General features: G+C 43.9%; 3 protein-coding genes and 2 long non-coding RNA genes across 13 annotated transcripts; 2 read left to right on the top strand and 3 right to left on the bottom strand.

The window, feature by feature from the left end:
• Nucleotides 1–26,980: 26,980 nt before the first annotated feature.
• Nucleotides 26,981–30,456, bottom strand: LOC117010555. Its single transcript, XR_004420706.1, has 2 exons — nucleotides 30,020–30,456; nucleotides 26,981–27,043 (listed from the first exon to the last, which is right to left on the bottom strand). It is a non-coding gene; the product is annotated as an uncharacterized LOC117010555 (long non-coding RNA).
• A 33,130-nt stretch (nucleotides 30,457–63,586) lies between these two features.
• LPL (lipoprotein lipase) lies at nucleotides 63,587–117,197 on the bottom strand. Of its 2 annotated transcripts, none has more exons than XM_033086188.1 (10): nucleotides 115,632–117,197; nucleotides 72,726–72,889; nucleotides 71,405–71,584; nucleotides 70,740–70,851; nucleotides 68,681–68,914; nucleotides 68,197–68,439; nucleotides 67,019–67,139; nucleotides 66,058–66,240; nucleotides 64,777–64,881; nucleotides 63,587–64,027 (listed from the first exon to the last, which is right to left on the bottom strand). In XM_033086188.1, the coding sequence occupies exons 2-10, from the start codon at nucleotides 72,840–72,842 to the stop codon at nucleotides 63,982–63,984; spliced, it is 1,341 nt and encodes a 446-aa protein (XP_032942079.1). In that variant the 5' UTR covers nucleotides 72,843–72,889; nucleotides 115,632–117,197; the 3' UTR covers nucleotides 63,587–63,981. The 2 variants fall into 2 exon arrangements, with proteins under 2 accessions (XP_032942079.1, XP_032942078.1); XM_033086187.2 differs by lacking the exon at nucleotides 115,632–117,197 and adding an exon at nucleotides 79,586–80,034.
• A 75-nt stretch (nucleotides 117,198–117,272) lies between these two features.
• PSD3 (pleckstrin and Sec7 domain containing 3) lies at nucleotides 117,273–233,277 on the bottom strand. Of its 6 annotated transcripts, XM_033086179.2 has the most exons (16): nucleotides 233,208–233,243; nucleotides 220,966–221,074; nucleotides 207,239–208,307; nucleotides 205,439–205,819; nucleotides 192,447–192,653; nucleotides 192,276–192,356; nucleotides 183,173–183,285; nucleotides 180,360–180,418; nucleotides 176,893–176,982; nucleotides 153,096–153,139; nucleotides 145,256–145,449; nucleotides 142,770–142,840; nucleotides 136,783–136,940; nucleotides 135,782–135,926; nucleotides 132,652–132,795; nucleotides 117,273–126,974 (listed from the first exon to the last, which is right to left on the bottom strand). In XM_033086179.2, exons 1-16 carry the CDS (start codon nucleotides 233,226–233,228, stop codon nucleotides 126,762–126,764), a joined length of 3,099 nt encoding a protein of 1,032 aa, XP_032942070.1. In that variant the 5' UTR covers nucleotides 233,229–233,243; the 3' UTR covers nucleotides 117,273–126,761. The 6 variants fall into 6 exon arrangements, with proteins under 6 accessions (XP_032942070.1, XP_032942072.1, XP_032942071.1 ...); XM_033086181.2 differs by lacking the exon at nucleotides 220,966–221,074 and having other exon boundaries at nucleotides 233,208–233,277; XM_033086180.2 differs by lacking the exons at nucleotides 220,966–221,074; nucleotides 233,208–233,243 and adding an exon at nucleotides 211,950–213,975.
• On the top strand, nucleotides 211,306–263,837 carry LOC117010991 (protein NipSnap homolog 3A-like). Of its 3 annotated transcripts, none has more exons than XM_033086189.1 (6): nucleotides 211,306–211,490; nucleotides 255,718–255,919; nucleotides 260,082–260,243; nucleotides 261,799–261,948; nucleotides 262,332–262,418; nucleotides 262,529–263,837. In XM_033086189.1, the coding sequence occupies exons 1-6, from the start codon at nucleotides 211,326–211,328 to the stop codon at nucleotides 262,603–262,605; spliced, it is 843 nt and encodes a 280-aa protein (XP_032942080.1). In that variant the 5' UTR covers nucleotides 211,306–211,325; the 3' UTR covers nucleotides 262,606–263,837. The 3 variants fall into 3 exon arrangements, with proteins under 3 accessions (XP_032942080.1, XP_032942081.1, XP_032942082.1); XM_033086190.1 differs by lacking the exon at nucleotides 211,306–211,490 and adding an exon at nucleotides 253,658–253,768; XM_033086191.2 differs by lacking the exon at nucleotides 211,306–211,490 and adding an exon at nucleotides 255,466–255,586.
• LOC117010992 lies at nucleotides 221,773–227,618 on the top strand. The gene is made up of 2 exons (XR_004420820.1): nucleotides 221,773–224,569; nucleotides 224,798–227,618. It is a non-coding gene; the product is annotated as an uncharacterized LOC117010992 (long non-coding RNA).
• Nucleotides 263,838–276,669: the final 12,832 nt, after the last annotated feature.

Genomic DNA, 276,669 nt, shown 5'->3' with positions numbered 1-276,669 from the left:
CCGGCACCGAGTGATTCTCGGGGAGTCATCGGTTCGTGCCCGACCCCGCGCCTGTCGGACAACTGCAGGAGGTAAGCCCGAAGGTGCTTTATTTTTTTTGTGGTATTGGGTGCCTGCCCGTAAGACGAAGCATCGGCTCCGCTGGGTTGGGCTAAAGACGTCTTGGGTAATTGGGTAAAGCCTAGGCGCCGGCTGTAAGACGCGGCGAAAGCTGCGCTGGTCCGGCACTTGTTCCCCCGCGGCGTCGGAGGGTGACAAGTTGGTTGGTTGGTTGGTCTATCCTTCTATCTGTATAGATTTTCTTTCTTTTTCTGTCTATTCTGTTTAGGAATGATGCCTTTGAAAACGTTTAAAACTCTAGCAAGTTCCGGGATAGAAATCCCGGACGATTCGCCTTTGGGCTGCTTATTACAACATTGGAATGCGGGGAATTTTGGTCAAGAACTAAGTAAAAGGAAATTGATTGATTTCTGTAATAATGTGTGGCCTTTATATGAACCCGATGGTATGCAATGGCCTAGAAATGGTACACTGAATCCTGACATTATTACACCTTTGATGCATTTCCTACAAAGTAATGAAAAATGGGATGAAATACCGTATTTAGACCTCTTTTATTATTTGAAAGACAAACCAGAGTGGCAAAAGGAGTGCGGGATTATGGTTTTGAAAACATTAAAGGTGAATTGTGATGGATGTAAGGGATGGCAAAAAGAGAAGGAATGCTCGGTTAGGTTTTCGGAACCTGAGGAGGATGTTTCTTTGTTGGTAGCCCCTAGTGCCCCTCCAATGGAGGAACGTGACTTTGGAGAAAGCATGCCAGAAGTAGAAAGGGAGGATCGGGAAGCAAAAGTAGAAACCACAGATATACCACGAACCCCCTTAAGTGAAAGAACTCGGAGAGGGCGGTGGGAGGTAGAAAGAAAGAAAAAGGAGGAGGGTGCTCATTTAATGGTCCCACTGCGTGAAGCAGTCGGGCCGCAGGGGGAACGAGTCATAGTGAAAGTTCCCTTTTCTCCGAATGATTTGCTAATCTGGAAACAATCAGCGGGGGCGTATCGGGAGGACCCTGAACGGACTGCGCGGGTGGTAAAGATGGTAATTAAGACTCAGAACCCGGACTGGAATGATTTACAAGTTTTGTTAGACACAATAATGGATTCTACTGAAAAGGAAATGGTGTTTAAAGCTATGACAGAGAAAGCACGAGAAATGATTAGGTTACGGCTTGTGGATGGTACAGTAAATGATTTAGTACCTAGGGAAGATCCGGAGTGGGATCCCAACTCGACGAGCGGGTCTCGGAGACTTAAAGCTTATCAGGAATTGTTAACGGAAGGGATACGGAATGGAATACCAAAAACTTTGAATTGGTCTAAGTTGTATTCGGTCAGGCAGGAAAAGAATGAGTCTCCGTCAACCTTTTTAGAGCGGCTTAAGGAGACAGCTCGTAGATACACCAATTTAGAAGTTGAAGGAGAGTCGGGAAAATTACAGCTAGCATTAATTTTTATGGGGCAGTCTCAGGAAGATATTAGAAAGAAACTACAGAAATTGGAGGGAGAAGATACTCGGAATTTAGATAAGCTATTGGAAGTTGCGTGGAAGGTATATAATAATAGGGAAAAAGAAACGGCCAGGAAACAACAGGCTACTATGTTAGCAGCGTTACAGCAAGTGGCTGGAAACAATATGAGAGGGGGGAGCCGAGGACGTGGACTAAGAGGGGGAAGAGGGATGGCAAGGGGGGGGAGGCTGATGGGTACGGGAGAACTTATGGGTCAATTGAACGTGGGAAGAGGAAGAATGCAGCTAGGGATAGATCAATGTGCTATATGTAAAAACAGAGGGCATTGGAAAAATGAGTGTCCTCTCAACCAAGGAATGAATTCTGGGGGAGGAATTATAGCTAGTGGGGATGGAAATCAGGGAATGATGAATAATACAGGTGCTTTCCCGGGAAATCCGCAAGGTGTCGCCCAGGCCTTTATGATGGGGAATTATCAAAATTCAAGTTGACTAGATGAGGATCTGAAAGTAGTAATGGAAGTAGATGGGGAACAGTTAGAATTTAGAGTAGATACGGGGGCATCACACTCAGCTGTTAACACTAAGCTAGGACCTTTGAGTGATTCTACTATCCAAGTAGTGGGGGTTACGGGACAAGTTGAGGAACGAACATTTTTGCGTCCATTAGATATAAAATTTGGGGGGAAAGAATTTGACCATCAATTTTTATATATGCCAAATAGCCCAGAATCGCTATTCGGGAGGGATCTATTGTCAATGTTACAGGCAAGGATAATATTTGAAAAGGGTAGAGTAAGATTGGAATTTCCCGAGGAGAATATTGCTAAGTTGTTTGTAATAAAAGAAGTTGAGGCAGCAGAAATACCACAAGAAATAGAGCAAGCTGTAGTACCATGGGTATGGGAAACAGGAGTACCTGGAAAATCAAAGGCGGCACAACCAGCCGTAATAGAACTAAAGGAAGGAGCCTCCCCAGTAAGGGTAAGACAATACCCTTTGAAATTGGAAGCACGGATAGGAATAGCACCCATGATTGAACAATTTCTTAGCTTGGGAATTTTACAGGAATGTGAGTCAGAATTCAATACTCCGATATTCCCAGTCAGAAAGCCAAATGGTAAGTATAGATTAGTTCAAGATTTAAGAGCAATTAATAACATCACTAAAGATATACACCCAGTTGTAGCTAATCCGTATACATTGTTGACAGCTGTGTCGGAAAAGTTTAAGTGGTTCACAGTGATTGATTTGAAAGATGCATTTTTCTGTATCCCTTTGGCACTTGAAAGTAGGAAATACTTTGCCTTTGAGTGGGAGAGCCCAGACACAGGACGCAAGAAGCAGCTCACCTGGACGCGTCTACCACAGGGATTCAAAAACTCACCAACTATTTTTGGAAATCAATTGGCTCGAGAGTTAGAAGAATGGAAGACGACTCAGGTAAAAGAACCACCTTTCTCATTTGCTCTCCTACAATATGTTGATGACATCTTTATAGCTTCCACAGAAAAGGATGTTTGCCTCAGACTCACTATTGGATTACTTAATATGCTGGGACAAGCTGGATACCGAGTATCGAAAGAAAAAGCTCAGCTGGTAAGGACTCAGGTAATTTACCTAGGCTGCGAAATTTCACAAGGGGTGCGAAAGTTGGGAGTTAATCGAATACAAGCAATTTGCACCATACCCACACCACGAAATCCGCAAGAGTTAAGATCCTTTTTGGGCATGGTGGGGTGGTGCCGCTTGTGGATCCCGGAATTTGGACTAAAAGCAAAACCCCTGTATGAGGCAGCCAAAAGTCCTGTGTTTCAGTGGGGACAAACGCAAGAAAAGGCATTCCAGAGTTTGAAACAAGCCTTAAAGGAAGCCCCAGCACTAGGATTGCCAGATCTTACAAAACCTTTTCAACTATATGTAAATGAGAGACAGAGACTGGCAATAGGGGTTCTCACCCAAAAACTGGGCTCGTGGAAACGCCCGGTAGGGTACTTCTCAAAACAGCTAGACACTGTAAGTGCCGGATGGCCGGGTTGTCTTAGAGCTGTGGCAGCAACAGTGCTCCTGATTCGGGAAGCCAGAAAATTGACTCTGGGAAAAAGGATGGAAGTATTTGTTCCCCACATGGTCATTGCAGTTTTGGAACAAAAAGGGGGGCATTGGCTCTCGTCAAGCCGCATGTTACAATACCAGGCACTTCTCCGAGAACAGGACGATATTGAATTAAAAACAACTAATCATCTTAACCCAGCAGAATTTCTTAGGAGCAGCAGCCAGGAAGAAGGAGGCGAATTGACGCATGATTGCGTGGAAATCATTGAACAGGTGTATGCCAGCCGGAAAGACCTGAAAGACGAGCCTTTGGAAAATCCGGAATGGGAACTGTTTACAGATGGATCCAGCTTTGTGGAAAACGGAACCAGGTATGCGGGATACGCAGTAGTGACTTTGACACAAATAATAGAAGCTCGAGCCTTAACCCCGGGAACTTCAGCCCAGAAGGCCGAGATACAAGCTCTGGTAAGAGCCTTAGAATTGAGCCAAGGGAAAAGAGTAAATATTTGGACTGATTCAAAATATGCCTTTGGAGTAATACATGTACATGGAGCTCTGTGGAAAGAAAGAGGACTGTTAAATTCTCAAGGATCAGAAATTAAGCACAAAGAACAAATATTAGCACTATTGGAAGCAGTGCATAAACCTCAGGCAGTAGCAGTGATGCATGTAAGAGGACATCAAAACGAAGAAGGAAAAGCGTTCCAAGGAAATCAGTTGGCTGACAGAGTTGCCAAACAGGTTGCCCGAGAGGTATGGACACAATTAGCTTTATTACCAGCACGATTTAACCCTGCCACTTCCTTTCTTGAGCAGAAACCATGCTACACACCTGAAGATGAGAAACTTGCTCAATTTCTCCAGGCCCAGAAGAATGAAAAAGGATGGTATGTCACAGCTGTAGGTCAAGTTGTGTTGCCAACAAAGGTAATGAAAACAATTTTAGAAATCGAACATAACAAGTGCCATTGGGGGGCAGACGCATTAGTACAATTCTTAAAACATGAGGTGATTTCCAACCAGATGTTAACAATGGCAAAACGGATTAATGCCACGTGTCCAGTCTGTATTAAAAACAATCCAGTGACACGAAGGCAAATACAATTAGGAAAGCTACGAGTTGGGCCGCAACCGGGAGACTATTGGCAAATAGATTTCTCAGAGCTACCAAAAGCACAAGGGTACCGTTATTTACTGGTGTATGTGTGTACCTTTTCAGGATGGCCAGAAGCTTTCCCATGCAGGACTAACCAGGCAAAGGAAGTAATTAAAACCTTACTACGAGAGATTATTCCTAGATTTGGGATCCCATTAGGAATGTCCTCAGATAGGGGACCTCACTTTGTAGCTGGAGTAGTCCAAGAGGTAGCCAGAGTATTAGGGATAGCTTGGGATCTCCATACGCCCTGGAGACCACAATCCAGCGGCCAGGTAGAACGGATGAATCAGACATTAAAAGGGCAGATTAAGAAAATTTGTCAGGAAGCAAAGATACAGTGGCCTCAGGCACTACCTCTAGCCTTGCTAAGAGTCAGGATTAAACCCAGAGAAAGGATAGGAGTAAGTCCATACGAAATTTTGTATGGCAAGCCATATCATGCTGCAACCTACAAAGGGGACCCTCACTTAGTAGGAGATCAAGTATTGCTAAGTTATGTTTTGTCTCTAAATAAAGTCCTTACAGCACTGCGAGGAGCATTGCAGTGGAACCGGCCTCTGCCCTTGGAAAATCCTGTCCATGACATCCAGCCAGGAGATCAAGTATATGTGAAGAACTGGAATACGGAACCCTTGAAAGAAGTATGGGACGGTCCTCACCAGGTGATCATGACCACCTACACGGCAGTGAAAGTCCAAGGGATCGAAAATTGGATTCACTACACTCGAATCAAGAAGGTCCAGCCAAGATGGGAAGTACAGCCTCTGTCAGCAACAAAAATGGTGTTCAGGGCAAGGCCTTAGTTCTTTTAACATTAGTCTGTATAATGCAGGTGGGAGAAGCGTTTGTTAAAATCATAGTTCCGGAGCCAGATGTAATAGTGCCGGAAGGTGCGGGAGTAAATTTAACCTGTCTGTTTTCTAGCAACCAGAGAGCTGGATTAAAAGAAGTAAATACAGCTTGGAGACAAATCACCACAGACGAAGTATTTACAGAAGGCATCGTGACACTTTGGGATATGAAACAGCAAAGAGGTAGCACCACATTGATGATATCTCATATGCAAGCTGACCAGGTAGGACAATTCTCATGTGTTGTGTGGATTAGAGAAAGCTTTGACTACGGAGAAATAAATGTAGATATTCTAAAAAAGAATAGGAGAGTACGACAGGTGACAGAAGTTGGAAAAACACAACAAGAATTGGGACAAGAAAATTTAATAGTGGGATTAGTTAGAGATTTTGGGCAAGTACAAAATATTACGTCCATCACTGCATGTTTACCTCTACCTAAAGCAGCGGGAGATCCAATACCATGGGGCATTATTCCCGTTGGGGAAATGCCTCCAGAAACCATAAATGGGACAAAAAGATGTAATAAAGTAATGCAGAACCATACTAAGATGGTAGAGGAAACCTATACAGTTCGAGGGCAATGGTCATCACCAGGACAAAGGAGTGAATGCCAAAAATTACCAAATGCAGTTTTTTCAAAAATTGGGCGGTTCAAGGATGTAGGATGGTGTTCTTATGACATAAAGAAAAAAAGACAAAAACCAGTCACTGAATATTCTTATGAGATAGTATGTCAAGAAGGGAAGGAAGAATGGGAACAGTGGAAAACGATTTGGGGTCCCAGCTTGTTAGAATCTTATAGCTACATAGGACCAGTACATTGGTGTATCGAATGGTCAGGCCAAAGGGAACAAAAACATTTAAGAATGCTAGGGACCGAAGCAGTAAGACGGGATCGAATGACCCCTACACCTAGCTGGAATTGTAGCAAAATCATCACATGTGATACCCCTGAATCCCAAATTGGTTTAGTGCCAGTCCGGATACTACTAAAATGGGGCTGTGAATGTCAAAGATATAATCATACAATAACAGGAGAAATAAAGGGGGCTTGGAAAGATTGTCAGGCGACTACCGTCAGGAGTCCAGGGCATTCGGTGTGGGTAATGGGGCATGGACAATGGACTACCCATATGCCCATTAACGGCCCAGTCACACAGATTACGTTAGGGGTCCCTACCCTCTGCCCTCTCTGGAAACAGTCTAAATTAACACAAAGAGAGATACAGCCACGAACAAAGAGAGAAACAAATGAGGTGGCAGAAGAACTAGGATTGGGAGATGAAGATGAGTGGCATGAACCCTCATCAGGAGTTAAATTTGGATGGGTACTGGAATCCCTGTTTGCACAAATTTCTACAAATAGAAACCGGGAGATACTGTATAAATTATTGGGACAAACTGAGAGGTTAGCCGCAGTTACAAAGAAAGGATTTAGGGATCTAAACTTACAGTTGCAAGCAACAACAAGAATGACAGTCCAAAATAGAATGGCATTAGATTTGCTCTTATTAAAAGAACACGGAGTCTGTGGATACCTCCAAGGAAAGGTTGATCATTGCTGTGTACATATCCCAAATGTCACAGAAGAAGTAGAAAAGGATATAAGTCAATTGGAACAAATTGAAATAAAAGTGCATGAAGTCCAGGAAGAAGCTCAACATAATTGGGTAGGAGCACTATTTAGCTCCCTAGGAATCCAGGTCTCTGGTTGGATATCATCAATTGTACAATATGTAATAATGATTGTATTGATTATTGTAGTCTGCATGATTATGTATAGATGTCTTTTAGGAATGATTGCTAGAGAAGGAACTCATACTCGACGTGTCATGAGAGCACTAACCCGGAAAGAAGTAATCCTACCAAGTCAAAGAGAAGACTCACCATCCTACTTAGAAACCATTACCTGAAGAATTGAGCATCCTTGCAGAAAATCTGAAGAATGCTCAAAAGGGGGGAGTTGATACCGAAAATAACAAGAAAAGAGCTAATGTAGATATAGCAATAGCAGTAGTTATGCTAAGGCTTAGAAAGCAGCAGTTCACAAGCAGGCCCTGGGAATGTACTAAGAACCACAAGCTGATAATTAAAGGATCTAGTAGGGCATGCAGAACACAGCAAAATAAATAATTAAAGGATCTAGCAGGGCATGTAGAACACAGTAAAATAAATAAATGATAAAGGTTAATGTATAATCAATGATAAAGGGTTCTGGTGGTGGGATGACAAGCAAGGGGGATTAAAGGGGGGTAACCTATAGTTTTGAGTAGACAAGCGTGTAGAATTTATGACTTTATAGAAATAATATCTATGAGATTTACGTAACTGTATTGTCTTGAAGAATATATGCTATTGTACTATTGTATGTAAATCACTTTGTAAAGGATATAAAAACTTGTCGAAAAAGGGGTATGGTGGGCTCTGACTTTGGACACTAGTCCTCAGACCCCAGGGCCCTCAATAAAGCACCGCACTAAACAACCTAGTTGTTTCGTGTCTCTCTGTCGGGCAACAAAAGGGTGTATGTGGAGAGGTCAGCAGACTGTGACAAAACCACCTTGTTTGTCACCACTCTTCCCTTTAAATGATGAGGGTTTGTTTCAAGTGCTCTAAATCTGACTTTGGCTTTTCTTGCCCCTTTCTCCCCACCCCCTGCTTCCCCAGTATTTGTTTGCAGGCAAGGAAATGTGGGCCTACCCTCCTCCTCTCTCTCCCTTCCTGCTTAATTGTTTGAGTTGGTCAGTCAGGGCAATTTGCCTGCATGGATCTGCAATCTGCTCAAAGAACAAGAATCACATGTGGTCTAAGGAGACAAAGTTCTACAAGTTCAAAAATACCTAACAGACGGCCTTACACAATTTTGTGGTCTGTGTTAAAACCTGTGCATTTATACTTTACAAATGCCTTTGTGATGGAGTAAATAATATTATTCCTGCCTCTGCAGTCAAAGCAATAAATGTGCATGGTTAGGATCATAGTTCCCATTAAGTTATCTTCAAGCAATAACAGGTTGTCTCAGACTTGCACAGGATGTGTCAAGGACTCAGCCTGGAATGCTGAACATCTCTCAGCTGCATTTGCTTCTTGCAGCAGAGACTTGTTGCATTTTTGAAAACCAGTAGTAGGGGTATCTGCCCTCTTTAATTCCCTGGTCTGTCATAAACTTCTGTGTGGAAAACCATAAGTTAGATCATTTAGGCTGTAGTGCTTCTAGAAGTGTATACTAGTGCATGAACACTTGCATATCTCATCATTATAAAACCAACTGCATTGGCTTCTTGCAGATACCTACACTAAAACTGACACTGTGAAATAGCTGCAGTTATGTTTCTGCTGGCACTGCTCCCCTTCAGAGCAGCAGTCTACAGGGCCCCTCTGCCACCAGATAGTTGTCAGAGGTCAGAACAGTTGCCAGTGCCAGCCTTCTTAAATTCTAACAATCACAGAATGACCCAGACCTTGTGCTCTTGACACCTCTCAAATCCCAGCTTCCTCATAGGAGAAAAGTAAATGCGATATGCAAATGAGACATTGGTTGTGAGTGTTTCAAATGTATTGAAAAAAACTTTTCTCCAGTGACGGCTTCAAGCATCACTGAATCTCTGGGAATCCTCTGCAACACAGATACCAGAGGATATATTCAAACCTTTTATTAAGAACAGCCTCCATGCCCTTCCCTATCCCTTGGGAAGACTCTAGGGCCATCAGAGTTAGCTGTTCAGGAGCCATGAAAATCAATCAACAGAGTGCCACAAACAGGAAGTTTCACTGAAAACAGGGCACCAAGAAAATCTACATTATCATTTCTTTGTTCTGTCTTTGGAGCTTCACTCATACAAATGAGTGAAGGCTCTTCTTAGGCTCACCTTTCCTAAAAATTTCTACAAATTATGCTTTTTAAAATCTCCCTGAAAAGGGATAGAATGGGGAAAGTAAGGTGAAACCAAACAAAATTTTTATCACAGATTATGGTCAACAGGAAAATGCAAGCAATATCAGCCACAAATCATCTACCACTCTACAAACAGCCAAGTTTACCTTTAACGGGGGAAATTCATTGAACTCATGACATCCAGATGGTCCTAGTAGATGATCTTTGCTGGAAGGTACCAAAAAAAAAAAAAAAAAAAAAAAAAAAGAAGTCTCTGACATGTTCTAGAAGTAACCTCCTTTCTGCACCACTGGAAGCAGCTGGATTAACCTTGCATCTTTAGGCAAGAAACATAGCGGGAGGATTCATTCCTGTGGACTCACATCAATCTTTGTGATGCCAGCTCTGACATTTTTTGGGGGTTTTTTTGTTGATTTTATAAAAGAAATAATATTGTTTCAGGTTTGAACCTCACTGCCCTCCAAGTTGCCACATGCGGTATTGACGTAATGTTTGAAAAAGGGGTATAGCTCTAATGAATAAGTCAAAATTATAGTGTGGTCCCAGGGCCAGTGACCTAAGTGGTGTGCAGTGCTGGTCTTGCAGAATGGAGAGGGTGAGATGACTCCTGGAACCCTAGGCCATGACTTGGACCAGGAGTGCTGGCCTGTCTGGGGGATTTCTGCAGGAGCATCTCCTCTCTGTGCTATGCCATACAGACATAATAGGAACACGAGGGCTTTTACAAGATAGGCCAGCACCAGCAGGGATTAGACGAGTCACTGCCTTGTCTTGGGTACTGCATGTTTCCTTGGGTGATGAATCTTTGAGGGGGGCAGTGTGGCTCTTCATCAAGCAAGGACACAGAGTTAAAAGGCAAGAGGGAGAAAATCAGTATGGATATGATTAATACAGTCAAGGAGCAATGCTGAAGTGGAACATAGAGTACCTGGTAGGAGACAGTAAGCAGCAAATTAGTGCACTGACTTGTGCAAAGTGGTACTGTCTGTGTCTTTAGTGCTGCTCTAATAGGCTGCCTGGGTTTATACCACACTTGTAGGAGCACTAACTGCATGATACATTCATTTTTCTACCCCCTCTTTAATACTTTTTAAGCTCTGTACTTTGGCTGCCATGATATTCCTTCTGAAAACCTTTATTGTTTGCTGCTCTCATCTTCTGTCAAATTTTATCCTTTCTGCTCTCTCCATAAGGAACTGCTTTACTGGACTTTGCTATTATTTAGCTCCTCTCTGAGGAAAACCTTCAGTGCAACAAAAGATCCAAAGGACATGCCAGACTCCTCATTTCTTTCCCCAAATTTGTTGGACATTTCTGATCATGGAAGAACTCCAACAAAGTAAGTGCTTTTAATAAATCTTGACTTGCAAAAGCAGTGTATGTTGATGACATTACAGAACTGAGCTCCTTATAAAAGGAAGCAGGATATACCTCCATAATCCCTCTACAATAACCCCAAGTGGCTCTTTCTCTGTCTGGGAAGTGGGTGGAGAAAGATAATTACATATTGGTAGTATATTTCTCCTTTCCAGAAGGTGGCCAAAGGTAATTAAGAGATCAGCTGTAGCCTAAAACCTGGAGTTCCCACCCTTGTTTGTTTTCATCTTTCTTGCTTCTTATCACTTACCTAAAACAACTTGAGCCAGTCTCTTTGAATTGTGACTTGTACATCAAAATCAGGTTCACTTGTGTATGAAAGAACTCCCCTATGATAAGCAGATAGACTGCTGTAAGACTGACCAAGTGCTCTGAAAAGTGTTAGATGAGGAGAAATAGTTAGGAGAGAAGGTCATACTACACAATTGTTACATATTTTTTATTGATCCCATGTATTTGATTTAGAAATGCTTGAATGGTGTTCAGAGGTGACACAAAAAGCTCCAGAAGTGCAGACTCTTTGAGTAATCAAGAAGCCTACTATGACCATTGCTTGCTAGACCTATGGAACAATATAGACATATGAAACAACCAGGAGCTCCCAATAACAGAGTTACCAGTATGGGTTGCATTCAACATATCTATCACTACTTTTCTTCACACTATCCAGGGGCAGATGCAGCAAAATCTTGTTCTGCCACTTCCAGACAGGCTGAGGAGAACTTCTCCAACCTTGCTTGCAGGCAAGAAAGGTTTGCCTGGGGTGGAAAATTGGGCCTGTGTTGTTTTTTGGTGTCCTGTCCCCATCCCTGCTCTCTTTATTCCCCTTTGCTTTACAAATTAACAAGTTCAGTCTTGGAGTAGATGTCTTTAGCAAATGTATCATTCAGAGGAAATAGTGTGGTAGAGAAGCAGAGCACTTCATGGCTCTTGGAAGACCTTTACATCCTGCATAAGTAACTCTTAAATCTGCATCATGGCAGAGTACAAGGTAGTACACACAGTCACATATTTTTGGACTTTCAGAGGAATTGAACTACAAAAATGAAAGGTACAAAGCTGTTAGGGAGAAAATAAATTCCTTCTGCTCTGGCAGTGGTACATATTTCCCCAAGAATCCCTCTGCTTCATCCTGCTGGATGCATAGGGTTGCTTGGAACAGACCAGTTAGAGACTCTTTATCCAGTGGCCATGTCAGGTATCATCAATGCTCACCATCTCCTGTGATCAGTGAACACTTGGCTCTTGAAATGGGAAAGGGCCCCCAACTAGGTTAGGGGGCTTGAAGGAAAAAAATTTCCCTCTGAGTGTGGCTTTTAAAATTAACGATTAAGAATCCTTTCTGATCAGTTTCCAAGACTGAAATATCCAAGTGGAAAGATAAGAAGTTTTTCAGTTTTCATGCTACTTCCATGACCAGACCACAAGCAATTCTCATTCACATTTGTCCCCTGCATCCTGCTTACATAGAGCACAGAAATCTTACAGTGAGAACGTTTGTGATCTAACATAATGCATGTTAAGCTTACAGCAACCTCTGCACAAATGGTGCATTGCAAAGATCTTGAAGTCGTTGGTTGTGAAAGAAAGAAGACTGTGGATACACAGGGCAGTGTCACTAATTAAAAACTCGAGGCTGCCTTGTCTTTTGACCCCCTAGAACCAGATGTCCCTTCTAATGTGACTCACCTGCATTTCTTCAGAGCTCCCTATGTTGGTTTTGCAGGGACTTTCTGACATACAGACAGTAGACCATGAGCCATGCAAGGCAAGTGCTACACCACTGAACAAAAACTATGGTTTGGGGGGAAAGCTAAATGAAAAATGCATTATGGCAGAAGTTTTGAAGGAAATTTTAAAACAAATTTTGCTAGACAGATATGCCCAGTGGACATTACTGAACAAGAGGGCAGCATAAAGGTTGAGCCATGGTATTAAATACAACAGCCTTTCAATTCAAGCTCAATTTTGCCTGCAGCAATGTCCACTGAAAGGATAGCTGCCTGAGGGTGAGCAACATTGATATAAACCTACCCTTCAGCATTGTGCATATGATAGAGGAAACAGCTGAGAGTAAACATAGATAAAATAAAAAATAATGATCAGTGAATTAAGCTGATGTAGCTGAGTAAAACTGGAAAAAAAATTGGAGAGTGACACAGGAAAAAAATGACTGGTTGCTGCAGGGATTGTTGTGCTTTCCTTTGCTGGATCAATTGACATGCAGCCGAGTACATCTAGAGCAAAGAGAATATTTTGATGTTTTCAACAAGTGTTCAATACCATGAATGCTGGAAAGAATGACCAGGACCCTACTTGTGGAGGCACAGACAGGTACAGACGGTCACGTCTGCTTCACTTGTGTGCCTACTGCTGGCTGCAGGCCAGAACCATTTAAATGCATTAGCTCAGAGCTGTGCATATGCTGAATGAGACTATTCAGTTCCTGGAAGAGAGCTGGTTTGTATCTTGCCGTCAGCAAGGGCAGACATAGCAAAGACGTATCTGCCTACACCATTTGTGTAGGTGCAGCTGAAAACAGCAATGAGGCCCTTGAAGAGAATTTATGGCTTTGTTTTACAAATACATTTTTTTTTACACAGATGGATTTTTTTTTCACTTTTTCTGACTGTTTCTACCACAAATTAAGCCTCCTGAGGTGACTCTTGGTTCTGACAGAGAATATGATAATTTAGTCCAGTCAAGAGTAGCCACAAAAATTTGGCCCAAACGGAACTGTGTTACAGTACCTACCACAGCTATGCAATAAATCTGTATTCTCCTTGGAACTCAAATTCCCTGAGTGTTGTGATGATAATAGCTACATTAGTTTAGAAAAAAGCAGTCAGTGCACATATTTGACCAGGACTAGGACTTGCTGAGCGGAAAGAGAATCAGCTAAGAGACAGTAAAAGAAGGAAATGTTAAATGGCATACTGCATCAGTGGAATGTATTTGGCCTAGCTAGAAAAGGTATCTATATGTAGGAAGTACTTTAGTTCCCTTTAAACCATTTCCTGATTTTCATGCATTTTCAATGACAAAGAAAATAAGGAAAAAACAAGGCAAGGTTTGTGGGGAAAAGAATGGTAGTAGTTATAAGAGCAATGGATAAAGTTGGAAAAATACATAAGCTTTCAAGTACACTAGGACTCTTTTAACATTTGCATTATTTTATTTCCTGAAATAAACTTATATGGTAACAGAGTTTATTTCAAGGCTGATAGCACAAAGATAGAAAAAATTATGCTGTGACATTTTGTCTGAAGTACCACCCTCTGTAGTCAAAAACCTCAGACTTCACAGGGAAAGGAATTTTGCAGGTCAACCTTTATCCGTAGAATATAGATCTGGTCTCGCACTGGAAAAGAACAAAACCTACACAGCCCTCAAAATTGTCAGTGGGTTTCTATTAAATAAGACAGACAGAAATCTATCACTTTTCCTCCTGCAGAGCCAAATTTATAAGTCAAATGAGCACAAGCTACTCTAGTAGAAGATCTCAGAGGATATATTCTGTCCTGACTTGCACGATGATCACCTCTGGAAAAGTATTCAATTACTTGCCAGTGATATTCATTACACTTTCTGCAGACTGAACTGGAACCATGAAGGGTAGAGATGCAGAGATAAACAATGAGAGCACCGTACCATATCCAGCTATGGTAAGAATTTGGCCACAACCATTCCTAATAGAAATAAACACTGTCTTATTTCAGTGAACCAAATTGCAGGAATGGGTCTTGCAAAATATCTGCAGCAAATAACATGTCCAGAGACTTACACGAGCCAAAAGAAAAGACTCATTTCAATGGACTTGCATAAATGAAAAATGCCTGCTGTTTACTTTTGGCAGCTGGCAGCTGCTGTTGCCAGACTTGTGAAAGTTCTTGGTGATACAGCTGCCACCCTGTAGGTCTACTAGCTGTGCTTCAGTGCACTGGCCTGGGACTTTTTTGAGCAGCAGCAGTGGGTTTTGATCTTGCAGCCTAGTTTGACGGGGTCAATGAGGTTTCTGCTGGGATGGCAATGGTGTAGGGTAAATAGGCATTGTATATTCATACCACAAGGAAAATATACAATGGTAATTGTATATTGTATATTGCTTATTATGTCCAAAAAATATTATATTTCTGCAGCTATCATGATACCAACTTTGTCCCAGAATGAAAAATTATGGTTAAGGAGAGAAATATGCCCTGCCTGAGGTGGTGGTAATACCATCTCTTTCATTTCTCACAATGCCCTGGCAGCAGGTTTTGTTGTTCCATTCATAACTTTCACAATAAAATCCAGTGCTGCAACATGCTCTTCAAAATACCTAGAAAACTGTTACCACTTTTCAAATAGCCAATATAGAGTGGTCACTGCCTCAGTACTGTCTGTGTGAAAGAGAATCCCTCCAGCATGATGATAGGCAGAAGTCAAGCTTAGATTTGGAGCTTAGATCTGAAAGAAGAGCTTAGGTATGAACCTGGGCTTCATATCTGGATGCTTACCTAATAGGGGTGTCAGTTCATTTTGGGATGGCTAAATGGTTGGCAAAGGCAATGCTAGATCTCTGTGGCAGAGCAGGAATTCTTTCCTCAACATCAGATTTCCACACCTGGGCTAGCTAACTACATTCCCAAACTTAGTTTTTAACAATGCCTGACAAAGATTACTGCCACAGTGTATTTTGACAACAGTCTCTTCTTGACTTTTATTGAAAACTTTGATTATTCAGCTGTATCCTAGGGATAAGGTATTATATGACCTGGTGGACCTCCACAGAAGTCACATTCACATGGGAGTCTTTATTTGAGAACATGGAGTTTGCTTTTTGTGCCAGCAATTCTGCCACCCAAATATCATAGAATCGTAGAACCATCAGATTATTTGAGTTGGAAGACATCCTAAAGATGCCTAGTTTCAACTCCACTGCCACAAGCAGGGACACCTTCTGCTACACCATGTTTACCAAAACCCCTGGCCTTGAATACTGCCAGAGATGGGGCATCCCCAGATTCCTGGGTAATCTGTTAGAGTATCACACCTGACTCACCCTAAAGGATTTTTTCCTAATATCTAGTCTGAACCTAGGCTCTTTCAGTTCAAAACCATTCTTCCTTGTAAACAGTCCTTCTCCTATTTTCCTGTTGGCCCTCTTCACATACTGGAAGGCTGTTCTAAAGTGTCCCCGGAGCCTTGTTTTTACCAGGCTGAACAGCCCCAACACTCTCAGTCTGTCTTTGTAGGAGAGATGTGCTTCAACCTTCTGATCTTCTTCCTGGCTTCCTCTGGACTCCCTCCAGCAGTTCCATGTCTTTCCTGTGCTGGGACCCCAGAGCTGGGTGCTGGGCTCCAGCTGGGTCTCACAGAGCAGAGCAGAGGGGCAGAATCCCCTCTCTCCCCTGCTCCCCACGCTGCTTTGGATGCAGCCCAGGACATGTTTGGCTTTCTGGGCTGGGAGTGCCCATGGCTGGGTCATGTCCAACCTCTCACCCACCAGCACCCCCAAGCCCTTCTCAGAGGACTGCTCTGATCTGTTCATCCCCAGCCTGCAATATGAAAATGTGAGACAGAGATTATCCCTTTTTTTCAAAGGAAACTGAAGTGACAGTGGGTGTCTTGGTCAAGCTGTCAGAGGAAGCTTGAGGTCAAGATCTTCAATCTTCCAAATCATGGTTCAGGTCCTTAAAAACATTGATAGATTTTTATCAAAGTGTTTGCCTTCTTAAGGTCTGCAATACAATAGACCGAACTGTTTGGGGGTTTGTTTGGAGTTTTTTTCCTGAATACCTGAAAGTCATTATGCATATGACTCTGTCAAGACAGGTTATTTTACATTGTGGTCTGTTTTCAGTAGTGTCTACCATCAGCTACAGCAGCAACTGAGTGTCATTACCTATTCTGCTAAGCATTATTAGAATGAAAAACTAGGACATCTACAAAGGAAAGTTTTATTTTTTTTATCTGTGTGCTGTTTTAATTCATGTGTTATTGCAAACACATAAGAAAATAGACTCAGACTTTTTTTATAAATATGCATATATTACAAATATTGTGTAATTTGGAAATAGAGGAATAAGTACTTGCAGAAGCATGTTTGTATTCTGTCATCTACATTATCTCATATCTTGAGAAACAAACAAAATTATCATAATTGTTCATTCCTTTCACACCTTAACCTTTTCCATTACCATCACTGTCAGTATTCACCTAAATGTTAATGCTTTCATCTGGTTTTGGCTCATTGCAAGCCTCCTCAGGTTGAAAAACAAAATCTACTCTTCAGAATTTTTCAAATACCTCTGCCTGAAATGTCATTTTATGCTGCTCAGCATCATGCAAATTATATTGGAGATCTTCTCATACAGTGGATTATGCAGGCTTGTCACATTGCAGGAGTCTCAGCGAGAGGGAAAGTTTGCCTTAAGAACAAGGAGAAAATATTTATCTTGATGGAGACAAAAGGACCGTTTGTTTAAGAAAAGCTTTGCCAGAAATCTTTCTTAATGAAGCTAGTTTTGAACAAATGTGGTCAGAATAAAAAATAAAGCAAAACGGCTTGGCATGTCCTTATATTTTCACCATCTTTGATGAATATTATCACTGCTTTCATTTGGGCAATTAATGAATCATGGTCTAAGTGAATATCCTTGCCTGTTATTCATCATGTTTGCCTTCTGAATAAAACCAGTTTAAAATATCCTGGGACTTTTTCAACAACATGATCTGTTCTCTTAAGAATGTGACATTAGAGTCAGCCAGAGTGCATATTTTTTTGTTTATTTTTTGTGGTAACCAGGAGTTCCCTTCTTGCATGTTTGGTGTTTTGAGAGGCCTGGCTGGCCCTGCTGAGCTGCCATTGAAGCAAGTGGGAATGCTGCAAGAAACTCGCTTTCCTTGAGGAATATACCATAGCATCTCTACAGAACAGAGGCTTCCAGTAATGGAAGCTGGAGCTGATGTTGATAGAAAAACTGCAACCATATGTCCTGGTTACAGAGAAAAGGGGCAGAGATTTTAGGGCTTTTTTATTTCATACCACCTATATCACCAGTGGGGACAAGTTTTCATTTGGAAGAGCCAAATGCCAGAAATTCACCATCTTGCCTGGCTCTGTCCAGAGAGAAGGTGTTGGGGTCAGCTGGTGGCCCCAGCTCCCTCTCTGCCACCACCCCTGCCTCCATTCCTTCAAGCCCAGCAGAATGTGTGTCCCAGGACTGAGCCAGGCTGGACGAGCACTGCTGAGCACAGCTGAGCACACCGGTCCAGAAAAACAGCACGCAGCACAGCACAACAGGATGATCTACCTCCCAGGGGGGTTGGTTTGTCCCAGTTCATTGTGGTTTGTTTTGGGTTTTCTTCAAACTTGGGATCAAGGAAGGATTTTAAGCCATGAGAGCCCTTCTCACCATATTGCCTTTGTCTGGAAACCACATGGGCAGCACTGCTTCCTGGAAACTTTTTTTTTGTTCTCAGTGGTGAATAACTTTTTGTGGGTCCCTCTCTCTTTTATATACCTTTTGCCACTAATACTGCACTGGTTATCACAAATTTAGTAAATTGTTATTCCAAAGTATATTTTCTCCTTGTTGTTCCTCCATTATTGGAACAGTTGGGCAAAAGGGTGAGGCTTGTTTGAAATTTACTTTCCTGCTAGTTGTTAAAAACAGCACATCATAGTAAGTGCTGCAAGAAAATTTAGGGTAAATCCAGTGCCTCACTTTACATAAATACCATCTGTTAAGACTGGGACATCTTCAAAACAGCATTATTGTCAACTTCTCTGAACACACCATGGCTCTCATTAGCAACTTGCAACTTAACTGATCAGGTGGGGATGTTAAGATGGCAAGATGGAACTGCCTCAAGAATGTCATTCTGGTTTGCCTTATTAAAAAGTTTAAATATCAAGTTTGATCCTGGTGATTTTTTTCTTTCTTATCCCCTTATATGTCATAACTTGGTTTAATGAATTGGATGAAGGTTTATGTCACTATGTGGTGTTGTTAATGTCACCTTGTTGAAATACACAGATCACGGCAAGGCTTGGCGGGCAAGGAATAATTCTATTTTCTTGACCTACAGGCATTTCCTAAGAGATCAACAGGTAATCAGCCAGAAGCAAGTGAGCTGCTCCAACATGAGGGACTACTAGGAGCTAACATGAGAAGATGGAATGCAAAAATATTAAAAAACAGAAACAAAATTTCCAACGAGGGAAATACAAGTTTAACCTTCATATTTCAAAGTTACGCTTTAATGCATGAATTCTTTTCTTCCAAATGAGTTGCATTTCAGATTATTACATAGTTTGTTGAAAGCGTTGTCCTGCTGTTCTCTGCATCATTTTTCTAACAGCCAAAGAAGCTGAGAAATTCTTGAACTGAGTCATCAAGATTCTGACCACCCTTATCTCTGATGCTTCACTCTGCATTTTAAGGACTACATCATATTGAACCGTGACGTGCAAGAGGTGACAAATCACAGTAGGGAAGATATTATCTGCTACAATACTTATCCTTTTTTCATTTGCAGCTGCCACCTTAATATTCAAGACATGATCATGCATAGCTGGAAGGGAGGGTACAGACCTCAAGGCTTACAGTTGCCATTCCCTGTGACCTAGCACACTGAAGGTACCTCTGCAAGCAGATAGAGCAGATATGAAAGCCCTCTTAAGCAGGAAATAACACCTATAGACATGCAAAGAAAACAATATAGGGGAAACTCACTATACTGATATACTACCAACTTCATTATAACATTAAGAACAGTGATTTTTCTCCTGTGCTTTACATTTCCGTGGTAAGACATGGGTTGTGAAAGGAGTCCTGCTTGTTTTATGGAACAAATTATTCCTGGTGTACAGATTTTTAGAGCTGGTCAGTGTCTCTTGATGGCATCAGCATGAATGGACACTACAGTTAGGTCTGTGCACCTATACGGGAGTCACTTCCGTTAGCCGATGTGTGGGAAATGAAGTCTGTGATTTAAAAAATATTAATATTCTGCTTCATCCTCTATCTCAGCTGGCAGACAATCACTTGGTTTGACAGATCAAGGGGTGAATATTAGCACCTCTTCCAGCAGGAGCACTTTGTTAGGTGAGCTTGGCTGAAATACAAAGCTGTCCTTTTCAGGTGTGGGTAAAGCTGTTCCCCATTGTCCTTGTTTTGTCCAGGAGACACAGGTTATTCTACAGCACCTCAGGTTATTGCTGCAGCAGAGGGAAGGGCCTCTGAACTTCTGAGAAGTGTGTGGGTTTCAGTCGAGGGAAGACATCTGCTGCAGTTTCATTGTCTCCGGATAACAAGTGAACATTTTTGTGTGTGAATCACCCTCTCTTTTGTATGCTTTTAAAATTAATTTTATTTGTTACTTTCTGCTTTCTTCTCTCATTGCTGTATCCAGTAAATTGTTCTTATCTCAACCTGCGATCTTTTTACTTCCAATTCTCATCTCCATCCTACTGGAGCAGGAAGTGGGATGGGAAGCACGTGAGAAGTATGTAAAAGATAAAAGACACCATACCTCAGCAGGAAAGTTCTGCCATCTCCTTGAGGTTCCCGTGCTGGAGCTATGATTTCAGGTGGTGAGGAGAGAGGAGACAACAGGAGGATAGAAATAGAATGAGTCTAAACAAATACAAAAAATATCTTTGTAAAGGACTCTCCTCTTTTAAAATATTATAACTTTCAGCAATTAAATCGCAGCATCACAGAATATGCTGAGTTGGAAGGGGCCCTCAAGGACCAAGAAGTCCAGCCCTGCATAGCAGGGTTCCCAAGAATCACATTGTGTGCCCAAGAGTATTGTTCAAATGCTTCTTGAACTCTGTCAGACCAACAGAACTTGAACTCTGCCAGGAACCCCCCAGACCAACTTCCCTAGGGAGCCCATTCCAGTGCCTAACCACCCCCTGGGTGAAAAACCTTTTACTAACATCCTGCCTACACCTGCCCTGGCACAACTTCAAGTTGTTTCCTTCAAGCTGTCACTGGTCACCAGAGAGAAGAGATCAGTGCCTGCCTCTTCCCTTCATGAGAAGTTGTAAGGGCAATGAGGTCTCCTCTCAGTCTCCACCAGCCTGAACAGGCAAGTGACCTCAGCCACTCTTCATATGGCTTCTCCTTAAGTCCCTTCACCATCTTAGTTGCCCTCCTTCGGACACTCTCTAATAGCTTAATTTCTTTGTAATAAACCTGCCCCCAGCACTCTAGGTGAGGCTGCCCCATCTCAGAGTAGATCAGGACAGTCCCCTCCCTTGCCCAGCTGTGATGCTGTGCCTGATGCCCCGCAGGACAGGGTTGGCCCTCCTGGCTGCCAGGGCACTCATGTTCCATGTTCATGTTTCAACTTGCCATCAAATCCAGGTCCCTTTCCACGGCACTGCTTTCCAGTATGTCATTCCCAGTCCCATTCTGGACCTTTTCTCCAGAAGGATCCTGTGACAGACAGTATCAAAAGCTCTACTGAAATTGAAAAAGATTACATCAGCTGGCTTCCCTTGTCTGGCTGAGTGGGTCACCCTTCCTAAAGGGAAATCAAATTTGATAAGCAGGAAGTCATGTCCCCTCATGAATCCATGCTGGTTGTGACCAGTGAATGTGTTGTCTTTCAGGTATTTTTCAATATCTACAAGAATAATCTCAATAATTTTTACCAGGCACTGAAGGAAGACTGGCAGGCCTGTAGTTTCAGGGGTCCTCTTTCTCACCCTTCTTGACAATTTGGACATTCCTCAGCTTCCAGTCAGCTAGGATTTCCACAGATTCCCAAGATCTTTCAGAAATCTACGGAAGAGGTTTTGTGATGACATCAACCAAATCTTTGAGGATTTTTTGGATGAATCCCCTTGGGCCCTGTAGATTGGTAGGGATCCAGCTGGAGCAGCAGATCCTGAACAATGTCAGGGTTAACTGAGAGTTGATCATTCTCACAGTCATGGTCTTCCAGCTGGGACCAAGGGTCATCTGTATTGGTGACAGACAAAAAGAACACTTTAAACACTTTTGCTTTGTCCATGTCCCTGTTTGTGAGATGACCATCCTCCTCCTGAAATGGGATAATGTTATTTTTATGCTACCTTTGTCTATTAATATATTTGAAAAAACTTTTTTTATTGTCCTTCACAGTTCTGGCCAGCTTCAATCTTCAAGCTCTGTATTCTTCCCATGTCACCTGACCTTGCTTCCACTGGGTACACACCTTCCTTTTTGCCTTATCCAAGACAGTGGACCACTTTTCATTATGAAGAAAATAATTTACAGTTCTGAATCTTAGTTGCAGGAACCTCAGTTTCTCCTGTTGGTGTTTTACACAAGCTTCCTCATTATGCAATTGTTGCCCGACAGAGAGACACGAAACAACTAGGTTGTTTAGTGCGGTGCTTTATTGAGGGCCCTGGGGTCTGAGGACTAGCGTCCAAAGTCAGAGCCCATCTTTCCCCTTTTTCGACAGGTTTTTATATCCTTTACAAAGTGATTTACATACAATAGTACAATAGTACTCATTCTTCAAGACAATACAGTTACGTAAATCTCATAGATATTATTTCTAAAAAGTCATAAATTCTACACGCTTGTCTACTCAAAACTATAGGTTACCCCCCTTTAATCCCCCTTGCTTGTCATCCCACCACCAGAACCCTTTATCATTGATTATACATTAACCTTTATCATTTATTTATTTTACTGTGTTCTGCATGCCCTACTAGATCCTTTAATTATTTATTTTGCTGTGTTCTGCATGCCCTACTAGATCCTTTAATTATTAGTTTGTGGTTCTTAGTACATTCCCAGGGCCTGCTTGTGAACTGCTGCTTTCTAAGCCTTAGCATAACTACTGCTATTGCTATATCTACATTAGCTCTTTTCTCGTTATTTTCGGTATCACAATGAAGACCCAAAAAAGATTATTTTTTAAATTAGAGGCAGCACCTAATTCTACTTACAGTTTTTGACACTGACTTGAACACTTTCAAGGAAACAATGGTTTATTTACTGACAGAAAGAGGGGCTTTTATTTCAAGCAACATTTCTCCAGTTAATATAAAACTCCAGACTTTTAGTCCAGTGTCATTAAAAATGGACTTGAAAATGTTATAGCTGCTGCTTAAAGATGCTTAACTAGATATTGGTGTTATTTTTCTCTGTGTTTTTCTTGTGTTAGTCTCCTTAGGGCTCAGTGCATGCATGTGAGCATTTGTCTTTCCAAAAGAAAAATATAAACAACAGGGCCTAAGGTTATTTATGTTTAGAATAAAAGGGTTTATGGCACAGTTTCTACTTATGTAACTCAGCGGCTGGCACAAATTCAGCAATAAGATGAATTCCCAGTTCTCTTGAAATCACTTGTTTTTTCAAGCAAGGTACCTTAGTGGAATTGGACCTGAATCCAATAGCCACACCATATATAGTTTTGTCATAAATATCTGTCAATGTTTGATAATAAAACACATAAGGATTACACTGTTTAACCCAGGATCTCATTAATTAATAGGAGCTATGTATTTAAATATATTTGAACCTCTGGGCCTGGAACACCAGCCTCAATCATAATGTGTTGTTTCAAGTGTTGAGTCACAGCAAGATGGCTGCATTTCGGTAAATCATGTTCTCCAGGGGTTTGCAGGGCATCTTTTATATCAATTTTAAAATCAATTACAGTTCCTCTGACAAACTTCAGGTTGCATTCAGTACCTGTAAAGCAAACAACATCTGTGTGAAGCATGGGACTGGTTAGACATAATTTTTACAGTCCTTGAAGGTAGCAGTTTGTTTTCCCTATAGTGTGTAGGAGAAAGATCTCACTACAGCACTTTTCTGGCAGGAGCTTAGCACCATCAGCCCAAAGCATCTCAGCAAACCCTAGGAAATACATAACCATCAGCCCTTTGGATGAGGTAAGTATGGTAATATAGGGTCTTTCCTTATTCTCTCCAGGAGACAGGACAACCATTTCTTCAAGTGAGAAAGTACGGACCTATCTCAAAAGGAGCACAGTGTCTGCTTGAGCTCCATTCTTTGGGGACCCAAATTCACCATTCCTTCCCAGCTAGAAAAGAAGCTGATGGTGCATGATTACCATTTGAACACAGATGCCTGGAAAGGAGGAGTTTAAGCAAAAACACAGTGAGCACATGAAGCCAGGACTGTTCCTCTGGCAGCTCCAGTGACATCATTCTCATTCTTTTCTGGGGTCTGGCAGGAAGGACTGGACCAAGTTCACCAGCAGTGCCATCTCAGAGTTTGGTAGCTGGCCTGCTGTGGTAGCATGCCCTCCCCATGATCCAGAAGGGACCCTGCCTGGCTGTGCAGGAATGACATGCCTTGAAATCCAGGTCTAACAAGTCCAGCAAGGATCTCTGAAGCTTATTAATGGAAACAGAGACACAGGTGATAAGTAGAGAGCCTGGGATTCAAACAAAGCTGTACTGCTCCAGTTCAACAAATTATGTGCTACCTGAACGGTTGAAAAGGAACTTTGTGCACTTCTGCTGTGCACAAAAGGGGGTTAAAAAAGCCAAATGATATCAAGTTTGCAGAGGGCATGCTTGCCCCTTCACTAAGCATGGTCTAGTGCTTCTTGCACCATTGTCATCTACGGTTGCAGCACTGTAGATTTTAGAGCTTAGCACAGCTGTCTTCAGAGGAATTTGTCTGTGAGCTTTTGGGAAATGTTCCTGACATTTCTTCTGGGTGCACAGTACTTTCCCAGGTACAGGATAGTGGCAGATAACTTGGGAGAAGCAAGGATGCTTCTGGAATCTGTGCCCCTGTCAGTATGAAACACACATTGTAAGACAGTATCTGGGCTTAGAAGCAACCAGAAAGACAAAACCAAGACCACACAAGGGAAAACTCTTGCACAGGCAAAGGAATGAAAACCACTGGATTGAAGACCAAAATTAATATTGTAGATTTCAGTGATTACAATTCCTTAATATAGTACAACAGCGAAACTGCCAGGAAATGCAATCATTTTTTGACAATGAACCAGTCTCTCACACACTATTTCATATGCTACCAGTACACAAAGAGCTACTCTGAGTCAAAGGGCTAATTGCGAGTAAAACCTGATAAGAGAAGGGACAGGGTAGCATGAGCAGTAAAATTCTGGCTGCATGTAGACAAGTTATGATATTCTTCTGCTTCCCCTCTTTTTACAAAAAGGAACTGGAATGCTTTGAGGAGTTAAAACAGGGAACTGGTCTAAAAGTGATGGTAAAGAAGTGTCTCCCCATACTGCACTTCATTAACCTGTGGAAGTAGCTGCTGAAACATTTCCCTCAGGCTGACCAGAAAGAGAGATTAAATATCATTAAAAATCTGAAATATTTCTACATCTAATTTTAAAATTCCCAACACCCACATATAATTATGTGAGAGAAGATAAAAATTATTTATTAAAAGAATAAAACCACTTCTGCCTTGGCATATATACTGACATTCTAAGTAGGAGACAGTATTTTGTCATTGTTTACTGTGAGGTTTCTTGAACCTTTAGCTGATGCTAAATCTCTAGCCACAGTCAGACATGAAATTTTGGGCTAAAAATAATACTAATACCAGCAATTCAGTCTGATCTTCATCTGTTCCACTGAGTTTATCCTCCAATACAAAAATTCAAAAAAATAAACATATTACTCACAATTTCTTCAGGGCTAAACATTCCTTCCTAAGAGAACAAACAACCATAGCCAGCTCAAGTCAGCATTAGCACAGTAGGTGCTTTTTAAATTTATACTTACCTTAAATTTGATAGAAGAAGGGAACAGAATGGTACCTTAATATTTCCTTAAAAGACATATGTAGTCCTAAAATAAGGATCTTAGTGTCTACATGAAAAGTTGAAGTCATTTAACTCAGTAAGTTTGAGCATGCTATATCTGTACCAGCTCTTATTGTACTTGCAGAGGCCTTCAATTAGCTAAACTGTCTAAATAAACAATAAAATCTAACATGATTACAAACCTAACATTAAATCACTTTTGGTTGCCTATTGATATTAACAACAGCACAGTTGTTTCTTTTCAGCTGAGATGTTGTTGAACTAAATCAAACAACTTACATCTTCTTTGCCTTTTGAACTTTGAAGTAACATGGCAGTTTATGCTGCATGTTTGTTTCAATCATAAAGTAAGAAGCACATGGCTCAGCCAAAATACGTTTTCAGGGCTTGAGGTTTCAGATTTGCTTCTTTTCAATTAGCTCTGACTAAAGTTTTCCTGTGATACATTGATAAACACCTCAAGCATAAGACAGAAATGAATGTTTTCTTCCTTTGAATGAGAAGATCATGGAAAAGTTGCATGCCTTAATCTGTTAACTATTTTCTTTTGAGGTAGCCTCAGCACACTTAGTTCTCCTCATTGCAAGGGCACACAGCAGGCTCATGTCCAGCTTACTGTCCATCTGGACCCTGCTTGTACTAAATCTGCTTGGTAAGCACAAGTGTATTATTCTAAACTATTAGTGCTAAGCATTCCTACCCATAGCGCCATTCAGGCAATTAAAATGGCAATCATCTGTGTCACCAAAAAAAAAAAAAAAATAAAAAGAGGATAGCAGGAAAAATTAAAAGGTGATGCACTAAAATAGTTGGCAAATTCAGTCAGTAATTCTAAAACATGGAGTTCAGACAGACCAATGAGAGTTTAGTCATCTGCTATGCAAGTTTTCATCCCTGGACAAATTGTAGAGATTTCCTTCTTATTCTGGAAAGCAGAATGGATATGTGGGAGGATGTATTTCATTTCAGCCCAATTGCAAGAGAACTACGGGAAGATGTGAAAGCACCCAAGGAAATACAGTCTCCTGCTAGCCTTGAAAGTCATGTTGCAGAACAGCTAAATTAGTCAGAGGAATTGTGTCCTATTTCTATCTGGAAAGTAAGAGTAGACAAATACACCAAGGCATCATTTTTGTTTTTCATGACTTATTTTTCTTGAGATAATTTGAAAACAATCAGGTGAAGTGGAGGTACTGGCCCAGTCCAACTGGGAGGATTTCAGAAGTTGCCCTGAGGTCTTCTGGTACCCTTTATATAAAGATCTGGAATATTTCCCCTCCCTTGTTCTTCTCCAGCACACCTGAGGATGCAGCAGCACTTGTATGCTTAACTCACTCCCTGCTGTTGGCAGGACTTGTGTCCTTGTCCTTTTTTCTGCAGTGTCTCTAGCTGTGGGAAAGGAGACAAGAAAATATCGAACATTTAGAAACAAATTTCTATGAGCATAAATGATTGCATGCTACATTTGGACTACTTTCCATGTGGTAGTAAAATTCCATAACGGAAAATCAACAGATTTGTATTGTCATTGGGTCACTGCTGAGGATGAAAAAGCAAGGCCAGCTCTTCTTCCCAGTCCAGACTCCAGGGGTCCACTGCTTAAAAGATAACAAGATACCTATCACAGCATAATCTTAATTCCCTTCATGTTAGTCATGCTACCCATGAACGCATCTAATTTATCTGATTTTTCTTGGATCTTTTGTAGATTTTATGCATGATTATTGATTGGATTACAAAATCTTTAAAGTCTTCAGACTCTTCAGATTTTACCAATTTTCCTTACAGCACTCCAGATGTGCCTCACCAGACACAGCAGAGGGACAGGATCACCTCCCTCAACCTGCAGGCAATGCTTTTCCTAATGCACCTCCGGATCCCATTGTCCTGCCTGGCCCCCAGGACACACTGCTGGCTCAGGGACAGCTTGTTGTCCACCAGGACCCCCAGGTCCTTCTGCACAGAACTGCTTTCCAGCAGGTCACCCCAGCCTGTGCTGGTACCTGGGGTTGCTCCTCCCCAGGTGCAGGATCATACATTTGCCTTTGCTGAATTTCAGATGTTTCTTCTCTGTCTACCTCTCCAGCCTGCCCAGGTCCCACTGAATGACAGCACAGCTCTCTGCAGTATTGCTCACTCCTCCTGGCTTTGTCTTGACAGGGAACTCACTGAGGGGACATTCTGTCTCTGCCTCCAGGTCACTGATGAACAAATTGAACAAGACTGGACCCAGAGCTGACCCCTGAGGAACCCCACCAGCTCCAGGCCTCCAGCTACACCCTGTGCCACTGGTCACAGCCCTCTGAACTCTGCATTCAGGCAGTTCCCAATTCACCTCACTGTCCTCTCAGCTAACCCACACTTCCTGAGCTATCTATGAGCACCTAGGGGAAGCAGGGACAAAAGCCTTGCTGAAGTCAAGATGTCCCCACTGTTCACTTCTCCCTTGTCCATGCAAATCATATGTAGTTTTGACAAAGCCTTTGTTCAGAGACTTCTTTCCTGGTTTGAAACCAAATTAGAAAAAACTCATGAGAAACATACAGAATTGTTTGATAGCTGGTTTTGTATTGCACATTTCTATTCCTGTCCAGCCCTGTTCTGCTGCAAAGGATTTCTCATGCCTTGATCTCTACAGTTATTCAGGTCACAAGCTATGTCCTGATTTTGCCATTCACTGTTGTGAAATACTTCTCTTTCCTGGAGATAATGACATTCAGATGGTGACACAGTACCTGCCTTAATGAAATTAACATATCAGCATGATGTCGTTGTTATTGTTGTTGTTATGACTGATAATTTGTAATTCTTTCAATTATAATTAATAATGATAACTAATTGCTACTAACAGCTGCTTACCCAGTTGGTTCACTTTGGATTTGCATGGAAGGGAGATCTTAACCCACACCTAATCCTTGATTACAAATTTTCACTCCAGTCTGTGGCATGATGGGCCACCATTTGCAAGGCGGAAATTTCTTGGCTGGCAAGTGAGAAACTGGGCTAGAAGGATGTGCTACACTTGTGAGAAGAACACACAGCCTGTTCACATGAGAGTAACCAAAACCCCATGAGTTCAAAACTAATTGGTGCATGGGGAGATGTTGATTCCTGCCCCAAACTACAGTTGACTAAGGGCTTCCACAATCCCAAATTGTATCCCAGAGTTAAAAAGCCTTCCTGTGGTACCTATGTCTGCTGGGCAATGTTAGGCAAAGTCTGCAGCAGCTACACAATCTGAAATGTGAAAGCAGGCATTTGCGAACCCCACTGCTTTATATGTTCCTCGTAAGAGAAAAAGAAAAAATTCATGACCATTTCAAACAGCTTAATATTTTTAGACAATCAAGTTTTTCTTTCATGGTTCAATTGGAATTCTACTTCTGTACATTACAGTAGTTTTTTTTCTGACACTTCTTTCAAAATCCAAAGACAGCTCCTATCCAGGAATAATTTCAGCTTCTGAGTTACAGATATTTTCTCTACGCAGTAGAGCAATGAATCAAAGTATTTAAATTCAGGCTGCTGTAATATTTCACCATCCTGCCAGAGACAAAAATGCAGTAGCCAAACTGTAAACAACCCTGTTTACTTGCAGACCTGTTAAATATCATGAAAGCACTTATATCTCTTTTTAGAACTGGAGCCCATAGAACAAACCATGGATGTAAGCTTATGTTATGCATAAGAATTTTCAGGACTAAAATTTGCTAATTTAACTTCAAAAGTGCATGTGTTATAGGTGAGTTCTTGAGGATCATGGAGCAGCAGTTCGTTGAAGGCATTTTTCCTTCAAAGGAAAATAAAGGTCCATTTTATTTTTCCCTTTTTTTCTCCTTTTTTCTAAGTTCCAAGACAAAGAAGATAGAGCAACACCAGACTATTTGGAAATCTGGGCCAGGAAAATCCATTGGACAGTTTCGCTGCTTTCTGAATCACACCTCTTCAGTTTATTATTATTATTATTATTATTATTATTATTATTATTATTATTATTATTATTATTTTTATTTTTATTTTTATTATTATTGCTACTCTAGGCAATTAGTCAAATGGAGATATTCACAAGTTAATTTTCAGACATTCTCAAGAGCACAGATAGCTCATGGAATATTTTTATCCTGGAAATGAAAACTGTTACTGGTCAATTTTGCTTTTACTGTAACACAAGTTGCAGAAAAAATATGACAGAAAACTTTGCCTGACAAACTTAATTATAGTCTTTGTTTGAGAAGAAAGTGTTTTTTATACCACCTACCTGAAGTTTTGCTACTGCTCTCAGGAAGGACTACCCCAGTGTGCCTTACCCATGGATAGAAACAAATCTCTGTGTAACAGAATATGGCTTGATTAAGCTCTACTTACCTGCAGCTAAGTAGTTATATCTTCCCACAAGCAGTCTTCAATGCCTGGCTTGATATCTGCATGAAAAATAACAATATTATTCTTTCTCTCATCTGTGCTTTCAGGAGAGCATAGCGTACTGCTATTTTCAGCACTATTTGCACCTGCAGCAAGTGACTTCCCCGCTCCAGTCTCAGGCACTACCAGGTTCGGTCTGAATCACACACATTTACTTACAAAAATCTCCAGATGTTTGCAGTGTCATGAGCACCATGCCCAGTTTGAGTTCTGCACTACAGACCAGACAGAAATTATTTAGGTTTTGCCCACTTTTCAATGTTTAGTCAGTTGCATTATCAGTCACACATACGTCATTATGACTCAAAAGTGTCTCCTACTCAGAAACAAAACTCCTTTAGAAGAAACCCAGGAAAATAAACATGATATAAACAAATCTGAACAAGTAACTCTCTGCATGTATTAGGGAAATCCATGAAGAAAAGGTATGTCACGTTTCATGTGAAAACTGAGCAAAGCATCTTCCAGAAAAACCTCCAGCATGGATCCACAGCATATGGTGGAATCCTTTTTATCTCAACAAAACAGGTCGATTTTGCAGGTAGTGTTTTCAGCTGACATTTTCCCCACTCAAGATGTAAAAAAAGCTACACTATTTTGCTACAGTGGCTGTCAACATCAGAATATTTTCTCATTTTTGTTTTGAATTCTCCTGAAATTTTTAATGTTTTTAACTAGATAAAGAGCAGGTCCTTTTTAAAACTATAACCTGGTCCTTATCATTCTGTAAACAGGGCTTCTTATGGAATTTTGCAGTACTATAGTGAGAATGACATAAGAGCATGGCAGGTCAGTATTATTAGTTTATGTGGCTCAGCTTAAATTGGACCAAAGCACAGACTAACCTATCACAAAGAGCAGAATTGGTAGCATGAGATCTGTGTAGAAACACGTGGAAAGGAGTGCTTTTTTCCGAGAGTGTAAGAGGAAATGATTAAACAAAACATCTCTTGAATGTAAGAGGAGATATAAGAAAGAAATGCTGATTGGCGTAATGAAGGAGAACACTTTTGCCTTCAAGAGCTCTACAAATGGAGGAAACAGCTTGGACCTAGATTAAACATGACCGGGAAAGCAGACATAACAGTTGACTTGCTTAATACCTTTTAAAGTTCAATTTAATCTTCTTTTCTCATTATTTCCTGCTCATGATCCTACTACCAGTTAGGTACACCTCTGACCCAGCAAAATAGTATTGCTGTGGCAAAAATATTTAAGAACTATGTTGTTCTTTCTCTTCAGGTTCAGACAGATTGCTAAAATTACCTCTAAACAAAATGTAAATTTACCCTACAGTTTTGGCCAGGACATTTGGTTTAGTAAAACTAGTAAAAAGTCTGTTTAGTAAAATACAATCAGATTCTTTTCACTCTGTTTAAGTGTGTATAAACTGCATTCCCTCTGCAAAAATCCCAGTGCATGCTAGGAGCTAGGATTTGTTCCCCTCCCTGTGGGCAGTGATGGACACTGCACCTATCATTTTTGCAGGGCAGAAGTGTGTCTTTTGGTGAATAACAAACCCCAAAAAATATCCCATCTGTTCATATTTTAAAATCCATCACTCTATTAATAGCACTAAAGGAAATATTTTCCTGGTGGTTGCGAAAAGAGGTTTAAAACTTTAAAAGCAACACAAAATAGCTCCATTTCATTTTTCCAGAAAACAGAAAGCATTTCAAATTCTGAGTTCACTGGGATAGTCAGTCATCTCTTTTCTGCTCTTTGAGTCTGCATGAATTGACATGGAGAGCAGTATCTCCCTGTTAGACTCCTCTTCCTTGTCTCCCTGTGTGCCGAGGGTTGACTGGAGCTAGCAAACAGGGTTCAAGAATGCACCTAGTCCTTTGGTGCCAGCATAGCTTTGAAAATACAAAAGAAGACCCTGATACAAGCGTCTTAATCTGTGCAGCATATGTATTGCCAAGGAAACAGTCAAGTCCCATGGGAATAACTGTGAACAAGAACAGAGTCTGGCCTAATTTATGTCAATCTGTGCATGAGTGCTTTGCTCCAAGAATAACAAGAGCAAACCTTTCAAGCAGTTATACCGATTTTCTGCAACAATCTGAAGATCTGAGTGCTATGGTTACAACATAAGAGCCCAGCAGCAGTCTGCTAGACCTACCCCCTATTAAGAAACAGACTCTCTTGACAACTACACGTCTCTCTGGGGAAGAAAAAGAGAGACAGCACTTTCAATTCACCAGGTCAACTATCACCTTGGAAACATTAGGACACACAGATGGAAGAGTCACCCTGCAAATGCAGGATTGGTGTTCTCTGCTGCTGAGGAGATGAAGTGTATGAGCTCAATCCCATGAAAATCCTTATCACTATTATGAGAGGCAGCAGCATCTCATACAGCAGCTCCCTGCAATTCAGCAGACTTCCCTTATGGCAGGTGAAAGACACATGCAGGTTTACAATGGCCCAAGTCTGACAGTTTTTGAGTATGTTTTTTAAGGACACATTTCAGCTGATATGTTCTCAGGCCTGGCTGACTGTTTTGTTTCATAAATGTTTCGTGTCAGCAGAAGAGTGGGAACTGGAATACTTGGGATGGGAGTTTCCCTTTGAACACCAGCGTAGGCATACAAAATATTAAAGCGACAGAAAAACACAAGGGTTTTTTTAGGAAAAACAACACAGAGAAAAGAAGAAATATTCTTCATATATATAACTTTGAAAATCAGACCATGTCACTGAGGTTCCTAAATGCAAGCTAAGTTCCACTTCTCTTTTCCATTCTCTTCCGTCTAATAAGCTTAACAGCAGAACAAAGCAAGGTCAAAGCAGAGTCCTTAGCGGTTGGGCAATATTGCAACAGAGCACGAAATGGAGTAACACAAATTACAGCCTTGTTGTCTCTGTGGCTATGATCCTGGTTTGTGGTTTAAGAATCTGGATGACAGATTTCTGAGGGTTTTAAAGATAAACAATTAAGTGAACCAAAGAAGTTAACATGCAATGAGGAAGAGCTGTTATGAGTGAAATCTTACTGGATTAATTATCATAATTAAGAAAATTTATCCCTACCCCTCCTGAAAATACATTTATATAACTATACAATTATTCTGTACTGCTGCCTGTCAAAAAGTCAGGATAAGGTAGCTGGCATGTGCCTGCCTAAGGGAAAGAAATTTTACTGTAAATCTTTTTTTCTTCTTCGGGTAATTGCAGAGTCTGATTCTTTCCTGTAATGTGCAAGCATGACTTCGCAAGCTCATTCCCCCAAATGCTTCAGCAAAATTTTGAGTTTATGATTTCAAGTTTCCTTACTCAACAGTACCTGTGAGCAGTTGTTGCTGGCAATGAGGCCTATGAGGGCTCTCAGTAAAAGTTCATGAAGTGCTTTTTAGGACAGAGATGGATTAATGGATGGAGACTCCAAAGGTGAGTACAGATAAAACAGTCTCAGGATTTAGCAATTCCGTTTTTTTAAATAAATTCTCACTCACAGTTTTCCCTATGGGTCCCATCCAGGTTTTAGGTGCAGAGGAAGATGATCACATGGGCTTGTTGAGATTGTCGTTCTTCAAGTCCGTCCAAGCCTCAGCTTCACTCTTTGCTGAGTTCCTGTCTAGGTTAGCCTTTTCCAGAAAGTTTTATCTATCAATGAATCCCAGAGGAGACCTCTGCTGTTCCCTGACGCTTCAGAATTAAACACTGCCAATCCACTTACCAGTATATTGTTGCCTTTAGTTTCTTGATAGAAGAAATATTTGATACAGCCAGAAAACACTAAAATGTGGCAAAAAGCTCTATCTTTTGGAATATAGAGAAAATAGAGTTTATCCATAAATGCATCTGTGAACCATTCTTCACTTTTCATTGTTGGCACACATTTTGAATAAAACCTAGAGGTCACATGGATGTAAACACACTGGACCTTTCAGGTTTTGTGGGGGTTATTTTCTGGACTTCACAGTGTAACTATTTTGCTTTATGCACAGCCTCTGGACTCTTCATAACGAGTGGAAAATACCAGGTTTTCATCCACCTTAAAATATTTCCAAACCCTGAGAGCAGACAGCTTGAGATCGTCAGACAGTAATACCCTTGTGTGAAGGCTTGGACATCTCAACTGCTGATGACAGAGATCTGCAAAGCAATGACAGCCTTAGACATCATTGCACATATATTTTCTTTTTCTCCATTTACTTAGTCCAGAGGGCTTTCTTCAACCAGTCTGAAGAGCTGCTCAGCTCAGGGGAAGCTCCCTGATATTTTCAAGGTTTTTTTTTCCTCATTATGAAAGAGGCATGTCCAAAGATTGCCCTCCCCATTTCCAATATTTTCGGATCCATTCAACTGAGTTATCCTGAGCTGCCCTTGTGCACACATATGGGGAAATAATTACACTTCCAGCACCTTCAGTAGTCAAATTTTTTTTAGGTTTTCTTTAATTCTGCTGTGAGAAACTGATATTTTTTGAATGCTACCAGACATATGTTGAGATCAACAACCACTTTTACATGGATTTCTTCCCCAGTGCTCATTTCTTTTTCTTAAACAAAACAATTCAAAGACTGGAATATAAAGCACATAAGAAGAGTCAAACTGGATCACACCAAGGACCCATGTGGTCCTAATTGCCATCAATGTACGAAACCACATAGATTAGAATCCAGTTAAGATCAGGACAGAACTGCAATTATACTACTCCAGAATATTATCACAGTTGTTTTGTGGCTCTGGAAACATCATAAACCACAAACATTTCTCTATGAATTAACCACACTCCAGGTAGAAGTACAGTAGTTTCACGAATACAAGCCGCACGGACTATAAGCCGCACCCCCGGTGCCTCGACAATGTTGCTGTCTTTGTCAATAGATAGGCCGCACCCCGAATATTAGCCGCACTTTCGTTCGTAGCGAGAATCCGTGCGCAGTTTTCACAAATTGGCCAATTAGTAACAGGATCGCGGCATAGTGGGATTTACTGGCTCGGGGCGGGGCCAGGAAGGCTCGGCCCGCTCATGGTTGCCGACGGGGCCGGCCAGGTGGTGCTGCAGCCGCCGCCGGGCTCACTGGCCCCCCTCTCCTGTCAGCACCGCCTCGCTGCCGCGTTTGCTCGTCCTGCCGGCGGGCCAGCCGCAGCCGCCCTGCTGCTGCGGTTACTCGCCCTGCCGGCGGGCCAGCCGCCGCCGCCGCTGACAGGCACGCCTGTCGCCCTGCTGCTGCGTTTACTCGCCCTGCCGGCGGGCCGGCCCCCGCCGCCGCTGCGAGGCACGCCGACCGCCCTGCTGCTGCGTTTACTCGCCCTGCCGGCGGGCCGGCCCCCGCTGCCGCTGCGAGGCATGCCGGCCGCCCTGCTGCTGCGTTTACTCGCCCTGCCGGCGGGCCGGCCGCCGCCGCCGCCAGGCTCGCCGGCCGCCCCCTCCCGTCTGCACCACCGCCGCGTTTGCTCACCCTGGCCGGCACTGTAGGCCCCCGCACCGCCGGGCACCCCCACGCTGCTGGCCCCGATTCTGCTGGGCTTCCCCCGCTGCCAGGCAGCCCCACCCGTCCGGCTTCCTGCTTCTGCCATGCTCCCCTGCACTGCTAGCCCCAGTTCTCCCGGGCTCCCCCGCCCTGCTGGCCCGGGCTCAGCTGCCCCCCCTCCCCCGCCCTGCTGGCTCAGGCTCAGCCGCCCGCCCCCCACACTGCTGGCCCCGCCTCTGCCAGGCTTTCCCACCTCTGCCGGGGCCGGCCGGGCTCCAGCTTGGCTTGGGGCTGCCGCAGGCTCTCACTTCCGTGTTGGCAGCTTTTAGAATTTTGTCCATGTATTAGCCGCCTTCGAATATTAGCCGCACTTCTGGGTTTCCACCAAACTTTTGGTCAAATTGGTGCGGCTTGTATTCGTGAAATTACTGTAATTGTTTTCCATGAATCTGTCCTGTCTCCTTCTGAATCCAGGCAAAATTAAGCCTGCAAAATTTTTGGAGGAAAAAGGCCCACAGCTCACCTATGTATTAGGTGAAGAGCCATGTCCTTTCCTGTGTAATGAATGTGATACCCCCTTGGTCTAATTTGGGGTCGTCTAATCCTTTTAGTGTAAGAAACATTAATTTTCTTATTAGAACTTTCTCTGCTCCTCTCAGGATAGACCTCTCTGCTTAAACAATAATGCTTTGTTCCACACCATCAAAATCCACTGTTGCACACATACAAAGAACCACAAAGAACCACAAAGGCTCTAACACCAGTTGGAGATTCTAAAAGCTACAATATCACAAATACTATAGATAGAAAAACTGACAAAAATCAAACGAAAAACTGACAAAGTAAAATCTAACATTGTCTAAAAATAATATTACAAATAACTGGAGGAAGTAAACCAATATGAAGACCATGCATTTCTACAACCTTCCCTTCAATGCAAGCAAAGATTTCACAGTTTCCACTTGCATTCCAAAAGATTTACCTTCAGAGGAATATGTGGGGATGGCTGCCGATCAGAGAAGACATTAATGTTTTTCTACTTTACAGAAACCCCTGGTCATTATGACAAAAGTCACCTATGTACAGGTAGGCTTCAATAGAAAAGCTGACAGTGTTCTAGACTGAACATATCAGCCTTAAGTGTCCCACTTTTCCCTCTAGTGTACTATGTGGGATTTGAAATACCTTGGAAACCGCAAAAAGTGAATCTCATTAATCATAAAATCCTCTTATGACTGGACTGACAGCTACTGTGAGAAATGTCAGCTTCAGATGACACAGACACAGAGAAGAAGCTTGTAATGGAAAATCTGCCTCATCTGTAACTAGAACATCATGAATTAGAGGCAGTAATTGCCCTTACAAGCAGAGAATAATGTCATCATTATTCTTACTACTTGTCACTTTAAATCTTGGTATTAGGTGATGGCTCTAAGATGTTCACAGCTAAAAATTTCTGGCCTCAGTCCACGTGAACACATTATCACCTGCCTATTTGAAGAGAAAACTGCAAATAGCTACCTCTATATAGGACCTCTATCTGGAGTGCAATTTCACTATGAGAAATGGGCATCCTCTAACTATGGTTAGGCAGGCTATGAAGTCGACATGAAACTCTGTGCACTATGAGTTTTTGATCTTTGAAAGGATGATAACCTTAATTTTCCAGTTAGATTTTTACATACTGAGAATAGGCCCTATTACCTAGAAAAACAGAAAATCTCTTACATAATCGTACAAAATGTTCTTTGTACAAGACCAACACTTCATGTGGCTCAAATTCTTAACATGAAAAAAGGAAAAGTGAAGAAGTGTTTCAATTAAATTTTGTTAGCATCTCCAGTATTTCTACCGTGTGAAGTCTTCTACATCTGTGGTGCCCGATCTGCTCCAGACTCTGTAAACTGAAAAAACTCATGTTATATATATGTTACAGGTAGCCACTGGAATAGGGATGACATGGCATGACAGGATGTAATGTTTCTAATAGTAATTTTTTTGTTTCATGGGATCATACACGAGTGATTCAGGAGCCGTTGAGTGAACTCTCAAGGCCTGTTTTCATATTACATGCATTTACCAGCATTCATATTACATGAGCATACACTTCTTCTTGCCCAGAAATCTGCTCTCTGATTTGGTGCAGCAGAGACTTCAGTACAGATATGAAACACCAGAAAATGTCTACTTTTGGCAGATGTACACAGCAAATGGCAGGAACTCTAGAGTAAACATAACTCACTTCTGCAGAAAATGCCTTAAACTCCTGATACTAACTAGAAGTTTGGCTACGGAAATCAATCAAATGTTGGCCTCCTGTACAATACTGGACTTCTAGCTGATATCACCCTCACTTTTAAACAAACTTCTCTGAACTCTCTGGGGATGCCTCTCTAATTAGTGTATTTTTTCTTCGATGAAGCCCCACATTACACTGGGTCTGGACAAACTATCCAAATACAATTGTTCATCCTGAGAAGAGTCCAAATCCACAGAGATACAGCCAGGATATATCTAAATTTGCCTGCAAAAATATTTAGTGGGAATTAACAATGTAATCTGGTCAGGAAAATGGAAAGTTAATTTAGAATAAATTTAGGTGGTCAGGACTAAGGCATCAATTAACAAATGTTTTCTATGATGCTTGGATAAGTCTTATTTATCCAGTAGGTGCAAACTTCAGTTCTGGGTTGCTGGTGTTTTTTCTTCTTTAACCATTTCTCGCCCTGTCAGTTTTCAAGTACTTTGGAAATAGATGTCAACTCTTAATAAGAGGGCTGTCTGTCACATTCTTTAGAATCTAAAACCAGTGAACTGAATCATCATGGTTTTCCTGGAATTGCCAGGTACAGAGGAGAAAGATAATTACTTGAAGCACCTGCAGGAAACTTGCAGTGTGAATTTTCAAACCAAGATGATAAGAAACATAATAACACTCTCTAGTCTCATCAGACTAGTAATAATAAATTAAGATAATAGAGAAAACTATCTTCCACTCTCATCTAATAATGTCATTTTTTCTAACAGGAAATAATACCTATTTTTACCAAATTGACTATTACTTGGCAATCTACTCTCAGCAGTTCAGACAAAGTTTTCGTATGTCCTGAACATAGGCCAAACAGCACCTATTTTCAAACTTGACAGTGATCTTTCAGTAGTGAAGCAGCTGAAATCCAAACAGGTCTGCACATAAAGAACTGGAAATGTAATGCAAAAGTAGATGAGGGGATTTAATAACAGTCAGCATCACAGTTACAAAAGAATGAGTTCCTTTAAAATCTAATTGTATTCCACGAATAATAGGGAATCAAAAGCAGGTTTGTGTAACTTCCTTGCTTGTTCACTTTAATGATGTTTCTCACTGGAAAAAATAAAGGACTCCCAATCTGATGAAATGTAATTAACCACAAGGAAAATGTTGGGGTTTCTTTCAAATTCCATAGAGTTGCCATTTAAGAGAAAACGAAAAAGTCTTCTGGCTAGCAGTATAATGAACTTCATTAAAATCTAAGCAAGACAGAGCTGCACTGCACTGTGTTAGAGACCTCATCTCCAAGATGGTCACTGGGCTAGCCAACAACAAAGGCAGTTAACAGGTTTTTGGAAGAAATAGAAAATGTCACTGGTCAGGCAGGCTTGTTATAGCAATCTAAGATAAGACAGTGTCAGGACAGGCAGCGCTGTGGTACTTTCAGTCTGCTCCACCATGAGACTTCTCTTAAGCACTTCACAAAACAATGACTTAAATCCACAGTGCATCTTCCTGTAGCAATGGTTGGTGTGTACGCCAGAAAACAGACAAAAAGGTATTAATAAAATTTTTTATACATTTTTGATGGAATTTCATTTTATCTGAACTGTGTCTGCAGTGGATCAGACACTATCTAAATTAGGCCTGCAAACATGTTATATTTATTTCACTCTGGGAGAATTTGCAGTGTGATAAGAGGTGGGAGTTGGGGCACCCAGTTACTGCAGGCTCCTCTGGAAACCAAGATTGTCAAACCTGAATTCCTGAGATAGCATTACTATCTATATAGTTAAAAGAAGAGTAATTTGTCCCGTTTCTGAAAGTCTTGCCATTTCAGATTGTATAGCTGCAAACTGGAAAAATAAATCTATTTTCCAGATGAAAAAGCATTCTCCAAATTCCTTACTGAATGCATTTCCTTTTAATGAAAGTGTGTTTTGCAGCCAAAGTCAACACATTGTTTCAAAGAGAGGAGACAAAGTTGTAAGATTTGGTCCCTGAAAGCAGAGTCTATAATGTAATCAACCAAGGAAATGCTAAAATCCAATCTGCCTCAGCATCTGAAGGAAACAGTCCACCTGGAGAAAAAATATTCTTCAGGATCCAGGGTGAGCTATGAGGAAGCTGAAATACAGACTCACAGCGTGAGTTAAATGTAGCCATGGACAGAGGGATAGTGCCAGTTCAATACCAGAGGATTTTCATTCTATAAGCATCTGCCAGTTTCTCTCACCTAAAAATATTCCAACTTGGGCGACAGGTAACATAAGTAAAAGAAGTGCCTTTTATAAAGGCTGTTTTCCCATTATACTGCTTTGCTGGTGATTTTGTAAAAGGCAGAGGATATTCTGCTATAATGCGCCTGTCCGAAAAACTATGGGAAACCCAATCATGGACAACACGGGTTTGTGGAAAAAAGAGCTCTTTGCTAGCATTCTTGAGAGAACATGCACATTACTGTCACTGAAAATAGTCTACCCTTCTCTTCACCGTCCTCTGTGGACTCCCATCTCTTTGTAACTCAAAATATAAACTGCCTGATTTGCTTTTGCACATCTCTTGAAGCCTGCTCATGCCCTAATGTTTACCTCATAAAGTATCTTGGGAACTGTGGCAGCTTCTCAGGACCCTTAAAAATTTAATCACAGCAAGATTTTTAAGGATTGTCAAGACTGAGATTAGTCAGATGAGGACACATGCACACACACATATCTATATATTCATGATGGTCTAAAGGCATGGCTAATAACCCTGAATGTGCAGTGGATTTGCTTCCTGTCTCACTTTTCCTTAATCCAGCATATATACCCCTCTGAGACTTTGGCTAAATATTTCTAATCCAGCTTTCCCCTTCCCTTATCCTTTCCTCTGAGCTTGGCTGGTGCTCTGAACCACTATGCCAGGTTCTGCCAGAGCACATCTGCTTGCAGCTGGAGAGGGGTGAGCAGGCACAGCTAGCTGGGTGTAGCACACTCTGCTTTCTCCTCCTTGCCCAACAGCAGAGCTACGTCCTGCTGTTTGCAAGGAGAGATATGGCAGCAGGTAGGGAATTGTCCATTCCTACGCATCATAAACGAGGTAGGGAGGATATTCTGCAGACTGTGAGCTTTGAAGTTGGTTTTGAAGTTCTGTTTGTCATCAGTGTGGAGACAGACAGGGATTGACGGTGAGGCTAAAGGAACATTCTGCTCTGGGTGTACTAACTCTGAGAACCAAAGTAATAGCCACAAAGGGGGACACCATCCCTTAAGCCAGGCTGCGACTTGTAGCTGGAGCATGGCCAGCAAGTCCGAAAGGGCTGTAGGAAAGCATTGCAAATCTCTAGGACCTGTGGAAAGTTCATATGACCAGGAATAGGGAGGCTGAATCTGTAAGTTGCAAGTGTTTCATAACATGGATGAGGGTGTCTGTGGACAGAAGACCCTGATGGTGGCCAAGCCTCCCTGGAGGCTTAGAAGTCAGGCACAGCAGATTTCACCTAGGCTTTCAACCCTGACCACACAGGATTTTTCAGTGTAATTTTAACTGTCCTTTCTACTCTGGAGACAAAAGGGCAAGGAAGAATCAGATGCATGTGACACACTTGGAGGATTTGAACTCCCTTGAGAATAACTGAAACAAATAAATTAAATCTTTCTAATTTGGACAAAACATTCAACAATCTAACATTGTCTCTTGACAGTCTGTGGAAAGGAATCAAGATCTTCACAGTTCTCATAAAAGTTGGAGCCAGTCAATATGGGCTCAGAATTGTTTTGATTTGTGGATTGACTTGCAGTTGTTTGCCTTTTTTCTGTTTCTGGTTTTGTACGTGTATGGCGTGTCCAGTCTGCCCTGCTGAGTCAGACATAGTCTTACATCTGTGCTGCAGATTAACCATAGAAAATGTTCTAGTGAACCTTTCTCATGGTCTGAGGCTAAACTGCAGGCTCCATTGTCTTCTGAGAAGCTTCTTCAAACTATTGTGGCTATTTTCCAATTTCTGACTTTTCTCCAGAAGCATGATTGAATTTTGATTTTTAAGACTTCTGAGCTCCTTACAAAGGTATGTTCTGATATCAAAAAATATAAAAACTCTAATAATTGCCAGTAATGAATGGAAGTGCTTGAATTAGCATGGAACATCAAACTGATTTTTTAAACTTATAAGCCAATCTACAGTCAAGGGCAGACTTCCTTCTTTATCTTTGTTAATTTTGATAAAGAAGGTTATAGCCGAGGGTGTAATTAATAAAGTAGAGTTCTACAAGTGCAATCAGAGCTCCTGCTGTAGTTAGAGAACACTTGGGTTTTCATTAGCCATAATACAAAAGCAGAATGAAAAGGAGACAGAGAATCAGTTAGAGAAAATACTGATCACTACGCAAAGTCTGCAGTTAAAAGATCAAAGGTTCAAATTTATGAATAATTTTGGGGATTTATTTTCATGCAGCTAAACAGTTGCATGGCAAAACTAAACTATTCCTTGCAATGGAGATAAATTATAACCATTCTGCATTTTTCCAGGTTTGCCTTACTAAACAAGTAACCAAAACTAAACTATTCCTTGCAATACAGATGAATTATAACCATTCTGCATTTTTCCAGATTTGCTTCACTAAACAAGTAACAGTTATTTTCTGGACTCATTGGTATTGCTTATTCCATATAGTTAAATGGACTTTTCTTAACACTGTCTTAACAGTGCTGTAGTAATAGAAAATTTGTTAATCATATATTGATGTTGTAAATACAGAGTAGGTTTTCATTACCAGAGTAAATTCCTGCAGGTGTACAGCAAGAGTATGATGAATTCAGCATAAGAAAACTGTGTAACAAGGATATTTTGAGGCTTCTACCAAATATCCTTCATAAAGCTAGTTTTGATTTTACATTATGTTTACCTAGTACCTTGGATTACAGAGCAACAGAGCTGGCAGAGTGGTTAGATAACACCAGAGGCCCATGGTTTGACCTTCTGCGTGTTGCTAGGTAGTTTGCAGGGATGTAGCACTGCCTAGATACAGTGAAATCTGTGCATTAATGAAAGAGGAAGTTAAACAATGAAAGATCTGAAGAAAGATGATGGAAAGGTGATATGTGAGCTCAAAATTTGGAAATGCAAAGGAAGCAGAGCACAACTGGACTTGTGTGTGGTAACATTAGGGTGCATCACTGTGCCCTTAGCGTAGTGAGAATGACTATAAACTAGCTGGAAACTTACCCAGTAGCCCAGTAGCCACTACTAGAAGTAAAATAGTCAATCTTAAAAAAAAAAGAAAAGCAAAACCAAAACCAACCAACCAAACAAACAAAAAAAAACCAAAAACCCAAAAACCCCCAAAACTTACAGACAGAAGACACATGAAATAATGTAGTCTAATGGTAGTTCTCATTTAAGAAACAAATCAATGAAGCTATAGGCAACTAAAACATAGACTTCAGTTTGTGTAACAAATTCTCTCTTATCCCCAAGTCTTAAAGACAATAAAGCAATATCTTCAATCACCAACAATTTTATATTAAATTAAGATTTTCTAGAATGTGATAAAAAAACCTGTTCGTAAAGCAAAACATAGTGTAAACAAGCAGATCCAGCTTAAAAGTTTAAAAGAAAGGGAAAACTTGTAAAGCACTACTTGGCTTAAGCAGTCAAAATTTGAAAATGTTGTGAGTTTAAAAGTGTACAGAAATAGGAGCACTTTATTGGTATACCCCAGCATGCAAAGACCTGCATATTGTTGCAGAGAATGTTATTTGTGATGCAAGTGACTTCCCAAAGTGTTTCATTAGACAAGTGAGATTTTGGAGCTGTAAATCAAATGATTGTTTACTGTTCCAGCCTATAGAGCTGGCACTGCTGGAGTGGTTAGACCATTACCAGAGGCCCACAGTTTGACCTTCATCATGTTGCTAGGTAGTTGTTAGAGAGGTACTGCTGCTTAGATAAAGCACAATTAGGCAGGTTTTATGGAAAAAAACACACAGGCATTGGAAAAAAAAAATAACACATCTGAACTGATTCTAGAGTATTTACACCATGACTCACTGCACTTATCATTGAACACTATGTGGGAAAGGTCCATGGGCCAAGAAAGTGCCAAGTGTCTGGAAGATGTCCTCCTGCCCCCCTCCACGCAAGAGGGAGGAGGGCAACTGCTTTGGGGGACATCTAGTTGTGAACCTGCAGGGACACCTGGGACCAAGCTCTCATGGCCAGAGCCACCACACTCAGCACCCTACTCCTCCTGCCTGCTGAGACCTTCGCTCCTTCCCATCTACAGGAAAGGTGAGGTACAGACAACTGCTTTTACCTGACTTTGTGGTGTTCTTTGCAGCATTAGCTACTGTTTCACAGAGGCAGTAAATACCCAAACTGTTTTTCCGGTTATGGACTAGTGATGACATTGTGCACTTTGTCCATCCTAATCCATGATACCAGGTTTGAAACATCTTACATGGGAGCACCACCATTGTATGGAGCAGCAGATAAAAATTATGACAGTCTTGTTTCTTGGGTAATTTAGATAAAACTATGTTACTGCATAGAACTACATCAACTGTAGGACACTGCTCAATGTTATAATTTACAATGTCCTTTACATAAAATTTATAATTTATGGATTTTTCTTTTTTTAAAACATTTTGGATTTACATGGCCTCAACCTTGAATCTGGGAGGCATGGAAAGCAGTCAAGTGTGATGAGCATTTAAAACCTTATCTGTTAGCTCTAGGTTTGAAGCAAAGATTATTCAAGTGATTTATCATGGGTCACAGAGACAGTCTGTGAAACTGACACTAAATCTCCTGAAATATTGGGCTGATTCCTAGGTTACCTATGAATGCCTTTTTTCACTTGCTTCATGTTCCACTTTCTTGCAAAGAGATGTTTCATGAAACTGTGTCACAAAACCCATCTAGTTGGGTCAGGATCTGTAACTGCTCTAGCTTCTTGCAGATTATTCATCCCAACTAAACTTTCAAAGCCAAAACAAATGAGAGAGGTTAAACCTACAGTGACCTTTTAGACCTTTGTGTTTATCAAAGCAACTAGTATGCAGACAGACTGTTGTGGCTCTCATATATATTGTTCTTTCTGTTGCCTTGAAAAAACACGTGAATGTTCTTTCACAAATATTTGGAAAGGTCATTTAGACAACGCAAACCTCTGCATCTTCTCATCTTCTGTTCACAAGCTCTCTTTAACTTTCTCAGACAACTTTCCTCTACAAATGATTGCATATATAAAAATATGAGAATGTAATTTAAATATATGTCTAGGTATTTGTATATGCATGTCTGACAGATATACCATCATCTGGTATTGCCTCTCCATCCTCATGTGTAAAATGGCATCAACAATTCTTCTTCATGTATATTTTTGAAGGAATCCCATTTCCTTGGAATGAAAAATACAGGTAAATACAAAGTAGCATTATGCTTAAACCCATCTCTGGAGAAGGCCGAAGCACAGCATGCTTTAATTGCAGCAGGAAGTTTTAGGTGACTCCAAGTGGAAGCTGCATGCCTAGCTCCTCTGGTCTCTATTGAAGAGCCCAGCATAAAAAGTTCTGTCTAAACCAGTCTGCGGTAATACAAAATCCTTCCAAGAATATTTCTTCTCTTCCCAACTAGGCATTTGTTGTCTTCTTTCCTAGCTGGTCACTTCTGCCTTCACATGTGTTTGGTTTGGAAATCAGACAACTTAATTCTATGGCTTTTCCCACTGAGATTTCTGGATGGATACTGCTAAAACAAGGAACCTTATTTCTTCACAGCTGGTCTTCACAGTGTTCCTACTGTGATCAAGATCCCAAATAAAAAGCAAATAAAGTAACATCTCATATACAAGTTGTACAGCCTTTCCATAATGCTGAATACTTCTTAAGAAAGAAAGCATTCTGCAATATCCGGAGAATTTGAAACAAAATATTTCCCAGAACTAAGTTCCTTGAAATCAATAGTAATGAAAAACAGAGAGTAACAAGACCTGGGGACAAAATTACTCCATACAAATAAGTTCTTTCAGGTGATTGCTTTTCTGTTTGATTTGACCACAGCCTAATGCCTTTTCTGTGCCTTGATTTCCTATTCTCTCTAATGTTCAGCTGCTGAGCCCTGCAGTGGATGGATACACAATATCTAAGAACAACAGGGTCAGGGTCACTCTCTGGAATTCACACTCTTCTGGAATTCATTTTTGCAATAATAGTGTTTTCTTCCTTTCTAGTGGCAGAATTGTGTAGACTGTGTCTGGGTTAAACTTGAAGCTTTAGGGTTTTGTTGTCTGTTGCCATTGATAATCCTCAGAAGGACCTGCTTTTTTTTTTCTGTGTAGCTGACACTGTTTTATTTTTATTGCATATGCATGGGCAGTGGAATTCATAATTGGATTTATCCCACTCTTGGCCTGTATCTGTTAAGAAAATGGAACCTGGACTCAAGCAGAGCATAGAATGATGTGTACATTCCCGCTTCACTCCTCTAGAGGGAACTCTTACTTTAAATTTCTTTATGCATTTCTCTGTAAATGCAGTGGGCGTACCAAGATGAGGGAAAATCTGCAACCACTTCTGCCAGAATGGAACTCAGAAACCAGCAGTGGTTGTCTTCAGGTACAATGATTTTCAGTTTTGCCAGAGCTCCTCTCTTAGCATGGCCGGGCACTTCCATCTCCAAGAAATATGCAGAACACAGTGTTAAGGATGCCCCAGAGAGCTGGATTTGGATCTTTTCCAGCCCTGAGTCTGTGTGTGCTACATCAGTTCTTCAGGTTGATAGGAGAAACTTGAATTCAGCTGTTTGTGTATTGGCCTCAGGTAACAGAACTTGTCCTGAGGGTTTAAATGTAAGAGATTGCCTGGGGGAGCGGGGAGCGGACGGGGGAGAAAAGTGCAGAATACAGCAACTGCATGACAAACTCTTCTAACCCGCATCCATTTGCAAAGCTGCCCTGTTAGCTGCACAGGCTGAGGCCCATTTTATGACTTGAGTAGGTTTCAAGATTCATGGCTGGCAAATAAAAAGAAGAGGACTTCTCTGTGGGAGGAACAACTTCTGCATTCAGAGGAGTGTCAAGAGTAGTCTTGTGGATATCATGAGGTCTCTGTTTTGGGCTGAGCTGCTCGCAGTGGATGAGTGCAGTCCTGTCACAGGATCTCAGAAGAGTGACTGGATAATAGGGCAGGCTTCCTCCCACTACCCACTCCAGTTCTGTGCCTTTCTCAAAGACTGGTGTCAATCTGCCAGCTTCTCTGATTACCCTTATATGGAAAAGTAATAAATCACCACTTCTGTTCTGTTGCTTTGGTGCAATGCCAGCCTTCCTACATCCCAGATGTCTTTATAGGGAACAAGCCATGACAGAGTGCAGATGCAAACCCATCAGTGCAACACTGACTAGCTTACTTCTAGGAAAAGGGGTAACCATGGATATAGAACCTTTTTCTGACTCAGCACCCTCAAGAGCTGGAAATTATAAGAAACAAGATGGTGAAAAGGGGATAGCTAAGTCTGTTGGCACTTCACACCTTGTCTGCATTTCTCACAATTCTCCAGTCCACTTACTTGGCCCTCTGATGTGAACTACTTCCAAAATTCTCTGAGAAATAAAGCACATGCCTGCTCATAACTTCAGTTATGAGCAATTTGCAGTCCCCCACTCAGCTGGATAGATCAGGTATGCTTGAACCAGAAAGGAGAATAGTAATAAAATTACAGCATTTTGTTCAGGTCTTTTAGGTAAGAAAAGGTTTGTTATAGGCAGGAATTTCTATTTTACCAGCATTGGTCCATTAGGGAATGGCATCAAAACAAGTTGATGTTTTGATGAAAATATGGCAAGAAAAATATGGCAGATCAAAGAAAAATCGCCCATGTTCCTTGTTGTTAGGCAGTTGTGAGGACTGATTCATGCCAGCGCTGCCAAGGGGTCTAGGTATGTGATGAATTCAATTGTAACAATAAAAGTAATCACAGGAACTAATCTGATTGCATGAACTCTTCAGCTGAATAAAGTGAATAATCAAGGAGTGGGTAAGGGTTATTCTGAGTGGCTTTTATACCATGCCTAATATCTCACATTTTCTACCTTCTGATTCCCAGCTTCTATCTCATTTGCTTCTGCTATATGGCTCCCCTGAAGGTCTTGGGCATATACCAAAAGGTGCTTAGCTCTCTCTTTGAGCAAAGAAGCAGAGTAGAAGAGCTCTGGGTTCAGCACTTAGATAAATCAGGACAGATATATACATGCCAGAGGAGTACACTCTTCTCAGGGAGCAAAAATAGATTAACAGAACAGAGCATACCAGAAAATTGACAGTCCAGGGGAAAAGCTGCTTTGACTACTTCTCTTTTTTTATCTTAAACTGGTTCTGTTCATACTGCCTTTACAAACAAGGATAGGACACAAGCCCCAAACCAGTCTCTGGCTGGTGTAGATTCAGTACTTTCTGTGCAGAATTTTTTCATTCGAAACATATATTGAGACCTTATCCTCAGGGCTTTTCCAGCAACTGTTGTGTTATTTCTGCTGTATTTGTTCTGGGACTGTCATTTCTTTTCTGTGGCAAGAAAGCCCTTTTTGCAGATCACCATGACAATTCCATACTTTCAGGTAAGTACACTTGAGGGGGAGCGAGAGGCATTTGAAAATGCAAGTCCTGCTGAAATAAAGCTGAAGGACTCTGAGGTATGTGCAGTACAGTACGGTACACACAATTCAGAACAAACTGTGCTCTCAACAGCTTATTTTCAGAGAGAAATCCAGAAGCTACAACAAATGTATCCAACATGATCAGTGGGAGCTTGAGTCCAGGAGTGAAATGGGGACAGAGAGAGCAGAGCATGAGAGTTGAGTATGCACAAGCTGCTAAACAGGCACTAACATACATTTACTTTTCTACGCCAGAGGGGAGCTGGTTTGTCTTTTTGCAATTGCACTTTCTCTGGAAAGCCTTGCAGAGGCAGGTGACACAATGAAGTACACGTTTTGCAGCAGTATGCACAACCGTATGCGCAAACCATATCTGGTATGGTGCAATTTACCAGTCCTGCCTGTGCTTGCCTGGATGTGCTTTCCTGAAGTTTACAGCCTGCCTCTATTCATGATCCTTTAATGAGGACTGCTCATCATAAGCATGGCTGGCTGTGGTCCTTGCCTAGTCAGGAGAGAAACAGAGCAGGGAAAGTCCTGTCATTCTTCTGTTTGGGTAACCTCAGAATGCAACTTGAAGAGTGGAGGAAATTTGTGCTCTCAGAATTCTCATTCTTCTGATGCAACACCATATCCATCATCGAGCACCTTCCTTCTCTAGCACAGAAACCAGAAATGCAATCTGTGAAACCTAAGGAAATAAAAAGATGCTGGATGGAGAATCTCAGGTTATCATGTGGTCTGCTACTAGAATGGTGTATGGAATATTATCCCTACACCTTCACAGGGCCCAGCAGCTCTGCCTCCTGGAATTAGAGGGGAAGAGGGCATCACTGCATGATAGGATCTGTTACTTGGCAGTAAGGAGAAGTCTAAATGTACAGCCTTTGGAATGTAATGATTGGCCTTTCAGAAATACAGAACCATTGCCTCAGGAACAATATTCCCTCAGCATGGAATTAATGAGAAAATTTTTCATGAGCTGAGAAACCATTAAGCCAAAACCCACCAAGTGTGAAGACATTCCTAAACTGATAATTAGCCTCTGTCTGTCTCGTCATTGTCTTGAAATCTGAGATCCTATTAATACTCATTTACCCAAAAAGATACTTGGGCTGTGTCTACACTGTAAGACAGAGTGGCTCTTGCAGGGAGTCTTGGTACACTGAACTGCATTGTAGGAACAAGAAATCCAGCAAAGATCCATTGAAAAGCCTTAACTTAAAATCTGACTCACTCAACATGTAAACAAATGAACATTCAAGGACTGTGTACCTTGGCCTTCAATACAAACAGTTTAGCAATAGATAGTATCATTTAACATACTTTGTACCTGCATACAGTTGATGTATACACTTAGACACGAAAATTTTACTTCACAGTTTACCCAGAAGCCTTCTGAAATCATTACTGTCACTACTGAGTATTTAGAAACTCTGTTTGAGCAAAAAGTATTAACTTGTTAGAACAGAAAATCAAAGTTATTATTTGTGTATCTACCCTCTGGTAAATCGCAGATTTTCAACCAAAAAAAAAAGGAAAAAAAAATCAAAGGGCTCACCTACCTCCCTCTTCTAAGCCCAGAGAGCAGAGAAAATTTACACACTTACAATTGATTTGAACCAGCTCCTTAGAGTAATCCTAAGAACCAAGACATTAAATAAACCTTGTTCAAATGTACTGCAATTGCTCTACTTTGAAAGGTGAATAATATGTAAATAGGACTACCAGCTAGAATATATGAGAATGTCTAGGCCAGGCTATAGTTTTACCAGCTGGTAATCCTTCTCTGACAGTGATAAAACCAAGCACCTGCAGAACAAAGTACAGTAATTTCACGAATACAAACCGCACCAATTTGACCAAAATTTTGGTGGAAACCCGCAAGTGCGGCCAATATTCCGGGGCGGCTAATACATGGACAAAATTCTAAAAGCTGCCAACACGGAAGTGAGAGCCCGCGGCAGCCCCAAGCCAAGCTGGAGCCCGGCCGGCCCCGGCAGAGGTGGGAAAGCCTGGCAGAGGCGGGGCCAGCAGTGTGGGGGCGGGTGGCAGAGCCTGAGCCAGCAGGGCGGGGCAGGGAGGGCGGCAGAGCCCGGGCCAGCAGGGCGGGGGAGCCCGGGAGAACTGGGGCGAGCAGTGCAGGGGAGCATGGCAGAAGCAGGAAGGCCGGCGGGTGGGGCTGCCTGGCAGCGGGGGAAGCCCAGCAGAATCGGGGCCAGCATCATGGGGGAGCCCGGCGGTGCGGGGGCCTGCAGTGCCGGTCAGGGCGAGGAAACGCGGCGGCGGTGCAGACGGGAGGGGGCGGCCGGCGAGCCTGGCAGCGGCGGCGGCAGCCCTGCCGGCCGGGCGAGCGAACGCGGCGCTCGCGAAAGCGGCGCTCGCGAAAGCGGCGCGGGGCGGGCGCGGCGCGATCGAAAGCGGCGCTCGCGAAAGCGGTGCACGCGAAAGCGGCGCGGGGCGGGCGCGGCGCGGGGCGAGCGAAAGCGGCGCTCGCGAAAGCGGCGCTCGCGAAAGCGGCGCGGGGCGGGCGCGGCGCGGGGCGGGCGCGGCGCTCGCGAAAGCGGCGAGCCCGGCGGCGGCGGCGGCAGCCCCGCCAGCTGGGCGAGGGAACGCAGCAGCGGGGCGAGCGAACGCGGCAGCGGGGCGGGCGGCGAGCCCGGCGGCGGCGGCGGCGGCAGCCCTGCCAGCCGGGCGAGCGAACGCGGCAGCGGGGCGGTGCTGACGGGAGAGGGGGGCCAGCGAGCCCGGCGGCGGCAACAGCACCACCCGGCCAGCCCCGCCGAGCCATGGCGCTGAGCTGGGCCACCCGGCCCCGTCGGCAACCATGAGCGGGCCGAGCCTGCCTGGCCCCGCCCCGAGCCAGTAAAGCCCGCTATGCCGCGATCCTGTTACTAATTGGCCAATTTGTGAAAACTGCGCACGGATTCTCGCGACGAACGAAAGTGCGGCTAATATTCGGGGTGCGGCTTATCTATTGACAAAGACAGCAACATTGTCGAGGCACCGGGGGTGCGGCTTATAATCCGTGCGGCTTGTATTCGTGAAACTACTGTAAATGTTGCCAAGATTCTACAAGATAATTTCCCAGCCTCCAGTCATATGATGCCCAGATATTTCCAGTACTACAGACAATATTGCTGTGTGTGACAGGCCTAGGCAGATATTTCTTCAGAAGTGATATCTGATAATTTCTGAGCCACATAGTCTTTTGGCAACTAAAATTCTTGTGCTGAGGTGTCCCACCTATAAACTACATTTTCTGTGAAATACATCCCTTATTTTGTCTTCAGATTTTGGTTATATCACAGATAAATTGTTGTCACCATCTGGACTGTAGCTGTAAGGAAGAAAAGTATCCTCAGCACACCAGGGTGCATTCCAGACAGCTGCTTGGTGAACCTGCTATGTTTGTTGGCCACATGGCCAACAATTGTGATATTGTGTACTGTGGAAAGTAGGATCAGAATAATGTATCTATTTTTCCTGAGAGTGTGCTGAAACATTTTCCAGACAGGAGCTCCTTGCATAACAGCAGCATGGCTGGGAATGACACTGTGAAAAGACACACATAAAGAACTTGCAGAACCTTTCTCTATCCCCTAGGACTGCTATGGCAGTCTTGAGATCCAAGGTCTCATTGCAGAGCTGTTGACCTGCAACAGTGGAGCAAGACCTCAAGACACTGTAGATATGCTCTTCTGCTCTCCTCAGCACTGCAGGGTTCAGACTTTCAGACCCTGTGTTGATGACTCTAGGAAATGATGGAGTCACCCAGAGTGAGAAAAATGGGTAAGACAGGTCAGTCAAACAAGGGTGTTCCATGCCCTGTTCCCTTCTCTTCTCTTTCCTAGGACTCAACTTGCTCTTGAAAGTAAGCTAGTTTTAACCATGGTACCTTTGTACAGTGATCTCAGGTTCCGACACGCTTGGGTCTGAGGTGACTTTAAAATTCTTTTCTCCTCTTAATTACATTTGAAGAGTCAGACAATAAAGAGGCTAATGAATTAATATTTATGAGCACTGAGAAATGTGCTTACAATTTCTGAACCATCCACAGTCTGTGTGGGTGAGCCATTTAATCTACCCCACTACTTCTCTTCTGCATTTCTTAAATATACTCTACTGAGAATAAAATTCATTAATGATTGTTGGACATGCAAGCTTCAGGAAGATGTGGGCCCAAAAGAACCTAGATAACAAAGTGGAGGGAGAAAAAATTGAAATAATATGCCCATCCAAACCTGTCTTAACCCATCTGTCAAAAGTTATTCTCTCAGCCTGCCTGTGTCCATAGTCAAGGCAATCTTTCCAGAAGCATAACTTCTGAAGTCAAGTGCTCAAAATAGCCTAGCATCCTCCTTCAGTGCCAAACCTTGTGTTCCCTTCTGCACAAGGAGCTGTCACATGCAAATAGCCATCCTGGCCCAGCACAGGAATTTGTCTGAAAGTCACCTTTCTCCATTGTTTAATTCCCTTCTCACATTAGTCTCATGGTGGACTGCTTTACAGTGGTTTCCAGGCAGCAGCTGCAACAAACAAAAAATTAAGAAGGTGAAAGGAGTTTAGACGAGTCGGTATACAAATATTCATAAATATATATATATATGTATACTCTTATGGATTATATGTAGTGATTTTAGATGGGGTAGTACTGCAGGCTGCTGATCTCAGAGGCTTCAAGCCCTGTTTTCCCCTGGAAGCAAAGGAAGGTTTAATTTCCATGTGGGAAGATATTGTCATGGGCGTTTTGACAGGTATTTGTAGATCTACTCTTTACTCCTCTCTGGTTTTTCTTATGTGCCTCTCTCTGGGAAAGCTTCTGCAGAAAAGAAACAGCTAGCCTGAAGATGTAAGTGGGTTGGATTGAGATCACAAAGGAGAGAGAGGTCAGGAAGACACTGGAAAGAGCCAAGCATTTATTTGTACACTATTCACAGGGGACAAGATATATTTGGGAAGGTGGGTAACATGACAAGGATACAGTGAGTAACTCCTCACTGCCCACTCATTCCATTTGCATATCCTTTTTTTCTAGCCTATGTTGCTTTCAAGTTGCTGTCTTTCCAAAGCCATGGGTTGCCCAGTTTGCTTGTTGGTGCTAGGCTGCTGCATGCCTACCACACCAGAAGGGAAAGGGCATATCTGCAGAGGTTGTGGTTTTCCCAGTGTTGGCTGGTACCACTGCCACTGTTAAAAAGAGCAACTGGTACTTTAGCTACTTTTACAGCTCTCAGACAGCTCTAGAATTTTTCCCCCTTCTAGCTCTCACCAACTTATCTTCTCACCATGGGGCCTCTGAAAGACACAAACAAGTCCCCTAGGAACTGATAGTAAGGGTCATTTTCACCATATGGTCAGAGGGAGACATGAAGCCTATCCACAGCTCTGTGGAAATCCCCAGACTCAGAGCCTCTTTTCTTCCTGTAAGAAATGTACAAAGAATGTCTTCTAGGGAGCAGCAGACAAGGATTGATCTCTCCAGGGGAAGCAAAGGCTTCCAAACCTGTCCACCTGATTCTGCCATTTACCAAGAGAGTAGAAAGAAATTGCTCAAAATATCTGAAGCAACCCACTACCAGCCCTATACAAATGAAGAGTTGTGCAGAGCTGCTGGAAGTTTTCTTTGGCCATAGCCATCAGGAAATTTAAAAACATGTGTGTATATGGATGTATAGTGTGTGTACATTACCGTACATGCGCAGGGATGTTACAATTCCAGTCTAGTGGCCCACCTGCAAGGCTGTCCTTGCATATCCCTGGGAGCATTCTTGGTGATGCTGTAAAAGGACATTTTCATCCCCAGTTTTAGTCTGAGGCATTTTTCAGTCAAAGATAAAAACCCTCTGATCCTAGAAACACTGCCTGTCAATTGAAATTTGTGGAAAACAAAAAGAGAAAAGGACTAGATTCTTGAGTTTACTGTTACATTGCTCATGCTTTTAAAGGAAATGGGGTATTCCTTGTGCTTCCTGAGGGAGAAGAGGAAGATCTGGGATTAGTAGCAGTCCAGTACAATATGTCTGGTCAGGGATTTTGTAAGAAGTTGAGGAACTCTGACCTAGCTGTGCTGTGACTGAGTAAGAAGGACACTGCCTCTGCTTGACGAGGCTGGGAGGGTGAGTGTGCATGGTATCCCTGTACTGCACAGCAGTGACTGGCTTATCTTCAGCACTCAGTCTTCAGGGTAGTGACTTACTAGGAAAGCTTTGTTAAGTACCCCCTGCCCCCCTTCCTCTCTCTTCACCTCACTGTTTTGCAAAAAAATGTGAAATGTGCTGATAAATGCTGCAAGTGAATGATACAGTATTTACTTGTTTACGCTCTCCTTCATTTGTGAATTTTGGCCAGGAGGGCCAGTGCGATCCTGGGGGGTATCAGGGAGAGTGTGGCCAGCAGGTCAGGGGAGGTGATTGTCCCCCCGTGCTCAGCTCTTGTGCGGCACATCTGGAGTGCTGTGTCCAGTTCTGAGCTCCTCAGGACAAGAGAGACAGGGAGCTCCTGGGGAGGGTCCAGTGCAGGCCACAGAGGAGATTTGGGATCTGGAGCATCTCTCTTATGAAGAGAGACTGAAGGAGCTGGGCCTGTTTAGTCTGGAGAGAGCAGAGAGAGGATCTCAGCATTACATGTAAATACCTCCAAGTTAGATGCCCTGAGGACAGTGCCAAACTCTTTTCAGTGGTGCCTTGGCAGGGCACTTGGACTAAATAATCTCCAGAGGTGCTTTCAAACCCTAATTATTCCTTGATTCTGTGACACATATTAACCAAGAGATGGGAGTAAGGGATCTGTGTCTCTGCGTACGTGTGATGACCCTTCACTGCTCGCTTGTATTGATTCTTTCAAAGTTAAAATGTGTACAAAGTGTCAAAAGGACTTGCATCACATTAAAATAATAATGATTTTTTAAAAAAGCATTCAGGAAAAATATTACCAAAGTTGTATTCTGCTAAACTGCATCACTCTCCAAGCTTGACCTGTAGGGAGCTCACAATTAATCCTCTTCTGCTGCAGTCAAACAGGTTTTAATACAGTTTTGGGTATTTCTTTGTCAAATCTCTGCTCCAAATCTTCAAGAATTTCTTCCACACACAGTTGAATTTATTTCCACTCACCATTAGTTTATGTAATTTAAGAAAGTCTAGTCAGGTAAAATGGTAGGAAACTTGAACTAAATATAAAGTTTATTCTGTGGACAGTCTTTCCTGCAGTCCAATAGAGAGTATGCTACTTAATTGAGTGAAGAAAGTGCTTCTTTTCAGGTATTTAATGTTTTTTGTCTCATCTCCAGAAATACTAAATACAGAATTCACACGCATCTATGTAAAATATATATTTTGGGGTTTTTTCTGACTAACACTAAGCAAGCACATAAAATTGAATCTTCCCAGCAACAGATACACACAACATCGTGGAGAGAATCGTGTTCCTGCTTAACAGCTCTGTGTGTACATCAGCAATGAATACTACAGAAAACAGGATATGGAATAAAGATGATTATTTCTACAGGACACAAATACAAAGTCCTCAAGATATTATCACGACACAGAGGAAAGTCCAAACAGGAGATTTCTGCTATTTCTTTAAATAGAACTAAAATGGAATGCAATTCACAAGACAGCAGCTAGGTCCATTTATTCTGATCAAGTTATGGAGGACGTTTGAGCACCTATTTTGTTATCTTGATATAATACCTTTTTCTCCCCATCTGTGGAGGCTTTTAGACCACATGGTGGGGTTAAATGGACCCTAATAGAAAAGGCAAAAACAGTGCTGTAGGATCCTTAGAGAAGTAGCTGAGGCAGGCTAGTTTCCTGCCTGGGTGGTGGCAGGGTTACTCTTGCGAAGAGTAACACAAATTTACAGGGTCCTATGCAGTCACGGGACAGGGAGTACAGGGGTGTTGGCAGGAGGAAGGATGCTGAATTCTACAAACTTTGCCTAAAGAGAAAGGAAAGGAGAAATGGAAAACAGGATTCAGCAGCAAGCTAGGATAAGTTTGGAGAGAAGGTCATAGAGGCTTAGTCATACCTACACAAAGATGTCCAAGCATCTGGTCTAAGCTTGGTAAGAAAATACAAGTTTTCCTCTCTGGTTATGTAAAAGCTACTTCTCAGAGCTCTTTGCCAACTTTGTCTGGAAGAAAATGCTCCCATGTAACTGCACTTATGCCTACCCCTAAGGTGCCCAAGGAAGTCTTGAAGGCAATGGGGCTACTACCTTCACAGTTAAAGGAGTGCCTTCACAGGGTCATGTCAGAAAATGATGAAAAACAGAATGAAGGTCAGGGACTAGACAGTCACTGAGTAACTGGAATGTCTCAGAGAGGGTTGCTAAAACACTGACAAGAAGTCCCAGATAAACCTAGTAAAGAAGTACTACCCTCTTTTCTTCTCCTAATGCCTCCCATGCAAATTCAAAAATATGCTTTCAAATTAAGGGGAGAAAGAGGGACATGATACCCAATTTTGAACGTGACTGAGCGCTTCAGCCTTTCATTAAAAAATGTCCAGCCTCAAAAATGCAATTTTTTTTAGTTTTACACGAAGTATGCAAGCAAAACTGCTGTCAAAAGAATGTTCCCCAGCATTTCCCTGATTTCTCCCCAGGGTCTTTAAATTCACCGATGTTAAAAGAAAAACAAAGAACTACAAAAAGGGTACATGAACACAGCTCTATAAATAAAATATAAGGATGGGGGGGGAAAGCAAGCATCTTTTGTGTTTTGAATCAGCCATTGTGTAGGCATTTGCTTACTCCATCACTGCTCTGTGCTCAGGACATTAAGAGAAGACTGATACGACAAGAAGTCTTAGTATTGCATTGAGTCTAACCTGAATTTGCTTTCTAAGGCCTGGGAAATAAAATCAGAGATATTAAGATCTACTGTTTTACCCTTGTACTGAAAAACTTCAGTAGCAAAGGGCAGAATTTTTCTTAGATAAACAAAAAATCTGGCTTAATTTTTTGTCTGAGTTATAAATACATTAGAAAGGGAGAAAATTAGTCATATGAGCATATAAATAATAGCTCAGTTACATTCAAGAATATGTAGGTGGGTGTCCTGGGTGGAGTAATTTGCTAAAGCAGAGTTCTTCTTCCTTGCTTTTCCTCTTCCTCTTAATTTATTCCTCTTTCTGAATATGTGCTTCTTCTTTTTAGCCTTTATTTATATCTTGCTTTTTGTTCTTTAATCTTGGTGATCTTTCTATAATGAGTCTATACACATTTTTCTTTAGAATTGGTTTGTTGTGGACAAAGTATTTTTAATGGATACCAAAACCATATAAAGTGCTCAAGCATACCTAGCTCTGGTGCACACCTCTATTTTCCTGATGTCAAGAAAATGTGTATTTAAAATCAAAGGAATGCTTAACAGCCCTGTTGTGCAAGTCTTGGTATGGTTGTTTTCAGCATATTACAATACAGTAGTGTACAACCTGCTGCACCATCAAAGACCCCTCCTTCCTTCTTGCCTTTTCTTAGGCATTTCTGCTCTTGCTTTTTGCTTCTTGTTTTGATTTTGTTTTGATTTCACTGAAAACTGGTGCTGACACATAATAAAATTCTCCAGCATTTGGATTTCTGTCAAGCCTCCTGGCTGATCAAGGCTGTCAAGCTGATCAGCCTCCAGATTCACATCCAGGAACCAACCACTCTAGCTATGCTGTTTCTTTTCGTGCAGCTTGGCAGCAGTGAGGAATTTAAGAAGCAGTGTAACTATGCTTGGCTTCAGAGCAAGACTCAGCAAGGATCTGGAAGGAGTAAACCACCTGAGACGTGTGGTTAGAGCACCACACAGAGCAGTGAGCTGGAGCTCTGTGAGAGCATCCCCGAGATGGCTCCCATTGCCCATGCCTGCCTGCAAGAATGCCAAGGAAAACAGTGGAGTTTCCTTGGGGGTGTCTTGGTCTCTCATACCTTCCCAGATGATAAATTAGGAGCTGTGTGTTGTGCATGTCTTTCTCTCAGGTTGTTTTTTCTCTTAGTTGGTTTGTTTTAATTTTTATTGAGTGCTATTTACATCACTGCAATTATGCAGTTTGTTCTGGTGTCCCATAAATACAAATGTTTTTATTGCCAAGAGATGCTGGCAATATTTTTGAGAAGTCATCCAGAGGTAATATTTAACCTAGTACCTGGGCACGTCATAACCTGACATTTATATGCACTCAGTTTAGAAACACTGCATAAGAGTATCAAAGGCAAGAAAATTGGAGCTGTGTTTTTATTTTAAGTCTGGGTTCTTGAGCCAGGTGTTAGGAATGCATTCAAAATTCCACAGCATCAACAGGAAGATTTTTCCTAACCTCAGTGGAGTTTTGGTTGAGTTTCTCACTGAAGGCAGGGTTGGCCCTTTCAGGGCATAGAACTGGCAGCTCCCACCTTATATACACAGTGATCCATGGATAGGTTTCTAATCCAAAAGATTAGAAGTGATTCCAAAGGTAGTTTTGTGCAGCAGCAATTTCTCAGGCTGTGGGACCAAACCTCAAAAGCTCCTGAATGAATCCTGCCAGAGGAAAAAAGCAAGGGTTGACCAAAGCCTGAGGACCTGGCAAGCAAAATTTCAGGAGTCTTTTTTTTTTTTCCAAAGTTTCTTTTGAAAAAGTATGAATATTCTTGGCATCTTTTCAACCTGTTCTAGCATAAGAATCTGTTTCCTACTGGTCCTAATTTCTGTATTTGGAATGTTGTTCTTTCACTATTTAGAACATTCCAGATTTACAACTAATTGTGGGTAAAAAAGCCTTTGGTAGGTGGAGCAATATGAGACATGGCCTCACTTCCTGGCTCTTTTGAAGAGAGTAATCCATGGCCAGGCAGGCTATCTTAGTTCTCACTGAATGGTTCTACATGGTGGGGTGATGCACAGCAGCAGGTACTCTCCAGTGTCATTGGCAAGAAGTGGAGCTGATGATATTGGGTCACTTCCCACAGGAAGGGCCTGCAGTGAAGAACATGGTGTTTATCTGACATGAATGGTTGGGAGATTATATCATTGAAAATGCACTGCACCCTCACACTAACACCTGCTATATCCAAAGTGATCCCCATTTAGCATCTGCATTGTTCTGTCTAAGTTAACTTGAGCTGTTTCAGGGAAGCATTCTGAGTGTTGCTGAGCAGAGATAGCACCACACACGGATATAAAAGCATTGTTAAGACAAGCTTTATGTGGGATGTTCTGCCAAATAGTTCCCTTCCCTTCCTCTTCTCATTTCCTTGTTCTCCTTCAGCCACTAGAGAATGCTAATCCCTTTATTCACTTATGTGTAAACTGGTGACTTTCCAGACCTGCCACAAAAGACATTTGACTAGATGTCTTTTCTGGAAAGATGCAGCAGGAGGAGATGGAAATGTCTTTCCTGAGGATTTTAGTACTGCTATGTTTGTATTGACAGTCAGAATATGGAGAATGTTGCACTAACAGCTGTAAACAAAAAGAAAAATATTACAGCTTGTTTCATTCTTCCCTCTTACATAAACTTTTTTTCCAATATCTTTTTTGACCTTTAGAAACAACACATGTACAATGTCTTGCTCATCCCAAGCAAGCTTTGACATTTTGTTCTTGACACCCAAAAGAGCAGACACACAACTACATCTGAATGGAGAAAGGATGGAGACACCTATGGAGACCAAAGCCATTGCTGGGACCAAAATTTTCACAGAATTAAATATGGAAATGAAAATCTAGGCATTAGAAACCTTGGCCAGTATTGCCTCATCTTGCAGGTACATTGGCTAAAATCCTTTCTCTTTACTCTTTCCTTCCGGCTGAGAATGTCTCTTTCTGTCTGTCCACCCACTGCTGGACAGTCTATCCCTGCAGCCTGTTCCAGAGACAGTCAGCAGGGTGAGCAGGGATCACCACCTTTTCTTATGTGGGTGGGCAATGCCCTTCCCTTCCCTTCCCTTCCCTTCCCTTCCCTTCCCTTCCCTTCCCTTCCCTTCCCTTCCCTTCCCTTCCCTTCCCTTCGCTTCCCTTCCCTTCCCTTCCCTTCCCTTCCCTTCCCTTCCCTTCCCTTCCCTTCCCTTCCCTTCCCTTCCCTTCCCTTCCCTTCCCTTCCCTTCCCTTCCCTTCCCTTCCCTTCCCTTCCCTTCCCTTCCCTTCCCTTCCCTTCCCTTCCCTTCCCGAAACTTCCCTTCCCTTCCCGAAACTTCCCTTCCCTTCCCGAAACTTCCCTTCCCTTCCCTTCCCTTCCCGAAACTTCCCTTCCCTTCCCGAAACTTCCCTTCCCTTCCCTTCCCGAAACTTCCCTTCCCTTCCCGAAACTTCCCTTCCCTTCCCAAAACTTCCCTTCCCAAAACTTCCCTTCCCAAAACTTCCCTTCCCAAAACTTCCCTTCCCTTCCCTTCCCAAAACTTCCCTTCCCAAAACTTCCCTTCCCTTCCCAAAACTTCCCTTCCCTTCCCTTCCCTTCCCAAAACTTCCCTTCCCTTCCCTTCCCAAAACTTCCCTTCCCAAAACTTCCCTTCCCAAAACTTCCCTTCCCAAAACTTCCCTTCCCAAAACTTCCCGAAACTTCCCGAAACTTCCCTTCCCGAAACTTCCCTTCCCTTCCCGAAACTTCCCTTCCCTTCCCGAAACTTCCCTTCCCTTCCCGAAACTTCTCGAAACTTCCCTTCTTTCATCCCTCCCTCCATTCATCCTCTTCAAACATTTTCCGTGGCATAGGTTTCCTCTGCTTTCACAAGGAATGAAACTCTGCTGTGGTCAAAGAGGAGTCATCTATTCCCAAGGAAGATTGTTGGAAGCAGAGTTCCCCAGGTCAACTGAGGACTGCTCTAATTACTCCTAATATGATCCTCTGTGTGCCTGTCACTGCAATTCTCCTTAATTCCAGCAATCCCGCTCCATTGCCTGGGTGGAGCACTGCTGTGTATGACAGAGCAAACTGTTCTGGTGACAACCATTCTTGAGCTCAGCTGCAGTCATAACACATGGTTGAAAGTGATTGCTTTCCTCCTGCACCCACAGGGTCAGAACACCTCTATTTTGGTAGAACATGGAGCAGAATCATAGTTCTGCTGACATCTCAAAAAAAAAAAATTAAAAAAAAAAAAAAAGGAAATAAGCCTTTCCAAATAAGGACACTTAGACTGTTCTTTAAAGGGCCTGAAACTTGAAAACCACAAACTGCAGCTGAAAAGCTATTTGTTTTATGATGTGGGATACTTTCTTGCACACAGTGATTCCTTGATGTCTTAGTACACGAGTTTTGCATTTCCCAAAATGAAATGGGGGAGAGCAGTGCAGAAATCAGACACTGCCCCTTTTTTCTAGTGCCTCATTCTATGTTTTAAGACCAGAATTCAAGGATAGACTCTGGCCTTAACATAAAAGGTATACAGCAGATGGTTTCATCAAAAGGAATGTAGTGACCTCAAATTCAGTTTGAGAATTTTATTAAAACCAAAGGTTTCTGTTCTTTTACAAAACTGAGGAGATTTCTAACAAAAAAAAATCGTATTAACGACATATGAAACAATGTAATGTAAGTGGCTTGTTGATAAAAATCTCTGAAAGCTATATACAGGATTAATACGACACAACTGTATTAACGCAGAGACTGTCAGCAACTTATAGCAATATATACAAACTGCCTTTACACTCATAAATATCTTATTTACAGCTAATAAATAACATCCAAAGCTAAATCATGTGTCCTTATGAAAAGAACCTTCACTATTTTGTATCCAAATTCTAAATTTGTTTGCATTTGATCCTGTATTAAGAGCACAGTTGTCCAGATACTTTGCTTCTGAAGAATTTAACTTTTAAAAAAAAAATTGCATCAAAATGTGGAATCTATAGGGAATTAATCATTGTATTTATTTTTAGAGATCTCAAATGCAGTGGCTCAATACTCAACCCCACCCTCAGTGACTCATCACATCTTTGCTGTGGTTTAATCAAATGTGAGCAAATTCAGAGCTATTAATATTCCAACATATTGCACTGTTTAAGACTTTTATCCCCAAATATACTAGCAGCTACAGTTGGAAATAGGAAACAAATTGTGCACATAAACACAGACATTTTTTTGCTTTGCTTTTAAGATGGGATAATATTGGAGAAATTACCGTCTCTATGCACATGCAGGAAAAGACTACAACACCCAGCATCAATAGCTAACATTACACTTCTCCAAATGTCTACCTTCAAGCCCTTGTACCTCCCCAGCATTTTGTTTACCTTCTAGAAAGTTAAAAGAGGGCTATAGCACCTTTCAGCACACTAGAAATATCATATGTTACTTAAAAATTGGGAAGCAGACTGCCTTCAATATACCTATTTTTTTAAACGTGCAGCATGGCTAATCTGAGTGTTTTTCAGAGCACTCGTTCTTGTGGAGCACACAACCAGGCTGCTTTTAACTGGCTCAGCTCCTGCTTCCTGCTGAATTCCATCTCATGGCAGAAAACTAAGCAGCTCCTAGCACTGTACCACAGCCAAGAAACAAGCTGAGGTGGATCACTGGCAGTCACAATTCCAGTACAGGGAAGTGTGAGCATCCTTGTCAGCTATCAAGTGGATTCACTTGCACTGAAAGCTGCATACAGCAGCCACTCAGCTGCATGACTGACACTTGGTGTCAAAGAGCAGAGAAACTGTGACAGTTCTGGCATACATGACGCAAGCAAGCAGGGAGAGGGCGGAGGGTGGGGGAAATATCTGTTTCCTGCATTTTCTGGTAGCTCAGCTCCTCTGCAGTTCCATTTTCACAGTGTTGAAGGCTAGACAGTTTCATTTGCTATAACTGAAAGCATAGCTAAAATATTAAATGTCTGCATAAGACACTGGCATTGCTACCTTCTCCCACAGCTGTTATTTATTCCAGGGTAAGCGGCATAAAAGTATATAGCTTAACAGATCATACTTATTGCTAAGCAGCACTGGCATCTACCCCCAATTAAATACATTCATAACCACAAACTAAAAAATTCATCCCCATATTAAGTCAGTCCCTGACACCTTCTAGTATTACACACAGCAAAGGTGTTTTTTTTTCACTTGAGAAACCTACTTATTTGCTAAACACACACTTGCAAACTATGAACTCTCTCCACTGAACTGCCTGAAAACTCATTTAGTCAAGACAGAAAAAAAATCCATCTATATTCAAATGACTCCTGAAAAGAACAAAAAAAAACAACTAACCAAAAAAAAACCCCAAAAACCAAACAAAACACAAACAACAACAAAAAAATAAAACCAAATACAGGGCTTTGTTTCTTTTCAATAAATATTAAAAAATTGGTGTATAGGATGTCATGTCAAGAAACCTTGTCACAAGGCACCATGATTAAGCAAAATTACCTGTATCTTTTCAGCACTCCAAACTTTTGGCAAGTTGTTTTGCAGGTTTCTTTTTGTTTTTAACTATTTGGATAATGTATCTTTATGGTTAGTAACTTCATATGCAGAGACTTTTTTACAAGAAGTCTCTCAAATAGCTAGGAATAGCAGGCAAAAATCCAGCAGTAGATAAATATTTCTATATATTTGGTTTTGAACATCCAGTCCACAGGGATGAACAGACTTTTCTCCTCCCCAGTGTGAAAAATCTTTGTTCTTGTCACTTAAGCAGATTCATGAGGAGAATTTTCTTTCGAGGTTTTCTTGGAGCTGTGGGAAAAAAAAAATTAAGGCGATAAGGAAGATGTAAGATCTTGTTCCCTCGTCTTATTTTTGAGAACTAAGATTTTAAAACTCCCTACTTAACAGGAAGATAAATGACGTTCTTGGACTTCTCTTGGCTTCTGCTTGATTTTATGTCAGATACACACAGAGAGGTCTCAAGGCCTGTCCAGGTCATTGCCCCAGAGTAGCAGCCAGCACATGTGCATTTTTATGCAGAGCTAGATCTCAGTCCAGAAGTGTCCCCATGAGAACATTCACACACAGCTATTGAACTAAAATAAACATAACCACTTCTCTATCTCAGACTTCAGTGAGTGAAGTCCAAGGATTGTCCCCACATTTAATCTGGGTCAGGAGAATTATTGATAGAAATATTAAAGTGCACTAAAGGACTATTAAACAAAGACAGGATCTCTGATCCATAGAGATGAAAATCTCAGGAATTCACTCTAGTGCCTTGTCTGTAACCCTGTCTAACAGTCCCTCATACTGTGAGAGGCAGTGACCACCACTTTCTTCTCTGACATGCCAACAACCATGAAAGGATGGTTAGCAGAGAAGTAAGCTAAGAGCTTTTAATCTGCTAAAGTGGTCATAAGCAAACTGCTGGTTAGTCTGAGCTGTGATGCTTCTGAAGACTTGAGAACTCTAGTGCACAAGTCAATTAAAGGGAAAGTTTTATTACCACTCAAATGGTAATAAAACAATCCAAACCCAATAGTGATTACTCATACCCTCCTCTCTTCCTGTTGACGGGCTGCTCCGAGCATTTCACAAATACTGCTGCCTCTTCTCCCTTGCCGAGACGTGAGGTGCCATCTCGAGAACAGAACACCACTCTGTGGAATAAATATTGGGAAAAATCACACGTCTGAGCCAAACATCTCTTTTTAATCTTAGAAAGAAAACTGGTGCTTGGAAACCGTCTTTATACTTTGTCACATGCTACTTCACAGGGCTGTGAGAAAGTTATTTCTGAAAGAGAATTCTGTAACAAAAGAAATGCTGTGCAAGAACTGTTACATGAATTATACCTGGGCATCAAAGCATGACCGTAACTTTCACTGATCCTTTGCAAAAAATCTTCTTGTGGCTAAGATAGCAGAAATTCTATCCCAAAATCTCTTGGATCTTTATTTACGCCAGTCTTTACGTGAGTCTTTTGTCAGGTGAATGAACTTGGAAGAAAGTCATACTCCCACAAATGTTTGCAAATGAAATATGTTACAATTTCTAGAAAATACGAGCACTTGCTTCTCGATTTATCAGTACTTTCCCCACCCCTATATTTGCTCAGCTCTGATAACTGTTCTTTGATCAAGCGACTGACCTGTTTATTCAAAGAAGGAACTTATTATTATTTACAATACTATACATAGGACACACATACTCTGTTCTGGGCCCATGTTCTGCAAACAGATCTCATGTTTAGTGAATATGAGTATTTCAAAAGATTCATGTCAAAGCACTTCTGTTCAGACTTTGATGTTTCAACATTCACCCATTAGCAATGTCCTGCAGCAGTCACGTGTTTCAATTTTCACCCAACATTCAGGTATTCAACCCCTAAGAAAATACAACTTAACTAAGCAATATTTTCTTGTGCGAACACTCATTCAGAAGGATTTCTAAAATCTCCATCTAAGCATGTTCTTTGTAACACAACCTACATGAACACTCAGCATGAAAAGAAGGAGACAAATTGCAAACACAGTCACAGATGCTGGTTCAAGGAGATATTCTCCTGCATATTACAACTAACCTTAAGTAGATAGAGTAGTGGGATACAAATTAATCACATGGGAGTAAGACTACAAATTGCAGATCCCAGTGCAAGTAAATGACTGAACCTGGCTGATTTAAATGGTGGCTTGATACCACTGGAGCCCTGATTATCATTATGCTGCACCTATTTGTAATTGCTTAACATGCTTGCCTCAGCCTGTGGGATAGCAGAAATCAGGAAGCACTGTCAGTTAGAACTAATACAATTTATAACAATCAAAACAAGTTACTTTTTCTGAGTTTCTCCTGACTTCACTCTGATTCTCTGGATGTCAAATGTAAGAGGAGTCCACCAGTCTGACCAGCTGAAGAAGGTGTCTTTTTCCCACTGCAGCTTCAGCATAAGCAGGTCTCCAATATCGACTTCTGTGTAAATCAGGAAGGAGAAGGTCTTGTTTGAGGAGACTTCAGGCCTGTGGGGAGAAGAAAAAACAAAACAAACCCAAAAAAAACCTCACCTGAAACTCTTAGACAAAGAAAATTAAGGAGCAATAGAACCTAGAATTTTTGTACTACAGAGAAGGAAGCAACCTTCTGCATACTCTTGATGGATATAGTAAGGAAAAAAAGCACCTTTACCTTTTGAAGAAACAAAAGGAACTTCCTTCTGTACCAAGACTGGTAAAATCCTAGGACAGTCTGCAAGGCAAGGGCTGTCCTCTCCTATGCTGGTGGCTCTCAGAAAAGCCAAACAACCACCACCAATAAACAGCCTACATTCCTCAGAGCAGAAAACAGGCTTTGGTGTTTTCTAGCTCCGTTCCTTGCCAGCCTGTGTCTAGGGTTGTACATACAAACTTCTGCTTATTTGCAGAGCTTGAAAGCAAATCCCAAATCTCCCTCAGCTTCTGCACTGAGACTTTCAGATGCACAAGTCTACTTTTAAGAAGATTTAACATCATATAAAGATGTTGAAAAGAAAATAAGAAAGCACTGGAAAAATTCTTATTAGGCTGAGTCACAGGTCAGACTTCACATTTCCATATTTCAGATGTCTTATCAAGAAGAGCTCCTGTAGGGTTTGGCTCATTAGCTTCAGAAGTGAATGGAACTCCTTGATCAAGGACAGGAGCAGATTCTGGGATTCTGTAAGATTACAGTAGCTGGAGCTAGAACAAGTTTTGCAGTTCACACTTCAACAAATTTAGGTAAATTCCAGAGTTCTTTGCAGGTGTTTCTGTAGCTACTCACATTGTGAAACCAATGTTCTCACTCTCTTTTTGTGTGCCATAGAGAGAGATCAGGAATGGCTGGTTTGTCTTGGTTATGTTAGTCTTTCCGAAGAAATGGATCTTGACCTGGTAATGAAAGACTGAAAGAGCACAAAAGAAAATGCCATTAGGAAAACTCAGTCTCCAAAGAGACAGCTGGTGACAAAACCATGTTGCCTCACCTCTGAAAATACTAGGTTGGAATATGCCAACTTCACTAAAATGAGTTTATTTAGCTGCGGGTATCCAGGGAACTATTTTTGTGAGAACATAAATATTAGCAAGCGAGGCAATCACAATTAAAGAACACCTTTGCAGTTCTAGCACCTAAACTCTGCACTCAAGCTGCCACTATAGTAACCCCAGAGTATGCAGTATCACCTTCAAACCTGCTATTGAACGTATGAGACTTGCTATACTTGACTTGAAACAAGTGGGTTGTGCCCTTCTCTTACAAGAGACTTGGTAAAAGGAAAGAAAAATCAACCCATTGACACTGCAGACTAAGCACCAGATGCCAACAGAATACCAGTTTGCAGCTGCTCTAACAGTGCAGAAATGTGCCTTTTGATTGCTAGTCTGTCACACTATGCACACTGTAAGCATACTGTGGGGTACAGGCAAAGCTAAGTAGGAAAATAAAGTAGTAAGGTCCAACACTATTGTCCTAGCAGAAAGCCTCCCAGCTCTCTCTGGCATTGTCCTTCCCAGACTCTGACAGCAGCAACTAGAATCAAGAACTGCTGTGATATTTTAATGAGGGCTGGTGTTCCTCTAGCAAGTGCACTACCAAAGGCACAAATCTGATGCTTGCATATCTTTAAATAAGGTGCTTACCAGACAGAGTTCTGCTGATTATTTCCCTAGCAGAAGGAAGTAATTATTTGGATGAAAAACACTGAAAAAGTTTCAAGTGATCTGGCAGCAGAGGAAGTCTAACTTCTGCTACTTAGAAATTTGTTACAAAATACCTTTCTTTTTGTACTGTACTCCACACCTTTGCCTGAGACTTGTGCTCCATGGCAAAGGACAGGCCAGTTTCCCCTGCTCACCGCAGGCACCAAAGCAGCAATATTCCCATCTGCAGCCCATGCCCACCATGGCACACAGCAGAGCACAAGAACCGCTCTTGCTCACCAGCAAGCAAGGGGTGCCTACCTTTATAGGGCATCTGAGCGCGGGTTTTCAGGTACATTTTGGTGTTTCTCTTTGTTCTCACTCTGTTGACCTTGTAACCCAAATTGTTGCAGCGGTTCTTGCGGCAGCTGAGGCAAAGGCCCTTCTCGAAGGCCTCCTTTGTGTTGCAGCGGTAGGCCATGCTGGGCTTTTCCTCATTCAGGAGAGAGTCGATGAAGAGGTGGATGGATCGTTCATGGGAGCACTTCACCAGCTGATCCACATCTTGAAAGAATGAAAATGTGTAATGTGTATACACGCATGCATATAATGATATAAACCCCTAAGCAATGCTGTCAACAGCCATGATCCACTACGGCAGAGCTGGGCTTTACAGGGTGACTTTTAAAAGCACTTGAAATAACATATTCCTGTGCCTTTCAGAGATCTTTCCTTGCAAGACTTCTTGCAGGGCCATTTAGGTTTCCCTCAGGATGTTATACTGCTTGTTTCAGAGCAACCTCACCTCCAAGGCCTTTCTCAGCAATCAGACGCAGTGCTTCCCCAAAATTGCAACCTGGCTGGAAACCTCCACCATTGGGATAAATATCAATGTGTCCAACAGGTTTCTGGATCCCAATGCTGCGGTCTGGAGAGCCTCGGGTGTAGGTGTGTAGGACATCCACAAACTGAGCATCATCCGGGGAGAGGCGGCTGAGTTCGTCAGCATACTCAAAGGTAGGACCAGCAGGATCCAGCCCTTTATGGGGCAAACCACAAAGAAAAATTGAAATTATTGCCTGCCCCAAGATGCTGACATTGACAACAAATGCCAAACTCAGCTGTCACACTGGGCTGGAGTATTGAGTTTTCCTGCAGGCATTACAAATGGATAATTTAAATAATATTCATGTATACAGGAGAATCAAATTCACTACCTTGAAATATTGTCACTGCTTAAAAAAAATAAAAGTGGAAGGAAGCCCAGCTAACTTCTTCAGAACTGTAGCATTTCCAGTGGATCGAAGAAACAAGCTCGTAAGTATTTTCTCAATGCCTTCCTCTCTTGTAAAGAGCTGTAGAACTTGTATTTGAAGCGTCTGAAGTATGGAAAAGTCTTGCTGACAATTCCATGCCAGGGGAACAAGTGGGAAACATAAATGAGGGCTTCACTGTCTACATACCTAAGGGGATTATTATGGTAAACTGTCTAGCAGCAGCACTAAAATCAAAAAACCCAGAACTATACTGCCAGTGAGCAAGTACTATCTCCTGCTCAGACAAGGAGCTGAGAGATGGCTGAAGGGACACATCTTTTCTGCAGCCCTCCCTGGGGGCAGGCACCTGTGCTGTTCACCCACAGTTATCTCAGCCCAGTGTGAGCTGCCTCCCCCTAAGCTGTGGGGGCTTCAGGTGCTACATTACATTGCTGCCTGTGTTTTTCCCAGGGAAAGGTTCATCCTCAGCACCAAGAGCAACTGTGGAGTCATAACAGAGGGCTACTGACATATCAGTGAATCGGCAGCCTCAGTGAAAGCAGCAAAGCTGCATCCTCGAGAAGGAAAGGCAAAGGGGCTAGTGCTTTGGCCTCCTGAGTTTAATCTACCACCTCTCAGGACTTGACCTTTTACAGATGTGACTGCTAGCCCAGCTCTCAACATGCCTGTGGATCTGGGATCACAGCCAGCCTCAGCTGAAAGACTAAAGGGTGCCAGGAGCTAGGCTCCCTTCTGAATGGTGCTCCCAATCTCTCTCAGCAACAAAAGCACCACAGATGAGCAATTTTCTTAGCCTCATTTGCTGATGCTGGCAATTCCTTTGTCACTGAGATCAGTGCGAGGAGCTCTGTTGTCCAGGTGCTGGGCGGTAAACCAGCCCCAGAGTGGCCATGCACTCTGTCTTGTCTAGCAGAGTTGTCAGGCTCCAAAAATCACCCTAAATAAACATCAAAGCAGACATAGCAACAGAGCAAGTATATATCTTCTCCAAATTCTCACAGTATTATTTCCAGCCTAGAATATTTCTTGAGCCTATTATGATTAACTCTGTAATAACCCACCATGGATCTCTTATGGTTATCTGTCCAGTGTCCCTTTGAGCCCATATAAACTTCTTGCATCTGCATCATCCCACGGCAAAGACTTCTGCAGGTACTAAACCTGCTGCACTGGAATTTATTTCCTGTTCTATTTCAATGGCTTCCATCAGTTGCAAGGAATGATTGCCTGGATAAATACAACCCACTGAATTTCTCATGCTACAAGAGATACTGTGACCTTTTCCAAGCCATGGTTTTGTCAGTCCCCATCACAACCCCACCAAACTACTCTTTTATCAGGGCCTACTCAGTCATTTTTTGTAAGGAAGCAAATAAAAGCTTCTCACTCACGACTTTTTATGCTATTTCCTGAATCCATTTCCAGTTCCGCCCCACAAATATCAGCCCTGCTGTTTCATTAAATAATGAATACATAACCAAAGTACTGCCAGCAAGCAACAATTACTCTGGTGATTTTTCAGTGGAACATAACATTTCAGTATGGAAGAGATGCAACTCTCCACTCTACAGTCACAGGTTTTCTTACCAGTAATTCTGTTCACTTTCTTTTTGGTCAGGTTCCCAGCAATCCCAGCAGCATGGGCACCCAGACTGTACCCCAGCAAGTGGAGATTGTTGAGAGGATAATTGAATTGCTCCTGCAGAAGGGAACAATTCATTTAAAGCTCACAACCAAACACAAAAACGTCAAAAGATACAAAATAAAATGTTTTGTTAATACTGAGATTTTGTTTGAGCCATGAATAATAGAAGAAACACTATACAATTATCACTATTTTGTGTCATTGAAGATTTCATGACATAACTAATTTATAGCCAAAATCTAAACCAAGAGGAATGCAAAATAAAGGACAGAACACAGAGCTGTTCATTTCATAAAGGTTTTCAGCCACCCTCTCTCCACCAGTTTCTGGATCTCTAAGGCAGGGCACATTACCAGTTCCCAAGGACTGGCTGCATTATAATATATAAGAGCCTGTCTTTCACAGTTACCTCTCAAGAGCCCTCAGAAATGCTCTGGGCCCACAGGACCCAACAGACCACAAGGTAAAGTTTCTGGAATGCAGTACAGAAGGCCTCTGAGTAGGAGATAGCCACTATACCAAGGTTGGAATTTTACCAGTCCAGCAAAACTTACTGTCTGCAAGAGTTTAACTCCATCTACCCAACAGACATGTCTCCATGTCTTACCTCCATCCAGTCAATAAATGTAGCGACATCCCTTCCCACCAGCCTGGTGTACCCAGCAGACACCGGATAGTGCTGCTGAGCTCGAACTAGCCAGTCCACCACAATGACGTTTGAGTCAGGCTCCCTCTTGTACAGAGCATCCACCAGCTTCGGGACCCAACTTTCATACATCCCTGTCACCTGTTGGTTTGGGTGATTTTAATTAAAATAGGAGATATATTACAGTAATTTCACGAATACAAGCCACACCAATTTGACTAAGATTTTGCTCCTAAACCGGAAATGCGGCTAATAATCAGGAGCGGCTAATACAACCTCAGAAGTGCCTGCCAGAGTGCTGAGCTGAGCAGCTGCAAAGTCGGCATTTTGCGATTGTTACAAATCGCTACTCTGTTGCACCGCGGGTGGAGCCTGGCTCCCTGTAGGCAGCACGGGGGACGGGGAGAGAGGCGGGAGAGCTCTCTATCCTCCTCTGCCACAGCCCAGGGGAGAAACGGGGGGGGCCCGGCGCCGCCATTGCTGCGGCCCGGGGAGGAGAGGGGGGACCCGGGCCGCCCCCACCGCGGCCCGGGGAGGGGGGGGGAAGCGCACGCCGCCATTGCTGAGGCCCGGGGAGGGGGGTGGAAGCGCGCGCCGCCATTGCTGCGGCCCGGGGAGGGGGGGGGGAAGCGCGCGCCGCCATTGCTGCGGCCAGGGGAGCCCACAGGAGCCCCGCGCAAGCCATTGCTGTGGCCCGGGGAGCCGACGGGAGCCCCGCGCAGCCATTGCCGTGGCTCGGGGAGCCGACGGGGTGCTTTGTCCCCGCCCACCGCCGCCGCGGCAGGAGCGGGGAAACTCCGTCCCTGCCCGCCGCCGGCGCCACGGGCGCAGGAAAGCTCCGTCCCCGCCCGCCGCCGCTGCCGTAGGAGCGGGGGAAGCTCCGTCCCTGCCTGCCACCGCAGGGCAGCGCCGACCCGGGGTGACTGAGCCCAGTGGCAGCGGCGGGTGGCCTCGAGCGGCAGCACCGGGCTGGGCCACCTGGCCCCGTCAGCGGCCCCTAGCGGGCCGAGCCTGCACAGCCTTAGCTCAGCCAGTAAACCCCGCCCTCCCGCGGTTCTGTTACTAATTGCACGCGGGTCCTCGCTGCGAACGACAAAGCGGCTTATATTCGGGTGCGGCTTATCTATGGACAAAAACCGAAATGTTTGCCAACACCCAGAGATGCGGCTTATAATCAGTGCGGCTTGTATTCGTGAATTTACTGTAATATATCTGTGAGACACTTCTGCAGAGTTTATGGGAAGTGTGGTTAAAAGGGAGACTTCCCCCCATTTTGTCTTACCGTCCATCCGTGGATCACCACAAAGGTTTTACTGGTATGATTGAAGTTGCACTGTGCCAGGCTGTCCACCTGCCCAGGAACCAGGTAGCAGACATCTTCATCGGGCTCTGCAGGCATCCGTAAAGAAAACTTGCTCTCAATTCCCTCAAAATTGTTTTCATCATCTGTAAGAGTGCAAAAAATACATAGCAGTGTTTTAGGAGGACTAGGAAAAAGTCAGAAGGCACAGGTACAGTGTTGGAGAGATATCTGGAACAGTCAAGAAATGGTGTGGTTTTCATTTCTTACAGCATTCAATGGACATACAACAGCCATGTAAAGGGGAAATGAAAGGGTGAAAATTGCTCCCTTTCCAAGGTCCTGCTAAAACAGTAAAAATCTGCTGAGCTGTCAGAGAGGTATGAATCCATTTTAAGAATCAGTATTTTCCCCATTACATTAATCAGGAAACCTCTTAAGTATCTCAAGAGTACAGAAAACTGCACAGGACAGTCACAGACAGTCATCCAGGAAAACAGAGTTGCTACCATACTATTACATATTTTGGTGGTGTATCTGCCACATCACCTCACCAATAATCACTGCCTTTTTATAACACCACGTAGTTGCAGTGCATTAAAAGCTGTGAAGTCACCACTGTTTTATAAAATACTAGTTTCAAGTTTCGACCAACAAACAGCAGGTGAGAAGATCAGACACCCATCAGAGAAACCGAACTAGCAAACCAGCAGTCTATTTTGCAGTACATTTTCTGGTCATCTGATAATCTATAGAAAAATAAGCTGCAGAAAAATATGTCCTCTGCCTGAGGCAGAGGAAAGGAGGCTGAGAAGCAGGTGCAGATCATGTACTGGTGGTAACAAAGTATGTCATGCCCTGCAAAAATCACTCCCTCCAACTTCCAGCTTCAAGATCTAAGTACTCCTTTTCCTGCCAAGACAGAGAAGAGACTTTAGGCTTCATACTCATTATTTCCTTTGGGAAGAAACTTAAATGTCTCCTCTTTTTACGTCTGATTCAAGTCTTAAATGCCTCTATGTACAACACACCCTGTAATTAACTTTTCAAAACCCAGGCCCCAACTTGAGTTAGGCAAATATTGATTGCCTGTTTTTCAAGTGCAGCTGAACTTAGGCCAAATCTGTCCTGCTCAGCATTGTCTTTCCTGGCATGAAGACCACCAACCTTTCACAAACTCCCAAACACACATTAATGAATAGCTCCAAGCCACCATGGGGAATACAAATGAACAAGGTAAGGACCTTATGCTATGCAGGCAAAACAGATTTCCACTCCTTTTTTCCTGTTGCAGAAGAGGTTTTCTACAATAATTGGTAGATTGCATTTCCTGCATAAAGTTGTGCTGCATCACTCAGGTGATAAATAACTAACAATTCATTTTTTTCAAAACAGTTTTTCTGGTGTTATTCAAGGTACCACACAAAGCAAGGCACTGATTTATGCCTGACCTCACCTCTGGGAGCTCTATAAAGTCTGGGAAGTCCTTGCTTGCTTGGAGGGTCACAAGAAATCAGGGTCTAACCTCTTGCGTTAGGTCTAAAACCAGCACAGAGCCTTGGAACAAATGCTTATGTAGCAGTCTCAGAGAAACTTGTCAGCCATAATCAATGGCCTAGCATTGCCCAAGTTCAGCTTGATTTCTCACCTGTCAAAGCACATGCAGGAAAGCAAGAACCGTTCACTGAACAGAGGCAGTACTCAGCTTTAGGTTTTGACCTTGACTGTGCTAGGCTGGCTAGCTAATCCAGGATAATTATACCGAGGGCCCCCTTCCTGCCTCCTTCCTCCTAAGAAAGGTATTTTTCATAGACCTTACCCTTCCCTCTACTAGTAGAAGTATTCACATAATGGTAAATATAACATTTTACCCACTAATGAAAGCTAAATTTACCAAACTAACAAAATGTGTTCTACATTTTCACAAGTTCAAAATTTCTTTTTGTAACCGACTGACAGTACAAAATATTTTGTGCAAATCTTTAGACCTATATTATTTACTTTTTCACCAGAAAAAGAAAAAAAGTAACAAAGGTTGGGTTGGTTAAATATCAGCTATAACTTTTCACTCAGATGTGAATTAGTAAAACCTTGAAAGCAACAAGAACAGCTTTCAACTGTAAGGCATACAACACTAGGACTGTCAATTATGTATATTCCCTCCTAGTACAGGGAGTCAAACAAGAATAGTCCACCTGCTCACTAGTTAATAGTGCTTCCTTTCATACCTAGATATCATTTCCCTTCTGGATTACACTTATCTGATAATCATCCAAAATCTAAATTACATTGATATCCTGTCTTGTAGTGTGTTTTCAATTACAAACACATATTAGAATTTGCATTTAAGTTCAGACCACAGTTCTTTCGAAAACAAGCTCATAGGAAATTTACAATTCTAAGTGTACTATACTTATACCCTTATACTAAAAGGTACACTTGGAAAAGTGCACTAAGCTTAGAAAAACTGCAGTACAGTGGCACCTGCCACTGAAGATGTGCTAAGCGCTTCACACATATTTGCATGTTTTAGTCTAAAAATCTTTGATGGGGATTTGAGAACGCAAAATCACTGAGATACAGTCACCACCAGGAAAGCAGCAGCTGCAAAGCAATAACCCAAGAGTTAGGGAAATGGCAGGCAGTCACTTCTCTCATTTGACTATGTTGTATGAGGAATTAGAAAGTCAGAAGAAATTACTGTTATCATCTTATGCCCACAAAAAGTGTCATGCTATCTTATGTCCACACATGGTCAGTTCCCAGCAGGCAAGATACCCTTTGGTAAGGGAAGTGTGTGTGTGTAGTGGAGTTTATTACAGACTTCTGCATGGTGTGTTCATCAAGAAGCTTTCCTGGGAATTTGCCTGAGTTTGGCTTTGCAAATTCTGTGCAGTTCAGAGCAGAAGTTATGTTGTCTACACCTAATGTTGTGCTGCACACATGCTGCAGCACCACCTCACATCCCAGCTTCTGCAGAATACAGGTGCACATAGTCTGTACATACTTACCACACAGACCAACACCTACATGTACCATGCTTTAAACCTGAAGCAAAGAAGCTACACAGAATGTCACTTCAGAAAATTAGTATTACCCGCTTCTGCTTTCATACCTCATTGTATTTACTGGTCTATTAAAAAAATTATTCAGAATCAACTTTGTCATTCGCAGACTTGCCACAGACCTTTTCCTCACAGATTAAAGGGAGAAGTATCCTTGAATCATGTCCTGAGACAGTGAACTCTTGGGCCTCATTCTTACAGTCTTACACAAAGAAGCGCAGAGACAGCCAATGTACACACTCACCACAGTTTAGTATGACGTTTTGACTCAAGTTAATTAAATCATAAAAAACCCAAAACCAGGCAGTTTTCAGCATGTTTCTGAAAGGTGGACAGAAATTTATCTGAATTAACATTGCATTTTTCAAAATGTAGATGCAGAAATTAGAAATCAAGAAATATACATACATCTTTGTTGAGATACAGAAGTAGCTTTTCATGACAAGAATGCAAGTCCCATTTCTAAACAAGGCCTTTGAATAAAACAGACTGAAAGTAAACACATGCAGACAAAAAAGAAATCCATGCTTTTGCTAAAAACTACACTTTCCCAGACATAGTTCAGAAAAGTTACAAAGTCATGTGTTATGCATCTCCAAAGCTTCCAAGCCCACAGTTACAAATACGAGAACTCGTTGCAAAACAAAGTTTTCTGCTATGTGCTCACAGTAAACATGACCTACAAAGGGATTTTTTAGGGGACTGAAACAGAATTAAGGGAGCAAAATTAAGAATTAAAGGACCAGTTCCAGATGGAAGCTGGCTTCTCAGGCTGCATCACCAAAACTTCACCATTTTGTCATGCTATACACTTTTCTTACACCCCTCCTTCCACAAGATGAATTTCCATATTTTAAAAAAATAAAAAGCTATCCTGTGCAGCAAGGTATCAAGAAGTCACAGAATTCTAAGAAAGTGGGGAGTGAAAAAGCTTACTAACTGGGAAGTCAGTAGTTTTGTTTTTCCTGTCCAAAGTTTGTGACACTTTGGACTTGCAACTTGTGACATTCCATTCAGTTAGGGATTCCTATCAATTATCAATTTTGAAAGCATCTCACTGACTTCAGGCATTCTGATACACCAATCAAGAGAATTCAGTTTCAAGTTTCTTTCACAGAAAGCCCAAGGCAGTTTGGCAAATTATTTTGATTGTGAAACTGTTTACCAATGTTCAGCTGGGTGGAGAATGTGAGTCTTGAGGAAGTAACAACATCTGGAATATTAATCAAAAGTTAAACTGCCCACATCACGCAGGTCGCCAAAATATGATAACAATGCATTTGCCAGAAGGAGTGCACCTAAACTATGGTTTTAAAAATGAAATCTTTGATAAACAACAATTTCCTAGCATTATGCACTCAGAAATGGAAATACTATTAGCTAGGTGCAAAGATCCTTAGAAATTATACTGCTAGACCATGTCTTCTATAGCCCACAGCCACATGCATGCACATACATGCACAGCAGCAAATATCTGCACATAACATCAAACATTTACTAGCATAATTAACTGAGCTAAATCTTTCCTCAGCCAACATTCAAAATTAGGATCACCCATCATTGATCATACATCCAACATTAGTCAGAATTCCTAAGAGTTTTGAAGCAAACTCACAGTAAGCTGTGGTAAAGGGCCAATATCACAGAAACGGTTATAATTTAATTTGATCTACACTGAAAGCAGACTACTGTGTGTTGCAATCCCTGGAAACCTACCTCACAAATCATGTTATTGTTTAACCTTGCTGCAAAAATATTACAACTTCAAGTTTATTTATGTATTCCTTAATGGCAGAGCCCTGAAACTATGTTCTGCTTCACTTCTCAGGTGGGGCCAATGGAAAGAGCAACACCTCTGGAATGCTACTGGGCACAAGTTCAGAAGCTAAGCAAGAACCTCCCAGTTCAAGTTCTGAGCTGCCAAACTGCTGTTCTCCTACTGTGCACAGGGGTGCCCACCCCACTCCATGGTACTCCCTATCAAGTCTTTACTCAGCAACAGTTGGACACTCAGAACTCCATCCAGCAGATAGCTAGCCATGCATCAGTCCCTTTGGGATATCTGGAATTAGCCCAAGACAATTAAAATGCTACCACTGACAGACTTTGCAGTAATATAGAGGTAAGGATGCATGAGAAAGTCCTAGCAGGCAAATACTTCTGCACAGAGGAGATTCCATCAAACCTTTAGGATTCCTTTAGGATCATGCTAATCTCCAGCACAACTTGATGTCTGTCTGAGAGCCTCACCTCTGTGCCTTCTCAGAAATTAATTGTTTCTCAAAAGGCCATGCCACAGCTGCCCTGGTATGTCTATCCCAAACATAAGCCATAGAAACAGCCAACAGCTCACATCACACAACAGTGTAAATATGCTGACTCTGGATTTACACTGGTAAAAATAAGGATCTGAATGTATTCCTAGCAATGTTTTTATCTTTTCCTGAAACACCAACATTTTCTTCACCTAGAAAGTCTTTTTCTTAAAATACTCTGGATTCCTGGAGGGCTGGATCATGTGTTTTCTGTGGTTTCAAAATCTTTTTACTGTGGTGTGTATGGAAGAGTGTGGAACTAAAGGCCTGAATTGCTTTAGGATGAACACACAACCTGCTTTCATATAACCTGTTCCTAAGAAGAAATAATGAAATTATTAGTAATTCTGTGGCAAATCAGCTCCTGCAGGGATGAAAGCTTTCTCTGGGAAGAAAGTTATTTCACTGGATAGAACTTGGATACTGTGATGAAAAGAGGTTTTGATTGTCTCTGATGGCACAAGATTGAATTCAAAGCTAGAATACATTCCTTTTGCTGTACCGTAGCACCCCATCCTCTTATTTTTGAATACTTCCCTTCAGCTTTCTGGTACACAAAGAAGTAACAAAGGCATCTAGAGCAGAAAAAACAGTTTATATATTCCAGTTTAGGATCACAAAGCAGCTCTAGGAGCCACAGCCACCCTTTCTTCTAAGGCCAGAAACTTTTAAAGATAGGTACTATGTGTGGGAGATCAATGTAAGAAAGTAAGCCTGGGACAGGGTACTCCTAGCCATATTTTTTCACTTCTTAAGCTTGAGGAGTAGTGGTCTCTTTGTTCATAACAGCTTCAATTAAATTGCGATTAAATGAGAGAGCGTTAGTGAAAACCCAGCACCGTTTGCACATCTGCCACTTCCTCTAGCTTGGACAGGGTGTCTGTGCATGAGTGCAGCTACAACAGGCAGAGCGCAAACACAGCCGTGAGTGAACCTAGAGAGAGTAAAACACGCTGTTCACTTTTCCCCTAGTGGATTCTGCTCATTGCGAGCTTAACTACAACTCGAACGCATTACCACGATAACGACGAAACCCAGCCTTGCCTTGTCTAGGATCAAGAACTGTACGAAGCTGGGATGCTGGGATGGATGAGTTCCACAGAGGAGGAAGTCGAGGGACCTTACCGTGGTACTATTGCTGTGCAAAGCCCTTGCTGGGACGCAAGGGACTCTCGGAAGCCACCTTGTCTCTGGGGAAAAAAAACACATCCCAAACCTCAACAGGTCGCGCCATCAGCCCGGCAGGTTGCGAGCCCGAGTTTCGGCTGGGAAACAGTCTCCAGGCTTCCAAGCCCACTCCGCGACACCCGGGTCCCGCAGCATCCCAAGCACTCCGGGACAGCTTCACAAAGGCAGGATTACAAGCTGCCCTTTCCCGCCAGGCCGGCAGCGCTTCCCGCGGGCGCCCTTTCCCAAAAGCAGTAGGCACTCGCTCCCGCGCCCCCCGTGTCCCGGGACTCACCGCCGAGAGCAGGCGCCCAGCGCAGCCAGAGGCACACGGCGGCCACCAAAGCCTTCCTCCACATCTCGCCTCCCGCCGCCACACGCAAGTTTCGGCGCGAAAAGAAAAAAAAATTACAAAATTTAGAAGTAAGTAAGTGCGGTTTTTTCTTTAAAACTTATGATGACCGCACAGAAGTGCGGCGCAGAAGCGCAGCCACGGACGGGGCACCGCGGGAGTGCCCAGCACTGCCGGCGTCGCGCCCGCCCGCCCTTATGTCCCGGGCAATATGCAAATAGGCAGATAAATATGCAAACATGCAAATGTCCGAATATGCAAATATGCACTGGAGCCCCCGCGCCCATTGGGCGAGCGCCGAGGGGCGGGGCGGGTTCGGGCTCGAGTTCGGGTTCTGGCTCGGTGCTCCCGAGGGGCGCCCCATGGCGCGGGACGGGATGGGATGGGATGGGATGGGATGGGATGGGATGGGATGGGATGGGATGGGATGGGATGGGATGGGATGGGATGGGATGGGATGGGATGGGATGGGATGGAGCGGCACGGCCCCGGCTCGGCTCGGCACGGCGTGCACAGAGCCCTTGGCTCCGAGCCCTCCTTGCCAGCCCAGTCTGCGCAGCCAGGATGCGGTCCCGGCGTTTCACCCCCTGGTCCCTCCTGCCTGTGCCGACCTAGCTCTGCTGTGCCTCTGCCGGGGTCTGCCTTCCCATTCCTGCTTTTGCACCAGTGACCTGCTGCTAACTGCATTTTCTGTGCAGTGCTTGCAAGGGGCCTTCTGCTGTTTCCTTGAAAAATGTTTGCCGGGACCTTGTTTTGTCAGCACTCGAGGAGATACAAGTTTGGAGAAAAAATTAATTCACTGGAGATTGCATCTGTGCTCTTGAGAAATAAAAAAATTGATTCCTTGAGCTCTTCAACTCTCTCTGCCCTCCTCTCAGAAATATGGTTTGAACTGAGATTTGTGTTGGCAGCCACTGGGTGAAAGACCAGTTATGTAAGGACATTAATTTAATAACAGTACCAGTTTTCATTTTATTGTGCAGTTTGTTGCCAAAGGCCCAGCTTCATAAAGAAGCTTGTGACACAGGGAATAAGAACTCCCTAGGTTTCACAATGTGAATGGGATTCACTTCAAGGGTAACAGATCTTTCTCATACCAGATAGCTTAGGAGACCAAAAATATCTATATATTAGTGTCTATATTAGTGACATTGTTCAATAAGAGATTGCCAAAGTGTAGCAGTAGTACTGGGTCACCTTTCCAACTTTAGGTTCTGCCAAATGACCAGTAAGATCTATAAGTGAGAATACATTTTCCCCCAAGACATAACTAGAGTTTCTCCATCAGCAATCCCTATTTATATCCAGAAGGCATCAGAAGAATTTAGTGAGGGTACAAACTGTTCATGCTGAGACTTTTCCATTGAGACAACTGAGTGGCAGGAAGAGGAGGGGGTCAGCACAGTGGGTGAGGTAGGGCGAGAGACTGGGACTCCGAGCAGGGGATTGGAGGTGAAGAGGCAGGAGAGACAAGCCTTCCTCCCCAGAGGATACTGGTGATGTGAGCAGGGAAAAACATGGTTTGTGCTGTAGCTTGCTAAGTACTGAGTATATCCTCTAACACAAAGTGTTTGAAACCCTCTTGCCAAAACAATAGCAAGAATTTTTTCACATCTTTCTTTTCCCCAAGTGTGGACTAAACAATACATTTCTCTTGATCTAATTTGGTTTAAACACTATAGCGTAATTTCCGCCTTAGAAATCAGCCTGACTCTATCTAGGGTCAGACATCCTTCCTAGAAAATTTCATTCCCTGATGGCAGCATAAGGCAAAGTAAAAGAACAAACACTTTGAGGCAGGCTGCTGTTAGGGAGCCTGCCAGGTAACCCTAACCACAGGTGATGCTATCTACCGATCAGATCAAAATAGAGGATGAAGTCTCCTGACAAATACATCCATGGCTACTGCAGGACAGAAGAAAAAAAAAAATAAAAGGGAAAAAAAAGCTTACAATATTGCATATTACATTAATTTTGTGGGAAAAGAAGTAGTGTACTTGTAAATGCTTATAGGATCAGGTAGAAAGGAACACTGCCAGTTCTTGGCACACCAACCTTGCATAGATTGCTTGATCTGTCTGTAAATCCACAGGCTGTAATCAGACCTACAGTTAACTCCCAATATAGTTTCTGAAACACATCAATAGCAAGGGCAGGCAGCAGATTTACACTACACAGAAGGAAATGTAATTTGTTACACTGAAAAGGCTTGTTTGCATAATTTTTGTTATGTATCTAAGAAAGAGTTAAGCAAAGTGCCCACCATATTACAAAAAAAAAAAAAGAAAAAAAAAAAAGGAAGGAAGAATAAAAGCAAAACACTAAAAAAGACCTTTCAAGTGATGAAAAATGGGGGGAAGGGGACAATTCCGGTTTCTTTGGTCTTGAACAAAGTGCCTAAGTCTGTTGTAAACTCAGATGTAAAATAATCTGAAATAGGTTGGACACAGCACATTTTTCAACATTTAAAAATCTTTTTTCCCTTGCAGATAATCGGGATTGGATGGAAAAGAAGCTTCATGGCATCAACTCAAGATGCTTCAGTGTAATCATTAACTGGACTTGAGTTCCTCTTCCTCTGTGAAATACATAATCCTAGAGAGGAAAGCAAAGGCCCATCTGTAAAACAGAGCCTGATTTATAGTATTCATGGGCTCCAAAGTGGGTAGAAGGTGCTATAGTGAGAGCTAAAATGCATTGCTTCTAATAAGGACTGGGGAAAGCCTGGGCAATGAAGAGAGAAGTTGCATAACTAGACTGGTACTTGCACCCACAGACCATGTAGAAGGTTAAAGAGAAAACAAGCCCAGAAATGTCTCCAACACAGCACAGGCAGCATTGTGGTGCAGCTGTGCTAAACCCTGAGCAAATTCACTGGCCTCACACAATGACAAACAAGGGGGGACCCAACCAGAAAATTTAATTTCCACAACAATGCTCCAAAGAGAGCTTGAAGCACAGCAAGAAGGGGGGCGACACATCACGACACTTCGAATGTTTTTATACTGCTTTAACATAAACGATTTTATAACTGAGGGTGAGAAGTCTTCCAAGAAAAGTATCTGCTTAGAATGAAGCAGAAAACAGTCTGGTCTCCTTCTGAATAGGAAATACAAGTAAGAAGTCTTTTTTTAAAATTTCTGTAAATATTTGAACTTTTTTGTTCCCCGCCCAGAAGAAAAATAGTGAAAATAAAGCCAAAAAGTCAGTGCAAGCTTCTAGATGAATTCTTTACTAAGTTCAAGGAAACAAGCAAAAAAAAAAAAAAAAGGATTCTTTTCTTCTACTTTTACTTTGTTCAAAGGTATCAGTGAAATGCTTTTTTAAAATGTATTTTTCTGAAAATCAGCCATTTTTAATGAAACTCCACTTCTGGAATAAAAAATTACTCTTCCCTGCCTGCTTCAATATCCTCTAACTGGATAACAAATTCAACAATAACTTCACACACAGCAGAAGTTCTCTTGTCCTGGGCTGAGCCTCTTTGCTTCAAGTAAGGAACAACACAGCATCAAGACATTCAGGGGCTTGAGGGTGGCTATTGAGCCTGCCCCACCCACACTCATCAACAGACCCTTTTTATGGCCCAGTATTTGCCTGCTTCTCCACACTGGCAGTGAGCAGGGACTGCAGGTACCTTTCAGCAGGGGCAGGGACAGCCCAGTGACAGGCAGGTGTGCAGGCAGGTGAGAGCACCAAAGCCTGTGTGTGGTGGCTATTCCGAGTCTCCCTAAATGGATAGCAGTGGGAAAGGAACCACCTGGGTGTCTACTTAGGAACATAAGATGTCCGCCTTCACTAGCACCTGTTAGTACCTGGAAGAGCCTAGCTGAAGACATAGAAATATGGGGAGCTATGCAGCAGCTGTCGCTCTGACTGCAATGGACAGGACACTTGTTCCTCCTGATAAATTTTCTGCTTCGCAGAGAGGTTCTTCCTGTCTTTGGTGTCACATAGGAAACAAGAAGAGGCTTGTGTAAAACAGCCTTTAGCTGTTATGTCTTACCATATTTGTCCTTTCTATTGCTGTGATATCACTTGCTGTTCTGTTCCCAGGTTGTCTTATCTCACAGACAAGGTCCTCCTTGTGCTGATTAGCACAAGGATTCATTCCTCCTCATCCTACACTCTTATTTCCTGTGCACTATGTAAGCTACTAATTCCTTTTTTAAAAATAGAGATATAGAAGAAACCAGGATGCCTTGCTCTGGTAGCGAGCAGTGGATCCAGTTGTGGAGTAACCTCATGCTGTGATTTCCTCAGCTGCTCTTTAATTGATTATCACACTAATGGCAGTGCCTGCCAAAGTCAGCTAGCTGTCTTGCCAGACACATCTTTCAAAATGCAATGCCAAGCAAGACACATTCCAGCACCCTGTTTGGGGTGGTGTGTAGGGGAGTGTAGTCCAAGTCCCCCATTCATTGGCCATGGGGCTGGTGTTCTGATCAGCTGTGGTCCCCCCTCGCTGTTGCTCGCGTGGCTCTCAAGTCCTGCCTGCAGTAGGTTAAAGATGACGTTGTCTGAAACTCTGGTGAGGTTACGAAAATGTGCAAGGGCATGGGGGAGAAGGAGAGAGCGAAGAGATTTTGGCGGACTAAAAGTGCTCGGTACTAGCAATGCTTAGGTGCCTATTAGGGCAGAAGAAATCTCCTGCATTTTGCCAGCAGTGTGCTTAGTGGAGAGACTTCAGCACCTCCTGTTCTCTCATGTTCTTCTCCTGCTATTTGCTACACCTATATCTCTAGGCCTGGGAAGAGAGCCTTCTCACTCAGGTCCCAGCCTGGCAGTCTGTGTTCCAGCTTGCCAAGGGGAGAGCGAGTAGGATGACAGAGCAATGCACAGCACCCCACCCTGGGAAAATTAATGTCACTTCTGTCACAAGGAATGGATCAGGGAAGAGAATCCACTTCTCTGGCCTCTGGGCTATCCAACGAGGGAGAGGATAATTGCAGGCTCTCTGCTTTTTCTTTATTTCACTCTACAAGGTTGACAGATGGTGTATGGTGCAGCCAAGGCTGGATTCCAACTTGTATCTCCTTTAGTTGCTTGCAACTTACTGAGAACAGATTCATCCTTGGGCTGACATTTCCATCTCATCCCAAAGGGGATTTGTTTTAATTTTTATTTAAAGTTTCAGCTGACTTAGCATTGCTTTTCTGGAATTTTGCAACTGGTAAGTAAAAACGCCCCCTTGGCCCAACACTCCTGCTGTGGACATCCAAACCCAGTGCTCATGGAGTGAGGAGTGTGCTCCCCAAAGGACAGTTCAGCCTGCCTGCAGTCAAGGCACACTCATGCAGTGCCTCCACGAACCACAGAGAAATCCTGCAGTGATTTTGTGCTCCTAACCTTTATGGGTATCAATTTTACTTCTTATTTTAAAGATTTAAGGGGTTTAAAAGATTTCAAGCCAAGCCTGAGCTCAGTTAGTGATTTGCCTTCAAACTATGACCAGAAAACAGCATGAGTTTACATACGTATGGTAAAATTTCCCTGATCTGTTCAGTTTGCCACAAGTAAGGAAACAAGAAATAGTATTCACTTCCACTTCTCATTTCATTGCATACTTCACTATCTTGACAAGTATGCTGATATTTTTAGAAATATGTGTAGCTGTGGTCATTGTCCCAGAGATACTCCTGCCAAAACTAAGACAGGGCAACAAAGAGGACTCACAAAGAAGAGGAGAAGGTGAGAGGAAGGACAAGGGCCACAGCAACGAGATCTCACTATTCATCCATCAACTCCAAACACAATGGAAACTATGGCAGATACTTGAAAAATGGCAGACCTGAGTCCCTGGTCATGGAGGTCTTCAGATCCCACAGACAGGATTCTCCAGATTGGAAAATCACATTTTCCATGGGGGCTTTGTTTTAGAGACAGCTTGTTAGGGAAGTACATCAACTTGGCCTTCAGAGCACCAAAAGCTGCCATGATTGTCATCTATAGCCACAAATCTGACAAAGCTTTTTTCTGTTTTTAAAGTTGCAAAGTGCTCAGTTTGTCACATTTACTGTGCAAGTCACGTGCCTGTCATTGAAGACATTGCCAAATAATGTGCCACAGCAAAGGCACGTTCCAGCTCCTGCTGGAGTCCAGGGGCACCAGCTCTGAGCACCAAGGGCAGCCTTGGAAGCAGAAAGTACAGCCAGTCTGCATCAGGGCCCTCTCCACCAGCCAGAGCACACAGAGAGCAGATGGAAACTTGGCTGCTTTGATGGTCTCTGACACCACCTTCCTCCTGACTCACTGCAGCAGTGCCTCAGCGTTCCCGTGGGATCCTAGCCGGCAGCAGTGGGGATCCGGGTGAGAGGAAAACACCCTCTGCAGCCCCTAAGGCCATGTGTGAGCACTTCACAGGAGAGTGAGAAGCTGAGGCACTAAAGATTGAAATGGCTTGCCCCCAGGCTGTGTACAATGTGAGGAGCATAAAGAAACCCAAATACAGACTGCCCTCAGCAGGGCAGGCCCCCCTCTTAATGGGAGATAAAACCAGAAAAAAAGAAAAAAAAAAACAGGAAAAGAGGGAAAAGTATTTTCTGCCTCTGTCTCCTCCAGAAGACATGGATAACAGGCTCCATCAGTACCTACATCTCCTCCACTCTCCCATCTCCCAGAGAGTCTTGGGTATTTTTTGTTTCCACGTATAGTGGTGAAAAAGTAGTCATGTGTGTTTATACACAAGTCTGCAGCTGTGCAGATGGTAGGACATCAAACAAAAATGGTTATTCTTATAAACTTTCCTGTTTTCCTACTATGGCAGCCACCTGACTGAATGCCCCTGTGTTTAAAGTTATAAAGAGGCCATTCAAGGGACCACTAAAAGGCTTAGAAACCTCCAAGGATCAGACTCCAGGCATGAATTAGGTAATGGTCACATTAGCAGAGCCTGTTTTTCCAAGGCAGCTGATAACATTGTAACTACCAAACTGTGACATAAATTTGCCCCAGGAAACAAGCAAAATAGCTCTGTGGGTTGTTTCAAATTACTTATCCTGAGGGAATTTTAAGAATTCCTCTTAAATAATTAGGGACATGTGAACTTGATTTTCGATCTCTCTGATGCCATGAGAATTCTGCAAATGCAGCTCTTTTAATATGTTGCTTCCTTTGTTATTGAGTGAATTTCTTTCTCAAATTTTCCAGTGTTAGGATTTAAAGTCATTCACATCCATAGGTATTATTTTATATTGGTCTGACGCTTCCAGTTCTTTGCATGTAGGAACATTAAAAAGTACTTTTTGACCTAAGACAAACATATAAAGATTTTTTGTTTCCCAAAACTCACGGGCAAATAAAATCACATTAAGTTTCCAGTGAACATAGTGTTGTGGATTGTGGGGCTGTGGAAGCTCTGAAAATGCTTTGATTAAGTGGGAAGGTCCCAGAAACACGTCTGCTTTGCTTTAGGAAGGGCACCCTCACACCAGCCACTCACCAGCGCCCCCGGATCAACGCTGAGCTTTTGCTGGGCACAGGAGCACACCACAGGTTAGGTGCTGCCTCAGCCAACACACCCACGGGGCACTAAGCTAGGCTTTGTGCGCTGGAGCTAGGCTTTTCCTCTCCAGCGAAAAGAAATTATTAACTCTCCACTGCTGATTTTTATTTTCCTCCAAGCATTTTCCTGGGGTTTTCCTGAGGGCACTTTGATGTAAACTTGACAGAATTGTCTTTTGCACAGAACTTCCCACAGATTAGCAAATGGCCTCCGCCTTTTTGGTGCTCAGTGTTACTGCTCAGCTCCCGTTGGATGCCTTAACTTGCCTCAAGACCAGGACCAAACAAGCACTTTCCCGTCTAGGAGCTGTAGCACAGAATTTTTGCAAAAGGCACTTTCTACCTCTTCCACATGCTCACATTGCTCCTAACAGAGATGACTCTTTCCAAGGAAAGCTGCATTTACCAGTCACTCTGGGGATGCTTGGCTGCTTGATGCTTTTACACCCTGAAGGCCAAAATGAGGACCCTCTTCAGTAGCAGTCCTGGCCTAGATCTGATCCTGAGTTCAGCTCCTAGATATGCCACTAAACCTACTCTAAGTGTTGCTGCAGAAAATGTGATGAGAGGCTGGGAATGCAATGAGACTGCACTGTCCCACTGGAGAGGCTGGCTGTGCATGAACCCAGCCCATGCACACCTTGTGGTATTCTACAAGGAATAAAGAGAAGAAGAGGTGCATGGAATTGTATCCATATCCTGTGGTTTTCTAGAAGTCCTGCGGTTGAAGTACAAGGCTGAACTAGCAAGCCTGAGAAGAAACTACAGAAATTAACAAACAGCAGAAGGAATGAATACTACCGAGTCTAGCTTAAAAACTGCTAGGCTTTCTTTGTTTTGTTTCAAAGGACAAATGCTGGAGTAATTTTTATTTGCCTTCTGGTCTTTAAGGTTTAACATTCTCAACATCAAACCCTCCTTTGTGGCCATGAAAGCTAAATATTTACTCATCTGTAATGCAAGCTCTGAGTTGTAAGCAATTGTGGGACTGGAAGGAGAGTCTGACTACCTGCTTCTATAAAATATACCCTCATTCGGAAAGATTCAACTCCTTTTAGGACTAGTGAACAGTTCATAAGCTGCCACTGATTTTCTCTTGTTTGCTAATCTCTCTCTGTAACAGTCTGTTTAGGTTGAAGAGCAAATTAGCGGAAAGCCACTCTCTGACTCCCTCAGTAGTTCGTATCTGGGTATTGTGGTTTGTAATCTCAGCCAAGCATGGCTGGTTTGTTCTAAATAGTTATATTTTGTATTTATACATGTATTTCTTTTCCTTAACAGTCTTGGGACAAAAAGGGAAAAAAAAAAAAAAAAAAAAAAAGTTGTAAAAGGGAAAAAATAGCCTGAAAGGAGTTTTCATTAGTGACATGGTAAAACTGCTTCCTATACGAAGTTTTCCTTTCACAAGGGAGATCTTAAAAAATTACGGTAATTTCACGAATACAAGCCGCACCAATTTGACTAAGATTTTGCTCCTAAACCGGAAATGCAGCTAATAATCAGGAGCAGCTAATATGTGAATAATTTTCTGACATTTACAACCTCAGAAATGCCTGCCAGAGCGCCGACCCAAGCAGCTGCAAAGTTGGCATTTTGCGATTGTTACAAATCGCTACTCTGTTGTACTGCGGGTGGAGCCTGGCTGCCTGCAGGCAGCACGGGGGGCGGGGAGAGCGGAGGGAGAGGTCTTTCCTTCCCTCCTCTGCCACAGCCCGGGGAAGAGACGGGGGGGGCCCGCGCCGCCATTGCCGCGGCCCGGGGAGGAGAGGGGGGACCCGGGCCGCCCCTGCCGCGGCTCGGGGAGGCGGTGGGGGACCCGGGCCGCCACTGCCATGGCTCTGGGAGGCGGCAGGGCACCTGCGCCGCCATTGCCGCGGCCCGGGGAGGTGGCGGGGGGCTCCGTCCCTGCCCGCCGCCATGGGAGCTGTGGGGGCTCCGTCCCTGCCTGCCACCGCAGGGCAGCGCCGGGCTGTGGTGACCGAGCCCAGTGGCAGTGGTGGCTGGCCCCCAGTGGCCCCGCCGAGCAGCAGCGCCAGGCTGGGCTACCTGGCCCCGTCAGCAGCCCCTAGCGGGCCGAGCCTGCACAGCCCGAGCCGAGCCAATAAACCCCACCCTGCCGCTGTTCTGTTACTATTTGGCAACTTTGTTGCACGCGGGTCCTCACTGTGAACGACAGAGCGGCTTATACTTGGGTGCGGCTTATTTATGGACAAAAAACGAAATATTTGCCAACACCCAGAGATGCGGCTTATACTCAGTGCGGCTTGTATTCGTGAATTTACTGTACTTATTTGTGTTTTAGGGGCATTATAGGACTTTGATTAGAGGGATAAACTACCCTGTGAGTTGCTTTGCAAGCAATTGAAGAGGACAGTCCTCCACTGTTTGGTTCTGGGCTGTCACCTTTATTCCTTCAAGATAAAGAAGAGACAGACAACAGAGCAAACAAAGCTAATGGATTAAGGCAAATTTGGGGCTGATTAGGCATGGTAAAGGAAGGACTCAGTGCTCCATGGATAATTCACGACAAAACAGCTGCAGGCTTCTCTTTTGAGGCAGAAGTAGAGCTCAGCAAAGTATTTTCAGCCTAAATAGTTCTTGGCTTTGAAAAGTTAGGCTATGGTTCAATCACAGTATTTTGCAGTTTTGGGCTGAATTAACTAAATTGTTCACAATTAAAAAGTAATTCCACCCAACCTTTTTGTTTTGACACCTTTAAAGCAAAACACTGATTTTTAAAAACTTCTGGTTTATAACCTCCTTTTAAAATTGTTTTTAATGAGTAAAAATGGAAATGGCCACCCAGCCCTTGAAATTAAATTTGAATAATGAACAATTTTTAATTTAATTGAATTTTATTTTATTTTAGTGATCACTGGTGGTTTTAAGAAGCATTTGTGTTTGGTCTTAGGCAGGAATTTCAATTTTTTTGTCCCTTCCAATTGTCATTTGTCTGAAAGAAATAAATAATGTAGCTTTTTTTAATATATTTTTTATCAGAAATGAAACATATATTCCCAAAAAAAAAGTTCACAGCTTTACAATATCAGCATAAATTTCAAAATTCTGAAAACAGAATCTGAAAATGCAAATACATGAAAAATATAAATTATAATTCATAATTTGGCATCTGTGTAATTGTTGCATTCGCTCTCTGTGAAAAAGTACTTTCGTCTGGAATAACACACTAAATACCATTTAAGTCAGCTCTAATTAGCTACTAGTAACTTTGCAATATCTGGCAGTGAAGGTTTCCTTACAGTGAAACAAGACCTTTTACTATATGGCTTTTTTCCTGGCCAGATTGCCCTGCTTCTACAATGATGGGTTTACGTGTGTGGAATACAGAGTCTGGTATCTCCTTGAAGAGGAATTACTGATTATCCTGATAAGAATTGCAAGGGAACAGGCACATTCCTCCCAGCCCAGCCTGTTGGTAGGCTTTGGTGCTGTTGAAGCACGGGGCTGGGAGCATTGATTGACTTCAGCAAGGAACAGAATTAATTTCCTACTGGGGGCCTGCTGAAGTATGTCAGTGTGTGTATCTGTACCTAGTTACTCCTGCTGCTGCACTCACTGATGCTCAGTGAGAAATGCATTTCCCCAGTTATTTTACCATAGCTGGACGCAGGCATAGAAAGCAAGACACTTGCAGCAAAGATATATTTCCTCACCACCTGTCATCCAGTGATCACAGCATGCAGTGAAACATGGAAACAGGAAACAGTCTGAAGGAAGAGAACTCTTACATCCTGAAACTGCAAGTGAAATTAATACTGACAGTTCCCTAGGAGGTTATGGCCTCCAGAATCATGTGAAGTGTGTAAAACAGCTGATTAATCCCATTTGTCTGGAGGCACATATTCCCTTGTGTCAGCCAGCTAACTAGTGTTAGTCAAGTAGGGTGGTGTACCTGCCAGCCTTTCCCTAAGCACCTATTCTGGAGGCAAAACTTTGGACTGCACATAGGGTGGTATAGCCTGGTCCATCCATCAGCCCCTTTTGTTTACAGCACTCCTGCAATATCCAACCCAAAACTCAAAGTCCTGAGGCTGCATACACCAACCCTTCTGAAATGTGCCATGAAAAAAAAAAGATTCTGAAGTTCCAGTAACTTTAACCCTACAAATGATACAGCAGATTCACATAGACAGTTGCCACTTGCTATGGCAAATAATTCTTACAACATCAATATAGCACAAAAGAGGTTTCCCATCTACCTAAAAGGAATTCAGGTAGGATCAATTCACTAGCTTTGTGTGTTATGGCTGCACAAGCTGGAAAGACGTCTCATCTTTTAAAACACTCCAGATATGTGGTCAAACCAAGGGACATGAAAATGGATTTGTTTCTTGCTAAACTTAAAAATCCTGCTGAGAATAAAAATACATACATTCTAAATTCAGTTTTTGAGTTCTTCCTCATGGGACAAACACTTCCTTCATCTTTCTTATTGAGGTCTGTATTGCAGAAATACACCCTTTTTTCTAATTTTTTCTTGTGCTGATAATTTTCTTCCTGCCTCATTCTCACTTAAGCATATCCTTCTCTATCAACACAGTAAAGCCAAACTTGTGCTTAAGGGTCTTTGCACTTGGGTAAATAACTCAAGAAGAGAATCAGGCCTACTCCCCTCTAGCCTCAAACTTGCTTAAACCCAGCTCTATGTTTTGTTCCAAGACCTTACACCATCCTTTCTCTGTCTACACCCATATACACTGGAAAATTAACCTCTTCCCCAAGGATAGAGAAGGGCTATCTCAGTCCTTTGGGAGTCCAGTCATGACCTTTTTAAAAGTTAGAGGCTCTTCCTGCATGACACAATACCCTGGAGAAGGTACACAGTTGAAACTACACGAACTGTGCTTGCACTGCAGCTAGCCTTGCCAAGTGATTGCTAAATGGAACTCAGTATTCACCACAGATGGCTATCTACATCCTGCAAGCACCATCTCTCTGTGGTGATCTGCGAACATGTGTGGCTTTGGAGACAAGTATTTGAGGCAATTTGAGGTAGTTGATGTGCACACCACAGACTGAAAACACTCCATTGTAAAACTACAGTAATTTCACGACTATAAGGCGCACCTTTTTGATTAAAATTTTGGTCCGAACCTGGAAGTGCACTTTATAGTCTGGTGCGTCTTATATAATGTACAAAGTTGCGGAATTTGCCAACACGGGAGTGCAAGCCGTGAGCCGAGCCACGAGGTGGGGCGGGACCGGGCATCCCCTGGCCAGTAGAAGCTGTGCGGGGAGGGAGGGAGTGGGCTGCCCCGTGCCGCCCTAAGCCGAGGGAGGCCCCACCCCGTGCCGCCCCATAGCCAAGGGCGGCCCTGCAGGGCCACAGTGCTAGGGCCAGCGGGGCCATAGCTGATAGGAGCAGGCGGGGCTGCGTTGCCACAGCTGGCAGGTGCAGGCGGGGCCACGGCGCTGGGGCTGGCGGGGCTGCAGCCGGCATGGGTAGGCGAGCCATGGCTCCGGGGCTGGCGGGGCTGCGGGACTGCAGCCGATAGGGGCAGGCGGGGCCAGCAGGGCCATGGCCAGCACGGGCAGGCGGGGCCATGGTGCCGTGGCCAGTGGGGCCACAGCTGATAGGGGCAGGCGGGGCCGCGGTGCCCGGGCCGACGGGGCCATGGCCGATAGGGGCAGGCGGGGCTACAGTGCCACAGCTGGCAGGTGCAGGCGGGGCCACGGCTCAGGGGCCGGCGGGGCCGCAGCCAATAGGGGCAGGCTGGGCCACGGCTAGCAGGGGCAGGCGGTGCCACAGCCATCAGCCATGTGGCGGGAGCCAGTAGTGGATCCTTGCTGAAAAAAAAAAAAAGTGCGCCTTATAGTCCAGTGCGCCTTATATAATGTACAAAGTTGCGAAATTTGCCAACTCCCAGAGGTGCGCCTTATAGTCCAGTGTGCCTCATGGTCGTGAAATTACTGTACTCCTTGAATACAGCTGCAGCATGTCCTCAGCACCTTCAGAGACTTCTGATTCATTTATTGAGTCTGGGTGTTTTGATTGTCCCAAGTGTTTGTTTGCATATAAGCATATGGGGGCAACTCACTTGGTTATAGGACACTTTCCCTATGCAACCTCACTATGGGTTTCAAGGAGTGCTCCAAAGTGGTTTATGCCCTTATGTAGAAATCTCCTGATCCAGCACAGATTACTACAATGAAGCATTTCTGTGTATCCTGACTGGAAACATATCAATCTCATAAGATTTTGGTTGACTGAAGACCACCCAGTGAGGTCTGCTGAGAAATAAGCAGAAAACATGTCTGAATATCATGTCTTGCATGTTTTCCCCCCTTCCCCCATAGAGGGCCAGTACTCACCACTTTAAGCCACTTCAAGCCCCAAAGTCCCACAGCAAGCCACCGATACCACAGCCCTTCGCACTCACATGTTCAGCCCTGCAAACCCCAAGAGAGTCAACTGGAATAACTCCCTGGGAGAAAAACGACTGACTCTGTTGCTATCCCTCCATCTACTCAAGTCCCTACCATCAACTTTTGGCAGTAGCCTTCTAAATTTTTCTCTGGCTCCTTGTCCCTCAAGAATATAATTCAACCTCCAGAAAGTCAAACATAAGCTCAGATTCAGCCAGAGGAAAGTTCCATTTTTCTTAGATTACACACAGGATTTGATGAACCGGAAACAAAGCAATTTTAGCGCCTCATCCAAATCCAGAGAGTTCTCCCACTGTATTCTATGTGAAACTGAATGTCATGACAGATCTCATACTGGCAGATGAGAGGTCCACATTTTCTTAGGGGAACCCTTGAAACTGGGCACTTAAACCCATTAACTATTATGGAAGAACTCTGCATCACTAGACAATATCAAAAGAAAACAGGCCATTAGAGAAGGAACTGTCTGCAGGAAAAGCGTAGGGAGCTTCCTGTATGTTCCAGGCTGGATGTTAAGACATGAGTGGTAAAAGGACACACAGTTCTGGACAACTTGTTACTGGCTTTCCATGCCCTTGACAAAGAGCTCAAGAACATTTCTGTTGTACCAGGTGAGAGCAAGAGAAATACTGAAATTAAAAAAGAATTTGCAGCCCAAATACATACATAATTAGCTACAAAAGACAAAGGACAGCAAGTTAAAGGCAAAGGGGGTGCAGGTATATCCCATAAGTTTGTATCATAAGCAGTGAAATGTGAAAGAACAAACAAAAATCTTCAGAGAGAAGACTCATTGTGCTACAGAAGTATCCAGATTGTTGTGAAAATTCAGGAAAGAACAGCATGAATTGGTTAATTTTGCAACAGGACATAAACTCCTATCATTCATCCCTAGTGTACAGTTAGGAACAAGACAGTATTACACAAATTACGAAACATATTGCCAGTCCTGATCTACTTTAATTTTCTTCATTATTACTTAAATTAAATGCAAGCTAAGAAGTTCAGAAATATTTCTTAATATGTTTTTGCCTCAGGAAGGTCACTTGCTGCAGGAGAATTTATGCCAGTGGGGTTGATCAGTATCTAGTAAACATAACGTTAGAACAATTTACCATTTTACATCCTGGAGCTCTCTTTCAGCCATCAGGTTCTCACCATAACCAAATCAGACAACTTAGTACACTGTGGATAAAACAGTTTAAGTCTCAAAGTTGCTTGAAGCAAGCAATGCCTGTCCTAAAACAAGTAACACCATATCCGACCTTCAATTTAGGTATCAGTTCAATACTGAGATTGTAAAATTCTCCGGAGTAATTTTATTTCTTATCTCAGAGACATCCCCTGCAGGTCTTGTTGTGGGCATTTCAAGTCTGCAAGAAGGAACAGATGTGGCTTTTCAGTGAATGCTGAGTACAGTAATATCACGATTACAAGCCGCACTGACTATAAGCCGCATCTCCGGGTGTTGGCAAACATTTCGTTCGTTGTCCATACACAAGCCACACCCAATTATAAGCCGTTCTGTCGTTCGCAGCGAGGACCCACGTGCAACAAAGTTGCCAAATAGTAACAGAATCATGGCATGGCGGGGTTTACTGGCTTGGCTCGGGCCGTGATGGCTCGGGGCTGCCGACGGGGCCAGGTGGCCCAGCTCGGTGCTGCCGCTCGGCGGGGCCGCTCGGGGCCGGCCACCACCACCACTGGGCTCGCTCACCCCAGCCCGGTGCTGCACCATGGTGGCAGGGGGGAATGGAGCCTGCTGGCACCCGCGGTGGTGGTGGGAGGTGGGGATGGAACCTGCTGGCACCCACGGTTGTGGCAGGCGGCGTTGGGAGCCCCCCGTCTCTCCCCTGGGCCGCGGGGCCAGCAGGAGGGAGCCCCCCGTCTCTCCCCCTGGCTGCGCTGCCTGAAGGAGGGAGTCCCCTGCCTTCCCCCCACCCCCCATGCTGCCTGCACGGAGCCAGCTCCACCCACGGCGCAACAGAGTAATCGATTTGTAACAACCGCGTAAAGCCAGGTTTTACTGGCAGGTTGCTCGACTCGGCACCTCGGTTTGCACTTCCGGGGTTGGAAATGTCAGAAAATTATTCACATATTAGCTGCTCCTGAGTGTAAGCCACATTTCAGTGGGGGAGCAAAATTTTAGTCAAAATGGTGCGGCTTGTAATCGTGAAATTACTGTATATTTTTGCTTGTGGTGAGCTGTTGCAGAATTTGTGGCCCTCAGGAGCTGAAATACCTTCACACAGTCCTAAAGAGCTGCTGAAAGACTATATGACATGTCCCTGGAAGGAGAAAGGATAGCATGGGGAAAATCTTGATTTCAAACTTAATCTGAAAGACCTTGGTCACTAAAACCCCTGACACATAGACATCAAGTAATGTTTATTACAGACAAAAGATCTTGTACCATATCATTTTCTCCCACTCTGGGGCCACAAACACTATCAAAAGAGGTGTAACACTTCACTAAGTCTCAGTTTCCTCCCTTGGGTCTTTCATCTGCCAGACTCTGGGAAACACATTGAGGTTCACTGCACTACATAGCTGAGGTCCTTGGCCAACTGGTACTTCAAGGAGAAGAGTAATCACAGGCTATTCAATGTGCATTCTTGCACTGCTCTGAAAACACACAGCTCCTTGCCAAGCACAGACATGGCAACTCCTTACCAATAGTTAATATGGCCTTAGAAGGACTTTTTTCTGAACTGGAGGAGAAAATCCTTGAAATCCAGTTCAATGGAACTCCATTGCTCATGGAGTGATTTGATAAGAAACTAGGTCTCTGGTTTTGTGCTCAAGAACATAGATCTCATGGAAACTGAAAAACCATTTCAGTATGTGTCTAGCATGTGAAAATAGTAGAAAGAGGACCCTGGTCTCAAAAGCATCTCCAAGTTCCAGCACTGCACAACCATGCCAGCAGCATCTGGTACAACTCAGGTCAATGCCAGTGCTTGCTAACAGGCTATCAACGGAAGAAAAGATTTCTGGAATTAATTGACTAGAGGTATAAAAAAACCCCCAAGACTCTTCTCTGTGGTACATGCTGACCAGCTTCTTCTTTATTCTAATGAAGAAATATCCATTGGGTCCAAGTCCAATAGTCCCACACTCTTTCAGAGACACACAGGATGTTAGAACAACTTGATTTAATATCTTTTTCTGCTGCTGAATGGGGTTTTTTTAACTTTTATGACTCAAGAGAGGTCTAAGGAGCTGTGTTTTCTGGGCATACCAAACAGCAGAATAGGCTCCTAGTCAAGTCTGAGTAGACATTTCATGTTTTGTGCTGCTGCTGCCTCAGAAGGACATTCTTGATCAAAGGAATAGGCCCGTCCACAGCAGACTGACCAGTGAGATTTGCAGCCAAGACCTTATCACCACAGATGGAGGAGCTGGGTTCCCTAAAGAAATAAAATATAGAAATTATGGGCCTAAGGGGCTAATTTCCTCATAACTCCTCCAATGTCAGAGAACAATATGCAAGAAAAAAATTATCATGTATATCAAAGGGCTAGCTACCAAAGTCATACCTTGTGGTCAAGAGTCTGTGAATCCTGTGGACCCACAGGTGCCACATCAGATCTTCATATTTTAAGTAGAGGGTTTGGACACCCTAGGAATATCTGAAATATTGCTCGGTACATGTGTTTAGGAATCTGAATCACCTCAAATTTTCGTTGAGAGTCTGCAACCAAGAAAGGTAAAGTGACTATGTAAGAAGACAGTCTGAATCCACTCAGGGGAACATCCCACAGCTTGTCATACATCGCTTTCTGAGAAGAATAGACTCTAGTGCTTTGCCACAAGTTAAACATAAATCATGAAAATGTAAGATAAGTAGGCTCCCTAGAAATTACATACAATGGAATCAAAACTCTTTTGATTCACAGTGAATATCATCTGATGCCAATTGTATTTGTCACTCAGGAATATTCATTCTGGGACAAAGGAATATTACGACACAAACTGAAAGGTATTTCATAATGGTCATCTGATAAGGATCATGACCATGCCTTGCTCTTGCTGCATAGCTGATGTTCAGGGCCCAAAATCATCACTTCTTGTCAGCAATTTTAGGCAAGAGGTAGAATATATAACTTTCAGGTATGGGTGAAGATAAAAAGGTCCTAAAGTCACTGTCTGTGTCCTCAGGAGTTCCTGATGGGGTGTTTTCCACACAGCTTAGATTCCGCTGCCAGATAAGCCACACTCCTACTCCATCAAGACCAAGAGTGGCATCTCACTGGGACAGATCAAGGATCCCAGTGGCACAGGAGAAACTAAGTAAGGCTTGGTCCATCAGAACTACTCAAACTCTGAAAGAGCAGACATGCACTCTAATAAGCCATTCCTAATCAGAAAATAGGGACAGCATGTAGTAGAAGATCACTGTAGAGTCAGGAATGGCCTGCCTGTCTTTGCCAAGGGATTGATATGCAATAGAAATTCCATATCTGCCCAATATTCCATATTTGTGTCAGCTGCCATACATAGTTCAGAAAATAGTGGTCTATCTGCTGTGCAAACAAAGGCAGAGTCATCATGGGTACTGGAACTAGAGCACTGGCATGTGGTGCTGTGCAGTGTTCCAGAGCCAAATTGGACCTGGTTCTTATTCAGAGAGCTGCTCAACATTTTTGAGGCAGTAGGTGAATCATGCAGTCTCCTATCAGCATGCTCAGAGGATAACACATGAGCAGACGCAATATGCACATCACGGTCTGCCATGTGATGACATAGAAACGCTTGGCTAAAAGTTCCCTGAGCCAGCATGAACAGCGAGATGGTTAGCCTTTTGCTTGAGACAGGTGTCCAGAGTGATCTTGGGCATGCCACATGCCCTATCCATTTCAGCAGTCCTCTCATGAACAGAGAAATCATATGTTTTCTGCTCATAAATCTAATGGTGGTGTTGAGCACTATGAGTCCTCCAGGAGACTCCATGCCCACAAAGAGGTAAGAGATGCTGAAGTTTATCCTGGAGTCATCCACGTGTTTGTAATTTTTCCTGGATGCAAGACAACACTGAAGGCAGTTCACACTTAGGCTTCCAATTGCCTTTGCGCTGCTTGCCTTTCCCCTCATGCATCACCCCTCTCCCAGTAGCCTGTAGGGAGTCATCTCCTGTGATGACACCACAGCCATCCCCAGCCTGCCAAGTTCTCTTTCCTGGAGTGCTGATTCTTAGCAAAGCTGCATTTGCAGTGCCAGGAACTTTCAACATCCACTTGGGAAAATCTCTCCTGTCTTACCATGATGATGAGATGATGTCCCATGTGTTGTATTTTCAGGACAGGAAATGGTTATCCACTGGGAGAAAGATGGCAAGGCCACATCTTTGTCAATCTGTGCCATGGAGTGACATAACATGATTGCAATCAGGGTTACAACCCAGCACAAGACAAAGGTGTAATTGCCAGTGGCAGAGGTCCATTGAGCAGACTGCATCAGCACACCACTACAGAAGTGGCAAGATCATGGACTGCTGTTCTACCATATCATAGATAATTTTAGCATGCCACCTTGCTCACAAATTTTTCATGTTATGGCATAAAAAGTACCTAGTTCTTCTGCTTCTGTAATTTCAGCAGGGAAGCGCTAACTCAACTTCATTCCTCTTGGGGCAGCAAGAAACCAGAGTGATTTCCAGCCAAAACTTAGATGCTGTATTTGGAAGCTGTTGCAATGTTGGGAAAGGCCATGACTTTCCAACCAGGTACTACTTCTAAAGGCTTGGTCAAATGTTTTGCTTAACTTTTGGGTATTTAAGAGAGTAAGCAATGCCATCTACTGGTACCAAAAAGGAAAACCTAACTACTCCAGTGGGTTGGTGCGATGGAGAGATCATAAAGGAGAAGGCTGTCAGCGTTCTTCAGATGGTCTTTTGCAGCTGAATGCGAGGCGGAGGCAAACAGGAGCTCTTCTCCTCACAAGTGTTACTCGGTTAAGCACAGTAGGAAACATTCAGGAGTTGAGTCACTTGCTTTCACCATTTGAGGATGAATAATGAGTAAAATAGCAACTAGACCTGGTGTTGATGTGGAGTTTGCATGCCAAGGCAGTCCTCGAACTTCCTCAGAAGGTGAACATGCAATGACTAGGTGAAATTACACACTTGCCTAGCAATATTTGTGGCTGAGTAGGAGAAGCCTCTGAGGAAGGCAAGAATCTCATACAGTTCAGGGACTAAAGAATCAGGACTGCATTTCAGAAGGAGAAGTCATAAATGGAAATTTTAGGCTATGTCTCAAACACTAAATGGCTTGGTGGATGGTCAGGCGAGTAATTCCATTCTCATAATAACACGGATGCAGAGAGATTTGCAAATAATAGGCTTAGAACACATGAGGAGAAATAACAAAGCCTATAACTAAATTACAGGATATTCTTGAGGCAACCACCACTATTTATGTGGGATCCCCCATCCTGTGTCCAGCTGTCAGGTGCACTGAAATAAGCACTTACACAAGAGTTAATGCATCAGTGGAGATAATTTCCAAAGTGTTGATTACTTCCCAGTCCTGCTCACTCTGACATCCAAGGAGCAGAGGATGCAAAAACCCAGGAGACCACTGCCAGGAGCCAACCCAGAGAAGGTCAGCTGTGTCCTCTGGCAGGAAAAGGAAGGGTGCCAGCACTGAAGAAGCCCTGTGAGGGCTGATCCCCTACTTTTCCCTCAGCAGCAGCCATCCTGCTTTTCCATGACCTTGTTAAAGGTAGCTGTGACCATTTTGTCAGGCCCTGTTCTTGCAAGCACAAGTGGTGCTACAGACACCCACCCCAGAGCCAGTCCTATGCCCTGGTCTGCCAAAGTTTCCTTTCCCTGTTCTCTTTTATGCCCATGGCACAGATAAATCAAGCTGTAGTAGGAATATACACAAAGCCAGTATGTGAGGACAGGACAAGAATGGGTCCTGCATTCTTACCTCTGACTCACTGGCTGAGTGAAAGCACACAAATATTTGTACAGTTTCTCATGCAAAAAAAAATGAGTATCAGGTCTAGAAAAGGGTGTTCTTCTTTGTCTATTTTCCATCTTCCAGGAGATGCTGCTCTCTGTCTCCCTAGTACATTACCATAAAACAGGGTTTTTGGTGGGTGTATTAAAACAAGGGATACTGATGCTGCACAACCATACCCTCTGACTATGCTCCATGCTCAAACAGAGACAGGCAGCAGCATGCAGTTGCACAGATCTGAGACAACTGGAGACACATTGGGAAAGGGGCTGCAGTGACCCCAGGGCTCTGACCAGACTGCTGCAGAGGTGACACACAGAGCACAGCAGTGCCTGGACTCAGTGATCTTAGAACTCAGTGATCTTAGGGGCCTTTTCCAACCCTAACAATATTGTGATTCTATACCAGCTTCCAGGAAGATATACCTGCTTTTGATCCTCTCAGTCAGAAGTTCGCCAGCATTGGCCACAGCACACCAGAATTCCTTTCTCTCAGAAGTAAGTCCTTCTGGGTGGCCACCATTCCTCCAGTGCCTTCAGATCCCATTGCCTTCTGTTACTGTCACATCTGGGGTGACATTTCAGAGCTTCCTAGAATATCTGGACTAAGGCAGCAGTGAATGTGTACTACCATCAAGAGGGTCTTTTTTCCAAAAGATTTCCATATGGTGAGCACTGGGAGTTCACAGCCTGAGCAGCACTGCTTATGAAACCTATGATCATAAACCTGTAGGGGCTGCTCCATCTTTCACATTGGCTCTCCTGGCCCATACTCTCCTTGTCCATTTCTGTGGCCAATTGTACAGCTAGAACAATCAGTAAAAGTGCTGCTAGGCCCATGAAAATCCTTCTTGTTGCATTTTGGACATACAGAAGATCAAGCCTTACGGCATCTTGCTAATGGTTGCTGGCATCCACATGCAACAGGAAAAAACCCTGAGGTGTTGCAAGTAGAAAACTCAGAAACACATACAGCAAAATAAAGCACTAAGATATGATAATGAGATGGTACCAAGCAAGCAAAGCAGAGCTGCATGTGGTACATGAGACCCTATCAACTGCTGCCAGTCTTTGCAGCCGCTGTATCTTTGGCTGCCCAGTACACATTCTGCAGTCTTTCCTGAAAATTAATGACAGAATTAAAACATCAGTACTTCATAGATACCAGTTTTCTTCTCCTAGTACCCTGGCTGGATCTTGACCTGTTGTTTTTTTCCTTAATAGGAGAAATCAATACATGAGCAGTGAGGTAAAAATGGCCCCAAAGAAAAACAGATAAATGCTGAGAGTGACTAAAAGTGCTCAGTGACTAAAAAGACAGAGTAAAACACATGAGGTCACATCATTTTACAGAGTGCAATGTCTTCAAATTGTACTACAGCTATAATTTAATAAACTGAATGCTCAGTCAAGTGCATACAGATAGTTCGTTGTTGCTGAATCCCTGTTCAGCTCTTGTTAATATTTTGTGATACTAGACCCTACACAAGTTAATAAATGAGAAGAGATTACAATTAATTGCTGTTTAAATGTCTGAGATTGAAGATGACTCTATAGAAGCATTCACCTTCTCCCCTGCCACCTGTTCCTGAAATAATTAGTTGAAAGGAAAAAAATTAACAAGCAAACAAAAAAAATACAAAATCTGAAAGGGTACAAGTCACAGCCTTGCTAAGACTCTTTTATTTTCACACCAGCTTCAGCTCAATTTCATTTAAGCACAGGCTAAAATTACATTGAAGCCACAGGAATTGAAGTCATCCAGAATCAGCAGCCAAAATCATTGCAATAAAATAATTTATCCATGACACAAAGTGGATTTAGGTAGTGGTTTAGAAGAGATGGTTTCATTTTCCTTCTCTGCCATATTATTTCCCGTATGGGCTAACATTCTTGGCCATAATATGATGTGTACCTCATAGCCCAGTTGTTTTAATGCTACTTCGTTATTGGTGGTGCAAGATGAACTATGCCTAAATGTACTACTTCATTTCTGATCCAGTAACACCCTTCCAGGAGATGGACTGGGTATCTGACTACAGTAATGTCTTTAACCACCTAAACCTAAACTAAAGCCATATCACACTGAGAGTGCAGGTCAGCAGGGTGTTTGCATACTGCCAGGATAAGAAATAAAGTAGTACCACAGTAGAGAAAACCCAGACTGAGACCCTCATGAGCAATGGAGACAGCATGCATCAGAGAAAGTACAGAAAAACTCCCTGGATGCAGGGGGAAGAGGAGGGCAAAGCTTGTGGCTTTCCTTGCCTACAAGACAACCTGGCAAAGCTGTGGCTCACCTCCAGTCAGCAACACCATCCAGGCCCTGGATGATGTACCTTACACACACCAGTCTCCAGCAAAGGCACTGACTCTCAGCAGCACTTAGGCACAAGCTCCACACATTTAAACAACTGTCTCCTTCATGACAGCATGTCATGGGTAACCCAAAATGTAACTGTACTCCATGTCTATCTGTGCCCAAAAATTTTTAGTCTCTTTAGGACCCTGTAGCCAGGAAATGGAACAGGTGGAACTGGGTGGGAGAAGGGGGCTAGTACTGCAGGCACTTTTAAAGTTTTAAAGTCTGCTCGGGCAGGCAGCTTGGCTTCTTGTGCCACATTATTTTTGCTTTTTCACTTTTATTTTCTCATATTTGTTCCTTATTGGTGAAAAGGGATTGGCTGAACATATAAATGGAGGCAACTCATTTGAGAGTGTTCTCCTTTAAATTGTCTAAAATCAAGACATAGCATTATGGGCACGAAAACTCAGGTTTGAGTTTTCAATATTACCCCAGTTTTACCTCTCTCCAGCTGCTGTGCTCAACAGTCCACCAATCTTGCTCACCTGTGAGGCTTGCCAGTGTACTGGCTTGTTGGGCTGACGTTTGTGGATGTCTTGAGCTGCTGACAGACTAAGCACAGCACCTACTGCAGTTCAGGAACTCACCTATGATCTGGAAACACCTAATTAATTCCAGGAGGGAGATGGCATCAGCTGCAAGCTATCAGGTATACATTGCCCATGGAGAGACTGAAAATCATGCACATAGAGATGTCTCCAGACCAAACCGGCAAGCCGTTCAGCCTTTAGAAACAGCCAAGCATAAGCTCATACTGATTGTTTCACCACCACATATTTTTCCTGAATTTGAGAAAGGATTTCAGTTATGATGCAAGAACAAGCATACATCAGTTCTCTGGAAAAAACAATGAATAATTAGTTCAACACAGTGCCAGCAGAAATAATACCACCCACATATTTTTATTGCTGAGGGCAAGAAGAAGCTCAGGGTCATCCATATAGAGCTAATTCATCCAGAGACCGCCATGGAGCCCAGAAAAAAAATGCAATGTTCTGTTCTGGCTATCAGCAACAACTATGAACAGCAGGTTTTTTGCCTCTGCAAAGGCTCTGCAGAGAGGCAAGTGCCAGGACAAGACTTGTCTCTGTATCCCATGTGAAGGAAACCAAAGATGTAATAACTGTGTCTGAGAACACTGTCCTTTAATGCCCATAAGAACATCGAGAAAACTAGAATGGGCATTTGAGGCTAAAATCAGAGCAGATGCCTGGTACTGAGAAACAGTGAGAGCTCAATCTGTTTACTCTTCAAGAAATAGCTAAATAGGCCTGCAGTGACTGCACTGCAAAAGCACCTCTGTGGGACAGAAAGTTCTTGATCCTGACAGGCTTTTTAATCAAGCAGAGAAAGGTACAATAGGAATCAAAGGCTAGAAATTTAAGTCAAATGTTTAAGATGCGTTTAGAAATATTTGCAAAATTAAGGCAAAATTAACCATTTGTGGGAGGTGACAAGGGCAGCACACTTAGACCCCTCCTGAGAGTGCAAAGTTTGCTTGGCTTATCTATTGTGTTGACATGCACACTATTAACAAAATGCAGGCAATGTAATCTAAATCATATCATAGCACCTCCATTGTACCTTCCCCACCTTTGACTTCCATCATATTATGCACCACAGGAAGAGAGTGAGGCTGGACTAATCAGTAGCACCATTACCAGCAAGCTTCTGTTTAGCCATTACAGCTCACTGTAGCACTTTTCAGTTACTGCATACAATATTCCTTAGGGGAATTTTTTGATTTCTCTTCTTCTCCCCTTTTGTAAAAGGATAGAACATCTCCTGGAACCCTGGAATCTTACCCATGGTTTTTTTTCCTCATGGCTCTTGCTATGCTTTCCACACTTCTGCTCTTAGGAGAGCAAACCTTCATTCCCAGTTCCACCCTAACAAGTGAGAGGACACCTTCAGCTAATTTACATCTAAGTGAGCATTTGTCAGAGTAAAGAATAAAGGTCTTACTGTGCAAAATGGTTCCTGTGGCAGGACTAATCAATAGGTGCTTGATGGATTGCCTGCCAGGAGTCTTTCAGGCACATCATTTCAGCTGCTAGACTTTCTGCTTGCTCACTGCTTAACAAAATAAATAGACATGAATCATGGTATTTAACATAAAGCTCCAACTCAGAATCAAAGCTGTTTAAAATGCACAGTGGTTTGCCCCACTCCATCCTTCCCTTCCCTCTGCTCACAAACAATGTTAAGTCACAGCTTTTCTGGAACAGGCACAAAGCTTGAATGGTAACCTCTTCGCCAAGGACTGCCTTTTCTTCTGCAATCAGTGATTGCATTCCCTATACAGCATTTCATTCCTCATTGCCTTCTGAAACAGGAGAGAAAAGAACGGAGATGTATGTCTGTGTGGCTGATGGGAGGCTGATATTTCACATATGGCTTTCTTAGTTGCTGTGATGCAACAGCACAAACTGCTCCCTCTGCTCCTGCACCCATTGTGCTACAAATCTGTGTGAAAGCTCTCACCACTGAACATGCACTGCACCCCCATGCGCAACTGCATCAGATTTCAAAATCCAAAAAGCAAGAACAAGCCAAATTTTTCAGAAGCAATTGATTTCTCAGTAATAATGAATAAGTGCTCTCCAGAAAGTCCTATTTCTATTCTGAAACACAGTTTGTTTCAGACTTTTCTTATCTGACTTTTAAATGGATAATATTTTTCTTGAAACCCTGTACGCCTACAGTCCACTAATAGCCTCAGAAAGGGTGAATAATCATACATCAACTTTTTTTGGCCAAAGAGCAACATCCAGCTCCATCTAGCAAGTTCTGCCCCCTCTTTTATCTTGCCAAGCCCATCAACACCCTGTGGCACAACTTGATCAGGTGGGAAGCTTGAAGTAATGTAGGATGCATATTCAGGCTCTGTGTAATGACTCATGTCTTGCCTGCACCAACACCAGCAAAAGACTTCCAGGCCAAGGTTTGGGGCGCAGGATGGAGGTGCCAGTGTTTCTCCCATCCTTTTCCTGCTTGATCTCTGCACTTCTTGTAAGCCTCACCTCTTGCTCCCTCATCCTCTGACAGCCAGGAAAACTTGTCATGTTCCTCTGACCAAGATTTCTTCACAGCACTGGGTTTTGCTTCTTGCCCACTGCTCAGTCCATTCTGCCTTTCAAGCCCTCCCATAGCAGATTTCCCTTGCCATTCTGGTCCCAGAGTACCACCATGCCTTGTACTGTGACCAGGGCTTTTTTGTTCTGTCAGGACATCCTGAGGTCTGCTCTGGCCCATTTAAGGGGCTCCTGCCTTTTGCTCTCCATCCCCATAGGGATCCACGGCCGCAGTCACCAATCCCTTATCCCTGCCATGCCAAACAGGACCATGTAGCCACCCAGAAGCGAGGTGAGCTCTTCATCTACCTCTGGGGAGCATTGTTCTCTACTGCTCTGATCCTTCTGACTCCTGCAGCAGCAAGGTACTTGTTCCGTGAATGGTACAGATCACACAGTCCCCTCCCTGCCTGGAAGCTGAGCATGGAGGAGATTTCCCAGTTCTATGCAGATCAGGGCAGCCTGGAGAGTGCCACCAGTGGGAGAGCTAACAGGGAGAAATTTGGGTGCTGAATGCTGGAGTATTAACAAGGATGAACCCAAATAGCCTGGGTTCAGATGAGAGCAGATGTCTAAGCAAGACAACACTGCAGCTGTGCACCCACAGAGAGCGTCCAGGTAGCTGGGAAATCCACAGGAGAATGATGAAGAGTGAGTTTGGTAGGAAAGAGGTGCTGCACCCGGTTGCAGCTCAGGATTTTGGAGCACAGCACTACAAACTGGTATGCTGCTGTGGGGCAGTGGGAGCACACAAGACCTGGATGTTCCTGGGGCCATGCATGAGCAGTGCTGGGGGCAATGTCTTTTTGGAAAGAGAGAAGGGAAATCTGACTGAAAAGTTGATGGATTACAGACAAAGATCAAGTCCGTGAAGGAGCAAGAGGGACTTTCAGCTTGAAAGCTCTTTCTCTGCAACCCCGCTTCAACATTCTCCACTTAGGAGGGAGGTAGTCTGGGGATACACATGGAAAGCCAGTAAGAACATAGCACTGGGAGATATTGTAACTATTCATTGTCATCCTGCTGGACGGAATTCTTGTCTTATTTTTGACAATGCTACCAATACTTTATGGCTACACAGCACATGAAGAGCTCAGCATGGCACCTCTTTTTCAAGTGAAAAGCAATTTAACTAGGCACAAGATGGGTACCCTGAGAAATTTCTGTTGGGGTTTTCTAAGCTCAAACGTGTGTGAACTATGGGGTGATGTTTTGTGGAGCAGCCTTTGCAAGAGCTGTGATGCACTAAAGCAGACAGTGCAGTCAGTCAACTAATCTGTTGTCATCATGCGATGACAGATAAGTGCCAGTAATAATAAACCATCCACTGCTTTGCAGAATGAGCAATGCTGGTTCTATCACATTATCAACAAGGTCATTCCTAGCCATAGTATAGGGGATTCTTTCTTATTTGCATCACCCAAGGAAAAATCTTGCATTCAAAACACTTTGTTATAGTTTTGGAAAAATCCTTCATTTTCCAGTATCCTTGTCCCTCTTCTTCAGCTTAGCTGTCATCTGACATATCCATGTTTAATAATTTCTGTGTTAGCAAATTCTTTAAACTATACATAAAGAATTCAAAAACAAACAGAGAAGAATTTGAATATTTCATGTTAAAACTAAATGCTTCATGATTGCTTATAGAGTGAAATTAATAAGGAGACTGTGCCAAATGCTGTATAATTTATGCTGTGCTTAAGTAGGAAAACAGAAAGGTTCTAGGGCTTAGCTCTGTTTTTGTATTGTGCTTTCCTTTTCTCACCTGGTAGGATGGAAGTGCTAGGGCAGAACTGCTACAGCAAAGCTAACCTCCACCTGCTATGAAAAGAGCTCCTCTTCTTGTTTTTTGTGAGTAAAACCAGCTTTAAGAACAGCTAATAGTAATAATCATCTGATCAGAGACAAATAGCCACAGTGTTTCTTTGTCTTTGTTTTTCTTTCTTTCCTAACTATTTTGTCTGCTAATCTTCATGCTCTGCAACCAGTCAGTGCACCCTGACCCTACTAAAACTTAATAGCAAGAAGTCCAATAAACCTCCACCCTTTCAATTTGGGCATAAATCTTTAGAACAAATTCACAGTCTGGAGGTATGGGAGGCCTACACATTGCTTAGCATACCAGAACTCTGAACTCAGCTGATGACTGCAGCACAGGTTGCTCACCTGTTCAGTCTACTGCTTGGTCCAAAGCTGGGGTTCTGCGCTGAACTAAAGGAGTTGCACATATAATAGAGGTGTTAGAATTGCAGAGACTCAGCCAGTTGTTGAAGTCTTCCCTGATGACAATTCATAACTAAACAAGCTGAGAGCAATAGTGCAGGATTAGACTAAGAAGGGATGATCTTCAAAAAGGAGGCAAAACTGTCGATGTACTGGAGGCAACTAAAAAAGGAATGCTTTTTCTGGAAAAGGGGAATTCACCTTCCAGATGTGCTGAGAAATTCCTGTATGACCCAGTTATTTAGTCTTTATGTGCTTTGTTTTCCCTGTAGGGGACATAGGGACAATAGCTCATGGAGAAGATATAACTTGATGTGGTCAGTTAGAACAACAATAAAAGCACTAAGGGGCATAGATAAGCAAAGAATTACTGTAATTTCAAGATTATAAGCCGCACCATTTTGACTAAAATTTTGGTCCCAACCCAGAAGTGCGGCTTATACTCAGGAGCAGCCAATATATGAACAAATTTCGGAAATTTCCCAACCCGGAAGTGTGAGCCCACAGCAGCCCCGAGCCGAGCCGGAGCCCACCAGGCCCTGGGCAGTGGGGCAGTGACGGCGCAGCGGCAGCGCTCCTCAGCCCCGGGAAGTGGGGCAGCAGCAGCACTCCCTGGTCCCGGGAAGTGCAGAAGCAGCAGTGCTCCCCAGCCCCGGGAGGCGCGGCAGCGGGGCAGCAGCCGGGTGGCGGCACCTGCACCTGCAGGACTCTTCCAAGCAGTTCCACCGGGCTCGCAGCCCCCGACACCGGCGGGCCTGAGCTCCACGCTCCCGCCCGCTGCCATGCAGCGACTGGGGCAGGGCACCGGCCTGGCCGGCGAGCAGCAAGGCCCGCCTGGTGCCAGGGCCACTCCAGCACCAGGGTGGGCTGGCGTGGCGCTCGGGGGGGCTCCGTCACTTGCCAGGAAACTTTCCTGCCTGCAGCCCCCGCCGCCTCCAACAGCCCAGGGCAGCAGGTCCCCAGCTCGCCCGGCCCTGCTGCCCTCTACCCACTTGGCAATGCCCTCCCCTCACCTGGGCGAGAGCGGAGCTGGCAGGTTTAATAAAAGCGAGTGATTTTTCTCTGTATTTTTTTAGTTTTTAGGCTGTGTTTAAAGGCTACCCCGATCTGTGAAAAATGTTTGCAAATTGAGCACCTGGTAGTAAACGCTGCAATCACACAATTGTTACTAATTTGTTACTTTGTTGCACAAGGGTCCTCGCTGCAAACAAAAGTGCAGTTTATAATCCAGTGCGCCTTATAATTGTGAAATTACCGTTCATACTCCAGTGACCTCAGTAACACCAGAAGGCAGAACAGTAACAGCAAAAACCATAGTAGCATTACACCATACAAGGTGAGACAGTGCAGGGACTGCAGAAATTCACGATGGCTCAAGGCGTACATGCTGAGGAAATACAGAATAGAAGCTGTTCTTCTACAGGAGGTACCTGAATGGAAAAGGGGCGTGGCATTTTTTCTCCCTTCTCATTTTAGCGCCCTGTGGCAAAATCAGGGTTCCATGGAGTTGAATGAGAAACCTGAAAATCCCATTACTTGGCATTGGATTTGGTTTCCTTCATCATTTTAAAGCCATTTAGATGAGGAACAGATCAGAGCAAATTAACAGGGGAAGTTTTTGGGGTTTGGCATGCCAGTGAATCTACAGACTTTTTCCCAGTTTTAGGTTGATGAAAGCTAGTATATATTTTGTGTCTTTAGCACCCGAGTGATCTTTCCTTGAACTTCTGGGAGCTGGGGTAGGTTGCTCCAACTGTGATTTCAGCAGCCAGAATTTTTGAGTCAAACTCCTTAAATGATTGAATCAAGTGGATATTTAAACTCCTCAAATTCAAGGAATCAGCCTTGGTGAGTCAGAGGGAAAAAAAATGCTCCTATGATTGATCACACCAGTGACTCAAAGCCCAAGTACACATTTGAACAAACTAAACTGTCCCCAGGGCTCATAAAACACCATGCCAGGTGTTTTGCATTAAAGTCATACCAGTCTCTGAAAGCCTAGCAGTTTGCAAAATACTAGGATTAATATTTATTGGTATTGAATGTACACAGCTAAAGCCACTACCCTGAAGAGTTTGCAGTATAGGCACAACTGGCAAGCACACATGTAGCTCTGGTCCTGGTCTGCTCCTGGGGAAGCTGAGGGTAAAATCTCTCAGGTCCCTGAGCACAGAGACAGATCACAGTGCAGCTGCGCTGGAGGAGATAGCTCCTACCAGGAGTGCCTGACCCTTCTCTGCAATCATGAGAGGCTGAGCCCCAGACTGCACCATCAGCACATGGGAGCCCCTGCAGGACCTCTGCAGCTTTAACACTTGGCAAAAGAGGCCCTATCAGTCATGCTGCACACTGAACTAAACATCAAGACACGTTCCATGAATCACAAGTTCAGCAAGAACTCAGAGGGCTGCAAAATACCTCTGGAGACTTGTTTGTGTCAGACTTCTTAAGAAGTTTGAATTAGCTAAAGATGTGAATTAAATTGCTGTGGAATTTAAAAACAAGATTGAGATTTTTTTGTCCGTATTTTGAAAAGGAAATCACCTTGTATTGCCCTGGAAACTACACATGCATGTGTGAGCATGGAGGCCATCCTGCCTCTGAACTGGGAGGTCCACACCAGTGTTCAGGGCAGTGCAGTATCCATTTTAAAAGCAGAATTATCTCACTTGAAGTGCAGCTATCCAATCCAACCCTTTGTGGTGACATCAGACATGGGAGTGGGGCAACCTTGACTCACAGTGGAGCTTAGCCATCATGTTCATGAAAATTGTCTCCACTTAATGTCATTGTGGCTTCAAAGGCTGGACAACTCACCTTCCTGACTGTGTATTGTCAAGCCCTAATAGAAATGAGGAGAAACCAAATAAAAAGTGAGCAAGCAAATCAGTGTAAACCCAGGGTGCCCACCATGACAGGCAGATACAAGTCCTGGGAACAATGTGACAGTCCCCAGTCTTCACAAACATGGCAGTGTAAATGTGACAGTTGTGAGATCTAAGCACCAGATAGATTAGAAATGTGACGTCTCAAAATGCCCAGCTCCAGTGCTCATCAGCTGGATGGAGCCCAGTGCCCCAAGATGGAGAAAGGCATGTGTCTTACTGGTTGACTGGGTCCTTCACAGAAGAGGTTTCCTATCTACATGCAAAACTTCCCTTTGTATTGCTGCAGCCCAACATTTTCACCTCTCAGCCTCCTTCACTGCTCTCAGAGGGTCACGTGCTCGCCTGCAGGGGAGCAAGCAGTTAGGGATTATGTACCTTGAGCAGCTGCCTCTGTGGCTTCATGTCTCTTCTCAGTTTCCAAAACTGGATGCTCAACCCCAAAAATGTTCTAGTGAAGGCCAAAAAACTAGCCTTAAAGGAGTTTGGGAAAGAAAGCAGAAGCAAAGGAAAACACAGTTCTGCAAGGTTTCAATATACCAAGTCCTCATCATCTGCCTACATCTTGCCCACACAACGTTTAAACAGCGTGCCAGGGAGCCTGGCTCCCTGCCAGTGGGAATGCAGATCCTGATAATTTGTCCAAAGTGCAGTCAGAAATTGCAGCTAAAAGAAAAGAGCACTTAATTTTTTAATTCTGCGTGTGTATGTATATGGGCTTTTCCCCCCCCCCAAGAAACAATTACAACCTCTAACTGCTGCCCACACTTCAGTTGCCTGAGAAACGCAGCGTGGGTATGGCTGTGGTAACAGGACTAACGTTTTACACCATTCTTGCTATCATTGGCTGGTTGCAAGGCCCCCACAAAACCATCCCAGCAGCTAGACATGGAAAGTATTCCTGTCCCAGGTGGTCTGTATCTGTACAAATTTCTGCCAAGGTGAGCATCTCTAGTGTCTTTATTACTCACGTAATTACAGTAAATTCACGAATACAAGCCGCACTGACTATAAGCCGCATCTCTGGGTGTTGGCAAATATTTCGGTTTTTGTCCATAGATAAGCCGCACCCGAATATAAGCCGCTTTGTCGTTCGCAGCGAGGACCCGCGTGCAATTCCTAACAGAACCGCGGGAGGGCGGGGTTTACTGGCTGAGCTAAGGTTGTGCAGGTTCGGCCCGCTAGCGGCCGCTGACGGGGCCAGGTGGGCCAGCACGGTGCTGCAGCTCGGGGCCGGCCGCCGCTGCCACTGGGCTCGGTCACCCCGGGTCGGCGCTGCCCCGCGGTGGCAGGCAGGGACGGAGCTTCCCCCGTTCCTACGGCAGCGGCGGCGGGCGGGGACGGAGCTTTCCCGCGCCCGTGGCGCCGGCGGCGGGCAGGGACGGAGTTTCCCTGCTCCTGCCGCGGCGGCGGCGGGCGGGGACAAAGCACCCCGTCGGCTCCCCGAGCCGCGGCAATGGCTGCGCGGGGCTCCCGTCGGCTCCCCGGGCCGCAGCAATGGCTTGCGCGGGGCTCCTGTCGGCTCCCCGAGCCGCAGCAATGGCGGCGCGCGCTTCCCCCTCTCCTCCCTGGGCCGCAGCAATGGCAGTGTGGGGCTCCCGTCGGTTCCCCGGGCCACAGCAATGGCGGCGCGGGCTTCCCCCCCCCTCCCCGGGCCGTGGTAGGGGCGGCCCGGGTCCCCCCTCTCCTCCCCGGGCCGCGGTAGGGGCGGCCCGGGTCCCCCCTCTCCTCCCCGGGCTGCGGCAATGGCGGCGCCGGGCCCCCCCCGTCTCTCCCCTGGGCTGTGGCAGAGGAGGAAAGAGAGCTCTCCCGCCTCTCTCCCCGCCCCCCGTGCTGCCTACAGGGAGCCAGGCTCCACCCGCAGTGCAACAGAGTAGCGATTTGTAACAATCGCAAAATGCCGACTTTGCAGCTGCTCGGCTCAGCACTCTGGCAGGCACTTCTGAGGTTGTATTAGCCGCTCCTGATTATTAGCCGCATTTCCGGTTTAGGAGCAAAATCTTAGTCAAATTGGTGCGGCTTGTATTCGTGAAATTACTGTATGCTGCTAATGGCATTGGCTCCATCCATCTCTGTCTCAGTACTCCTACTTACAGGGTGCTCAGCACAGTTCAGCCTGGGATGGGATGGGATGGGATGGAACAGGAAGCAAAGCACACCAAGCGCTGAGTATCCTGCACATCTAACTGGAGAGGAGTATTTTCTACACCACCCTCACAGCAGCATTCCTGCCACCACCTTGATCAAAATCATTTCTTCTCAAAGGACAAGGTACGGGTCTGTGCTGAAGACTGCACTCCCAGCAAGTGCTCAGCGACACATGTCTTGGTTTAGAAGCCCTAACTGGAATTACCCTGAAAAGAAGTGTCTTTTTTTTACACTGGATATTTGGGCAGAAGAGAGAGGGTTGCCCAAGCTGACTAAAAATATTCACCTTCCAAAGAGCTGACGGAGCATATCTACACTGCACTTCTGAGTGAGGTAGAGCAGAAAGATGATTTCTGGCTCAACAAAAACCATTTTCTTGGGGAGAAAGAAAGCAAACCATACCCACTCACCTAAACAACTTATTTTGAACAATCTTAGTACAGTGACAGTGGAAAACAGGTTTCAGCTGGGTTTTGGGATTTCTTTCTGTCCTTTCTGCAAAGACAAGCCCCATCCAGCAGACAGTGTGCAGCCCCAGGGATGCTGTTTTCTTCCAAACTACTGGCTACAGGAAGAAGTATGTATGTACCCTGGCTAACTCTGAGATGTTCACCCCTAAAGGCCAGCACACAGCATTGCCTTCCTGACCCTATGGCAAACTCTGGCAGTATTCAAAATGCCTCTGCAAACAATGAGGGAATAAGAACTTTTCACCAAAAGAGCACTCTGACAAAGGGAGTGATTAGGCAACCTTGACAAGGGGCTGGTCCTTTCCTATTAATGGATTGTTTTTTCCAAGTGGCAACTGTTTCTGGGCTGGTCCTTTCCTACTAATGGATTGTTTTTTCCAAGTGGCAACTGTTTCTGGGTACTGTTTAGTTGCCTCCCATGGTTTTTCTTTACAGTCTTGTTCAGTTATTGTCTTACCTCTGGCTTTCAAATAAATCCTCCCCATCTTGGGCAAACCCTCCTTGCAATCTTCTTTTCCACAGGGTTTTCAGTCTTCAATGCTATATTCTGCTCTTTTACACAGATTTTTAGCCATCTGTACATTTCCCCTACATTTTAAGAGTGTGCATCATAAAGGCCCTTCAGATGCAGATAAGCAGCTAGCTGAGGAAAAAGTGCTTGTACACTATGGAAGTCTTTCCCTGAGATTTCAACTCACAGATCTCGCTTTCCCAAATATGTCATTTTTATGGTGTTTGCATTCTCAAGACTCATCCTATTTAGCTTGTGTCATTGTGTGATCACTCAGTATAACTGCTACTTCAGGAAGCAACTCCCTCCATTGCAGTATCAAGATGTAAGTGCTATAATAAAATTACAGGCTTTAGTGATTCAGCAACATGTTACTAAGAAACTGGTCAATCTACTGAGTAATCAATATACTGATTATCAAACAAACACACCATTACTGCCAATCTGCAATTATACTATTTTCCCCCCTATTACACACAATTACAAAAAGTGCTTATTTCACACTCTTAAATGTTATGAATCACATACATCAACTGTTCACTTACAAATCCATCACACAAATACATACCTCTTTACATGACATATCACTGCAGTGGAAATCTATCTCTCTGAAGCCCACCCTCTCATAGCAAGTTTTTCAGACAGTCCTGAAGGGAATTCCCGGTGGATCAGGTTGCAAATCAGCAATGCATCCATAGGCGCCTGCACTCCTCCTTTCAGAAGGTTCCTTCTTCTTTTGTTCTTTATCTTATTTTTTGCCTTATTCATCACTGTTTCTATTTCCTGGAACAACCTTTTTGCCACTCTTGTGCCTCCCCTTCTCTGCCCACATTACTCCCTAAAGACACACCCCAGTAGCACTGGCCAAATTCAACAAAATCTGTCCTAAAGTCTGGACTTACTGAGGTTGTTATTGGGGCAAACTCAGCCTATTATTGGGAAGAGGGGACAAAACATCCCCACAAACTTCCAGTTCATAATAGCAACACATTACCTCCACATTCTCCAAGGCAAATAAGTCTACCTGGTTTTGATTCCTTCACCTGATCCCAGTTTAGCTTCTCATCTTTGCATCTTACTGTGAGGAGCAGGCCAGAAAAACAAAAACCTGCAACATTCATGTACTGATCTATCAAAAAATTAGCTGTGTAATGGGACCAGAAAAAATGTCCTAAAATTAATGTGACCATGACACAGCAAACCTGGCAAGGTGAATAGCTGTCGTGCAGTAGCTCATGTTTTGTAGGATAGCCCTTTTTCTGGGAGAAAGAGTTAGCATAGTGGTTGACATAATTTGAGAAACATCAGTTTAGTAGGAAACAGGGAAAGAAACAGATGCAATGTGCAATGACCTGAAAAATTAAAACCTGGATTAACATCACATGATTTCTCTTCCAGCTCTACCTTAAAAACTACTAGGTATTTTTCCCCTTACCTTGTAGATCAGGAGGCCACTGCAGTACATCAGTGCTCTGAGGGTAAGGACTTTCTTCTCATTTCCAATCTAGAGATAACCATGACAATTTCAGACCAAACTCTGCATTACTTTGGGCTAAGTCTCTTTCTTGTGCTACATTATTTATAAATACCCAAAGAGATGTGTAGCTGCTGTAGACTGTGAAGGTTTCTCCTGCAAACACAAACCAGTCCAGTTCAGTCTTCCTTGATAATTATTTTCCGTACTTGGAAACTTGAACTGAAAATGGACAATGAAGGGAATATAAATGCATCTGTCTTTCACTTTGCACCTGTTCTGTCATTTTGTTCTAGGTCATTGCACTGTGAGCAACGTGACATGACTAATGATTCCAGGTAGAAAAATCACCAGAAAATGCTCAGCGTTGACTCTGTCAGCTAGGAAGAAACAAGAAAAGATGTGATGAGCAGTACTGACATTAACATTCAGACAGTTCAAACATTCATTTGGGCTTAGAGGAGGTATTTAATGCATCTTTGTAAAATACTCCCACCCATCCTTACTACCATTTTGTTTAGTCTTTTCATTAAAAACATATTAATCCAGAAGCATGCATTGGAATAAAAAATGCCAAGTGCTTTGAAGGAATCAGGAGGGTACAACAATTAAGAAATCTGGTATCCCAAGGCATAGTGTGAACAAACAAACAAACAAACAAACAAACAAACACAGAGCTATCTCAATGTGAAAGTCTTACCATTCATCTAAGGCAACACACTGAGGAAAAAAAAAAAGAAACAGTCACTTCAAGATAGTCAAACATTCACAGAAATCTTGGTAAGAAACAACATGTCTTCCTTACCATTATTCCATGTACAAGCTGCTAGCCCTGTTACAAAGCTTAGGCATGTCCCACCTGTGTTGGACACATCCTATCCATCTGCCCTGTCACCCACTCTCCACATAGTGTATGAACTCCCCACATTGAGCTATGTCCAACCCAAGAACTGCAAGCACAGTAGTGTGTGCTGTGTGTTGTACAGACTGTTCCTCCTTACTTTGGATAGTTTCTTAATCACTCCCACCTCTGCCATTTTACACTCCATCTTTTTCTTTAGTGTCTGACTCTTCTGCTTTTCATGGGTCCTTTCTTTCCGTACGTCATGTCAGCAGCAATTCCCAACCCCAAGAGTGACCTCCTCATACAAATTTTGAGACCAACTCCCAGTTGTTTCTGAACAGCTGTTTGCTGCAGCCTCACTCTTTTAATCCACATGCTGGTAAAACCATTCTAAAACAGTTAATTCTCTTCTTCTTGTCTCTTCACAGCAAGCAGTAGTAGCTCTGCAGGCTACGCACCCTGAAAGATGGAAGGGATGCCACTTCTTACACAGGTGCAAAAGAAAGAGAGATGTGCTCCAGCTGCCCTCACATGGGACTTACGTGCACAAAGTGCCACTGGCTCTATTGGTTACCTCAACCGCAGGTCAGATCCAGACCATAAGGCAAACAGTATACAAATGCTTCAGCTCAGGAAACCATGAAAAGTGCTGACTGCCACGAGTCAGAAGCAGGACAGCCAGCCACTGTAAAGCCACCTTCATGTTCTTACTTGTAGGAACTACTATCAGGGTTCAAATAAAAAAAAAAACATTCATCTGCAGAACGTGAAATACATTTGGTTTATTTCTTTCTAAAGTTTGTACATATACATATATCATTATACATATGTGAGATCCTTCAATAGGGTTGCTTGAGTTCAATGACATAAAAATTATTGGGAAGCTTGCAGGCTCTTTGTTGCCCGTAAGCAACATTTATTCCAACTTATAAAAACACAGAGGAACAGAGTTATAGTCAGGAACATGGACACAAGAGAGAAGTCTACTTTATATCTCACAGTTTCAATACATCAAAGGCAAATTATTTGTCTGTATACTGTAGGCTTACTTTATCAGCAATGATAAAATAGAGGAAAATATTTATATACAGTCACCTCAAGTGAAAAATAAAGCAATGTAAACTTAAATTCCAAAATATTATTTTAAATGATATAACAATATCCCCAAAAGTCCTTCTTCCAAGGGGAAGAGGACTGATTAAGTGCCTTCATTTATCAGGAAATGATCATTCTAGTACCAGATACATGAAGCAGAATAAGGGAGGGCATCCTGTGATACCTGTAGAAAAGAGTGACAACTCTGCTTCAGGAAAGCATCTCTGTGTAAGCAAGTATATGTTTTAGTCCTTATGGACATCAGCAGCACATGGAAAAATCTGCCCTAAACCAGGGCTTGACTTAAGTCTGCACAGCTCTGACTCCAACCACCCAGTATGCTTTTCTGGCTATGCCTATTCCCAGGGCCAAAACAGGACGTCCTGGTGGTAGGACAGCATCAAACCTGAGATGATGACCCTCAAGAGTCAGAACAGCAAGTTCCATGCTGCTGGAAAAGATTTAATGGCTACCTCAATGTTGTTGCTTCACAGCAGAACCACAAAGCGGTGAGACTGGAACTGTGTCTTTAGTGTACTACATGAAGAACACTCCAGCAGTTCAGTGATGAGAGTAAACTGAATTCAAGGTTACCAGAAAGAAGGTTCCTACACATCACAAAAGCGTTAGGAGACCACCCAAGGAAAGGTCTTGCAAGGACTGCTGTCAAGCCCTGTAAGGTTAATTCTGCACATAAGAGACGTATAAGGTGTATGTACACGCATGTGCAAAATATTTTTCTGTACTACCACTGCTGAGAGTTATGCTTCCCATATGGCTACCCAGCAACACTGACAGAAAATTCAATTCTCTTTCTCACCCTAAGGGAAAACAACATTGCAAGAGCTCAGGTGGAGGGTAAATGACACTTTTTAACTGTGACTTTGAAACTGACAGCGCTCACCCACATCTTCCCATCACCATGGAGGGCAGGAAACCCAAGGGAAAAGCCCAGTACCTGAAAAAAGATTACAGGACTACAGTTTGCCCAAAGCAAGGTGACAGGCTGGTCCCCTTCACTTCATTCTGCAGTTCACTTGCATCTCAGTTCTGCAAGACACAATCACTCTGGCTGTGGTCCAGTGAAATGCAAAGGTATAGTTTCACTGAAGTGCTTCAACCTAATTGCACGATAGTTTTATGACTCCAGGTAAGAATCACACCCTCAGGTTTTGCTCTCTCTTTCCAAGAAGAATGTGTATCACGCCACTGTTGCCCTTACTAGAGCACAATAGGAAAACCCACTGAGTTTCCCTGTGTCTTTTTCCTCAGACGAGCAACTTGTTAAAAGGTGGTTTAATGCTCCCAAGAGAAACCTCTCGGAGGCCCAAGAGAGATATTTCAGCCCTGCTGCTCTCTTTTCCCTGCTGATGAGCCACCCTTCTGGAAATTTGTACAGTTGCAGAAAAGAAAAAAACCCTCAATACTGCTGTACGGCTGTATCTGCAGGAGACATCACAGGCACCTGTCCTTCTTGGACACTTTGGACATGATGTCCCTTTGCTGAATTTTCACAGAGCAAGGTCAACGTTTTCAGAAGTAAAGCTGTGTATTAGATGCCCAGAGCATGGTTTTCAGAAGTCAGTGTGGATGCTCCTTGTACAGGCATCAGGTGATATAACCAGGGAGAAAGTCAGCCCAATGTTAAGCTAGTCAAAAATTCCACCCACTAACTCTTGCTTAGACTCTCAAATATATGCCTTGCTTTCAACATGCAGAACAACAGGCAGCCCCTGGTGGACAACACATGAAGATCAAAGGTAGCTCAAAGTGTACCTTAAACCTGTAAAAGCTCTGACAGCTGTTTAACCTCATTTGAGAACAATCAGAACAAGCACCCTAACAATGTTTGCAGCTGCAGAAGTGCTTTGACCAAATAAGCCTCAGAAAAGAACAGCAGGCTTTGCAGTGCTGAGCCATAGAAGCCATACTACACTTACGAAATACACACATCTATAGGCATCACTTAAACATGTTCACCAAGTAATGTAAGCCTCAGAGTGTACCTCAAACAGAGGAGTGATTTTAAAGTTTTTAAACAGCCAAAAAACTCTGTCCTTTAAGCCAAATTATAATTCTAGACTCATGTAAGAGGACACAGTTATCATGAATATGTACAAATTTAAAAAAAACTCAACCACAACCCACCCCTGTTCTCATCCTACAGTCTTTCAGAATCTGACAGCTCTGAGCATGAGATTTTCATAAGTGTGTGAGTTAAGACTTACATTACCAGTAGAGTTTGCCCTGTGTGGTGACACAGACTCGATAGCATTTATCTATCGCCCTCTTCCCAGTAAGAGGCTAAGGGCAGTTGGAGGATTTTGTGTCAAACAAGTCTCCATGGCAGCTTAGCTAGCTGCTCCATCACTACACCATGACACTCAATTGCCCCAAGCTGAAACCTCACCTGTTTAGACAAAAAGTATCTTCTTGTCCTACTCTCATTTAGGTGAGTTACAGACAGGATCACTGCTAGAGCGGCTACTAATTACAGTGGTTTATGTCAGAGAAAATTCTGCCCTTGTGGCTTGTTGCACTTTCAATGCTTGCATTGCTAAGTGATGTACCTTTATTGGTCCAAATAAACCTCTGGCCTGTACCCCAGCTGCTTCCTGGCCCAGATTTAAAAGCAGATGCTGTGGGAGGTCCCTCATTGATTAAACATTATAATTTTTATGGAAATAATTAAGCGTTCAAAGGTGAGGAAGAGAGAACGCTTTGGACTAGCCTAAATTTGCTCCTTCTGACCATAAGGGTGAAGTCAGGTCAATGGTCCAAACCTTTGGGAAAGTTCTTGCTTGCATTTGGTAAGGGATGGGCTCTAATAAATAACTAAAACACAATCTTAATGCAGCTAACAAAATATATCAGCAAAGCACATTCTCTCAGCCAAGGCCGGGCCTGCCTCCTTTCAGTGTTCAACTGGATGTTGCCATCAGCAGAGCAGATACTCCCAGATGGCATTCAGACTTTTTCCAAGGACCTGTCCTCCTTGCTCTCATGTCAACCAGTCTCCTCACAAAGGGACCTAGGATTAAGGGTGCTGCTGTCACAAGGGAGAAAAGCAGTGGGTGGTAAGGACAGCTCCTCAAGCAGCACAGACTAGAGAGAAAAAGAAGCCAGAGTTTTTCATTATCCCCAGCACAGAAGGCAGTGCTAGAGCTGACAGTCTCCAGCAGGTGACCAGCCATGGATGGTGGCACTGGCTTCTTCCCACAGCGTCATTTTCCTGTGCACTGGTGCTCAGCTCAGGTGGTATAAACTCTCTGAAGGCTGACAAAGCCTCTTCTTCCTGGAGCTCAGGTCCTCATAATGAAGCTCCAGGTGAAGCAGCTCACTATGCTACACCTATGCTGCTGGGAGAGCTCTGGCAGAGAGGGGAGGAGAGGCCAGACATACTGCTTCTATATGCACTAAAAATATCCTTTAAAAAGCACAAGCTGCAGACTAGCTCTTTCTGAGACAGCTTCTGTGGTTCATCCCTCTAGGCAGCCTAGATACCAGATGCTGAGAACACATGCTGAGGAGCACTGACGAGAAATGTGGACTTCTTAACTGCCCCCTCAGAGCAGATGTGAAATCCCAGAGCCTGGGGAGAGCAATACTGGAGAAAATTTAAACAAGCAGCAAGCTGCAAGATTGCTTGACATAAGATGCGTACACTGCTTTTAACCCTGCAGAAGCAGCCAGTGTTTCCAGCAACCTGGATACCAGAAGAGTAGGAATGTTGCAAGTGTGTCTGGTCTAAGTGTGGGAGGAGGGACTTTGCATCCCTGCAGCACACAACTAGAGGATCACGGCAGTCTAAAACTCGGTCTTGCACCTCCCAGCTATAACTGTGGCTGGAAACACAGGCTACAAACAAGCAGAGTGAAAAAGTTGTTCACAGGGTTATCCACTCAACACAGCACTACTTTAGAGCAAGTTTTCTCAATGCAAGATGGGAGAGTCAAATTTTCTGGATTTCTGCAAGCATGAAAGGAAACAGACCTGTTATACAGAAGCAGCTGAGGTGCTAAGACGACAGACAAGAGCAGCTTGTCAGAAAAGGAGGAGGAGCTGTCAGACTAACTGCAATAAGACCAAAATTCATTTAGAAATGGAGAATGCAGATACAGTAAGCACTATGCCATCTGCAGAGAAAAGCCTTTCCCACTTTCAAGGAGAAGACTGCCATGCAATGCCTCCAAAAAGCCTGATGATAACCCTGCCATCTCTGACTTCCTCCACTGCCATAACCACATCTTCACTGAATGGCCTGCTCTAGTCAAGCAAAAACCTCATTTCCCCACTGGAAAAAGGCAAAAGTTTTGGCTTTTTCAAGTCAGAAGAGCAATCAGCCTTGTTATCCAAAGGCAGTGGAGCTGTGAAAAGTCATTGAATGATTCCAATCCCTGGAGGTCTGCAAGGCCAAACTCCTCCTCAAAGCAGGGCTGTGCAGAGCAGGGCTCTCCAGGACAGCCTCTTAACATGGACAGACTGCAACCTGGGAGCAGGCAGGATCAGAAGGAAAGTATTTTAGTGAGGAGCTGTTGCTAATCATTAGAAAGTTTCTGGTAACCATTTACCAGTGACTGGCTACGATGAAAAATTCTGAGTCGGCAACACAGCTGAATAGTGTTCCAGCACAACCCTACTGCATTAATCACTCTGCTGGCTGACTTACCTCTCTACATCAATTAAAGACACAACATAAATACTGGATTTAGAAGCTGTAGTCATGTTCACTGTTTCACGCATAATTTATCTGCAAGATGCAGACAAACACACAAGTCAGTCCAGGGAGTCTCTTTCACAGCTGCTGATGAACAAAAACCATCCCAACCAGTCCTCTGCATCCTGCTGACTCATAGAGGAGAGTGTGGTTTTGGCTTCAGAGGAGTATCTCAGTCACTTTGGTTGAGATCAGCTCTCTGCTGTCAGATGCAGACTAGTGGGGCCCTTTCCTGTCTTTCCTTCCTTAGCTGGGGATAGCAGAGGATCCAGTTCCTAGAGGATGAGCAAGCCAGCAACACTTCAAAGCAGGGTGGGTCAATCCAGAACCACTGTCTGCACCTTAAGAAAGGCGAAGCAAGGAGGTGTTGGCTCCAGCCTGCTCCCCTCTTTGCATCCCCACTCTCTACATGCAGGCAGAGGCTTTGCCTGAGCAGTGATAGCACACTGGAGCAGGGAGAGTGACAAGGAAGGGTAACACCTCCCTGCGTCACCAATGCAAAGGATCTCCCGCATGCAGACATGCTCATGGCGGCCAGCCAGTAACTCCTGCTTGCACTGAGCACAACCAGAAAACTGCAGGCTGCTCCAGTGATTTGCAGCTCAAGACCCAGAGGAGGGCTTGAAAACAGCAGAATATCCTTACATACTGCGACCAGAGCTCCTGAGTCGCTGCAGTCAAGCACTGCTCTCCCCTAAAGGCAAACATTTCAGCAAAGAAAGGCAGGGTGTAGCGTACCATGCAAAGCTATTCAAGGAGATGCATCACTTAGACTGCCTGAGAACCTGCCCCACCCTTTACAGTATCAGCAGGAGGGAAAAAAACAAATTACAGTACTGATTGGTAGATGAACCTATTCCCAAGGGAGGGCAGAAGTCTTAGACTTTCACAATGGCATCAAATTTTTTTCTTGGTCTCAAAAGCATGCATTTCTACATGGGTGCCTGGGATGCTTATAAATTATAAAGTAACAGAGGAAAATGGCACCAATTAGAACTGCAGCAGAAACCATATATTCTGGGTAAACTAATCTGCATGCCTCAGCAGTCTCAGCAAAACTGCTCTAAGCTCGACAAACATTTAATGACTAAAAAATGCAGTGAAAAACTGCATTTGATATGCCCAGATGAGACCCAAAAAAAGATATAACCTAATCTGTTTACAAGTATACATGAAAATAGATAATAAATAATGAAAAAAACATCATTTTACAGTTCACTTTTTGATTTTTCCTATTGCTTCAAATCATCTTTTCTGCAATGACTATGAAGAAGTTTCTGTGTCAAAGCTGGAGAATGCATTTAACAGGAGTAATTTCTTTTTGAGCTCAGCAATTTAACCAGAATTTTCAGCAACCAAAATATGTTAAAATCCAGAGAAGAAGAAAGTTAAATGTCACCTCTTTGCCTTTTGAAGCACTGCACTCCATAAACACAAGAGGTTTGCCAAACATGTTCTAGCCTTCCCTCAAAAAGATCATCTAGTCAACTCAACTCTGACGGTCAAACAGGGTCATTTACAGATCTGCACCTTTTTTGGGTTTTGTGTCTGCTGCATGAGTCATATTGTTATATAAAATAACGTACTGGTTCTGGCCAGGATGGGATTAATTTTTGCAGTAGCCATGCAAGGGCATTGGACTTGAAGGTTATTCTATACCACCTCATGTCATTTTCCAGGAACAGGGGAAGATGTCCCCTCTGGGTCAGGATATTGGGAAGTGAGTGTTTGGGTATTGTTGGGTTCTGCACAGTGAGCATTCTTGAACACTCTGTTATTAATACTGTTGTTGTTCACCATTCATCTTCTGATCTCATTACCATTTCCAGTAACTTATTCTTATCTCAACCTGTGATCTTTGCCTTTTATGCCTTCAATCCTCCTCTCCAGCCCACTGCAAGGATGGGGAGGGGAAGGAGGGAGCAAGCAAGGACCATGTAGTTTGGAGAGTCTCAGTGGCAACACTCAGTTGGGGAATACCACTACTTAATCATAACAGAGAGGTCAAGTATTCTTCCCAAATGTGCATTCAGCATTCCCCAACTGAATTTCTTCTCTCTGTTCTGCCTGTTCATTTTCAACCTCCAAAGCATGACAAACTACTGCAGGGATCTATCTTTGTTTCCCCTCCACGAACTGTTGATCTACCACTCTTAATTACGTGAAACAATCCCTCCCAATAAGCACTATCATGCTTCTTTCTACACTGAATCTCCCCAAGCAATAAGCTGCACCACATCCCCTTGGTTCCAGCAACAGCAGAGATTTCTCTTCCTCAAGGAGAGAATTAAATGTTAACTTCACCTTAGCAGGAATGCACAAATTCTGAAGCCCCAGCACTTGGGAAACACTGCCAGTTTCCAGTCAGGACTCTGCAGCTTTTAGCAATGTGGCCAAGGTTAGGAGCCAACCTCCTGACTTTTAGCACAGAGCAGCCACTCTCAGTGGCAGATGCCAGACGGATACGCATCCCAACATCACTCGTGAGAGCAGTCTCATCTGTTTTGCTGTCAGGTTGCAGCTGCAAGGATCAATTTGCCCCAAAACCTCAGATCTGAGAGTGCAACATCATTCTTACAGCCAACAGTCAGCACAACAACAGGAAAGCTGTTGCATGGTGGTACTCGGTAGGGGAGGCAAGTCATGCAGTGCCTGTTAAGGGCCTTTTCTCTTTGATCACTCCCAGTTCTGCCCACTGGACTGGCAGCTCAATAAACTAGATGAATTGACTTGGACTCTTGGGAAGCCTGACAGAATACACATCCACTCAGGTGGCAATTTTTTTGATGTGTGGCTCTTTGACTACTTGGGCTGAAAACACCACTGCATTTCTAAACAGTCCTTGCATTGATCTTGACATTTCTATATGCATTAAGAATTGCATTTATCAGGAAGGCTGTCCTGTGCCAGGCACAACAGAATGAATAGCAAGGAGTAATTTTCAATTGGCCCTCAACATTATCTCCCAAGGCGCTCTGTGGGAAAGGCCAGTTTGGTTGTACTAATTCATATAGGGAAAGGGTGACACAAAATGGGAGAGACCTGTCCAAGCTCACCCTGTGCACCAGTATAAAAACTGAGATTAAAACTCAGGAAACAGGTTAGGTAACAGGAGAGCCAGCACTCTCTGCAGAACCATGACAGTGCCCACACAAGAGGGGCTGGGAAGCAGGGAAATTATTTCTGTGTCATCTTTCTGCTTTCTGTGCCTGAAAGCTGCTGGCCATCCCAAGGGTCTATGGCACAAACAGGGGCCTTTCAGGTATGAAAATATTTACCCATGGTGGTCTCTCCCAGTCCTGTGCTCCCCTTGGAAAGCCTGGCACAGGGTATACAGCAACTGTGAGGAGCTTCTTCCACTTGTATGTGAGCTAAAGAAGGAAAATGGAGAACTGAGGAGAATCTCTTTCTGAATAAAAAAAAGGCAAAGTGCTTTGTCACTATGAGAGGAACTGAAAGCAGCTCTCTGTGCACACCAACAAGGAAACCCCTGGAAGGGGAAGCAACAGGACACAATATATCATAAGGCTCTATATAGCAGCTAAGTGAGAGCGTATAGTTAAAAACTACACAGAGGCCCTTTGTCTCTAATATATATAATTAATATATAATGCTAATGGCTGACATCTACAGCAGCCTTCTCTGCAAATAAATGTGAAGCCCAGATAGCCATTCCAACTGGGTAATTGCTAATCTTCCTGACTGCAGAGACAGCATGGGTTTGGATGCCTTCCAGCCTGCAAACTCAGGTGAAGGCTCTCTGCTTGGAAGGAAGCAAACAAATTATTCCAATGCTGTCACCCCAGCACTGCCAGAGGTTTCCAGGTTTCATTTCTTTGCACTCCTGTGTCCAGGGTCAATGCAGTAACAATAAGCAACAGTGACTATTTACTGTACCACCTGCTGCTAAGTATCAGTACCAACATGCCCCACATTGTCAGGAAACTAGTGTTCCCAGCACCCTAACCTCTAGTCAGCCTTCTGTAGCTGCATGTTTGCACAGTTCTCACAGCTACAGCTCATATTCACAGCACTGCAGCACTTGTCCAGTTATTTTTCCCACCCATCACTCAAATAAAGTGACAAGTGACTTGAGAGATGAAAGCCACATGCCGATGGGAGGAGATAAATGGGGAGGAGACAGAATAAACGTCACAGCACTCTACCCCTTCCCCAGTTCCTTTAGAAACAGAACAACACAAAAAAGTCCCGATGCTTCAACTGCTGAATGATAAATTAACAAAGCAAAGCAAAGCAGGAGCAAAGACATCTCCCACAATCTGCACAGAAACAGCAAAATATACAATAGAAAATGTCACTAACACCCCATTCAGGCAGATGCACTTATTTTTTGTGAATGACAGGTTATTAAATGAAAAAAATTTGACCACCAATACTTTGCTGCATGGCTGTTCCCCTAGCTGTCATTTCCACCCTAAGTGACCTTCTGCTTAATGCTGGGTGTTTCTGGCCTGTAGTCCTTCCTCTCTGAGACATTGCGTTTCACCTTGGCGCTAACTGGAGACTCCTGATTCAAAGAAGGGCTTGAGTGGGATTTCTTCAGTCCTGGTGCATCGTTCTCTCCTCCGCTCAGCAGCTCCTTCACCCCTTCTTTCAGTAGGCCAACATAAATCTCATAGCGATTTTTCTGGGAAATGAAAATAAAGGCCCAAATCAGTCTTCAGGGGCACATGAGAGACCACATAAGTAACTTAATGCTTTCTGCTGGCCTGAAAAGCCAGGAGCTCAACATGTATGCGAACAATGGTGCCTAATGTGGATATGAAAAACAGTGGCTAATGTAAATTAAACAAAGCGGATTTCAGGCAGACTGAGGCCTGGGGTGCTGTGTGGCTCCCATTCCAGGTAATACCACCAAACAAAAGCTCGCTACCTCAGTCATGCTGAGACCTAAGCTGTGCTCACACATACTGAGATCCTTTGTGCTCAGGAACACATGGATATGGAGTGCACTAAACTAAGGGACAACAAAAATCCTGCTCTGGTGCAATGCTCCACTCTCACCAGCAGGTCCCGCTTTTCCTGCTTTTCTTATCCATGGGGGAGAAACCAAAGCAAGGTCTAAGTTCAGACTGTACCAGCATGGTCACCACTCACCACTCTCACTCAGGCCTGCGAGAGAATCTTCTAAAAGGCCAGACTTTAACAAAAAGAAGCAGATGAGAGGGGTATCACAGCAGCCTGGCATGTTCCCCTGCTATGGACTCACAGGGAACAATGAAGGCTGCTGTCTGTGCAGACAACACAAAGGTTCCCTTTAAAGTACCTCATGGCCATTTGCTCTATTCCTTGTCTGAACCAGAGTCTTCCCTCTCCAACAGGAGGATTTCATTCTGTTTGCTACAATTGCATCATTTTCCAAGAAACAATTCAGCAAGGAAGAAAATGAGGGTACAGTAACAGAAGATCCCTGAAGGATGTCAAAAACAGATGTTGGGGTAGGAGGTCCTAAAAACAGAGCAATCCACTTCACAGGAGTGATTTAATAACCTGCCCCTGATATACCCACTAAAGACATGGTGCAGGCATTGTAATTACAGAGATCTCAGTGTGCTGGGAGTCAGGGAAGGTAGATGTAAACATTCGTACTGATTGTTAATTTGTATTTCAAAGTCACAAAACTTTGAAATAGCAGCCAAGCTATTATGTTCCTAACAGAGGAAAAAGTATTTAAGAAAATTATTCAAATTTTCTAATAAAGTTCTGGTAAAAAACCATTTATTTCAAGGGAGGAAGTCAAAAAGCTTGGTAACCACCACCACCTTTGAAGTGTGGAATATAAAGGGGGGGAAAAGAAGAGAACGTGACTGGCTTTTGAGAATCCTTTGAATAAACATACCCTCATAGAGGATAATCATAACAGAATCCTCCCACAAAATAAATAAATAAGCATTCCTATGACTTCCATATCTGGAGTTGCAGTTCTACAATGTGAGAGACAAACACATGAAGCAGGTAAGATGTGTCATTTAATAAAAATGGAAATGGAGAACCAGCAAGAAGAACCCTGATGATGATGCACTGAGCTGATAGATGATTCATCACAAAATGAACCAGACACTTCTGCAAAAGGCCAGCCAGTGCTCTTAGCTTGGGAACAGCTTAATATCATGAAATAGAGAGGGGAGCTTTACTGATGTATGGATTCATGCTTTTACTGCTCCAGTAAACACCTCCAAGAGCCTCAAGACTCGGCAATCAGAATAGAAATCCATGATCTGCATGTATGCAAATGGCCATTTTTCCCTGGAATTTGTGGGCCCTTGATTTCTACTACAATTAATCAACACATTTCTACTTTGATTTCAACCACAACAAAGTTGGTCTTTCAATGACCTGACATTTGAAGTTAGGCAAAAGCTAGTGGAAATTTTGCCTTAAAAGAAATTAATTTGGAAATTTCTGACAAGAAATAAAACCACAGAAGTTCAGACCATTCAAAAGCTTCTGTAACATTATTTCCGAAGAAAGAATGCATATAATAAAGAAGTATGAGGTAGCCACACATCAGTATTCTGGCTTCACCTCTCACCTGACTGCACTCAAAAGATCTTTCTCTAACAATAATTTTTCTGCAATAAGCAAGAATTTTTTTGCAATATGATGCTGTACTTCCTCAACAGACCAGACAATGAAAACTGTCCCTTCCATGGTGTATGCAAGCAAAGAGACCATCAGAAACAAATGCTACTGGCTGCATACCTGCACAAGGACTAGTTACCTCCTGGTTTACCTCTCCTCCATCTCATTTCTCTTTTCAGGAAGAAGAATGAAGGCATCACCAGTGTGTGAACAAAAAGAAATTGTAAGGACTTACAGAAAAGGAAAATGGATCTTCCTTCCTAATAGTACTATGCCGCTAACTTAGGGACTCACAGGCCCTTTTGATGTGTTTCCCGAAATGTATAAGATGGCTCTTTGTACACAGATACTAGGTTTAGCCTGCAGTCTCATTCTGAAAGAGACAGTTACAAAATCCTATCTCACCTGCCTCTTGCCCTTTTCATTTAACCTCAGGCAGCAAGCTCTTTCACAACCTCCTGCCAGACCTGACAAGACGTTGTTCTAAAGGGAAGGCTTCCATATACAAAGTTTCCATTCATAATTTTCATACTGATCAATATTTAGGTTTGGGTTGGGATTTTTACTGCCTCAGAGAATAATAAAATAAACTGAGCTGGAAGGGACCCACAGAGATCATCCAGGTCCAATTCCTGGCCCTGCACAGGACCATCCACAAGAATCACACCATGTGCCTGAGAGCATTGTCCAAATGCTTCTTGAACTCTGTTAGGCTTGGTGCTGTGATCACTTCCCTGGGGAGCTTCTTCAAGTGCCCACCCTCTAGGTGAAGAAGAACCTCTCTCTGCAGGACCTCCTTGCTTTCAAGGGAGTAAACAGCTTCTCCCAGTTCTGTATCATCTGAAAACTTGCTTATCCCTTACAGTCCTGTGTCCAAGTAATTTATGAAGACATTGAAGAGCTAAGGCTAAGGGCTAAGGATGGAGTCCTGTGGAAACCCCACCAGTGACAGGTCGCAAGACTGATGTCACCCCATTCACTGCAGCCCTTTGTGCCTGACCTGTGAACCAGCTGCTCACCCATCACATGAGGTGTTTACCCAGCTGTGGGCTGAACATCTTCTCCAAAAGAATCCTGTGAGAGATGGTATCAAAAACTTTATGAAATCAAAAAAGATTGTATTCACTGCTTCTGTTGGTCAACAAAGTAGGTTGGATCTTGTCATAAAAGGAAATCAGGTTGGACAAACAGGACTTTCCTCTCATGAAGCTATGCTGGCTGTGATTCTAGCTCCAGTGTCCTCCAGGTGTTTTCCAGTACTTCTCAGAATCATTTTCCCTGTAAGTTTACCAGGCACCAAAGTGATATTGGCAGACCTGTAATTTCTAGTGTCATCCTTTTTGCCCTTCTTGAAAACTGGGCAAACACTACATAGTTTCCAGCCAACTGGGATCTCTCCAGACTATTCAAATATCATAGAGAGAAGTTTTGTGATGACATCACGCAACTGTTTGATGTTTCTTGAATGAATCTCATTAGGCCCATTATTTTTGTAAGGATCCAGCTGGAACAGCTTCAAGGTTAACTGGGAGCTGATCATTCTTACAGTCATGGTTTTCCAGCTCAGGGCACTGAGATCCCCCTGGTCCATCACCCATATTGAAGACAGAAGTAAATACTGCATTAAACACGTCTGCCTTGTCCATGTCACTGTTTGTGAGATGACCATCCTCATCCTGTAACAGGCTGATGTTATTTCTACACAGTGTTTTGCCATCAATATATTTTTAAAGACTCTTTTTATTGCTCCCTCACTTCTGGCCAGATGCACCTCCAGCTGAGATTTGGCCACATGAATTTTCTTGCTAAGATGGTGAGCAGTATCTCTCTCTGTATTCCTCCCATGCCACCTGACCTTGCCTCCACTCAGCATAAACCTTCCTTTGTTGTCTTAGCTCCAGAATAAGATCCCAGTTAATCTTCTGCCTCATCTGTTTGACTTCCAACATTTAGGAATTGTCTGTTTTCATGGCCCTTGGAATGGCGTCTTGATGGTTCAACACGGCCTATGAAATCTGTGCTTAGTGTGAAGCTAATACAGCACTGCACACCAGAACCTTGAATTACTATTTCTTCCACATAATTGAAACTGTTGCCACAACTTGCCTGCATGGATGAGCATTCCTCCAAAGCTGATCACTTACCTAAACTGCACAGCTCAAATGCTGTTGAAGTGAAGACAGCAACTTTTGTTTCCTGGGGGCTATACTGGCTCTGATTTGTACTGAGGTACCTGAGGAATATCTCAAAAGATCACCCGGAAAAAATTGACAGGAAACAGAAAAAAACCCCGCAACAATCTACTCCGCCGTCAATTTTTCTCTAAATGTTTAACACTACATCCTAACTCACCAAGCTTCTAAAAGTGATAGAAAATAAACTTTGTGTCAAGAAACCAAAGCTAAGAAACTCCTTTATCTTCCAAGTTTCATAAGATCCCCTCCAGAGAGAAAGTGTGTGGCTTACTCTGTACATCTGAGTGCTCTGTTCAAAACTAACTGACACTGTGCCACTGATCACAACCCTTTGATCTCGATTGTTCAGCCAAACCACCTCACTGTCAATTTCCTAATCCACTTCATCAGCTTGACTACAAGCATGTTAGAGGAGACAATGTCAGAATTCTTGTCAAAGTGAAGAACAAACAACATCCACTGCTCTTCCCTCATCCATCACATCAAACATCGCACTGTAAAAGACAATCATGTTGGTCAGGTTATGATTCCTCCTTCACAAAGCCATGCTGACTGACTATACTACAGAAAGTGAAATGCAACACAGTGGTTACAACCTTCTGCAAAAGCAGAAGTATGCAGTGAGTTAAGTTCAGAGTAAAAAGGGTCCCTCTAACTGATAGCACAGGGCACAAGGCTTACTTCAGCTCTGGAGGTTTGCATTGTGTTGCCTCCAGGATCAGCTCTGGTGGTTTCATCTGTCTTATCTGTTCTCCCTCTTTTTCAGACTAGGTATTTTCCTTGCCAGGCACTGCCTATTTAGAGTAGGATCCTTTCAGACCCAAGGTAACATCAACTTGCAGTCCTGGGGGAAAAAGCTCAAAGGTGTAGTCATAACAAATACTAGACATCTGCTGGGTTGCCGAATCATTCCCACATAGCTCTAAAATGTGGCAGACACCATTACAGATAAAAGTTGCTGTCAGATATTCAAAACAATATCCTAATGCTTCTGCCTAAGTTGCATCACTAAACCCTGTGATCTTTAATTCTACTGTTTTCCTTCTCATCCTGACATCCACCTCAGTGGTATACAAGACAAATGGCTCCGATGAGGAAGACATGCCTATGACAATAACTTCAACATACCAGTTCCTTCAGAACCTACCAATGGAAGACAATTACCATGATCTGCATTCCTGCAGAATGCAGTCATTCTCTAGAGACTGAGGTTCCAATACATTAGGCTACACAGTTTTACAACACGAGACACTTTGTGAATGAAGATCTTATAATCTTTTCAAACATACATCAGGAAGGACTGGAGTCTCATTTCTATCCTCCATGCTACACATCAGGAGCTAAATTCACAGCTAAGGAAGTTCTCGTCAGAAAGAAGAGCCATATCCCAGCATCTGCAACTGCTGTGACTTTTCTGTCTAGCAAGAACATACTTCCTAGTGAAAAATGCAAAACTTCAGGAGTGTACCCCAAATATAACACCATACACATCCAAGAAGTAAAAGTAATAATGTTTCCCATATATACCTCAAACTCCAGATAGTGGTCCTTCAGTTTGTAATCATCTACTTCCTTGCCTTTGAGCTTCTTGTCAGGAGGATAGGAGCGATGTTCAGCAAGCTCAGTGGAGATCTGCTTCAGCTTAGCTTCATGGGACTTCAGCTGTTCATCCTTCAGAAATACATTAGGCACTTAAGTGACAGAATCTAAAATATCCAAAATAAGCAAAGAAAAATAGAGAGGTTCCTGTACAATAATACCTCATAGTTTCTTTTTCTTGGATTGACAAGTTCTGTCATCCCAGAGCACTACCACCAACAGCTCTCTCAAAGGCAGTCAAAATGGCCAAGATGGTAGAAAAACTCAGCAGCTAGCAGATGCCACTGGGAAGGAGAGCAAACCTGTCATCCATTGCCTTGCTGTGAGCAACAGAAGCAGCTTGCTGCTGAACAATACTGACAACTTGACACTTTTGCTCTAATACATTTCTTGGTAAATTAATTAAGACTGTTGTGTACGCAGACAAACCAAGAACAGAATGAGAGAGGTAAAGACCCTGCCTCAGGTCTTTGCAACGTAAAAGCAGTTCTTCCCAAATAGAAAAGACACAGAATCAGGGCCCCTCCTTCTACTTCTGGACTGCCAAAAGCTGTCTGGTGTGTGGTTTCTATTTGTTTAGAACAATACATTGCATTCAGAAGAGAAAGGGCTGTCCAGTCCCCAAAAAAGATTTCATTTTGCTAAGCTGCTACCAGTTTTTATCCCAGTGTGCCGTTGGAGAAAGTGAAGAGCTGCTACTCCCACTTTCTAGGCGATTTCCTTTATCATAATCCCAGGCCCACTCACTTCCTCCAGTCCATCTGTCAGCTAACCTTCCCTCATCTCAGAAGGTTTCCATCTCCTGCAGGATGGCCTTCTGTCCATTTCTAGGCTTGAATCTGAAATTTGAATTAGGTAAGTCCAAAACAGACACATGATCATGCAGATATTGGTAAATTAGCCAAGAGGCAGTACCCAGGTCGGCTCCTGTGTAGGCACCTCTCCTCAGAGGAGGGAACAGCTGCCAGTGTTGTCCCTCAGTGGTGTGGTTCTGAGCGCAGCCTACAGCTCAGATGAAGCCTCAAACCTAGCTCATACATGCCTGCACTGCACTGAGTCACAGTGGAGACTGAGCCTCTTGGATCGCTGAGTTGGAGCTGCAGAAAACAGCAGAAAGGGGGAAAACTTCTACAGATGATGACAGCTAAGCCTTAGCTAATCTTGTTGTTTCAACTCTTTTGCAGGACAACTGAAGAAAGAAACGTGGAATAATTTGCCTCCACCTAAATATGGTTGGGCTGAAACCACTAATGATTGCCAAAAATTCTTTTTGCTGTTAGTTATTACCCTAAATGTGCATGCTTTCTCATTAGTGTCCAAACACTCTTTACACTCTGATGATTCTCACAGACATCCTGTGGTAGTGAATTCTACAGACAGATGACAGGAGATCTTTGAGCAGCTATTAATACAGCAGTTGTCATTTCCAGGGCACCAGCTTTGGAGCACTTGTGTGTGCTGTGCATTCTCAGAAGAAAAAACAACAAAAAAACCCACCCTGATAAATCTTTTCTAGACTGGCTGTTCCTTTATATATAGCTTTGTCACATCCCTCTTTGGTTGGACTAACCAAGATCAGACAATGCTCTGCTTTTGAAAGAAAATCTGGTACAATGATCTTGCACAACCTGTCATCATGTCCAGCCTCTATTCCTTACCTATGTTAGGTCCTCACTGCACCCCAACTTCTGGCTGACCAGGAACAGACCCTTTGAAGAAGTAGTGTCCATCATGATTCATCCCACAAAATCCTAAACATCAACCCAGAGATTTGACAATTTGTATTTTTTTTTGTCTGCCAAATGAGAAACAGCCTGCTGGCAGCTTTTCCACACTGACAGATGAAAGCAGACATGTTTCTGCTTGCCTTTGAATTTATCTACTTTGAACACTTAACATTCTTCTGCTTGTCTAAAACAGCTTATCTTATTCCACTTTTTGTGTCTGTCCGTCTTCAAGATACAAACCACAGGGCCGTGATCTATCTTTGCTCTTTCCAAATTAAATGGAAACAATGAGACTAGGAAAACAACATGCTAAATGGAACAATTACACAGAACAACAGTGAGTAAAAAAGCTTCCTTTGGTGACCAGGAGTAAATTATGGAAGCCCCACACTTATTTTTAGAAAGGTATGCATGAGCAAAAAGTAAAAACCATGAGGATGAGACAAGTTAGTATTGTTCTCTACATAATATGCTTCAAACTTTAACCCAAAACAGAAGATGGTAAGTCAGTCACCACATTCTAAGAAGAAAGGCCACTGTCATGGAGAGAGAAAAAGCAGGGGCAACCCAAAAAAACCCACACCCTTAAACACAGATTTTGAGACAGTGGTTTCTAAGTATAGTTGCTAACCTATGAAGATGGTAAAAAAAACCCCAACAAGAAGCTCCCCAGCATGGGCAGATCACTTTAAAAACTACAGGAAGATGTCATGAAGCATCTGACACGGCCAGTCTGAGACAAGCAGAAATATATGTGTTTGTGCAACAAGCAGTAGAGCTGTGAAACCCCCTGCCATGAGATGCTAAAAGCTTGTGTGATCAAGAGAGACTGAAGACATTCATGTAAGACACAGTCTATAAATATATATTATGCAGGAAATCCCTGAGCTGATAAATGGAGAAAATCTGGAAAATCTAGTGGGAGAAATATAATTGATGCTTGTCTGATACATCACCTTTCACCTTTTATCAATTCAATAAGACAAAGACCAGGACTATGTCTACTTCTTCTGAAATAAGTGGCTTTCATAAACATTCAAATTCAAAAAAATCCCATCAATCAGTATTTGAAACATCCTCTGCAGGTCCATAAGCACAAGAAGAAAATTCTTTATCTGGTACTATTTTCTTCAAAAACAAACCAATTGTATTTGAGTCTGCTCCATTTCTCCCCCCATTTCAAATCTTGCATGAGGAAATGAGCAGAGATTTACTTCTTCTCCTAGCACTGCTAGTGGCAACAGCTATAAAACAGTGACAAAGACCGCGACCCAGTCTCCAGTCAGAAAGAGAAATCATCATCACCTACCCTCCTTATAAAAATATCTCACCTGAGATAGCTTTGTTGTGGTGGCTGGCAGAAGTGGGCGACTGAACTTCTTCTGAGAGCCAATTGCTGCTGGAAATGGTGGTGCAGAGAAGACAGCAGCCACACAGTTAATCTTGTTGATCCAGGTCTGCATTTCTTCTTGGCTCCTGGGGAAGCAACACATACTAAGCACTTGACTCAGCCTTTTGTACCTCTTTCTATCCTTTCTACAGCATTTGAAAACTCAGAATAACCAGAACTGGACAAGTCTAAAGAGTCTGCTCTGTCTTCCTGGCTATGTTTGCAAGCAGTTAGTGATCAGTAACTCAGTCACAAGCTGGCTTGTGGTTAGGTCCATACCTCACCCTGGCTCATATCTTTTCCTAATCCAATCCCAGTAACACAGGTGACAGGGTCAACTAACGTCCTGATTCAGACATATATCCTAAGGTCTCGGTTGTGCCGGACTCCACAAGTCTCTAGGAGGTTTCATCTCAGTATGGATCTACTGGATCTCAGTAGAAAAGGGCTGAGAAGCAAAAGGCAGGTCATCTGTTCTGTCTGGATATCACAGCATGAAAAATTTAATCAAATCATTCTTGTATTAAGTAGTAACTTTGTTTCTAACCACAGCATATCTTCTAGAAAGACATCCGGCTAGGACCTGACGACATCGGGAGACAGACAATCCAAGACTGCCTTTGGTCATTTGCTTCAATGATTGATCACCCTGACTGTTACAAGTTTGTGCCATCTTTCCAAATTCAATTTCCTGGAGCTTCAGCTTCTAGCTGCTGCATCTTGTTATACCTCTCTCAGCTAGATTAAAAAGCCTCTTACAACCTGATGTTTCTTTCTTATGCACTACTTGTACACTCTAATCACATCACTATTTAATCTTATTTCTGATCAAATAAACAGGTTGAACCTCTTAAGCCTCTATTTAACCTGTCCAGGCAGGAATTTACTCCTCTTTCAGCACTGTTTTCTTTCCTCAATGAGTTGCATGAGGAGAGCACTTACTGGGCTTGGAAAAGCAGGACTCTCCAATCTGCTGTTTTAAGCTTGAGGACATTGGGTTTCTTCTCATAGTCTGTTGCCTTGGATGCCAGCGCATGGTGCACACTAACTGCATTCTTCAGATCTTCCTCTGACAAAGCCTTTTCTGGCTTATATTCATCCTGAAGGAGATAGCAGGGGGAAGATGGCATTTTATTTCTGCATGTGCTGTTCCTTTTTCCTTGGCCTAGTGAAAAACCTTGCTCCAGCGTTCAGAAATAGTAATAAAGTATATGAACTAAGTGCAATCTGACTTGCACACTTGTGGTTTCCACTACCTTTAACATGTTTTCCTTTCCCTTTCTTTCTCTGTTTAAATGTCTTTCCAAGGAGAGAAGTAGTTCCACTACCTGCTTGACAGGAGGAGATGTAAGCAAGAAGCATTTGACTATGAAAACAGCTGTCAATTATTTGTCTTCATTTCAAGAATCCTTCATAATCAGCTTCCTACCTCGACTGCTCAGCTACCTGGGTCCTCAGTCTATACTGCCTGATTTTTTCTCACCCAAATTGTAGGTGCCCTCACACACCGAAGAAGCCTCATTACCAGTGTCCACAAAGCAAATTACAGCAAACTCCTTGAAATTTCTCTGATGAGGGTCTACAAATGGTAGGCACAGTTCTCTCTGGGTTTCTGACCAATAACAGTACCACTCCTAACATCAGATGACAAAACCAGGGACTCTTGTTTTGCAAGCATCAGGCTGGAAGCAGTCTCTGACTTCCTGAGTGACAGAAGCTGGACAAGGCCATAATAACAGCCACAAGTTCCATCCAAAGTCTACATGACTATAAATGGCTTGGGAAAGCCAGGAGTTTTTTGAAAGAACAGTGATTTACCAGCAAGGCTGCATCACTGTTTCTGAAGGGCAGGCCAAAGCAGTCTGTAACTGACTCCATTTCTCACTTTTACCGTATCAGAGAAATCAGTCTCACCTGGAATATGCACCAATTGCGAGGGCTGCAAAGCAGTGAAATAACTCCCTGCAGGCATGGTAACTAATGATCCTGCACTTGAACACAATTTACAAGATGAGGTTTAGCAGGAAACACAGTGCAGGAGTGTGCTCAGGGATAGCACTAGCTTCAACATCCAGGGAGGCACCCACCTGAGAGAAGGGTGGTTAATGTTCATGAATTCATTAACAGAACTTCTCTGGCAACACACCAAACAGGATTGCAGCCAGAGGGATCTACACCACTGCCAAAGGCACCTGCGCTTTCTGCCAGGCTGGGGCAGGGCTCTCTGGGTTGAGTTTCAGCGGATGGGGAGTCACCAGCTAAGGTGACCACCTCTTGGAAAGTGGAGAAAACATCTCCTCTGCTATGTCTCACCCTTTCTGATTGAGGTTCTGCTAATTCAGGCCCATAGCCTGCTACATTGCTGCTTAACCTGAGAAGAGGCAGCTACCCAGCAGTCCTGCTACACCACCACCTCCATCTGGAGCTAGGTAGGGGCACAACCAACCATAGGTCTGGCAGGCCCAGCAGAAAGGCAGAGCATGACTGCACAGTAAAGGGCAGCCACCAACCCTAAGATCTGTGACATAAGGGGTTTTCAAGGGCAGGCAGTGAGCAATGCCAAATGCCCTTCCTCTCTCATAATCTGAGATTTCCAAATGACTAAGATTTGGAGGCATCTGTCTATCTTGAAGGATTTTGCCTATGTCCACTAGGGGTATTCTTTAAACCTTTTTCAAGGAAGTCTGGCACACCCTGTCTTGAAGATGGACGAGGCAAGGCCTCAAGTCAAGCCCATTCCTTTGAGGGTTCACAAGCTGATTTATTTTCTGGTAGTTTTGGGGGAAATTACTGTCTCTACTGTCCAGGAAGACTGGGAAAATCTCAGAGCCAGGAAATGAACTTAAGACAGGCCTCAGACATATGATATTCTATCTTACCTCGTATTACTGCCTGGAGACAGTGTCAGCTATCACTTAGCTTGTTGTCTCCTAGCTTCCTCTGTGAGTTGCATGCAATGTCTACAACCTGCTCTGGTGACTAAACCTGTTTCAGAAGAAGTCCACATTTGGGTAGGCCCAGAAAAAGCACTGATAACCTCTCCTTTCTAACAGAAAGCATTCATGGCAATCCTTGCTAATCCCACCAGATCAGTTGGCTGCAATCTACCTTGACAGCTGGGGCTCCACTAGCTTCTCCAAAGGCACTGATCAGCATACCGGAAATGTCTCCACGTAGTTTGCCAGCCTCGGAGAAAGCTGTAAGGACAAGAATGTGCTGCCAAAATTCCTTCTCCAAGGCCTTCAACTCTTTTTCACTGGTAGGGAATGCTAGTGAATCCATTTTCACCTAAGCAGTCAAGGACAGCATGTGCTATGCTGGGCTGGTGTCAGTGTGCAGGCTGAGCTGAAATGGAAGGCAGTTCTCTAAAGTTAGACCTAGACAGTGGCAAGAAATACGTACGGAACCAGAAAGGAACTGTGATCTGTCTGTCAGCTGAAGGCTGATGTGAGTGCTGCATACAATGCAATGGTATATTGAATACATCTTTCTCAAACTTCTGGAGAATGACTTTCCCATATCCTGATGACCCAGAGTCAACATATTTCTAAATACATTTTTGGTAAGCCAGAGAATGACATTTGTCTTTTCTTATCAGTCACTGTACTACGGATGGATATCTCCATGCAGCTGTCTGTGATGGCTGCAAAATTCTCCGTCAGAAAGTCTCACCACCAAACACTTTACATCAGTCTGGCCTTTCTCTGTTTTTTTTTTAATTTTTAACAAAGAAATGTGAGAAAAGTTATATAAAAATACCCAAAGCACGCAAGATTATAAAGTGCCACATCAAAGAGCAAAGATGATGTGAACCTCATAGAAGAGTCCCAACAAAAACACAAAGATTTGTGTCCTGCACTGTTTGCCTAGAAGCAATTTCTGGCAAGGAAGCGAGGTCAGCCTTATGTCCTCTCCTTATAAGCTTCTCTTGTGTATGCACATCACATCCCATGTCAGTCTAGTGAACAGACATTCTGTCAGGCTCCTGCTTTGCAATTTCCTCTTGCTATGAACAGAGGGCAGGAAATTAACCTTGGCCTGAGGATGCCCAGAGACACAGCCAACATCCCAAACATCTCAAACTTCTTATTTTATATAATACTGTGCAGGCACGTTTAGTTGGCTAATTGTGAACATTTCCACTGAGCTCCTCCAGTGTGCTCTCTGTGCTCACTAATTCAGAAACCATCTCTCTTTAAGAACAAAACAATATGCACCACAGGAATTAGCACTGGAATAATTCCAATGGAAAAAAAAAAAGGTGGGCAGGAAGACAGCTGCCCAGAAAAACTCCTCAGTAAATCTCAAGTGGCCGCCATTTACAAAAGACTCTCATACATGGACTTTGACAGCAAAACAAGAAGAGTAGGAATGCAAACAGAGTGACAGAAGAATTTGGATCACACTGCCACTGGGGGAATCACAGCTGCTATGAAAAATTAATCTTCATATTACAATACTGTCTTGAGGGAACAGTTGAGTTACAGATGAACACAGAAAGCAATACTGCAGAGGTTTGTACATGTGTTTTTGTGTAGACAGCATCTGTATAGTGAGATTTCTCTCTATCCTGATGAATAGCACTCAGTGCAACAAAACCACCATCACAGATGTCATCTCCACAGATATATGGAGAATAAGAGAGAGAGGACATGCATGTGAATGCACTCTGGCCTACTGCACTCTATAATCAGGAGAGAAGGTGACCTGAGACAAGGTAATCCTTTGACCAGAACTATTGCAAGAACTATGCACTTCTTCCAAAGAAATCAAGTTGTTCTAAAATGCTTCATTACTTCCTAAATTAAGGATAATTTCAGTCCCTAGTATACTGCAGAAGGAAACAGCAGCTCAGCAGCCTTTACTATACCTTAGCTTAGCTATGTATTTTAAACTCTAGCACCTTTACCTTCTATGACACTACATCCCTAACAGGGTAAAGTTTATTTGAGTGTTAAATGAAAGCCGTGGTGGACCTTCTGAAGCTGAAATCACAGGCTTTTTCACAGCTGCAGCATCTGGCTGAGCAGGGGCCAGAGGCATCCTGGGGAGGCTCACAGCCCTGCCATTCTTGGAATGAGTTACTTCTCATCACACCCTTCTCTCAACCTCTCACAGTACGAAAGCAAAAGCCTTGCTTGTCAGTGTGCTACAGTAAGATGGTGTCAATGCAATGGATGGCTCCCAAGCAAATGGCAGAAAGCTGCTCTGCAGAGTAATGCCCTGTAATCACTGAATTCAAGTGCTCTGACAAGTGCAAAATACACAAATAAGAACAAGAATTCCAACAACGAATTTCATTCTGCAAAGATGCAGTCATATGTGAAATTACTCCCTGCTCCTGAAAGCATGCAGGGTTAACAAGGAGGAAAGCAGTATTCCATTGAAAAATTGCATGCTATATCAGCATGTCTACATTTTATTAAACAGAAAGCATTTTAAACTAACATGTCAGCAATACTAAAAAAAAATAAAAATATTTAATTAAGGTGCTAAAATAGACAGTATTCTCAGTTCTTTCCCTTGAATATCAAACAAGAAAATAATTAATTTATTGTACAAATTAATTGTAGTACAAAAAAGGAGCCTTCTTATTTCTCAGAGAACCATGCAGTCTTTTCAGGTGAACATTAAAGAGTACTTATTTCAGAAACTGAAACAGATTAATCTGCTCAGTCAGAAAAGGGCAAGTACAAGCCTGCTATGAAAGCATTTTAGTAAAACCTGAACTTGCTCCCAACAAAACGGCTTGGTATTCAGCAGACTTGATTTTAGTCTCTTGCACTGGCTATGCGCACATCACATCCAAGTTTCAGCCCAAATCTTCTATGCTGAGTGCAGACTGTTTTGTCTGTTTCAGAATGTCAGCCCTCCACAAAAGGTACTGTACCCCAAGTATTCAATTTGTAAACCTCATGCTAATAATCTGATCAAAATCACTCTTTCTTCTCAAGAGATTATTCAGGTTGGCTCCAACGAAACCAACAAGTTCAGAAAGCCACAGCAGGGAAGGAGGGAACAGCAGTATGTACTTGCATTCCTGATCATCACAAAACTATCAGTTTTTGAGTGAAAATGTAAAACAGCTTTCAAAGAAGCATACCTCTGCAATATAGGGCAGTCTGGACAAGTAGTATCTATTCCATGAATATTTCATCTATATTAGAGGACAAAAAGCTTTAACAACCTACTTAGCTGCTGCCATTTATTCGATTTTGACAAAATCAAGTAAGTTCTCACTCATATGTTGCATTTTATATTCTAACAGTATAGTCAAAAATGTACTATAATATATTTAAGCTTGCAACAAAAGGTTTGAAGGGTTTCATCTGACATTATTTTTAGACATCTTGCTGCCAGGAAGCACATTTTGTTAGAAACCAATCTTTTCTTGCTTTGTGGAAAAAAAGTATCCTTTTATCCTTCAATTTTGCAAAGGAACAGAAGCTGCAGATTCCTACCAAGGCCAAGCTGTTGTTCAATTGTTCTGCAGCTGGTCTTGCAGGCACTGCAGAAAAGTATACCATGAAAAGGTGGGAAAGGAGGACAACCTTACAGAAGGGGAAATCATACATATGAAATGCAAAGTTAAAAGCAGCCGTGAGGAATGTGTGCATGACACAGAGAGGTGACGCTGTCTTTGCTGGTGAAGCTGGCTGTTTTTTTCAGCCATGCGAGACAGCAGTGGAACTCATAGGGTGCACATGTGGACGCAGGCAGTAGAACTGAACTTCAAATTGTGAAAAGGGAGAGGGTGTCAATGAAAGGATTCATGCCAGAAGGTGTGTGTCAATAGGGTGGGGGTAGGGAGATCAGCCATGCTGTGCATCAGAGGGAAGGAAGCCTGGAGGTGCGCTGAAAGAGCGGAGAGGATGCATGCTGCTTTATCCCTCTTTAATTAGTTTTCAAAAGACAGTGATTTCCCCTACCTTCTGCAAGTACAGGACCGTTCCCTTCAGCACAGCATAAAAGGTTTTCCAGCCTCGTTTTCCCCGGGGAGCTGGAAAGAAAACAAATGAAAACCCATTTAACTCTGATCCATTTTAACACTTTGTCTAGGCTACAGGAGAGCTACATTAGTCCTGCGTTAAACCTCCTTCATACTATCTTTTTCAAAGGACAATGCAACTTAGCACAGTGCCTGCACATACCTGCTGTGAGTGAGTAATACAATAACCCTCATGACAGGCCTGGACTGGATCAGAACAGAACAGCAACAATGCAGAAAGCAGGCCACAGAGATCGAGTCTTTGTGCTCTTGAAGACAGGCAGACACTGCCCCTACACAACTACATCTGACCTCTGCACCGTGGCAGTTTTCAGAAAGAAACAGTCTTTCTACATGCCACAGCAGGCTGGCAGGCACTGCTCAGAACCAGTGGGATACTACTCAAAAAGCAGTGTCTCCACAGAGCATCCTTCCCCTTTACTGCTGCTGCAACCCCAAACAGGCACTGAGAAAGGAGAAAGCTGCCAACCAAAATCATATATAAAATACCCAACCCCATAAGAAAGCCAAAGTCAGTTAAAGAACATCACAGAGAAAACATATCTAGCCCACAAATTCCTAGAGACAAAGGGGAAGCGGGGGAGGGAAGGGGGAAGTGGGGGAGGGAAGGGGGAAGTAAGTTCAGTGTGAAGGCTGAAGGATGCAGTCTGAAATTCAGGTGTGACAGAAGATGAGAATTAGGCACAGGCTGTAGAGTCACAGCATCAGAAACCAGAAGCCTGTATCTAAGGTCACTCCCCACCAAGCACACACCAGTGATCAGCATCCATACAGCGTATCACTGACACTATACTGAAATTAATACACATACAACTGAAGCATGACACTCAGAAAGGCATCCCATTCTGAAGACAGAAGGCGAAGATGAAGAGGTTACAAGTTCCTTGTCTCAGAGGTTAATCATTCTCATCTTGCATGACAGGCCTTACTTGTAACCGGCATTTGCTCAGTTCAGTTTTCAGTCACTGGCCTCTGTTACATCCTTCCCCTTTAAGTGTTTAAGTGCTTTAGCCCTCAGAACCCAGTTCCTGAGAAAATACAGATGAGCATTCTAGCACATCACTTCATCAGAAATCCCCCACGAGCTAATCTCTGCCCTGCAAAAACTCCATTAGGAAATGAAATATAAAAAGGTCTAACAAACAAACAAATAAAAAGAAAAAAGTTTTGTAATGCAACTTTTTTGAAAAAGATAGACCTTCAAATCGTACAGGAATTTCTGAAAACATGGCCCTAATTACATTACTTGTAAAGGAGTTATCTCCAGAATGCCAGTGTCCAGTGTGCTGAATAATGAGCAATTCTGTTATTTATAATTAAATAAATAATTTAATAAACGCAACTAAATAATATTACTTATTAAGGTTGAATAAGAAGATGTTTAATAAAGACTAGACTATTTAGAGTATCCAGTCATCACAAAGAATTAGGTCAGCTTGATTTTTACACCTCAGTTGGATCCAGCTGTCCAGCCATCAGCTTCCATCTTGAAAATACTGACCTCCAATTGTACTTTCTAAAATAGACTAACAAAACATGTGAACACCAGAGAGCTTAGCCCAGCTAGGAGAGACTGGTTGTTACTGGAAACCCATCACGAAGCTAGACTTTGGGATTTAGCCCAACAGTGTGAACCATGAGTAGGTAATCATCAACAGTGACAGGGAAAACGCAGATGCTCTGACTAACCTCAGCTTCTTCCAAGATCTGTAGCAAAAAATGAAGATAGCCAAACAACACAACATACACAGGTGCATCAGAGGCCCTTGATAATTAGCACATCACAAACAGAAGTAGGACAAGAAGGGAAGAAGACAATTAAAGTACATAAGAGATGCAGCAGGATTTTTACAAGAAAGGGGAAGGGAGGAACCACATAGTAAAAAGCTGGCTGGTGCCAAAAGCTGCTGTCCTTCATTGGATATGCGACCCAAGGCTGGGAATGTAGGGAAGGGAACAGCACCTTCCAAACAGAGGTAAGGAACAGCCTTTCTTTAAAGGCAAAGCCAGAGGGGAGGGGAGATTTGGAACAATCTGGTGTCACATAAGGAAAAGGAGAATTATCAAATTACTGTAGAACAGCTACTGTTATTCACTTGAAATTGTTTTCTATTCTGTAAACCACTATATTAATTTTCTTTTAGCACAAAAGAACCGCACATTGCTCTGCTGTATCACATTACTTCTTATACTCATGTATTAGAGTTGCTGCAAATGGGACTGAACATTGTAAATTCTGGCCTAACAGTGAAAGAGTGATAATCCAATTATTGTGTTGCCCATTATTGCTGCTATTTCCCCTAATGAAGAGCATTATTTGCCTTGAGAAGTACATGGGCTCATTGGTAAGTGACATTGTGAAGACGTAACAAGAAAATAACACATTAGGATTGAAAAATTACTCACTTTTCTTTCCGTCCATATCTGCATGGATTTTCCGAGCCAGAAATCCAGTTTTATACACGGCAGCATTGGGGTCATGAGGGATGTCCAGGAATGGGTTATTTGAATTGCCAATTCGACTGACAGCCTTTGTCTGGTTCCCATTATCTTTTTCATCTGTACCATCCGAGTGAGATTTTTTTTTCTCTTCTTCATCCCTTAAAAAGTATTGAAAATCATGCATGAAGGATGGACTGACCAGCAAAGTTTCATTTCAGCAATTTTTTAACACTCCATGTCAAAGCATACCTCTCTCTTTAAAGGGGGCCATATATCCATACGGAAACCAAAACTTCAGTTTGCCTATTTCACTAGCACAGGACACAGATTTTCAATAAAGCCCAAGTTTCCATTATTGTCTTATAAGACTTCAGGAGTGTTCAGTGTCCTCCGACTTCACCTGCTTTTTAATTCCATGTATTTGAGTGCTAAAAAGGGAAATATTTGCCTGCTGGGTTCAGCTGAAAAATCCCCAATTTCTTCATGAGTTCACATGTATATGAAAAGAATTAGAATACTACAGATCACTGTGGCTTACCCCTTAACTTAGCATATGAAATACAGACTCTACCTCTTTTTCTTTATTTTCCTCTGCAGACCAGCATAAAATTAGTAATTTTAAAAATAAAAACTACACTAGGTGAATTATGTTATCTTTACTTTGGAAACAAAGTGCTGCACAAAATGTTACTTATTAGGGTAAAGTATTCCACATAGCTCTTGGGGACAACAATGCCAGTCACAAGCACTGCCTGACTAATAAACACCTTTTTGCTTGTCAAAGGCAAAGGCTAAAAAGGACTAGGCAACCTAGAAAATAAAGGGTGTCCATCACAGGAGCAGGACAACAGCTTTTAGGTAACAGGCCAGATTAGAGAGTAGCCCTTCATCCTTTAAAGCCCACATATATTCCCCTCCCAGTGACTAAGAAAGGTGTGTCAGGGAGTATGAGTCTGTCATTGGAAAGTCATGGTAGCAACACCTCCTGAGACCAGTATCTGATTTTTTAAAAAATTATCACTTGAGCATAATGATTAATAATATTGCCAGCCCACTGGGGGTGGACCTCAAGTTGCTGCATCTCACTGATCCAGATGACCGGCAGAGAGAGCAAGCTCAGGCAAATCTTCCAAACACATGCGTACATTCAAAAGCATGTATTATGTGAGGATTAGCAAGGCATGTATCAATCCAGAAGCTCCTTTAGGGATACACTGCTATTACGGCTACTTATGGGAATGACCATTCAAAACAATGTCCTCCAAGAACTGCAGGTTACAGCAACAAATCTATCCTATTCTCAGCTCTGCTGCAAAGGAGGCTCAATATCACTCTCCACAACTACCCAAAAGGAGGTTGTAGTCAGATGAGGGCTGGCCTTTTTTCCCAGGCAACCAATGACAGAAATGAGAGGACATAGCCTCAAGCTGTGCCAGGGGAGGTTCACGTTGGAGGTCAGGAGAAATTTAATCACTGAAGGGTGGTTAAGCACTGGAACAAACTTCCCAAGGAGATGGAGTCACCACCCTGCAGCTGTTCAAGAAACAAACGGATGAGGCACTTGGTGCCAAGGTCTAGTTGAAAAGCTGATGTTGTAACATTGTGTCAGAAGGGAAACGTTCCTTGATGATCTTGGGGGTCTTTTCCAAACCAGATTCTGTGATTCCGTGAAATGGTCTTTGGGGGAATAACTTATCTAAGGAGGTAAAAAGATAAGAGACTGGTTCACCAACAAGGAAACAAATCCAGAAACATGGTGGCTGTATTAGTGAACTCTACAGTAGCAGGGGATGTTCCCAAGCATTTAATTTTGATCACCTCATATAAATTATAGAAATATAGTTAAGGAGGTGCACCATATCTTCATGATATTGTCTTGCAAGGTCTCACAATTAAGAAGAATGAAACTTTTACCGGAAGACCTGATTCTTGCAAGGAAGAGCAGCCCTTGCATCCTTAGCATACTGATGTGTGCTTTCCCACTCTAGCACAGAAACCTTTACAAAAATTTTTTAGTACACAAAGCAATAAGGACTTCTTCAAGTACACTTTATTTGAAGCTTTCTCCCAGTTGAAAAAGTGCAGGCATTCCTGACAATTTTGTTTGTCCTCACCCTTCATGGACCTACCGCACTTCCTAGCTGCTGGTAAGTCTGAACCACTGTGTCTTATGTGTTTCTCAGATGCATGTCCATTCCAGAAGCAAATTCTGTCAACATGAGTCTGAGGCACCTAATCCAGACTAAAATCTCTCAAAGGGCATAAGTACACAGGCTGATTTGTCAGAGAAGTGCTTTGTGAATTCTGGGATTTCAGCCAAGGACACAGTAGCTTCCCCCTCATCAGCAGAGACCAACTGCAGTAAAAGGCTTAACACTTTTTTGGAATAAGCTATCTCATTTGGAGTTATGGGAATGAATTAGTGCATACTGATCAACTGTCCTGTGGGAATATACCAGTGCCCTTAACCAAGCAGCCACAGTGGTGTGATGAGCAATCCTGTGGGGGGGATCCTGGACACCACTAAGAGTTGGGGGCAGTGCTCTTAAATTCAGCACTTCCAGGGTAGCTGTTAAAACAAGAATTCCTCAAAAGACATGGTGGAAAGGACAAAATAACATCTGCCCTCATGACTGCTGACAGCACTGAACAAACCTTTAACTGGTCTTTTGTTCATCATGAAAACGGGACATCTTCGAGAGTCAGAAGCTTCAGGCATTTCTGAGAGCTGAGTGCTCTGACAATATGCACAAGGGCAAGATGCATGAGTCAGTCTGCAAGAGGCAATGAAGGGAGACAGAGAGGCAAGAAGGACTCATTACAAACAACAAGTGGAAGAAAACTAGGGGATCTGAGACTCATTTACTCAAATACTCCATGTTACTTCAGTGGTCAAACACAAGAAAGCAAGATGATTTGGAGGAATGTCAAAGTAGCAAAAAAAGTTCAGTTATTAGCTTTTTCCTCAGGTACTTTACAAAGCTGGCTGAAAGGACAGGTCCCAAATACTGTTTATCAGGGATTTAACAATTTGAGCTTCTAATAAGCCTTTAGGGTACTTTTGCAAGAAAGAACTGCAGAAAATTCAGGGAGCCTCTGGATACTTAAACCTGAAAACTGATCTTTGTTTGAAACTTTAAACTGTGGGGAATGTCACTACCTGCCCACCCTCAGACAGTCTCACAGATCATGCATGTGCTGTAACATCCCCAGTGTGAAGGTCTCCAGTGATGTGGGTAAGACTCAGTGGGTGGCAATCTCTGTGTAGGTATGCTGAGAGTCACGGATGTGATGTGGCATCACAAGAGCTCAGGTCCTTTTGAAGGACAAGACCACTGCCCCTCTTTTACATTTTATAATGGAAGTAGCACAATCCTTGTGCTTTTAGGGGAAAAACCCCACAATGGTTCCACACACCTTTCAGTACGCAGAACATCATCATGGGGGTTCAACAAGGCTTGCAGAAGTCTTAAGAGATTTTCTGCTTCTGATCAGTTAAAAGAAGATCATTCCCTGCGATGACTGAAAAGGGTTGAGAGCTGCAAAACTTCTTTTAAGTCCCACTTTCCATTCATAGGAAATGGGACCCATAATGTCTCTGCTCTGCAGAGTATGGGTGACAGGAAAAGGTTATCATCCCTAAAGTTTCTCTAAGACTCTGCTTATGGCACATGATGTCTGCAAGGATTCCCAAAACAAGGAGCTCCAGTTCCACCTCCATCAGCCTGTCTCTTTGGAAAAGGACCTTCAGAGAGAACAGTGCAGCCCTCTCTGAGAACCAGCTGCCCATGATAACCAGCAAACCAAAGTCAGGATCTGCTTGTGCTAATCACAGCATTGAAACAACGTTTGCCTTCCCAAATATATGTCAACTCACAACTAGAAAGAGTCTGCCCCTTATTCTTAAACACATAGATGTGAAAAACATAAAATGCCATTACGGTGAAGAAAAGCATTTTCTGCCTCTCCCTCTTCCTATACAAGGAAGTCCCATTTCTGTCTTCTGGGAGAAAAGCACCATCTGATTCTCTCAGTAACAAAATTATTTCTGTACACTCCATGGTCTGATTTGAGGCTCTGCCGCAGGAAATTTTGAAATCACTAATCTGAAACGATGTGGTCAAACCCTTCATTTTTAAAACCCTGTTTCATCTCTGCATTTGTTCAAATAGCAAACTTATACAACACAGGAGAATGTTGAGATAATTTATTTAAATATTACAATTGAAAAAAAATTCAGGTTTGTAAGATGCATCCATGGTACTAACAGTATCTGTACCACGAAATTGGCTTCAGAAAAGTTTTGGCATCTTTCCCAGTGGGAGGAGGGAAGAAAAGAACCAGATTGAATACCACGTGACCCCACCCAAAAACCAATCAAGAAGTTGCAAACAGAAAACAGCCTAGAACTTGGGAGACAAAAGTTAATTATAATAGAGAGAAATTTCTCAGTTTGACCCAAAAAGAGGTGAGCTTCAGCACAGATATCGTTATAACTACCCACATCTCAGCATCACAGGTTTGATTTGGCAGCATCTCTTTCCCATCATCACTATCTGAATGACCTGTTTTGTCTTGGCTGAAAGCAGGTAATTTTTCAGTGTAGTCCAGAAAAACATAAAAAGAATATACCATGTCCCTGTAAACTTCTCCGGATAAAGAAGTATATAATTGGCTACTGAAAAACTAAGTAGTTCTCTGAAAACTACACTGTTCTGCTGAGAGGTGGCTTTTGGGACACAACTGGCTCAATGCAGCCATTTGGGCCCTAGCAATTTTGTAAACAGTGCTTTGGGAGTTCATATATTAATTCTAGATCACCTATTTTAAGATGATAATTTTTTATTCCTATTACCTTCAACAGTAAACAGATACAGTATTACAAACAAAGGAAAACAATAATGGCCACCATGACATTTCCAAGTAGACATCATGCAAATCAAACATATTTAGCTCTGGAATCTTTGTAATCAAATGGATTTTTCTTTTTCAGCTTAAACCTGACAATGATCAGTGTGAAAGCCAAAGAATGAGAAACACCTAAAAACCTTGGGATATAGTATTATAGTGAATGGAGGGATGTTAGGCCAGGCAATCTATCTCTTTGCCTCTATAGCTGGATCTACTCTTCCTAATCCATTCCGGACAGAACAACCAGCTCACAAAAGCCTCCAATGAAAGTACCTCCAGACAAACCTGTGTCTTCGTTTAAATTGATAGAAAACTTTTTTAAAGGTTGATTTCAAAGTTCCCTTGTTTCAAATTTAAACATCCATCCACAACAGACATAAAGAACAGTTCACACCTTTGTGGCTTACAGTGTGGAGCAGAAGTGTGCTTTCAGATTCCCACATTGACCAGTCCAGTGTAAATCCCAGGTCAGATGTCTTTATTTTACAGATTATGGTATGTGATTCACTTTTAACTTTGTGGAGAACTTGATTCAGGTACTACTGCCGAAGAGCTGTAATGCAATTCTCTCTTCAGCGCTCTACTCATGCTTCCCTGCTCAAAAAGGATAAATGAACACTCCTACTGAAAGTCTCTGATGAACATTTGCTGGTTAGGGTGTTGTTTCTCATTATTATAAAATTGAAATCAATGGTAGTCTTTTCTTTGTGTGGGCTTTGGATCAGACTATGATTCTACTGGAAATGCACTGCAAACTGATTAAGATGATAACACACATACCTCACAATTAGTAAGATAAGGGTTGGATAGCAGTCTTTCCCCATCTTATGTTTCACCATTACCCCTTCCCACCTATGGACTTACTGGTAGCCACTAATCCACTAAATAATGTACTTCCAGAGCACCTCTTAAACCTTTGCTTAGCTCATCCTTCAAGGGATTTCTGGCTGGAGGAAAGGCATTCCTTCAAAATGCCAGCATTGCAGGAGAGCTTATACTGGGGTTTGCAGTCCTATCTTTACCTTTGCCTTACCTCCCACTTCTTACCCTGCCAAGTGCATCAAGGAGGAAAAAGAATAATCTTTGGAAGGGAGAGACGATTTTCTTTGGTCCTATCAGAACAAAACTGACCACATCTCCTTACCATTTAGCTTTCTCTGCAGATCACAATAGTAGAGCAAAAGAGATATGTGCCTCCTCCCTCAAGCTCAGGCAGCCTCAGGGCTTCTTGGGGTTATTACTTTACACCAACCACACATCTCTATGAAAATGAAGAGAAACATCTTCACACTACCTCTTCCAGCCAGTACTCTCAGCTCCAAAGGTACTGGCTATGCCCAGAGTCAGCTTTGTTTCTCATCATGGAAATTAATTGTAACATCAGTCCTAGCTACATGTCAGTCTCAGACTGGAACAGGCAACTGGCACCTTTGAGCATTCTCCTGTAAGAAGGCAGTTTTATATCCAACAAAGCCTTATTTAAGAAAGAGTTTGAATTATCCCTCTTCCATCTTGCTGGGAATTTTCCCCCAAACAAAGGGCATGGATGTAAATGCCAAAGCAGTTACCACCTATACAGGAACAAGATCTCATAAATCACCTTGACTGAGGTTCACGGGAGCAGAGCCAGTCATGAGCTCCCACCTGGAGGCTGCCCAAGTGTATTAGACACGGTATGGTCTCTTGGCAAGAGCTGGAGGAAAATTCTGACATTGAGAAAGTCACATAATGGATTCTGATGGTTCTAAAGTACGTGTGACAGTGTCTGGCAAACAGCTTTGGTGTAACATTCACATAGTGTGTTCCAGGTCCAAGACACAGTTTGTGAAAATGTCTCCCACCATGACTTATAATGCTCATCAGATATGGCACTTGCTGATTTCCATTAATAGCACAATTTCTTTACTACTCTGACATCACCTAACACATTTCTAAACTGGGACAGCAATCCCACTTGGAACCAGCTGCCCTTGCGAGGCTGCACACTCTTACAAGAAATTTGTTTGCAGATAATGAACTTAAAACAATGAAGACCAGAAGCCACTGGGCCTGCAAGATCTACAGCAGTTGCTAGAACTTCTAGCACAAGAGGTGCAGGAACATGCGTTCCAGACATACTCTTTTCCCAGGAAGGTGAAGTTTCAGGTATGTAAATACATGCAGGGAAGAAGTAATATGTAAATATGCAAAAGATATAATTTTCCTATTTTATACCAAAATCCACTGTTCTGCAAGTGGCAAAATCAAAAGGAGACACTTCTACTCTTTCCTGGCGTAACTAGACTACATGAAACTTAAGCACACAGAAATGTCAGCTTAACACAATCAGAAACTGAAGCTTTTTCTTGTCTGCAGCATTTACATAGTTAACAAGTGTTAGCCTGTCAAAAGCAACTAAGGATTGGAGGGAGTAATATCAGACTTTGTCCAATTTATCATCTTTCACATTAGATTGTTGTCAAGTTATCCATAGTTAATCAGGAGACAAACCAAGACAATCAACCAACAGCAGGAAACTCAATCCAAGAAGTGGGTTTCTATTCAGCAGTTCTGACACAAAGAACAGAAAGATAAAAGGAGACGTCAACTTCTGTTTTATTTATGCAGTCATAGAACAACAGAGGATTTAATTTCTCTCTTTTCAGGCTGAAGTTTCCTACTAAATGAAATGTCCTCTTTCTTTACAAATGCAGTTGGCTCCTATCATTGACAACTCCCCTTGCTGGAGAAACAGATGAGGTTGTATTGCCAGGTCATTCATTAGCAAAAAAGCAAGCTGGCTATCTTCTATAGGCTTTGGAGCCCACGCAGACAATGACATAGGACATACAAACAGATTACTACACAGGTACTATTGTTAAACTACTAATTTCTACAACAGAAATATACTTACACTGCCCATTCCAACTTCTCATTCTTGATTGAATTGTAGAGGGCCTGCAAAAAGAAGAAAATGAGATGGAATTATTGTTTGACCCCTCCTACACATACACTAATATGTTGAGGAAAGATACCCAGCTAATACCAGCAAGCAAGCAGTCTCTGATGAAGAAAATCCCATAATCTGCTAACAGCAGTGTGAGAATCTTCAGCAGAAATTTCAGCTAAGAAAAAAATATTGAATGTATGTTTTGGGATTACAGTCATTTACTCAAGCAAGAAGTTTTTGGGGTTTGTGGTTTGTGCCTTTTTAAGAACATAGAATCATGGAATAGCCTAGTTCCAATACTCCTGCAGAAACACCCTTCACTAGGCCAGGTTGTTCAGAGCCCCATCTAAACTGGCCTTGAACACTTCCCAGGGATGGGCATCTACAGCTTCTCTGGGCAACCTGTTCCAGTGCCTCACCATACTCACAGTAAAGATTTGCTTCCTAACATATATTCTAAACCTTTTCTGTGTGAAGCCACTGCCCCTTGTTCTTTCCTTACATGCACTTGTAAAAACTACTTGTAGGCTGCCTCCACGGACTGGAAGATGATGATTAGGTCACCCTTGAGCCTTCTCTTTTCCAGGCTGAATAATCGCAATCCTCTCAGCCAGTCTTCATAGGGAATGTGATCCATCCACCTAATCACCTTAGTGTCCCTCTTCTGGACTCCCTCCAGCAGTTCCATGTCCTTCCTGTGCTGGGACCCCAGAGCTGGATGCAGGGTTCCAGCTGGGCTCTCACGAAAGCAGAACAGAGGGGTAGAAATCCCCTCCCTCCCCTGCTGCCCACGTTGCTTTGGATGCAGCCCAGGACACGTTTGGCTCTCTGGGCTGGGAGTGTCCATGGCTGGGTCATGTCCAGCCTCTCACACAGCAACCCCAAGTCCTTCTCACAGCGCCATTCTCCTTCTGTTCACCCCATAGGCTGGATTGATGGCAGGGGTTGCTCTGACCCCGGAGCAGTACCTTGAACTTGGTCTTGTTAAAGCTCTCAAGATTCCCGTGCACCTACTCTTCTATCTTGTCCAGGTCACTCTGGATGCCATCTCATCCTTCAGCTGGGTGTCATCTGCAGATTTGCTGAGGGTGCATCTGATGCCTTCACCAATGTCATTAATGAAGACATTAAATAGCACTGATCCCCCTATGAACCCCTGAGAGACACCACTTGTCATTGAGTTCTGTTAGGCCACTGAGCCACTGACCACTAACCTTCGGGATGTGACCATCCAGCCACTTTCATATCCATCTGACAGTCCATGCATAAAATCCATCTCTGCAATTTAGAGACAGGCATGTTATGAGGAACTCTGTCAAAGGCTTTACAGAAATCCAGGTAAATGACATGTGTACCCCTTCTTTTGTCCACTAACATGGTCACTCCATCATTCAAGGCCAATGGGTTGCTCAGGCAGGACTTGCCCTTGGTGAAGTTGTGCTGGCTGTCTTGAATCACCTCCCTGTTCCCATGTGCCTTAGCACAGCTTCCAGGAGGATCTGTACCACGATATTCCCAGGCATATGGTGAGGCTGGGAAGTCCCTGCTTGTCAGGGTTCTCCTTTCTACCCCTTTAAAACATGGGTACAACATTTTTCCCCTTTCCAGTCAGCTGGGACTTCCCCTGAATGCCAGGACTTTACAAATACCATGGAGGGTGACTTGGCAGCTACATCAGCCAATTCCCTCAGGACTCTGGGATACATCTCACTGGTTCTAATAGACTTAGGGACATTCTAGCTCCTCAGGAACTCATGAATCTGAACTTTACTAACAGTATGCAAAAGTCACAAGACTACGGCCTTGAAATTCAAGGTTCAGTCTAATTCCTGACGCTCAGTGAGACGTTTTTGCCAATGACTTTAATGGGGACTTTCAGATTTCACCATATGGGCTAATCTGTGAGAATTTGCCAGAACAGCTATACAAAGTCCCTGAGCCTCACAGATACCTGGATGCTTTCCCATCACACACCTCAACAGCATGTTCTGTTTCTAAGTGCAAAACAGAAAATGAATGTCAAGCAACTTCTGTGCTTGAAGATCACTATCTTGGACTGCTGTCCATTAACACCATTCCTCTTTCAATTCATATGAAAGTTGCCCCGTAGGTTTGACACCAAAGGTAACAGTTCTGTTTTTGATACAAGTTTGCAAAGAAAAGGGTCTAAAACCTGACTTAAGACTGAGTATCAGACAGCTAGGATGGTTTTTTTTTTTTAAGAGAAAGTACATACATCAGTTGGATAAGCATGTCATATTTCAGCCCTCCAGAAGCTGATCTATACAACAGTTAAACATCTGGTATTACTGCAAGCTAATCGAGTTCTTCAAACAGGTCACTTAACTCAAGTGAAGTATTTTGGTATGGAATGTCCCTGATTCTCACACATATAATCCACATTTGTAATTCACCTTATATGCATAGCTAGATTTACTCCCTCTGGCACATAACTCCTACACAGCCTCAAAATATGTTAACGTGTAGAAGAACTGTTGATGCACATGATTAGCAGAAAGTAACACATCAAGTATGAACTAGGCTGAAAATCACATACTATAATAGCTATGACATGATGCTCAACAGAAACAGTAACATTTAGATAGCTTTAATGCTGACCCAAACCAAAAATACAGTAGTTTCACGAATACAAGCCGCACGGATTATAAGCCGCACCCCCGGTGCCTCGACAATGTTGCTGTCTTTGTCAATAGATAAGCCGCACCCCGAATATTAGCCGCACTTTCGTTCGTCGCGAGAATCCGTGCGCAGCTTTCACAAACTGGCCAATTAGTAACAGGATCGCGGCATAGCGGGCTTTACTGGCTCGGGGCGGGGCCAGGCAGGCTCGGCCTGCTCATGGTTGCCGACGGGGCCGGCTGGGTGGTGCTGCAGCCACCGCCGGGCTCACTGGCCCCCCTCTCCCGTCAGCACCGCCCCGCCGCTGCGTTTACGTACTCGCCCTGCCGGCGGGCCAGCCACTGCCGCCGCTGGCAGGCATGCCGGCCGCGTCACCGCTGCGTTGTTTACGTAGTCGCCCTGCCGGCGGGCCAGCCACTGCCGCCGCTGGCAGGCATGCCGGCCGCGTCGCCGCTGCGTTGTTTACGTAGTTGCCCTGCCGGCGGGCCAGGCACTGCCGCCGCTGGCAGGCATGCCGGCCGCGTCGCCGCTGCGTTGTTTACGTAGTCGCCCTGCCGGCGGGCCAGCCACTGCCGCCGCTGGCAGGCATGCCGGCCGCGTCGCCGCTGCGTTGTTTACGTAGTCGCCCTGCCGGCGGGCCAGCCACTGCCGCCGCTGGCAGGCATGCCGGCCGCGTCGCCGCTGCGTTGTTTACGTAGTCGCCCTGCCGGCGGGCCAGCCACTGCCGCCGCTGGCAGGCATGCCGGCCGCGTCACCGCTGCGTTGTTTACGTAGTCGCCCTGCCGGCGGGCCAGGCACTGCCGCCGCTGGCAGGCATGCCGGCCGCCTCGCCGCTGCGTTGTTTACGTAGTCGCCCTGCCGGCGGGCCAGGCACTGCCGCCGCTGGCAGGCATGCCGGCCGCGTCGCCGCTGCGTTGTTTACGTAGTCGCCCTGCCGGCGGGCCAGGCACTGCCGCCGCTGGCAGGCATGCCGGCCGCCTCGCCGCTGCGTTGTTTACGTAGTCGCCCTGCCGGCGGGCCAGCCACTGCCGCCGCTGGCAGGCATGCCGGCCGCCTCGCCGCTGCGTTGTTTACGTAGTCGCCCTGCCGGCGGGCCAGGCACTGCCGCCGCTGGCAGGCATGCCGGCCGCCTCCCCGCTGCGTTGTTTACGTAGTCGCCCTGCCGGCGGGCCAGGCACTGCCGCCGCTGGCAGGCATGCCGGCCGCGTCGCCGCTGCGTTGTTTACGTAGTCGCCCTGCCGGCGGGCCAGGCACTGCCGCCGCTGCCAGGCTCGCCGGCCGCCCCCTCCCATCTGCACCGCCGCCGCGTTTCCTCGCCCTGGCCGGCACTGCATGCCTACGCACCGCCGGGCTCCCCCACGCTGCTGGCCCCGATTCTGCTGGGCTTCCCCCGCTGCCAGGCAGCCCCACCCGCCGGCCTTCCTGCTTCTGCCATGCACCCTGCACTGCTAGCCCCAGTTCTCCCGGGCTCCCCCGCCATGCTGGCTCAGGCTCTGCTGCCCTCCCTGCCCCGCCCTGCTGGCTCAGGCTCTGCCGCCCGCCCCCCGCACTGCTGGCCCCGCCTCTGCCAGGCTTTCCCACCTCTGCCGGGGCCGGCCGGGCTCCAGCTTGGCTTGGGGCTGCCGCGGGCTCTCACTTCCGTGTTGGCAGCTTTTAGAATTTTGTTAATAGATTAGCCGCCCCGGAATATTAGCCGCACTTCCGGGTTTCCACCAAAATTTTGGTCAAATTGGTGCAGCTTGTATTCGTGAAATTACTGTAATTTGGAAACTGAAGAGTTAAAATTAGTCTTGTGCATTTGCCACAGATGAATTCGCATGATCAATACCATGAGCATATCTCACTCTTCATCCTGTCATCCACTGGTTCCTTTCTGAATCTGGAAGTGTTATTTGAGATCCTTAATATTCAACTCTGTGGAAATATGGCTTAACTGAACCATACAGAAGCAGGTCAAACATTATGGTATCATTCACCTCATGCTGATGCTACACAGGTAGCAACTCTTAGTCAAGAAAATAGGTTTCTCAAAGCAATGCCACGGATATGAACACCAGGAATAATCATGCCTCATCCTACTGACACTGAGCTAGCAAAGAGAGGTCCTCATCACTAACTCAGCTTCACTGTGCCATTCAAAGAAATATGATGAAGTACTTCCAAATCTGGAGTTTTCACTCTTTCTATAGAACCTATCTTCTCATAAGCTGTATAAGGAGCTCTGAACCACAGGCAAACAGCCAAAGGTGAATGGATGGGAATTTCTGGCAATCTGTAGGCACTTACTTAATTTTCAGGTGAAACCTATCAAGAGATATTAAGAGCACTCTGCCAAAAGAAAGCAAGAGTTAATATTTCTCCTGTCAGTTCAGCAGAATTAGACACAACTCTGTTTTTGTATACAAACCAATGCTGATATTGATTCCTGCAGTCACTGAGCATTTCTTACATGATTTGGCCGAAGCCCCTCTCTTATTCTTTGACTTGTTCTTTTCTTCCTGCTACGACTCTCCTACATTTTGAGACAGATATATTCTTCTACATTTCAAGCCAGAAAATTACCTCCAAATACAAAGCAAAGAGGCTGCGTACTTCCCCCAGTTGCCTCCCCAGAAGTACTATTTCTACCTCATCTAGCTGAAGGAGTTTTAGAAACAGCAAAAGCCTGGCTTGAAGAAACACATTTGTTGCTCTCTGGCCCAAATGCCTACAAGACTGGGTCAAAACCTCTGAAAATTAACACCTGATCTGCGCAGGTTTTTATGAGATTTCACTGCTAAGCATGTCTGCAGGGATCACTGCAGCCAAAGAGCAGAACACATAAAAGCAGCAGTCCAGATTGGTGCAGGGATAACAAATGCCCCAGGCTTTGCCTTGTGAGAAGAGAGCTATACTTGTTCCAACTTTTTACTCATAATGAGCCAGATACTGTCTTCCCTCTTAAGGGAGTAACAGACACCAACCCAGTCATACGGCATACATCTGACCAAGGACATGGTGTCCCCCACAGACCATCAAATAGAACCTGTCAAAAATTTTTTGTATTTATGAAACAGAAACAGAACTGCAGAGAGTATGCACAGCCTGGGCAGTTGTATACATGGCATGCTCTGTGTGTCTGCCAGGTCACTGAGACCTCAGCAAGCAGACCTCTCCAGGGATGCAAATACATGAGTTCCCACGCCTGTTCCCCAACCTACCTCTCTGGCAGAGACTGCTGCAAGGCTGCACATTGGCTGCTGGACTCACCAGCCTTTCGGAGCTGCTTTATGTTACTTCTCCGAAACAATTTATACTTTAACATTTTCCTGATGTCTACCTCAGCTCTCATATGTTGCAGAGAAGAAAAATTTCCTCCTGCCATGTTCTGCAATCAGAAGCATACATGTACAGTACAACATCTGCTCTCTGATTTATTTCATGGCTATTCCCCAAGGCCCCGATTCAGACAGCAGCTCTTTTCAATAGACATTTCTCCAGAGTATGACTAAATCAAACAAACTTGGAGACAAGCACTTAAATGCTTCACTAAATTGCAACAAAGCTCATCAGAGATTATGGCATGGGCATGACTCTCATCGTACTTAGCTAGCTGCAAGGACAGGTTTTATTAACTCATGTTTTCTCTATGGGAAATGAAAAAATTAAAAAAAAAGAAAAAAGCTCTCATTTAAAACACTCTTACAGATTTATAACAATTACCACTTCCTACCTGTCAGCCTGGGAAGTGTTTGGCAAATTTGCTACATAAGGCAGAAAACAGGAGATTGAACCACAGCAGTGAATGACAAAATAAATATTGCATAGGTGTAATCTTCCAAGCTGGACTGATATCAGTCAGAAAGTAGAAAGACTTTCTATCTGTTTTGTCATCCAAGGCTATTCTAGTCAGGATCCAAAACCCTAGATACTAACTACTCAGCAGTGTCTGACTTCAATGCTTTGACGTTTTTATCCCTACTAGAACACAAAGACCTAGTCCTTACAGTCTAAAGCTTCCCCCTTTCTGGCAAGTGTTGATCTCTAGGTCCACCACACCAGACCCTGCACGGTTGTAAGCTCCTTGAGAAACAAGTGCAATTGTGAAGGCAGAATAAAAGAAATTTACTGGCTGCAGAATAGTAGGCAAAATCCTAGGTACCCTCCTTGTTTTAACTCCAATGCTCTTTCCTACAGCTCCAACTTGACCCTTAGAAGATGGTAGTGTAAAAATAATTGAGATTTGTTATGTGTTTGTGGGATTTGTTTGTATTGTTCATAAACTAAGCAAGAAACACTCTCCTTTTTAAGTAGAAGGCTGTAACTCTAAAAAAATGCTGAATTCCATCCCCATTTCCACTTTGGTAAGCAAGTAGGTCCACAAAAACCCCAGATTTTCACAAGCTCTCACTGGTTGGTACACTTTTATTCCAACTGGAAAGAAAAGCAAAACTATGGAGAGAATGCTTCTTAAAACTCCAGTTTACTTTACAAAGCTACCAAGGGAAAAATGGTCATCCACCACCTTCACCTTCCTCAAAATCTTGTCACATACACGAACCACTGGACCCACTTAAACAGGCTGCTCTTGTCACCTGCTGGCTGCCAGTGATGCTGTGAGTCAGCCTTTGCATACAGAGGCAGTGCATAGAAGAAAGGCAGAACCAGGTGTGTACACAGGGACAAAGACATAGCAAACTACCCAGATAATGAGAGTGGTAAAACACCTGTTACAAGGAGATACAGAATCCCCAAAGCTTATCCAGCCAGGTGCAAAATACTTAAAGAGATCCCAAAGCAGTGTACAATTCCTCCCCTCAAAAAGCAACATAGGGCTGGCTCCTGAAGCAAGCTACTGACTTTCTCTTTGCATTAGCCCATACAGAAAAGCCTACCAAGAGGAGTAAGGAATACACCACACATTTTTTACACCTGCTCCACACATAGAAGAGGAGCAGAAACACCTGTCGTGAGCAGGTGTAAATAGGCAAAACAAAAACCAAGTTCATAGAGACAGCAGGGACGACCCAGACTGTCTTTTCCAGTTCTTGTCTCCCATGGTCTTTGCTTGCACCCAGTTCCTCCCTGATATTTGGAGTCATTGTTGGAGGAATGATCATCTGATCATTGCAGAGGATAGCCTGGGTGGCTTTGATGCCCCCAGGACCGGGATGCACATGTGCTCCGAGTCAGGCCCTTGCCACACTCCCCTGCTTCCACTGCCAGAAGGAGCCCTGCCTGGATATGCTTCTTCTTCACCTCCAGCTGATAAATAGCATGGTTGACTCCAAGCAGCAAGGAAGCTCCAGATACACCTCTGGGTGTACCAGTCTTTGAAGTCACAGCACCTCCCCTAGTCACTCAGCACCTGTCTATTGGCTTTGCCCTTTGGAGCTGAGTAGTCAAGGCAGGCATCAGCTCTGGCTCCTGCTGTATGTGCTTTACTGGAGGGAGAAAAAACAACTGAAGTAGCAGAACTCTACAAAACTAAATCAAATTACAGAGGCAACAGAGAGTAGACATCACAGGTGTCTACATGGAGTCCTAACAGGTGTTAGTGTGCTCATCCTTTGGACCAGGGCACAGCTCTGTATCATTGCCTTCCGCCGGGTCTGGATGAGGAGCAACACGTTGCTATACACCACTCATAGCTTGCTGTTTAAGTGACTACCTGAAGGCTGGCCCTCACTCAGAATACAGATCTCTACTACTCTACCACCTGCTATTTGCCACCCTCCCTCAAAACACAGATCTTGGCATTTTCTCCTGTCCTCATGCAGAGATCTGTAACACCTGGCAAGGGAAGGATAAGGGTTCTGATCACTGAGTGCCTGCAGCTCGTTACCAGACTCAAAGCCCACACACCCTTGATTTCTCATGCATTTTCCCTCCTTCTGATGGGGATGCAGCAAGAATGCCAGAATAGCACCCCAAGAATCCTGTGCATTAGTCCATGGCATCACATGTCTGCTGATATTGCTCTCAATTTTAAATTCCACTGGTTTGTACAACAAACATTCTTCTAACAAGCCAGCATACATTATTCATAAAACAGCACAGAGCTGTTCAGCAGCATATGGAACCGATGAATGTTGTTTTGGTGTAGGAGGAGATAGGGTTGATAGGAATGTTTTAGGGGGAAGGAAAGGAGATCATTTCACCCAGGGAATTTCAAGTGCGTCACCAACTGGAGGAGAACATTTTGAAGAGAAACTCCTCTGTTAAAAATCTGGTTTGCATGGAGAAGGAGGGGGAGGGGGAGAAAGAAAAAAAGAAAAGAAAGATTGTGCCATATATATCATCATAAAACAAAAAAGGATGGTTAGCTGTGGCTCCTGAGAGCCAAGAAATTAATGCCACACAAGAAATGCGTCCTCTGTATTGACACACACAGATTGCTTGAAAAGATTTTTTTCTGTACTTGCTGAAGTATTTCATCAGTGTCATTGTAAACGCAGCATACTGAATTATTACAGAAAAATAGAGAAAAGGCTATAGAAGTACTTCTTGATAGTGGAGCACATACACAGCCTATTTCTACACAGCCTATTTCAAGCTGTTTTATTGGCCCTGTGCATTTGCAGGCAGGACAGGCACAAGTACTTGGCAATTCAGTCCATGGCTGCAGAAAAGAAATCTGTCAGAAAAAGAGACTACTGAGCATGCTGGGTCACACAGATGATCCTAAGATCCTTTGACTCACCTTGCTTGCAGTCTGGACTTGAGCCTGCCCTCCAGAGAACAATGGTACAGAATTCACAGTATCCTTTTCACAGGTTTTCCTGCTGGCCTAAGGCTGCGGTACCTGCCCATAATACACAATCAGGACATATCCCTCTAGCGAAGCCTGTCCACACAGAGGCACTATCTGATGTGTGTCAAGGAGATGAAAGGTACTTGGGCTACCTAGATTCTCTGACGCTGGCAGGAGGCAGACCTCATCTGCAGGCACCATGTTGGTGCTTTGTTCATGCTAACTAAAGCATGTTAGTTAATATGCATACTACTCTCTAATGTTAGTTAGGATGCATAATACTCTCTAGCTTACCAAAATAGACTGAGTCACATAAGTGAAAAGGAAAAGAGGAGTATGTTTCTGAGGCACAAGTGGTTTAAATCTATCTCTTGTCCAAAGCCAGCTGAAGCAGTCACAAAAACAGTTCTTGAGCATTGTAATCACTGTATATGGAGAGCAGATAAAATACAAGGCAGCCCAGACACCAGAGAAATATGAAGAGGGCAAGTCTACAAACCAAACCTTACTTAAGACTGAGAAGATCTACACGGCATCGGTGTCCAGAAAAATCCAGCCTAGAACTGAAGACATTTCCTGAGAAGTGATGCACGAACACATATGCATAGTTACACAGAAAAAAAGAGCACCTTTGCCACACTACAGATTAGCAACCTCCAGGTTCTTCCACCAACACAACAGTATTGAAGTGCCAAAGCTGATTTATAAATCAGTTCTCCAAATCAGTGACATCTTAGCAAAATAAATGGGCAGACAAAGATCAGAAGGGGGAACAGAGAGATGGAAAGAACAGGACTCTCCAAAATCATGAGACCAATCACTTGCAGAGCTGCTTGTCATCTTATCAACCAGGCAGGCACCACTGAAGGGAATGCAGAGATCTTCTCAGCCCTCCGTAACACAGCTTTTATACATCTTAGATGCCCTAGAGATACGAAAACCTTTGTCTGAAATAAGGAAACAGCACAACAAACTGAAACAAAGCCACAGAGCTCTTCCCAGCTTATTGAGATAGGCAGGAAAAGAAGTGGTTATCTCTCAAACAACAATCTACAGCACTTAGAAGGAAGAAACGTGAATTCCATGGAGGAATGAACACAGAGCTTTCATTACTGCAGTAGTTAACTAATTGTGTCAGACACCACCCCTGGGAGAAGTCCCTGCCCTGAGGATGTTACCCCATGCATACACAGTGGACACAAAGCCTGACAGAGGGAAGATAGAGAGATTAAGTAATTCATCTAACATCAAAAGAATGAGTTTTATCACATGCAGGAGAGTTTTCATGAATAAATCCTTTCACCAAATACCGTGCAATTATTCCCATGCTTAGGGTGAAAGTGATCACGACAGAAGGGTCCCAGATCATCTGCAAGATGCAGCCTTTACTTTGGTATTTGTTGGAGAAGCACATACTGCATCAGCAACAGCCTGAAAATGATGGCCATGCTATTTCTCTACTCCAACTAAGCAATACACTGTTTTTTAGATATGGTTTATAATGTCCTGAAAACAGAGGCTCATTAAATTGAACTGAAAAAAACACTTAGATTTATTTCTGGTTGCAGTATCCTGTGATTTAAGTTACACAGCTCAGGATCTGAAATGTCATACAACCTGTAAGCTAGCAGAGAGTGATCTGCCAGGAGCTACTGTGCAGCACTGGGGTCTTTTCACTACAGCAGAGATTTCCCATAGAACAGATTGGAGATTTAGAGAAGGGACACTACAGGAAGATCCATACATCTGCCTCCTTTGCATGCACATGGACCCAAAGACACAGTTAAATGTTTGGCTGAAGCCTTGAAATATTTCACCTTGACTCAGCACACCTTTGCAAGTGGTTCTATTTTTTAATCCCAAGGTCAGAATCAACTGGAAATAAGAAATGAAATTAGAGGTACATTTTGGTCACTGCATAAAATTCATCCAACCCTTGGAGACATGAAGCACTTTGAGATGGAGACAGCTCTTAAAGCGCTTGCCAGGAGTTCCTGGATGCCTCTCAGTTATTGTGCGGGAGAGAGGGATGAGGAAAAAAAAGAGATGCTTCATGGAGTGGAGGTTGTTTGCTTAGGAACTGAATAACTGGGCTGGGCTGGGTAAGGAGATGCTGCACACAGTCACTAGCAGCTGGGAATTGCCTGTGCAACCACTACAATATACTAATGTATTCCTATAAATGCACAAGCAATGCCTTCCTAATAAATACTTGACAGCAATATTTAATCATGCATGCAAGTGAGAAAATACTGTCACCGAGCACCATACGTACTAAACCACAGAGCTGCAGATAAATTATTTTTCTACAGGAAACAATTCCCATTAAACAGATAATCGCAAGGACATCACCTGCTAACTCTGGCACGTTTCCCGAGAGTAGAACTCCAACTAGCACTGTCACTAGCAAGTTTTCCCTGTTTACTATTGCACCAAGCTCAGGACATTCAACTAATACCCAATCATTTTAACACCAGAGCTCCTTCAACTTCAGGTCTCTCCTCAAATGCAGATATTTTTTTCATGACCTGACAGCAATTCTGTGATCACTGCAGATCATCCAGAGCTCTTAACTCCTGCAAAGCATAACCTTTTCACAACACCAGCCCCATGCCTAACCAAGCAAAACACGACTAATATTTAGTCCTTTACCTTGTTTTCTTTAGTAGAAAACTCAGAGGAGTTGGAGATTTTCATAGATTTTGATCGATGGGACTGCCGCCAGAGAGATTCTTCTCGGGAGTATTTCACCGAACCTGTGGCTCTCACCCGGACTTTGCTGGTGCTCTGAACACTGTTAACTCCAATCATTTCCAAAAGTGAGTGTATGGGATGGGAAAGAAGAAAGCGAATGAAACTTCCCAATCCCCTGCAGAGGAACTGAAAAACGTTACGACTGGAGAGCCCAGGTTCAAGCAATCAGTGTTTGCTTAAAGCACACTAAGCTGTTTTCTCCAGTATCGTCAGGCACAGTGTTGGGAGCCAGCCTGATTGTTCCAGGCATTGCTCACGTCACTGCATGGGAGCAAAAAAAAGAAAAAGAAAAAGAAGAGGCTGATAGAAACTCCTCCCCTGCTCTGCTCCGCTTCCCTCTCCAGCATCAACTCCCCCTTCATATACACACCAGTGAGAGGGAGAGAGGTGGCGAGAAAGATGCTGGAACAAATGCCAGCAGATCAAGTAAGACATTCATTTTTAGTTCATGCGGCCACACTTCCCTGCCTGCAACAGCCTGCCATGCTCATTACTGCCTGCAATAACAAAGAACATTGTAAAAAGTCTTCAATCACCTGCCAGCTACAAGCTTCTGGATGTGAGGAATACTGATGGATTCCCAAAGCACCAGAGAAATGAGTAAAAATCCACAGCATCATAACAAAGTACTGGCAAACCCCAGAGAGACAAATCAGCAAATTTCCATAGCTCTAAGTGTTTGCACTTGTTAGCCAGAATCCTTGGGGTGCTTTCCCAAGGTGTAAGAGAGAGAAAGACCACTTTCACTCTCTAAAAGGGGCTTAAGGGAGAAGAGATGACTTTCGCAAGCTGATCAGTGCAAACCCATGGCAGAGCTGTGAGTAAGTACCCAGGGACTCATCTCCCCACTCGGCAACCAGGAGAGCTATAGCCATATCCCTTCACAAGCAAACTGCACGCTCCAGTGGCTGACCCCACAAGTGATACAGCTTCTGAGTGGCACCCTGTTTCTTCCCTGTGGCAAAGCCATACAGCCTAGTGATGGGAGGGCCACTACCACTGCCAGAGGCACCACTCCAACCCACAGAAGCCTGATTCTGGAGGCCAGGCATGCTCTCTCTCACCTGCCTTCATGCAGGGGGCAAGGGGAGGCTGAGGCCAAAAGGAGCTGGTACTCCTACTGAGGGATGGATGCGCTAAATACAGGAAAAGAGAGCTGTTTACCTCAATGTTGCAAAAGCACCATCATTTCTGGCTCCTAGAGACCCAGAGTGCAGCAGACTGTGCATTGCCATGGCAACATGCTCCAATGTGAGAGAGAGATTGCTCTGCTCTACTCTGCTCAGCACAGGATCATGACAGCTGCCGACACACACTGGACCGGTGGAGCAGCTTGTGCGAGCAGCAAGGCAAAAGTGGACAGTGGGGACATTGTCCCAAACCCAGAAAAGGGCAAACAGTTTGTGCAGAGGGTGCACGAGGAGCTGGAAGACTGCAGAAAGGCTAACACCAGGTTAAGCCCCACACCATCATATCACCAGGCAGGGCAATGACAGCAGCAGTGGTGTTGGGTTGTGGGAGGACACGAGGGCTCTCATCCCACTCACACTAAGACACATAGGGAGCAAGTCTGTGCATGCAGACAGCAATGAGGTGGTGCTGCCCTGGTATGCTGAGGTGAATGTCCCATGCTGAGATACATCAGGCAGCCGAAAGCTGGGTGAAGAGGCTCCAGTCTGCATTTACATCTGAGTCCCATTCCATGTCTGCTAAGCCATGTGAAAGCAAAGCAAGAGTTTGCTTACCCTATGACATGTGCCCAACAACACCCAGGGGTAAGTAAGATGCGTATGAACTGAGTGGACTTTTCCCCTGGTTACATTTTCCCAGTCTCTTGCAGTCAGGAGTTTACATCCTTACAGGGTAAATGGCTAGACAGTCACATAATGGTCCTAGGTGAATTTTTGCTCATAAAAGATGCTGCTGTCGCCCCAGCATGCAGCAGCCTTTCTGACAGCATTAACCTTTTGCTCATGTTGCCCCCAAGGACACTACAAGGTGCATATCCTTCCCACAGACTGTAATAGCTGTAGACCTGCTGACAGATAACGGTCAGTGGAACAGGGAACAGGTTACCTAAACATCAACACAAGAACTGTCCCTGGGGTGGGAAACTTCTGATTCCTCACAGATTCTGCCTCCATCCTGCTTGAGGCACAGATATCTTCCCTTCTGGCCAACAAGGAAAATACATTTTCATTTCCACAACAGTCAGATCTAGCAAGCCCATCCTTACCTCACACATTAAGATCAAATCCCAAATGTGCCCCTTTTTTACACAAACCTGTCATCGCTAAAGGATAGCTGAAAGGAACCTTTTTCTGAGTTATTTCTGCCACTTTGCAAAAAAGGTTTTATGTTACTTAACCCATGTGAAATTATCCACTGCTTGTGGGAAAGCTTTTCAAAGAAAATCTCTTCTTAGAGGAAATTTGCACTGCAGTCAAACCGTTCCAGATGAGCTAAGTAGCAGGTCCTGACAGGTGCTACGTAAATGGCCACAAATCACTCTCTATCCTAGCAGCCCCCTGCCTAGCAGATTATTCTTGCTCTCAGATTTATAATGCCAATTCCCTAAGCACCCTCAACACATCTGAAATAATTATACTCCCTAAATATCACACACAGACCTTGGCCAGTGTCAATTACACAGAGCAATTTTATTATTAAACACAAGCCAGACTGAACCAAAGCAGTATTTATGTTCTTTTGCCCACAGCACCATCACTGCTGCCTGATTCCAGCAGTTCATCTAGCATTCTCTGAGCTGAAGTGAGCAGATCCTCAGGTAGGACAGGAACCTTACTTCACAAAGGAACAAGTCTGTTTCTGCAGCAGTTCGAAACTCCAAGGATGACAGAATGTTCCTTCTTCTTGTTTCAGTTGAGTATAGAAAACACTTCTCAGCTCACACTCTCCCAAACAGAGCCTCCTGAGACCATTTGAAGCCTTAAGTATCTTCAGATTGGGAATTCAGTTTAGATTCCATCAGTGTCCCTGATTTTCATCTGCAAGTGATAAAACAATCTTGTAGTCCTGACTGAGGCAGTATGCTGTGTACACACTGACTATTATTCTGGGGAAAGACCATGCTTCGACATTAGAGAAGACACACCATTTCAGAAATTAGCATGCACACAGGATTGATTTATGTCTGTAACTGAGCAACAGGAATTTCTGAGGGAAAAGTGTTTTATTAACATATATAGAGGGATAGAAGGGATGTTTTCAAAGACGGCTGAAATAGCTGTGCAGTATCAGAAAAATCAGAGCTGACCACACCCAGGGGACCCTTGTTCAGAGGTCAGCAAAGAGGTGGTAGGAAAGGAGCAGAATGTAAATATTTGTTTAGTCAGTGACACAACTAGGGTGAACAAAAGGACTGTGACCCTGTATAGGGACCATCCCTATCAGTTCCTCTAAGGAACAAACCATAAACCAGCAGGAAAATTTTAAACTTTGGGTCAAAACAGATGCAGGAGCAGAAAACCAGACTCTCTATTATTCTTTCTATCCTATCCTTTTAAAACCATACAAAAGCTTTTCTCTTGTCACAAGGCACTATCAGACCCCATCACCCATAGAGAAAATGGGCAGCTGCTCCATCTTACCCTGAATTAAGTTCCTTTCCATCTGTTCCTCCTACCAGTCAAGTTTCCCTGGGAGGTAAAAAGTACTCAGTCCTTGTTTGGTCTTCCTAATGTCATTCAGCGAATCAACAACACAAGAAGAAAAACTGCAGAATTCAAAGTAAAATTCAATATTGCCTTTTGGGATACAAACCTAAGGATCACATTATTGTATCTAAAGAACACCAATGCCCTTGAACAAAGTCACAAGAACCCACTTAGTGTCATTTAAGCCTGATGTCAATGACAAATACTAACAACACAAGCTGACAAAATAATAAACACATGCATATATCAATTACTTAAAATATACCCTCAGAAGCTAGTAACGTATTCGTGTAGCACAGAAAGGCAGAACTACTTAATACTGCCACTAAATGCTGTTTCTTAAATAAACAACACTAAATCTTTCCTTCGTCCTTCATCTTTCATTCTTTCATCTTTTTTTCCCTTCTCCCCAAAACAAGAAGGAAGGGGAAAGTTAATTCTGACAGATAAGCTACTCTTACACAATGGCTAAAGAACTAGAGCTTAAAACTGATCAACATAAAATTTGTGTAATATTAAGATAACAATTTCTGCGGTCTGCTGACTAGGGGGAGCTGACAATCAAGATTAAATCTAAATGTCTCCTGTGAACAGCAGAAATACTAGAGTAACCACTTCACTTCTACATGCACAAGCAACTAGGTCAACAGGAATCCTAGCAGGGTAACAGCTGGAATGGTGGGAAAACGATGGATGACTGCATGAGGACAACTGAATTATCTCTGGTTTAGGTTAATGAGAAGAAGGTTAAAAGAGCATCCACAACCAGCAGCTCACGGTCACAGCACAAGTCTTTACAATTGACTTTTTATATCAATAAGCATCTAGAAGTAGCAGAATGACAAAACCACAATTACTGGAGGAAGATCAAATGAATCCTGGTATCACAGTATCTCTGGGATCCATGCTGCATCTTGTGCCAAAAGAAACCACTCCTAAGGTAAGTGCCCTGCTGAGAATGATAGACCACAGGTTTTATGAAAACAAGACATTGGATAATAACAGGGATGCAAAGAAATCATGCACCCTGTTATCCTAATTAGCACTGCAAGTGAAGAGATGCCTTCAGTTATCTTCGTATTTCTTGCAGCAGATCTGAAAACAGTTGTTTCACAGACTAGCTGTTGTACTTCCTGGCAAAGCACTATAGTATCCAAGGGGGAAAGTTCCTCTTCTTGAATTCCTCCTTTTAGGAATTATCATCTGCTGTCAACAGAGCTCACAGACATTGAGTGAGCCACATAGTAGACAGACTAACACAGACCACCAAGTTCCTTAAGTTAAAGCAGACAAACTAACTACAAAAACAGCAGCACTCAGCAAATCCATAAAAGCATCAAAACCCTAAAATTCTGCATAGGCATGACAGAAAGCCATAGGAAAGTGATTACAGAAGTGATGCAAAATCTACAAACTATCTCAGATCAGCTGCAAATAATCTCTGCTTCTGTCCCTGCCGTGCAATAAACCCCTCACCCTAGAGATTTTCATTAAAATAAAATTAAAAAAAAGAGAAATAAGAACTCAGAAAAACAACCATCCTCTAAGGCTTCTCTCTGACTCAAATAGCAAAACACAACATCAACAAAAAGGAAAAGAGGAAAAGGAAGGGGAGGACATGGAAATTGAGGGGAAACGAAGTGGAGGAAGGAAAGAAGAGAGCAAAAGGAAGGGGGCAAAAAGAATGGGAGGAGGCACAACAGGGAGAAGTGGGAGAAGAGGGGGAGGAAGGAAATTGAGGCCGCTCTAAGATATACACAGGTTACAAGCGGGTCTCACCTGTGGCTGTAGGATTGCACTACAGTGTGGGGAAAAATAGGCATAGCCTTTGGCATCCCTTTTCTCCACAACTCCACCTACCTATGGAGACATGTCTGGCTACCTTGCCCCAAAAGCAGGCAAAATCCTTCCTATCTCTCTTGACTGCTTCCAGAATCCATCTGTCAACAGTACAGAACACCTGTGCCTTGGATTTGCCCATATTTGTACAAGGATCTTGTGAATACTTAATTGTCCAAGAAAGCATGACCTTGGAAGGAAACTAGATATTCCATTTAACGTCACAGAAAGGAGAAACAAAAACAAAAACCTGAATTTAAGGAGCAGCCTAATAATCTTGTTTGAAAGAAAACACTGTAACTGGGTCAGAGAGAGAATAGTCCAATGCTATTTGAAAAGTGTGGTAACAAACAGAAGAAAGGAATACCAAAGATTTATACAGCAGTAATCCTAAAGCTGGTGGAATGTTCTCTCTTCATCTTCCTCTTTATTTTTTTTTTTAATATGGTTTAACTTATATTCCTACTCTTCCTTCCTTTGAGATGCAGCACAGAACTTAAATTTCAAGCAGATCAGTGGGTGGAAGATCAAAGAATGTTTTTCAGAATTTGTTTTCTACCTACATAGAGGTGGGAGTAATATGTCATAGGGACCAAAATGTATGTGTGACATTGTATTAGAGAATTCCCAGTCTGAAAAGAGTCCAAAATTCCTCATTTAATGTAGCAGAGTGCATCATTCCTGGAGACTACAAGTCTGTATCCTCCACACTTGACAGTTGACATTTGTCCCCAGGACCTGCTGTGCATTTCAATTGCAGCAGGAGACAAGTGACAGCCATAGCTGACAGGTTGGAGAAGCCAAACATCAAATAATTCCCTTGTCTGATCCACCTGGACAAGACACTACAGATAGCTTGCCTCCACAGATGAAAATTAACCCCTCAAATTTTCATTATGAGGTTGGTATTGAGCCACATAATCGCAGCCAGTAGCAATGGAAATTCTTAGCTGACTGCTTGGGTTTCACTCCTTGCTGGTACAAAAGCCTGGTAGGCTAGGTGAGATCTTTTGAATAACAACTGGAAAGCAAAGAGGTGAAAGGTTGAAGGAGCAAAAATAATTCAGAGAAATGCAGATTGTCAAAGCAGAACGGGTCCATCCTGAAATCCAGCCTGCTTCCCAGTCAGATAAGCAATTCCTCATACCACCCCTAGACTACGCAAAGCAATCCTAATTCTTGGATCACCTTCAAAAATTTTATGTTTTAAACCTTGCTTAAAGTTCTGCTTTCCCTGCTCAGAGACAGAGTTGGTATTACGCTTTTGCTATTAGGGGGCTCTCTTCAACTTAATATCTGGGTTTATTTGACTTGAGAAAAAAAAACATAGATTATAGATTTTTTCTTTTTACATGCACTGAGGTAAGTTTCTGAAAGGCAAAAAGGAATATATTTGCATTTCAACAGGGCAGGAAGGTGGCAGGAATCTCTATAGTTTAAGGTGCACAAAGTAATACACATACCATCACAACCTGCTCCAATTCTCAGTTCTGCATAAGCATGCTTTAAATGGTTATTGCTCTTGAATAGGACAAATGACAATACCAAAAAATCTGAAAAAAAAGCTGAAGAAAACAAAGATTGTCATGGCAGGAAGGTTCTCAGCAAGCATGGAGAAGAGTGAAGACAAGCTGGGTGTTCCCTACAGTCACTACAGATCTGTGGCTCCTCTGAGAGTGAAAGGAAAGTATGCTTTCACAAACAACTGTTTAAGACAAGGATTAATGATTTAATCCTGCATTTCCTGACTTTTATACAGCCAGATTAGACTCTGTTGTCTCTAAGCAGCTGAAAGGGGTATTCCATAACAGATCTATTTCATATGGATAAGAAACGGTGCAAAAATACTATTTACGCCAGAAGTATTTTTAAGAGATAAAACTTTATTTTGGGGAAGAAACTAGGAGCTGAAGCTCTGTTTTATTCAGTGAAGCAAAGACACTTGGTCTTCTCCCTCTTCTGCCCACTGCTACAGGGTGTTTCAGAAGTCAGTGTGGTGCTCCTGGGACCATCCTGGCATGCTGTCCCATCTTGACTTCATCAGGTTTCCCTGGAAATTTCTTGCCAAAAAGCGAAGACATGGATGAAGTACAGAGACTGCTGATGAGAGCAATTAAGGTGCACAAAACAGTCCAATTAGTGTGAGCTCCTCTCCATAAAGGAGGGCTGAGGCTGTGCAGGGAGAAGTTAGCCACCTGATGCTCATTCCCCCTGCTAAATACCTGAAATGACCGGAATGGATGAAGATGCTAATAATTCTCTTTAAATTGAGTGTTTGCTTTGGAGGGTTTTCAAAGAGAATTAAAAAGAGGGAGGGAGAGAGAGAGGGAGAGAGGGGGAGAGAGAGAGAGAGAGAGAGAGAGAGAGAGAGAGAGAGAGAGAGAGATAGTGGGAGGAGGCAGAAAGACAGTGGCAACAAAACCCCTTAATTAAAGTGCAGGGAACTGACAGCAACATGAGATAAACCGTACTTTGCAACTTCTGTAGGAAATTGCAAATCCCAGGAATCCTGATCAAGAATTTAGATCATTTAGGAAATTAAGGAGGACTGGTTCTTCAGAAGAGTTCAGCACCAGCAACTCCAAGTTAATTTGGTCACTTCATTACAGTGCTTCTGCAGGAGATAAGGCCTACCCAAAAAAAAGCCTTTGAGAAAAAGCAGATTTTTAATGCAAAGATTGGCATCTTATCTGTCAGCAGCCCCTGACAGGATGAGTCTAGCCAAGTCCCTGTAGAGCATCCCAGGTACCTCAGCACGATGGAGGTTCCCAGATACTATAATAGGTCGGTGAAGAGCTACCATCCCCTACCCAGCCGGGTATGACTTCCCCACCTTCAGTGTTCAAGTCATGGGGCAACACCACTACCAGTCAGCCCATGTCAGAGGTTGGATGATGCCCATGATTCCATGAATGAGGTGTCTTGGACATTGTAAATGCAGAGGACATTCACTTATGCAAGACAGGGGTACTTTGCACACAGCCTAACAACAGAGCACCCCTCCCAGAACACTGACTTAACAAAAGCAGGGATCTGTTTCCTCAGTGATGCCTCCTTGCAGGCTCTCTGTGAACCACAGAAGACATTTTCTCTCCTTACATATGAAAGGCCTTGTTACTGCCACCTTCCTGGAGCGGATTCCCACATACCTTGTCTCAAGATGACAAGGAAAACATTGTGGCCAGCATCATAGCAGCACTTTATTTGTGGAGACCACACTGCCCACAGGAATTGAGGCAAGAAATGCATGGTCAAAATTGGGCTCTTTCCAAGCCAATCTCCTCCTCATTCCAGAAAATCTTGTGAAGCCTAGCTTTGAAGAAGGCTATGGTCACACGGTACAATTCCGTAGAATATCATTGTGAGATGGTATCACTACATCAGATTAAAGATGGTGTGAGCATGTGAGAAAGAAACCACTCCTACACTGTAATCATGAGGTTCTTGACACTGCCAAAATGTCAGATTGATTTTGTTTTCTTTCCAAGGAGGAGATCCTTGCCACAGCTTCCCTTTCTACATATGCATATATGATGAATACATGAATACTACATGCAGATTCCATGGGGAGAAGTGCACTTTTAATCACAGTTTGGTATATTTGTCTTTATGGGTCCCAACTTTAAAAGCAACCTCAGATCTGACTAAAGGAGTGAGGAAAAAGGAAAGGCAATGAATGTTTTTGCAGGCTAGTGTACAAAAGCAAAACCTTTTTAAATGTTAAATGAATAGACAGCAAGACACAAGGTGAGCAAGATCACACTTCTCATTTCTACTTTCAAACCAGGGTGAAATACCTGTTCTCAAAGCACAACTAGTGATACAGAGAGAATCAGGTCATGAAGGCCTTGTGGTTTGTACCAAAAGTGTTCTCACTGTCAGAAAAAAACCTAATAAAACACAGAGATAGCTCCCCCACAGAGGTAAAAGAAAGGAGTAACTTGATCTAATGTCCCAAGTTTTCTGAGGCTGATCACAGAAAAATGTGCCCCTCCTCATGTGCTGATGGCTGGCTCTCGATATGTTACTTTCCTATCTGGACAAAACACTCAGGGGCACACTCTGTACTGAGGGTGAAGGGATTGACTGAAGGCCATGTTTGACTGATGCCTGTAAGTCAGCTCTCCTGGATAGCCCAAGCATTCGCATTTGTACCGCTGACTCTGGGAACTGGATCCACAATAAATGCCGCACAGAGCTTCACAAGCCCTGGATGAACACTCAGCTCTCCCTGGCCTTCTCTCCCCTCCAGCACTGCTCAGCTTTGCTCTGGGGCTCAGTAGAGTTGCAGAGCTTCATATAAGGTTGCAGCAAGGCCATGAGGAGAACACGGGTAGACTGCAGAGCAGAAAAACCCACTCGTTTCACTGCAGGTCTGCATTAGTCACCAGTGGGCCTCAGGACCTCACTCCCACAGGGCCACACTGCCACCGTGTGGAAACTGCTCTTCCTCTCCCAGGCGGCTAGGCAAGGATGCAGGAGAAGGGTCCAGCCTCACCCATGCTCAGTGGCTACACAGCTAATGCAGCAGCAAGCCACATGCACTTTGGTGCTGAGCTCCTGAAGCAGGGTGCTGCACATTTAATTTATTGAGACTAATGCAAAAATTAATTTCCCTAAGTCTTTGTTAATCGCATATTTAGTGGAGCATGGCACACAGTAGCATAATTACTCATACTCACTCCACCCCCTCTCCACTGATAAACTAAAAAGCAAGGGTCAGTTCATCAAATCTTCAGACAAGCCAGATGAGAAACCAAAGTTCGGCATCACCTCTGTCCCCAAGACATCAAGGCAGCACACAGAAAAGGGCAGAAAGCTTTAAGCAAAGTGGGATACCAAAACCAAACTCCTTCCATCTATGTCCAAAAAATACTGAGCCCTTTAGGTGAAGAGCTAGACATTCCTAGCATTAGCAGGTGAGCGCTAAACACCAAGGTACAGCCACAACTGCATAATTTCGTCAGCAGGAAAACAAACAGCAGGTGAGCACCAGTGGAAGTCTCTTGTCAGTACACTCGGGTTGTTTAAACACAATCTGGATATCTATTTATTCAGTAAGGGCTGTAATTAGCCTGCAAATTAATCTCAACATATCCCTCTATGACAAACTGAGAAATGAGATTCCTTGGGGGAAAAAATAATTTAAGTGTGGCTGCTGACAGATATACAGATTCAAAAATTAAGGACATTAAATCTGAAATAAAGGGCAATTGAGTTTACATTGAAACAGGAAGGCCCAACAAAAAGCTGAAGAAAATGAAGAAATTACCAATACTAGAAGACAAACTGCTGCTTTCAACTATGCAGGTACATCTGTATTTCACAATGGTCCTGACACAAAACCAACAGAAGAGATGGCAACTCATTTGGTTTGCTTCAACAGACATTGGGTCAGCTCTCTAAAACTGGCAGCCTCTTATTTTTATTTCCATTGCCAAAAAATAAATAAATTACGAACTCCAGTGTATGTGCACCTATCTTCATTTAAGCAAAGTGCTGTCTCATGCTAGCCATCAGACAAAAAAGAAGCAAAACATTCTCATTATTATTGACAATAAAACAAGGTTCGTCCTGCTCAGCCTCTTCCCCCATTCTTCAGATTTAACTCCTGGCACAAACTTAATGAACAAAAGCTGAAGCAATGCAGCCTGTGCCAGACAGCACATTATAATCTGAAATTACATCTCCAGCTCTAATGTGAATACCCCAAAGCACCTTTGATGAAAAAACACACACACCTTCCAGAATGTACACAGAGATCAGGCTTAGCCTTTATGTATTCACATTCAGAGCCAACTGGCTGCTTCTGCCTGCTGTAATCAGAAGACAGCACTCTGGATTGCCATGACCACAGGAGTTTACAAGGCACAAAGCTCTGGGGCGAGACTTGCTGCAGCTCAGCTTCACCCCTCTGTCCTGCAGAGACTATCCTACACTATCATGTGAAGAAAACAAGAGAATAAACATTATATGTACTATGTATGTTCTGGGAGGAGAAATGTGCCCACCACTTGTCATATTTGACAATTAAGATTCATAAAATGCAAGATGGGTGTTCTGTTTTGAACCATCTTTCAGTAAAAATGAAACCCACGTTCTGCAGTTAATTCCTTACCTTCAAGAGCCCTCTCGGGAAGTCCTTGCCATCATTCATTCCCTGGAGGTTAGCAACGAACTCTTGGCAGGTCATCTTTTTCCCAATATTCTGAAAGGAGTGCCAGAGAAACACAATATCATATTCCTGCTGCTTTCCCAAATGACAGGAATGAGCAACATCAGATTAAATGCATCTCTCCTTCAAGCCCAAGGCAGGCAGCACTAAGAAAGCATTAATGAGATTACTCACAGATGAGTATCCTTGTATGCATATAGCTAGAAAAAGGAAGTACTTTGGCACCCAAAAGCCAACACATACCCTGCAAAAAAACCCAGCTTAATACTGGGGGTAATGAAGAGGACAATGATGAAGATCCCTGGTAGTTGCATGGTGCCTTACATCCCATGTCTCTTGACATACACCATGTCTCTTGACATATCCATAGGCTCACTCTCTTTCCTCTCTTCCTATGTAAGTCAGACTCAAAGTTGCTCAAATAAGCCACAAGTGGAAAGGAACAGTTTGGCTGTTCCTACATGTCTGTGTAGGAGCCAAACTATATCCAGAGGTTTGAGGCTGCTCGAAACGACTCTTGAATCCCCGTCTTCATCATCCCTCAGAGAAAGTGTCTGTACTCGCTCCCTCAGGTGCTAGAAGGGCCCTGATTAGCATGCAGGGAGCTTTGTGAGTGGGCAGCAGTTACAAAACTGCATTGATGAAAAAGGACAGCAAAGACATCTGAGGAAAGGAAAGCAGCTTGAGACAAGCTGCGAAATGTGGTACAGACAGAGGGGACATAGGGCTCTGTGATGGTCATGGTCTCTTTGAGGATAACACCACTGTCAGTCAGGAGATGGAAGTGAAGACTTTTCCATTGTCAGGGCAAGCTTTTTCCATAGAAATACAGCAGAAGAGCTCTGTGTGAGCTTTTTTTTCAGCTAGGAGGAGGAGCCCAAATTAAAACAGGACTGGAGCACCAGTTGGTAATACAGGTCATTCAATGTTATGAGTTACATGACAGCTGAAAGTGCATAAGCTCTATTTCCCTTCCATAATGTATGATCAGGAAAACAACCAAATCTTCGCCATCAGCCTCACCTAGCCGATAAGGAAGACCCCATACCAGCAGCCAGCACAAACCTACAGAAGAAAGGTAAGCAATAACCCTGGAACAATTAATTCCTTCCCACAGATGGCTCCTGAAAACACAGACAGGCTGTAACCCTTGCTCTATGGTTGCAAAACTTATAGAACACAGCTCATAACTTCAGTCTTCAGCTCCAGGCTGGAGCTTACAAGTGCTTTCCTTTCTCCCTGCAACTTCAGTCTACTTTTATTTGTTTCCTCCATGCAGCAGTTTGCAGCTTCCCCATGCTGACCAAAACCAACAGCCATGTGGCATTGTAGACAAACGGCTGTTTTGCTGCAAGAACAAAGCCAACATCTCCATATGGTGCCACAGAAGTTCCAGAAGATGTGGCTGGCGGTCCAGAGATACCTTTAAACTCTCTAGCACAAATGTGAGTAATGACCTCTGTGCAGAGAAGCAAGCATGCATTTCCAAGACATACCTTGCAAAACTTGTTTAGGTTACAAATAAAAGTGTGGCAGAAAGGGAAAATAAAGGGGATAAGTAAGAGTTTGTCTAGAAGAGTTTAAGGCAAGTGTGAACTGAAGCTGCATTACAGCCCTACAAGCGGTGGAGCTGATTGTGAAACAGAAGTGTCTTTGCTTATGATTAGTATATCAGTAACAGAGTTCAATATATAGATAGGCCCTGTGATTCATTTGCTTCCTGCTCTAACAGAATCCTGGTAAGGATAGGGCAACGCATTATCTTTGTTAAGAAACAGGCAATTAGGCCTATCTGTAAGGGCTGCATTCCAAGCCAAAAATGCCAAACTTACCACCTATATGGAAAAATGCAAAGTAGTAAGAGGAAAACCAAAATTAGAGGAAATCAGAGGGGTTGGAGGGAACACAATGACACACCCATGGACATAATACAAGCAGGAGTCTGGCAAATACTACAGCTGCATATACACAACAACACACTGTCAACTGCCAGTGGGAGAAGCCTCCAAAATTACACACAGCAACAGCAACGATGGGTCAGAGTCAGATAATTTATTCCAGTACCTACTGAAGACAGTAAGGGCCCACTAAAGCATGGCAGGGAGCAATGGGAATTGCTGTCAGGCTGATGTGCATGACCATTATTTGGTCTCCCTCCCTGGACCGTGAGGCCAGGCAGGCTGTAAAGCAGGAAGCCCCAGATCCTCAACTACTCTGGGGAGTGGGATACCTGTGCAGAAAGACTCAGGTGTGCTCAAGAGAAGCCATGCATGCTAAGATACAAACTGGGGCACATTCCTATACCACTCACTCATATTCACACATGACTGACACATGCTTCAGTAGGGAAGGCTAAGCCTTCAGAGAAAAAAAATCTTCACAACTCCCTACCCACTCCTACTTCCACAACTTTCAGACAAAGGCATTCAATTAACGGAGGCAGGTCTCAGAACTCCTTGTGAACACTCAAGTCTTGGTTTTATTACCTGCAGCCCCACAGGGGCTAAGCAGACTGCTGAGACAGACCCAGGGTGCCTCCATGTCCTGTTGCCCAATCTAACACCATTAATGTGTAAAAGTTCCCAAGGGACACCCTCTGGAAGGGCTCTTTAAAGTGCAGTGGAGGGCCAGAGAGAAGTCACTGAGTCACTTGGCTGAAGCCACTGCTTTGGCACACTGTCATGCCATGCTCCCTGTTTTCACACACTCCATCCTAACTCCAGGGCAGCCTCCCATCAGCACGGGAATATCTTGCAGAGCAGCTGTACTGTACATGGGTGCTGAAATACCCACCCTAAGGCTAACGGCACCCTGGAGTAGCATGACTAAGAGAACTCAAACCAGAATACTATTTCACCCAGGCAGGCAGTGGGGAGAGGTGTGCAGTGCAGGCACACAGGGCTCCCAGTCAGCATGCACACATCCCCCCTCCACCCTCTTTGCTCTGTCATTTGTCTGTGCAAAATTCTGCTTCCACCAGATCTGTACCCTGCAACTGAATATCTGCAAATACCACCTTCCCTCTGTGACCTTCCCAAAACTTCTCACGTCCTATTTTTATTCTGCCTTCCCACACGTTTGTACATACTGTAAAGGGGAAGCCAATCCCAAACACAGTTTCCTGGTCAGGGCCTGCTGCAGGGAAGATAGTAAGCACACCAGAAAGACAGGCCTGAGGACAGGGAGTATGCTCAGACATTATGGCAACATCAGGCACAACGCCAGCTTACACTGATCAAGGCATGCTGGAAAGGCCTGCCCAGGACAACAGCCTGGGAGTGCAGCCTTCTCACTGTTTGCTGTCTGCAGGGGCTTTAGAAGAAAGCCACCAGCGCAGGGACCACCACAAAACCACCTCATCCCAGCATGGTGTGGATATGAGCAGTCTACACATAGCTGTGCCTACTCACATGTCCATGCAGGTCTGTGTTCAGCAGCATCATGGCACACGTGAGACAGTGAACTCCATCTGCAAAAAGAGAAACAGCCAGTTACATGCAAAACCACATCTGGACCTTTAAGAAGCTGAAATTGAGACTTTTAGACTAATTGAGTCTGTTCCCTTTATAAGAATCTGTTTTATTAAGAAATACACATAATTCAGTAAATGAACAACGAGGTCATAACACAGCTGCCAAACCAGAACAGTCTTTGTTCTATCTTTTAGTAACTGTCAAAACTGTCTTGCAGCACCCATGGATGAGGCAAGCAAGACAGGAAATCATGCTATCACTCTTAGCTTGCTAATACCAGTATTACAGTCTGAATCAACACCTCCATTCACTTCAGTGCAGAAAGGGAAAAGTAAAATACACTCGTTCTTATGTAAAGAGTGGGTGCAGGGGGTATCCTGTTTTTCTCCCCCTCTGGCTCAGTCCTCATTCAGAGCTCAATTAGACCGAATTTTGGGGAAACACAGTCACTTATTAATGCTGCCTTGGTTCCGTGTTGGGTAAATAGCACTCCAGCGGTTTCTAAGCTGGTCCTGTGGTCAGGACCCTCAGCAATAAGCCAGATTCATAGAACCACAGAATAGAGTTGGAGGACTGAGAGATTGAAGGAAATTATTACTGGCTCAAAGCAACTGAAATGTGTGTGCAGAGAGAGCAGCTCTGCAGAAAATGGGATGGTGCACTGCTCCACACCCCACCCTCTGAAGCCTCTAAGTTCAGAACTGCCATCAATTACTGCCACACTGCAAGCAGTGCCCCACACCCTGCCCTGGAGCCCCAGTCAACCCCATATGGGGTAGCCAGTTGACTGGAAACCCCCCTAGGAGTTGCTTGCCACAAGAAGCCAGAGCAGACCCCAGGATGTGTGATTGTGTCCCTATTGTCTATGGATTTTATGGAAGCTAAAACCTCACTAGGATCCAGGGCAATAGCTATATCTTGTTTTTTGCTCTTTTTTCTATTTTTCTTCTTTTCTACTCCTAATTTCCAATTTCTGAAATACGGGTAATTAAGGTCAGATGAGTAAGTCAATGCTCTCTGAAATGTTTTATTTTGATTGGATGTTTTAAATTTTGCCAAATTCCTGAACTGCTAAGGTTTGCTAGGAAAGTATGGATGTGAACATTCTGCGAACTTTTGTCAAGTTCTTTGTGCCCACCTCAGGAAAAAGTAGTAGTACTTTAAGCCATTTTTGAATAAACTTTCCAAGCAAGTTTAGAAGGCACCCTACAAGGATCATTAAGTCCAGCTCCTCTGGGCTCTGCACAGGACATCCCTAAGAATCACAACATGTGCTTAAGAGCACTGTCCAAACACTTCTTGAGCTCTGTCAGGCTTGGTGCTGTGATCGTTTCCCTAGGAAGCCTGTTCCAGTACCCGACTACCCACTGGGAGAAGAACCTCTCTCTATTGTCCAACCTAAACCTTCGCTGACACAACTTTAAGCCATTTCCTCAGCTCCTGTTGCTGTCACAGAGGAGAGACCAGTGCCTGCCCCTCCTCCTCCCCTTGTGAGGAAGCTGTAGACTGCAATGAGGTCTTCCCTCAATCCCTGCCAGGCTCTGCAAACTGTGATGTCACTGCTCCTCATCTGTCTTCCCCTCTCTTCTCCATCTTTATATTCTTTTTCAGGATACTTTCTGATAACTTTGTATCTTTCTTATATTGTGGTGCCCAAACTACACTTGGTACTAAGATCCTAGATAAGTGTGTAGGATTTAAATGCTTACTCACAGTCTGAAGTTGCCATTTCCCTCTTGCACCCTGGACTAGAGTAAAGCAGCTGTATCATCAGGTAAGTCATTATTTCACTCTGGACATGATGCACTCTTTCTACCTGACTGCCCACAGTGTCTTGAAATAAGAAAGGCATTAGGCAGAGGACAGGGACAGCACAGGAGCTGTCCTGTCTCAGTCCCAACTCTTTCCCTCCGCTGCCAGTAAAGCTGAAGAGGTGCAAAGTGCCCAAACATCATCTCACTGCAACAGGGGTAGGTCACAAAGCAAGGGGTAAGGAGGTGCAGTGGCACTCCAAGTGGAGCAGCTCTTTCTCACTTACACTGGAAATTAAAGGTACAACTAAACCCATTATTGCCTTCTTTTTCAACCTCGTCCTTCAGTGTGTGATCAGTGTGTGCTGCAATCACAGGGCTACAAGGCTCTGCTAGCATGTTTGGCTGAACACAGCAGTTATGCCAACAGACAGTTTGTCCTCTTCTGCAATCCCAGTTTTCTCAGGTTTCATCTATGTGCTTGTTTGTTTCCATCATCTATTTCCAAACTGACTGAAAACATTGGCAAGGAGGCGCACTCTGATGTTAGCTAGTCAAGATGAAACCATGCCAGGGTCTGGATACAGCACCCAAAATTCACCCCCACAACTGGCAAGAACTGGCATGCCTGATGTCAGTGCACGCAGACGCAAGTGCTGAATGCAGCACAGAAAGTGAACAGTCTCTCTTCCACCTGACATGGGACCTATTCTTGTCTACAGCAGCACAGCTGGAGTACAAGTACCCACACACCAAAGCCAGTTAGACCAGAAACTACAACTGAGAACAAATCTGGAGGTGCGACAACTGAGGATTAATGTTGAGGAGGGTTAAACACCCTTCCTGCTGAGAGTTTCAGTGCTTAGCAGAGACAGTCTCTAAAGTGTGGTACAGTGACTACATAGCTTCATTTTCCAGGCATACACTGTACGTGCTATTGAAGGTGAGAATGAAGGAAGACAGCAACAGAAAAGATCTCAGTATCAGAAACGAAGTTACCTTGAGAAAAAATGGCATTTGGGTTGCATTGGTAGTATCTGCTGGAGAAGTGGATTAAAACTCTCTCTCGTTCCTGAGTTTCTCCAATAAGTGAAAAGGCCTTAAAGAAACTCCTAAAAGAACAGTGGAAAAAAAGATTGAAATTAAGGTAATAAATATCTTTTTGTTTTACACAGTGCACAGAGCAAAGCACACATCACAGCAAGAAGTACGTAAGCACACATTTGGTTCCAAGGAGCCTTTCTAGGAAATTTGGCTATCATTCCGCGTGCAGTTAACTCCAGCATTATAGTAAATGAAGGAAGCTTTCAACTGCCACTGCTCTCAGCCACAAAATATACAAAATAGTAAGTAATTTGCCATTCGAAAGAGCTGTTCTTACTTGTAATTTTTTTTCTTTGGCCAGTGAATTGGAACATGTGTCTTTTGTGCATGATAAAATATCCAGGATTTTCCCCATTGTCTTCTAATTGCCCATCACCCCTGCACCTTTTAACTTTACTTCATTAGCACTGCTCTCCAAATCAGTAGCTACTCCAGATGGTGAAGTCAAGCAAGTGCTCACACCTAACAGCACTCACATCTAACAGCACATGTGTCATCACTTCTCAGAGTGGCCAAGACCACATCAGTCAAGGAGGAGTTTGACTACTTGACCTGCAGAAAATATCTCAGCAAAAGGGCAGAAGACTTGCAACATCTCCCACTGAGCTTCAACAGGTAGAGGACTAACTTGGCCCTCCTGAGGTTCTTGCTCATGAGAGCCCAGAGTGCAGGGCTGGTGCATATCTGGGCACACTCACTGGATATAGCCAGCAAGCCTGTGCAGAGAGGTGGGGAGGACACACATCTTTCACTTCTATTCTCCTACTTGAACACCCCTCCTCTTAACCAGATTGCTATTTTTCCCACTAGAAAAATGTGTCTCACAGCCGAAGATGACCTTCTGCATTTAATTATAAGGATGCTTCTAAAAAAATACTGAAAACACAAAACTTCCGGATCTGAAGTAAAAAGATATACAGAATGACTGTCTAATAGACAATTTTTAAACATGCCATGAGACTGTAACTAATACCAGATCTGAGAAGAATGGAACATATTCCTGGGACATTCACATCTATCTAGTCTCAATACACAAACTTCAGTTTTTTCTCTCTGATGTAAGGTCAGAGACAAGCTGTACTTGCAATAATCTCACACCCACACAGAGTGTGATCTGCCTGGTAATAACTTAATTTCACACGTAATGTATTGCAAATACTCCAATTCACAAGTAGATACAAGTGAATCTTCACAGGGTTTCGCTGTCCTTCCTACTTTGTATTTCCATCCTGGTGGACGGAACAGAGTTAATTTTTAATATAAGGGTTGATGTTATTTCTGATCCTCTTGAAGGGACATCCAGCTTGTATTTACAAGAAGTGAGCAACATGAACTATTACCAGAACTACAGAGCCCCAGACAGGTAGAAGGGACAATCAGATCTATTGGACTGTGTGGATCTAGTGCCCTGGCACATCAGACACACAGGAGTGTAAGGCTTTAGCTCAGGCACACAAAGTACTCTGATGCCAACAAGATATGTGGGGACAGAATCCATCTCTTTCTGGGGTGGCAAGAGGATCCCAACAGTTGACTGCACTAGAAGGTGGAGAGAGCATGGCTGGAAATGAAAGGCAAAAACACCCCACTGTGACTGGCACAGAAGCCTCATGCATCCTTGGCATAGGGTGCCTCAAAAGAGGGTATTCCAAGGACCTAAAACGGCATTGTTAGGATTTTTGGGATAGCTGCTATGGAGACAGAGGAAATGAGACAGCTGAATACCTTGCCTGGTCTCTCAGAGGACCCCTCTGTTTTGGGACTGCTGAGGGTCGAAGAACAACAGGTACAATTGCTACCACAGCACTGCAGCATCCACAATACTGCACCACCTGGGGCTCTGTGACTCTCATCCATGAGATGATCCACGAACTGGACAGCCAGGAGTGGTCAGGAAGACTCTTTCCCCTCTTTTCCCCTTTAACAGTCCTTCATGGTCACTGTGTAAGCCCAGGGACCAACAGACCATCATGGCCTGAACAAAGTCACACCACCACTGGTGCCCAGCATGCTGGGACTTCAGTACAAGCCGCAGTCCAAAGCAGTCAAGTGGTGTCACCACCGACACTGCTAACATGCTTTTCTCTATTCCTTTAGCAGCAGAGTGCAGGCCTCTGTTTTTTACCCAGAGGGGTGTGACATACACCTGGAACCAACTCCCCCAAGGGTAGAAACAAACCTCCATTATTTATGCTGGACTAATCCAGACTGCACTGGAAAAGGAAGTGGGGAAAAGGTTGAGGTCCTAGAATACTTCCAATATATTGACAACATGAGCATGCAGGGCAAAACAGCAGGAATTTTTGAGAAAGGCGAGAAAACAATCCAAATCCTCCTGAAGGCTGGTTTTGCCACACAGCAAAGTAAAGTCAAGGGACCTACTCAGAAAACTCAGTTTTTAGGAGTAAAATGGCATTACAGATTCCAATGGACATGGTCAATGGAACAGCAGCTATGTCCCCACCAGCCAGTAAGAAGGAAACACAGGTTTTCCTAGGTGCTGTGGGTTTTTGAACAATGCATCTCAGATTACAGTCAGACTGTAAAACCTCTATATCATGTGATCACAAAGAACGATTTCAAGCAGGGTCCTAACAATAATGAGATTTTGAACAAATTAAACAGGAGGTTGCACGTGCAGTAGACAGGATGTAGAAGATACACTCCGCAGTGCAGCCAGGAAGAATGGTCCTTCCTGGAATCACTGGCAAAAGCTACATGTGGAGGCTCGACAACGACCCCTGGTGTTCTGGAGTTGGGAATACAAATATTCTAACATAGAAAGGATCTGAGGCCAGCTACACCCTCACTGAAACAGAGACACTGGCAACTGATGAAGGGGTTGGAGCTGCCTCAGAAGTGATTGATACCAAAGTACAGTCCTCCTGGCGCCCCAGCTGCCAACACTGGGCTGGATATTCAAAGGGAAATTCCCTGCAACACATCATGCCACTGTGGACTAACTGGGCTGCTCCGACCACACAGCAAGCTTGAATAAGAAACCCCAATTGCCCAGGGATCTTGGAAGTCATCACTAGCTGGCCTGAAGGTGAAAATTTCAGGTTACCATCATCATTAGAGGAGGAGAAGATGACACATGCTGCAGTGGCCTCACACAATAAGCTACCTAAAAATTAAAAGGAATACACTCTCTTTATTGACAGTTCCTTTTGTATCACAGGGACAAATCAGAAATGGAAAGCAGTCGTAGAGGGCCCTATATGATAAGTCACAGAAGCTATTGAAGGAAAAGGTGGATCAAGCCAGGCTGCAGAGCTGAAAGCCATCCAGCTGAATAAGAGAATGGCCAGCAATCTACCTCTACACTGACTCATGGATGGTGGCAAATGCTGTGTTGGAGTGGCTGGACTGACAGAAAAAGCCAATCAGCAGTGCAGAGGAAAACCCAACTGGGCTGATGAATTGTTCAAGAACTTGCTGCCCTGGTAGAGAAGCTGGCTGTAGAAGTACATCATGAGAAGCACATGTGTCCAAGAGCCAGGCTGCTGAAGAATATTGGGACAATGGAGAGGTGGATCAGGCCACCGAGATAAAGCATCTCCAGTTAATCTGGACTGGCAATGTAAGAGCAAAATATTTCTGGCTCAGTGGGCTCAATATGCCTCAGGTCATCAGAGAAGAGATGCAACATACACGTGGGCTTGTGATCAAGAGCTAGACTTAACTGTGGACTCCAACCTCCCAGTTATCCATGACTGTGAAACATGTACTGCCATTGAGCAGGACAAGCAGGGAAAGCCTCTCTGGTATGGTGAGCGATGGCTGAAATACAAACATGGGGCAGCCTGGCAAATCAGTCACATCACACAGCTGCAAACCCACCAAGGCAAGCGCTACCTGCGACATGGGTGGAAACAACCACTGGATATCTGGAGATGAACCCTGTGACTCACACGAGGGCCCAAAACACAATCCTGAGCCTACAACTTCTGTGGCAACATGGCATCCCAGAAAGAACTGAGTTGCACTAATGGGACTCATTTGAAAAAGAGTCCCATAGACACATGAGCCAGAGACCACAGGATTGAGTGGGTATAACACCAGCCTCTGAGAAAATTGAACAGTACAATGGACTGTTAAAAATTATATTGAAGGCAATGGGCGGTGGCACCTTCAAACACTGGGATCTTCTTTTAGCAAAGGCCACTTCATTAGTTAATACAAAAGGCTCCACCAATCAAGCTGGTCCTGCCCAACTGAAACTTCTGTGCTGTAGTAGGGGATGAAGATATACAAGAAATGTTTTAGGGAACATGGTTTGGACTGATTCTACCTTTTCGCAAAGGCAAATCCATCCATGGGATTGGCTTTGCTCAAGGACCTGAGGGCACTTGGTGGGTAATGTAGAGGAACAGGGAAATATGAGGTGTACACCAAGGGGATTAAATTTTTTGGTGAGAATGGTCTGTAATGTTCAATTGTACAATACTGTTTGCTGAATGGCACTGCCACTGTATGCCATAACTAATGTGGAGAATGAATATGGACTGCTCCAGATATACCAGTCATGAGCTCATGATTCAGACTGCAACCAGCCAAAAGCACAGCAGCCCTCCTGCCCTGGAAGACATCTAGAACAGACAGAATCCACAGTCATGGACTAAATGAAGTCAACAGACGTCTTGAAAGCACAGCCACTGACTATGGAAATGATACTCACACTTGTGTTTATATACATACACACACATATATGTAGCTGGGAGGTGCAGGACCTGGACATAATATAGATGGTATAGGATAAGGGGTGGAAAACATACTGATTCTGGCCAAGAGAGTTAATTTTTGCAGTAGCCAGGAGGAGCACATCTAGGAGCCTGATGTTATTCTGTACCACCTCAGGTCATGCGCAGGGGTTGTCAGGGGAGGCATCCCTTCTGGTCAGATAGTATGGTAGAGCAGTCATGGTATTGCTGGTTTCCATATGGTGAGCATTTGCACGTGGATCGCTCACCTCTTCCTTACACTCTGTTACTAATATTGTCACTTTTACCCTTAGTTTTCTTATTTCATTTACTGTTTCCAGCAAATTTTTCTTATCTCAACCCTCCATCTTTGCCTTTTGTGTCTCCAGTTCTCCTCTCCAGATGCCCCATAGAGAGGGGGAGGGGGAAGGGAATGGAGCATGGTTTGGAGTGTTTCAGCGGGAACATTAAATTGGGTAACACTGCCTCTAAACCCACAACAGCTCCCAAAGCACATTTTGAGAATTAGCCATCTTTCTGTCTCCTACCCCAGTCTGCGCTCTTTCCAGCAATACTCCCTGCTCATGCCAGCCACCACTGACCTACACCATCTCCTCCTCTGCACACATTTATTCCCTTGGAAGCCGACTTGAGCAGGCAACTGATAAAAGAACACTGGTAAATAAACAGGGCAGTTTCCTCACTTTCAGAACACAGCGTTGCAGCCAGGGATGAGTTGCTGCCCACCAGGAAGAAGAACAGAGAACATAGAACACACTGAGCTGGAAGGCACCCTACAAGGATCATTAAGTCCAACTCCTGGCTTTGCACAGGAAACCCCTAGGAAACATAACATGTGCCTGAGAGCACTGTCCAAACACTTCTGTCAGGCTTGGTGCTGTGACCACTTCAGAGCCTGTTGCAGTGCCCAACCACCCTCTGAGTGAAGAACCTCTCTTTAACGTCCAACCTAAACCTTCCCTGACACAACTTTTAGCCATTCCCTCAGGTCTTGTCACAGGTCACAGCTCAGTGTGAGCCCTTCTCTTCCCCTAGAGAGAAAGTTGCAGACTGCAATGTGGTCTCCCTTCAGTCTCTTCCAGGCCAAGGGACCTCAGCCACTTCTTTGGCTTCCCCTCCAGGCCCTTCACCATCTTTGCAGCCTTTTTCTGGATACTTTCTGGTAGCTTTGTATCTTTCTTATATTGAAGGGATCAGAAGTGTCCCCAGCACTTGGCTTGAGGCGGCCCCAGCTCAGAGCAGAGCAGGACAATCCCCTCCCTTGCCCAGCTGTGATGCTGTGCCTGATGCACCCCAGGACAGATTTGGCCCTCCTGGTTGCCAGAGCACTGCTCACTCATATTCAACTTGCTCTCCACAAGGACTCCCTGGTCCTTTTCCACGGCACTACCCTCCAACAGTTCATTTCCCAGTCTATTCAAGGTGCAGAATCCATCACTTGAAATTGCTAAATTTCAAATAGGTGGTAGTTTCCCTGACCTCTCATTCATCAAAGTCTCCCTGCAGGACATTTCCTCAATGGCTCCTCCCAGTTCTTTATCATCAAACTTAGTTATTATATGTTCAAGTCCTGTGTCCAAGTAATTTATGAACATGCTGAAGAGCACACGGCCTTGGGTGGAGCCCTGTGGAACCCCACCAGTTTCAGTGACACCAGTCTGACATCACCCCATTCACCATAGCCCTTTGTGCCTGACACATGAGCCAGCTGTTGTGCTTATCCAACTGTGGGCTGGACATTTTCTCCAGAAGGGTCCTGAGGGAGACAGTATCAAAAGCTTTACTGAAATCCAAAAAGATCACATCAACTGGCTTCCCTTGATCATCTAAGCAGGTTATCTTGTCATAAAAGGAAATTTGGTTGGATAAGCAGGACTTTTTCCTCATGATGTTGTGCTGGTTGTGACCAATCACTGCACTGTCTTTCAGGCATTTTTCAATACCTCCCAGAATAACTTTCTTCATAATTTCCCCAGGCACTGAAGTGAGACTAATAGGCCTATAGTTTCTGGGGTCATCCTTGCCCTTCTTGAAGGTTAGACAGTTTCCAGTCAATAGGGACCTACCTCTCCAGATGCCCAAGACGATTCCAAAATCATTAAGAGGGACTTCACAATGGCATCAGCCAGCTCTTTGAGTATGTCTGGGTAAATCCTATGTGGTGCCATAGATTTATGAGGACACAGATGGAGCAGCAGATTCCACAGAAGTTCAGGGTCAGCTGGGAGTTTATCATTCTCACAGCCATGGTCCTCCAGCTCAGGGGACTGAGTCATTCTACATTGCCTTTTTCTATTGACTTATTTTTTAAAAATTCCTTTTGTTGTTCTACGCATCTACTGCCCATGTTCAACTCCAGCTGAACTTTGCCAGGTGGCATTTTCTCTCTTCAGTGGTGAGCAGCAAATTTGTATTCTTCCCACATCACTTGACCTTGCTCTCACTGGACAAACACCTTGGATTTTTTGTGTTAGCTCCAAAAGACCCCTGGTCATTCAAGTTAGCCTTTTGCCTAGTCTGCCTGAGTTCCAACATTTTGGATTTGCCTGCTACTGTGCTTGTAGGAGGTGGTGACCAGCACTGATGGAATCCAGTACCTTCAGAAGCATTTTCCTAGGGAACCTTACTAACTAGTTCCCTGAGCAGCCTGAACTCTGCTCTCCCTGCGTCCAAGACTGGACTTCAGAAATGACACTGAGAGGAGCTGGAGCAGCCACCCCACCATATCCCCTCCTGTAGTCCTGCAGAGGTTGCAAGAGGTGTAATCACTCAGGAGGTGCATGGACAACACAGATTCAGGGAGCGGACATGAAGGAAGAACCCTTTCCAGGTCTCGGATTTGTCACTGACACTGCACAACAGCCTCCCACAGCTGGGAGGTAGCACGGATCTCAGCAGCTGCCTCCAAAATGCTCAACAAACCACAGCTTGTCAGTGAGCCAGCAACAGCAGCACTGTTACCTCTCACTCGGCCAAGCGTGAGGTAGCATGCCTCAGTTTCCTCCGGCTTCAGGATGATTCTTCAACCCCAGCTGCAGCTGCATGCTTAGGGTATGCTGCTGGCAATTACTGCAGCTACTCCGGAAACCTCAACAACCCCTTGGCTTGTTTAAGTCCTACATGAGCATGGGCACAGTTTAGAGAAGGTCATAACTATTAATACTAACAGGAGATCTACAGGGAGCAGAGACCTTCTAAATATGTGCCACAAAGCAATTATGTCTTGGATTTCACAATTTAAAAGAAGGGTATATTTACATCACGTTTCAGGGGTGCTAAAACCCGGAAGGAGCAGCAGACCTCCCACTGCCCAGCAGCTCCCACCCCATGCAAGTGGGTGCTTCAGCTTGGCTCCATTCCCCCTGCCTCAGGACCAGGCGGTTTACTCTTGTGCAGGCATGTTCCTTTTCCACCGCCTTCAGCAGGCAGGCTTTTGTGGGTGCCTTGCATCTCCCATGGTCTCATGGCATCAGAACCCCAGAAATGCATTTGGCAAAGGGAAGTGCATGCACACCCCCTAGATTTTCGTTAGGAAAAAAGTTCCCACTTAAGTAAGCTCAGTCAAATGAGTTAAACTCATTTAAATCCCCTTAAGCACCAGAACACCAGCAACTGCACTAACAGGCCACTGCTAGACAAACTTGGTGTTCTGACTTCTGAGAAATAAAACACTGAAAACAAACATTGCTGAGGTCTGATTCCAGTTTAAAAAGGAAAGAAAATTTAAAGGCGAGGTCTTCAAACACCCACACTGACAGTTACCAAACTCACTACAGCTTTCTCCACCTAGAAGCTTTTGCTGTTTTGCACATTTCTGGATTCCTCAAGGAGACAGAGAGAGGGGAGCTGCTGAGTCACACCAAACCCTGGTCTTAGTGCACTGCAGCAAGGTAGGGTAAGCTCCAAAAGGCATCAGCCAGAAAGTCTGTGCAGATCAGCTGTGAGTAATACTGTAATTCCTCACTAGCACCTAGCAGACTACAAGTCCCCTGTTTTGCCAGAGACTGGACACTTTCCTCCAGCTTCTCTGTATCAAGGACCATCCCTAAGCAGGGCCACCTAAATATTTCCCTCTCCATGTGGCCACCACTTCAGTAGCATTGCAGTACCGCAGCACACCAAGCCAAACAGAAGAGGAAAGCCTGTCCCAAAATACATCACAGTCCTCTCTTCTTCATCTTCATACATCCCAAAAGGACAACCATGTAAATCAGGACAACACTGCAAACAGCACTATTACTAAAATAAGGATATAAGTCCAGAAATTGTTGTACCTGAGTGAACAGTCCAGCGTCATGCCTGTGAAGTCAAAAAATTTAAGATACTCTTCGGCCACAAGCTTGCTGAATTCATTGCTAAAGAAAAGCAAAGAAGTAAGTAAAGGTTATCATTCAAGAGTAAACCCCTGCAGAACCATCAATAAGAATGTGGCCAAAGGCACATACTTTTTACCCAAATGTTTTGCCACATCAGAGCGTTTGAATCTGTCCAGATGGTAGAGGCGCTTAGCCAGGCGCCTGGCTGCTTCCAAATTGCTGCTGCTGCCATTGCTGAGATTGTGGCCAGGGGCTCCAGTGGCATCTTTCTCCTGAAGTTCATTGCTCCCCATGGCTGCACTGGAGTCTAACATCACATTCTGTCGTTCAACATTGCTGTGAGAGGAAAAGAATATGGAAAGAATAAAAATAAGATAACATTAGAGTTTCCTCTTAGAATAGAAGTCAATTAACTGTATGGAGGCAAGATGTCACAATATAACAAAATCCACTTAACTGACCAAGAAGCATAGGACAGAGACACTCACTTAGCAGTCAGCAGAACAGTGTTTAACAGACAGCCAAATACGGACTTTCCTTCTGACTGCGGTAAGTATCCTCAACTTGGGCTCATTTCAGAGAGAGCTCTTTGCTATTACCAGCCTACAACTGCACTTGAGTGCTTCTTGCATTAGTATTTTTTTACCCAACCGCTTGCTTGGCTTGAAGAGGCCTCTTTGCATGTAAGAAATTAACCATTTGTCAGGGGAAATGCACTGATTAAGCTAGGGTGATCACTTACTCCAAACTGAGTCAGAACAAGTCCCTTCCTTATTCTTTCCCAGTTGTCCTGGAAACAACACAATTCCTTAAATCTAAAACAATATCACCAGAACTCCCAGTGGCTTACACGTCGCCCATGAGCAGCAGACATCCCATGGGAAGGCACTGCTAGAAAAAGCAGGAGTTGGATCCAGGAACCCAGTTTGGATTATGAGAGACACAAACCATCCATGCCAGCCTGGAGAAATCCTTGCTTCCTTTCTGCTCCCTCATGGTGGCAATTATTTCCTTCAATAGCTGCTCAAAGTCAAGATGATCAGCATGGTAACCCCAGGGCACTTCAGATAAATCATGCACTTACAGATTCCTCCTACCTCTAGTACAATAGGAAAGCTCTGGCTGAGCTGTGTGCCTGCTTTGCTCCTCCCATGAAAGAGGCAAGAGCTCCCCACATCAAAAAGCACACCCGCACATACACACCCCTGCAAAACAGCAGACTTTTAACCTTTTAACTTTTCTCTGACACTGGCATGAAAAGTTTTGCAAAATCTCAGTTCTGTGTATGTGTGTGTGTGCACTTGACAGCATTTCTATTTAATTTCTGTATTTTCATACAATATATAGAAATTCTTTCTACTAAAACCCCATTTACACAGGGCTAATGAATGATCAGCAAGGGCCCTGCACAGGGCAGATAGGAGTGGAATGAGTTAAAGATGACTTTGAACACACAGCATTTTAAACAGCATACCACAGCTTCACACACCACTGTAATTTTCAGACTTGACAAGCCATGGTAAAAACAACTGATTGCTGTGCTCCAGTAACAATTGTCTAGCCATTTATTCAAATGTCTGCTAGCCACTTATTAGCTCCTCAAAGATGAGATTTTTATCTTTAAGGTGAGCTTAAAATAAAAATATTTGGTATTTCACAAATCATCACCTGCTTCCTATCTCTCTTCTCATCCATGGTTTAAGAGAAGAACATGTACAGAATGGAGATTTGCCCATTTTATCTCTGTTTCCATCCTTTCAGTGCTGTTACAACATCAGAAATATCATACATCCATCCTGTGGGTACAACTTCTTTATCAAGTATTAGGGGAAAACAGAAATCTAGCCTCTTCCTGCAAGAACTGGGGATTTCCATTGGTTTGTATTTATTTCAGTGTAAATAAATTGGTGCTATAACGAAAGGGACTCAGTCTCAATGTCTAGTAGGAAATTAATACTATAAATACAATTCCAACAACTTGTAGTATTACTGGCCATCAGTTATCCTGGAGAAGAAAAACAAGCCCCTCCTAACATAATTGTTGTGGAAAATGCCTCCTCAGTCCTATCCAAAACCACTAGCCAATGTCTGAAATTCTCTAAATTTGGCCTATAGCAAACTTGGGAAGAAAGCAAATGACAGAGTACCCTGACACAAGCCCTGAGCAGCACCTTGTCCATCCAAATCAGGCACTGCTTGTTCCAAATTCCCATCTCTAACAAGAGCAAGGCATACCCAGGTGAGCTAACACATCTATAGTCTTTCATGTACAAATTCTGCTTCAAAAGCCATGCCAACTCACAGAGCCTCATCTCACTATAAATCACAGTTCTCTTTCACCACTGCTCTTTATTAAAGGTAGTATTTACAGCCCTGAAAGACGGCCAAAGCTGACAAGAAACATCTGTACCCTGCTAGGAACCAGTGCACTACAAGGGTCAATGTTACCACAAACCACCAAAAGTTTAGAAAGAAAAGAAGTGCCAGCATCTGCCACTTATTGAAATTAACAGTACAGCAGCTCCCAGCTTCTGCTTTGCCTCTTGGAGCCATGGTTGGGATGTGGAGGAACACCCAGCAAGAGGTAGGGTGTGCTCTGCCCACTGCTTGCCAAAACTAGTCACCAGGGCTGCAGAAGAATACCTGTTTTCCAACTTCTCCAGTTTAAAGCTTCATCCTGACTGAGGGTGCCCATATATGCAAAGAATAAGCAGTGCTTCCTTCTGCTATTCCAATAGTTAATTCTGACAGTTGATTAGCTGATTACTTACTAAAAAGGGGGGCTAAATAAGTACTTTTTGTACCTAGTACAAAAAGTAAGTACTAAGTGAGTACTTTTTGTACTTCATACAAAAGTACGAAGTACAAAAAGGCTGTCAAATCAATATAGGTTGTCTGTAACATAAGCCTCTTGCTCAGGGGAAATTACAGATTCTTAGTAGTAAAGCGAGACTTCAGCTCTCAAGTGGCTTAGGTGGCCTGAAGTTCTGTTTATATCACTGAAGGCTTAGGAATCGCAGATGCCCTGTGCATGGCTACTGTGCAAGCTGCCTTCAGGGCCGGATATTTCAGCAGGGTCCAAGTGGTGTTAATCAGGGAAAAGGCTGATGCTTCTTCTTACTTTCCAGGTGCATAATTTTCCCTCTGTGCCTCAGTTTACTAATCTGCTGAACTCAGTAATATTTGCCTCCCTCCGTAAAGTGCTTAAAATGAATTCTAATCAAGAGCTAAGAGCAACCAAGGCTGAAAACAGGTCTCTCTTCAGCAGTCTATAGTTTCTACACATAAAGAATCCACAGCAGCATTACCATCAAAACAGTGCCAAGAAAGGGCTTTGTGATACAGAGCAAGGCTGGACATGGATTTCCCATGCAGCTTTACCCTTTATTACATAAAAATGAGAACCCTCCAACAAAAAACACAGGCTGAAAAATGTAATATATTATATTCCCCCTAATCCTGGGTTCAAGGCCAAAAGAGATTGTAATGATATTACTGGTAATTGCCTGTCTAGCATGGCTGCTGATTTTTATCCAGAGACACTTACATTAATCACTGCTATCAGAAAACACAGAAAACAGAAGGTACAAAAAAACTCCAGATCTCTCTAGTCTCACAGCACATGAGCTGTGGCCAGAATCAGGGTCTTGATATTTCTGTCCCCAGGAACGTACTTACTTCTTCAGACCTACACAGAATGCACAGAGGCTGTGACCACCATATCCAACAGAAATTACAGAAATTCGATAAGCAGCTGCTGAGGTAAATGCATACTCTCTAACAGCAGTAGACACCTCCCCATGCTCACAGATAAACCATGTAAGTTGTAGACTGTAAGCTCTTTCCAGCCTTCCCGTAATACACTGTAACTACTAGGCATTTTATACTGTTTTCTTCACTTATTTTATTATCGACCATTTCTACAGTGATTTAGTTCCCAATGCCAAGCTATCTCAATTTTGCCATGCTCAGCACTTAGCACACTTGATCTGTTTGAGAATATTCTAGATTCACTTACTGCCCCCGTCTCCCATTCCAGGTACCACCAAAACTGAAACTCTACACAGCAATGTTTGATTGAAGAATGACTGCAATTTCCAGAAAACACACAGCAAGGCCAGTAACAGAATGATAATGATACAGGCACCTCATATCTCAGTGGTCCACCCTCCCAGCCAACTAGGCTGCAAGAGGAAACCTCAGCTTGAGTGTGAGTTTATGATGCCTTAAACCTTGGTATGTTCTTCATTTTGCAGCAAATCCATGGAGAAAAAACTCTGTTTCATCCCAAGGAAGAAATGCCTATTAGCATTTTCCTTTATGGAGTAAAAGCACGGAGCAATTGGCCCAGCTGCTAACAAAGAAGTGATGTTCAGAGTTGACACTGAGTGGCAGGGTGTGACAACTCAGCCTAAGTGCTGTCCTCAACGCAGCCACTTCAGTGATCTCAGCTTGCCACTGCCTTTCACTTTTACCAGACTGATGCACAGCATATGCTCACTGGCACGTGGACTCCCCTGGATGCATATGTTCCTTCCCCAAGGAACATTAATTCATCTGGCATACATGTCTGGAGGGAGTGCACTCCCTCCATCAACTGCAGGGGAGCTTGGATTAAGACATGGCTGGAACGTTCACAGACTTTTAGTAAAGAGGGGGGAATGTGAGGAAAACCAACTTTTTCTCTCAAATAAATGTGCATGCCTTTAACATCAACTTTACTCCAAGGCAGGCTGTGTCAGGCATTTGCCAGCAAAACCCATAAGAGCAAAACGCAGCAATGATTAAAAGTAAGGAAGGGTGGAGAGACATTTTGGCATGCTGAAGCTAGGGCCAGAACCAACGTTGTTTTCAGCAGGGGTATGGCGTACACTGGAGAGCCACACTGAAGCTGATAATCATCCGCTGCAGGACAGCGCTGGCCCCATTGTTTTCAATGCTTTCACTCCAAGCCTTCTCCTCCCGGTTCTGAAACAGGACAGCATTCTCTCCAAAACCATCAACTCTGTCCATGAGAAGCATGCTCTAATACAACCTCAACAGCCTCTCAGAAGCATGGCAGGGACAAAGCAGAAACAGTCAGGTGCCTGCCCCCACTCCTCCTCTCCACCCTCCATGTCCTGCCCTGCAGAAACAAATCCCTGCTCTGCAACCCTTCGGAGAGGTGCGGCTGTTCAGTGAACGATATCCTTTCACATCTCAGAGCAGACCAGACACAGTCTGAATTTTGTTTAAAAGGACCTGAAAAGTTGTGCTTGAACAGCCCAGCTCTGAAAGGAACAGCCCCACTGAAGAAAGTGAAGAAATCCCGGCAGCAGTGGGATGTGATGACTCAGTTCCTGCTACAAATAACCCGACCACACAAATGGGCTGGGAACGGCTGTGCTGCAGCTTTGCTGCAGCTCCAAACCAGCTTCTTTAGGGCCAAGAGAGAATGAGCACAAAAGCACTTCAAGCAATGATTTACCTTGCCAGTTACCTTCAGCTCCAGGCCTCTTCCAAGATACAACTGTAGGAAGAGGAGAAAAATCATAAAAAAATAAAAATAATGCACTTTCCTAGCAGATGACTCAGTGTGCTATTTTACTCCAAATGGTTTAATCAGCTTTGAAGTCCTACGTATGGATTCTCTTCAAAGACATGCTTTGAAGTAGATCCCTCTTTGAGGACTGACACAGCTGCACTTTGCTGCAACTCAATTCAGTGGGTGTCTCACAAGCACAGCATCAGCCAGGACACACAAAGCAGTGTCCACAGGCCAGAGTAACCATGAAGCATCTCTCAAAAAGTACCTCCACCTTGCCACATCACATGGAGAGGAGCAAAATTAAAAGTAATAGTCTCTGTAATCCCCCATCGGTTATCAATAAAATACACATGCAAAGTCAATTCCAGGGGCTGAGATGCACACTGCTGTTCAAAAATAACCTTTTCTTTCCTGCAATAATTTTTTCTTCTTTCATTAAAATAATTCCTACTGATTGTAAAAAGGGGAGCTAACAGCTAAAGCATTCAGAAAACACCATTTCTGTAGGCTTGTATACAGCAAATGCAATTGTCATTACATGATCACAGCATTAGAACAAGAAGTCCTGCCACATGCAGGGACAGGATTGCAGCCCTTCCGAGAGACAGTGTGTACTTTATTACACAGACATGCTGGCCTGCTGCCACCTGAAGTAGAAATGTCTTGCTAAAAATACCTCAGGTTTGATTCCATTTTGACCTCAGGGTTTATACATCGCTGTGGCAAGGGTTAGGGCTTGCAAAGGGACACTCACTACATTGATGTCACCGTGCCTAGAAAGTGAAAACCTGGTTCTCACCACATGGGGTACCCAAAGGCTCCTCTCTGCAACAGGTATTTCTGACATGCATGGACATATTGACTGGTCTCTTGAAAGCATTAGGATTGTCCCAAACTCAGGATCTGATCCACCTGCCCCAATAAAAATAAAAAGCAGACCCAACAAATGCACTGCACACTTGTGACTTTGCTCAGAAAACACTCAGCCCCTACATGTTTCAGGAACCCTCAGGCTCTCCCCTCAGAGCCCACCTGCTCCAGCAGTCAAGAGAACACCATCCCTGTGTTCAGCACCCACATAACCAACCTTCCTTCCCCATAAGACTCCTGTGGGGTACTCCAGGACAGGACCAAAACTGGGAAGCCAGCAGAGTACTTCCCCACCATGCCTGGGCTTGGTTTAACTGTTGGGAGACTGGCTCAGGAAGAACGTATTAACCAGGCATCTGGTCCAGCTGGTGCTCCCCGGCAGGGAGCAAAACAGATGCATAAAAATACATGTGTTTACACCTTTCGGTTCAGGCTTCCCTGCAAATACGCAGATGAAGCACTTGAACACTGGCAGGTAGTATCACACAGGAGCTTTACATTGAAACCATGCAGCAAAATGAACCACCTGTCCCCAAAAAGAATAGTGAATAAAGAAAAAACAATAAAGGAAAAAAACCCTCTAACCAACTCACAGCTCACCCAGCCGTGCTAGCAAGGAGTCTGCATGCTCTGTGCCCTGGTCTTCCTCACCGCTGCTCCAGCATCATATCTGAAGACATGCATGCCTCTCTATGCCGTCCTGCCAGCTGCCAGGCTCTGCCTCTCTCTATCCCAGCACACACACACAGGAAGAAGAGGCTTAACGAGCAATAACGTGGAAAGGGACTGGCAGCCAGTCGTGGCTAATGGATGAGATGGCAGGCTGCACTTCAGGACCAGCTCAGAGATGACAGAGACGCCTAGATTTTGGTGAATCAAGCCTTCCTGACCTAAATGGTTTTGACTTTAATGGAGATGTGCCAACAGATGCCAGCTTAAAAGCTGAGCCTCTGACAGCTCTATACTGAGGCGCTTTGTGTAGCAAACTGATCAGCTGCTCCACTTTTTCTTTTCTGTCTCTGTCAGCTCTTGGATTTTTGTTTTGTTTGTTTAATTTTAGAGAAGGCTGGGAACTGAAGAGGCGAAAAGTCAGCAGCCCTTTTTTCCCCTAAAACAACAGTTTATTTAGGAACTAGAAGCAGCTTTGCAAACTCTCACAAAACTGTTGTTCCAGGCACCTCATTAGCCAGAGCAAAGGCAAACTCTGTACAGCATATCACCAGAGCCTTGATAAAGTGATGACACCTTCCTGGAGGAAATACCAAGGTGAAGAGTGTAGCGTAACATTTTAGAAGTTACTAGGCTGTGTAATAATAAAGCAAATCCTCAGCTGTCAAAATGCAAGTGGTGTCAGAAATTTACCCCTGTGAATTGTGCCACTTCATCTTTACCTGGAGTCAATACACATGCATGCCAGCATATTGTGGTTAGCAGTGGCTCAACAGTTGACAGATGCATTAGCCTACATGCCAGCAAGTGGGCTCCAGCGCTTGTTTGCTTGCTCACCAGCTGCAGATGCATTTGATGCATTTGCTTTTCTAGGACAATAACCAATGCCATCCCTCTGAATAACCTTCCTTATCCTGAGTATATGGCTGGCCGCAAATATGAAGTACCGTACTCTGACGGAACTAAGTCTTCTAGATCCCGGAGTCTCCCATGAGCCTGTCTGAAGGTGAAAAAACATCCACTCAGAAAAACAGGGATCTCAGCAGATTTCACACTAAATGAAAAAATTCAACTGGGTCTTAAAGTGAATCTTCAAAGTGCAAAAAAATTCTACCAGACCTCTGTCAGACTAACAGATGAATGTATAAAGGTTACATGTTAGATTCCTAAGTATTGAGTCTTGTAACTACATTGAAAAATCAAATACAAGCTACTTTGGACAGAAGTATCTGTGTGCAAATTGAAAACCAGAATTATAAACTGGGAAGAGACTAGAGAATCAGCCCAGAGAGAGAAATCAAAACTGGATTTATTTGTCAACAAATAAATTCTTTATTGTCTTAAAGAAGGAATAAGCAGAGTGCCAAGTAAGAAACTGCTGGAAATGACCTATACACAGAAGAAAAATATCCACCATGGGAACTACTAAGAGAGGCTTCAACAATTAAAAGTAACCTGGTACCCATGGGAATTTCAGGCTACACTCTTGTGAATTTATTCTGAGAATCACCAGATTGCTTTAGAGAGCCTGGTTTCCACTCTTCTTGAATACACATGCAACTAAATTTGTGCTTGTATCTCTAGGAGAAGAAAAAATAACAGGACTTGCAGAATTTGCTGAGCATCAGCAATTCTTTGAAGATGATGGCAGGTGGCAAATATTTAGAATTTTTGAGGATTAGGAGCTGCAATACGGATTTTTTATTTTCTCTCTGGATTTACAAAAATCTTGAGCAATGTCCTGCCAATAGAGACAATACTTCCCAAGACAAGAGGAAAATGCACTTATGGTAGGAAAAGAAATGCCGTAAGTTTTTTATACTGTTTTCTGGGTTTTTTAAAATTTATTATTCTGACTCTAGCCTACAAGGGGGAAGGGAAAGCCTGCTGTAAAATGGGCAGTAAAAGAAAAGACTAAAAGAAGTCCAGTCTTTAAAGTCTGGAAGTATATAGAGATCATCATAGAGATTTCACACTTCACATTTAGTCATTAAGGTGCTTCGGCTGTGGTATGCATAGAAAAGACAACTCCTTTTCCCCTCAGGTATATCTTACTGCTTTGGAAACATATCCCCTTCACTCCACTCTAACCTGGATCACCAATTTGAATCAATTTGCAAATAATTACACCTAGTCCAGGCAACGAAATCTCAAGCCAGTGTCTTGGCAGCACCTTGCAAACAGTTTTCCTTATTGCCTCTAAAAAGTAAGACTAAATTCCCAGATAGAAAGGTTGAGCCTTGCTCGCCTTAACACAGCCCACTGGCATGGGAAGGGAGGAGTACAGCACCTGGGGCATGGGTATGACAGTGCGGACTGCATGCCTCTGCAACGATAACAAAGAGACAAGGGCATCAAACACCGCCCAAATGCAATGCCCTTATCGTCGCTAAAAAGCTTCTTTACACTGGCAACCTGCGGCTCCCTGACACCCAGCAAAGCCGTCTCTCAGCTCTAAAACCTCACACACTACCCCTCCTCCCTCTGTTCTCCCATCCCCTCCTGTGGAAATTTAAGGCTACTTCAGCTGCAGAGGTTTTTTCCCCCCTCAGAGGGATAATCACTACAGAATGACAGAGTATTTTGAGTTGGAAGGGACACAGATAATCACTACAGAATGACAGAATATTCTGAATTGGAAAGGACACAAAAGGATTCATCAATTCCAACTATTAAGTGAATGGCCCACACAGGGATCAAACCCACAACTTTGTCATTATCAGCACCATACTCTAACCAACCGAGCTTATCTCAGAGAACTGAAAGAGAATAACTCCCCTCCAAAGACATGAAGAGTCCCAAAGGAAGGCAGACTTCTCACGGCCGGGCACAAATGGCACCTAAGCTATGTCGGAAAAGGGCTACTTGCAAAAGTAAGCCTGCCTGCTCTGCAGGAAGACCCAGGGGCAGCTGACACCCCCCTACCCTAAAGAAACACGGCAGGTGGCTTGTCAGAGCAGGCAGGTCCATCATACAGCTCTCGGCAGGACTTACTGCGTTTAACCACGGCCAGCAGCTGACAGGGAGGACAGCAGGGATGAAATCTTCAGACACCCAGGAGCTCACAGGAACTTGCAGCCTGCAAGCCTCTAATAATTTTTTTCCTCTTTTTTTTTTTTTTCAGTTCTGAAGGCATGTGACCGGCCCTCACATACCAGAGCTGACCCCTCCCAAAGCCAGCAATTTCCTAAGAGCAGAGAAGGATGTTACCCTCTCGCATATTCGCTACGAGGCCAGGTTTCCTTGTCTTTATGAATCAAAACCTCACTCCCTGTGTGAGGTACGCTCTGGATCCCTCCGGACAGGTGCAAAAGGGGCTATCGTGCTCTGCTACCTGCTATCAGGAGGGCATGCCTGATAGCCTGATATCGGGAGCCCCGGCTCCTTCTTTCCCAACTGGCATATGGATTTCAATTTTCAGGTGTAAAACCACCATCTCTTTGCTCTCAAATCGGCCGTCCCCTTCTGCTCTGGGCCAGGAAGAGCGTGTTTCACACTGTTCCCCCATTAATTAGCGCTGGTACTTGGAAGCATGCTCCCTCCCCAGTCACTTTTTGTATCACCGAAATACCACGGCACAAGGCTCTGCTGAGATTTTCGTTTCGGTTTTTGCTCTCTCGGATTGGCAGTACCGTTTCCGGAAAAGGGGGGGGAAGGGGGGGGTCTCGTGCTCCTTGCTGTCCCGCACTGCCACACTATCCTACTCTGTTCCCAAATCCCCCGCACCCAAAATCCCCCCGCTTCCCTTAGCACTTGCCAGCATCCACATGGCGAGCCGCCAGAGCAGCCCCCACCCCTCTGGGAGGGGCTTCTCCCGCCGCTCTCCGGCAGGCGGGGGCGGCGGGAGCGAGGAGCCCCGGCGGGCAGAGCGCACCGAGCGCTCGGCGGCACCGCGCGGGCCGGCACGGCGGGGCGCAGCTCTCGCCCGCCTCCCCCCGCCCTCCTCCTCCGGCAGGCTCGACCACTCCGGAGGGTGCCCCCGCTGCTCTGCGGCGCCAGGCAGCCACTACGTGTGAGGAACTGCGGCCCCAAGCACAACCGGAGGGTCACGGCACCGTAGGAAACCAGAGCTTCACCAGCAGGCACAGAGGTGCCGTGCATGCATCGCACAGGCAGACTCAGGTAAACCTAAGTCTCACATGGCTTCAGGCAATACAACCGAGCGTTCCTGAGCTGCCAGGGCTCACGAGGCTATTTCTCGTTCACCTAAGCATCACCAATACATGCCGCCCTGAACCCTCTGCGATAAACCTCCCGCCGCTCCCCGCAGGCACACACTGCTTCTCACCCACGCACTCTTAACACTCCGATTGCCCACTGGCTCCAACGAAGTAGTACTCACGACCTGTCAGTCGCTACACAACATACGCCTGGTGCAATGCAACATTCTACTGGAATACCAGAGGAAGAATGGTAGTGTTGGCTATAAAATTATTGTTGGTAGGACTACTCTGTTGGGCATATTCGTGGCTAGCCATCCTGCTGTGCTGACATTCTCCACTGGCACCTCCTTAGGTGAGCCGTTGAGGCTTGTCCCTAACAAACTAGGAACACTCTTTTTTTCCTTTTTTTTTTTAATTCAGCGAGGGAAAAAGTATTTAAACATCTACTGCTGCTTTATCAGTATGGCTGCAAATCTAAACTAAAATTAATCCCAAGTGAAATCCACATTAGGCAGGCACCTGATGTGACTCATTTAAACACACGTTGTCTTTGTGATAATTTTTGTCTTGATGAGCCAATGTGGACCTTGCTTGACTTTTAGATACTAGATGATGCTGCAACTCCGAGGTAACAGAATCAGGACCTGAATGTGCTGCTTGTTCTCCCCTGTCCAGTTTTATGTCAGTCTTTGGATTTGTTGTAAGTAAGGGGCTGCAAGTCTCAGGACTGGCCTCAGTTTCTGGTTCCATACAGGTTATTACAGATTAGCAGTCACTTATTGCCTGTTGGCAGGCATCATGCATGCAACATCTTTTTAAAGCATGATTGAGGGAAAAATATTTTAAATTCTAAGGTCCTTCTACCTGTTGTTTTAAGAGCAAACTGTACCTTAATCCATAAAGTTAGCAAAACTACTTCTGCTCAAAGGACTTACTTGATTTTAGCACAAAAGAAATAAAACAGACCAAAGATCTCCCACCCTTACTCTCAGGAAAGCTCAAACTAGTCTAGTCCCATCTAAGGGAATAGTCCTAGGAGTCTTAGATAACATCCTGTCCCTGAAGAATGAAGACCAGAGGCTTATTTGTCACTCACAAGGTTCTTCACCACTTTGCAGGTGAGTTGTACCCTCACCACTCTGCTTTTAACTCCCACTTTGTCTGTGGCTGCCTTTCACTGTCCCCACTCTGACAGAATACCGTAAGAAAAGTTTGCCCATAGAGTGGTTCTCCACAAGTGTACCTATTTTCTGAGCACTGAGTGTAGTTATTGCTTCTCACATTAGTATTTCTTTTAATAGGTTTTCTCACTTGCCCTTTTACCTAAACAGAAATTATTAACAATTTTACAATGCTCGCTCCTCTTTCAGTAAGTAAGTGCACAGACCTGTGAATGTGGTGGAGCAAAATCTCATCCTAGCAAAAGTAAGGTTCTAAACTGCCACTGGCCTCAAAAGAAGAAACACTGTGCCCAGAGATACATCTTTAACATCCAGATCACAAACTGCATTTGGACAACTCATTTGTGTACACAAAGTGCTACCGTTTCTAAAGTTGCTGCCAAAAAATTCAGGTAGGAACTAGAGGTGAGCAAGGGTAATTTGTAGCCAGTAACTAACTCCTCCAGAGACAGGTCCCAGAGAAGTGAGAATACCAGACAGACTTTTATCAACACATCAGCATTGCCTAACAAACCTTCATAATGTACATTTGCACTCTTCTTATGAATGGCAGGTTTGGATGGCTCATTTCTCTCCTACAGTCACCTTGGAAATTATTCTCTGTAGAAAATTTGAAGTGTTAAAAGATGCAATATTTCACTTTGTGACAGTACACTGCAGAGATTGGGGAAAAATCAGCAGGCACACATCAAGCTCACCCACTACTTTTACCTTTCCAGATGAGGGACTTCTGTGACATCTCCTTTGAAGAGTGTTTCACTTGCATCCCTTAAGCCATTGGCGATGCCTTCACCACATCCCTTCACTTCCCTGTCGGGGACATCTGTCTGCCCCAAGGCCGATGTCCTATCTAAAAACTGTCCACCCTCCTTCATACGCTGCTGGATCATGGGAGTGAGTGGCATCTCAAAACTGAAGTAGCTATCAGGCTCCGAGTACAATGTCTCCAGCGATTCTGCACTGTAGTACAAAGATGCATTGTCCAGGATGTTTTCAAACTGTGAGCTGTACAGATCAGTGGAGACATCAGAGTGCCTCTGCCCAAGGAAATCTTTGTATCCTCCTGTGGCTGCTTCCCCCTCCTCCACCATCCTGAAAATTAACGAGAAACAGGTCATTACAGCTTGGGGACAAGGTTTAGACTTTGGGCAACCCTTCTCACCTTCTCACCTTTCTGAGCAGAAAGGCCAATGCAGCTTTATACAAGAGAGGGCACTGCAGGTAAAATGCAGGTTTCTCCTTGTACCACCTCTCCATATGACTGGCACTTTCTCCTTGTCCAGGGACACAGAAAGAAACAATTTTCTGGGTAGAAGAAGAGGGCTGGGAGACAGCCTGATATTGTCTTACAGATAACATCAGCTGCTTACAAGGAAAGCACAATGTGTAAGATATGTCCTAGCACCAGTGCCATGCCAGAGGCTACACATGTTGGAGATGTGTATCCAGATGGAGCCTCTGCCCCTAAAGGATAATTTGCTATCTCTGCAGCACTAGAACTGGGGTCTTAGCAAAAAGCTAGAGGAAATCACTCCAGAATGCAAAGGGAAGCACATACAATTAAAAATATGGACCCCGGGGAACCACATTTGAAGGGAGAAGATTGAGCCTGCTTGCAGATGCAAGGAAAGATAAAGCATCCCCCTTAAAAGTTTTCCTCTCTGCTGCACCAAATACTGTGGGGCTCCTTAACATGGTTGCATGCACTAGCCAAAGCAAAACTCCACAGATCCAGAGATGCAGAGGTGGGAGAGTCTCCCTGGTAGAGAATTTGTTGTTTCAGCAGCAAACACCTCTCCAGGTCAAAGTGGGCATGGTTTGCTCAGAGTGCACCACTGGAATCCTTGGTTTTGTCAGAGATGTGAATTAGGAAAGAAAAGAAAGCAAATCAGGATGCAAAGCAGCACAACATTCTTGCAATATGTACTGCTAAAATGATATAAACACAGACAGATAGATAGATAGATAGATAGATAGATAGATAGATAGATAGATAGATAGATAGATAGATAGATAGACAGATTATATAGAAAGCACATGTTGTAGCATTACTCCTCCTATGATCTACATGGCCCTGGATAAAATGTCTTTATTATCCAACCTTTCAGAGGTTCTCACACTGCTCTTGCACAAACTCTGAATGAAACCAGAAAATCCGTTTAGGTGCATATGGCCAGCCCTGCATGCCAACTGTATTTAATTACATGACATGTCCAGATCCAAACTACACCTGCTTCAGATGCTTCACCACACTTACATCACTGTGCAAACAGCAAGACTTCTATTCTTTTAAGTTCCAAAACCTGAGATGGACTGCAAACTTCAATAAGGTATTGTGGCTTCAGGCACTAGCCCACCACTATCTATGAATCACTACTGTAAACATCACACTACAGGCAGCAGACAAGTATTTGCCGCTTCTCATTAGCTCCTAAACAATTAGGCATAAGCCACATGCCTATACAAGAGAACCCCTGCCCAACCCCTGCTACCCTCTTAGCACCAACTCACCTGCCCTGGCCTCTTGCAAGCACAGCCATCTCCTCCTCACCACAGTTCTTCCTGTCCTTCACAGAAACTTCATCTTTCCCACTTTCATTGAGCAGTGCTAGAGGAGTGGCTCCAGAGGCAGTAGGTCCCAGCCTTGGGTCTTCACAGACCTCACTCCACGCACTGTCTGGCAAAGAAACCAAGGCCGGGGAGACCACTGGTGACACAGGGTGGCTGGATGTTTTGGGGAATGCCTTCTTCTCCGCAGACACAGAGTCCAGCAGCGATTGCTTCTTTCTTTTCTGCTCCTCAGCTTTTTGCAGCCCTAAGATCTCCACACCTTGAAATTCTACATGTTTACTCACAGCTGCCTCTTTAGCAAGCCTTCTCTCAGGACCTGTTTGCATTTTGCCTTGACTGTACTCTGAAAACCCCTCAGAATGTGTCCCCCTCTCCACTCTGCTGACTGCTTCCAGGTTTGTCACAGATGGTTTGTGACAACTTGGTTCCTGAGCTGCGTGGACCTCCTCTGCTTTATTACTTATAACTTGTGAGGATTTGGACTGCTTTTCTTCAGCCCATATTGAAGCCAGATCCTTCTCCATGATCAAATGCTTTTTTCCCTCAGCTGTTCGTTCAGATGGAAGAAGCATGTCTGAGAGCTTTTCTTGGCCTGATGGAACTGGATCTCTGGCTGTCTGCAAATTTTGGCTGCCAGTAAGACTCTTTTTTTCCATTTGCGTCTCTGAATGGAGAGAAGTATTTGCTCTTTCTTGCACCTTTGTTGCTTCTAGCCGTCGAGAGATTTTCATAATCTCTGGCAGTTTACCTGCAGGTTGCAAACCTTCTTCTGGGGTGTGAAGCTGCGATGCCCCTGCATCAGGCCTTGGATTATCTGTGGGAGCCGCATGCTGAAGCACAGGCCTGACACGGTGGTGGCTGTCCCGTCTTTCTGGACTGCGTGTTACAGGCTCAGCCTGGCACATTGGTGGAGCCACTGCCACCTGTCTGCTTGACTCTACAGTGCCGTACTCTGGAAATTCATTGATGATGGTGTGAGAAGGCAAACTGCTGCTTCCCTGGCCACTACCTGCAAGGAAAAAGGAAAGAGACCCTGGGTTTATCTACCACATGCACAAAGCAAAAAGCCTGATTTCCTTTCCCAGCCCTAACTCCTAACAGAGTTAACAAAGTTTTCCCCTGCAGGGGAAATACTGTTCAGTTTAACTCACTCTGCACGCTCTCACACCCCAGTTACCCAGAGATGGTCCTTTCATCTAGGAGTTTTTGGGCAGCCCTACTTTGGGAGTGTGCACTCCAGAGGAAGGAATGCTAGAAATGTCTGCTACACTTCAGAAAAGGTCCCAGTAGCACACGAACAGTCTGAGGCTGCAGGCCAGGTGCATAGGCCTAAGGGATTCAGATGTCTGATATCCATCCACAGCATGCACCACACATGATGATTTTACTTTAAAAAGACACTACACATTATGGTTTTACTTTAAAAAGACACCACACATGATGGTTTTATGTTTTTAGGTAATTTGCAATTGTGAAAATTAAGCACTGGGAAGGTATCAGCCACAACCTGTATGTTCTACAGCCTTGATGAAACTAATTAGCTAAATTACAAAGCAATTACTGAGCAATTCAACTTTCTGCCAGCACTACCCTCTTCCTTTAACAACTCAGGTAGCTGAAGGTCATGTTGCAGTGATGGATGCATACCAAGTAATTCACATTTTCTACTGCAGCAAATACACTGCTGCAAAAAAACCTTGCTACCCCTCCCTTCCTTGTGCTGCTTTTCCAACTGCTGTAAACAAAGCAGGAGCAAAAGTGGGTGATCCCATTTTCCAAGCGCCAAGCACCCAGTGGTTCCCATTGTTGTGAAGTGACAGAGAACCATCTGTCCAGAGGGACCTCAGGGATCACATAATGACAGATAATTTGCCATCTTATATCACAGCCCAAGGAGCAACTGAGTTTCTGTGAGGAAAAAAACCCAAAAAAACAACAAAAACGCAACTATCAACAGCTGCATTTGTCCTTCAGCCTGGCGTATAAAAGTCTTTTAAATCAAACTGCAGGGGTGGCTAGACCCAAACACCTACTCTGAAAAGCATCAGGAGTTACAGCTCTAAAACCAGACACCAACTTGCATTTAAATGGTTTGGTCCCGAAGTGCACATCTAGGTGCTGCATTGGGAACTGATCCCCACCTCTGCTCCAAGCAGTCTGGCCATGGTCTGTGTCTGAGGCAGAAACCATGTAGCTGAGGTTAATGATAGGCTGAGTTCAAGGTGAAAGAGAGGATAATCTAACACAAGTTCAGAACTGCATTAATATGGCTACCTATGTGCCAGTGGCTTGTTAAAGTAAGCAGAAGTTCACACCTGCCAGTATATGCCAGTCTGTATAGTCACAGGGTAAATACCACACACCGGGCATGTATAGGATCAAAGTGACAGTCTTGGACCCTGCCAAGCCTCAGAATCTGTGGGTTCTCCAAACGTCTCCATGCCATTGACTTAATCAGTATATAATAAAAATTCAGCTTCATCCAGATGGCTTGGTTGCTGCTCAGGACAGTGACTGGACAAAGCAGGGACCCCTTCTCTGCTGCAAGATCCCAGGGAGCTGTAAGGAACACATAGACCCTGTCCACAATTGCATCACCAGCCCATCTTCATGGCAAGGCTTCCAATACACAGGTGTGGGTGCACCCACAGTGCTTTTCCAAAGTATCTGAAGCAGCAGATAAACAGTCCCCTTTGCACACAACTCAGCCACACAGTGCTTGTGTGCATCTCAATCAAGGCTATACTTTTCATGGCACAGGCACTGTGGGACTCTTCCACCAGGACAGACTCACGACAGTGATGGTCTGTGGTTATATCGCTACACCTGCACCAGAATAACCCCAAGCAAGCAACCCCAAGCTGCCTTCTCATTCTGTAACCCTGGTCTTCTCTAATGCAGAAGGCTAGTGCTTGCTTCTCTCTCAGCACAGTCTTAGAGGTGGGATTTCTTAGGAGAGGACTGACAGGGAGCCTGTTAGATGCTAACATAAACCCTTCTTGGTGGACACACCACCCACAGCAATGCTCAGTGCATGCCCTCAGAACTGTGGGACAACACTTGGCCAGGCCACTGCCCGGCCACACTCTCTGCCTGCACTGTGTGAAGAAAGGCAATACATAGTGCCCCAAGAGCTGGGACCCCTGTGCCTCACTCCACCCACACATCCCGCCTCGTTGGAAGGAAGCCCAAAGCATCAGCCCCGGCCTCCTGTGGGGCTGGGAGGCAGCCAATGTGTTCTGGAGGCCAAGCCCTAACAAGGCACCGCACACAGATCCTGCCAAGGGGCCAGGCTCGTCTCTGCTAATTGCTATCTTAGCTTCTGAACCAACAGGAGGGAAACAGAGGGGGCCTTATTTCTCATGGTGAATGCTAAATGCTCTACTGTGCCTCCCCATCTGCCACTGACAGCCACTGCTGACGGTGAAAAGAAATTCTGAGCAAGTTTCTGATTTACTTCTCCTCCTGAACTTCATACTCTGGCAAGCCCAGATTCCAGAAGAGGTACCCACACAGAGCACATACCCACACAGGCAAGCACAGAGAGACGTCCAAGAGGAGGGAGAGAGCTTACACACACTCCTCTCTGCCATGCCTGCAAGCTGTGCTTATCTGGGCAAGAGAGTAACATTATCACAGTAGAGGTAAGGCCTTTCCTAAAGTGAGATGTCAGCAGCCCTCCTCTGGACGGACTGCTCCTGCTGCTGCCACTGCTGCTGTATACAAGAACAAGTCAGTGGGATTCTTGCCTTCATGCAGCAATAATGCCTAATTCTCTGTCTGATTGAAAAAAAATTCATATATGACATCAAAGCAGTGTTCTGTTGCCATTATGTTAGGTACCACCATGCACATGACTGCCAAGGTCTCTATCTCATGAGATAAACCACAACCAATCCATCCCTCTCTCCCAAAATTGCAAAGCCTTTCCCCTTCCTCAGAGAGCTATTTCAGGTACAAGAGCTTAGGGGAGCTTGAGCTCTTTAAGGGAAACTCCTCCCTTATTCCCATCCACCACCACAGCATCATGTCTTGCTGCAGCTACTGGCATATCCTGTCCAACCCCATCCCCCAATATGACTGCATTACAAACAAGGCTAGAAAGACAACAACAAAATTTAAGGACTGCACTGAAGATGCGCAGGGAAAAAAAATACCCATCACCAAACAAACAAAGGACACACACTTTCAGGTAACACAAATTTCTACTTTGCATTGAAGGTGGCTTCTTTCAACAAATTAATAAAAAAATAAAAAGAAAGGAAAAAAAGAAAGAAATGGATTAGGGAAAGAGCTAAAATAGAAAGGGGGTGAGTGACTAGAAAACTGAGACTGGGCAAATATAACTTAACAGCATTTGGCAGCCTTTCTGATGACTAGACGTTGAAAGAATTAATGACTTAAATCAGGCATAGATATGATATTTCATAGGTAAATAACCATTCCATGTCAAGCAAACTTGTCCACAGCATAATAAAAGGAAATTCTAGGAAGCAAAACACAAGTTAAAAGCATAGACAGACATTTTGTTTACAGGTACATTTTAAAAAAAGAATGGTGTGAGTGTCTCTCTCTATACAGTATATATATATATATATATAATCTAGCTCGAGAAATTAGATATATTTGCTTGAACAGTCTCCTTACTCACAGAGATTACTGTAGCTCCAGCAGTTACCCATTGGTCAAAGAAATAAAATGCACAGATCATCAGTTTATCTATAGCGATACCAGCTAATTCAATTGCTGCTGTTCTAGTCAACTGGAATCAAAATAGTTTCAAATTTCCTGGCAGCTGCTGCCCTGCACTGCACACAATGATGTAAATGGATGCTTTCTGACTATTATGAAATTGATGGGGGAACTGCAGTCTCATTCAGTCTATCGCAGGAGCTAAGGAGTCCACCTTGGCAGCTTGCACGGGGAAAAAAAAATTTCCTTCAGCAAGGCTGCCTGACAGCATGCCAGGGATACGTCTGTACTTAGCTGCCGTTTTTGTAACTGCGTCCGTAAGGGGAGAATTGGGCAGAATGGCGATGCTGAGAGTCATGTGCTGGTTTCAGAATGCAGGATGCTTTATGGCATTTCAGCACTAGTGAGCTGGAAGCATTCACTAAGTAGCCCAGTCATCCTGCATTTTATGTCTCTGCAGCTCCTTGCGCCGATCACAAGTAGCATGTGGGTGAGCTTGCATGCAGCATCGTATCAGTTACGCTTTCCTGGTATTTCTTGCCACTATTTGTAAAAGGCAGATTAGGGCAAGTAAAAAACAATGCATGCATTAAGATGAAACAAATCTCTAGGTGACAGAGTTTAATGAACACAGGATTTATGATATTATATCACTACTGCAGCCTGCCAAAGAGGAGGGTTACACATATTTCCTTGTCTTGCACTGCATCATGTTACAATTTCTATGGTGACTAAAACTATTCAAATTGATAAAGCAGCCTGCTCCTGCTGACATGTAGTGGCCATCCCCTATAAAAGGGGAGGGATGTTGCACAGCCTCTGGCAGCCTTGTGCAGCAGCCCTTTTTCCAAATGATGTCATTCTCCATGCTGTGATAGGTCCTGCCTGGCCAGCATAGCCAAAGCCAGGGGATTAACATAACGCAAACATGCGGCTTTTGTAACTGGACTGCAAACATCCACACCAGACAGGGGGCAGGATTTTCTGCAGCTTGCAGACACTCCAGGCTTTTGGGCAGTTCGCTTGCTCCAGAAAGGAGAAGTGAAGACAGGTCTTCATCCCGTCAGAAGTTACAGCAGCATTATGTAAAAACAACAAGCTGGTGGGAATGGGGAAGCTGAGTAAAAGAGAGAGGGAAACCGAGGGAAGAGGTTGGTGAGAGCTGCCTAGAAATAAATCCTGGTGGAATGCCTCTGTGCCTTAACAAAAATGCAGGGAAGGTAGAGGGGAATAGAGGTATGGCAGGGCCCTTGCAGAATGATCAACTGTCTTGCCTGAGCTTCCTCACCCAAAAAGAGACAAAGAGAGGGACTCCCTACTGTAGTTGTTGGGAGGTTTGGCACAGAGCCCAACAGCATGCACAGCCTGCATGCTCTTTGTGGTCTCCATACTTGAACAGCCAGACAGTGGTGTTACAGACAGTGGCGTTACACAGTGGCTCAGGGTTACCCAGGAAATAAACTAATTTGTTCAGGGGTAAAAAATAATTCCCCTGCAAGCATGCAGGGGCAGTGTGTTGCTCAGAAAATCGTACACCCACAGCTTGCTGCACACTGGAAAAAATTCTCAAAAAGGTACTGCTCACTACTGCTCTTGTGTAGTCCCCTAAATTCTGGGGGTTTTGGGCTACCAGAGGCTGTGCTAGATGAAACATCAGTCTGCCATAGGACAACCATGCCCACGCTAGGTAGATCTGTCACGTATCTCTCTGCTAGCCAAGTCCCAGTCCTGGAGTCTGGTAGTGTGATGATGCTGAATTTTCATTGGGTTGGCAGACAGAGTGAGAAAAGCCACAAGGGTAAGAAGGTAAATCCTGTGCATTTAGAAAGCAATGATCATTTAGAAAGCATGTAAAATACATGGGTCACTTTGTGCCTCTTTGAGAGAATGTGTGGATTTTTTTTTTACAGCTGTGCAAGTTCTAACCCTATTACTGATGGATAGCTTTACACAAGCAATGCTGTGACTTGGTTGCGTATTTTCCCCCACAGATTTTAACTAATTTCCAGCGGTAAACAGGATTTTGGACCACTTGCATAACCCCAACTGCACTGAATTAAGTGTCCTCCAAAGAGCCCCGTACCTTTCCCCTGGTTACAAGAAGGATGGCACCTTGCCGCAGTCACTCAAAGGCCTACAGTGAGCTTAAAACAGGACAAAGTCCAAAACTAACATGCAGCATGCACTGAGAGGATTTAGTGTGAGGGATTATCCACTACAAATTGCTGTATGGGACACAGATGGTCAGCGAGATAGCTCAGTCCCAGGAGTCATTACCCTGTAAAGCAAAATGGTAGAGTGGAACAGCTGTTAGAATGAGGAGGAGCAGGAGGGAATACAAAGGGAGTATCTGGATTTCTTATCCTGACATAAAAGTGCAAGTGGGGTCTTAGAATATTTAACACACTTTTATTCTTTGAAGTCCACACTCTGGAATGATATGGCTGTGAGAATCTAAAGTTTTCATGTAAAACTTAGGTTTAAAACAACAGATCCAAAAATAATCTGAAATTTTCTCATTTTCCTGCTGCTATGATTTATAAAGGAAGCGGCTAACAGGTGATTTTCTAAGTGTAGATACACATAGTAATTAGCAAGAATTACTTTAAAAGCTCCATAAAAGCCTTCACCTGAAGAACAAACTTCTTAAGCAGTGACAACTCACAGCTGCTTTGACACTTTCAGCATCTACAAAGACTTTACAGCCTCTCTAAATTCAGCTGTAATTAATGTTATATATTTTAAATACTGTATTTCTAAAGAATCCTCTCAAAACCCTTGGAAAGTTGCTTTGAGCAACCTAAAATTACTTTAAAAATCCCTCATTTCTAAGCATAGATCTCAGAAACTCTGGATTTTTGTAGATCCAGCAACCAGGCAAGACTGCAGAAAAGGATGTCCTTCACTACATTTCAGGGTTTGGGACCAATTAACCAAGCTAAGAGTAGTCTTGTTAGGCAGTTCTTAAAGCACCCTAGAAGATGGATCTCAATTTATGCACCCAGCTAAAATAGGACACAGAGGCACATGTGCATCTCTCAGGCTCCAAGCATTTGTTGCTAAAGGTGCAGTTGGACATTGCATAGTAACTTTTCAGCAGGCTCTCACAGTGAATGAGACTCCCTTCCTCAGGAAGCTGGACAGAGTTAAATAAACAACTAAGGGATCTAAGGCAGATCTAAGGCACTTGTTAAAGCAGTGAACTGTGAACAGGAAAATACATGCTGTACTCTGTGTTACACCTCTTCAGTCCAACACCAGGCCAAAACTGCATCTATTCATACAATTTTATGTAAATGTCTTCTCTGTGTGCATATCAACAGCAAGTTAACATGCATCATTTCCTTCAGAAAGCTTCAGAAATAAAGCAAGGCTACAGCACAATAGAGGGTTTGTGTTGGTGTGCTGCAGATCTCACCAGCTGATGGGGCTGAGGCCAAGGAGAGGCCATGGTGACAGGTAAAAATGCAGCTGTGCCCCACTGTACCTGCCTATAACAAGCCAAGTCAGCTGACTGAGCCTCTCCTATTGTGCCCACTGATCTGGATGCCCCATTTTCTGTCTGCCTGATGGAAGGGGATGGCCTGATTGCCTCCAAGAAAGTGTTGAGTTCTGAGTCCTGCCAGCTTCAGCCACTTCAGTCTGTGCCACGTGTTCTCAGAACATCTGATGTGGCCAAACACTGACAGACTGGCAGCAGCACCAGATCCCCAAATATTTGTGTGCTCACATCAGCATGGCTCTCAGCTTCAGCCAATAGAGCACAGACAGGGAGACATTAACTGCCTTAACTCTTGGCATTTCCTAACTCCTGAGCGCTTAATTCTGCACCTTTAAAAAACAAAAAACAAACAGCCCATGTTTTAACGATTATTTGTACTAAACCCTTGGCCTTCAAACAACTCTGTTGTTTAGAAAGTTGAGGATGTGGTAATCTCCTCCCTACAGCTGTAGGTTATGATAACTTGAACTATCCAGCTTTCAAGTGGAGGTCACAAGACATACAATTTCCTCCTGCGGAGCAAGGGACACAGCATAATGACTTGTTCCCCCTTTAGTTTTCCTCTCCCCTGGACTGGAAACCCAGATATCCATCACACACACCTGACAGCTCCAGAGCATGTCTCCGCTTCTCTCAGCCCCAGGAAGCGGGACTCAGAAATTCAAGGGAAATAGCAAGACAGCTCCACCTCTTCACCTCTGCAGCCAAGATGCAGAGCACAATGAAACCTGTTCTCCTGCACCAGCATTTATTTTTCCATAGGCACAATTCTCTTCTGACATCACTGTAAGAGCTTGGTTTACTTGACTTGGTTTACTCCATACTGGAGTGAAAAAGGAGCCCTCAGCATGGCCAGCAGACATGCTGGTGGCCAAAGAGGTAATCACTTCCTATAGTGCACAAACTTAACTGGAAAAGTACCTTCTAAAACAGTGCCTCTGGAGACTAAAATTTAAAAAGTTAACCTTCTTTTTGCATCATTGCCAATCAGTAATGCCAAACATCAGGGATATTTATGAGAAAACTATTGATTACACACAATGATTTAAAAATTCCTGCAAGTCTTCTGTATGTCAGAAAATGCAGCAGGACACTAGAAACAACAACAACAACAAGAACAAGCTGATAAATTCAAGTATGCACAGCACATGCAACAGGATGATGGAATTTTAATTTAATACCCCTTACAGAGGGGTACCACAGCTCTGACCATTCTGTATTCCAGCCTTGTGTGTGCTCCTGGCAAACACTGCAAGACATCTGATGTGCCAGTCCTTCACTGTAATTAAGCAAAATTAATGTGAAAATCAGCCAGTCCTGCAACCCTCAGAAAATGCAGTTTTGCGCCTTTTAAGGAAAGCAGAGCTGCAGAGGAAGATACCAGACCAGGGAGCCCAGACTTTCAGGATTGCCTGGCAATGGAAAGAGCAAGAGATTAAAATATGGCAAAGGGAGGTGCCTCAAAATGGAAAACAACGGGGTTGGAGCATTGGGCAAGACTACAGTCAGCAGTGCCTTTGGTCTAAGGGCAGTTCCTGCAGTGAGGATCAAGAAAGTGCCACTACATGCAGTGTGAGGAGATGCAGCAGAACCGGGCATGTGTGCCTTGAAATACCAGAGCAAACAAGTGAGGCAGAAGATTAAGGACAACCTAGTATGTCAGTGATACTCATTTTACACAAAGATACTGAAGTAGTTTTCTTAAAGCTGTTTACATCAGCAGCATAGAATCCTGAAAAGGCTTTACTTTTACAAAATAGCAACCATTGTGTTCTTCCATTGCTCTTGAAACAAGTTCTAGAAATTCTAAGCAAAAGCAATCATTTGTATGATTGCGGTTCAGGAATGGGTATGTTGCATGGGTCAAAGTATGTGTTTGATTTTCTTTCACGTGTTAGATCTGGCATTGTTTGACCCCTTGCAAAGGTGACTCAGCAACACTGCCAGGAGAAACTAAGCCCTTTTTACAGAATTGTTCTTTTGGCATTATTTTGGGGGGGGATTTGTTAGTCAGTTTTTGCTGGCTTGAGCTTGGTAAGCAAACAGATGAGCACAAGAACTAGCATGAGACAATCCGTGGCAGCGTGTGTCTAGGACCATCTCTTTTGGCAGAACCAAGATGTTAAATGAGCTCAGTTCCCTCATGACATCTCAGTGAACACAAAACAGCAAGTTACAGGCTTTCCAAAAAGCTATTTGTTTCACCAGCAATTCAAAACCAAGCCTCTTCCAGCAGCTGTTGGGAAAGACCAGATTTGCATAGCAACACAGGCAGTATTTGTACAGGGCCTTTTTGTGAAGGATGAGATTAAACCTCTGGTACACAGGAGGGATGAAAGCTTTCTCCTCTCAGAAGCATCAGAGAAAAGACTGTTTATTAATCTTAAGAAGCTATTTTCTTCCCAATGCTGGTCTTGGGTTTATTTTCTCATAGAACAGGAATTATGGGGTATTTGGCCTTCATGTTTATTTAAAGAATTATTTTGTAGTATCCCCCACTTTCTTCCCCAAGGAAGCATTTTTAGGAGTAAGTCATGCAGCTGTGACTTTTTTTCTTTTTGGTATTTAAATGTAGTAACGGCAAAGTCATAAAAATCAGGCCTGTAGCACAGCCAAGCCTGAAGAAAAGTCTGCTCAATAGAGATCACTGTTTCCACAGCAGTTTCCAGAGAAGGAATGTATGTTTCCACATACAACAAGCAGCCTTTTATGTCAGTGAGTCTGAGAAGAGGTCTTGTCCAACCCAGCTAAATTCAGTTTCTAAAAAACATTTTCTTTTGCTGGAAGGCAGAAGGCTGGGCTTTCACCAAGGAAGGTGGCCAGGCTGTGCAGGGCCACGTGGACAAGTGTGCTGCATGCTCCCAGCTCCCCCAGTAGGAGGAGTCTACAGGGAGATGTGTGGTCTTTAACCCTTCCACAACAGGAGGGTTCTGGGGGCTTGGACCTGCTTCTACTCTTGAGTAATGCATCCAGGGCAGAAGGATGAGCAACAGACAAGCGAGGAGAGGACCCAGACAAGAGGCACCATGCATTAAAGACAAGAGCACATCAGGGCATCAGTGATCACAGTTATCCCAGAAAAAAACAGAATAAGGACAGCAAAGCAGAGAAAATGTTTTACATGTGACAGCTTTATTAGCATTTGATATTATTGCTGAAAAACCTCTTCCAAAGCCATCTAACATTTTATTTTCCCCCCTCTCATCTGAAAATGATCAGCAGCTTCAACCTGGAAGGTAAAAACCAGCACAGGAGCTTATTAACAAAAGCTGCCATCTCCCACCTGGGTAAACAGAAGTGTTTGCCACAGTCACCCCAATTACTGTTCCTTCTTTGTGAATTAGCTTGTCTGATGCAAGGGTTTTAGTACTCAGTCAAGACGTGTATCCTCAGCAGCATCAGCAGGGCTACAGTAACATGGCTAAAGGGAAAAGATAAACCAGAATGCAGTAGTAAATAAGACCTTCAGCAGCTCATGCTGTGTTCCGTTTCTGAGGCCAGCCATGGCACGGGTCAGCTGCTTTAGGTTAGATAAATTAAAGTTCAGCCTAACTGCCCACAGTGACAAGTTGTTTTCTTGATCAAGTTTAAACACCAACATTTCTTCTGGCCCTGCCCCTGTCACTCATTTGCTTGAAATATTTCATACTTTGACCCCTAAAAAGCATGTCTTCTTTCTTTTAAAGGAAACGTCAGAAAGTAGCATTTTTATTTGGTGGTGTTTTCTCCCTTCCCATCTAACACAGAGAAGAACAGCATAGCTGCTTACCCCATAAGCATATGCCATGACGTATTTGGCATATATCAAATCCAAAAAAAACCCATGATTTGGTGCAAAAAGCCCTGAGTCTGTACTACTATCCTCTCAGTCACCCTGTCCTCATTCACCTCCGTTAATAAGCAGTTAAAACCTGCTTGCTTGAAAAAAAAACTGAACGGGGCAGAATCACTCTCATTTATCCAGGATGGTCAAATAACTTGGAAGAGAAGGAGGAGGAGGAGGGTGCATTTGTCTGTGACAGCATGAGGCCAGTCTGGGTAGGTAAAATGTCACCCGGTTTTTGGGTACAATTCACCAATGTTGTATGTTAACCACTGTTAAATATTCACAAACCTGCCTGTGAGGGTCCCTTGAAATCACTCCCATTTTGCTAACTGTTAGCCCCTAATTGTAGTTTCTCATTAATAAAGGAACAGGAGGAGATCCAGAAACAAGGCAAGAAGCAGCACAAGAAAAATACAGAGAATTAGGCACATAAGTCCATATATCTGTCTTACTCTTTGCCACCCTTTATTTTAGAGCTCAGTACTTAGCTCGGAATACCCGTCATATTTGATAATTGTTTTGGTTGGTAATAATAATAGATTCACTTGGATTTATTAGACACAGCATACTTTATTTAATACCAGTCTCTGGATTTGTACCAATGCCTGCTGACAGTGCTCTCCTACTGTGTCTTTCCAAGCAAGAAATGAGGTCACCATGTAATAAACTGATACACATTTTGTGGCAATTTGGAAGAGTTTTTAAAATTCCTACATTAGGTTCTTTTGGTTTAGGTTTTTTTGAGGGTTTTTTTTTCTCTTTTTGGAAGTTTGGATTTTTTCCACTCTGCAATTAAGATTTCCCAAGTGGATGACCAAACTTTATAAAATACAGGAAGAAACTCAAGTTCTGCTTTTTATTATTATTACTATTGTTACTATTATTCTCCTTTTTTTCCTTTTCTTGCTGAAGTTGAGGAGCCTACACAGTTTGTTTCCAAACAAAGTGCTGCCCTTTTCTGGCAAGAAGGGAGTCTTCTTTAATTAAGTGACATTCCAGAAAGTTTAAAATTAGAAAAGATCAAAGCATAAAGAGAACTGCCTGAGGAAATGCTTTTCCAAAGAGGGCAGGGCTTGTTGATAATTTTGACAAGGCAAGAGGAATAGTTACAATAACTACATTTATTTTCTTCTATGCTTGGGTTCTTAAAAGGTAGAAAATGCCTTGTATTTACAAGAAGACAACAGGAACAAGATTGATCCTTAAGTATAACATTAGATATTGCACCTGGACTTCTGGAATTACTGACTACAGAGGGCAGAGCAGTTCAGGTAGCACTCAAGTATCTAAATTAAAATCTTACCTACCTCTACCTGTAGAAAGACCACGAAGCACATTTCTGGAAGGAGCTCCAGGCAGAAATGGCCATGTTTCAGCATGTGCAATTGCAGAACTTGTGGCTAAACTCCACTGTAGAGAAGTGCAGGGGCTCCCACCACCAATGCATCTCCAGCACGAGTCCCTGCTGTCACATCATGGTGGCCCACATGAGCCAGAAAGAAAGGTGGGGTATAAGACAGGGATCCACTGTAATTTTCTGGGGCCAAACACCAGTGGGATCCTAAGGTCTGGTACTTCTGCAAAACTTTTTGAGTGGCTTAAGAGATTTTTTTTTTTTTGTACACAAGAGTAATAAATAGCACTTACCCATTCCTGAAGGTTTCTTTTCTTCCAAGCCAAATAAAAATTCATATTTGGCCTCGGCAACATTCTGGGCATGAGCTGAAACGTCATTATCCCGCACAAGTGCTTCTGCCTAGAGTCAAAATAAACAAAGCCTATCTACCTTTTAGTGAAAAAAACAGCAGAAGGAACACGAAACCCCTTCAGGCAGCATTTTTAAAGTAGTAATTTCACTCTGTCACCACCAAGATCATCCAGAGTAGACATGGGCCAACTCAGCACTTTTGAAGAGCTCACCTCTCTGTCATTGAGCCCAAAAATTTCAGTATTAAGAACAAAGATCTAACAGAGATCTTAGAGCACCCAACCACTCTTTACTCACTCTTCAGCCAGCTTATCCATTGCAAGGCCAGCAGCACTGGCCAACTATCTCAGTAGTACCAGTTAGGGTTAAAAATATCAAGGGAATAGTATCAGAAATAGCAAATTTGAGTGTGAACATCATAAAACTGGGACCCATGGGAAAACCAGAAATGGGGCAGGCTGTTCCTTTGAAAACAGAGTGGGGTAGAAAGTGAGGAACAAGGACTACAACAAGGGTGATTAAAAAAGGAAGAAGGATAAGGTATGCAAAGATGTAGGAGTACTGTGTAATGGTCACTGTTGGGCAGCTCATGCATGACCACCACCGTCTATGTCAGGACAAGACCCAACTTGGTTTTACAACCATGCCACACAAGTCATACCTGCTTATCTGGCCAGAAGGCAGGGAGGGGACACAGGGTGGTGAGCCCAGGCAGCAGGGGAACACCTGGAAGGATGGATGGACAGATGGATTGAGCAACCTGTTCTACCCAGGCCTGGTGCCACCAGCACCTTCCCACTGCTCTCTTCTTGTAAGAAACACTTTGATAGAGTAAAGGTCCAATTCCTCAGAAGAGAGAAAGGCCACAGGACTAAGATCAAAATACTTTTCTGAACAGGTAGGGACAAAACAAATCTCTAAGATAAAACACACACCAGAAATAAACTGTTGTGCAAAAACTACCTAGAGAGTCAGCACTAAGTTTCTTCCCAGCTGGGCAAGATGGAGCCCATAATTCTTCTGCTTGAAGTGACAGATAAACTAAATCATTAACTCTCTAAATTCTTCCGTAAACTTTATATTCATATGAGGTAGTCAGTTGTTGTGACATAGCAAGCCATGGCATGGTTTACATTAGTGAAAGCATTAGCTTACAAAAACACTTTTTAAAAAACAAAGCTAAGTGGAACATTCTGTCCCCCAGGACAACAATAACTTTTATGCATTTCTATCAAATACCTCAGGATAAGCATCAGATACAACAGAAATTCCAAGTACCAGGGACACATAATTCAAAGAAACACATAGTCATGGCTATTAATCAGAGATGGATGGAATCACAAATCCATATATTCCTCCTAGGGCATCTGTCCAACAATTACATTTTCTTCCAAGAGGATATTGACAAATAGCTATCTTGCCTCATGCCCTAGAACAGTTTTGCTCCAGGTTCTCCTGGCCTTTTACACCCATTTCTTCTCCTACCTTTCTGCACTGCCAGTTCTGCAAGATTTAGTCTAACACCACTCTGCCTAAGACAACAGCAGATCTTACACTGGGGTCTTGGACTAATTTATTTATCATTCACTAGTCCAACTACTCAGCACTAGGGCTTCCAGTACACTGACACACGTGCTAACAGCAGCCTACCCAATCCTTTGGTAAATATGTGATGGAACTGATAAAGGGCTTTCTAGCACAAAGATGACTATCACAAGCATGACAAAATGAGCTTGGAAGAAATCCCCATGTCTGTTCTGCCTTTACAGGGCTGCATTCATTCATTGGCAGGGAGGTAGGAAGGGCTAGAAAAGAAAAAGCTGGAGCCAGAGCATACAGGAGAAGGCTCTTTGTCTGCAACAGTTTAGACAGGAGTAGCTTACAGAGCCAGACAAAAATTCAGCCTGCTCAGATGGATGTGAAGGGATGGGATGGCTAACAACTAGCTGGTGCCAAATCCCAGTGACAGATAAATGAAATGGAAAATAAAATGAACAGAACAGTCCAGTCCTGAGCAGAAAGGAATTTCTGATCTACACCTCTCTGGGACACAGCTTCTTCATCCCTCACCCTTGCTCTTTGAGATTTCACAGACATCTGCTGTACTGAGCATCCCTGCCAGCAAACACATGTTCCAGGAATCTCTATTTGCCTGTACCTTATTGTAAAGCAAAGAAAAAAACTCCATCTCACAGCAACCTTTGCATCATCCAGTAAAAGGCACGAGTAAACTGTCTAATTAATGGGGTTTCTGTGTATAGGGCATCATTTTTCAGAGTCAGAAGCCTAAAACAGAGGCTGCAAAATCTTAGTCTTTGCATCTGAAAAGGGTGACTTGATTTTCAGAAGTGCTCAACTCTGCTGATGAGAATTACAGATACTGGCTTGTGTAGGGGAACAGCTGTATTTAACATCTATTTAGCTTGTCAAAGCACTAAAAGGATGTATAAAGAAAGTCCAGATCCAGGCTTAAGGATAAGTTTATCATATTTCATCCGAACAAGAAATACTAAAAAAGAATGCAAGAGCAGGAAAGAATGTGGATGCTCTTAGGTCAGAGCTAGGTTTTAAGACTATTGCTTTACCAAGGTCCAAATCAAGGGACAACAACAAGAGGCTCTCATTTCCTTCTTTCAATCTACCACTCACCCAAGCCTTGCAGAAGTCAAAATGCCCTGAAACCAGGAGCCAAGAAATGGGCTGGACAAACATTCATGGTGCTTTCAAGCTGCATTACCAAAGATTAAATATGAAAAGACTGAAAGGGATATAAAACTCCTGCTTAAGCCTTCTCTCTCAGCTCAAGGGCAAAGAAATCTGCATCCAGGTCAGCTCATTTCATAATTGCTTCCCTCAGAGGGCTTTAACCACCACCTTTGATGCATCTCATCTTTGTCACTGCTGCAGAGGGTGATGCTTAGAGCACCAATCCCCTTAAATCAGCCCAGATGTACATACATTTCTCATGAGCCATATACATATTATTTTTCAGTCCAGTGATGCTCTGGGCAGAGAGGCAGCAAGCTCCTACCCATTTGTGCATCACTCTTGCAGTGCCTTCTGCCTGTTTGAACATGTTTGATCAAGCCTACTTATCTAGGTCATAGCTCTTGGTCAGGAGTTAGAAGGCTACATTTGCCTCTCAGTGAATTTTAGATAGTACTTATGAGGCTGCATTAATTTGCACTCGGCAGTCCTCACCCTCCAGACCTCCTGCAAATACACTGCACTAGTTCCTACTGACATCACACAAGGTATTGGCATGGGTCAACAGAGGTCCCACCTTGCCGGCCTTCTGTTTCATGCTTAGGGAGCATAGAGATTCTTTAGGATAAGCCTGTGGTGCTCATGGTGGTTTCAGGCCAGCACAGGAATGAAGCTGCTGAATCTGTGTCTCAATACTGAACTGAACAGCAGCAGGATGCTAAGACCACAGGATTCTTGCTACTCCAGCAGGAGCTGCCAAGGACAGATAAGTCAGCACAGCACAAAGCACAAGGACTGCCTCTGCTCTGCTGTCTGGATGTGCAAATGGAGCAGCAGGTCAGTATCTGCAAGGAGAAACTGTTCCCACAATTCACCCTTGAGAGGTGTCTTTAGCTCCTGGTAAGAGCTGGGTGTTGCCTTTCCTGAAGCATATTCTCTCTCTGGATGATTTTCATTTCAACTCTCAAGCTCCCCTCAAACTACCCTCCAAAAATCCCACTGGGTTTTTAGATAGGTACAGTGAGTCACAAAAAGCTGAAGAAAATGCTTCTCCTTTCTCCACAGAAGAAAAGCACCCAAGCATCCTCTTTTGACTTTCACTGAGGTTCTGGCTGTGACATTTTTTTGGGACAAACTGGTTTTGTCTTGGGGCCTTTTTTTCCTTTCATCCTGTCTTGGGGTGAACATTTCCTCCTAACTTGTCTCAAACCACGACACACAGCTACATGTCAGACAGCTTTAAATTATGAATATCAAACTCTTGCTATCTCACCACCATTTACAGGAGAGCTGGGCTCTGTCTCAGTGATAGGGATAACAAGGTCAGTCTGAGCACAAAGAATCACTGTGAACCCATGCCTCCTGAAGCATTCACACTTAAGGTCATATATTTTCCTTGAAAATGTCTAATAAGGAGGAAGTATTCAAAGGAGCAGATAATTAAATGGAAAATTCCAGTCTGGAATTTTTCAGACTTCTTGAGTGGACAGATGCTGTTAAGACAGGCTTATTCCTTGGAAGAGACCTGGGAAAAGAGTGCTTGAGAAAAAGCAGAACAGGATGGGTGCTCAAGCATGAATCTTCAGGGAGCAAGAGTCAGCCAAAATTCCGGACAGCAAGAGACCACTCACGCTAAAGGGAAACCTCAGCAGGAGAGACCTAAGGACCATTCATGAAGAACTGTTAGCTGGGACAGAGAGGTGAAAGTGTCCTCAGGCAAGTCTGCACTGCTCAGCCATACCAAGAGGAAGCTCAGTTTTACATGCTTCCGCATCTGCACTGCTCTGTTTCCCAGAGCTCCCTGCCTTCCCTCTCAGCCATACCACCGGTGGATGTCAGCTCCCTGACTGCAGGCAACAACCTGCACCGGCAGTGCCTTTTGGAGGTTTCATTGACGCTACTGGGGAAATGCTGCAGTGTTGCAAGACAGGAGAAAAAAGCCTTGAAGAATGCCTGTAAATCACAGTGCAGTTTGGAGAATTTCACAGCCACACCTGGACCACTTCTAATCCCAGACTGTGCTTGTTCCATTCTCATTGCTTCAACAATATCTCTAGCAGCAAAAAACTCAATTGCCTGTCAGCAGCCTATCAAATATTCTGATACAGTGAGTTTATGCTCTCAGCAAGAATGATGGACAGAAGGGTCCCACAGATTTTAAAACATTCTCCAGCAAGTTGCAATGTCATGGACAAGTCTTTGCAGAATCCTGCATTGAGAGCTCCGCCTCTGCTGTCACATCATCCCTGCATGGCCAAGAGCTCAGCAAGCTTCACTGCTTTTGACAGGTCATACCAATTGTTCTAAAAAGACTATGCCTGTTGAGCTTGTTTTAAATCACTTTCCTAAGTAACAAGATTAAATGCAGAAAGCTGGCATTAAAATAAACTTGCTAACTGGTGAAACCTAGTGCACCCACATCACAGGAACAGTGTGGGTGCTCACAGTAAGACCACTAGCAAGGGTCATAGTGTTTAATTCCATGTGACCTCATACACCATACCTGTGTTTTTCTCATACCTCCCCACACTAATACACGTTTGCAATTCTTGAATAAAAGCATTAGTAAAATAGATTAAAATTCAGAAGAACAGGAGCTTTGAATGGCTTAATCTCAGCTGGAGCTGCTAAAACATAACGCTAGCCAAGGTTTTGAAAGAGAAGAAATCTCAGCCGGGGTTTTAAACAAATTCCTAACTACCAGGAGTTGCAAGGAGATGCACAGAAAGCCAGAAGGTGACAAAGAACAGGCTTGTGTGAGAGCACTGCCTATAGCTGTCTTTCAGCAGAGAAGTTGGGATTTTAGAGAAGGTCATGTAAGACTCTTCAGCTACGAGGCAACTGAGAGATGTGGCAGAGGTGCTTGCAGTGATAAGGTGTCTGAAAAAAGCAAAGAACAATCAGTAATTCAGCACCTTGTTTTTTTTTTTAATACAACAACCAGAAGACAACAAAAGAAGGTATTGGGAGTCAGCACCACACCAAAGAGGACATGGTTCTTCGTACAGTTTATAGTCAAAACCACCAACTTCCTTGGAAAGCAATGTCACAGAAACCAAAATACTGAGGTACCTGAGGAGGGTGAAAAAGCCCAAGTGACACAAATCCCTAACAATACAGAAATCACATGAATCTCTAAGCTGAACTGTTCCTGAGCATCTGACAACTTCCATGACCACATACATGCTCCTAGGCTAAAGCAGCCTTGAATCCAAACCAGCGCAGTGAGACTCTATTACCTACCTGCTCACCAGGTTTCAGTACTGCCATGGACTGGACAGACCTCTGTCTTGGTACCACCCAGTTCCTCTCGAGTTCTCTCCACGACACACTCCACAGCTTACCCCAGGGATTCACCAAAAGCACTGCAGGCTTCCTGTGCCATTATTCCCAGCACTACATGATTTGTTTGCTATGAGCAGTCTCACAGGAAGCAGTCAGACTGGAGAGTGCAAAACTGAAAGGGTGCAGATACTATCAAAGCTGCTCTCCGTGCGCAAAGGCAGATTTCACAGAAGTTCAGTGTCTAAAGAGAGGCTCAGTTCAGAAATGAAAGCAAAAGATTTGCTGCTGAGAAAAAAACCTGGGAACGGTGAAAAAAACTCAAATTAACGCCTTAGCAGCAGTATCAAGCACGTAAAATTTGTTTCCAGTCTGGTTCCCTTGTTTTAGACCTGTGCTTGAGTTTTTCTCGCCTTAAAGAAACATTTGCTTTGTTGTTTGCTTGAAGTTGTTAGCAAGCAGTCAGCTGTTATACAGAATTAAATGCTTTTTATTATGCAAAGGCTGACGCTGTCTGAGCTGTAACTGCATGGCTGTGAACAGCATATTAATTCAAAGGCTGTATGATTACACTTTACTATTAAAGGTCACTCATCATTTAGTATTTGCCAAGTCAGTGATTTTTGATGTGTGCTGAATGGACCTCTGGGTATCTATGCATTATTTCTAAGGTATGTGCAAGAATCAAAAGAAGCCCGCTGAGAAGAAGGCTCACTGCCTGAACCACCGTGTTCTTAGACATAACACATAGAGATAATGAAAAACACCCAAAACTTTGATAAAGCCACAGTGCAAGTATTTTTCCCGAGTTATGTCAAAGAGCATTGGGGTGGGGGTGTGATTTAAGAAAAACTGTGCAATGACAGCATCTTTAATCCAGAGAATTCAGTCATGCATGTAGTAGACATCTTGCATTTACTGTTTTTGTTCAATCTGTTCCAGTATATTTAGCAAACCGACAGACTGCTTCTCTTCTGCAGGTAGTGTGCTTCCATTTTCTTTAGGCATCTCAGATGGCAGAACAATGTTTAGACAGGCTACAGGTCTGCTCCACATGGATTTCTACTCCATGTAAGCTAAAATTTGAATATACCTAAATGCCTCATGAGCCCACCAGAAGTTAGTTCAGTATCTTTAAGCAACTAAACTCTTTCCAAAACCCTAGCCAACATCTGCTGTCCCTTGAAAATTTGCAGACAGCATCCTTTGCCATGTGCTGTACATTCTTTATGTCCAGCTACACATACTCGGCTTTTATGGATGGAAGGACAGAGTATTGGGAGAGCTCATCTTCATTTTGCAAAGCAGTATTATAAACATAGTTTAAGATAGTGTCCCCAAGTGATTAAAATATTCCATTTCAGTGAATGGTTAAGAAAACCCAAAAAACAAACCAACAAACAAAAGAACACCCCACACCCAACCAGCAGACCATTCTACACTGGAAGAATCTACATTTGCAAAAGACTAAAAACCTGCATTTTCTCTGTGCCAAGTGCAAACTGTAGAAGTACAACACAGCAACAGAGTATGCCAAAAGGGGTATATATCTCCTGCTGACTTAGACATAGCTTAATAATTCTCCATGATTATTTCATATCATATATTTAACCTCATTAGTTTTTTCCTGACCCTTACCTAGATCAAACAGAAGTTTTTTGGAATAGAAATTTGAATGAAGTTTGATCTGAGCCATCTTATCTTTGGCACAATTGAGGCAGAAGTGAGAATACACATCAACAAATTTCTCCCGATGGGCATGCACAGGGGACTGAAAATATTGTTGCAAGACCATTTGCTTGCTAAGAAAGTGCACCTTAACGACTGTAGCATTGTCGGGCAGCTATGCCCTGCAAGCAGTCAGGAGCCAACAGGCAGTTTCAGCTGTGGCAGGAAGGCAGAAGACATCAGAAATGTTACATCCCCCACATGCAGCACAACACAGGCCAGCTGGTACTCATGTCCCACTGGTGAGGAAGTTAATACCTCTTCTTTTTTCCTCATTAAGTCACAGCAAGTCCACAGACAAGACAGCTGACATCAAACAGAACTTACTGGTACTATAATTTGTTTCCTCTTGAGAACAGGGCTTCCTTGGCAAGCATTCTTCTGTTAGCACTGACATGCAGACACATCCCAGGCCTAAGTGCATCTTGCTATCACACTTGGCATTCATTCAGCCTGGGAGATGCAGTTATTACTCAAATGACACTTCCCATTTGAAAACTGTTGTAATAAAATAATGAGTACACTTTCAGCCACCTCTTCCACTGTGCCATTTCATGCCAAGAAGAGAAAGCAAGCCTCATTCATTGCTTCTGCAAAAAGGGAGGCCTGTATTATGTAATCTGTGCCATTTAGGTTGTTTTCTTACTGCTCCCAAACTACCGCATCGCAGTTTCAATACAAGGGCCTCTTTTCATTCATAGAATCATAAAATAAACTGAGTTGGAAGGGACCCATCATGATCATCACCAACTCCTGGTCCTATGCAAGACAGTCCTTTCACCAGGCAGCAAAAAGTTGCTGTGGCTATGACATGATGTTCTTGGTAAGTGTGGTAGTGGCCAGTGTGTTTCTGCCCTGGTAGGCCATCCTCAGAAGCCAGCTTCAGCGTGGTTTCCTTTGGCTTAGCCCAGCAGTTGCAACACAGAAAATCTTTTCGTTAGCAAGGGAGCCACAGCAGACACCACACACTTCCCACAGCCATCAGTGGTGGCTGAGGTACTCAGTGGAGATGGAAATGCTGTGCTCACACTCTGATGGACAGCTTGATCCTTGATGGACAGCCTGATTCAGTGCCCAAACAGGTTTTTTTACTTACAGTATCCAGGAAGTACAGACAATTCAGGAGCCATTCAGGCTTCAAGGGCTAGGTAATACCCGAGCTCCTCTGACTCCTGATTCAACCCTGTAGCAAACAAGCCCGCACCCAGAGGGCTAGCTCTCACCCCACCCTGCTTTAAGCACCATCCACAACCTGCCTTGCTCATCTCTGTAATGCAGAGAATAAATGTTTGGATGCATTAGCATCACAGGAGTCTGTGGTCTCCAACAGAAGCTGGCAAAACAGCAATAAACATCTCAGAGCAAGGAGAAACTGCACTCAGAGAAAGTATCTGGAAATATTCTGCAGAAGGAATACTTCAAACAGTGCCATTACTGAGAGGAATGGAACACTTACATCGAGAATGAAAGCATCAGGCAGACACTTAAAGCTAGTCTCAAACAGCTTTTTCATCTAACAGAAGAAAATAATTTCTAACACACACACACCCCCGTCCCCTCAATTTCACATCACTACAAACAGGAAAATAATGACTGGAAATAGTGTCTGTGATGATGAGGTTTGGAGGGCATCAATCCATTTAGAAAGATATTCAGAAGTTTAGCACAAAAATTGCACAAGACCTAAATTTGTTCATCTGCAGACCCACTTTGCTGTATGGTTACTGTCCAGAGAAGTTCCCTAGCAGACATCCTCCTTCTCAGCCAAACTTCCAGAGGGAAGGAGCCACACACAATTTTAAAATCCACCAGGGTGCAATGAACCAACCAGGACATACAGCAGATCTGGGTGGGACAGGCAGATCGAGAAATCCCTGCTCCACCAGAAGCCAGCTCTCCATCAGGGCCCATTTGCAAGGAAATATCCCTTCAAGGATGGTGGGTGGCATATTCCCTGCTGAGCCCAGGAACATTACTCCCACCTTTTCTGGGTGAGCCAGCAAGACTCACACCAAACAACACTAACAGCTGATGCACCCTGGGGATCCTCAGCACTCCCCACGCAGAGCTGATCTGGAGCAGCATACTTTGACAGCTCAATTTTCGAGTTTTGAAAGCAGGGTTTGTCCAGTCTCAGCTGAAGAACAGCAGCTTGGCAGATGGTTCCTCAGTACCCTGGGGACCCACTCTCCTAATCTTACTCCGCAGACACTACCCCCTCCCTCCCTCTCTTTCTTGGGCTCCCTTCACTAGGCCGCTACATCGTGCTAAATTACCTTTTAATTACCATTGTGCCTCTAAATTACCTTTAAATCAGCACCCAGCAGCAGCCCGCCCTCTCGCTCTCTCTCAAGACCCTTGCAAGCCAACAGAGGTTCTCCAAAGAGAAACACATGCGTCAGAGAAGCACATGCCTGAGAAAAATCACTCCAGCCCTCAGCACTGCCAGCCTGTCTCTCCATGAAGCAGGGATGGTTTCAAGCAATCGGCTATTGAGCATGCATAGACAGTTTATCAGCCATAACCCAAGCACCCTTTCTTAGCACAGGCGGCCTTGTGTGGTGCACTTGTGCTGCCTAAACGCTGAATCTTCCAGCACTTGTGTCAGAACACGCACATGGAGACAAGTGCCTGCAGAGATGCTCCATGGCACTCCCGCAGAGAGCCTGCCTCTTCAGCCCACAGGAATCAAACCCCAAACCATCTCTTATATCAAAGCTGAAAAATCAATTGCCAGACTTTCCTGGTGCGATTGGTAAGAATAGAAAGGATTTGTGTTGGTGTGGAGGCAGGGAGGGAAAGTACTCTAAACAACATCCATATTTTTCATCTATGCACCTTGACAACAGTAAATAAGCTGTTTAGCTTTCTTTACTGTTAAGCAGTCAAGAAGCTTTGCTGAAAAAAAAAGCCACTAGCACATTCATCAAGATCCTCACTGCTCTTCTCCTCCTCACTTTGGTTTTCAAACTGAAAATTGGAAATAGTAAATCAAACAATCCACTTAAGCAAAAATAGCACAGGACAACCACCTTCACACAGGTCAGGTGTGCAAGAATTTTCTGTGTGGATTAAGAAGTCCTAGTTTTCGTTTCAAAACTTGTTTGAAGTTTTGAAAACAGCAGCATGTAAGTTTCTTGGACTTTTTTAACACCACCACAAAGGATGTTCTTAAACTCCTCAATGAACCAAGGCTCTAATTGAATGTGATTATTTGCACAGGGTCTCTCCTACATGGTTAACCTCACCTCTCTCCCATCAAAAGCATGCCCCAAAACCAACTCTCTGTCTGTGTAAATCAACAGGGCTAGGACAGATTCAGAGAGCATTAAACTGGTAACATCTGCTGGAACACATTAACTAAGGATATGACTGATGAAAAAGAATTTGGAGTAGAAAGAAGCCTCTTTCTACTAGCTAAACCAGAAAGGCTTGGATGACTCTCAGCAGTCTATTACAATTGCTTCAAACACTGGGTGTGCAACCTCCAGTTTCATTACAAATACTGCATTTGACTTTCTGTGTTAATAGCCCTATGCACAGACAAAATTTAAGTGTAACTGAAGCTACAAAACTAATAGTACTTGCAGTTGCCTATTACACACCCAAATAATTTCAATTACATATACATGTGGCTTTGCCTGACGATATACTAACTGGACCCTGTGGGAGCCAGGTAATTGATGTTTATAGCACGGAAACACTCACCTATGTGGGAGCTAGAAACTTCAGTCGGTTTGTGTGAAGTTCAAACTCATTACAACTGTATGTTTATGGTCCCATTGAGAAGCGCAGCTCCAACTCTCAGGAGCAAGGATGAAGATAGCACGTCAATTTCACAGGAGCATGCTTGTGTAGTTTAATATTCTATAGTTTTACACTTTTGGTGAAATCATCTCAATACTACTCTTGCCCTGAAAGTGCAATGCTACTACTCAGCCAAACGCTGACTTGTCTGACAACGTCTTGTTTCAATTTCTTGTTTAAAAATTCAAGAAATTGGCTAGATTAAGAGAGACTGTCAGTGCAGCAACAGTGTTGATGTGTAACACAGGCAAGTTACTTGGAGACACAATCAAAACGAACTGCACGATATGCAGGCTCGGGGTCCCAGCTCCGAGAGCAGCTTCCCTTGCTGCAGCTGGTGTCTCTCGGGATCTAGCAGTTACGAGCACAGAAGTGGGCTCTGAGCTTTTTCCCCTAGGGAAAACTGTGAAAACGATTAGAAAAAAAAAATAAAGGAAAAAGAAATTAAGATGGTTAAAGGAAAACAATAAAAGGAAAGAGGAAAAGGGATAAGGGAAGAAGGAAAAGAGAAAAGGTAACAAAAAGAAACTAGAAAAAAAGAAAAAGGAGAGGAAGGAAAAAGGAAAAAGGAGGAAGAAAAAATGGAAAAGTAAATGGGGAAAAGTGCCTCCGGCTGAGCGCAGCCCCCGCACCCGCACGGGCACACGCCGCCCCTTACCGCACCGCCGGTTCCCTCCATCTCCCATCGCCGGCCGCGGCAGATCGCAGCCGCCCTCCCGCCGGGCCGCGCCGAGCCCTGCCGCGCCGAGCCGGGCTGTGCCGTGCTGGGCCGGGCCGTGGTGCCCCCCGGCCCGCAGCGGAGCCGGGCAGCGCGGCGGCCCCAGCGCGGTGGGCGCGGAGCGGAGCGGGCCGGGCGGCGGGGCCGGGCCGGGCCCGGCGGGGCGGGGCGGCGGCCGTGAGGGGAGGGCAGGGGAGACGGGGGCGGGGGTCGGCGCGATGAAGGGGAGGGAAGGGGAGGGCAGGGGAGCGGAGTGCACCACGTGCTCCTTGAAAAGATTTTAAAATAAAGAGAGTTAAAAATAAAAAAAAAAAGGAGGGAATTATTTCAGGATTAGCAAAGCAATAGAGTGAAAAGCGTGCCTGCAGCAGCGGCGCTGGGCAGGAACACGTCCAAAGCCCGCGGGGGCCGGGACATGCCGTACTCTGCTCTTGCATCCCCTCAGTGCGGCTCGCAGTTGTTGGGAAAAGGAAAAAAAAGGAAAAAAAGAAAAAGCAGAAGCTTTTTCCAGCCCTGGGGCTTTCCCTCGCAGTACAACTTCAAAAAGCAGAAGAGTGCAGATGTCTTCGGAGTAACCCCATCTGAACACTCGAAACTGATTTTCCACTTTTTGTCATCGTCAGGTTTTAGAGCACTCAGCCACATCATTAGAATTTCTCTAACTAGGACCTCTGAGCCTTGTTCTTTTAAATAAAAGTGGAGCTTCCCAATGAAAAGCTGTGCTACCCCAAATCGCATTAGCCCAGTTAGAGGAGTTAACTACACAAGTAGCTGGCAGACTGCATACAGAAGGATGTCAGTTTCTCTAAGTTCAGTATATTTGTGTTTTGTTTAGCAGCAGCTGAAAACTTCTCTGGTTTTAGCCAATCAAAATTGAGGATAGGCTTTCTGGAACAGTCTCTGAGGACCACGAGTCATTGAACACACTGTATGTTTGCTTCATTCTGAGCATGGGTAAAAAAAACCTGTGTGTTAGGTGGTAGGTAAAGTTGTTCTCTAATGCTGTGCTCTTCTGAAAGGCTTTGGACAGTGCTGGTGGTAGAAGTGCATCACCATGAAGTCACTGACGTAAGTGTACCACACCCAGACACAGCAGCACCTCTGCGGCTGAGGAGACAGCTAACCCTGCCTTGTTCCCCACTGGCCTCACAGCTCAGTGCCAGAGCCATGCTCCATGTCAGCACTGAGCGATTGCAGCCTTTCTTCAGCCCTATGGGGAAAAAAATCCATTTCCAGCAGGACAAAAGTATGTCCAGGTGTTATTCACACATGCATAATGCTTAAAGCATCCTGGCCTAAAGCTTTCCCTGTTTGGCAATAAGACAGGGGCACCAGCACCAGCTCTGGGCTCTTCCAACTTGTCTGGAGGCTCCATCCAGCAGCACCTCCCCATGCTCTTCCCAATATGGCTGTGGCATACAGAGTTCACACTGCTTCTCCTAGACTGGACCCACTGTTTTTCACCACTTCCAGCTCCATGTTTACCCAAAGAGTAGTGCTCCTGCTTTACACCCACAACACCCAGCAGCAGACTGCACTGCCTCTGTCTTCTGGGTGCCAGTAGTGTACGCTGTATTTCAGAAGTCATTCTGCTCTTTCCCTTCAACTTCCCCTCTCCCCATCCTAAACCTCTTGCCTGCTCTCCAGCACCACAGGCTGTCTTTAACCATCCATCCCAGGAGCAGCACACGACCTGCCCCCTATCCTGCTCAGCTGCACTCCAATCCAGTTGTTTCTATTCTATGGAAACAGGTGGGTGAAAACCTGTCTTTCCATCCCCTGAAACAGCTGGCACAGGTCCCAAAGAGGTCCCTGGGATGCAGCTCCTCCGTGCCCATTGTCTGTGTCTGAATTGTGTTGGTAGGCTGGGATGTGCTGAAGTACTTCACCTCTCTCTTCCAGCCACAGCTGTGATGCCAAACATGTTTGGACCCCTCCAGGGTTTTGTCCCATCTGTCAGACACTCTGGGGGCCCCAGGAGCCGGTGTGGATGCGCAGGCTGCAGATTCCCCATCTGTGCCACATCTGAGATGGCTAATGCAGCGGAAAAAGAAACCACCCAGTGCCTGGGTCTCTGAGGAGTTGATGCACTCTGCCTGCCTCTTCCCTGACAGGCTGAGGTCATGTGACTGCAGGCCAGGAGGCAGCTGGGAGCAAAAGCAGGGCTGGAGTGAGAGGCTGGTGATGTCACTTGCAAGGCACATTCTCCTGCCCTGGGCACCTAGGTGGCTGATGCACCCACTGTACTCCAATTTGGAGCTTTTCCCACCTATTTGTGTTGAAAAAAATTTACCTTTTCTCTCTGATCCAGTCACTCTGGCCTGAGTCACTCAGACACATAGGCTGCCAGGAATATGCTCTGTGCTGAAGAACTGGGAAAGGAAAGCATTTGCCAGCCTGAGGCAGGATGGTCCTGCAAGCTTTTCCTATGTGGGCATCTAGCTCTTGGTTAGCTTCACTGCAAAGGAGAGTAATGAACCCTGAAATTGGCGCAAACTGGTATTTCTTACACCACTGATCATTGTTTTCTGCAGAAGAGCCGTGTTAAATCCTAAAACACTTCTGTCAGTGAGCAATCAGCAGAGAAATGTGGAGGGGTTAGTATATTTATGAAGGAAATTTATATTGAAAATCTTGATATAAATTTCCAGGTAGTTAGTTATATTTAAAAAAATAAAAGTAATGAAAAACTGACACAAAACCTGTCAGCTTGCTAAGTAGTTATGAGCTATGTATCACAGGTAGAGAGTACTCTTAATTGTTAAAGAATTTAGTTGTGAGCATACAGCATGTATTTTTACACAACCCAAACAGAAATTTTTAAAAACCCCAAAAACTCAGAAGATGGCAAATAGTCAAGTCCAGCTTTTCCTCATGTGTCTGGATTTTCTGGACACAGCTGGGAAAACATTTTTCCCCCGTTTTACTCAGAAAAACAGAGTCGCCATCACAACGATTTTTTTCTGAATTAAGGGTGGAAAAGGAGCTGCAACAGCCCAAAGGGAGCAGCAGACTTGGAGGTGACTGAGGTGCAGAATAAGAAAAACTGGGCATGTGTAAAGATGGTAACCTTCCTATTACTTCTTTAAAAGAGTCAGGTATAAATCATTATAGTAAGGCCCAGGGTGACAACTTCAGCATGGAATGGGCCGGTGAACACACTGGCTAGTTAGCCAGCTTCAGTGTGAGAAGTGTGTCATTCTTCACCTAGCTTTTTCCTCACAGGTTGTCAGGTTTGTTTGGTCTGATACCCAGAGTCCCTGGAAACTTCCCTTTTATGGGTTAACTGATTCCTGTCCTGCTCGTTCACTCATAGACAATTCTCCAGAGTCTTGCTATGGCCAGGAAACAATCCAGAGATTTCACTTCACTCCCTCCTCCATCTGACATATTCATTGGGAGGAAAGGAAATGACCAACATTCTCTGCCCAGGGAGCCTGTAATTGGCCAGAAATAGACCGTTTGATAGGATATCTCAAATTTGTTGTTCTATCCATCAGAGTGTGGGGATCTCCAATTTTATATTTATTTCCAAAACCGGGGACTTGACAGCACCAGAACTTCACCCTACGGAGTGAGTCTTTAGAAACCGCCTTGTTAGCCCAAATCAAGCTGAGGAAGACAGAAAATCCTGCTGATTCTCCCTGCTTTGGAAGGTTACCCCATGGGTCTTTGCTGTCATGTGCTCTCTTAATCTTAACCCTTACTCTTCCCCATGTCTAACAAATCTGTCACTTTGGCCTTCTCTTTAGAAAGGGCCACAGGGTCCTGAAATCAGCCCATCTGTAGTGGGTACTACCTTCTAAACAGGTTGCCCATTCCCTCCCAACAAACAGCCACAACTCCTGGATCTTTGTGTGAAATTCATGAGCCCACAGCAGAGACAGCTCATTAAATTTTTTCTTTGCCAGCTCCCTCCAAAGGTGGCAGCCCGATGCAGCAAGCATGGTGTAACCTAGGCCCCTACTACAAGTTTGCCAGAGTGAAGACCATGAGGAAGGGTTCCAGCCAGATTGATGTTGGCCATGTTCTTCCCAAGCATCTCCAAAAGTGACAGAGAAATAGCGGTTGTTCCTGGACTACTAAGCCCTTGCAAGTCCTGCTCCTGCTGCTCCCTAGCACTAAGGGTACAACCTAGCCTTCTCATTAGATGGGGGAAAGCCCTCCATCCCGCTTTTGACAGGCAAGCAAGAGGCCAGGTCTAGGAATTGAGAATACTCCAGCAAGGAGAGCACCAACAGTGGAGGCAGGGAAAAGGAAATTTCATCCAGTTCCCAGGAGCTCGGTGTTGTTTCTCTGTCTGGAACTTTGCCACATTAGATCATTAGATGGAGGTTTCTAGAGATCGAATCACCAAGACTCTTTCCCTTCCCCCAACTTGACACATAAAGGGTAAAGAACAGAATTATGTTTTGGTTTCTTTGCAATATCATCCATATGGCAAAGATAGATTTGGCCTTGGGAGAACAGGAGGGAAGGGCTCTTTCACTGTGTCATGGTTTAAGCCCAGATGGAAATTAGGCGCCATGCAGCTGCTCACTCAGCCTTGTCCTCTCTCCTCCTTTGCCCCTGTGGAATGTGGAGGAGAATCAAAATAAAGCTCGTATATTCAGATAAGAACAGTTTTATAGTGAAAATAAAGTAGAATAAAATAATAACAGTAAATAATAACAATGTTAATTTTAAAAAACCAAGTAATGTACAAGGCAGTTGCTCACCATCCACTGACTGGGCCCACACTGAACCCCCATTCCTAAAACCAGATCATCCACCCTTCCAGGTAACTCCTCAGGTTCAAACACCAGGCGTGATGTTCTGTGTGTGGGACATCCCTTTGGTCAGCTCAGATCACCTGTCCCGGACATGCTCCCTCCCACTTTCATCTGTGTACCGCCTCCCTGGCAGAGCATGAGACAAGGGGAAAAAAGTCTTTGACTTAGGATAACCACAACTTGGCAAAGTACCAACACCATTCTCATGCTGAATCAAAAACCAGCCCTGCTACAGCTACTGAGAAGAAATTAACTCTGCCCTAGCTTAACAAGGACACACTGCCTTGTACTACAGAGCATGCATCACACAAGAATCATCAGCCCCACAAGTCAATCTGGCATGCACATCTCCTCCAGCTCTTTCCCAGAGGATACAGTGCCTAGTAGAAAAGCACCGGAATCATATAAGGAAAGGGACACCTTTCTCAGGCTGAAGCACTGAACCTTATATTCATCTGTTGAATCAGATTATCAAAGACCATCTCAAAATAAGTGAAAAACCTCTGCCTAAGCATGGCTATTCTTAGGAGTCTTCCACTCAGAGCCCCACCTGCCCTAAAGTCACTGATTCCTTCTACCATTCCTACTTTTTGCCTGCATTTCATAACCAGATGGATTCGTTAGCAAAGTAGCACATCTAGATTATCAACCAAAAGAAAAAAAAAGTGTTTTGCATAAATATCTGCAGTGGTGTTCAAAAATGCATTCAAACACACAGGTGAGGAGATAAAGTATTTGAGCAGAAGAGAAATGGTCCAGGTAGTCTTTTACCCTCCTGAACAATACATGTGATTCTACAGAACATTATTCTTTCTATGGAAGCCTTAGCCAGTCTCACCAAAATCTTTCTGGTCTTGGCCTCTGAAAGAAGATGCCAAATACTGTAACTGTATGGTATGCTATCATCAAGGGAAGCATACATTTCAAGCCAAGATATGGTGGCTTTGTGGTTTTGGCTTCCTCAGACACTGGCATATTCCTGTTAAGTCTCATGTACAATTTTCCCCTTTTCATGAGTGTCTTCTTTATCCTGCTACAGATGATTCAGAGGACTGAGACTGCACATTAGATACAAAGCCAGTGAGACATGAGAGGAAAAGAACATTTATTCAATGGCCTTTTTTTGGTAGGGTAGATAGCAGCTTTTTACAGGACTGTCAGCACCTGGAAAACCCGAGTCAGAGAAGGACTGCTGCAGCTACAATTGTCTGTCGCAATGACATGCAACAAGCAGCCTTCAGAGCTGGGAAAATGTAAAGCACAACACCCCCACTCTCCTCCCCAAAATGAGATAATTATGGCCTGTAACTCTAGCATGTTCATACAGCAGCCTCTGGCTGAAATGCTCCAGTCAAAAACACAAACATTGCTCCAAAGAAAAGTACTAACAAGATCACTTCCTCTGCTTAAACAAATCTGCAGTGGGTGTTGTCAGCAGAGGGCTGGAAATGGATGGGCACATCCACATCCTTCCCCAGCTCTGCCCCAGCAGCAAGCACACATCAGTCACAAATGGCAGGTGGAAAGTTAAATGGGGACAAGCCCATTTCACTGGGACAGAGTGAGCCTAGCCAGTGTGAACAGATCATTATTGGCTTTGGTCAGAACTGGAAGGCCTCAGCTGGCAGATCTCTCAGCAGATTTTCTAAACAAAGGAAAACGCCATTCATTCCCACAGCAGAGGACAGGAGCCAAACTGTAAAAGACTTGAGACAGAAGTATCACATGTCAGCCAGTGTGAGAGACCAGAGACAGCCACTCCTGTGACGCAGCACCATGGTAACAGCCATGGTCTGCTGTGTGGTGGGCTGTATCACCAAGTACGGGGGAGTATGCTGTTTTCTTCTTCAGTGGCTTTCTGTGGTTTCTTGGGGCAGCCTGCCACACAAGGCTGCTGCACAGTCTACTGGGCTAATATCAGCCTCGAAGGGTCACATAAAGGGATGGAAAGCCTTAGAAGAACAACAGCCCTGAGGTGCTTGGGAAGACAGTGCAAGAAGGGAAGCATAGCTTTGCATCAAGACAGGGAGCATTCACCTGGCATCAGACACTGAGTATGTGGATGGAAAACTGGCTACCAAGGAAGACTCCTGTCCTCTCTTCTCATTTAAACCTTCTACAGTTTCGTGCTTTTCTCCAAAGTCAGACACCAGACCTCCGTTCAAACTTTTCATCTCTGTCTCTTCCCACTGCAAAAATCAATGTCAGCATGCATCCTCTAAATGTCCACTGTCTCCTGTACCACCTAATTTCCTCACAACCAAAATCCATTTCTTGCTCCTTACAGTTCTGGCTTCTTGCAGCACTGAAACCCATAGCCCTACACTGGAGCTCTCAGTCCTTCTGCTCTCCTACTCTGTAGCGCTGCTGCCCTATTGGTGAAGGGTCCCAGCCTCACTGCCATACACCCCAACACTCATGCTCCCTACCTCCTTAGCAATCATTTACCTTATTAACCCTGCCCGTGGCCTGGAGCCAACACTTCATCAATGAGATGGGGCACAGACTTGCCATTTCATATTACTTGAAGCAGCAGGAAAGATGTAGAAAGCTCCACCCACCCCACTCTCATTCACTCCTGCCATTTTGCAGTTGTGTCAAATGCCCCATTTAAAGGCGCACCCTTTGTAGACAGAGTGCTCTAGCTAAGGACCATCATTTTGCATGTCAGCTTTCTTCCCCTACCTTTATCCCTCTCAAATAATTTGCTTTTATCACCTTTTCTCCCCCTACTCTTTGCCTCAGCTTTACTCTTCCATCAGCAGTTGGGTAAAGCAGCTCTCACCTGCTCCTGTGCTATAGCCTGCAGTATTAGTTTTCACCATTGCATGTATCTTTCTCTGCACCCCAGATGCCTGTACTAAAAGCCAGAGTAGCTGCTATGCAGCATCTATCTCTTCCTTCTCCTTATTTCCAGAAAATCCTCATCAGGAATGCAGAAGGCGTGAAATGGACAATGAAATTTTAGCATGGAGATTCAATTTCCTCCAAAGCAGGTTTTATCTGAACAACTGAGGGTGTTAGTAGGCCTTGCCTGTCATTTATCAGTCCCTAACACCACATCCATGTGGATCTAGCACTTACAAGTGGAACAGATGTGCTGCTCCTGACTTCCTCAAACCCAAAACTCCTTATCTATTTTGTTTCCAAAAGCTTGATTTTTTTCATCCACTGCCATATTGACTTCTTAAAATTCCATAAAGCCAGCTTTACAACTCCCTAATTGTATCAAGATCAAATCCAACTCAATAATCAGCCCAAGAGAAAAAACTGCTCACCACAAGTATATACTCCAAACCTTCACAATTTTTTCCATTTATATATTTTTAATTAGAATGCTAGATTTTTACAGCTAGGTACAGGAGCAACATGCTGTTTGCTTCCCTTTCCTTGATGTCAGAAATAGTCTCTTCCGGCTTGAAGGACTTGCTGTATTCCTGTTCTGAGAGAAGCAGAGAATGAAGAAGTATGTATAGTGAGGAAGTGATAACTATCTGAGACAGTCGTAGGAGATACAAGCTTCATTCAAAGCCTGCTGGAATCGGTGGAAAGCTATCACTGCCTGCTTTGGCCTTTGGAGTCTCTTTCGGTTCTTCCCAAACTTTGGACTTTCAATGGCTGTTTTAAAAGTACAGTAATTTCACGACCATAAGGTGCACCGGACTATAAGGCGCACTTTTTTTTGCAGCAAGACTCCGCCCCCAGCTCCCCCCGTGTGGTTGCTGGCCGAGGCCCCGCCTCAACCCGGCAGCCATTGGCCCCCAGGCCTGCCTGTACTCGGCGGGGTTGGGGCACGCTCGCCGCTGCTCCGTGCCACCTCTCTGGGGCCGGGCTATGGCCGCCGCCCCTCCGTGCCCCTCCACGGGGCAGGGGCATGCCTGTAGAGGGGTCGTCCCACCTCCACGGGGCCGGGGCGTGCCTCTGGAGGGCCCATCTCGCCTCCATGGGGCCAGGGCATGCCCGCTGCCACTCCACCCTGCCTCCACTTGGCAGCCATGACCCTGCTGGCTCCCCCCGCGGCCCGCAGCTCTCACTTCCGGGTAGGCAAATTTCTGAACTTTGTCCATCAGATAAGGCGCACCGGACTATAAGGCGCACTTCCAGGTTTGGGGGAAAATTTTAGTCAAAAGGGTGCGCCTTACAGTCATGAAATTATTGTAAATTTTTAGTCTGATTACAATCCTACTGAGCACATTCAACCTTCACTGCCTTAAGTACTAGTGGCAAACAGTCAGCTGTGCTTAGGATAGGGCTGTGTGCAAGTGTTTTCAAGTGCAGGACAAGCAATCTTAATTATAGTTTTTCATACTGGTAGTTTTGTCTGACGTCCAGGGTGCACGCTCTTGAATTAATCCTCCTACACCACTTGTCAAAAATGCAAGTCCTAGCAATCTGACTACTCAGATGAAACAACCAAGGTAGAGAAGTTAAATGACCTGATCAAACCACAGATGCAAGGGAGTGTTACACTCAGTATGAAAGGGCTGCTCTTTGCATGGCAATAAACCAAATGCCTCTCAGCCAGGCGCCTCTCAGTCCATACCAAACACGTGGTTCAGTCCCACTGCAGATAGTCACATACATGAAATTAGCCAGACACACCACTACTTTATAAATCCAGGACCCAAAGATCTCAGATCACATTCACATTTTTAGCTGGTCAAGAGCTGTATTGAATCCATCTACTACATTTGAAGTGGTCACAAAATAGCCAGCCAGCCCAGGTGCCTCAGGAGTGAGCTCCATGGAATGAGACATCAGGGAGGGCCTGCATTTCCCCAGGTTGCCTGGGCTTGTTGGAACTGGATGGAAAAAGAAGAGAATGAGACACTCAGGTTTGTCCCTTCATCCCCCTTCTTGAATGGGGAAAACCTTTCAATCAATGAGCTCAGATTAATAAACCTGACTTGCATCTTGGATTCGAGTTTAAGGGGACTTTCTGAATGGGGTGGAAGATTTTCACCTCTCTTTGCAAGTCAGTTTTTGTAAATGTGTTCGTGTCTCCATTCATAACAAGAGAAGATCACAGTTTTCTGTAAGTAAAATACAAAGGTTTAGCTTTTCCAAAGAATTCATCCAGCAGTTCTTTAGACACACCTATAGGAAGCAAACAGATTTGCACTGAATGTTAGCAAAAGCGAAGAGTACAATGGAAAATCCTTCTACTTCCCATTCTGGGAATGTGATTATTGCCAAAGTAACTTACTTAAATAGTGGCTTTGATCTCTAAAGAAAACAAATACTGCAGGCTTATGATGACACACAGCTACCAAATCATTTGATGGCATGACAGGAATCCTTTTTGCATTTCCTGCATTCTCCCTGCATTTCCTGCAGGGAATGCATTTTTTGAATGGAACATGCATATCACAAAGGTAATTTTTGTATTGAGGCTATGGACCTCAAGCCATACAGCTGCACTTGATGCAGCCTGAGGATTTGCAAGTCCCTCACCAAGGGTTTCTTCTGGATATGAAACATTCAAATACATGGAAAGACTCGTTGTGCTATGTGCACTGAGGTAACCTGGCAAAAAAAGGGTTGTCAAAGGACACTCATACTCTTTAGGAAGCTGTGTTTTAAATTAATAAAGCCAGATCATCTCTAGAATCTGAGAACTACTTTACAAGACTTGGCAGGGGCTGGGCATAGACTCCAGCATTTTAATCTGGTTAAAGTAGGTGGCTGCAGATCCAGTAGAGGAAGCTAGTGGAAGTGAACAGAGGGATACAGTCTGCCTTGACAGCCACCACAATCATGGGTTTTCCTATAGATCAGAGCCCCCGCACACATACAGGCAGCAACAATTTTACTAAACTGCTCTTGTTTTAGATGGGTTTTCTAAGAAAAACAAAATCTTACAGTTATACTACCTGTTATTTGTTTGTTCATCTGTTTGCTTCCTATAGCATCTTTTGAACTGGTTAGCTAATTTCAAACAAATGTAGGACAAAGGTCTCAGGGAAAATTAATTTAATGGAAATCAGCACTTTATTTATGCTTGTTCCAAGGCAAAGACAGGGAGTAGTACATCTGTTTGGGCAGCAGTCAGCATTAGCCAGAGATTCATTCATCTAGGCATTTTTTTTCCTTGACAAAGGTATCCAGCAGGACACAAATGGAGACACAAGTGCAAGAGATCTGCCCAAAAGTGTGAATATGTAGGAAGAGATACTTCACAAAATATTGTACGTTTTGTTACCATTGGCAGAAGTTTCTAGTGATACATGTGCCCTGCCAGCAGGCACACAAGGCCATAGTTTGGTGATTCAACACTAACAACACAATTTGTCCCTTTCAAATTCTGCCAGCTCTAACTTCATTCTCTTTGCTAGCAGAGGGAAGAGCTCCTGGTTACCAAAGGGAAGCTCTTTGGTGAACACCTGAGTTGCTGCCCCAATATCATAGACAGAGAAACAATAATGAAAAGATCAGCAGAGCTGAATTATGGAACGGCATTCACTCTTGTTCATCCTTCCCCATAGAGGGCAGAGCTGCATTGCAATGTTTAATCTTGAAGCATCCTTGATTGTTTTGGTAGTCACTTAAAATGTAGAAGGCTCAGAGAAAAAGAACTGGCTCTTGGCAATAGCCACCTAAGCATTATAGGATCTGAGGATAATTAGCAGGGATGGCAACATATAGGTAAATTAGCATTTGGTCAAAGTGTTGACCAAGGTTTTACAAAATGGTATTTTTGCTCCCAAAATGTCAAATAATGCCTCAGAGTAGGGAGCAGAGGTAGGGGACTAGGTGCAGACTGAGGGGTATCTTTAGACTGTTTGCCCATTGCTCTTGCATATTGCTCGGGCCATGTACGTCTCATGGACTGTAACTCTGTAGTCCATATTTCACAGGATAAAGATGCTAATCTAGCCCATACCAGCTGTGTGAATGCATGAACATAATTTTAACCATGCCTATTATTTTTGGGCCTGGATATCCTTTCTTCCATGTAATCTTTTCAAATGTGTCACTATCTTAAAAAGTGGAAAACATCTAATCTAAATTTCCCTTCCTGCAATTTCAACCAGCTGCATTTATCTTATCCACCAGAGAGAACAGATTATACCTTTCTCTCGTGAAGCACTCCTGTAATTACATGAACAAGGATCGTATGACCCCCAAGTTACCTCTTCTTTAAACTAAAACAACCCTGGCTTTTGTTCAGCATTCCTTTTAAGTCCTGCTGCCTGTGTAACTTGTTTGTATTGAGACAAATACTAACAGCCAGATAAAGCAAAAATGCAACAGTCTACTTTCTCATTAGATCGGAGCAGTGATTACTGAAACTACCAAGTGTGAAGAAAACGTTCTGGGCTTGTAGACTATAAATTTTTGGGACATGGAGCTAGAAATACCTAGATTCAAACTCTGGTTCTGCTGCTGCCGGTCTGTCTGATCCTGGGTAAATGAATTCCAGTTCATAGCTCCTTCATTTGACAGACAGGTCTAGAAATAACAACTTGCTTTACTGAGCAAAGGATGGCCAAAGTAATTTAAAGCTGGAGATTGTGCAGGTATTGTAAATTCTGGTGGAAGAGCTCACTGTTATGACAGTCTTCCAGGAGGACAGGTATCCTCTTTTAGAAGTTATTTTATTTTTTTTCTAAAATATTCCAGATGTTTTTGAAAAATCAAAGTTCTTCCAGAGGACTACATTAAACTGTTGGGATACCAGTAGCTTCCAAGAAAACATGGGGAATTTCAGGACTTCAGGATACTAGGAACCCTCTGGGTAAGTATTGACATTTGAAGCTCTCCAAGTAAATGATTAAACCAATTTGCCTAATGTTGCTGTGACCCATGATTTTCCCAATATCAAGCCATCCAAGCCTGCTGGGAGGATTCTGCCTATAATCGATGTATTCCTTCCTGCAAGTTGATTACAAGTAACAGAATCCTTTCCAGTGTAGGCTGTTGTTTTTATTCTTGTTTCATTGTAGGAGAGATCTACATGGAATCACTAAAAGCACTTACTGATGAGACTTTTTCTCCAGACTGGAACTTTCCATAAAATCACTTTCCCTTAGTTGTGCTAGCTGAGAGACTGTATCAAAGCTTCAAACACGTTTCCTAACCTAAAACAGAAGGATTTGATTTGTTTTGGGTTTAATACATTAAATTCTAAGAAACGTCTCTCTTTAGAAGCATTCACAGAGAACAGCATTTCAGATCATTTTCTGAAATAGCGTGGGCATATTAAAACTTCATTTAACTCTTTATTGAAAGAGTAGGTCTCACATGAGTAGATACGAGCAAGCAAAAAGAAGCCAGTATTTTTTGTAAAAGGGGGTGGGCACTGATGGTAAATTAATAATCCCCATGTGAGTCAAGCCCACTTGCAAACGTTTTTCACATTGCACGTCCACTCACTGCACTACAGCCACTCCTGTGTGAGGAGTGCTGAGGTTTAATCTCACAGCTCCTCTGCTTAGCACCACTCTAGGGACTTCTTTGAGGAGCATGGTGGTAGAACTTGTCTATTCTGCTCCCAGTCTCCATCTTCTTAGCACACTTGGTTATTTAACTGAGCTATACCCGGCTCAGCATGTTTAACCTGTGTTACCCATAGCTCACTCACAGGCAGATTAAGTAGTTCAGCCTTCAGCTCTGCGCATTGCACAAGCATCCAGACCAGAGGGACAGAGACAGGGCTGGCACCATGCTGGATAGACACTGAGGTAGCTGACAAGTACTGTTGCAAATTTACCCAGTGTGATTAGCAACAACCTGCAGCTCATTACTCTAAAGATTAGTAGTGCCCTCCCGAATCTTGGCAAGACACATTGTATAGCAGGGAACCTCTCATCTTGCAATACCAAGAAAAGCAAGTTTTTTTAAAGCTTGAGGGAAGAGCAACCAAGGCAGAAACAGACTCCTATCATCAGCGCTCATTTCAATGCAACTTCAGGCAAAGGAAGCCTTGAAAGAGGTTATTTACAGAGAGTGGAAGAAGGAATAACTTTTCCAGGCAAGTGGGACAAGGCTGTTTTTCTACAAGAAAGAGATGTTTATCTAAGCAATGCATCAATAATTAGGAGAGGTGAGCTTCTGGAGTTATTAAGCGTTGCTTAGAAATCTCAGTTACCATTTTTGTCTTTAAAAAAAAAAAAATCTTCCAGGACTTTAGCCCAGACTCAGGATATTAAGACAGAGGAGCTTGCTCACAACGAAAGAGCAACATGGCTTGCTGCCTCTAGCCCTGAGGAGGCCAAGTTCAGCCATCGGGGAATTTCTTTCATTAATACAGGCATTGGGACTTTCGCTGCAGGCTGCATGGGTCAGTGTCATAAGTAGTATTACTGGTATTACAGTCGCAGATAAAGAGGTAAAGAACAGAATACCTAGAAATGAGATGCTGACTATGTGCCAGCATTGGTGGGTCTCTACCCAGCTTAATGAGCCCCACAGGAAATGAGCAGTGCTGTTCTTAGACTTGGGGCAGTGCAAGGGTCAGTCACATCCTCTCCACACACACTTGATATGCCTGCAAAGTCTTTTCTCCACCTCCACCAGGGCTGGGCCTGGCATGACACTACAAGGTAAGAAGTGCCTTCTCCAGTCAGCTGCCTGATATTGGACTCTGTCTTCCTTCATAAAAATCTGAGGCAAGGGGTATCTCTGCTTGATTCCTCTATGACATAAGGCCTCATAAAGATTAGGAGGTTATAAGACACAGTACTGTTTCTCAGCTGAAACCACTCAGGATTCCTCCAATTAAATATGGCCAGGTCACTGTGTAGAAGACAGAAAACATAGGACCAGGCAATGGTGGGGTGGCCCTGAAATAATGATCTGTGCTACCTGGCTTTAGTTGCTTTCATACAATAGATGTTATAGCCTGACATAAAAAAAATATTTAGCTCCCATCTTACATTCACTTCTCTTCAAGAAAATATGGGTTCAGAATGATGTCCAGGTGTAGAAAGACAAGTTACTTGTTGGTAGAACTGCCCTGTTAAGGTTTAAAGCTTAACATGCTTCAGAAATTTCAGAGCTAGTGGGAGGTAAACGAAGCTTGGGGAGAGGGACGTACTGCTGATAAAAACAAAGCAGAATTTATGTGCCACAAGGACTTTTGGCACAACTCCTAAGATAAGGAAGAAACTAATAGAGCAAACACAGCAACTGTTCTGAGACTGGCTCTAACTGGGTAAAATGTGATTCTGGCAGAGGGAGACAGGGATCACCAACTCACAGCCCAACTAAAGAGACCTGCCCACTCAGGAAAAAAGAAATCTGTATATGTGAACTAATTATTATAATGACTTATTAACCAAGAACTGGGTAACTTGAGGACAATGAACTGTCATTTCTTTGCTAAAATATACAGTTGGTGTAAAATTTTGTGATTGGGGAGCCACCCTTTTGTGGATCACCACCTAGCGCATACTTTACACAAACTAGAATAAAGAAACAGAAATACGTTGTCTCAGTGAGTGTGTTGGCAATGCAATTTGAGACAAGAAGAATACAAGTGCAATTTTGGCTAAATCCTAGAGAAAAATCTCACTCTAATTCCAGAACAAAGCTGGTCATACTCAAAAAGGAGATGCAAATAAGAGAAGCCTGTAAAGAGTTTTACCTAAGGAGAGAGGATCTGGCTGATTTATCAGCATCATTTAAGGTTTTAATTTTATTAGTAAAATGTTAATTGAGCTAGTTAGAACCTGGGAAGTAAAAAGTCAACCCAGCTAGGTCTTCCTCGTGTAAGCTTCTGTCTCATGTTGAATCCTTTCAGTGCTCTTTGTAGCAAAGGCCTCCCAGTTCTCAACTGCATTGTGCTTTAAATACTACAGTGTGAGAAGCTACCTTATGTCACCCCATCTGTGAAGATATGCAAGCAGAGAATTTGTTTTTTTCCCAATTAACTAAAAATGGATTTACTAAAAGGAATATTTCACTTTCAGCTTTAAAAATATCATTTGCAAAGCCTAAGTAGATATTCTGAAAGGAACAACTGCAATTAGAGTGGTCAACTAATATTCATAAACAATTAATACAATTTTTAAATATTGTAATATTTTTGGCCTGTTACAGGGAAAAGCTTTTAAAATATATACAATTCAGAAGTTTTGAATAAAACCATTTGTACAAAAACAAATAGAGGATTTCAGTGTGTGTATTGTCTTTAACATGTCCTTCTTCTGGACATCGTTAAACTTTTACAGATTTTCCAGGAAAAAAAAAAAAAAGAAAAGAAAAAAACATTAATGAAGTGTGTAAGAAACAGGGCTCCTAAAAAAAGAACAGAAAACGTATATGAGTGTTTTCTTTTGAGCTTAATTCAAATGGACATAGCGGCCTGATACCAGGTTTGTGCTACAGCTACTTGAAAGATGAGCAGAGCATTTTGATACAGTAGAAGTTATCTCCTCCACGATTTCATACAAGCATTGACACAAAGTGTCATGATGACAAACGTCAGACTTAAGTGTTTAAAAAACCCCATGCAGTATGAAGCAGTTGCCTCTCTTCCACATAGCCATAAGCACCTGCTCTGCCCCTTTTCTTCCAACTGTGCAGCTCTGAAAGACCATCTCTCAGGCCAAATGAGCTGATGGGCTCCATACTGGTGTGGTCAGGGAACGTGTCAAACCTCAGCACATATTTGGGTGTGGAGTGGATAAATCCAGAGGGTACAACACAGACCTGCTTGTCAGAGAGACAAAGTGCTACGTTGTTGTCTTGCTGCCTTCTCCAGCAAAGGGAAAACATGAGATTTTTGCCACGCTCATTCACTGCCTGGTAGGTACCTGCATAGGACTCTGGTTCAACCATGTCCCCAGGCCCTAGGTAAAAAGAACACTAATGTGACTCTTACCCTGTTAAACACAAAGATGACACTGGTACTTTCATGCATTCTAATCAGTTCTACACAATAAATATTTATACACAATGCAGATTGTTTTAATGAGATGAGGAATACATACTGGCTAAGAAAAACAGGGAAGAAAATACCAAGTTTGCTAAGTTGTTATCCAGATTTTCATATGGAATGGCTGAGAGAATGGAAACCAGAGGATATTTACATGTTCTAGCCTACTGGGAACATACCAAGGGGCTGCATTACATTCAGGAATGCTGATCTGTGTGCATAGCAGGAAACCACTTGTTGCTTGCTCACATAGCAGCAGATTGAGAGAGAGGAAGGGAAGCACTCAGCATGAGAGATTTTTGTGAAAACCTGACAGTGAAAAGCCCATGTCTAACAAACAAAACAAGCTTGTTGCACACCTTTCTCAAGCCTACAAAGAGCACTATGTAAAGAAAACTCTACTGCTACGGAAAGAAAATGAATGGTCTGCAATACACTCCTGTAATTTGAAAACTGCTTTTCTGAGAAAGGAATTCAAGCTGAAAGATTTATGGAGAAATAGAAGGAAATGCCCTTGTTTTATCATTCATGCAATAGCAAACTGGAAGCTGTGATTTGCTAGAAGCAAATGGGAACATCCTCCTACCTAAGGAATATGTATTGTCCTTTCTCCTTTTCCAAAATTCGGAGTTACTTTGTGTTTAAGCAAACATCACAAAGGAAGTTTAGGCTGCTTTTGAAAGCATTGAACCTTTTGGCACCTTTTGGCACCTTTTTTTCCATTACTACCATCTCACATGGAGTATAACCCCTATCCAGACCCTGCCCACGTTCACAAGACACATACAGATGAGATTTAAAGTGTTTCTTGTTCCCTGGGAAAATGAGAATGGATGAAAATGTTTCATCCACTTTTCAATAAACTGCTTTTACTTGGGCAGCTCTGTCAGTCACAGCTACATAAATTGAACTTAGCACATGATTCTTGAATTCAGTACCAAACTATAAACGTCCCATCAAAAACAGGATACTATCCAGTATGAGTACTTGCACAAGATCAACACTGTCATTCCCAGATGTTCAGTGCCAGCTGTCTGTGAAGCACAGCCCCCATTCTCCATTCTATGTATTGGTAGACAGCCTTTTGAGCAGCTGACAGGAGTTGGAGCTACAATCCTCTCTCTTCAGCACTATGTCTGCCACATCCACATAGAAAGACAGAGATACCCATGGACTTCTAGAAGAATATGAATGAGAAAATACCAGGAAGTATAGCGAACCCAAATTCCAGGCAAATCACAGAGCTGAAAGAACAGTCTTCTCAACAAATTTTATCTTATTCACTTCCTTGACTGCAATTTTCTCAAATTTAATTGCTGTGCAAAATCATTCGCTGACTTCTTTCAGGGAGCCATTTCAGGCCTTCATTGAATTCCAGCACAGTTTTGTACATTTCAGCTCTGTGCTGCTTTGAACTGTTATGCTCAATTATGAAAATCATGATCACTATTGTATTCCTGACTACACAAAAATAAATATAAAATCAAAGTTTCTTTTTGGCTTTTCATGTTAGCAGAAAAAAACCTGCTTTTCATCACTACTCACTTCAAATCCTGGCTTGTGTGAACTTTACTGATGAGAAAGCAAACACAGAAAATGTTCAAACAATAAAAATAAATCTTTTCGAAATATGAAGGAATATTCCACTACAGCATGATTATGAAGAACATTACTTCAACCATACAATGAGATAAGCAACTGAGAGTTTAAATATTTTGGAATTTGCCATCTCATTCTTTGCCTTCAGCTGAAATGCAGTTTGTTCATAAGTGAAAAAAAATCTTTTATGTTAAACCAATTTTAAACTGGCAGCAACTGCATCAGTAATCACACTTCATGTCATTCTATGATTATGTGATTCTGCTGTAGAAACTCTGAGACTTATTTCATGCCATATTGCAAAAAAAACCTATAACAAATGTAACCACTTGTAAAATAACATATAACATATATACAATGTAGATACTTCATTCTTGGCACAATAGTCTTTCAATGTTAGAACAACTTTTTCTATCTTATTTTAATTTAGAGTCTTTCTTCCTGAATTTGGCTTTAACAACATGAAAATTTGTTTATTGTGAGAAAAAGCATGAAAGCTCCATAGGTATGCATTCATAATTGCTCTTATCACATGTATTCCATGCAGAGACCCTCAGAATCAATTTTTTGGTGTAGAGGAAGGAATGTGCTGCCCCTATTAAGAGGAATCATAAAAGATGCCTTGTAAATTTAGGTAGCCTTCCATAAAGAAGTATGCTTTGCTAGGAGCCGATTTGTCTCCCAAGGTAAAACTCTAGATTGTGCTGATACCAGAAGAAATTTTATCTTTATATTCATCTTAGTCAATATTTGACCCTGTGAAGCCTCAGCCATCACAAAATCTCATCCTTTGGTAGCAGCGTGGTTGGGAGAAACATGCAGGTGGGCCCAGAGCTGAAATGGTGTAAAAGTACCTAGTGCTATGCACCTCTGGTTTCACCCAAAAGAACACCACAGAAAAGTGCCACGCGACTTCCTTGTGGAGGAGAACTGCTGATGAGGGATTAGTATCTGCAAAACGTAAAGTTTGATTCTACAAAAGAGGATGTGTGATCAGTTTAATCAGTTCAAAGTTTGATCCTGGGGTGTGGGTGATTTTTCTGAGTGATTTGCCCCAGGGCAGCCTGTGAGGAACAAGGTCCCAGGTCTCCTCAAGCAGTTAGGATACTTTTTACTGTATTCAGGTGCACGGACAGAGGCACAGATACCACATTTCAGGCACCGATGCTAGGCAACTTAAACAAGCAATTCTCAGCCGCTGCCCCTAGGTACAGCTAAGGTAGAGTTAAAGTTCTTCTCAGTAGCTACACGGCTGTGGTTTGGATTTGGAATAAGAATGCTGTTGATAACACACTGATGGTTTGGTATTTTGCCAGGTCGTGTTTATCCTAAGTCAAGCACCTTTTTTAAAATTTTCTTTCCCCTTGTCTGACGCTCTGCCAGGGAGGCGGTACGCAGATGAAAGTGGGAGGGAGCATATCCAGGACAGGTGATCCGAGCTGACCAAAGGGATGTCCCACACACAGAACATCACGCCTGGTGTTTGAACCTGAGGAGTTACCTGAGGAAGGATGATGTGGTTTAGGAAAGGGGGGTCTGGCCCAGTCAGTGGATGGTAGCAACTGCACTGTTGAGCTTGTTGATGTTGTTGCTTCAAGTATTAAACTCTTCTTATGTCAACATTCAAGTCTTAATTCGACTCTCCTCCGCATTACACGGACGTGAGGGGACAAGAAAGAGAGGGGCGGGTGGAAGCTGAGCGGCGGCCTGCTCCATCTCCATCTGAGCCTTACAGCACAACAGTCATGCCTTCCACATCCTGGCCTGTCCACGGGCCGCTCGCTGCTCAGGCGGCGGGCGGGCTGCAGAGGCGGCCTCAGCGGGGCCCCGTCAGAGGGAGGGAGGGAGGGAGGGAAGGGAAGGGTCCACCGCCCCAGTGCCGCCCCTGCTCCGCCCCAGTGTCGCCTCCGTGCCGCCCTGTCCGCGCCCGTGCCGCCCCCATCCGCCCCCGTTCCGCCCCCATCGCGGGCTGGCGGCGGGGCGGTGTCTGTGTCCCGGCCATGTCTGTGTTTGGGCTGAGGCCGGGCCGTGGGGGCCATGCTGCCGCTGGCCCTGCTCCGCCGCCCGTGCCGCCCCCATCCGCCCCCGTTCCGCCCCCATCGCGGGCCGGCGGCGGGGCGGTGTCTGTGTCCCGGCCGTGTCTGTGTTTGGGCTGAGGCCGGGCCGTGGGGGCCATGCTGCCGCTGGCCCTGCTCCGCCGCCCGCTCGCCGCCGCCTCCCGCCTGGCCCTGCCGCGCTCCGGCCCGCAGGTAGCGGCGGGGGCGCGGGGCGGGTGGGGGCGATACCCTCCGGGCAGGGCCTGTCGCTGTCGCGACACCGTCTGTCACGAGCCTGCGTGCGGTGACAGGCGCGCCGAGCGCCAGGCCCTGCCCATAGCTGTGTGGAATCCATCCCCGGGTCACAGGGTCGATTCGGTTGGAAAAGACTGCTGAGATCAGCGGGTCCAACCCATGCTCGAGCAGCACCACCCTGTGAACCAGACCGTGGCACCAAGTGTCACGTCCAGCCTTTCCTTAAACACCTGGAGGGAGGGACGGCGACTCCACCACGGTCCTGGGCATTCCCTTCCAATGTTCCATTACCCTTTAAGTCAAGAATTTCTTCTTGATGTCCAATCTGAACCTTTCCCGCTGCAGCTTGAGGCTATGATGCTTTATCCTGTCACTGTCCTCGGCCTGCAAGAACAGGCTGACCTGCACCTGGTTATACCCTTCTTTCAGGCAGCTGTAGAGAGTAATAAGGTTGCCCCTGAGCCTCTTTCCTCCAGGCTAAACACCCCCTTGTTTCCTCAGCTCCTCCTCATGAGACTTGTACTCCATACCCTTCACCAATTCCGTGTCCCTTTTCCGGAGCAAAAGTGGTCCTACAGTGTCCCAATATCTGCCTAAGCAGCAGAAAGCTTCCGGGCCTCTCATTTCCCACAGTAGTTCAGAGTGGCGTGTGTTGCTACTGCAGGCTCCCCACTCGGTCAGGATCCTGCAGGGGTTTATAACAGCCCCAAGGAGCTATGACATGGCAGCCAGTACTAGATGTGTCATGCTGCAAAGGGCCATTGAGGAACAAAGCCTTTGGTTTTCACCTTCTGTGTTCAGCGACCTGGAAGTGCAGCCAGATGGGGGTCAGGCTCTTCTCCCAAGTAACAAATGACAGAATTAGATGAAGTGGCCTCAAGTTGTCTAAACCAAGAGAAGTTTAAATTGGATATTAGGAAAAATTTATTCGCTGGAAGGGTTGTAAAGCGTTGAAACAGTCTGCCCAGGGGAGTGATGGAGTCACCATCCCCAGAAGTTTGAAAAATGGATAGATATGTCACTTGAGGATATGGTTTACTGGTGGACATGGCACACCTGGATTCACAGCGGATAGGATAATCTTAAAGTAATTTCTAAACGTAGACAATTATGTTCTGTGGCTTGAGTTGCATGGTGCTCATGCCTGCAGATTCGTGTGAAATCCATGTCCAAAATTCATGCCGTAGCTGCCTCTGTGTAAACATGGGCTAATTTTTCATGTTTTATTTGAGAGGTGAGTAGCATGTTCCAGGTTATTGAGGCAATTGCAAAAGTACACTTAGTATGGGATTCCCAAAGTGTTTTATCTAATATGAACAAAAAACTGTTCTTGATCAACCCATGGGAAGCAGGCAATAAAGGGGCAGGATGTGGACTTAAGCAATCTTGTGTTGGAATGAATCACTCTTTACCAAGTGCTGGTATCTTTTTCTTTGATTTGCCAATAATATATAATTTGATAATACTGTAAGTAGAAAATAGGATGCAGTAGTATGAGTTGGTTGGGTAAGTGCAACATAGGCAGATGTTGGTGTTGATTCCTGTTTGGTGACACCTCAGCAGCCTTACTTTTGAATAATGTATTTAGCCAAATACATCTTGCTGTTGACTTCATGAGGAAGAGGTTGAGAAAAGGAAAATCCTGCTTTGTTGTGAGCAAAGAATTAAACAGTTGAGTGCATCGAATAAAAGACACATCACAGTCTGTTGCATTGCCAAAAGAAGTGGCAGCAAATAATGGACATTGGAACTACTTCCAAAGAAAAGTGTCAAAAGGTATTTTATTTGTTGTAGACGTCATGAATTACCCCTCTCCCAACCTGCAGCAACAGATTCTTTAATTAAATTAATTAAAAAATACAACTTTCTGGCTTGAGAATTATTTTTATCTTACTATTTTCTTTCAGGTATGGCTTGCTACAGGACCCAGACAAAATAATGGCGTTTTCTATGAAATTCGCACCTATGATGTTAAGCCAGCGAAGATGAAGGAGTTTTTGGAAACGATCAACAAGTACTTGCACATCCGCACAGCTCACTCGGAGCTGGTGGGATTCTGGTACTCGGAGCTGGGAGCGATGAACAAGGTGTTTCACATTTGGAAGTACGGTACGGTCCACATCCCTTTGTGCTGCTCTGCTCTCTGTGTGTCCCCTGCCTCCTAGGCAAGAAGGTGAGGGGAATGCTTACCTGGCTTTTATTTGTGGCACTTATTGTAAGGAGGTGCCTCCAAAACATTGCTCCTGTACTGATTAGTGGCAGGAACACTTCAGAGCTTGTCAGGACAACTGTGTTGGGATGAGAAATTTACTAATGTTCTTGAACAGCAGTCTCTGTTCAAAATAGGTATGATAGAGGAACTGTGTCAGAGTGTTTCTTTCTTGCTAAATATTTTAAATTTAGGGTCAGTTCCACAAATGTCTTGAAACTTTCAAAACGAACGAAAAAAGGGAAGTATGCACACATATGAAGTCTGTGTTTGTTTCTATGCAGATATAATTGTTCTTGTGTTTTAGCTCAGAGTTCCAGTCATTCCCATAAAACAATGAGCATGGAGTTTGCATGCTTAAACTCCTTTCTGCAGTTGGTCTTTACTGAGCTAGGAAGCCACTCCACTGTCTGACTTCTCTAGTGTTCAGAGTGTTTTTGTCACAGCTTTAACCTTGCTAGCAATACAATTTTTGCAGTATGATCATCTTTTTAGGTTGTTGCAGTAGGTGCTGACATGGAAGGTGTAGGTGAGCCAAAAAAAGCTACTATTATGCTAAAAACTGGGTGCGTTGGTTGTGCTTTTTGTGGAGCCCAAGGGAAATGATACTTGGATTACAGAGAGGTGGGAAGGCACACTGGCATGCTTCCCCTTTGTACACCTGCTGCAGTCCAGGTCTGTCTGCATGTTGAGACAGGGTGCTTGTTGAAGTCCAGTGCAATCACAGTACCTGTTTAGATTAAAGGATCACCCCTTTTATTTTGGAGGGATGAATTATGGAATCATAGACTCCAACAGTTGTTTGGTTCCTCTCAACCATGTTGCTCAGGACCATATCCAGCCTGGCCTCTAACACTTTCCAGGGATCGGGTGTCCACAGCTTCTCTGAGCAATCTGCTCCAGTGGCTCAACATTCTCAGAGTGAAGAATTTCTTCTTTAAATCTAATCTAAATCTTGCTCCATGCCAGAAGGTATTTAAGGCCAGGCTGGATGGAGTGCCGAGCAGCATGGTCTAGTGGCAAGTGTCCCTGCCTCTGGTCAGGGGATTGAAACTAGGTGATACTCAGAGGTCTCTTCCAATCCAAACCATCTTGTGATTCTAAGTCTACCCTCTGTCAGTTTAAACCCATTCCCTCTTGTCCTGTTACTACATGCCCTTGTAAAAAGTGCCTCTCCAGCTCTCTTATAGCCTCACTTTAGGTGCTGGAATGCTGCTTTAAGGTCTCCCTAGAGCCTGCTTTTCTTCAGGCTGAATAGCCCAAACTCTCTCAGCCTGTCTTGGCAGAGGAGGTGCTTGAGCACTTGGATGATCTTCGTCACCTCCTCTGATGTCAGTCATTCTTTCCTCCTCCATCAAAGCTATAACCTCATCACAGAAGGCCACCAAATTAGTCAGGCACAATTTGCCCTTAGAAAAGCCATGTTGGCTGTCACCAATCACCTCATGGTCTTCTGTGAGTCTTGACATAGTTTCTATAAGAATCTGCTCCTTGATCTTGCCAAACACAGAGGTGAGATTGACCAAGCTGTACTTCTGCAGTTCTTCCTTATGTTCCTTTTTGAAAAAGGGATGCCATAACTTCTCAAATACAATGAATTGTGACTTAGCCACTTCCTCTGACAGTTTCCTCAGGACCCATGAATGTATCTCATTGAGTCCCATCAATCTGTGCACCTTCAAGTCCCTTAGATGGTCTCAGACTTGAACTTTTCCTACAGCAGGTGGTTTTTCATTCTCACAGTCCCTGCCTTTGCCTTCTGTGACTTGTGTGGTCTGGCTGGAGCACTTTCCAGTGCAAATCAAGGCAAAAAAGGACACTGAGTACCTCAACATTTTTCATAACCTGAGAAGCCATGTCTTTCTTTTCCCTCAGGAGAGGGCCATTCATTTGTCAATATTTTGAGTTCACTTGCATTTATGAATTGTCCTGCTTCTCAGAACATTTTAGTCTTGGCTATTGTTACAATCTCTAAATTAAAAAAAAACCCAAAAAACTAAAAAAATCTATGGGAAACGTTTAAAATGCAAAACTAAGAGAAAACTTATACCTTTTCTTTCCTAACAATGTTTTACATGTCTAATTGTGGTGGTTCCTTCCCCCACCCTGAGACCACACTATGATCTGAGAAATGAACAAACTTTACAACATCCTTCTTCCTTGATTCGTCAGACCCCTGCTTACATAACTTCTATATTTACCTCTTAGTCCCAAGATACTGATATTTCTCAAGGTTCTTCCTATTCTCAGATGCTGGATTTTTCTTTTCTGATACTGGGAGCTGTCTGCATAAATATATTGCTTAGGATGCCTCTGTAGCCTAATCAGTTGAAATTCACACTCTTAATTAAGTGGATTTGTTTTCCATTAAGGAAAAGAAAAAGAAGAAAAGGTTTAGCTTTTGGGCATTTAAGATCTTTTTATGTAACCGAACACACAAACATTAATTCTACACTTTTAATGTCACTTTATATAAACCAAACAACATTTATTAATTTTTTTCTTGGTAGGCTATTACTTCTTCTGATTTTTATTTCCACTTCATTTCTGTATCCACTGTGCTTTCTCCAAATCTTATCCTTGGTAACTGTTGCCCCATCCAGTAGTCCCTTCAGTTGCCATATGTAAATCTTTTTTAGCGGTAAAATTGCTTAACTTACAGTAATTTCACGAATACAAGCCGCACCAATTTGACCAAAATTTTGGTGGAAACCCGGAAGTGCGGCCAATATTCCGGGGCGGCTAATACATTAACAAAATTCTAAAAGCTGCCAACACGGAAGTGAGAGCCCGCGGCAGCCCCAAGCCAAGCTGGAGCCCGGCCGGCCCCGGCAGAGGTGGGAAAGCCTGGCAGAGGCGGGGCCAGCAGTGTGGGGGGCGGGCGGCAGAGCCTGAGCCAGCAGGGCGGGGCAGGGGGGCGGCAGAGCCCGGGCCAGCAGGGCGGGGGAGCCCGGGAGAACTGGGGCTAGCAGTGCAGGGGAGCATGGCAGAAGCAGGAAGGCCGACGGGTGGGGCTGCCTGGCAGCGGGGGAAGCCCAGCAGAATCGGGGCCAGCAGCGTGGGGAAGCCCGGCGGTGCGGGGGCCTGCAGTGCCGGCCAGGGCGAGGAAAAGCGGCAGCGGTGCAGACGGGAGGGGGCAGCCGGCGAGCCTGGCGGCGGCAGCCCTGCCGGCAGGGCTAGCAAACGCGGCGCGGGGTGGCCGGCGAGCCCGGCGGCGGCGGCAGCCCTGCCGGCAGGGCTAGCAAACGCGGCGCGGGGTGGCCAGCGAGCCCGGCGGTGGCGGCGGCAGCCCGCCGGCCGGGCGAGCGAACGCGGCGCGGGGCGGCCGGCGAGCCCGGCGGCGGCGGCGGCAGCCCTGCCGACAGGGCTAGCAAACGCGGCGCGGGGTGGCCGGCGAGCCCGGCGGCGGCGGCGGCAGCCCTACCAGCCGGGCGAGCGAACGTGGCAGCGGGGCGGTGCTGACAGGAGAGGCGGGCCAGCGAGCCCGGCAGCGGCGGCAGCACCACCCAGCCAGCCCCGCCGAGCCGTGGCGCTGAGCTGGGCCACCCGGCCCCGTTGGCAACCATGAGCGGGCCGAGCCTGCCTGGCCCCGCCCCGAGCCAGTAAACCCCACTATGCCGCGATCCTGTTACTAATTGGCCAATTTGTGAAAGCTGCACACGGATTCTCGCAACGAACGAAAGTGCGGCTAATATTCGGGGTGCGGCTTATCTATTGACAAAGACAGCAACATTGTCGAGGCACCGGAAGTGCGGCTTATAATCCGTGCGGCTTGTATTCGTGAAACTACTGTACTTTAACTATTTTGTAAATTTTCTTGGAAAATTTCATTTGACTTGAATTCATTTTAATTTGGGAGCTAAAGCAGATTTTAAAGGTAGTTTTGCACAATTTAAAGGAAACTTACCACATCTTCTTTAAGCTAATATGATGTCTGAAAATACCGGTTTCAAAATTAGATGAGTGTAGTTTGCCTTCTTGTAATTATACATTTTGATTGAGCCTAACGTGGTATCAAATGCATTTTTCATGGTTGGTTTTTTTTTTTTCCTTTTCTTACAGATAATTTTGCCCACAGATCAGCAGTCCGACATGCACTAGCAAATGACAAAGAATGGCAGGGAAAATTAATCTCTGTGATTCTCCCCTTGATAGAGAAGCAGCACAATGAGGTTGCTTATCTGGTACCCTGGTGTCAACTTGGGAAGCCTCCAAAGGAAGGAGGTGAGCTTATCTTTTCTTTTGCTGATTAAAGTTACCGGCACTAACAAAAAATGGCTTAAAGTTTAAACCAGATATTGCGTAGTTTTATGACCCTTTATGTAACAAATGTACATGCACCCATGTGGAAAAGGTGACATAACACTGATGAGGGACCGTTTTTCAGAAGGATTTTACACTAACATACATCAATAACTGACTAGAGTGCTGATCATTAAGGTTGCTAATGACCAGGATTGTGACTTGTTAAATGAACATGAAAAATGGCAATGCCATAGTAGTGGTCAGAGCAATCGTCCTGGATTTCCTTTGTCCATCACTGAGAGGGCATTTCCTGGATAATCGTTGTTCTCTTTCACAGAGATTTTCCTCTTATCAATTTGCTTTGATGGTACTGCTTCTTTCACATAAAGTTTAAAAGATTCCTTGTTGTTTTAAAGATACATGAAAGTCAAACATAAGGATCTACTCCTTGACCTTGCCAGGCACAGAGGTGAGACTGACCAAGCTGTAGTTCTGCAGTTCTTCCTTATGTCTCTTTCTGGAACAATCATAGGTCGGGTGTAGAAATCACGTCCCTATGTATTTTAGTTCTCTCTGCAGCAAATTTGATACTAATAATATTTACTGTTCCCCAGTTTATGAACACTGGTGGGCTTTCTTGCATGAAGAGACCTGGAACAGACCTTGCTTCAGCCCTCAGCACATGTACAGATAGAGTAATCTTTGTTGTTTATTTCCCCAGGATTTGGAATTTTATGCTGCTACTGTTGAATTTGAAAGCAGTCTAGTTTCCTTTAAAATCTGGAGAGATGACTTCAAACACTGTTGTAGTTTATTTCCAGCCCATTGCTGGAGAGTGATACCAGACAGTGCCAAGTAACAAGTGTCTGGCTTTCTATTACTATGTCAACAATTGTGATCTGAAGTAACTACCTGAACATAAAGAAGACAAGTAACTTTTAGCTGGACTGGAGTTTTTTTTGGCAAATTATTTCTCTACAAATAAGGGAGATTACTTGGCATAGCAGAGGTGCTGAACTAGTCCTGCCGTGTTGGTTGTGCTGTCAGATCTTACTGTGACCAACTGCCAGGAGTCAGAGGGGTTTGTAATGTCATAAATCACTTCAATGCCAGAAAATATCAGCAGTTTTAGAAAAGACACTCGGCATTGCTCAAGCAACCACCCAAATCCCTCAAAAAAGTATGAGCATTTGTGATACCTGCAACGTAGTCTGAATGTCCCAAAGTTTCCATGCAACATTGAAAATTGCGAAGTTGGGCTTTGTGTGAAGCCCTCCCTGTTCTTTAGGGCCGTGGTGCTTAGATTTACACTTAAACGAAATGCAGTTAGTGAACCTGTGCTCTTGTTAGCCTCTGGAAGCTGTGAGTTCTAGTGCATGTTGGAAGGAAGGGGCAGTTTCCTGCTGTCTCCAAATGGCAGGGAAATGTTATTCTGATCTCACAGCAAAGACACTGTGGCCACGAGACACAGTTCAAGATCTGGTATATCAATTTGTATTTCCTTCCTTGTGGTAGTGTTTACCTATTCTTCTAGGTGTATATGAATGGGTTACTTTCCAGATGAAGCCTGGTGGGCCAGCATTGTGGGGTGAAGCATTTCGAGCTTCAATCAATGCTCACATCAACACAGGATATACCAGGCTGATTGGTGTTTTCCACACAGAATATGGATTTCTTAATACAGGTACTCATCACTTTCTGATACAGACTTTGGAATGGGAAGGGGCAGAGGCAGAAAGACAAGAGCCCATCCTGGATCAGAATTGGCTAGCTTGCTGAGAATGTTGGTGTAGATCATCAAAGTCCTGTAAACAGTTTTGAACCCAGCTTTATGTTTTGGGTTATAGGCTTAAGCCAGTTGCCACAATCTTAAAAGATTCTCAGATCTGATGTTAAAGTCAAATGCTCAGTAAAAGGTCATCCCACCCAGCCACCACTGGCATACCTGGAGAGTTGTTTCTGATAGCTGCAAGGTGTATAACAGATTAAGGGAGATTGCTAGGACTTAGAGTATGTGCTGTATTGCAGCATAGTAGTGCTCAGATGACTTTATTTGTACTTTCTCAGTCCATGTGTTATGGTGGAACGAGAGCCCAGATCACCGGGCAGCAGGAAGACACAGTGCCCATGAAGATGCCAGAGTTGTAGCAGCTGGTAAGACATGGTGAATCTAGAGAACTCACTTGTGTTACCTGCGTGCATGCTGAGAAAAGTATTACTTTTCACTGGAATACTGTCTTAATTAAACATACATTTAATTTTAGTGCGTGACAGTGTCAGATTCTTGGAGTCCCAGCAAAATGTGCTTCTGATTCCTCTGCGATGCTCACCGCTGAAGTAACCTTCTTCTAAAGGATGTAACTGATGGCAGAAGAGACAAGATGGAAGTGCTGTCAGCAAGTGACATGGATTTCCATACCCTCATGAGCTGAGCTGTTCTTTTATTGACAAAAAAATAGATGCAAAATGCTGATTCACTTGCAATGCAAATCAGCACTCTTGATCCCAGTTGTTAAAAAGAAATTTTTAGTCATGTTCCTACATCTCCAGGGCAAAGAACTTGTGCCATATCATGATACACACCATGCCTCACCAGTCTTCTATTTTATACCTAAATTCTTCATAATTTTTGCACAGCTAGATCACTTATCAAACTGAGTAAGTGAAGTGCTCTTGTCCAGCATTCCAGCAGGGATGGTATAATTTTTATAACATAGTTTGATGCCTCTTATTACATCTAATTTATTCCACGCAGATTAAGATGATGCCTAACGAGGCTACCTGGAACAGAGGCTGGACGGTGTTAAAGGAATAAAGTAGATATTTATTAAAAGGCTTCAAAGGGTACACCTTGGGCAGTACAAGAGCTCAGCTGTGGCTCCACCCGAGATTTATCCAAGATGAATAACTGGTCACGAGTTTTCACCCTTTTATGGGTTTTGGTCCATTTACATATTGGGGTTAATTATCCAGTTACAACTTTCGATTATGAAGTCCCATGCTCCCAGCATGCTCTTCTCAATCCACACGTTTTGAGCCTAAAGCTGCAGTGGCGTCCTTGGTTCTCAGTTGTTAAACTAAACTTGCTAACACTTTATTATGAATTTCATAGTCACACACCATTGCAGTACAGAATCTGATAAGGCATCAAAGAAGGAAACTCCCACATATATCTTACCCAATTATGATTTAATCAGACTTCTCACTGGGATGTTTATATTAATTCTGAGCAATGTACAACATCAGTGTATCTGGAATTGCAGTTAAGGGCAACAGTGGGGCTGATTAGATAGTGTATCCTAATGAGCTCTGCCATGAGACTTTTTACTTAATAACTTGTTATGGTTCATTTCAGCCTTTTCCTTTTTTGTTCATTAAATACTGCCTCAAAACTTTGAGTTACTCCCACAAGCTTTGCCTTGGGTATTTTGATATTTGTTTAAGGCACTAAAGCTGATTAGCCCTTCTTGTTCAATTGTGTCATCAGACTCAACTGATTTACATGTGCTGGCATTCTTTGAAATACTTTCTGTCAGACTGTTAAAAGCTAAATAAATGAGTATAAAGCATTAATTTTTAGTGTTTATGGCTCAAGCTCTTTCTCTTTTTAAACTATGAAATGACAAATCCCATTCTTCAAGTTCAGTATTCATTTTGCAGATCTTGTCTTTTGGTCAGCAACAAATTGCTTCAGAGCCAGTAAGCAACAGTAAATAGCAGTAGGGCAGAGGGCTCATGGGCTGGGAACTCAAACTTCTATTTTGGGTACAGTGGTACAGAGCACCCTCTTCTGTAATTTACAGGTATTGACTGTAAATTGCAGAGCACTTGGGAGGCTTTTCTACATGTTAATCATGGATCTACAATGAGCAATCGAGTACTCAAAAAAAAGTAGGCAAACTGCACCAATGATTATTGCTTCTTTAAAGTGCATTAAGATCACACAGAAAATACTAAAACAAGATCTAGGCCATTATGCTTGTGTCTAAGGTGGCAGCATGGGAGGTGGCTGCTGTAGTTAAGGAATGTAACAAGTCCCAGCTGCTGTATCCATGTCTGCATCCACTGCTCCCTCCAACAAAGCTGTATTTAGCATTCTCAGGATGGAATAAACAGTACTTCAGAGATCCCTGTCTTACATTTTACAAATCAGCTTTATAAGGTACAAAGAGCTGATGAACCAGTATATTGTTCAGAATAATGCCTTAGAACAGTTCTTTCAAAAGAAGATTTTTTGTTTACTAACAAAATGGGGAGAGAGAATTAAACACTTTTTTTTCCATTTGACTACAATAATTGTTTCACTAGGTTGTTGGTTTTTGTTTGTTGTTTTTTTTTTTTAATTAAAAATATTTTCCTCCACCAGCACTGAGTGTAAAGAACATTCGAGATATTAGACATGTGGTTTATCCAGAGGTGCCAGCTGGACACTAGATCAAAACAGAAAACCCAAGAAATTAAGAGGTTCACATGAAGTTCAACAAGGGAAAGTGCCAGATTCTGCACCTGAGGTATGGCAACCCTGGGTGTAGACAGACTGGGGAACAAGATATTGGAAAGTAGCAGGAATGGGTCCTGGTTTAAGGCAAATTGATCATGAGCCAGCAGTGCCCTGGCAGCCAGGGGGGCCAACCCTGTCCTGGGGGGGCATCAGGCACAGCATCACAGCCAGGCAAGGGAGGGATTGTCCTGCTCTGCTCTGCACTGGGGCAGCCTCACCTCAAGTGTAGGGGGCAGGTTTGGGTGCCACTGATGCCTTTTGGGACTACCTAAAAACAGAGGCCAGACAAAATTAGAGAGGAATAAAAAGCAGCTATATTAATTGAAGGCCTTCAGGCAGACAAAGACCTTTGCCAGCGGCTACAGCCAAAATGGACAACAGGTCACAGGCTTTCGTCTGGTCCATTTGCAGATTGGGGTTAATCTTCCAGTTGTAGGTCCAGGTAATGAAGTAATTTACCCCAAGTTTGGGCCCGCCAACACACTTTTGTTATAGATAATAACCGAATCAAGTCGAATTAAATAGCAAAACAGCAATTTTTATTTTTGCGACCGAAAATACGGTCCTGGGAAGCCACAAGCGAAAACACGACAGTGCCAAGCCGGGGTCAGCACTGGGTGGACACACACGCTGATCTGATCTCTACCACATCAGATCCCCCTGTGTTCACAACCTGCCATCTCAGAGTCCAGCTTTATACAGTTTTTCCTGGCCTGCGGCGAGAATTTCCTTTGTTTCTGCTGCAGATTCTCATATTTAGATTAAATCTTTTTCTGGTGCTGCCCTGGACAAAGGTCCTTCCTGCGTGTTGATGAAGGCTGTGTCTGCTCTGCATTGATGTATAATTTTCCTTGGGAGTGCTTACGGGAACCAGGGAGGTGATCGGCTGTCTGATATGTGGTACTTAACAGGTCCTTTTCCAGTCCGTTGTGGAGATCGCCGGGCTAGGTCTGTTGATATGCTAATTACGGCCGTTGTCTATGGCCCCGGGTGCTTGGTGTTTTAAGGTTCTTTCTACTTTATTTTATTTCATACAATCCTTTTATATAAACACGAATTATAACATATATCACAATCCCTCCCCTTCTATATAACCAAATTAATTCGTGTTCCCCTCTCAGTTTTCTTCAGACTCATCACTGCTATCCCATTCCTCTATTGACTCTTCTCGATAATCTATGTAAGAGCGTTTATTTTTCCCTATTTGCTCTTCAAATTTTGCAAGTACCTCTACTGCACTAGTATCTACCTCCCGTTCTTCCAATTTCAGCAATTTGGATGCCTTGCCATTCGCTCTCCCAGATGCAATTTCTGGATCCATGGGCATAGTAGCTATTTGCATGCCCTGCACCACTGAGTGTATTAATCTGATGAAACAAGGTATCAAGCATGGTAGGAAGATGACTCCAGCTACTGAGCACAGGATAAAGAACACAACCTTTTTCCACCATGCTCCCGAGAATAACTGTTCCCACCAAGATGCCTGGAGAATGGAATTCCACTTCTGGACAGGGGCATGTGCCACCCTTTTTATCTCTGTAGCAAGATCCCTTATAGTTTCTCCATAGTCATCAATTTCCACACAACATTCGGATTCATTAAACTTGCCACAAACCCCTCCTTCCGCGGCTAACAAGTAGTCCAGGGCTATACTATTTTGATATACAAAGGCTCGCATCGGGGAGTGCTGTTTAGCCAATAATTCGAGAGCATCTGAAGTGTAATTGGACACAATTTCTACCACTGCCTGTAGCCTTATTAGCCTATTTAGTAGGTACACTGGAGTCCGATAACCCCAACTCCCATCCTGTGCCCAGGTTGCAGGACCATAATACTCTATTATTCTCTCAGCTGGCCACTTTTCCCCTCCCCAGGTGTGGCTACCACCCACATCAGGGAGTATCTTTTTCAACTCTCTTTTTTCCTTTTCAGTGTCTCATAGAGGGGTGCCCCCAACATTCCACTATCAGATCTTGGCAAGGTAAAGAAAACAGGCTGAATTATCCCCAAAGTACATGACCCCTTCCACCTTTGTGGTAATTCACCGTATGCTTTCTTTCCACATACCCAGTATATCCCATCTGGAGCTTTCCAGGTGATTTCTGTGCTTTCTGGTTTGGTCCAATAAGTACTTAATTCCCCTAGTGATTGGTAAGGGTTAGCTCCAGAGCCTTTGTTCCAACAAAACCCAATTTTGTCACTCCATTCACAATTATTCCCTCTTTCTAGGCTCCAGTATCCAGCAGGGGTGTCTGGTTGCCAAGTTTTGCTTTTGTTGTTTGAGTTTACTGCTAGGGTGGAGATGCACGGGGTGTATCCCACCACCTCTGTATATTCTTTACCCTCCCGACTGACACAAATTGTCCCAATTACTCTTTTATTTAAGACCCAACCCTCGGGTCTTCGGAGTGACTTTGAGATTTGCGTTTTGTCCCACCTTAGGAGCTGCTCTGGAGTTAAACTCTCACCTTTCCAGGGCCATTTTTCTGCTGACTTGAGTCCTCCACAAATCCAGCAGTTGGACAATCCTAATTCAGTTGCAATTTCTTGCATCAAATCAGTAAACAAATTTTTGTCCGATCTTGGCAGACCAAAATTGTCGTACTGTTTTTCGAGTAAATCATATTGCTCACTTAAAGTTCTTAATCTTTCCTGTTCTAGTCTCCTCTTTCTCATTTCTGACTCCTGTTTTTTCATTTCTAAGGCAATTTGTTCTATTTTGCTTTCAGGATCCATGCCTTCCTTATTTCTGGAGAAACAAAAAGTGTTATTGAATTGGGCACAAACCCGTTCATCATTTTCTTCAAGTAGGTCGATGATGATTGGTTTACCGTCTGAGACCAACCCATTCTCAAACTTAAGATTCTTGCCCGCCCAATATGTTTTCCCTTCCATGACACACATACCTAATCGGGTATTGTCATAGCATAACTCATTCACCTGAAAATAAGCCACAAATACAGACTTCTGTTTTCCTCCTAACCACACCGAGCGATTACATTGTCCACAAGTGGGAAGAGGTGTTTGATTGGCATTTCTCTTCTGGATATTGTGAGCGAATGTCTCTGACTGCCCTTTCCCATGTCTTGCCTTGAGATCATAACATACCATTTTCTTTCCCCATTTACACTTCACATACTGAGTGCCGTTAAAGGTACAGTACTCCTCCTTTCCTTTATGGGTGCAGTTGGCCAGGACAGAGTGAGTCGGGGTGCTAATTAGTGAGCATCCCCCACACTCATTGCTACGGTTTTGTGCCGCAGGGCTTGCAGAGTTCCTTGGGTATGCGTTAATCGGTGGGAACATGACTAGGCTCAGACTCACCCCCACTAGTTTGCTGCTAGTGGTGAGGGAAACCATCTTCTTGGCAGCAGAGGTATTCTTCAGGGGACCAAAGCAAAGTCCGAGCTGCATGTTGCCTCTTAAAGACATCTCACCTCAATAATTTTATCGTGTCCATCCAACAAGGTACCTTATTTGTTCTCCGGCACTCTTAAAATTTTAGGTCTGCAATTTAGTTTCTCACTAATCCAGTGTTGGTATAAAAGAAAATGCTCTACAGAATCTAGTTCAATAATATCCAATTCAGTGGCAAGTACTAGAATTTGGTCAGTCAGAGACAGCTCTTTCTCAAAACACTTACACTTAGTACAGAGCCCTCCAGGTTGGACCCCCCCGTACACAATGTGTAACCCAAACCCTACGACAGATCTGGCACCTGAAATGAACAAAAGGAAACACCTGCACCCGGAAGCTATACACCGTATTTGATCTAGGTTGCTTATCGGCTTGTTCGGCGCAATTTTATCTTGAGGTCTCCAGGGGAGGAAGCCACTTTCCACTTGGGTGTTTCCTCAGTTGTCTCTATCCTCTTTACTCTGGAGGCGTGTGTCCAGCCTTTTTCTGCTGTCCGGACTGCTGTGTCTGTGGTTAAAAGGACAAGAAAAGGACCTTCCCAGTGAGGAGAAAGAGAAACCTCTTTCCAGGTTTTAATGAGGACCCGATCTCCCGGCTGTATTTTGTGTATGGCGAACCCCAAAGGAGCATTTTGTGTGACAATTCCCTGTTTTCGCAATTCCTGCAAATTTTTATTTATTGTTATTAGGTAGGGTTGTATTTGTCCATCTTCTATTTTTGGATGTCCTACTGGCATCCCATGATCATACGGCATCCCATATAACATTTCAAAAGGAGATAGCCCTGTCTCAGAGTGAGGCATTGTCCTAATATTTAGTAATGCTAAGGGGAGGCATTTTGGCCAGGACATTTTTGTTTCTATTATTAATTTTGATAGTTGCGCCTTTAAAGTCTGATTCATTCTCTCAACTTGTCCAGAACTCTGGGGATGCCATGGTGTATGATATTCCCTCCGAATTCCTAGGGCTTCAGCCAATTGTTTAATAACCTTTGAGGTGAAATGTGTTCCTTGGTCTGAGTCTATATAGTTGATTATACCATACCGGGGGATGATTTCTTCTAGAAGGAATTTAGATACTGTCTGGGCTGTAGCCCTTGAGCATGGGTAAGCTTCTACCCAATGAGTTAATTTGTCTACTAGTACTAACAAGAATTTATACCTCCCAACCTTTGGTAATTCAGTGAAATCCACCTGGATTCTTTCAAATGGACGATAGGTCATAGGGCGACTACCCCAAATTACCTGTCGTGTCCTGGCTTTGTTAACCTTTTTGCATATCAGGCACCCCTGCACTTCTTGTTTAGCTAATTCATAAGTCCCCTTACACCCAAAGAATCTCAGAAATTGTTCTGCCAGAGCCTGTGATCCCCAATGTGTTTGCAAATGTAGTCTCTTTAGAATTTTTCTGGTATAATCCTTAGATATTAATTCCCTCCCATCTGGTAATTTCCACTTACCTTCTTCTAATATACCTCCTATCTTTTTGTATTCTTCAATCTCTTTTTGGGAGGGACAAGGGGGATATCCCTGAGTCCTGCTTTCCCCAAATTCTGGGGTACTTACCATTAGTAGTGCTGCACTTTTCGCTTCCTTATCTGCTAAATTGTTTCCTCTGATCCGAAATTGTATTCCTGTTTGATGTCCCTTCACATGCACGACTGCAATTGCTTCTGGCTCTCGGACAGCCTCTAGGATTTGTTTTATTATTTCTCCATGGACCAGTCCCCGTCCCCGAGTATTTATTAGTCCTCTCTCTTCCCAAATTTTCCCAAAAGTATATACCACCCCGAAGGCATATTTTGAATCTGTAAATATTGTTCCTCTCTTTCCTTTTAGTCTTTTTAATGCTCGTAAAACTGCATACAATTCACATGCCTGAGCTGACCAACTCGCATTTAAGGGTCCTGATTCAACTACTTCTCCTGTTTTCCCGTCTATGATTGCATATCCTGATTTTCTTTTTCCCTCTACCACTCTTGCTGAACCATCCAGAAACCATTTTTCCCCCTCTTCGAGTTCTTCTTCCTCTAAGTCCGTTCGGATTTTTGTCTGTAATTCTACTATTTCAGCACACTTATGGGTTGGTCCCTCCGATGCTTCCCCATACAAAATTGTGCTGGATTTACTGCAGTGGTTGTCCGTAGTTCTAAATCATGTGAATTTATTAGTATAGCCTCATATTTTAACAGCCTAGCATCTGTGAGCCATTTGTCCGCTTTTTGCTGCAGTATACTCCTTACATCATGTGGAGTATATACCACCAGTGAGGCCCCAAATGTTACTTTCTTCGCTTCTTCTACTAACAGTGCTACTGCTACAATCGCTTGTAGGCAAGTGGGCCAACCCCCGCTTACCGGGTCCAGAAGCTTTGACACATACCCCACCGGCTTCCTAGCTCCTGCCCACTCCTGTGTTAAAACTCCATAGGCAGTATGGTTATTAACATCCACAAACAACTGAAATGGCCTTTTAACATCTGGGACGTTTAACACAGGAGCAGTTAGGAGAGTTTTTTTCACCTCTTCGAATTCCTCCTCATCTTGTTCTGTCCACTTTACCTTATCCATAGTCAATTTCTCATATAAGAACTTTACTTTTTCACTGTATCCAATAGCCCAGGAGTCCCAATAATTGCCTTACCTCCCTTTTTGTCCGTGGGGAGGGTAAAGATGTAATCCCTGCTATCCTTTCTGGGTCCAGTTTCTTCCTTCCCTTTACTAACCAATGCCCTAAATATTTAACCTCTGGTTCAACAAACTGTAGCTTTGATTTAGAGACCTTTAATCCTTTTTCTCCTAAAAAATTTAGCAACTTTATGGAGGTTGTCCTGACGTCCTCTTCCTTTTGACCGGCCACCAGTAAATCGTCTACATATTGTAGCAATTTAGTCCCTTCTCCCGGCACAAATTGGCTTAGTAGCTGTTCCAGGGCCTGACCAAACAGGTTGGGTGAGTCCACAAATCCCTGAAGCAAGGAGGTCCATCTGTATTGTTGCTTACGATTGGTGTCTGGGTCCTCCCATTGAAAGGCAAAATAGTCCCTACTGTCCTCAGCCAGAGGACAAGACCAAAATGCATCCTTTAAATCTATTACACTATACCAGGTGTCTTCTGGAGAAACGTAATTTAATAGAGTATATGGGTTTGGGACTGTGGGAAACAAGGTCTTAGTTCTCATGTTTACTGCTCTAAGATCTTGGACTAACCTGTAACTGCCATCAGCTTTCCGGACTGCTAGGATAGGAGTGTTACGCCTGGACATACAAGGTTCCAAAGTTCCTTTGTCTAGGAGGTCCTCTATGACAGGTTTCAACCCCTTTCTTCCTTCCATAGGGATGGGATACTGTTTGATTCTAATGGGTTCTTCTGGTTTATCAATTTCTATATGTATTGGTTCCATTTCTAATTTCCCTGCCTCCCCTTGCTTGTACCAAACCCTTGAATCAATCCTTTTTTCGTCTTCTATCGTTAATCTAAATAAACGCACCATAAGCCTGGAGCCTTCCACAATCAAGCTTATCTCTAATGATACCATCAAATCCCTCCCCAATAAATTATAATCAGCTTCTTCTACTAATAGCAGATTGCCTAAACAAAACCTATTTTCCGATTCTATGTCAACATCTTTAATGACTGACACTTCAAAAGGTTCCCCCTTTGCTCCAATAACCTTCACAGTTTCTTTGCTTTTTACACATCCTGAAGGCAACTGCTGAACAGTGCTATGCTCTGCACCAGAGTCTACTAAAAATACCAAAATTATTTTCTGGGGTCCTATTCTTAGCTTTACCAGGGGCTCCCGGGATGTTCTGGACCCTAAGTGAAAGAGCCCCTGACACCTCTAATCCTCCTGAAACATCCTCTCATCTTTTATTCGCTTTTTACAGTCCCTTTTGAAATGCCCCCTTTTCTTGCAGTAAAAGCACTCGGGCGCTTCTCCCTGGCCGGCTGCCTGTTTCTTCTGGGCGGGGCTTCGCTTCTTCTGGGACTGCTGATTCGGCGCCGGTCTCGGGTTGCCTTGGGTCTGCTCCTCTTTCTGGGCTTCTCTCACTGCGGCCACTAACACTCTCGCGTTTGTCTTCTGTTGCTCTACTTCCCTTTTCATATAAACCCTCTGGGCCTCCTTTAATAACTCCTGCAACCCCTTCTCCTGCCAACCCTCTATCTTCTCAAGCTTCCTCTGTATATCCTCCCACGATTTTGCAACAAACTGAGTTTTCAGGAGGATTTCTCCTATAGGGGAGTCGGGATCTGTCCCTGAATACATTCGGATACTTTTTCTCAATCTCTCCAGCCACTCAGCTGGGGACTCCTCCTTCTTCTGACATTCCCCCAGCGCTTTACTCAAGTTCTGCCCTTTTGGCACCGCCTCCCGCACGCCTTGTATCACCATGCTTCTTAGTTCTATCATTCTTAGCCTGCCTTCTTCCGTCTGAGCGTTCCATGACGGTCTCACGCTGGGCCACCTCTGGTCCCCTTGCCCTCCCAGTGGGTTTCTGCGCTCCCAATCCCGAATTGCTGCTTGCCTAATCATTTCTCGTTCCTCGATACTAAACAACGACCTTAATATGGCATTAATATCATCATATGTGTATATGCTGGTCCCTAAAAATTCGTCCAAGCGGTCAGCGACCCCTATTGGGTCATCCATCAGATTACCCATTTCCCTCTTAAAGGCTCTTACATCCCCAGTATTTATTGGTACATGCACAAACCCAATAATTCCCGGGGCTGTAGGTACCTCCCTCAAAGGGAGGATTTTACGTCTGTCTTCTTCCTCACTATCGTCATTACATACCTTCCTAATTTTGTGCCTTGTCCTGCTGGCTGGTGGGGACCCGATTTTCCCCGCGGCAGGGATTGTTCCTTTGTGTTCGGGAGGAGGAGGAGGAGGGGGAGAAGGGGGAGGGGGGGGAGGGAGTGCTGCCGCGGGTGCCTGCTCCTGGGAGAGTGGGACTCTCAGGGCTGCCTTAGCTGGCACGGATTGGCACAGGAAATCCGTGGGTGCGGGAAAAGGTGCCGGAGCCGGGAGAGGTTGGGGTGCTGAGGCACGGAGAGGTTGGGGTGGGGGATTTAGGTATGGAGGTGGCAGACTATCAAGGGGTTCCCATACCTTACCTGGAGATGCAGCATCCTTGCAAGTTTTGACCGGATATAACCCAGTACTGGTGTGCTTCCATAATTTGGCATAATCTCTCCCCTTTCTTACCTGAGGGTATTTTTCGCTCACGTGGCTGATTAAAGCCAGGCAAACCCATCTCTCGAACGTACCAAAAACAGGCCAAATTACGTGCTCCTTGATCTCCTTGCCCCCTCAAATCTCCATGCAATAGTGAATCAACTTTTCCTTAGATTTATTTCTTCTATCGGGGCTCCTTTCCCAATATTCTATCATCCAACCCAGCGGGCTGTCTTGTGGGATCTCGGGCAACTTACCTTTTTTTATCTTTTTCAGTTTATCCAGGGTTTTTCCCTGGAGTTTGCTCTTTTTCTGTCCCATTTCTTTGCAGACAAGAATAAAAAAATCTCAAGCTAACTTCGTATACCTTCTTCCGTGTTTCACGCTGGGACCTTCTGAATCTGAGAAGTATTGAACTGCAGTATAAACTTTATTTATTTCAATATTTTTTTTTTTTTTTTCCAATCTACTCACCTCACACAGAGAACCGTTCCATGGAGCTTTTCGAAAGGAGGCGAGCTCTCTTTTCCTGGGCTTGAACTAGCCCCCGATCGAGAGGTTTACCAGTTTTCCAAATCCTAGGAAACGTACTTCCCTCCCGATCCCCCCGTGACTGACCCCCAAAACACCCTTAGTTTTAGGCTTGACACATGAAAAAGAGTTTTCACACGTAACGTTCGCTTCCCCCTCAACCGACCACGTCCCTCGCGGGATGGTGGAACTGCGATCTTGGGGTCCGCACTCGCTTCGTGATAAATCACGTCTCACCCACGCGCTCAGTCACACCTCACTCAACCACGCAATACTTACAGTTCCTTTTCCTGCGTGGATTCTTCGTGCACGTCGAGTTTTATGAGTGAAAAGTTGCCGCGGTTATCCGAGAGCTCTGGGCCCGTTTCCCCCCTTTTCGTTTGTGGCTTCTGGTTTTAGTTCGGGTTCCTGAATGGTGCTGGGGAGTTTCCCGAGCCTGCCAGGTCGCTGAAATCAGCGAGGCGCCTCCTGGACGGAAAGCGGGTCCCCCCCGAACCCCAAATCAGGATCACGTCGGGGTCACCAGATTGTTATAGATAATAACTGAATCAAGTCGAATTAAATAGCAAAACAGCAATTTTTATTTTTGCAACTGAAAATACGGTCCTGGGAAGCCACAAGTGAAAACACGACAGTGCCAAACCGGGGTCAGCACTGGGTGGACACACACGCTGATCTGATCTCTACCACATCAGATCCCCCTGTGTTCACAACCTGCCATCTCAGAGTCCAGCTTTATACAGTTTTTCCTGGCCTGCGGCGAGAATTTCCTTTGTTTCTGCTGCAGATTCTCATATTTAGATTAAATCTTTTTCTGGTGCTGCCCTGGACAAAGGTCCTTCCTGCGTGTTGATGAAGGCTGTGTCTGCTCTGCATTGATGTATAATTTTCCTTGGGAGTGCTTATGGGAACCAGGGAGGTGATCGGCTGTCTGATATGTGGTACTTAACAGGTCCTTTTCCAGTCCGTTGTGGAGATCGATGGGCTAGGTCTTGTTGATATGCTAATTACGGCCGTTGTCTATGGCCCCGGGTGCTTGGTGTTTTAAGGTTCTTTCTACTTTATTTTATTTCATACAATCCTTTTATATAAACACGAATTATAACATATATCACACTTTTGTTTAGTTTTCTTGGGGCCTGAGACAGTAAGGTGTCCTTGACTCCCAGGCTGCAGAGGAATCGTTTCGTCTGACCAAAATGGGAAAACAGGAGCTAACACTCTATATGGAGTTTACAGTTACACACTAAAGAATTGCAGGATTACAAATACAGTAATTTCATTATTATAAGCCACACCATTTTGACTAAAATTTTGCTCCCAAACCGGAAGTGCAGCTTATATTCAGGAGCGGCTTATATATGAACAAATTTTGGAAATTTCCCAACCCGGAAGTCCAAGTCAGCAGCAGGCCTGAGCTGAGGCGGAGCCCGCCTGGCCCCGGGTGGCGGGGCAGCGGCAACACAGCGGCAGCACTGCCTGGCCCGGGGAGGCACGGTGGCAGCACCGGCCAGGCACGCCCCTCTCCCTCCTCCTGGTGGCAATAGGCGGGCATGCCCCTCTCCCTCCTCCCAGTGGAATGGGCGGGCACACCCCTCTTCCTCCTCCCGGCAGCACCGGCCGGACACGCTGCTCCCCTGCCTCCCGGCAGCAGCAGCGAGCGGTCCTGGGGCCGCTCCCTGGCGGCCACGTGAGCAGGGCTGAGCCAATAAACCCCGTGATCCCACGATTCTGTTAGTAATTGGCAACTTTGTGAAAGTTGCACGCGGATCCTCACTGTGAACGAAAGTGCAGCTTAGAATCAGGTGTGGCTTATTCATGGAGGAAAAACAAAACGTTGCTGACACCCTGGAAGTGTGGCTTATAATCGGTACAGCTTGTAATCATGAAATTACTGTATATGAAAAATATAAAAGCTAAAATCCTATATTACAATGTAAAAAATACATTAAGCCATTAGAGAGGGTCAACAAAGATGGTGAAGAACCCTAAGGGGAAGCTGAATGAGGAGTGTCTGAGATCTCTTGGTTTGTTCAGCCTGGAGGAGACTGAGGGGAGACCTCATCACAGTTACAACTTCCTTGTGAAGGGAAGAGAAGGGACAGACACTGATCACTGATCTTGTCTCTGTGGCACCCAGTGACAGGACCTCAGGGAATGGCCTGAAGTTGTGTCAGGGGAGGTTTAGGTTAGATTATTACAAAAAGGTTCTTCACCCTGAGTGTGGCTGGGCAATGGAACAGGGTCTGCCTGGAAGTGATCACAGCACCAAGCCTGACAGAGGTGTTTCAAGAAGTGTTTGGACAGTTCTCTCAGGCACATGGTGTGATTCTTGGAGATGATGTTGTTCAAGCCTGGAATGGACCTGATGATCCTTTAAGGTCCATTCCAACTCAGCATATTCTGTGATTCTGTGAAGTTTTAACTGGCTTATCTCAGGACAAATTTCCCTGATGATTGTAACTTCAGGAATTGGTTAGATAGATACTGGAACTTGGTTGATGGTGATACTACAGGTAATAGAGAGACACCATTTTAGTATCAGTTTATCCTTGAGCAATCACACTGCTATTGTGCTTTCATTTGTAAACTGCTGTTCAGAATCAACCGAGTGTATAGGGTGTTTTTAGCAAGGAGGAGCAATCAGCAACTTGCCTCTCTGTAATAAAAATTCAGAGGCAGGTACTTGAATTGCGATTTAAACATCCAGAAAAGTTTGTTATGCTTTGCAGTTGGATTTGATAGTTAGTCAATCACTTGCTAGAGACCTTTTTACT

The sequence above is a fragment of the Catharus ustulatus genome, chromosome Z (genome assembly GCF_009819885.2).
Source record: "Catharus ustulatus isolate bCatUst1 chromosome Z, bCatUst1.pri.v2, whole genome shotgun sequence".
NCBI classification, from domain to species: Eukaryota; Metazoa; Chordata; class Aves; order Passeriformes; family Turdidae; genus Catharus; species Catharus ustulatus.
Note: the sequence above shows the minus strand (reverse complement) of the source record. Positions and strands in the feature narration are given on the sequence as shown.

Bases quoted from the DNA above. Each gene is read 5' to 3' on its own strand.
- LPL (XM_033086187.2), bottom strand. From the start codon at position 79,649: ATGTGGAGGAAGGCTTTGGTGGCCGCCGTGTGCCTCTGGCTGCGCTGG. The intron at 71,585-72,725 runs GTAAGACAAAAT...CCAAACCAACAG, and splicing joins TGGTGATCCACGGATGGACG to GTGACAGGGATGTATGAAAG. The intron at 64,028-64,776 runs GTATGAGTAATC...TTTTTCCCACAG, and splicing joins GTCAACAGGAAGAGAGGAGG to CTCCAAGAAAACCTCGAAAG.
- LOC117010991 (XM_033086189.1), top strand. From the start codon at position 211,326: ATGTCTTGCTGCAGCTACTGGCATATCCTGTCCAACCCCATCCCCCAA. The intron at 211,491-255,717 runs GTAACACAAATT...ATTTTCTTTCAG, and splicing joins CAAAGGACACACACTTTCAG to GTATGGCTTGCTACAGGACC. The intron at 255,920-260,081 runs GTACGGTCCACA...CTTTTCTTACAG, and splicing joins GTTTCACATTTGGAAGTACG to ATAATTTTGCCCACAGATCA.
- PSD3 (XM_033086179.2), bottom strand. From the start codon at position 233,228: ATGGAGGGAACCGGCGGTGCG. The intron at 192,654-205,438 runs GTAAAAGTAGTG...TTCCTCTCACAG, and splicing joins GAAGTCCCTCATCTGGAAAG to CAATGTTGAACGACAGAATG. The intron at 135,927-136,782 runs GTAAGTGCTCTC...TTGCTTCCCCAG, and splicing joins GTCCTGCTTTTCCAAGCCCA to GAGCCAAGAAGAAATGCAGA.